The 219,904-nt window shown below is 42.6% G+C and overlaps 4 protein-coding genes across 21 annotated transcripts; 2 read left to right on the top strand and 2 right to left on the bottom strand.

The window, feature by feature from the left end:
* Nucleotides 1-40,016: 40,016 nt before the first annotated feature.
* R3HDM1 (R3H domain containing 1) lies at nt 40,017-157,781 on the top strand. Of its 18 annotated transcripts, none has more exons than XR_011314614.1 (28): nt 40,017-40,147; nt 76,914-77,035; nt 91,808-92,016; nt 95,234-95,444; nt 102,041-102,082; nt 102,337-102,426; nt 106,168-106,303; nt 107,833-107,911; nt 118,045-118,104; nt 118,972-119,112; nt 121,738-121,846; nt 121,931-122,026; nt 124,099-124,136; nt 124,225-124,275; nt 124,397-124,623; nt 127,996-128,250; nt 131,889-132,037; nt 137,064-137,165; nt 141,545-141,814; nt 142,249-142,372; nt 146,371-146,528; nt 146,633-146,784; nt 146,861-146,964; nt 147,136-147,308; nt 150,655-150,799; nt 153,520-153,711; nt 153,916-154,000; nt 156,831-157,443. XR_011314614.1 is itself a non-coding variant. In XM_069732851.1 (28 exons), exons 4-28 carry the CDS (start codon nt 95,274-95,276, stop codon nt 157,196-157,198), a joined length of 3,411 nt encoding a protein of 1,136 aa, XP_069588952.1. In that variant the 5' UTR covers nt 40,017-40,147; nt 76,914-77,035; nt 91,808-92,016; nt 95,234-95,273; the 3' UTR covers nt 157,199-157,781. The 18 variants fall into 18 exon arrangements, 13 of the variants coding, with proteins under 13 accessions (XP_069588952.1, XP_069588961.1, XP_069588956.1 ...); XM_069732851.1 differs by having other exon boundaries at nt 153,520-153,605; nt 156,831-157,781; XR_011314617.1 differs by lacking the exon at nt 137,064-137,165 and having other exon boundaries at nt 156,831-157,781.
* Nucleotides 54,323-55,381, bottom strand: LOC138646072 (uncharacterized). The gene has a single exon (XM_069735540.1). It carries the CDS (start codon nt 55,379-55,381, stop codon nt 54,323-54,325), a length of 1,059 nt encoding a protein of 352 aa, XP_069591641.1.
* A 13,532-nt stretch (nt 157,782-171,313) lies between the features above and the next one.
* On the top strand, nt 171,314-183,815 carry UBXN4 (UBX domain protein 4). Its single transcript, XM_069732869.1, has 13 exons — nt 171,314-171,487; nt 173,615-173,717; nt 175,090-175,118; nt 176,187-176,305; nt 177,250-177,406; nt 177,486-177,576; nt 177,912-177,966; nt 178,253-178,417; nt 179,015-179,142; nt 179,221-179,323; nt 179,696-179,827; nt 179,935-180,146; nt 181,629-183,815. The coding sequence occupies exons 1-13, from the start codon at nt 171,406-171,408 to the stop codon at nt 181,762-181,764; spliced, it is 1,512 nt and encodes a 503-aa protein (XP_069588970.1). The 5' UTR covers nt 171,314-171,405; the 3' UTR covers nt 181,765-183,815.
* Nucleotides 183,816-186,483: 2,668 nt separating this feature from the next.
* LOC138644461 (lactase/phlorizin hydrolase-like) lies at nt 186,484-212,662 on the bottom strand. Its single transcript, XM_069732867.1, has 17 exons — nt 212,004-212,662; nt 207,133-207,203; nt 206,462-206,542; nt 205,032-205,137; nt 203,184-203,262; nt 202,143-202,809; nt 201,174-201,819; nt 199,504-201,057; nt 199,139-199,407; nt 198,252-198,542; nt 196,326-196,524; nt 194,800-195,002; nt 193,877-193,986; nt 193,525-193,659; nt 190,521-190,741; nt 189,536-189,772; nt 186,484-188,601 (listed from the first exon to the last, which is right to left on the bottom strand). Exons 1-17 carry the CDS (start codon nt 212,587-212,589, stop codon nt 188,399-188,401), a joined length of 5,658 nt encoding a protein of 1,885 aa, XP_069588968.1. The 5' UTR covers nt 212,590-212,662; the 3' UTR covers nt 186,484-188,398.
* Nucleotides 212,663-219,904: the final 7,242 nt, after the last annotated feature.

The raw sequence follows: 219,904 nt of genomic DNA on the forward strand, positions 1-219,904 counted from the left end.
GCATGGCTCCTGTACATCAGGAGGATATCCGCTTTCTGGTGTTGCATAATCTGCATGATGTGGTCGTTTTGGGGTTGCCATGGCTACAGGTTCATAATCCAGTATTGGACTGGAAATCTATGTCTGTGTCCAGCTGGGGTTGCCAGGGGGTACATGGTGATGTTCCATTTTTGTCTATTTCGTCTTCCACTCCTTCTGAAGTTCCAGAGTTGTTGTCGGATTATCGGGATGTATTTGATGAGCCCAAAGCCAGTGCCCTACCTCCTCATAGGGATTGCGATTGTGCAATTAATTTGATTCCTGGTAGTAAGTTTCCTAAGGGCCGATTGTTCAATTTATCTGTGCCAGAACACGCCGCTATGCGGAGTTATATAAAGGAATCCTTGGAGAAAGGCCATATTCGCCCGTCGTCATCACCGTTAGGAGCAGGGTTCTTTTTTGTGGCCAAGAAGGATGGTTCTTTGAGACCTTGTATTGATTACCGCCTTCTTAATAAAATTACAGTCAAATTTCAGTACCCTTTGCCATTGCTGTCTGATTTGTTTGCTCGTATTAAAGGGGCTAGTTGGTTCACCAAGATAGATCTTCGAGGGGCGTATAATCTTGTGCATATTAAACAAGGTGATGAATGGAAAACAGCATTTAATATGCCCGAGGGCCATTTTGAGTACCTGGTTATGCCATTCGGGCTTTCCAATGCTCCATCAGTATTTCAGTCCTTTATGCATGACATCTTCCGAGAGTACCTGGATAAATTCCTGATTGTGTATTTGTATGATATTTTGGTCTTTTTGGATGATTGGGAGTCTCATGTGAAGCAGGTCAGAATGGTGTTCCAGGTCCTTCGTGCGAATTCCTTGTTTGTGAAGGGGTCAAAGTGTCTCTTTGGAGTTCAGAAGGTTTAATTTTTGGGGTTAATTTTTTCCCCTTCTACTATCGAGATGGACCCTGTTAAAGTCCGGGCCATTTACGATTGGACTCAGCCGACATCTGTGAAGAGCCTGCAAAAGTTCCTGGGCTTTGCTAATTTTTATCGGCGCTTCATCGCTAATTTTTCTAGTGTTGCTAAACCGTTGACTGATTTGACCAAGAAGGGTGCTGATGTGGTCAATTGGTCTTCTGCTGCTGTAGAGGCTTTTCAGGAGTTGAAGCATCGTTTTTCTTCTGCCCCCGTGTTGTGCCAGCCAGATGTTTCGCTTCCGTTTCAGGTTGAGGTTGATGCTTCTGAGATTGGAGCAGGGGCTGTTTTGTCGCAGAGAAGTTCTGATGGCTCGGTGATGAAGCCATGTGCTTTCTTTTCTAGAAAGTTTTTGCCTGCTGAGCGTAACTATGAGGTTGGTAATCGTGAATTGTTGGCCATGAAGTGGGCATTCGAGGAATGGCGTCATTGGCTGGAAGGAGCCAAGCATCGCGTGGTGGTCTTGACAGATCACAAGAATTTGACTTATCTTGAGTCTGCCAAACGGTTGAATCCGAGACAGGCTCGATGGTCGTTATTTTTCTCCCGTTTTGATTTTGTGGTTTCGTACCTTCCGGGCTCTAAGAATATGAAGGCTGATGCCCTGTCAAGGAGTTTTGTGCCTGACTCTCCGGGTGTTCCTGAGCCGGCCGGTATTCTCAAAGAGGGGGTAATTTTGTCTGCCATCTCCCCTGATTTGCGGCGGGTGCTGCAAAAATTTCAGGCTGATAGACCTGACCGTTGCCCAGCGGAGAAACTGTTTGTCCCTGATAGATGGACTAGTAGAGTTATCTCTGAGATTCATTGTTCAGTGTTGGCTGGGCATCCTGGAATCTTTGGTACCAGAGATTTGGTGCCTAGATCCTTCTGGTGGCCGTCTTTGTCGCGGGATGTGCGTTCTTTTCTGCAGTCCTGTGGGACTTGTGCTCGGGCTAAGCCCTGCTGTTCTCGTGCCAGTGGGTTGCTATTACCCTTGCCGGTCCCGAAGAGGCCCTGGACGCATATTTCTATGGATTTTATTTTGGATCTCCCCGTCTCTCAAAAGATGTCGGTCATTTGGGTGGTTTGTGATCGTTTTTCTAAGATGGTCCATTTGGTACCTTTGTCTAAATGGCCTTCCTCCTCTGATTTGGTGCCATTATTTTTCCAGCATGTGGTTCGTTTACATGGTATCCCGGAGAACATCGTTTCTGACAGAGGTTCCCAGTTTGTTTCAAGGTTTTGGCGATCCTTTTGTGCTAGGATGGGCATTGATTTGTCTTTTTCCTCGGCTTTCCATCCTCAGACAAATGGCCAAACCGAACGAACTAATCAAACTTTGGAAACATATCTGAGATGCTTTGTTTCTGCTGATCAGGATGATTGGGTGTCCTTTTTGCCATTGGCTGAGTTCGCCCTTAATAATCGGGCCAGCTCGGCTACTTTGGTTTCGCCGTTTTTCTGCAATTCTGGTTTCCATCCTTGTTTCTCTTCAGGGCAGGTTGAGTCTTCAGACTGTCCTGGTGTAGATACTGTGGTGGATAGGTTGCAGCAGATTTGGACTCATGTGGTGGACAATTTGACATTGTCCCAGGAGAAGGCTCAACGTTTCGCTAACCGCCGGCGCTGTGTGAGTCCCCGACTTCGTGTTGGGGATTTGGTTTGGTTGTCGTCTCGTTATGTTCCTATGAAGGTTTCCTCTCCTAAGTTTAAGCCTTGTTTCATTGGTCCGTACAAGATTTCTGAGGTTATCAATCCTGTGTCATTTCGTTTGGCCCTTCCTGCTTCTTTTGCCATCTATAATGTGTTCCATAGGTCGTTATTGCGGAGATACGTGGCGCCTGTGGTTCCATCCGTTGATCCTCCTGCCCCGGTGTTAGTTGAGGGGGAGTTGGAGTATGTGGTGGAGAAGATTTTGGATTCTCGTGTTTCGAGACGGAAACTCCAGTACCTGGTCAAGTGGAAGGGTTATGGTCAGGAAGATAATTCCTGGGTTTTTGCCTCTGATGTTCATGCTGCCGATCTGGTTCGTGCCTTTCATTTGGCTCATCCTGGTCGGCCTGGGGGCTCTGGTGAGGGTTCGGTGACCCCTCCTCAAGGGGGGGTACTGTTGTGAATTCTGTTGTCGGGCCCCCTCCTGTGGTCATGAATGGTACTTCGGCTGGTTCTGTCCATGGACTTCCTCTGGTGGTTGTTTCTGAGTTTCACAGGTGACGAGGTTAGTTCGTTGGCTGCTGCTCTATGTAACTCCACTTAGATCTTTGCTCCATGCCATCTGTCAATGTTCCAGTATTGGTCTAGTTCACTCCTGGATCGTTCTTGTGACCTGTCTTCCCATCAGAAGCTAAGTTCCAGCTTGTATTTCTTGGGTTTGCTATTTTTCTGTCCAGCTTGCTATTTAATTTGTTGTCTTGCTTGCTGGAAGCTCTGGGACGCAGAGGGAGCGCCTCCGCACCGTGAGTCGGTGCGGAGGGTCTTTCTGCGCCCTCTGCGTGGTCTTTTTGTAAGTTTTTGTGCTGACCGCAAAGTAACCTTTCCTATCCTCGGTCTGTTCAGTAAGTCGGGCCTCACTTTGCTAAATCTATTTCATCTCTGTGTTTGTATTTTCATCTTTACTCACCGTCATTATATGTGGGGGGCTGCCTTTTCCTTTGGGGAATTTCTCTGAGGCAAGGTAGGCTTTATTTTTCTATCTTCAGGGCTAGCTAGTTTCTTAGGCTGTGCCGAGTTGCATAGGGAGCGTTAGGCGCAATCCACGGCTATTTCTAGTGTGTTTGATAGGTTTAGGGATTGCGGTCAGCAGAGTTCCCACGTCCCAGAGCTCGTCCTTATTATCAGTAACTATCAGGTCATTCCGTGTGCTCTTAACCACCAGGTCCATTATTGTCCTGACCACCAGGTCATAACACATTAACCCCAATACTGCCCTAGTCCACCAAGGATGTTACCATCACTGCCCTAGCCCACCAGGTATATTACCATTAATCCCTATACTGTCCTAGCCCACCAGGGATATTACCAATAATTATTTTACTTCCCTAAGACATCAGTAATTTTACTATTAACTCCTTTCCTACCCAAGGACCATCAGGGTACTTCCCATTAAACCCTTTCTGCCATAACCCAATTACTTATTCACTGTCCTGAGACCACCAGTAACAGCTGTCTTAGACCACCATAGATGTCACCATTAACCCTTTCACTGCAGGACACCACCAGGGATATACCAACCAAGAATATTTGCGCTATCTTCTTTATTGAAGTGGAGCACAATGGATGATACCATTACCTCCTTCGCTGCCCTAGGACCCTCCAGGGATTTTACCACTAACTCCCAATGTGCTCCAGGACCATGTAGGTAGTTACTATTAACCCCTTGACTCCCTGGACAATGTAGAGATGTTACCATTAACCCTTCACGACCCTAGACTACCAAGGATGTTAGCATGAACTCTTCACTGCCCTAGAAAACCAGAGATGTCACCACCAAGAACGGTTCCATTAATGTCCTAGACCACCAGGGATGTTGCTATTAACTTTTCACTTTCCGTGTCCACCTGGAAAGTTATCATTAACCCTTTCACTGACCTAGACCATCAGTGATGTTAATATTAACCCTTCACCATTCTAGACAATCAAGGATATGAAGCCCGTCACTGCCTTAGACTGCCCTCTAAAAACAAGGGACGTCCTCTCGTGCCCTCACTTGGGTTCAAGAGGTTTTGGCAAGAGAAATTTGTCACTGACCACACACACAAAAATTTAACAGTCGTGGACAGATGGTGGAGGACAAATTCCAGTAACATACAAAGAGCTGATACCCATCTGCCACAGATTCAGACTGATACCCTCCTCCTTAGATCACACCCTAAGGTTACACTTTTCTTAGTTTTCTGTAAAACAGTATATTTATTAGAATTCAAGTAAAACACAAAAAGTTGCATCAAAACGTTTTACAAAATGAACCAAAATAACTGAATAATGCATTGCCAAAATGTATGTACAAAGGGTTTATGCAAAGAAGTGGAACACTAGAGGCAACAGCAAAACCACCATGTTAAAAAAGGACTGCACAATGGCTCCTATTCTTTTAATACAGTCATGGCCAAAAGTATTGACACCCCTGCAATTCTGTCAGATAATACTCAGTTTCTTCCTGAAAATGATTGCACACAAATTCTTTGGTATTATTATCTTCATTTAATTTGTCTCAAATGAAAAAAAACACAAAAGAGAATGAAGCAAAAAGCAAAACATTGATCATTTCACACAAAACTCCAAAAATGGGCCAGACAAAAGTATTGGCACCCTCAGCCTAATACTTGGTTGTACAACCTTTAGCCAAAATAACTACGACCAACCGCTTCCGGTAACCATCAATGAGTTTCTTACAATGCTCTGCTGGAATTTTAGACCATTATTCTTTGGCAAACTGCTCCAGGTCCCTGATATTTGAAGGGTGCCTTCTCCAAACTGCCATTTTTAGATCTCTCCACAGGTGTTCTATGGGATTCAGGTCTGGACTCATTGCTGTCACCTTAGAAGTCTCCAGTGCTTTCTCTGAAACCATTTTCTAGTGCTTTTTGAAGTGTGTTTTGGGTCATTGTCCTGCTGGAAGACCCGTGACCTCTGAGGGAGACCCAGCTTTCTCACACTGGGCCCTACATTATGCTGCAAAATTTGTTGGTAGTCTTCAGACTTCATAATGCCATGCACACGGTCAACCAGTCCAGTGCCAGAGGCCGCAAAGCAACCCCAAAACATCAGGGAACCTCCGCCATGTTTGACTGTAGGGACCGTGTTCTTTTCTTTGAATGCCTCTTTTTTTCACCTGTAAACTCTATGTTGATGCCTTTGCCCAAAAAGCTTTACTTTTGTCTCATCTGACCAGAGAACATTCTTCCAAAACGTTTTAGGCTTTTTCAGGTAAGTTTTGGCAAACTCCAGCCTGGGTTTTTTATGTCTCGGGGTAAGAAGTGGGGTCTTCCTGGGTCTCCTACCATACAGTCCCTTTTCATTCAGACGCCGACGGATAGTACGGGTTGACACTCTTGTACCCTCGGACTGCAGGGCAGCTTGAACTTGTTTGGATGTTAGTCGAGGTTCTTTATCCAACATCCGCACAATCTTGGGTTGAAATCTCTTGTCAATTTTACTTTTCCATTAACATCTAGGGAGGTTAGCCACAGTGCCATGGGCTTTACACTTCTTGATGACACTGTGCACGGTAGACACAGGAACATACAGGTCTTTGGAGATGGACTTTTAGCCTTGAGATTGCTCATGCTTCCTCACAATTTGGTTTCTGAGGTCCTCAGACAGTTCTTTGGTCTTCTGTCTTTTCTCCATGCTCAATGTGGTAAACACAAGGACACAGGACAGAGGTTGAGTCAACTTTAATCCATGTCAACTGGCTGCAAGTGTGATTTAGTTATTGCCAACACCTGTTAGGTGCCACAGGTAAGTTACAGGTGCTGTTAATTACACTAATTAGAGAAGCATCATATGATTTTTCGAACAGTGCTAATACTTTTGTCCACCCTCTTTTTTATGTTTGGTGTAGAATTATATCCAATTTGGCTTTAGGACAATTCTTTTTGTGTTTTTTTTTTGTTCATTTAAGACAAATTAAATGAAGATAATATTACTAAATAATTTGTGTTTGCAATCATTTTCAGGAAGAAAATAAGTATTACATGACAGAACTGCAGGGGTGTCAATACTTTTGGCCATGACTGTAGGTGATGATCTGCAGCACCCGGCAGCGGCTGCGACACATTGAACAGAGCTTCGCTCTGCAGCTCCATTCAATGTATTTACATGTATAGGGCAGCAGAGCAAACAATAGCTCATTGCGGGGAATGCAAAGTGTCAGAACCAAATTGATCCATCTGATATTGATGATATAGGGCAGGTCATGAATATGTGCTGCCCAGACAATCCGCGTAAGAGTCTGTTCACATTTGTGTTGTGACTTCTGATTATAACAATTTAATGTAAATGAGTATCCGGGCAAAATACAAAAGAGTTAATATGAAAAAAATACAGTATATATCTATATAAGATTTGAGAAGACCAGAATGTATGGCAGGAAAGTACCAAAAAGTGACCTTGCTCTTCTGGTCCTCCCCACACTTACACAAGTGTCTTTTGCATTGTGCCCTGATGCTCCTCTACAAACAATGTTTCAATTGTTACATGGTGATACATTCCACTTTACCAGCTGATTTGTTTCTATTGTGTATGTATATTTATTCAGGCTTTCAATTGCTTTGCATATCTGTGTGGTTTTTCTCTTCGCTAGCACTTTATAATAATGCTGGACTAGAAACTTTTGTTTCATCTCATAATTTGCAAAAACCCTAAGGCTGTGTGCACGCGTTGAGGATTTTTTGCCGTTTTTTCGCGTTTTTTTCCTGATAAAAACGCTATAAAACAGCAAAAAAAGCATATAATAAGCATCCCATCATTTAGAATGAATTCCGCATGTTTTGTGCACATGATGCGTTTTTTTTTTCCGCGAAAAAAAACGCATCGCGGTAAAAACCGCAGCATGTTCATGAAGGCTATGTGCACACGTTCAGGATTTCTCGCAGAAAATTCCCGAGAAAAACAGGACATTTTCTGCAAGAAATCCGCAAAAAAATCCGCATGCGGTTTTGCCGCGGTTTTGACACAGTTTTGCCGCGTTTTTTCCGAACACTTCCCAATGCATTTTGTAGCAGGAAATCCACAAAAATACCACAAAATTAATGAACATGCTGCGGTTTTCACCGCGATGCATTTTTTTCGCGGAAAAAAACGCATCATGTGCACAAAACATGCGGAATTCATTCTAAATGATGGGATGCTTATAATATGCGGGTTTTTTGAGGTTTATAGCGTTTTTATTTGGAAAAACCGCGAAAAACCTCAACGTGTGTTTTTTTGCGGATTTCCCACTACAAAATGCATTGGGAAGTGTCCGGAAAAAACTGCGGCAAAACCATGGCAAAACCATGGCAGAACCGCGGCAAAACCGCATGCAGATTTTTTGCGGATTTCTTGCAGAAAATGTCCTGTTTTTCTCAGGAATTTTCTGCGAGAAATCCTGAACGTGTGCACATAGCCTAAACTAAGAGGCGACCCTTATTCATTGACTTACTCCTTATCTTTGGGGAGTGTGGATACAGGACGCCATTACTTATTTACGCTAATGGTGTAGTAGATCAGTTTTCAGATGTTTTTAATCCAGGTCCTTGTCTTACTATTTGAATTGTCCCCACAGACATCAAATCATTAATATGATTGTGTAGCCAGTTGATTCCATTATGACCCCCAAAGCTCAGCTCCAACAGCAAGAAATCCTACTTTAAAGTTGTGTGTGTAAGTGCACTGGGAGTCGAAGATGCACTTACAGCTTCTGAGCCTTACTCTATATTTCTTACATAGCAGCACACTCCCCTAGGCTGATTGACCGGTCAGTGGCTGTATATCAGAACAAATTACCTGCCAGTCTGACCGGGGCGAGTGCAGCTATTTTGGGAAAGCAGGGGAGACTAAGAAGGTGTAAGTGCATCTTCAATCCCCAATGCACTTCCAGACATAACTTAAAAATGCAATTTGCCTTTACTGGAGCAGCACTTGGGGGGGCGTCATAATGGATTGGCTGGTTTGTCCTTTAAAGTGCTACACAATCAAATGAATATTAGCTTTTTTGGGCAGCGGGATCTCTGACAGGTTCCCTTTCAATAAAGATGGTATATTGTGATGAGCAAATATACTCGTTACTCGAGACTTCCCGAGTACGCTCGGGTGACCACCGAGTATTTTTTAGTGCTCGAAAATTTAGTTTTCATCGCCGCAGCTGAATGATTTACATCTGTTAGCCAGCATAAGTACATGTGGGGGTTGCCTGGTTGCTAGGGAATCCCCACATGTACCTATGCAGGCTAACAGATGTAAATCATTCAGCTGCGGCAAGAAAAACTAAATCTCCGAGCACTAAAAAATACTCGGAGGACCCCCGAACGTGCTCTGGAAATCTCGAGTAACGAGTATATTCGCTCATCACTATTATACTATGTGTATAGGTGTTTTTTGGTGTCTGATGATGCAGTGCTACATGTGTCGTGCGTAGGACACCACTGACCCCTGGTGCGACCCAGCGGCTTAGAATAAGGTCCACCAGGTTCCATCAAGGTTTCCATTGCTTTCATGGGAAGAATAGCGATACATAATGTGTTTTCCGTCACTTCAGACAGAATTTCCTTTGCATCCTCTCGTTCTCTGGTCCAAATGCAGGAGGAAACCACAAAAATGGAGCTCAGAGCTCTAAATAATACCTGTATTAGTTGCAAATTGCATGCAAGTATAGCAGGAAGTCTGTGCAGGGCGGCTTCAGCCAGCAGCTGCAAGTCCTGAGTGATGTCAGGCACGTTGGGCAGGGTTATGGCAACCTCTGCTGCACAGGCCAGAAATGTGCATCATTAGTTTTTATTTGTCGTCTCAAAGAGCAATTTAAAAGCTTAGATCACACCCTAAGGTTACACTTTTCTTAGTTTTCTGTAAAACAGTATATTTATTAGAATTCAAGTAAAACACAAAAAGTTGCATCAAAACGTTTTACAAAATGAACCAAAATAACTGAATAATGCATTGCCAAAATGTATGTACAAAGGGTTTATGCAAAGAAGTGGAACACTAGAGGCAACAGCAAAACCACCATGTTAAAAAAGGACTGCACAATGGCTCCTATTCTTTTAATACAGTCATGGCCAAAAGTATTGACACCCCTGCAATTCTGTCAGATAATACTCAGTTTCTTCCTGAAAATGATTGCACACAAATTCTTTGGTATTATTATCTTCATTTAATTTGTCTCAAATGAAAAAGAAAAACACAAAAGAGAATGAAGCAAAAAGCAAAACATTGATCATTTCACACAAAACTCCAAAAATGGGCCAGACAAAAGTATTGGCACCCTCAGCCTAATACTTGGTTGTACAACCTTTAGCCAAAATAACTACGACCAACCGCTTCCGGTAACCATCAATGAGTTTCTTACAATGCTCTGCTGGAATGTTAGACCATTCTTCTTTGGCAAACTGCTCCAGGTCCCTGATATTTGAAGGCGCCTTCTCCAAACTGCCATTTTTAGATCTCTCCACAGGTGTTCTATGGGATTCAGATCTGGACTCATTGCTGTCACCTTAGAAGTCTCCAGTGCTTTCTCTGAAACCATTTTCTAGTGCTTTTTGAAGTGTGTTTTGGGTCAATGTCCTGCTGGAAGACCCATGACCTCTGAGGGAGACCCAGCTTTCTCACACTGGGCCCTACATTATGCTGCAAAATTTGTTGGTAGTCTTCAGACTTCATAATGCCATGCACACGGTCAACCAGTCCAGTGCCAGAGGCCGCAAAGCAACCCCAAAACATCAGGGAACCTCCGCCATGTTTGACTGTAGGGACCGTGTTCTTTTCTTTGAATGCCTCTTTTTTTTCACCTGTAAACTCTATGTTGATGCCTTTGCCCAAAAAGCTTTACTTTTGTCTCATCTGACCAGAGAACATTCTTCCAAAACGTTTTAGGCTTTTTCAGGTAAGTTTTGGCAAACTCCAGCCTGGCTTTTTTATGTCTCGGGGTAAGAAGTGGGGTCTTCCTGGGTCTCCTACCATACAGTCCCTTTTCATTCAGACGCCGACGGATAGTACGGGTTGACACTGTTGTACCCTCGGACTGCAGGGCAGCTTGAACTTGTTTGGATGTTAGTCGAGGTTCTTTATCCAACATCCGCACAATCTTGGGTTGAAATCTCTTGTCAATTTTACTTTCCCATTAACATCTAGGGAGGTTAGCCACAGTGCCATGGGCTTTACACTTCTTGATGACACTGCGCACGGTAGACACAGGAACACTCAGGTCTTTGGAGATGGACTTTTAGCCTTGAGATTGCTCATGCTTCCTCACAATTTGGTTTCTGAGGTCCTCAGACAGTTCTTTGGTCTTCTGTCTTTTCTCCATGTTCAATGTGGTACACAAGGACACAGGACAGAGGTTGAGTCAACTTTAATCCATGTCAACTGGCTGCAAGTGTGATTCAGTTATTGCCAACACCTGTTAGGTGCCACAGGTAAGTTACAGGTGCTGTTAATTACACTAATTAGAGAAGCATCATATGATTTTTCGAACAGTGCTAATACTTTTGTCCACCCTCTTTTTTATGTTTGGTGTGGAATTATATCCAATTTGGCTTTAGGACAATTCTTTTTGTGTTTTTTTTTTTTGTTCATTTAAGACAAATTAAATGAAGATAATATTACTAAATAATTTGTGTTTGCAATCATTTTCAGGAAGAAAATAAGTATTACATGACAGAACTGCAGGGGTGTCAATACTTTTGGCCATGACTGTAGGTGATGATCTGCAGCACCCGGCAGCGGCTGCGACACATTGAACAGAGCTTCGCTCTGCAGCTCCATTCAATGTATTTACATGTATAGGGCAGCAGAGCAAACAATAGCTCATTGCGGGGAATGCAAAGTGTCAGAACCAAATTGATCCATCTGATATTGATGATATAGGGCAGGTCATGAATATGTGCTGCCCAGACAATCCGCGTAAGAGTCTGTTCACATTTGTGTTGTGACTTCTGATTATAACAATTTAATGTAAATGAGTATCCTATCATCCTACTACTTATGGCAACCTCTGCTGCACAGGCCAGAAATGTGCATCATTAGTTTTTATTTGTCGTCTCAAAGAGCAATTTAAAAGCTTTAAATTGGGGGTGAGAGGGAAAGAATTACTGCACTTGGTATGGTTTCTCACCAAGGAGAGATTTTTATGCAAATAGTCTCCTTTTTGAAGGATGTAATTCCTACAGATGATCACTTTGATGTCTATATGTAAATTAATAAAAGAGTGCCCCCACCCCAGCATCGCTATGAGCACCATGGTGGAATAATTCACATCCTTATCTTAATTTCTATTAATATTTTATTGGAATAAATATTTGAGCAATTGCAGAGAACATCTGCTGGACTCCACATAGAATAAGTCTTCCACTTGCCGCCCTGGAATCCCTGTGTGGAGCTAGCGCCATGTGTGATGGATTGTATCGCACCGACTTCTGAAATATTTTTTTTTGTTGACCACTAATTAAAACCCAACGTTGTGTAATAATAAATGACGGCCGCATTATAAAATTATTCCAGTTGTCTTAAAAGTTTTATGGTCGGAAAAGCAACAGAAGAAAAATGTCTTCAATTATCATGAGATGCAGAATATGCTCCAAAAAGCCTGGGTGCTGGCGCTGCACATATCACATGGGGGTGTCTGTGGGGGGCTGGGAGATGTAAAGAACATTAGAATGAATTGTGGATTGAGACAATATTTTTATTGCCTGAATATAATGATCTGACGCTGCGAGTAGTTTATTATAAAGCTTTAGGCAGCAAAGGAAGAAGCACATTATTCATTCAATGTTCCTGAAAATCTTGACTTGAGATGAAGCTGCATGATGTAAAGTATAGACCTGGCTTTAGAGCAATAGTATAGTACTTATAGTCTTGTACATAGGGGCGGTATTATAGTAGTTATATTCTTGTACATAGGAGCAGTATTATAGTAGTTATATTCTTGTACATAGGGGGCAGTATTATAGTAGTTATATTCTTGTACATAGGGGCAGTATTATAGTAGTTATATTCTTGTACATAGGGGCAGTATTATAGTAGTTATATTCTTGTACATAGGGGCAGTATTATAGTAGATATATTCTTGTACATAGGGGCAGTATTATAGTAGTTATATTCTTGTACATAGGGAGCAGTATTATAGTAGTTATATTCTTGTACATAGGGGCAGTATTATAGTAGATATATTCTTGTACATAGGGGCAGTATTATAGTAGTTATATTCTTGTACATAGGGAGCAGTATTATAGTAGTTGTATTCTTGTACATGGGGCAGTATTATAGTAGTTGTATTCTTGTACATGGGGCAGTATTATAGTAAATATATTCTTGTGCATAGGAGGCAGTATTATAGTAGTTATATTCTTGTACATAGGGGCAGTATTATAGTAGTTATATTCTTGTACAGAGGAGCAGTATTATAGTAGTTATATTCTTGTACATAGGGGCAGTATTATAGTAGTTATATTCTTGTACATAGGGAGCAGTATTATAGTAGTTATATTCTTGTACATAGGGGGCAGTATTATAGTAGTTGTATTCTTGTACATGGGGCAGTATTATAGTAGTTATATTCTTGTACATAGGGGGCAGTATTATAGTAGTTATATTCTTGTACATAGGGGGCAGTATTATAGTAGTTATATTCTTGTACATAGGGGGCAGTATTATAGTAGTTGTATTCTTGTACATGGGGCAGTATTATAGTAGTTATATTCTTGTACATAGGGGGCAGTATTATAGTAGTTATATTCTTGTACATAGGGGGCAGTATTATAGTAGTTGTATTCTTGTACATAGGGGCAGTATTATAGTAGTTATATTCTTGTACATAGGGGCAGCATTATAGCAGTTATATTATATTCTCGTATATAGGAGACAGTATTATAGTAGTTATATTCTTGTACATAGGGGCAGTATTATAGTAGCTATATTCTAGTACAAAGGGGCAGTATTATAGTAGTTATATTCTTGTACATAGGAGCAGTATTATAGTAGTTATATTCTTATACATAGGAGCAGTATTATAGTAGTTATATTCTTGTATATAGGGGGCAGTATTATAGTAGTTATATTCTTGTACATAGGAGCAGTATTATAGTAGTTATATTCTTGTATATAGGGGGCAGTATTATAGTAGTTATATTCTTGTACATAGGGGGCAGTATTATAGTAGTTATATTCTTGTACATAAGAGCAGTATTATAGTAGTCATATTCTTGTACATAGGAGCAGTATTATAGTAGTTATATTCTTGTACATAGGAGCAGTATTATAGTAGTTATATTCTTGTACATAGGGGCAGTATTATAGTAGTTATAGTCTTGTACATAGGAGCAGTATTATAGTAGTTATATTCTTGTACATAGGGGCAGTATTATAGTAGTTATATTCTTGTACATAGGGGCAGTATTATAGTAGTTATATTCTTGTGCATAGGGGCAGTATTATAGTAGTTATATTCTTGTACATAGGGGGCAGTATTATTGTAGTTATATTCTTTCTTGTTCATGGGGTGCAGTATTATAGTAACATTCTTGTGCATGGGTATCGGTGTTATAGTAGTTGCACTCTGCACATCACTGTCAGGCAGGGGCAGGATGAATTGAGTTACTTGTCATGCCATTATGGGTTTGCTCCTGGAAGCCAGTGAATCCTGAATTGATGATTGCACCTTGGCTTGTCAGCTCACGTTTTCAGCTTTATTAAAGGTTTCCTTCCTCCTCGCTGACATTGATGCATTGTGCACTGTGTTTGTTGATTTCTCTGATTCTGCAGGAGTTTTTGCTGTTTGATGAATACTAGATGCTGGACGAGATGTATTTGGTGATGTGCAGAAGTGAGAAACTGTCTCTATAGATATAATAGAAATCCTTATGTGGAGGGGGGGGGGGGGGGGGGTCCGGGGCTTTTTATAGAACATTGTCGCCCCTTTGTTCTTTATATTGGTAGGGGTCCAAGCTCATGATAGCCATCAATGTGATAGTGTCAGGGTTTCCTTTCAGACTTGGGTGCATTTTCCTATCACCCCCTTCATTCCTTATCGGTGGGTTGCGCCCCGCATATGACCATTATAAAATCTGATTTTTTTTTCTAACGTCACACCCAGCTTGTCCAGCAATCTCCATGTTGTTTGTGAGATTTGCTGGGGTCTGTCAGCGAAAGTGTTAAGGACATTCTGTGAGACAACTCCAAAAATAGCAGGAACATGTGTCTCTGGGTGGGCTGCAAATCTACTGACAGCTTGCCGCAGTGCTAGAGGATTGCACTCCCCTCATAGGATGCAGCCTGGAAACCCTGCTGAGCGTGCCCTCGTCTCTATTCCGGCCTCCATCTCTTGCGAAAGTCAGTGACGCCTCCAAAAATGCTGGAGTTTATCGACGATGTATTATTATTATTATTTATAATTAATTAATGGGATTTTATGCATTCTCCTTTATTCACATAGTAATTAATGCACTTTTTATTTTACCTTGGGGCTCAGAGATTCTGCAAAAATCTGAATGAAGGCTTCCTCCAGCGCCATTTTATATTCCTATTATCTTCCTATGTGGGAGAGAAGGATTTGGGGCCCATCAGGCACAAGGGCCGATCTGGACCTGTTACCCCTGCATCTCCTATAATGAATCTCCAGATTGCACCATTAGCATTGATCAAATTCGGATGGAGTGAATAATGTCAGCCATCACATAGATCATTTGATCCAGAGTGGCAGGGAACGTTCACCGAGCAAGAGGCGCTTGTCCTATCAGATCACGGGAGCAGTGAGTGCCCCCTGGCCATCGTAGGGTAGACCACTAGCTGCTGACTTTATTGCCTATGCAGAGCACAGGGGTAGACGCGAGTATCACGAATGTCATTGCAGACTTGGTTTTGAATCTGTAACGTTCTCCACGTCTCGTGTGTAGCCCACCTCTTCCATGCTCTTCAAAATAATTGTTAGTGACTAATAGAAAAAAAAAAAAATAGAGGTGAAATACGTTGTCGTGACCTCAATGTGATTACATCTCTAATCTGCCCCCGACACATTATTTATTATAATTTTTCTTTTATACCCACCTTCTATCACCCTTACCATTAACTCTTCTTCTACCGTCATGGCCGAAAGTATTGGCACCTTTGAAATTGTTCCAGAAAATGAAGTATTTCTCCCAGAAAATGTTTACAATTACACATGTTTCGTTATACGCGTGTTTATTACCTTTGTGCGTATTGGAGCAAGACAAAAACAGAGAAAAAATGTCACAAAAAAATCCAAAATGGCCCAAACAAAATTGCTGGCACCCTCAGTATTTGGTTGCACACCCTGTGGAATAAATAACTGCAATCAATCGCTTCCTATAACCATCCACAAGCTTCTTACACCTCTCAGCTGGAATTTTGGAGCATTCTTTTTTGTAAACTGCTCCAAGTCTCTCATATTTCGCCTTCTCCCAACAGCAATTTTAAGATCTCTCCATAAATGTTCAAAGGAATTTAGATCCTGACTCATTGCTGCCACTTCAGACTCTCCACCTCTTTGTTTCCATCAATTTCTGGGGGCTTCTTGAAGTATGTTTGGTATCATTGTCCTGCTGGAAGACCCATGACCTAGGACACAAACCCAACTTTCTGACACTGGGAACTACATTGCAACCGAAAAACCTTTGGTAATCTTCAGATTTCATGATGCCAGATTTCTCACCCTGACTACAGAGTCAAGGCACCTAGTGCCTGAGGCATCAAAACAACCCCAAAACATCTGTGAGCCTCCACCATATTTGACTGTAGGTACTGTGTTCTTTTCTTTGTCTGCCATATTTCATTTTTAGTAAACAACAAAATGATGTGCTTTACCAGAAAGCTCTATGTTGATCTCATCTGTCCACAAGAAACATTTACAGAAGGACTTTGGCTTACTCACGTACATTTTGGTAAACTGCAGTCTATCTTTTTGATCTCTCTGCGTCAGCAGTGGGGTCCTCATCTTATTCATATGTCAACAGATAGTTTGAGCTGACACTGATGCACCCTAAGTCTGCAAGATAGCTTGAATTTCTTTGTAGCTTGATTGGGGCTGCTTATCCGCTATCTGGACTATCCTTTGTTGCAACCTTTCATCAATTTGTCTCTGACGTCCACGTCCAGGAAACTTATCTACAGTGCCATGCATTGTAAACTTCTTGATTATGTTTTGCACTGTGGATAAAAGAACATCACTTATCATCATTGTTGATATTTTTCAACAAGTTTGGTTCTCAAGTCCTCAAACAGTTCTATTCTCTTGTCCTCTTTCTCTTCTCGATGCTTAGTGTGGCACACACAGGCACACAATGCAAAGATTGAGTAAACTTCTCCCCTTTTTATCTGGTTCAAGGCATGATTTTTATATTGCCCACACTTGTTACTTGCCACAGGTGAGTTTGAACGAGCATAACAACCTTGAAACAAAGTTGTTTACCCATAATTTTGGAAAGGTGACAACAATTTTGTCCTACCTATTTTGGGGGTTTTGTGTTAAAATGTATTCAATCTGCCTTTTTTTCACTGTTTTTTTTAGTAATTATTTATTATTATTGTTCCAATGCACAGAAAGAAAATAAACATCTGTATAACAAACAAAACCGAAATACTTTAATTTTCTGCAACAATTTCAAGGGCGCCAACACTTTCAGCCATGACTGCCCTCTGTAAACCTTAACATTAGTATTTATCTTTTAAGACCGCCCCTGTCTTTGTTAACACTAATATTTATCTTTTATGACCACCACTGACACATTTACAATTAGTATTCTTCTTTTATGACCACTCCCTATAACCCTTACCTTTAGTATTCTTCTTTTATGACCATCCCCATTACCCTTACCATTAGTATATTTTTTCTGACTGCCCCCTGTCACTCTTATCATCAGTATTTATCTTCTAAAATTGCCATTTGTCACCCTTAACTGTAGTATTCTTCTTCTACAACTGCCCTATGTCATCCTTACCATTAGTATTCTTCTTTCTTCTATGACCACCCCCAGCTAACCTTACTGTAAGTATTTGTCTTCCACAACGGCTCCTTCTCACCCATACTATTAGTATTTATCTTCTATATCCACCCCCTGCCACTCTTAGCATTAGTATTCCTCTTTTATGACCACCCTTTGTCACCCTTACCTTTAATATCCTTCTATGATCACCCTGTCACCCTTTCCACTAGTACTCTAATTATGACAACACTGTCATTATTCCAATGGCAGGGAATCACAAAAGGACAAGCACCAACGAGCTCTAGGGTGATGGAACCTGAGCTGACCGCGACCCTAAACCTGAACACACAAATAACAATAGCCGGGGAACGTGCCTACGTTGATCCTAGACGTCTCGCACCAGCCGAAGATCTAACTTCCCCTATTAGAAGAAGCACAGACCTCTCTTGCCTCCAGAGAAATACCCCACAGAAATAGCAGCCCCCCACATATAATGACGGTGAAATGAGAGGAAGGCACATACACAGTATGAAATCAGATTCAGCAAAATGAGGCCCGCTAAAACTAGATAGCAGAGGATACAAAAGTAAACTGCGCGGTCAGCAAAAAACCCTTCAAATAACCATCCTGTAATTACTTGAACTCATGTTCCAACTCATGGAACATGAGGAGCAATTACAGCCCGCTAGAGCAACCAGCAGCAAAGAAACAATTATATGCAAGCTGGACAAGACAAAAATAAATCAAAACGTGGAACAAGAAAATCAAAAACTTAGCTTGTCCTGAAGATTACTGAAGCCAGAAGCTGAGGTAACAAAATACTCTGATAACCTTGATAGCCGGCGGGGAAATGACAAGAAAGCCCGGTTAAATAGGAAACTCCCAAATCCTAATAGAACAGGTGGACACCAGAGACAGCAGAACACAAATCACCCAGTACCATCAGTAACCACCAGAGGGAGCCCAAAAACAGAACTCACAACAGTACCTCCCTTGAGGAGGGGTCACCGAACCCTCACGAGAACCACCAGGGCGACCAGGATGAGCCCTATGAAAAGCGCGGACCAAATCATCAGCATGAACATCAGAGGCAACCACCCAAGAATTATCCTCCTGACCATAACCCTTCCACTTGACCAAATATTGGAGTTTCCGTCTGGAAACACGAGAATCCAAGATCTTCTCCACAACATACTCCAATTCTCCCTCCACCAGCACCGGAGCAGGAGGCTCAGGCGAAGGAACAACAGGTACCTCATACCTCCGCAACAACGACCGATGGAACACATTATGAATAGCAAACGATGCCGGGAGATCCAAACGAAACGACACAGGGTTAAGAATTTCCAAGATCCTATAAGGACCGATGAACCGAGGCTTGAACTTAGGAGAAGAGACCTTCATAGGAACAAAACGAGAAGACAACCACACCAAGTCCCCAACACGAAGTGGAGGACCCACGCGGCGACGGCGATTAGCAAACTGCTGAGCCTTCTCCTGGGACAACTTCAAATTGTCCACCACATGACTCCAAATCTGATGCAACCTATCCACCACCATGTCCACTCCAGGACAATCAGAAGGCTCCACCTGACCAGAGGAAAAACGAGGATGAAACCCCGAATTACAAAAGAAAGGAGAAACCAAGGTAGCAGAACTAGCCCGATTATTAAGGGCAAACTCGGCAAGCGGCAAAAAGGTAACCCACTCATCCTGATCAGCAGAAACAAAACACCTCAAATAAGTTTCCAAGGTCTGATTAGTTCGCTCCGTCTGGCCATTCATCTGAGGGTGGAATGCAGACGAAAAGGACAAATCAATGCCCATCTTAGCACAGAACGTCCGCCAAAATCTACACACAAACTGGGATCCCCTGTCAGAAACGATGTTCTCCGGAATCCCATGCAAACGAACCACATTCTGGAAAAACAGAGGGACCAACTCAGAGGAGGAAGGCAACTTAGGCAAGGGTACAAGATGAACCATTTTAGATAAGCGGTCACACACAACCCAGATGACAGACATTTTTTGAGAGACAGGGAGATCCGAAATAAAGTCCATGGAAATGTGCGTCCAAGGCCTCTTCGGGATAGGCAAAGGTGACAACAATCCACTGGCTCGAGAACAGCAAGGCTTAGCCCGAGCACAAACCTCACAAGACTGCACAAAAGAACGCACATCCCTAGACAAGGAAGGCCACCAAAAAGACCTGGCCACCAAGTCTCTAGTACCAAATATTCCAGGATGACCTGCCAACGCAGAAGAATGGACCTCAGAGATGACTCTACTGGTCCAGCTATCCGGAACAAACAGTCTCTCAGGCGGACAACGATCAGGTTTACCCGCCTGAAACTCCTGCAAAGCACGTCGCAAGTCTGGGAAGACGGCCGACAAAATCACTCCATCCCTAAGGATACCAGTGGGCTCAGAATTTCCAGGGGAGTCAGGCACAAAACTCCTAGAAAGAGCATCCGCCTTCACATTCTTTGAACCTGGCAGGTATGAAACCACAAAATTGAAACGAGAGAAAAACAGTGACCAACGAGCCTGTCTAGGATTCAGACGCCTGGCAGACTCAAGGTAAATCAGATTTTTGTGATCAGTCAAGACCACCACACGATGTCTAGCACCCTCCAGCCAATGACGCCACTCCTCAAATGCCCACTTCATGGCCAAAAGTTCCCGATTACCCACATCATAATTCCGCTCAGCGGGCGAAAATTTTCTAGAAAAGAACGCACATGGCTTCATCACCGAGCAATCGGAGCTTCTCTGTGACAAAACCGCCCCCGCTCCAATCTCGGAAGCATCAACCTCAACTTGGAAAGGAAGCGAAACATCAGGCTGACGCAACACAGGAGCAGAAGAAAACCGCCGTTTAAGTTCCTGAAAGGCCTCCACAGCCGCAGGAGACCAATCAGCAACATCAGCACCCTTCTTAGTCAAATCCGTCAAAGGCTTAACAACACTAGAAAAATTACCGTATATACTCGAGTATAAGCCGAGATTTTCAGCCCAAATTTTAGGGCTGAAAGTGCCCCCCTCGGCTTATACTCGAGTCACGGTAGTGGCAGGGTCGGCGGGTGAGGGGCTGAGGGCGCTGGGGTATACTTACCTAGTCCCAGCGATCCTCGCGCTGTCCCTGCCGTCCCACGGGCTTCGGCGCTGCAGCTTCTTCCTCTCTTCAGCGGTCACGTGGGACCGCTCATTAGAGATATGAATAAGCGGCTCCACCTCCCATAGGGGCGGAGCCGCGTATTCATTTCTCTGTCAGCGGTGCCGGTGACCGCTGACAGAGAAAGAAGCTGCAGCGCGGAAGACAGGAGGGGACAGCGCGAGGATCGCCAGGACTAGGTGAGTATGTTATATTCACCTGTCCTCGTTCCAGCCGCCGATCCATCTTCCCGGCGTCTATCTGCGCTCTGACTGTTCAGGTCAGAGGGCGCGATGACGCACTAGTGTGCGCGGCGCCCTCTGCCTGATCAGTCAGTGCAGACAGACGCCGGGACCAGACGCTGGGAGCTGCAAGTAGCGAGGTGAGTATGGCTTTTTTTTTTTTTTATTGCAGCAGCAGCGGCCATCGCACAGATTAATGTGGGGCATCTATGGGGCCACTATGAACACTGCAGAGCACTGTATTGGGGCATCTATGGGGCCACTATGAACACTGCAGAGCACTGTATTGGGGCATCTATGGGGCCACTATGAACACTGCAGAGCACTGTATTGGGGCATCTATGGGGCCACTATGAACACTGCAGAGCACTGTATTGGGGCATCTATGGGGCCAGTATGAACACTGCAGAGCACTGTATTGGGGCATCTATGGGGCCACTATGAACACTGCAGAGCACTGTATTGGGGCATCTATGGGGCCACTATGAACACTGCAGAGCACTGTATTGGGGCATCTATGGGGTCACTATGAACACTGCAGAGCACTGTATTGGGGCATCTATGGGGCCAATATAAACACTGCAGAGCACTGTATTGGGGCATCTATGGGGCCAGTATAAACACTGCAGAGCACTGTATTGGGGCATCTATGGGGCCAATATAAACAGTGCAGAGCACTGTATTGGGGCATCTATGGGGCCACTATAAACACTGCAGAGCACTGTATTGGGGCATCTATGGGGCCAGTATAAACACTGCAGAGCACTGTATTGGGGCATCTATGGGGCCAGTATAAACACTGCAGAGCACTGTATTGGGGCATCTATGGGGCCAGTATAAACACTGCAGAGCACTGTATTGGGGCATCTATGGGGCCAGTATAAACACTGCATTTCCACCCTAGGCTTATACTCGAGTCAATAAGTTTTCCCAGTTTTTTGTGGCAAAATTAGGGGGGTCGGCTTATACTCGGGTCGGCTTATACTCGAGTATATACGGTAGTTATAAAACGACGATAGAAATTAGCAAAGCCCAAGAACTTCTGCAAACTCTTAAGAGATGCAGGCTGCGTCCAGTCACAAATAGCCCGAACCTTGACGGGATCCATCTCAATAGTAGAAGGGGAAAAAATATACCCCAAGAAAGAAATCTTCTGGACTCCAAAGAGACACTTTGAGCCCTTTACAAACAAGGAATTAGCCCGCAGGACCTGAAACACCTTCCTGACCTGCTGAACATGAGACTCCCAGTCATCAGAAAAAAACAAAATATCATCCAAATACACAATCATAAATTTATCCAGATATTCACGGAAAATATCGTGCATAAAGGACTGGAAGACTGAAGGAGCATTAGAAAGTCCGAAAGGCATTACCAAATACTCAAAATGGCCCTCAGGCGTATTAAATGCGGTTTTCCACTCATCACCTTGCTTTATTCGTATAAGATTATACGCACCCCGGAGATCAATCTTAGTGAACCATTTAGCCCCCTTAATGCGAGCAAACAAATCAGTCAACAAAGGCAAAGGATACTGATATTTTACGGTAATCTTATTCAAAAGACGATAATCTATACAAGGTCTCAAGGACCCATCTTTCTTGGCCACGAAAAAAAAACCTGCTCCCAAAGGGGACGAAGATGGACGGATATGTCCCTTTTCCAAGGACTCCTTAACATAATCCCGCATAGCAGTATGCTCTGGCACTGACAGATTAAACAAACGACCTTTAGGAAATTTACTACCAGGAATTAAATCTATAGCACAATCGCAATCCCTGTGAGGGAAACATCCCGATAATCCGACAAAAATACAGGAACCTCAGAAGGAGTAGATGAAGCGATAGAAATCGGAGGTGCATCATCATGAACCCCCTGACATCCCCAGCTTAACACAGACATTGTTTTCCAGTCAAGGACTGGATTATGAGTTTGTAACCATGGCAGACCAAGTACTAGAACATCATGTAAATTATACAACACCAGGAAGCGAATCACCTCCTGATGAACGGGAGTCATACGCATGGTCACGTGTGTCCAGTACTGAGGTTTATTCATAGCTAAAGGTGTAGAGTCAATTCCCTTCAAAGGAATAGGGACTTCCAGAGGCTCAAGACTAAACCCACATCGCTTGGCAAATGACCAATCCATAAGACTCAGGTCAGCGCCTGAATCCACATAGGCATCGACGGAAATGGCTGATAATGAACAAATCAGAGTCACAGACAGAATGAACTTAGACTGTAACGTACTAATGGCAACAGACTTATCAACCTTTTTTGTGCGTTTAGAGCATGCTGATATAACATGAGCTGAATCACCACAATAAAAGCACAACCCATTTTTCCACCTATAGTTTTGCCGTTCACTTCTAGACTGAACTCTATCACATTGCATTGTCTCAAGTGCCTGTTCAGAAGACACCGCCAAATGGTGCACAGGTTTGCGCTCCCGTAAACGCCGATCAATCTGAATAGCCATAGTCATAGACTCATTCAGACCCGTAGGCGCAGGGAACCCCACCATAACATCTTTAATGGCCTCAGAAAGGCCATCTCTGAACTTTGCAGCCAGGGCGCACTCATTCCACTGAGTAAGCACTGACCATTTCCAAAATTTTTGACAATATATTTCTGCTTCATCTTGCCCCTGAGAGAGAGCTAATAAAGCTTTTTCAGCCTGAATCTCTTGGTTAGGTTCCTCATAGAGCAAACCCAATGCCAGAAAAAACGCATCCACATTAAGCAACGCAGGATCCCCTGGTGCCAATGCAAATGCCCAATTTTGAGGGTCACCCCGCAGGAAAGATATAATAATCTTAACCTGCTGAGCAGGGTCTCCAGAAGAGCGAAATTTCAAAGAAAGGAACAGCTTGCAATTGTTCCTAAAATTCAGAAAACTAGATCTATCTCCAGCAAAGAACTCTGGAATAGGAATTCTAGGTTCAGACATAGGAGCATGTACAACAAAATCTTGTATATTTTGAACCTTAGCAGCAAGATTATTCAAGCTGGAAGCTAAACTCTGGACGTCCATGATAAACAGCTAAGGTCAGAGCCATTCAAGGATTAAGAGGAGGGAAAAAAAAAAAAATCAGCCAGGCTGCAATTAGGGCTAGGCAGCAACCTCAGAGGAGAAAAAAAAAAAAACTTCCTCAGACTACTTTTCCTCCTACTTCAGCTCAAACATTTTCGGCCGGCTATACTGTCATGATTCCAATGGCAGGGAATCACAAAAGGACAAGCACCAACAAGCTCTAGGGTGATGGAACCTGAGCTGACCGCGACCCTAAACCTGAACACACAAATAACAATAGCCGGGGAACGTGCCTACGTTGATCCTAGACGTCTCGCACCAGCCGAAGATCTAACTTCCCCTATTAGAAGAAACACAGACCTCTCTTGCCTCCAGAGAAATACCCCACAGAAATAGCAGCCCCCCACATATAATGACGGTGAAATGAGAGGAAGGCACATACACAGTATGAAATCAGATTCAGCAAAATGAGGCCCGCTAAAACTAGATAGCAGAGGATACAAAAGTAAACTGCGCGGTCAGCAAAAAACCCTTCAAAAAACCATCCTGTAATTACTTGAACTCATGTTCCAACTCATGGAACATGAGGAGCAATTACAGCCCGCTAGAGCAACCAGCAGCAAAGAAACAATTATATGCAAGCTGGACAAGACAAAAATAAATCAAAACGTGGAACAAGAAAATCAAAAACTTAGCTTGTCCTGAAGATTACTGAAGCCAGAAGCTAAGGTAACAAAACACTCTGATAACCTTGATAGCCGGCGGGGAAATTACAAGAAAGCCCGGTTAAATAGGAAACTCCCAAATCCTAATAGAACAGGTGGACACCAGAGACAGCAGAACACAAATCACCCAGTACCATCAGTAACCACCAGAGGGAGCCCAAAAACAGAACTCACAACACAACACCGTCACTCTTACCATTAGTATTTATCTTCTATGACCGCCTCATGTCACCCTTACCATTAGTATTCGTCTTCTTTGACCACCCCCTGTCACTCTTACCATTAGTATTCTTCCTCTATGACCACCTCATATCACCCTTACCATTAGTCTTCGTCTTCTTTGACCACCCCATGTCACTCTTACCATTAGTATTCTTCTTCTATGACTGACCGTATCACCCTTACCTTTAGTATTCTTCTTCTGTGACCTGCCCCTGTCACCCTTACCATTAGTATTTATCTTCTATGACCGCCTCATGTCACCCTTACCATTAGTCTTCGTCTTCTTTGACCACCCCGTCACTCTTACCATTAGTATTCTTGTATGACCAGCCCCTGTCACTCTTACCATTAGTATTCTTCTTCTATGACCACCTCATATCACCCTTACCATTAGTATTTGTCTTCTTTGACCACCCCCTGTCACTCTTACCATTAGTATTCTTCTATGACCACCCCCTGTCACTCTTACCATTAGTATTCTTCTTCTATGACCACCTCATATCACCCTTACCATTAGTCTTCGTCTTCTTTGACCACCCCCTGTCACTCTTACCATTAGTATTCGTCTTCTATGACTGACCGTGTCACCCTTACCTTTAGTATTGTTCTTCTATGACCGCCTTTATTATTAAAGGTTTTTGATCACTATTTGACAACTTTATTTGTATTATTGTTGTCCTTTAATCAACCCGCCACCTTAATCATTATTGCTCTATGACCGCCCTCCGACAACCCTATTGTCATACGATTGCCCCATATAACCCTTACTATTAGTATTTTTCTATGACCTCCTTCTGACAACTTTATCATTATTGCCCTGTAACCGCCTTCTGACAACTTTATCATTATTGCCCTGTAACCGCCTTCTTACAACTTTATCCTTATTGCTCTACGACCTCATCTGTGACCCTCAATATTAATGCTATTTTATCACCAGCCAGTCAGACAGATGTCTGAACGTGCCCCTATTGAGCTCACATCTTAATTGTGACCATAAGCGAGCAGCACGTGCACCTGCATCCGCACACGCTCATATATCACAGGCGACAATTGTTCACAACACAAGTGACTTATTTGCCTCGTCCCATTAATCTTTTGTTCCTTCTGCTTCTAGAGAATAACTCCGAGTAGCCGGAACGTTCTATCGATACAGCAGAATATCCTGACAGCAGAAACCTTTCCTTTCTGTTCCATTCACATTCTGCTGCAGCAGCATAAAACTCGTACAAATGTCTTGGAGGCTTCAAATATGAAGAGAAATTGTAGATTAAACAGGTTTAGCGGGATAATATCAGATAACGGTAAAATGAAGATACACACTTGGGGGTCCCGAGAGATCGGCAGAGCGGATGATGGAGTGTTCAGTATTTCAGTCCTAACAGACCTAAATTAGCTTCTGGTTCTGGAATAATAAATTATACATAATAAAAGGCGAAAATCCGGGAGGTTATCAATCTTTTTAAATTTAAAAAAATGGGAACAAGAGTCAGAAATGTGTCATATGTGCCACCAGATTCAGAAATAAATGATTTATTACCCCAAAATGGGGCTAGTGGCCTGATCTTTCATTTTATCGCCCTTTAGTTCCAAATTGTGAAAATGTATATATTGCAAAATTTTATAAAATCACGTTATGGGGGCTTGAAATTACAGGATTCATACATGACCCCAATCAACCACCATGTGTCTTCAGCTCCACCTGGAGCCACCTTTAGAGTCTTTCCTCTCCAAACCACAGCACACAGACTGCCTCTTGAGGCCAGCTATTTAAAACCAGACCATGTGACTGATCACATGACTGTGACATCACACAGGTCCTGTCAGCACATGGCGGTGCGAGCACTGCAGGTGGAGATAAGGTGGACATCTTCCCAACCACTCTATAGATAGCCATATAAAACCAGACCATGTGACTGATCACATGACTGTGACATCACACAGGTCCTGTCAGCACATGGCGGTGCCAGCACTGCAGGTGGAGATAAGGTGACATCCTCCCACCCACACTATAGATATCCATATAAAACTAGCCCATGTGCAGTATGCAACTTTAACTTAACCCTTACAGCACCTAGCGTGCTGGAGGAAAATAATCTGGTGTCACATCACTGACGCCATTAGGCCCAGTGACACATATCTCCCCTTCATTTCTTTACCAGTGACCCTGTCACAATGTCCGTATGCCTTATTTTGGCTTTTATACGTCATAGAGGGGGGTTCCCTGTTTGGAGTCCACCATTATGATCCGGCACGAGGAGCCACCAAATGGCTGGCGGATTAGGGACATCTATGTGTCACGTTTGAATGGCAACCATTCAACTTTGCATGGAAGTCTTGGGAGCAGAAGTCAGGGCTGGCTTTATGAAATTGGGCAATTGCTTCATCTCTTAAGGGGCCTCAGAGGATAAAGGCTCCCTGTCCAAAGGGCAGGTGACACCATGTGGATTAGTGGTGGTCCAAACTGAAGAGTCTGAATGCTCTTTGCAAATGGATCGATGTCCTTTTGTGCCGGCCACTCCTCCATTCATCGTATATTGGAAAGTCAGAGATAGGGGAGCGCTGTACTCAACTTTCTCCAGCAGTGCCATGAGAATGAATGGAGTGGTAGGATCAGCAGGAATCCCATTGGTTGGACGCCCACTAATCACAAAGTTATCGCCGACTCTATGGACAGATCATGACTTTTAACGATCGGAACAACCCTCTAATTGCTTTAGACCACTAAGGGATGTAAAACTTACCATTTCTCTTACAATAGACCCCCAAGGAAGGCTGAGAATAAGCCTTAGGCCGGAGTCACACTACAGTGAGATACGGCCGAGTCTTGCAGGTTAAAAACAAGCTCTGGCGCCAGCACTCCGGCTCCATGTATTGCTGTGCGGCCGCACGCTCCTCTCTGGAGTGCCGGTGCCAGAGCTTGGTTTTAACCTGCAAGACTCGGCCGTATCCCGCTGTAGTGTGATCATGGCCTTAGGGTCATACAACCGTATTTTCTCTTTGTTCTGATTATTCTATTAACACTCTGATCATAATATGATCCAATTTTTGCAGCTTTGTTTTATGCATTTCTGCAACAAAAAAATACAAACATAAAAACATAAGTGCAAAAAGATACAAAAACACGGAGAAATCAGAGCGTAAAAGCCGCAACAAATATGTATAGTCAGAGCTTATAGTTTTATAGTTAGTACTGTTGTAAAAAGTGCATCAAGTTTAACCAGAAGAGAAGAGGAAAATGGGAATGGGATGTAGATACATCCATAATGCATGATCCAGTCTGCGCTAAAAGAGCATTTTTTTCGCTCCTGATCCCGTGACGATCGAGTGGATCAACAATCAGATGAAGAATTTGATACATTTACATAAGTCTTTATGGAACTTGCCCTAATGTGGTTTGTCAAGTAACACAATTATTTTTGCTTTCCTTTGTTACCTCTTCACTTTCCAAAAAGGAAATGCTCACAGGAAATAACAGCGCATTGCAGCATTAGACTCAAGTAATGATCTTGTCTGTCGGAATGAGTGAATCTGCCACCGAGGCATCGATATCACAAGCCTCCTGCATTTATGTGAGAGGTTGCATGGTGGCATAATCTTATGCCACCACTGCTGTCATATAGCCGTAACCACAGCAACACCAAGGTGGTGGCATCACTCTAAGAACTACAGCGGCAACCAAAATTATTCCCCCTTCCATTGCAAATTAGGTTTATTAGCAACATTGTGCAATAAAACAATCACAATGTAAATAGCTGAACACAACTAATATAGCAAGTGGTTTCTCCAAACTCAACACCTATTACAGTTTACTGCAGTCTTAGGATTCTTACCAAGGTAACAAGCTGTACACTATAGAATTAATAATTTATCCATTCCTGAGAACAGATATTTCATAAGAGGTACATTGCAAAGTTGCTTGTTTTTTTTACCAGCACTTTGCAAATTTAGTTATTTAAGAACCTGAGAATAATGAAAAGATCATTGACTTGTAAAAAAAGGAAAAGTATAGAAAAGGATACAAAGGCATTGAATGTTTCTAGAGATACAGATGAAAGCAGAGTTCACAAGTTCCGAGTTATAGGATCACTGGCGGCACAACCTGGACATGGCAGAAAGAGGAAGCTGTCAACGGCTGCCATCAGAGGCCTGAGGAGGCAGGTGGTCAAAATCCCTCGAGCGTCTGGAAAAGACCTGCAGAAGATTCAGTGACAGCAGCGATGAGGTTTCAGTTTGCACAGTAAGGAACATAAATACTGAAGGTCTACATGGCTGAACTCCAAGACGTCACCTCCACTGCCCCGGTGCACAAGAAAAATTGCTCCAATATGATCAAATCTTTATAAATAAGTGATAGAAGTTTTGGTATTCTTTTCCGAGAAGCAATTAAACAAAACTAGAACTTTTTCAGCATATTGATTAGCAGTAACTCTGGAGAAGGAAGAAATAAGCATACACTGAAAACAACACCCTGCTTACAGTGAAGTATGTTGGTGGCCCGGTGATGCTTACAGTGAAGAATGTCGGTGGCTCGGTGATGCCCTACAGTAAGGCATGGCAGTGGCTCAGTAATGTATACAGTGAAGCATGACGTTGGCTCGGTGATGCCTACAGTGAAGCACAGTGGGGGTTTAGTGACACCTACAGTGAAGCATAGTAGTGACTTGTTGATGCCATCAGTGTAGCATGGCGGGGGCTCGGTGATGTCTACAGTGAAGCATGGTGGTGGTCATTGATGTCTATGGTGAAGCATGGTGGGGACTCAGTGATGCCTATAGTGCAGCATGGCAGTGGCTTGATGATGCCTTCAATGTAGCATGATGAGGGTCTGGTGATATGTACAGTTGAACATGACGGGGGCTCGGTGATGTCTACAGTGGAGCACAGCAGGGACTCATGATGTCTGCAGTGAAGCATGGCGGTGGCTCGGTGATGTCTACAGGGAAGCATGGTTGTGACTCTGTGATGCATACGAAAAAGTATCGCGGTGGCTTGGTGATTCCTACAGTGAAGCATGGCAATGACCCGGTAATGTTTACAGTGAATCATGATAGGGGCACAGTGATTTCTACAGTGAAACTTGGCAGGGGCTCAGTGATGTTTACAGTGAAGCATGGTGGTGGCTCGGTGATGTCTATAACGAAGCATGCTGAGGACTCTGTGATGCCTACAATGAAGCATTGCGGTGTCTAGGTGAGGTCTACAGTGAACATGACAGTGGTTTAATGATGCCTACAGTAACAAATAGTGGCAGTTCGATGATGCCTACAGTAAAGCATGGCTAGGGCTCGGCGATGTCTACAATGAATCGTGGCGATGGGTCGGTGATGTCTACAGTGAAGCATGGCAGTGGCTGAGTGATGCCTACAGTGAAGCATGGTGGCTGCTCAGTGATGCCTACAGTGAAGTATGGCTGTGAAAAATGTTCATCTCACCTGTGTATTGTATCCTGCATATACATGTGTAAGTAAATGTCACAGTTTCAGGTTTTAATATCCATATATAAAAAGTGTTCTCAACATTAGATCACTGTCCTTTTGCTTTATGCCACAGACATCCAGATTCTAGGAATACCTGGTGTCACTGTGTAAAGATTAATGTACTCCGCTCGCACATGAACACAATGTTCGCCGGTTTCCTCAGAAACCTGGTCGGTCTCTGGGCCCTGGGGAGATGTTTGAGAACCAGCGCTGTGTTCAGCCATAAGATTTCCTCACTTGGAGAACAGGCTGAGCAAGCAATACCTGAGATATTAAGAAAAATGTTTAACGGCGACGGTTTAGCATGCCCAGCGGCGGTTCTGAGTGTCGGGCACCTCAGCTGTGCATGTGCCAAAGTTATCTCTACTCATTTCTGATGTTATCTGTGATGCCTCCAGGTGCGCACAACTTGTGAGTTTTATCACCAGAATTCTGTATCCTTGGGGCAACATTATTATTATTATTATTATTATTTTTTTTTTTTTTTTCATTTTGCTTTTTAACCACGAGTAAAAATTTTTTTTTTTTTTTTTTAAATAATTTTTTTAATGACTGGAGAATCTATTAATTGTGAATGCTAATTGTACCAGTCGTTACGTCTCTTCGTTCCTGAAGATAGCTCCATCCATCCTCCTCTGGTCCTGCACTCAGTTGTAACTCTCCTTTGGTTAGCATTTGCCAGGAAACTTGTGACTGCCAATGACATCAGGTCTGGCGGTCTTTTTGAATCCTTACCTTTACCCCTTCCAGGCACTTTTTGACACGATCTTGTCTAAGGTTCTAGATATCACTACTGCCTCATCCTCGAGATTTCGCATCTGGTTCTTCCGGTTCTACTCCGGACCTTCAACTTTGTTCCTGTCTATGCTCCTGTGTCATCTTCTGGCCCGTCGCATACTCACTATTCTCCCGGTAACAGTCCTTAACTCTGTTCCTTACTACTCCATTCTTAACAACATCAGTATTGGTCTCCAATCCTCCTGGGAATACCCCTGACCTGGTTGAGAGTAACCCCTTTTTGTATTTTTTATAGAAATCCCTTCCATTTTTGCATCCGAGAATAGCTGGAAAAATTGTGACTGTCCCAGGAAATGTAGGATGTTGGCAGCTATGCTACACCACTGTCTACTTAACTCACTATTCTGGTCACTATTCCGGAGATATTTCTGCAGGAAAGTATGTACCTCCTTAGGGTGAAGGCTAGGGGATTTCATACTCAGCGACACAGTTTTCCCAGGGCTGACAAGATTTAGGCTTAGCACCTCTCCGGTGCTCATGAATCTTCTCATAATGTACGTGTGATGCTAGTCACTACTCACGGGCAGGCCGTGAAGTCACCCGGGTAGGTTCCAAGCAAGAACATAGTAAAGTGAAGGAAAAGACGAAGGCGTGAGTCAGGTCATAGTCCGGAGTCAGAATACCAGAGAAATAGCAGATCTTAGCAAAGAGGCAAAACCAAACAGGTAGTCAGAACATGGTCCAAGGGTTAAGCAGCGGTAGATCAGAACTCACAGCACAAGAATCATGCAAACACACACCAGAGAGCAGAAGCTTTGACTGGCAGTGATCTGGACCAGACAGATAACCTAAATAATCATAATTGCCATCATATAAAAGGGTATGGTTCCCGCAATATATTTGTATCTTACATTTTTATACTCTTTATATAGGACCGACCCCAAATAACAAAAGCCATGAAACTGTCATACCATAGTGCATACTGATGAAATTATAGCTTTACTCAGCCAAATAGATGTATTTAAAGTGCAAATGCATGTGACTTCTATATATTAAGGTGCAAGTGCATATAAACGAAGACTAAATTTCTCCCTGTGTACAAGCTCAGTGGTTATTACTGATTAAAGTATATAGAAGGCTGATACTTGGTATTGTCATTATAAGTACATTTTTGCATTACCTATGGATGGTAAGATGGAGTAAACGTGATGCAAACTGCAGCAAGGTCTATTTGTTATTTGCCTCCCTCTGCCTCGACGCGCGTTTCATGAACACTTTCTCAGGAGTTGTCAAAGCTTTCAAAATACATGGATTTTGTCAATGGGTTTACAAACACATAGGTTCCCAATGGCTTGTGCCTCGCACTAACCCTTGCTCTATTAAAATGAACGTTTCTGAGATGTAATACCATAAACAACCTGTAGCCTTGTGTACCATAGTGCTGTTTTTTTTTTCTGGAAGAAAGTAGCCACAGTTTTCTAATCCTGTAAAATTCCTTTAAGGCTATTTTCACACGTTGCGTTTTTGCTGCTTTTTTAATGCAATGTTTAAGCTGCGTTTACGCTGCTTACAAAAAACAGGTTTTTCTTCGCTTTTGTGACGTTTTTTGCTACGTTTTTTATTGCTACATTTTTGTCTTGGTACATTTGTCTCTTGTGTATGCTGATAAAGTTTAGTGCATAAAAAAATAATCTGATTAAAATTCATCAGGTTTTGGCATCACAAACGCAGCCAAATCTGAAACGTGCATTTTTTTGCATCGTTTTTGCAGTACACATTGCTTTTAATGGGTGCAAAACGCTGCAAAAACTCTGAAAGAAGTGATATGCTGCATTTTGCAAAAACGCTGTTCTTTGACAAAACAATCAGAAAAAAAAACAAGGGGGTGTGCACGAGATTTCTGAAATCTCATTGACTTTGCTGCAACTGTGAAACGCAGCTTAAAAGTTGCATAAGAAACTGCTGCAAAAACATAACACGTGAACAAAGCCTAAGAGACATGGCTGCTAAAAAAAATAATTATGTGGCTTTATTGCATGGCCGTGCTCAAAGATGGGAAACAGATTGTATTGTATCTACAGTCATGGAAAAAAGTTCTGAGAATGACACAACTTTTGATTTTCACATAGTTTGTTTCTTCAGTTTTTATTTTGGCTAATTTGCATAAATTATAGATTGTCATGAACAGTGATCTGATGAACTGCAAAAACTTGCCATGAAAATAAAATAAATCACAAACGACCCATTCAAAGAAGGACGTTGAATTGTTGTGAATGAGACTTCAGGACATCCAAGAAAATCTGGCAAGTGCCGGGATCGTCTCTTAAAGAGGATTACAGCTGCGGGATCAGCACAACACTAGTGCAGAGGTTGCCCCGAAATGGCAGCTGCACGCACAGTAAGACAAAGGCATTTGGGGGCTGAAAGCTGTTCTGGAGTCAAGAAGGGCAGCAAAGAAGCCACTTCTCTAAATGATATTCTGCAAGAGGTACACAGTGATTGCATGGCAGAGGATGGGAGTACAATTATTGTCTCTGATGGCACCCCCTTCAGACTGTCGGGACATCTGGGAGAATGACTGTCCGGAGAAGACAAGGCGAGTCCTGTGCCTGCCAACAGTGAACAATCCTGAGACCACTGATGTGCGGGGGCTTCTCATCCACAGAAGGGGCTCACTCATGGTTTTGACATGAATATACAGTAGAATGGGATCTAAACCTCCTCAAGAGCAATTTCTCCCATCATCAGGTGCAATGGGGACACAACATTGACATTTTGGGTCCATGACCAGGAAACGCCCCAGATCTCATCCTATTGAGGACCTGCGGTTAATCCTCAAAGAGCAACAAACAAAAACACAGAAATGGTAATAACTCCAAGCTCTGATGAGACAAGAACGGGCGGCCATCAGTCAGGATCTGCCCAGAAGTCGATATCCAGCTGTCCGGGCAAAGGGCAGAAATATGGAAAAATAATACGGGGCAACGCTGGAAATATCGAGGCCTTACAGAAACTTAATGTATTTGTCAATAAAAGTGTAAACACTTATGAAATATTTACAAATTATTCTTCAGTAACCAGACAAACATTCAACTGAAACCTGAAAGCATTGAAGCAGGAAATTGTGAAAACCAAAATTAGTGTCAATCTCAAAACTTTTGTCCACGACTGTAAGTGGTGACGTTCCAACGACTGATAGGTCATGGACACTTGGGTTATGTCTACTGGTGAAGCAGACCATATTGTAGCAACTATGGAAGCAGATTTTGCATTAATATGAGCTAATCTAGGTGGAATAGACCGGGCGACACTTACCACAACGTTGCGAATCAGCAGGTTGCCATGTTATCACTAATTAGTAGAAAATGTATTTATTGCCTAGGGAGTCGGAGGCAAATTATTACATACACTGAAACCACATAGAATAAATCCTCATCCTGAAATCTGAAGATTCAGATGAGATGAGGCTGCAGGTCACCCCAATATTCCTCTACCCCTACTGTCACAATCATAGGTGCCCAGGAAACTTTGGGTCAGGGAGTATCATCCATAAGGATGGGTGAAGAAGTCCAATCAGTAGCGTTGGTGCAAATCGATTTGCAGGACCAAGTACATCGGCCACATTGGGAGCCCTGAGAACTGCCTATTACCTGACGGCATACGCAGCTCATCTTATGGTTATCCAGCCTGGTAGCGCATCTAGTCGTCCGAATATATTGGCCATTAAAACGGATTTCAAGGATTTCTAAAAAAAGTTAATAAAATCAGGGAAGCATGGCAAAATAAAAAATCCCCCTACTAACCACTGGCTCAGCGGTAACATTCTGTGCATGTAAACTAGTGATTGGCGGCAACTGCGGGATCACCAAAGCGTTGGTGCTGGCGCGGCTGAAGATTTAGAAGGTCAATAAAAGGCAATTTTTTTTTTTATTTTATGACGTTTCTAACTTTTTTTTTGTAAATCCCTTTAATACTTTAATGTCTCAGTTGGTCTAGGGTGATTGTTGACATGATAATTTTATACTTCTGGTTTTCTATTACTGGTAGCTGTGGGCGGGGAAAGGGTTAATTGTAGTGATGAGCGAGTGTACTCGTTGTTGGTCGGGTTTTCCAGAGCACGCTTCCAGAGCACGCTCAGTATTTGTTAGTGGTCAGAGATTTAGTTTTCATCCCGGCAGCTGAATGATTTACAGCTACTAGCCAGGCTGAGTACATGTGGGGGTTGCCTGGTTGCTAGGGAACCCCCACATGTAATCAAGCTGTCTAGTAGCTGTAAATCAGTCAGCTGTCGGGATGAAAACTAAATCTCCAAGCAGTCATTAATACTCAGAGGTCACCCGAGCGTTCTCTGGAAAACCCAAGCAACGAGTACACTCGCTCATCACTAGTTAATAACGCTATCTGAAGTGGTGTAGGACTGTAAATGGTTAAAGGGTTTCTGCTAATTTACTTTTCTTTAATGTACAGTAAATAGATACAAAATTATAAAAAAAAGATAAAATGTTTATCACCCAAAAAACCCCAGTGTGAATCCAGCACTACGACAGACAACCCCCCAAAAATGGTGTGGGAACTCCTTATATTTACTAACCAGCAAAGGCTAAACAGACAGCTGCAGGCTGAAATTAATAGCCTAGGAAGGGGCCATGGATAATGGCCCCCTCCCAGACTAAGAACATCAGCCCTCAGCCGGCCCAAAAATGGCACATCCATTCGATGCGCCAATTCTGGAGCTTAGCCTCCACTATTCCCACTTGCCCTAGTGCGTTGCAAAGTGAGGTAATAGTTGTAGGGTTGATATCAGCTGATTTATATTTGCTGACATCAACCCTGGGGTTTAGTAATGGAGAAGTCTCTATCAGACACCCCCATTACTAACCCCATAGTCAAATTGAATAAAGCCAGAGTAAAATCCTTTAATTGAAATAAACACTCCCCACTCTTCTTTTACCCATTTTTTCACAAAAAAATAAAAATAAAAAAAGCAAATTTATACTCACCTTTCTGCCTATAAGCCATTAAAGTCCATGTCCCAGGACAATCCTGATGGTTTGGTGAGCGGACACAACAGTGATACGACCATTAACTATGCCAGCCGGAACACACTGAGCTAAGAGTGAGAACGCGGCTGCGTGTGACCAGCAGTGACGTCATTAAGGTTACCGCCGGTCACAGGCAGCCACATTTTCACGTTCAGCTCAGTGTGTTGCAGCTGGTGTAGTTAGAGGCTGTATCGACGGAAAGGTGAGTATAATGTTTTTTTTGTGAATAAATGGGTAAAAGAGGGTCAAGTGGTCAAGTAGTGTTTATTTCAATTAAAGGACACTGTGTGCTCAATTCAATTAAAGGACTTTACTCTGTCTGTCCTTAAATATCAGCCCACAGCTGTCTGTTTAGCCTTTGCTGGTTAGTAAATATAGAGGGGACCTACATCTTTTTTGGGGGGGTCTCCCCTATAATCACCAGTAAAGGCTAAGCAAACAGCTCCGAGCTGATATTAATTGGCCCCTTCTCAGAATATTAACATCAGCCCCCAGCTGTCGGCTTTCCCTCAGCTGGTTATGAAAATGTAGGGGGACCCCACAGAGTAAAAAAAAAAAAAAAGAAGTAATTATTTATTTAATACACACTATACACAGACAGTGGGTGCTGACTCCAACTCCCATCAGCGTTGCCTGGTCGCACTGATCGAAGGGAGACCAGGCGACAAGGATGAGAGCTGCATTCAGCACCCAGGGCCTGGGAACAGCGCTAACTGTACTGCTTTTCCCAGGTGCCGGTACTTGTCACGCTGATGTGGCACACGGATGTGACAGGTATGTAGCACACGGACACAGATAGCTTTGATACTGTTTTTTTCCAGTGCTGATGATATCAGGAAGTGTGAAGGGGTCTAAGGCTAAGTTCACACATTTGATGCAGATTTTCTGTGCAGATTTACAATAGCAAACGAAACACAGCTTTTTAGAAAAAAAAAACACATCTACATATTGCTGATATTTTCTACGCGTTTACTGACGTGTGGTGCGTTTTTTTAAATTCCAGCGCATGTCAATATTTTCATCCTTGGTATTGGAAAAAGTACAGTCATATGGTTAAAAAAACATGTTAAAAAAGCCCTTCAAAATCTTAAACTTTAGTTGTGCTTTTCTGCATTTTTTTGTATGTATGGGACTATTTTTTCTGCTTCAATCTGAGCTTTTTTTTTAAAGCAGAAAAGTAGACGTGTCTGCTAACTCCACATGGAGAAAACAAAACAGCACAATGTGCACTGTAGGCAAGTTTATCACTGAAATGTATAGGAAGAATACAAAGATTTTTTTAAGCAGTTTTTCATGCAGATTTTAAAGCTGCATTTTGTTCAAACTACATATAAAAATACCCAGTGGGTACAATCTCCACCAAATCTGCAACAAAATCAGCAGCAAAATCCTTGTGTAAGGAGATGGCCACATGAATTTTTTTTTTATGAGTATGTTGGAGAATATTCTGCTCCAAATTCACTTAAAAAACTGTTTCAAATTCTCTTTGAATAGTTTTCCTATTTATGTCAATGGGACAAATGCTTTACTGCACCTGGTGCTGTGTTCTTCATGTGGAAAAAAAGATGTAACACATAATTTCTTAAAGTGTTTTTGAAAAAAAAAAAGCTCCAAATTTGACTTCTGAATCAGAAGAAACAGAACAATGCTCCGTACATATAAACCGTGTCAGAAAACACAAAAAAAAGGCACCAATTTTCCCAGCCTCACACTCATGTTAAAGGGGTTGTCCACTACTAGGACAACCCCCTAAATGTTTGGCCCCAATAAAATAATAAAGCTTATACTCACCTCCCGTTCCAGCGGTGTCGGCTCTCGCGGTCCCGGGACTCTCGTACAGTTGTTGTGACACGTGACGCCCAATCAGCGCTGGTGTCACTGTCCCCGTATTAGGAAAAAACAAACAGGAAGAGGAAGTCATAGATCAACTGATCAAGAAGAGGTTGTCCTAATAGTGGACAACCCCTTTAAGACTTTGTTCAATTGCTCCTCCTGGTTTCCTGATTTGCGGGAGACATTGTCATTTTAGACCAGCTACATGGTCCCATTCTGCAAGCAGAGGCAACAATCCCACCAGCTTCAGAGCAGCGCTTACAAGCTGTAACGCAAGGAGCTTGCAAGCGCTGCACTCTCTTCCTAGGAGACCAGCCACCACTGACGGCCTGGAGAGGTGGCCGGTAACTTAGACAATGAGCAGTAAACTATATCATGAAAAAATCTCTTGGTTCTTGAGAATGGAGAAAATTTTTAATAAGAGAGAAATTGCAAAGTTACTTGGTTTTATGAGCATTTTACAATTTTGACCATTTAAGAAATGGAAAATAATCCTAGAAGGACCTGTCTGGTGGTTTTACATTGATGACTTATCCTTTGGATAGAAGAAAATAAATGGTAATCGGCTCGCCTTCCAGGTAGGACAATGCAGCGTGAAACAACCTGTCCTCACATAGGGACCCTGGTAGACCTTGGTCGGTCACGGTGTGGTGCAGGGAGCGTAGGAACACACCAGGGTCGTATCCAGGTCAGGAATGGAAACAGGGTCCAAGAGGAGTGGGCTCCAGCACCAATGAATATGTTAAAATAAAAAAAAAAAGATTAAGGATCCATAAAATTCTACGTTTTGGGTAAGCAAAAAAAAAAAAAGATTAAGGCTGCGTAAACTTATTCATTTCAGTTTAGCAAAAAAAATGATTATGGATCCATAAATGTATGTGTTATCAAAAGAACAGATTAAGGATCAATATACTTACGAGTTTTGGGTTAACAAAAAAAGAAGAGTATGCACCCATAAATGTACACATATGGGTGAACAAATAAAAGGATCCATAAACTTATTTGGTTTCGGGTTAACAAAGGAATAGATTAAGGATCCATAAACGCACGGATTTTGGGTTAGCAACCTATTGAATAAGAGTTGCTAATCCAAAACGTGTAATCTTATGGATCCTTCATTATTTATTTTCTCTTTATGCTTTTTCATTGCACAGTAAAAGTCATGTTTTAACATTTTCCCATTGGTGCTGGAGCCCAGTCCTCATGGACCCTTCTTCCCATCTTTAGGATCGGTCGCCCCCGCCGATCTGCTGTTACCGGTGCTCGGCTGACGGCACAGCGCCATCCCCTGTACAGTGGCCGCGGCCGGGTACTGCACATCTGCCCCCTATACAAATCAAAAGTAGGTAGGCGGGGGTGCCCTCACCGATCCTAATGATAGGCCATTACAGTAAAAAAAAAACAGCTTTATGCTTTTTTTTTTATTATCAAAAACAGTGTTTCCTAAGTACCCTATGTTAATTATTTAATACACTGGCTTTTTTCTTTATTTATTTTCATTAGGATATATGCACATATTGTTTTTTTTTTTTAAATTTGGTTTTGTTTGTTTTGATGGCCAGTGTGAACATGCTCTTACATCATGCATGTTTTCAAGTCATACTCTGGCTCAGTTTTCCATTAAAGTCCTGGACAACCCCTTTAAATCTGGTTCAGCACCATTTCACCAGCAATGTCTGTAGTGTCATTCAGGAGTCTGGAAAAGCTGAGTGATGGGTGACAATGATCCCATCAGGTTGGTGCAGATGTGATGATAATATGTTGCTGCACTGATGCTGCTGCTGCCTCTCATCTCTCAGCCCCTGACATCTCACTGCAGCCCCCTGCTGGCTCATTGTCTGCACAGAGCATGCTCTGCCCTGCTGCATTGTGGGAGATGTAGTTTCGTGCTCCCCTGCTCTGCACTCTAGCCTTACGCACTGCAGACTACATCCCCCATAGTGCCCCGCGCCGGGATGCAGTGCATTGTGGGCCGTTCTGTCTGTGAGGAGCTAGGGGTGTGCCTTGCCCGCACAGTGTACACAGCTCCCGAGCAGCAGCATTTTGCAGTGCAGCCTTGGATGTGACTGGGGGAAGAGGACACAATGTAACACGATTAGTAGCAAGATAAGTAAAGCAAAGTGACCCCAGGTTCCTGCCGGAGGCTGCTGCTGCCCCAGTGTCCTCCTCCTCCCTGCTCCCTCATTCCCAGGTGTTGCTCTGACCTGTGCTCTGCATGTTCGTGTTGTCTCTGCCTTGTCGTCCATAGATCTGGAGGGTGGGGGAAGGGGGTTACATCCCCACATCGCCCCTTCTCTGTGGCCGCCATCTCCAGCCTGCGCCTGCTTTATCTGTTCCATTATGATTTTTTGTTTTATTCCATGTTTTGTCTTTGCATTGGGAAAGAGAGAAAAATCCCATTAACCCCTATAGGGCCCAGTATGCATCCTGTGTATGCAAAATCCCATTAACCCCTATAGGGCCCAGTATGCATCCTGTGTATGCAAAATCCCATTAACCCCTATAGGGCCCAGTATGAAGTCTGCATCCTGTGATGCCCCCATGCCCCATTGCACCCCCTCTGGTGACAGCTACAAATAAATATTACCTAGTGCCTAAAAAAACCATGTTACATTGTTGCATCTTTAATGGACTGTGTTAGGATTTGGGCAATTCTCTGCCCCTATATGATGCCGTATCGTCGGTGGCAGCCACACCAGAGGCAAAGGTTAGGTAAGGACGTTTAATTCTAGCAATTCTACATGTCCATGCTCTGGATCTTTCCGGCAGCCCTCCTCCTCCTCCTCCTCCCCATCCTTTCCTTTCTTTCTTTCTTTGGTGCAGGTTGCATATAAACATGTCGTATTGTTCCGGCTCCGTCCTCATTAATCATTTTAGCAGTTTTTGCTTTTCCCACTTCTCCCAGCGATTTCATAGATCACTTATACTGTATATATGGAAGGGTGGTGGGGCAGAGGGGTAAGAAAATCCAACAGCTGTGTGCTAAATCTGGAAATATAAAGCCCGCAGCTGAACGCCCATCATATAAAGCCTATTATGAGACGATGGCAACAGTTCCTTCTGAAGATGTCCACGTCGGGGTTTTTTTTTTTTGTGTCCTTTGCTTGGTCAGTTTATTATTATTATTATTATTATTATTATTATTATTATTATACATAATACAGTTTAATTCATTAGCGCCCGTTCTGTATCGGAGCCAACAAAGGAACGGCTTGAGTGGTATTCTAGTGCAATCCCAACTCTCCTCTCTGGCTGCTGAAGGGTTAATAATGTCTGAGCATTATACATGGAGGTACAATGTACGTGTCTGATGTCGGTTTTTTTTTTTTGTTTTGTTTTTGTTTTGTGTTTGTGCCGTTTCTGTTTGGATTGTTTTACTGCGTGGAGTTGGGCACACGCTGTGCCCGGCGCCGCGCAGACTCCTGTGTGCCCCCCCAATGGGCCGACCCGGCTGCCAGGATCAGCCCTGCGACCCGTCATGTTCCACCGTGTGACCTGAAGTGACTGATGGTAATTGAGACTAAGCTCCATGTGCGCGGATGTCAGGATGCGTCCCCCGGCCCCCGAAATTCCTGTGAACACACCCAGGAAATTTTTTTTAACGGGGGTTTGATACTTTAATATCTAAACGTGATACAAAATTATTTATTACACGTTATATTTCAGACCCCCGGAATTAATCTATACGGAGGGTCTTATTTTTTATTTGGCGCCCACATGCCCTTACTGGGGGGCATAAAATCGATCTGCAATTTCATGGATGCTGGGTCAGATGGGCCATGTTCACACTTGAGAAAACGCAGTTATTTTTCTGCAAGTTTCCATTCCAAAACAATCAATACTAATCTGTGATAGCTGCATTTTTGTTGCTTTTTTTTTTTTAAACGTTTTCTTTATTTTTGATGCCGTTTTGACTTAGCGGTTTTAATGCATTTGCTTTAGTTCAGAAATGCTGCAATTCTGCTCTTAAAATTGTAATAGCTTTTTTTTTATTTTGCATTTTTTTTTGCATTTTGATTTATCAGACTCCCAATAAAATCCTATAGGGATCTGTCAATCTTGGAGAGCGGGGAGGGGAGAAGTCGCTGGAGACCCTCCTGTGAGGAGTCATATGAGACACATAGTCCCCGACCAGCTTTTTAAAGCACAATTTCCCTGAAACGCTGCAGGTTGCAATATCACAGACCGTCTCTGGTTCATGTAGTTCCACCTGTAGTTCGGGCAGCAATAATCTGCAAACAGGCTTTATTATGCTATGCTTATATGGCGCCATCATCATCGCTGTCCCCGATGGGGCTCGCAATCTACATTCCCTATCAGTCTTTGGAATGTGGGAGGAAACCGGAGAACCCGGAGGAAACCCACGCAAACACGGGGAGAACATGCAAACTCCTTGTAGATGTTGTCCTGGGTGGGATTTTAACCCAGGACCCCAGCGCTGCAAAGCCACCGTGCTAACCACTGAGCCACCGTGCTTCGTTCTGCCCTTTTAGGAAATAAAAAAAAAATGCAGACCAAAACGAAGCTCTGGAGATAACTGAGCTCATTCTTGAACGTATGTCTTGTTTGGGCGGGGATTTTCAGAGCCTGTTTTCGGGATTGGTGAGGGTCCAAGTTGTCGGACCCCCAGAATTCTGGAAGTTCTCTTTTATCCCATTGATGGTAGATAACTTTGCATATTGGTTCAAATCCTTTAATCATTGCAAGAAACCTGTTGGTGGAAACAGATTAAATAGGGTAGGATGGGCGTAATTTATGATCAGCGGGGTCTTCTCTGTGGAACCCCCACAGTACTGAGAATAAGGGGTCTGTGGTATTGATTTAAGGATAACCCTTGACTGCCAAGATTGCGACTTTGCCCGAAAAATCGATGAAGGAGCCTACTTAGTTGTCAGCCTTTTTTTGTGATTTCTCCCACCGATCATAACCATTATACTATGCCTTTGCTTTAGGGCTTGTTCAGACCAGCGTATAATATGGACATTTGCTGTCCAAGTAAAAATCAGACATCACACAGACCAATGTCATTCAGTAGGGTTGATCAGATGACGGTCTTTTTACACGCTCCGAGCATCCGTGTGCAAGAAAAGTCGGCGTGCACAGGTCTCGTTTATTTTTCGGGAGACTTGACCAATTCAGTCTATGGATGCGCAGAAAGGATGGGATCCCAGATGGATCACCTTATAGCTTCTGATTTTTACTTAAGCATTACTATTATTAACAGAAGAAACTGTATTTGGTCTTGTCATCTTTAAAATGTTGCTGCATAAATTTGGGTAGTAAATACGGATCCGTGGTTGGAATATGGATGAAAATCGTCTGATCTTGTGCACCCCCTTTATGATCAGGTGAGCTAGAATGCAACCAGTAATACATTGGATCATCCATTGGGGACATAATTGAAAATAGAGAGTGTAATCCAACGGAGGGGTCTGCGCAAAGGTGGCAAGCGAGATGGGCTAATTGGGCCATACATGTATACTTTTCACCATCAACGGCCCAAAAAAATTCAGCCTCACGGATCATTGTTTGGCTAGACAGTTGTCCACCATTGCAAACAATTGTTGGAGTATAAAGTTGGGTGAAAAAAAAAAAAACGCACAAATGTTCACACAATGTTAAGAGCATATTCACACAGGGAGATCTGCTGCAGGAGCGTAAAAGCTGCAACAAAATCTGCAACAGATACTACCGCTGCAGAAATAATTGTTTATATGGTGCAGTGCGGCCACACATTTCACCCAGGCTTCACACATGATCTGCTGTATAAACGGTCCATCTGTGGTGGTCTATGGCAGTGGAGGATTTAGGGAATACTCACTTGTGGTATATACACTGAATATTTCATGTCCACGTTTTCCAACTTGAAAAATAAACCTACTGCTAATTCCTGTGGCGTCTGTGGGGAGTATATTATACTATATTGAAGACCATGGGGAGTGTATTATACTGTATGGAGGACTATAGGGGGTGTATTATACTATGGGGAGTGTGTTATACTATATGGAGGACTATGGGGAGTGTATTATACTATATGGAGGACTATGGGGAGTGTTGTGAATTCTGTTGTCGAACTCCCTCCTGTGGTCGTGAATGCTACTTCGGCGAGTTCTGTCTATGGGCTCCCTCTGGTGGCTGTGAGTGAAGCTGCTGAGGTTCCTTACACAGGTGACGTGGTTTATCCTTTGGTTGGCTGTTCTATTTAACTCCTCTCAGATCGTTACTCCATGCCAGCTGTCAATGTTTTTGCATTGGTTCAGTTCGCTCCTGGATCTCTCTGGTGACCTGCCCTCTCCTGCAGAAGCTAAGTTCCTGATAGTCATTATTTGTTCTCTGTTTTCTTGTCCAGCTGGTTTTCATGATTTTGTCTTGCTAGCTGGAAGCTCTGGGATGCAGAGTGGCCCCTCCGCACCGTGAGTCGGTGCGGAGGTCTTTTTTGCACACTCTGCGTGGTCTTTTGTAGGTTTTTGTGCTGATCGCAAAGTTACCTTTCCTATCCTCTGTCTATTTAGTAAGTCTGGCCTCCCTTTGTTGAAACCTGTTTCATTTCTGCGTTTGTGACTTTCATCTTTACTCACAGTCAATATATGTGGGGGGCTTCCTTTATCTTTGGGGAATTTCTCTGAGGCAAGGTAGGCTTTATTTTCTTTCTCTAGGGCTAGATAGTTCTTAGGCTGTGACGAGGCACCTAGGTCTGGTCAGGAGCGCTCCACGGCTATTTCTAGTGTGTGTGATAGGATTAGGGCTTGCGGTCAGCAGAGCTCCCACATCCCAGAGCTCGTCCTGTATGAGGTTTAACTATCAGGTCATTCCGGGTGCTCCTAACCACCAGGTCATAACAGGGGAGTGTGTTATACTATATGGAGGACTATGGGGAGTGTGTTATACTATGCGGAGGACTATGGGGAGTGTGTTATACTATACGGAGGACTATGGGGAGTGTTATACTATACGGAGGACTGTGGGGAGTGTGTTATACTATACGGAGGACTGTGGGGAGTGTGTTATACTATACGGAGGACTATGGGGAGTGTGTTATACTATATGGAGGACTATGGGGAGTGTGTTATACTATATGGAGGACTATGGGGAGTGTGTTATACTATATGGAGGGCTATGGGGAGTGTGTTATACTATATGGAGGACTATGGGGAGTGTGTTATACTATATGGAGGACTATGGGGAGTGTGTTATTCTAAACAAGCAAAATGCTGCCTATTCATTGAGTGATTGGATTGTTTATGCTGGAACAAAAATCATTGTTCTTAGCAGCACGTCGCCCGGTGAAAACTGCATATATGTTGCTGATAACATGATACTGTATGGGGACAGATAGATCTACTAGTGATCGTTTTGTGCCCATCATTCTTCCTCAGCCAGTGTAAAGAGGCCGGGAAACAAGCGTCGAACAACTTCAATATTGTTGACAACGCGCATTTAACGGCCTTGTGCTCAGCACATGGGAATATAACCGAAATGTTTCTGTGTGATGGAGCTATATTTGAGCATTTGGGACCCCATTTTAAACTTTTGCCCAGGGCTTTGTCTAAAGCCGGCCATGGAGATATATATATATATGGACTTCGATTCGGGATCGTGATAGGCCGCCCTAAACGGATGTGTTTTTAGGGAGCGCCTAAAACTATGTAAGATGTGGTTAGTCCTAGTTTCTTGGGGTAGAGCATTTCAGAGAACAGGTGCAACTCTGGAGAAGTATTGGATTCGGGAGTGGGAGGTACGGATTAGGCTAGGTTCACATTGCGTTAGTGGCAGTCCGCTAACGCAATGTAACGGGTCCGTTAGCGCACCCATTGACCGCAATGTAACAACGCATCGCTAACGTATGCCATTTTTGGCATGCGTTAGCGATGTCCCGTTATTTTCTGACGGACCTCGAACGCTGCTTGCAGCGTTTTTGGGTCCGTTCTCGCTAGCGCAGATCGGGCATCTGTGCTAGTGGGATCGCTAAACGCAATCCCTCTTTGTACATTGCGTTAGCGCATTCCGTTAGTGCAATCTGTTTAGCGCATACGCTAACGCAATGTGAACTTAGCCTTAGTGTGGATGTTAGTCGAAAGTCGCTTGCAGAGCGTAATGAGCAGGAAGGCTGATAAACAGAAATGAGGAAGGAGATGTAGGGAATGCCGCACTGTCGAGAGCTTTGTGGGTGAGGACAAGTACTTTGAATTGGATTCTACAACCCCTGGCAAAAATTATGGAATCACCGGCCTTGGAGGATGTTCATTCAGTTGTTTAATTTTGTAGAAAAAAAGCCGATCACAGACATGGCACAAAACTAAAGTCATTTCAAATGGCAACTTTCTGGCTTTAATAAACACTAAAAGAAATCAAGAACAAAAATGTAGTAGTCAGTAATGGTTACTTTTTTTTAACCAAGCATAGGAGAAAAATGATGGAATCCCTCAATTCTGAGGAAAAGATTATGGAATCATGAAAAAAAACAAAAACCCTCCAACACATCACTAGTATTTTGTTGCACCCCCTCTGGCTTTTCTAAGGGTACCGTCACACTAAAACGACGCTGCAGCGATACGACAATGATGTCGATCGCTGCAGCGTCGCTGGAGAGCTGTCACACAGACAGCTCTCCAGCGACCAACGATCCCGAAGTCCCCGGTAACCAGGGTAAACATCGGGTTACTAAGCGCAGGGCCGCGCTTAGTAACCCGATGTTTACCCTGGTTACCAACGTAAACGTAAAAAAAACAAACACTACATACTTACATTCCTGTCGCGTCCCTCGGCGCTGTGCTTCTCTGCATTGACAGTGAGCGCCGGACAGCCGGAAAGCAGAGCGGTGACGTCACCGCTGTACTTTACGGCTGGCCGGCGCTCACCAGTCAGTGCGGGAAGCTGAAGGCGAGGGACATGACCAGACACCGGGAATGTAAGTATGTAGTGTTTTTTTTTTTTTTACATTTACACTGGTAACCAGGGTAAATATCGGGTTACTAAGCGTGGCCCTGCGCTTAGTAACCCGATGTTTACCCTGGTTACCAGTGAAGACATCGCTGAATCGGAGTCACACACGCCGATTCAGCGATGTCAGCGGGAGATCCAGCGACGAAATAAAGTTTCAAACGATCTGCTACGACGTACGATTCTCAGCGGGGTCCCTGATCGCAGTAGCGTGTCAGACACAGCGAGATCGTAAGGATATCGCTGGAACGTCACGGATCGTGCCGTCCTAGCGACCAAAGTGCCACTGTGTGACGATACCCTAACAGCTTGCAGTCTCTGAGGCCTGGACTTAGTGAGGGCCACACAGGACTCTTCATCACTCTGGCTCCAACTTCCCCTGATTGCTGTCCCCAGATCAGCTTTGCAGGTTGGATTCTTGTCATGGACCATTTCCTTCAACTTCACCAAAGATATTCTATTGGATTGAGATCCGGACTATTTGCAGACCATGACATTGACTTTGTCTTTTTTCAAAGAATGTTTGCACAGTTTTTGCTCTATGGCAGGATGCATTATCATCTTGAAAAATGATTTCATCATCCCCAAACATCCTTTCAATTGATAGGATAAGAAGTGTGTCCAAAATATCAACATAAACTTGTGCATTTATTGAAGATGTAATGACAGCCATCTCCCCAGTGCCTTTACCTGACATGCAGCCCCATATCATCAATGACTGTGGAAATTTGCATGTTCTCTTCAGGCAGTCATCTTTATAAATCTCATTGGAACGGCACCAAACAAAAGTTCCAGCATCATCACCTTGCCCAATGCAGATTTGCGATTCATCACTGAATATGACTTTCATCCAGTCATCCACAGTCCACGATTGCTTTTCCAAAGCCCACTGTAACCTTGTTTTTTTCTGTTTAGGTGTTAATGATGGTTTTCGTTTAGCTTTTCTGTATGTAAATCCCATTTCCTTTAGGCGGTTTCTTACAGTTCGGTCACAGACATTGACTCCAGTTTCCACCCATTTATTCCTCATTTGTTTTGTTTGTGCATTTCCTGTTTTGGAGACATATTGCTTAAAGTATCCGGTTTTGACGCTTTGATGTCTTCCTTGGTCTACCAGTATGTTTGCCTTTAACAACCTTCCCGTGTTGTTTGTATTTGGTCCAGATTTTAGACACAGCTGACTGGGAAAAACCAACATCTTTTGCAACATTGCGTGATGATTTACCCTCTTTTAAGAGTTTGATAATCCTCTCCTTTGTTTCAATTGACATCTCTCGTGTTGGAGCCATGATCCATGTCAGTCCACTTGGCGCAACAGCCCTCCAAGGTGTGATCACTCCTTTACAGATGCAGACTAACGAGCAGATCTAATTTGATGCAGGTGTTATTTTTGGGTATGAAAATTTACAGGGTGATTCCATAATTTTTTTTCCCTCAGAATTGAGTGATTCCATAATTTTTCCCCTATGCTTGGTTAAAAAAAGTAACCATTACTGACTAATAGTGATGAGCAAATATACTCGTTACTTGAGATTTCCCGAGCACACTCGGGTGTCCTCCGAGTATTTTTTAGTGTTCGGAGATTTAGTTTTCTTCGCCGCAGCTGGATGATTTACAGCTACTAGCCAGCTTGATTACATGTGGGGATTCTCTAGCAACCAGGCAACCCCCACATGTACTTAGCCTGGCTAGTAGCTGTAAATCATTCAGCTGGGGCAATGAAAACTAAATCTCCGAGCACTAAAAAATACTCGGAGGACACCCGAGCATGCTTGGGAAATTTCGAGTAACGACTATATTCTCTCATCACTACTGACTACCACATTTTTTGTTCTTGATTTCTTTTAGTGTTTCTTAAAGCCAGAAAGTTGCCATTTTGAAATGACTTTGTGCCATGTCTGTGATCTGTTTTTTTTTTTTTCTACAAAATTAAACATCTGGATGAACATCCTCCAAGGCCGGGGATTCCATAATTTTTGCCAGGGGTTGTATAATGAATGGGCAGCCAGTGCAATGACTGGCAAAGAGCGGACGCTTCCAATTACCGATTGGCCAGATACATGACCCTGGCTGCTGCATTAAGGATGGACTGGAGAGGGGAAAGTCGAGTGAGGGGGAGGTCAATTAATAGAGCGTTGCAGTAGTCCAGGCGGGAGTGGATCAGGGTGATAGTAAGGGTTTTTGTTGTTTCCATGGTGAGAAAAGGGAGGATTCTAGAGATGTACTTTAGGTGTAAGGCTTCTTTCACACTTGCGTCGGTACGGGTCCGTCGCTAAGCGTCGGCGCGACGTACCGAAGCACGTTGTGAAAATTTGGAAAGACGTGGGCAGCGGATGCAGTTTTTCAACGTATCCGCTGCCCATTCTAAAGTCGAAGGAGGAGGGGGCTGAGTTCCGGCCGCGCATGCTCGGTAGGAAATGGCGGACGCGACGTACGAAAAAACGTTACATTGAACGTTTTTTCGTGTTGACGGTCCGCCAAAACACGACGCATCCAGTGCACGACGGACGCAACGTATGGCCATATGTCGCGATCCATCGGCAATACAAGTCTATGGGCAAAAAACGCATCCTACGGGCACATTTGCAGGATCCGTTTTTTTTCCCCAAAACGACGCATTGCGACGGACGTCACACGATGCAAGCGGCACGAGCGGGCAAGAGATTGTATGTGGGAGGTGAAGGAGAGATTGGTGTCAAACATAACACCCAGACAGCGCGCCTGCTGCCGGGGTGTTATTATGGTGCCACCCACGGAGAGGGAAATGTCAGATTTAGGGAGGTTAGTAGATGGCGGGAGCAGAAGAAGTTCAGTTTTGGAGAGGTTGAGTTTCAGATAGAGAGCAGACATGATGTTGGAGATTGCGGACAGACAGTCAGTGGTGTTCTGTAGTACAGAGGGGGTAAGGTCAGGGGATGCCGTGTATAGTTGTGTGTCAGTGTTGTCGGTTCTAGTGGTCTAGAGTGCTGCAACAGTTGAGTCCCTGGTAGTCTGGGGTAGAAGCAGGGTGGTCAAAGGAAGTGTTCATAGTCCTCTGGTAGCAGGACTCCTTACTCCTTTCATGGTGGTCTAGACTAGAAGAGCTGGGATTCCTCCAGTAAAGGCTCCTGCTGTTTCCTGTCGGGAGGCTGCGCACTATGCACATGGACATGACCATAGAGGGCACCTGTGGACAATCAGTGATGGGGCAGACCATTATGTGTTATGCCCAATTATTGTGAAACCAGCACTTTTTTTTTTTCATTTTCTGGAAATAAGTGGCACTAACTGAGAAAAGTAATCTGCTTATTTAGGGAAACCTCATCGTTTTATTAATCTGCTTCCAACACAGTGGGTCCTTCCTAATTAGGGTCCTACCAGTCCATCCCGTGTATCCTGCCAGACCTCTAGAACCGATCTTCATGGTGTGATGGGCATGTACGGACCAAGCTCCGCTCCGGCTGTGAGCTCGCTAACCCTTTGATTGCACGAATGAGCCTGGTCCTCTGAATGTAAGACGATCTGTCCCAGGAGGGTCCTGAGCAGCGAACCCCCCCTTTTTTTAACCTTAAATTCCATATAATGTGAATGCAAATCGGCTTTATTTCCCAGAAGACTCCTTGAGTTCAGATGAGCCCGTTGAATTTTGACTGTCGGCCGACGTGCGCCCGCAGTTCGTTAGCAAATGAAACCGTGCTTTCCTGAAAACCACATCAATATGAATGTTGGCGCGTATTTCAGGTGCATTGTATCTACAATGTGTGAACACTGCCTTAGCCGTGCAGAACAACGGTATAGGATATGGGTCCTACGGACTTGGATGAATCACTAGTGACTCTCAAACCAATACCGCTGCAATTATCGCTGTGCTACAAAGTGAAGAAATATCCTTTGTGTGAGCTTCAAAGAGGAATAAAATAACTGCGAAATTTGTGACTTTGAAAGTTAATTGTCACTTCTCAAGATCCTGCAGCAAATTTCATGGCAGATATTGTAGTTATATTCTAACACGTAGGGGCAGTATTATAGTAGTTACGGTATATTCTTGTACATAGGGGCAGTATTATAGTAGCGATATTCTTATACATAGGAGCAGTATTATAGTAGTTATATTCTTGTACATAGGAGCAGTATTATAGTAGCTATATTCTTGTACATAGAGGCAGTATTATAATATTTATATTCTTGTACATAGAGGCAGTATTATAGTAGTTATTTTATTGTACATAGGGGGCAGTATTATAGTAGCTATATTCTTGTACATAGGGGCAGTATTATAGTAGTTATATTCTTGTACATAGAGGCAGTATTATAGTAGTTATATTCTTGTATATAGGGGCAGTATTATAGTAGTTATATTCTTGTACATAGGGGCAGTATTATAGTAGTTATATTCTTGTATATAGGGGCAGTATTATAGTAGTTATATTCTTGTACATAGGAGCAGTATTATAGTAGTTATATTCTTGTACATAGGGGCAGTATTATAGTAGTTATATTCTTGTATATAGGGGCAGTATTATAGTAGCGATATTCTTATACATAGGAGCAGTATTATAGTAGTTATATTCTTGTACATAGGAGCAGTATTATAGTAGTTATATTCTTGTACATAGGGGCAGTATTATAGTAGTTATATTCTTGTACATAGGGGCAGTATTATAGTAGTTATATTCTTGTACATAGGGGCAGTATTATAGTAGCGATATTCTTATACATAGGAGCAGTATTATAGTAGTTATATTCTTGTACATAGGAGCAGTATTATAGTAGCTATATTCTTGTACATAGAGGCAGTATTATAATATTTATATTCTTGTACATAGAGGCAGTATTATAGTAGTTATTTTATTGTACATAGGGGGCAGTATTATAGTAGCTATATTCTTGTACATAGGGGCAGTATTATAGTAGTTATATTCTTGTACATAGAGGCAGTATTATAGTAGTTATATTCTTGTATATAGGGGCAGTATTATAGTAGTTATATTCTTGTACATAGGGGCAGTATTATAGTAGTTATATTCTTGTATATAGGGGCAGTATTATAGTAGTTATATTCTTGTACATAGGAGCAGTATTATAGTAGTTATATTCTTGTACATAGGGGCAGTATTATAGTAGTTATATTCTTGTACATAGGAGCAGTATTATAGTAGTTATATTCTTGTACATAGGAGTAGTATTATAGTAGTTATATTCTTGTACATAGAGGCAGTTTTATAGTAGTTATATTCTTGTACATAGGGGCAGTATTATAGTAGTTATATTCTTGTACATAGAGGCAGTATTATAGTAGTTATATTCTTGTACATAGGGGCAGTATTATAGATATATTCTTGTACATAGCGGCAGTATTATAGTAGTTATATTCTTGTACATAAGGGCAGTATTATAGTAGTTACAGTGTATTCTTGTATGTTCTTGTTCTATGTACAAGAATATAACTACTATAATACTGCCCCTATGTACAAGAATATAACTACTATAATACTGCTTCTATGTACAAGAATATAACTACTATAATACTGCCTCTATGTACAAGAATATAACTACTATAATACTGCCTCTATGTACAAGAATATAACTACTATATCACTGCCCCAATGTACAAGGATATAATTACTATAATACTGTCCCTATGTACAAGAATATAGCTACTATAATACTGCCCCTATGCACAAGAATATAACTACAATAATACTGCCCTTATGTACAAGAATATAACTACTATAATACTGCCCCTATGTACAAGAATAGAACTACTATAATACTATGTTACCCCTCTAATTGATGTGATATTTTCCACCTTTGCTTCTTGATCTGAGATGTAACATGTGAATTTCTTGGTATTTCATTGTCTTCACCCTGTAGGTTGTGTTTTCTTGGTGCAGTTTCCTGCTTATATTATGGGTATGAGCCGTATATTAGTTGGTGACAGTATGTGGCGTTGCTACGTCCTTGTGATACCGTCAGCGTCATTGGGCATATCGCCTGGTAGATGGGTCCTGTCCCTGTTTTGTGCCTGTTATTTATCCTCTTTTTTTTCAGTCCTTCAGATACGCCCAGAATATTACATACTCGGCCCAGCTCTTCTATAACTGCCCTATTGATACGAAGCGCTGGTGTTCTTGGTGGGGTGCCCAGTTTGGTTACCGGGGATTTGGACCCTTTCTGGACATTTGAGGGTCAGTGTAGGGTCAGGTGTAGGGTGGAGCATGGTCACCTCGCGGACTCGTTCTTTTGCTGTTTCAGCACATGTTGAGGGTGCAGGTTTGCGTTTCAGCGATGGTTGCGGATTAGTCTTTGGGTGTTTATACTGTCGCCCCCATTTGGGTGGTGCGGCCCCCCGGCCTCCTCTGTGCTGCCAGTATGTTCGCTGCTGAATTAATGCAGTAAGTCACATAATGTGAGCAGTTTCTATAGTAACAGGCTGGGAGCTCGGCCAAATTGAATTTGCCACATTATAGCAATATTACGGGTTTAATTTGCCAAAAAAGAAAGTCTGCTAACGACTGCACCCTTATTATAGCCGAGCGCCTTCATGGGGACGTCCTGTCTGTCCTGGATCGTCTCCCACTCTGGGATTTTTGTTAGATTTTTTTTGTGTCTGTCTTATAAGTGCTCTCTCCGCTCTCTCTGACATTTTTTTTTTTGCTTCTTCTGCACTCACGATCTTCTATGTTGTCTTTCAATCTTGCCCTCCTGATGTTGCGAGCACTCTCTTGCTTTCTCAAGCTCTCTTTTAGTCTCTCGCTGTTACTCACTTTTGCTCTCAACTGTCTCGCTCTCTGCGCATGCGTTGTCTCTCTCTTTCTGTGGCACAAATGCTTACACTCTCACTCTGACGCACGCGCTGTTTCTCTCTGGCGTGCGCGTGCTGTCTCTCTGGCGTGCGCTTTCTTCTCTGGCGTTTGCGTTCTTCTCTGACATGCGCTTTCTTTCTCTCTGTCCCTCACTGTATGGTGTGGATTTTCTTTCTCTCTGGCATTCGCTTTGTTGCTCTCTGATGTGCGCTTTCTTTCTCTCTTTGGTGTGTGCTATCTTTCTCTTTGGCGCGCATTTTGTTTTTCTTGGCACGCGCTTTTCTCTTTGGAGCGCACTTTCTTTCTCTCTCTCTCTGGCGCACGCTTTATTCCTTTCCCTCTCTGGCATACACTTTCCTTCTCTCTATTTTTCTTTCTCTCTGGCTTTCTCTCTTTCTGGCGCCCTCTTTTTTTCTCTCTGGCGAGTGTTTTTTTTTCCTTCTCTTTCTGGCTTGTGCTTTTCTTTCTCTTTCTGGCGCTTTCTTTCTTTCTATCTGGCGCGCTTTTCTTTCTCTGGCATGCTCTTTTTCTTTCTCTCTCTGGCGTTCGCTTTTTCTTTTCTATTTTGCGTGCACTTTTTCTTTGTTTCTGGTTCTCGCTTTTTCTTTCTCTTTCTGGCCCGCGCTTTTCTTTCTCTTTCTGGCCCGCGCTTTTCTTTTTCTTTCTGGCCCGCGCTTTTCTTTCTCTTTCTGCTGCGCGCTTTTCTCTCTCTTTCTGGCTTGCGCTTTTTTTTTCTCTCTCTCTGGCTTGCGCTTTTTTTTCTCTCTCTCTGGCTTGCGCTTTTTTTTCTCTCTGGTGCGCGCTTTTCTTTCTCTCTCTGGCGTGCGCTTTTTCTTTCTCTCTGGTGCGCGCTTTTCTTTCTCTTTCTGGCGCTCGCTTTTCTTTCTCTTTCTGGCGCCCGCTTTTCTTTCTCTTTCTGGCGCCCGCCGCCCGCTTTTCTTTCTCTTTCTGGCGCCCGCTTTTCTTGCTCTTTTTGGCACCCACTTTTCTTTTTCTCTCTCTCTCTCTCTGGTGCACTCTTTTTTTCTTTCTCTTTCTGGTGCGCGCTTTTCTCTCTCTCTCTGGCTTGCGCTTTTTTTTTCTCTCTCTTTGGCATGCGCTTTTTCTTTCTCTCTCTGGCACGCACTTTTCTTTCTCTTTCTGCTGCGCGCTTTTCTTTCTCTTTCTGGCCCGCGCTTTTCTTTCTCTTTCTGCTTTTCTCTCTCTCTGGCTTGCGCTTTTTTTTTCTCTCTCTCTGGCGTGCGCTTTTCTTTCTCTTTCTGGCGCTCGCTTTTCTTTCTCTTTCTGGCGCCCGCCGCCCGCTTTTTTTTCTCTTTCTGACGCCCGCTTTTCTTGCTCTTTTTGGCACCCACTTTTCTTTTTCTCTCTCTCTCTCTCTGGTGCACTTTTTTTTCTTTCTCTTTCTGGTGCGCGCTTTTCTCTCTCTCTCTGGCTTGCGCTTTTTCTTTCTCTCTCTGGCGTGCGCTTTTTCTTTCTCTCTGGTGCACGCTTTTCTTTCTCTCTGGTGCACGCTTTTCTTTCTCTTTCTGGCACCCGCCGCCCGCTTTTCTTTTTCTCTCTCTCTCTCTCTGGTGCACTCTTTTATTTCTCTCTGGTGCGCGCTTTTCTTTCTCTGGCATGTGCTTTTCTTCCTCTCCCTCTCTGGCGCGCGCTTTTCTTCCTCTCCCTGTCTGGCATGCACTTTCCTTCTCTCTATTTTTCTTTCTCTCTGGCTTTCTCTCTTTCTAGTGCCTTCTTTTCTTTCTCTTTCTGGCACCCGCCGCCCGCTTTTCTTTTTCTCTCTCTCTCTCTCTCTCTCTCTCTGGTGCACTCTTTTATTTCTCTCTGGTGCGCACTTTTCTTTCTCTCTCTTTGGCATGTGCTTTTCTTTCTCTCTCTCTCTCTCTGGCGCACACTTTTCTTTCTCTGGCACGCACTTTTCTCTCTCTCTCTGGCACGCCCTTTTTTTTCTCTCTCTGGCGCACGCTTTTCTTTCTCTCTTTTGTGCTTTTCTTTCTCTCCCTCTCTGGCATGCACTTTCCCTCTCTCTATTTTCCTCGTCTCTGGCTTTCTCTCTTTCTGGCGTGCGCTTTTCTTTCTCTCTGGCGCACGTTTTTTTTTTCCTCTGGCTCTTTTTCTGGTGCTCTCTCTTGCACTTTGGCGCTCCTTTTGTGTGTGTTTCTCTGAATCTGTCTTGCACGCCTTGTCTCATTTGTCATTTTATGAGGTCACATATGTTGCAATCTCTCTTCTGCTGTTACTCGTGCTCTCTCTTGGTTTCTCGTTATTACTCAGGTTTGCTCTTGCTGTCACTTGTGCTCTCGTAGTGTCTTTCTGTCTCACTCAAGGTCCATTTACACTTCAAGATTATCATGAGTGGGCAATCCTGGGAATGCTCGCTCACAATAATCTTGCAGTCTACACTCGTTCATCATGGTGAAATAATCTTTTGCGCTGCACAAGAGATCGTACTTTGCAGCACATTGTCCTGTGTGTTCAGAACTCGCGCTACGAGCAATGGCCTCCTGTGCTCACGGTACAGATCGTTCAGTGCTCATCTGAAGAGCGTGAACAGTCTATTTAGAGAGCGCAAACAAGTAGCTGATCGGGAGTCGTTTAGTGCCGTCAGTTGGTTTGTGTGAACGGACCCTTACTATTTCCTCTTGGTGTATACGGGTGCTCTCTTGCTGATGCTTATGCAGGTCTTTTAGATCTTTTGCAAGTTCTTCCTGTTTTTGCATTTTTTTGCTCGCTCACTTTTGCAATGTCTTTGGGTGTCTTTCAACTTTAAAGGGAACCTGTCACATTGGAAAACGCTGTTTACCTGCAGATATAAGGTGACTTTGCAGGTAAATAATGTTAAAATTCTGCTTGGGCGCCTTTCTGAAAGTGCTGCAAACGGGAGACATTCTTTTATTTATTTATTTATTTTACTTACTTGCATAGCGCCATTAATTCCACAGCGCTTTATAGACATTATCATCGCTGTCTCCATTGGGGATCACAGTCTAAATTCCTTATTAGTATTTCTTATTAGTATGTCTTTGGAGTGTGGGAGGAAACCCACACAAACCCGGGGAAACCGTGTAAACTCAAAAATGAACTAATTTCCACCCAGGAACCAAAATCTTTCACTTTGATTGACAGCTTTCTGTGCACAGACGCGCTGCAGAGCGCGCTGTCAAAGGTCCGGCTACTTGGAGGAAATAATTGAATTTTCTCCCGGGAGCTGCACTTTCCTGCAGAGAAACCCTATATCTGCAGGTAAATCTGTGACAGGTTCCCTTTAACTTTCGCCAGTGATTCTTTGTGAATTAGTCTTTCTTCCTCCAGTAATAACTGGATTAGGCTAGGTCTCTTGCATGTTGTCATATTTGTTTTTTAGGAAACCCACATAACATTTTGATTATTAAAAAAAAATTTAGAAGAAAAAAAGTTGATTTAATAGTTTTAAGTTATAGATTTATTTTTTAATTTGATGATTACATACATGATTATATGGCGGCTGTCTTGCTTGATCTGCTAACATCCTCTACAGCAATTGTGTGAATCATAGGAAACAATTGACTGTCGATTTATTCATTAAGTTCTATGGGAGAGTGCTGTGAGCATGCTCTGTGACCTGTGTAGAGGAGAGCGGAGGTGAGCTGTGACGTCCTCTATTATTAATGGTGGATCCTGTGTTCTCCTGTATATAGAGGTGTTATCAGTCATAGTACAGGCGGAGGAGGTGAGCTGTGACATCACCTATTGTGAATGGTGGATCCTGTGTTATCTACTGTACATAGAGGTGTTATCAGTCATTGTACAGGAGGAGGTGAGCTGTGATATCATCTATTGTGAATGGTGGATCCTGTGTTATCTACTGTATATAACTGTATATAGAGGTGCTATCAGTCATTGTACAAGAGGAGGAGGTGAGCTGTGACATCACCTATTGTGAATGGTGGATCCTGTTTTATCAACTGTACATAGAGGTGTTATCAGTCATTGTACAGGAGGAGGTGAGCTGTGACATCACCTATTATGAATCGTGGATCCTGTGTTATCTACTGTATATAGAGGTGTTATCAGTCATTGTACAGGAGGAGGTGAGCTGTGACATCACCTATTATGAATCGTGGATCCTGTGTTATCTACTGTATATAGAGGTGTTATCAGTCATTGTGCAGGAGGAGGAGGTGAGCTGTGACATCACCTGTTGTGGATGATGTTATCTACTGTGTATAGTATTATCAGTCATTGTAATCCTCCTTGTGAGGATAATGAGACTACTTAAGGCTATGTGCACACGTTGCAGATTAGGCTTAGGAATTTCTGGTGCGGATTCTGCCTCTCCTGGCAGAAAATGCACCTGCGGATTTGTCACGTTTTTTGTGTTTCCGCAGCGTTTTTTGTGCGTTTTTGCTGCGGTTTTCTTGTTGATTTGCTGCGGTTTTTACCCCTGCGGTTTTCTATAATGGAATGGGTACAAAAACGCTGCAGATTCACAAAAAAAGAAGTGACATGCTAGTTCTTTTAGGCTGTGTTCACACGTTGCGGTTTTTTCGCGGTTTTTCCCGATAAAAAAGCTATAAAACCGCAAAAAAACGCATACAATAAGCATCCCATCATTGAGAATGAATTCCGCATGTTTTGTGCACATGATGCGTTTTTTTCCGCAAAAAAAAGCATACCGCACAAAATCCGGACATGCTCTATCTTTTTGCGTTTTTTTTGCGGATTTCCCACTCCAAAATGCATTGGGAAGTGTCCGGAAAAAACCGCGGCAAAAACGCGTCAAAACCGCGGCAAAATCGCGTCAAAAACGCATGCGGTTTTCTTGCGGATTTCATGCAGAAAATGTCCGGAATTCTCAGGAATTTTCTGCATGAATTCCTGAACGTGTGCACATAGCCTTAAACCGCAGCGTTTCCGCAGCGGATTTTCCGCAAAGTGTGCACAGCATTTTTTTTCTCATTGATTTACATTGTACTGTAAATCAATTTCGGATCTGCAGCGTTTCTGCACTGCAAAAAACGCTGCGGATCCGCAGAGAATCCGCAACGTGTGCACATACCCTAAAAGTGATGAGTCAAAGTAAAAACTGCAAACTTGTTTTTTTTTTTTTAATAATATAGAAGGTATTTTAATATCTTCAGAGCTGTCATCAATCCAAAAGGATTATAGACGGCTGAGAACCGTCCTCCCTGAGTCTCATATCAGATGTGTTGTTGCTGAGAAATCTTCTTTCATGCTTTTATATAAGTGACCTCTTAGGCTGGGTTCACATTAGCGTTTGTGTACGCAGTATAGGGCTGCGTACTTCTTACCTTCTGAACTGCATATATCCGCATCCGTCCTGTGTACCTATCTTTAACACTGTGTACGCAGGAACATGCGTGGTCATGCGTTCTATGCGGATGTGTCCCCGTGTGGCGTTTTGACGTGCCCGCCGGTTGCGTTCTCTGATAACATCAGAGACAGTTTTGGTCATCAACCCCCAGAGCCCTTCCTCCTACCTGCCCAGCCCTCCTTCTCCAAACTAACTTCTCCACCATTGCAGAAGATCTACTCTCCACTCTACTCTCAAGATCACATCTCGCCACCTGTGCACTTGACCGGATCCCATTCCACTTCATCCCAAACCTCACCACAGTCTTCATTCCAACACTAACCCATCTCTTCAACCTATCTCTAACAACTGGTGTTTTCCCCTCAAGCTTTAAACATGCCTCAATCACACCTATCCTGAAAAAGCCCTCTCTTGACCCATCCTCTGTATCTAGCTATCGCCCTATATCACTTCTCCCCTATGCCTCCAAGCTACTGGAACAACATGTCCATCTTGAACTGTCTTCCTTTCTCTTTTCTTGCTCCCTCTTCGACCGCTTAGAATCTGGCTTCCGGTCACACCACTCCACTGAAACTGCCCTAACTAAGGTCACCAATGACCTATTAACTGCCAAAGCCAAACGACACTACTCTGTCCTCCTCCTCCTGGACCTGTTCTCTGCCTTTGACACAGTGGACCATTCCCTATTATTACAGACCCTCTCATCCCTTGGCATCGCAGACTTGGCCCTATCCTGGATCTCGTCATACCTAATAGACCGGACATCCAGCGTCTCCCACTCACACACCACCTCCTCACCTCGCCCCTTATCTGTCGGAGTCCCACAAGGTTCAGTCCTAGGGCCCCTGCTCTTCTCCATTTACACCTTTGGCCTGGGACAGCTCATAGAATCTCATGGTTTTCAGTATCATCTCTATCCCTAGTTAGACCGCACATGGAGTACTGTGTCCAGTTTTGGGCACCGGTGCTCAGGAAGGATATAATGAAACTAGAGAGAGTACAAAGGAGGGCAACAAAATTAATAAAGGGGATGGGAGAACTACAATACCCAGATAGATTAGCGAAATTAGGATTATTTAGTCTAGAAAAAAGACGACTGAGGGGCGATCTAATAACCATGTATAAGTATATAAGGGGACAATACAAATATCTCGCTGAGGATCTGTTTATACCAAGGAAGGTGACGGGCACAAGGGGGCATTCTTTGCGTCTGGAGGAGAGAAGGTTTTTCCACCAACATAGAAGAAGATTCTTTACTGTTAGGGCAGTGAGAATCTGGAATTGCTTGCCTGAGGAGGTGGTGATGGTGAACTCAGTCGAGGGGTTCGAGAGGCCTGGATGTCTTCCTGGAGCAGAACAATATTGTATCATACAATTAGGTTCTGTAGAAGGACGTAGATCTGGGGATTTATTATGATGGAATATAGGCTGAACTGGATGGACAAATGTCTTTTTTCGGCCTTACTAACTATGTTACTATGTTACTATGCTGATGACGCACAGCTCTACATCTCTGGACCAGATATCACCTCCCTACTAACCAGAATCCCACAATGTCTGTCTGCTATTTCATCCTTCTTCTCCGCTAGATTTCTAAAACATAATATAGATAAAACAGAATTCATCATCTTTCCCCCATCTCACGTGATTCCCCCAACGAACCTATCCATTACAGTAAATGGCTGCCCACTCTCCCCAGTCCCACAAGCTCGCTGCCTCGGGGTAATCCTTGACACCGATCTCTCCTTCAAACCACATATCCAAGCCATTTCCACTTCCGGCCAACTCCAACTCAAAAACATTTCCCGGATCCATACATTCTTTAACCAAGAATCTGCAAAAACCCTAGTCCATGCCCTCATCGTCTCCCACCTTGACTACTGCAACCTCCTGCTCTGTGGCCTCCCCTCGAAGACTCTCGCACCCCTCCAATCTATTCTAAACTCTGCTGCCCGACTAATCCACCTGTCCCCCCGCTATTCCCCGGCCTCTCCCCTCTGTCAGTCCCAGCACTGGCTCCCCATTACCCAACGACTCCAGTTCAAAACCCTAACCATGACATACAAAGCCATCCACAACCTGTGTCCTCCATACATCTGTGATCTCGTCTACCGGTACTTACCTGCACTCAACCTCCGATCCTCACAAGATCTCCTTCTCTGCTCTCCTTTTTTCTCCTCTTCCCACAATCGCATACAAGATTTCTCCCGCCCATCCCCCCTACTCCGGAACTCTCTACCACAACACATCAGACTCGCCTACCATTGAAACCTTCAAAAAGAACCTGAAGACCCACCTCTTCCGACAAGCCTACAACCTGCAGTAACCACCTATGGACCAAACCGCTGCACGACCAGCTCTACCCTCACCTACTGTATCCTCACCCATCCTTTGTAGATTGTGAGCCCTCGCGGGCAGGGTCCTCTCTCCTCCTGTACCAGTTGTGACTTGTATTGATTAAGATTATTGTACTTGTTTTTATTATGTATACCCCTCTTCACTTGTAAAGCGCCATGGAATAAATGGAGCGATAATAATAATAAATAATAATATAAAAAATGAGCTCTGGAGGCAGAGCCTGGAAGAGGTCATTTATATAAAGTGATAAAAGATTTCTCAGCAACAACACATCTGATATGAGACACAGGGAGGACGGTTCTCAGCCGTCTATAACCTGTATGCCCATAGTAATAGTTTGCATAGGTCAAATGTGGTGATAGATTCCTTTTAATAAACCTGAAACTTGAATGTGGATGGTTTGGGAGTTGATTTTGAGTCCATCTTCAACTCGAAAATGTCCAACTTGCTCCTCTTCAATAATCCCACCCATAGCATTGCCCACTTCCACCTCACTGGTGTTTGAGTGGAAGTGGAGGTCTGTGCCCGATCCTGGTCTAGCCACGGCCCATCCATCTGTTCCATCCAGAGTCGTCTCATTTCTTCAGTCCCTAAAACCTGTGAACAATCTGTCTCAGTATGTCTTGTCCAAGTCCTGACCTTTCCCTGCTGTGTCTTGCTCAGTGGTGGGCCGGGCTCAGCCTCCTCACCTCGTCTGTGTCTCTGATTTTAAGGGACTCAGAAAAAGGGTAGGAAAGGTCCAGTGGCCGGATGTTCTGAAGGAGAGAAATGTCCAAGAAAGATGGGAGATTTTGCTAAATAAAATTATCAATTCACAATTTGTAGCAATCCTGAAGAGAAGGAAGAATTGGAAGCATTTAAAGAGACTAGGATGGATGAACACAGAACTTAACACTTGTTAAAAAGGAAAAAAAGAAATGTATATCGAATGGAAAGAGGGGGGCATCTAAAGAAGAATATAATGTTGTTTGCAGGGAATGTAAGGCAAGAGTTAGGGTACCGTCACACTATACCATTTCGATCGCTACGACGGTACGATTCGTGACGTTCCAGCGATATCATTACGATATCGCTGTGTCTGACACGCAGCAGCGATCAGGGATCCTGCTGAGAATCGTACGTCGTAGCAGATCGTTTAGAACTTTCTTTCATCGCTGGATCTCCCGCTGTCCTCACTAGATCGGTGTGTGTGACACCGATCTAGCGATGCGATCCAGCGATGCGTTCGCTTGTAACCAGGGTAAACATCGGGTAACTAAGCGCAGGACCGTGCTTAGTAACCCGATGTTTACCCTGGTTACAAGCGTAAAACTAAAAAAAAACAAACAGCACATACTTACATTCTGGTGTCCGTCAGGTCCCTTGCCGTCTGCTTTCCGCACTGTGACTGCCGGCCGTAAAGTGAAAGCAGAGCACAGCGGCTGTGCTTTCACTTTCACTTTACGGCCGGCAGTCAGTGAGTGCGGGAAGCAGACGGCAAGGGACCTGACGGACACCAGAATGTAAGTATGTGCTGTTTGTTTTTTTTTAGTTTTACGCTTGTAACCAGGGTAAACATCGGGTTACTAAGCGCAGTCCTGCGCTTAGTTACCTGATGTTTACCCTGGTTACCCAGGGACCTCGGCATCGTTGGTCGCTGGAGAGCTGTCTGTGTGACAGCTCCCCAGCGACCACACTACGATTTACCTACGATCACGGCCAGGTCATATCGCTGGTCGTGATCGTAGGTAAATCGTATAGTGTGACGGTACCCTTAGAAGAGGTAAAGCCAGTAATGAAGTGAGGCTTGCAAGAGAGAACAAAAGCAGTGGAACAGGATTTTGGGGGTATGTCAAAAGCAAAAGAAAAGTAAAAGACGCAATAGGATTTTTATAGAATGAAAAGGGTGAAGTGGTCAAAAAGATATTTGAACAAATCAGCATGTAAGTAAGTACTTGGATAGGAATGCAGTAATTAACCAGAACCAGCATGGGTTTGTCATAAACAAGTCATGCCAGACTAATCTAATTTCCTTCTATGTTGGAATCACTGACTGGGTGGATCAGGGAAATGCGGTAAATATAGTACCATATATACTCGAGTATAAGCCGACCCCCCCAGTTTTGCCACAAAAAAACTGGGAAAACTTATTGACTCGAGTATAAGCCTAGGGTGGAAAATGCAGCAGCTACCGGTAAATGTCAAAAATAAAAAAAGATACCAATAAAAGTAAAATTAATTGAGACATCATTAGGTTAAGTGTTTTTGAATATCTATATTGAATCAGGAGCCCCATATAATGCTCCATACAGATGTTCCATACAAAATATGCCCCATATAATGTTGCATATTAAAATATGCCCCAGATAATGCTGCACAAAGGTTAATAATGGCCCCATAAGATGTTCCATAGAAATATTTGCCCCATACAATGCTGCATAAAGGCTGATGGCCCCATAAGATGCTCCGCACATTATGCCCCATGAGATACTCCACACATTATGGCCCCAAAAGATGCTCCATACATTATGGCCCCATGAGATGCTCCATACATTGTGGCCCCATGAGATGCTCTATACATTGTGGCCCCCTAAGATGCTCCACAAATTATGCTCCATAAGATGCTCCACACATTATGGCCCCATGAGATGCTCCACACATTGTGGCCCCATGAGATGCTCCATATTTTGTGGCCCCATATGAAGCTCCATACATTGTGGCCCCATAAGATGCTCCACACATTTGCCCCATTTGCTGTTGCTGCGATTAAAATAAAAAAATCACATACTCACCTCTCTTCGCTCAGGCCCCCGGCACTTGCGATAGTCACATTCCTCGTTCCACCGCTGCGCGCTGCTCTCTCTTCCATCCTCCGCACTGACTGTTCAGGCAGAGGGCGGCGCACACTAATCGTGTCATCGCGCCCTCTGACCTGAACAGTGCAGAGGATGGAAGACAGAGCGGCGCGCAGCGGTGGAACGAGGAAGGTGACTATCACGCAATGCTCACCTGCCTCGATATACTCACCTGCTCCCGGCACGGTCCCTGGCAGCATCTCACTGTCAGATGGTCTCCGGGAGCCGGCGGCATCTTCCTGTGTTCAGCGGTCACGTACCGCTCATTACAGTAATGAATATGCGTCCATATTCATTACTTTAATGAGTGGTACCACGTGACCGCTGAACACAGGAAGAGCTGCCCGGAGACCATCGGACATACAGGGACAGCTCCAGGAGCAGGTGAGTATGTCACCGCGCCGCTCCCCCGCCGGCCCCCTCCCCCACACTGACTTTTAATGACTCGAGTATAAGCCGAGAGGGTCACTTTCAGCCCAAAAAAGTGGGCTGAAAATCTCGGCTTATACTCGAGTATATACGGTATATCCTAACTTCAGCATAGCATTTGATAAAGTATATCATACTATTCTTATTGAAAAATGTATGGGATTGACAAGTCTACGGTTAGGTGGATCCCTAACTGGCTCAGTAATTGTACTTCAATAGTGGTGATAAATGGTTGCACATCCAATTGGAAAAGTGTTTCGAGTAGGGTACCACAAGGCTCTGTCCTGGCCCCAGTGTTGTTTAACAATTTTGCAAATGATCTAGATCAGGGAACTGAAGGCAAACTAATGAAATTTGCAGGCAATGCAATGCTAGGAGCGATAGGTAACACTAGTGAAGAAAGAGAAAGGATTCAGAAGGATCTAGATAAGTTTGAGCAACGGGCAGCGATTAATAGAATGGTATTTAACAGGGAGAAATCCAAGATTCTACATCTAGGCAAGAAAAACGAAAATTACATCTACAGAAAGGGAGGAATAGAACTAAGCAACAGAATGTGTGAAATAGACTAGGATGTATTAAGAGAAGCATAGAGTCTAGATCACGTGAAGTAATTATCCCCCTCTACTCCTCCTTGGTCAGGCCTCATCTGGAATACTGTGTCCAGTTCTGGAAATCACATTTTAAAAGACATTGAAAAACTGGAGAAAATTCCGTGAAGAGCTACCAGGTTGGTGAGCCTCCTCACCTCGGCCATGTGTCTGAGCACTGAACACCTTGTGTTTTTCTTTTTTCCTTTCTAAACTTATTTTGCAGGACAATCTTGCGTAGAGCAGGACAGGGGCTTTATAAATATTGTATTCATGCTCTTAATATCAATTCGGGAAATGGTTACCAAATTCACTTACACGTAGGGCAAGTAAGTCTTAAAGGGGTGATCTGGACCATGCTCCCTCTGTACCTCATCAGGAGGTGAATTGGCCAGGTGATGTCACGATTGCTGATATCTTCCACTTCCGTTGGTGAGTCGGTAAAAATCTGCCCTCCCGATGCAGAGGTGATTGGAGTCAGATGACCCTCCCCTTGAGAGCGTGGGAGGGGGCTAAGGATATTTGAATGAAGTTGGCAGAGAAGGAGTTAACCATATTTGTAACTTTCTGCAACATAGGTTTATGCAGGTTTTGCCCTTTAAATATGCAGACGAGAGGAATTTTGTAGGCAAGAAGAGCTTGCAATCTAATTACCGGATCTGTCATTGTGCTGCAGTGCACATGGCCTAAAATATGATGACAGTGCAAATAATTCCAAATAATAATTTCCAGTTACAAGCCAGCGCCCCGCTCCTTGTGCAGTATCTGGATTTCCTCTATTATTTTATACGTTTTGAAAGAGTAACCTTTCTGATGTATCGCTGCTAATTAGCATGTTTTAATGAAAATTAATTGCTGCTACTCGGACAAGCATGGAACAGATCAGAAAGCGGTCGGTGATTATTAAGGACATATTTATTAATTTTGAAACAAAGGACTACATTCCGATGACTCTCAACACCCCCTTGTGGCCGCTGTGGGTACTGTCTCAACCCCTTTAAATGGCAGAGATGTGACAATAGATAATTGCTGCTGGAGTAGTTATGAGCAAGGTTGTACAGTGACTCCTCAAGTGCCATTCCAATTATTTAGCTCTCTCCGCATGGAGCTCAAACTTCTTCTATTTTTGTTTTGGATTTTAACAGATTTTGTTTTTTCCCTTTTTCTTTATTACGGCCGCTTCATTTCCTTTGCAGGTTATGTGAAATAATGAGCCGTAAGTGATATGTAATGGGACTGTTGTTGTGATGCATGCAAATCAATATCTCCTAATGGTTCTAGTAGAGGATAATGCCATCATTAATTCAATTAAAACGTTACAGCGACATTCCGCATTAATACCGGCTGGTTTGGGACATTACCGTGAAATGAAGGGAAAACCGAATCCAAGACTGGAAAAGGTTAACATGATTATTTTTTCTTTTCCTGCATTCTCTTGGGTGATAAAATCATTGCGGCACTGAGCGGAGGGCCTAAAACTGATCTCGCAGAGACTGTCATAGACCCCCGTTGTGGTGTGTGAGGCACGACCTGGGATAATATAATCATGTGCAGGGGAGAAAAGTCATCTGCAAAATGTAATGGGATTGTCTTACTTATCGCTGTGCACCAGGTGCAAGTCTTTTCCTTCTCTGTCTTGGCTGCATAGGACCCAATTCACATTGTGAGATTGGACAAGTATTTAGGATCTGGAGTTAATCAGGGACACCAAATCCAAAACTGGTATTTCCCTAGTTGCTTGTGATCTTTTTTTTATCAGCCATTTAAGACTGAATTTAGTTTACTTATTTAGGTGTGAATGATATTGGCTTCTCTCTTTATTGAAAACATTTTCCTCTGCCGTAGGTGTAGTTCTCGTTCATTTGCTTCCTAAATGCAAAGTTAAGCAACTTTCGAAATAGTCTTCATTAAAAATGTTCTACCAATTTGTTTCTGCTGAATGTGTAAGATCTGCAAAATGTTACAAATCCGTCAGATTCCGCTCCTGGTTCTGGTGACTCTCCCTGCTCGCCTCTCCCTTATCACAGTGTTAGGACGCAGTCAGACAGCCGTATAAATAGTACAAAGATGGGAACGCAGTGCACGGACTGGCCGGCGGCTCTTCTGACCAAAGCAGGACAGCTGCATACAAATATATGAAGCTGACACGCTTGGGTTGGGAGAGCTGCCGGCTAGTCCATGCACTGCGTTGCAACCTCTGTCTGATTTATTCTGCCTTCTGACTGTGTCCTTAGAGAGCAGCAGAGAGGGGGTTGTACAAAGATCTCCACGGTGTGGACAGGAAGACCGTATAGACTTGGAGAGGGAAGAGAAAACTAGCTGTAGGAAAGCTTATGAAGAAGATAAAGTTGCAGGATTGAATTTGTGCTAATACACTGCTGAAAGCAAAGGGAACACTAAAATACAGCATCCTAGATATAGCAGAATGAAATATTCCAGTTACAAATCTTTATTCATTACGTAGTGGAATTCGTTGAGAACAATAAAAGATTAAAATTATCAATGTAAATCAAAATTAATATCCCATGAAGGTCTGGATTTGGAGTGTTGCTAAAAAATCAAAGTGAAAAATCAAATTACAGGCTGATCCAACTTCATTGGAAATGCCTCAAGACAAGGAAATGATGCTCAGTAGTGTGTGTGACCTCCACGTGCCTGTATAACCTCCCTACAACACCTGGGCATGCTTCTGATGAGGCGGCGGATGTTCTGAGGGATCTTTTCCCAGACCTGGATTAAAGCATCAGACAGCTCATGGACAGTCTGTGGTGCAACGTGGCATTGGTGATGGAACAAGACATGATATCCCAGATGTGCTCGATTGGATTCAGGTTTGGGGAACGGCCGGGCCAGTCCATAGTATCAATGCGTACATCATGCAGGAACTGCTGACACACTCCAGCCACATGAGGCCCAGCATTGTCTTGTATCAGAAGGAATCCAGGGCCAACCGCACCAGCATATGGTCTCACAATGGGTCTGAGGATCTCATCCCGGTACCTAATGGCCAGCACATGGAGGGCTGTGCAACCCTCCAAATAAATGCCTCCCCACACCATTAGTTACTGACCCACTGCCAAACGATCTTGCAGGTAGCAGAATGTTGTTCATGTCATCTCCAGACTGTCACATCTGTCACATGTGCTCTGTGTGAACCTGCTCTCATCCGTGAAAAGGGAGAGACACAGACCTCACATCCAGCCTATATTACTGGGAGAGATGCAGACCTCACATACAGTCTATATTACTGGGATAGACACAGACCTCACATACAGTCTATATTACTGGGAGAGACACAAACCTCACATCCAGCCTATATTACTTGGAGGGACACACAGACCTCACATCCAGCGTATATTACTGGGAGAGACACACAGTGCTCACATCCAGCCTATATTACTGGGAGAGACACACAGACCTCACATCCAGCCTATATTACTGGGAGAGATGCAGACCTCATGTCCAGCCTATATTACTGGGAGAGACACAGACCTCACATACAGTCTATATTACTGGGATAGACACAGACCTCACATCCAGCCTATATTACTGGGAGAGACACAGACCTCACATCCAGCCTATATTACTTGGAGGGACACACAGACCTCACATCCAGCGTATATTACTGGGAGAGACACACAGTGCTCACATCCAGCGTATATTACTGGGAGAGACACACAGACCTCACATCCAGCCTATATTACTGGGAGAGACACAGACCTCACATCCAGCGTATATTACTGGGAGAGACACACAGACCTCACATCCAGCCTATATTACTGAGAGAAACACTTCAAAAGTTTGAAATTTATTGCAATTTTTTTAACTAAAGGTAACTACTAAAATATCTTTTAAAAATCATTTCAAGTCAAAGGTGTCCAAAACCTTTGAAGTCTGAGCGTATCACAATGGCACAGAGAAATTACTGTAAGTGTTCAGTCTTCTAGTTATGTGTTTTGTATAAATTTATGTTGACTTTTTAAATAGAGAGTAGATGGAAGCAGAGCTGGAGCAAAGATGGAGGCAGAGAGAGGAAGGTGGAGGGTAGAAGGAGTCAGAGAGGGAACTAGAGGGTAGGTTGAAGCAGAGTGAAAGCTGAGCCAAAGGGTAGATGGAGACTGAGTGAGCAAGATGGAGCCAGAGGGCAGATGGAGATGAGAAAGTGAAAAGGAGCTGGAGGGTAGATGGAGGCAGAGAGCGGGAACCGGAGGATAGATGGAGACGAGAGAGGGAGCTGGATGGTGGATGGAGACGAGAGAGGGAGCTGGAGGATGGATGGAGACGAGAGAGAGGGGGACCTGGAGGGTAGATGGAGTCAGAGAGAGGGAGCCGGAGGGTAGGTGGAGACGAGAGAGGGAGCTGGAGACGAGAGAGGGACCCGGAGGGTAGATGAAGACGAGAGAGAGAGGGACCTGGAGGATAGATGGAGACGAGAGAGGGAGCTGGAGGGTGGATGGAGACGAGAGAGGGAGCTGGAGGATAGATGGAGACGAGAGAGGGAGCTGGAGGGTAGATGGAGACAAGAGAGGGAGCTGGAGGGTAGATCGAGACGAGAGAGGGAGCTTGAGGGTAGATGGAGGCAGAGGGAACCAGAGGGTTGATGGAGATGAGAAAGGGAGCCGGAGGGTAGATGGAGACGAGAGAGGGAGCCGGAGGGTAGATGGAGACGAGAGAGGGAGCTGGAGGGTAGATGGAGCCAGAGGGTTTATGGAGATGAGAGCGGGAGCCGGAGGGTAGATGGAGACAAGAGAGGCAGCCAGAGGGTAGATGGAGATGAGAGAGGGAGCCAGAGGGTAGATGGAGGCAGAGAGAGGGAGTCAGAGGGTAGATGGAGACAAGAGAGGGGACCGGAGGGTAAATGGAGACGAGAGAGGGACCTGGAGGATAGATGGAGATGAGAGAGGGAGCCGGAGGGTAGATGGAGACGAGAAGGAGCTGGAGGGTAGATGGAGACGAGAGAGAGGGACCTGGAGGATAGATGGAGATGAGAGAGGGAGCTGGAGGGTAGATGGAGACGAGAGAGAGGGACCTGGAGGGTAGATGGAGAAGAGAGGGGGAGCTGGAGGGTAGATGGAGACAAAAGAGGGACCTGGAGGATAGATGGAGATGAGAGAGGGAGCCGGAGGGTAGATGGAGACGAGAGAGAGGGACCTGGAGGGTAGATGAAGGCAGAGAGGGCGCGGCTGAAAATGCAGCATGCTGGAGAGGTGGATGAAGAGAGAAATCAAGAGCAGGAGGAGGGAGAGATGTCAGTTTTATCACATGTGAACCTTTACGCCACTCCTCCATTATGTCTCCTCCCAGGAATGGGGTGATAATTATGCAATATTTTGTATGAATTTTATTCCAGAACTTTTATATATATATTCTGTAAGCTGGCACCCTGGACATGTTTGATTTTCTTTTATTTCTCTGTACAAACCCTTTAAGTCTGTTGTGACTGAGGGGGTTAATCATTCTTTTACACTTGCTTTAACACCTTTTTCTCAGGCTGGGGGAACAAGTGTGATCGCACCCCATAGAGCAGACCACACCTGGTGCTGCCACCTCCGATGATTGATTTCCGATCTGCCAAGGTCAATTGTACACGTGTAATCTGCTGCGCTTCTGACCAGACAGATAACATGTTCTATGGTAAATACAAAAAAAAACAGTTTTCGTCTGTATAGTTTAGTTGACACTTTAGTATCAGGGTCCAATCCTGCTTCATATAGCAATCAAACCATGGTAAATATATAAAGCAGACATCAGTTATATTCCCCCAGTCCACAACTGAGATCAGACCTATCTCAAGACATATGATCTCATTTCTCGTCTCAGACAGCCTCATTAATCAGGTTTTTTATCCAGATTTGTTTAAAGATGACCAAACTTGAGAAGTAGGGTTGCTGAGTAAATTAGTGACATGAAGTCCTGCAGTCAAACTAATTATTTTCAAGAATTCTGCAAAGATTTAATTGGTTAATAGGAAACTTTGAGCAAGCGACTGCTGTTTTGCCTAGTTTAGGATCTTAAGGGGTGGAGTAAAACAATGGGATTCTCTAATTGGTTCTCTTGGAATCCATGTCTCTTGTCCCGCCCCTGCAGAGCCTACACTTTGCATAATCATGTGTGTTAATGCAGAGTGTTCCCTTCAAAATGGAATTGATTTCTTTTATATGTTACTAGATTGTGGCCCGATTCTAACGCATCGGGTATTCTAGAATATGCATGTCCCCGTAGTATATGGACAATGATGATTCCAGAATTCGCGGCACACTGTGCCCGTCGCTGATTGGTCGAGGCAACCTTTATGACATCATCGTCGCCATGGCAACCATTATGACATCTACGTTGATACTTTGCCCGTTGCTGAATCAGAAACGTGAGATGTCTACGTCCTTTATGACATCATCGTCGCTGTGCCCGTTGCTGATTGGTCGAGGCCTGGCGGCAGACGGACAGACGGAAAAACCCTTAGACAATTATATATATAGAAGATGTGTTTCTTACTACATTGTGAAGGCTTTATATTACTTGCATTTATGGACTGTTTCTAAGTTGTAGAAACTGGTGACAGTTTCCTATGTTAGGAAATGTTTCTCATCCCTTTCCCTTTTTTTTTTTTTTTTTTAACGCTTACTTTGATTAATCACTTTACAGTTGACTGACAAATGATCAAATAATATCCACCTAAAGTAGCAAAGGTGAAAATTGACGGAAGGAAACCATGATTGAAAAGTAATAAAAGTGAAATTAAAATATTTTAAAGGTGTTGTCCAAGATTCTAAATGAAAGTACCATTTTTTTTTTTTTTAAATGAGTGCCACCTGTGATCTGGGGTTGTCTGGTATCGCAACTTAGTCCCATTGAACTCAATGGAGCTGAGCTGCTTTTCATGTACAACCCATGATCAAGATGAAAGAAAGCAACCATACTTTTCCTAATCCTGGACAACCTCTTTAAGGGGGTTGTCCAGTCTCAATGCATTGTTGACCTGTCCATGGGGATGGTGGGGGTCTGATGGCTGCAGGGACTAGGGCACAGGGTTTTATTAGCGCCACTACTATCCTTCCTCTTGGTTTACCTCTTTTCTGTGTATATTACTGCAGTCATTAGCCGCTGCAATCATCCTGGATGCCTGGAGCAAAGCTCCAGGTAATCCACTCTTAAGTGAATGAGACAACTCCAGTCCCACCTGGGACCTGTTGTGTATCTGGCCTGTGACAGACTCCCGAGCTTTGAAGATGGAAGACCATTGTTTTTTTTTTATTTTATTTTGGCCGCCTCTTTGCTGTCAGGTCCACTGTTCTGCTTAATTTGAAATACAGTTTGTTAGATACCTAGGGACGCAAGCGAGCTGTAACCCCTGGAATTGCTGTTGGCTGCAAAAGTGTGGTGTTTTTTTTTTATAGTAGATTTTAATCTTCTGAATATAACAATTTTAATTATTTATATAAAAATAACTACGTTTTGTTGACTTGACCTTAATTTACCAAAATTTTAAGAAGGTCCAGAGAAAGCATTCTTAATCTGATTGATAGTTCGGAATACAAAAGGTGGGAATGCTATTGGGGAACTTCATTTTGTTGCTTCAGTAATTCCTATTGACCTATGATGACCTGTTACCCGTCCATTCTCCACCTGGATGCTATAGCCTCCTCATAAAAAAACAACAAATATATATCTATTTATTTATAGACAGTTAGGTCCATATATATTTGGACAGAGACAACATTTTTCTAATTTTGGTTATAGACATCACCACAATGAATTTTAAACAAAACAATTCAGATGCAGTTGAAGTTCAGACTTTCAGCTTTCATTTGAGGGTATCCACATTAAAATTGGATGAAGGGTTTAGGAGTTTCAGCTCCTTAACATGGGCCACACTGTCTTTAAAGGGACCAAAAGTAATTGGACAGATTGAATAATTTTAAATAAAATGTTAATTTCTAGTACTTGGTTAATAACCCTTTGTTGGCAATGACTGCCTGAAGTCTTGAACTCATGGACATCACCAGACGCTGTGTTTCCTCCTTTTTGATGCTCTGCCAGGCCTTCACTGCGGTGGTTTTCAGTTGCTGTTTGTTTGTGGCCTTTCTGTCTGAAGTTTAGTCTTTAACAAGTGAAATGCTGCTCAATTGGGCTGAGATCAGGTGACTGACTTGGCCATTCAAGAATATTCCACTTCTTTGCTTTAATAAACTCCTGGGTTGCTTTGGCTTTATGTTTTGGGTCATTGTCCATCTGTAGTAAGAAACGACGACCAATCAGTTTGGCTGCATTTGGCTGGATCTGAGCACACAGTATGGCGGCTCTGAATACCTCAGAATTCATTCTTCTGTCACATCATCAATAAACACTAGTGACCCAGTGCCCCTGGCAGCCATGCATGCCCGCGCCATCACACTGCCTCCGCCGTGTGTTACACATGATGTGGTATGCTTTGGATCATGAGCTGTACCACGCCTTCACCATACTTTTCTCCTTCCATCATTCTGGTAGAGGTTGATCTTGGTTTCATCTGTCCAAAAAATGTTATTCCAGAACTGTGCGGCTTTTTTAGATGTTTTTTAGCCTTTTTCTTCTTGATGCTTATGAGTGGCTGCACCGTGCAGTGAACCCTCTGTAGTTACTTTCATGCAGTCTTCTCTTTATGGTAGATTTGGATATTGATCCGCCGACCTCCTGGAGAGTGTTAGTCACTTGGTTGGCTGTTGTGAAGGGGTTTCTCTTCACCATGGAGATTATTCTGCGATCATCCACCACTGTTGTCTTCCGTGGGCGCCCAGGTCTTTTTGCATTGATGAGTTCACCAGTGCTTTCTTTCTTTCTCAGGATGTACCAATCTGTAGATTTTGCCACTCCTAATATTGTAGCAATTTCTCGGATGGTTTTTTCTGTTTTCACAGGTTAAGGATGGCTTGTTTCACCTGCATGGAGAGCTCCTTTGACCGAATGTTTACTTCACAGCAAAACCTTCCAAATGCAGCACCACACCTCAAATCAACTCCAGGCCTTTTATATGCTTAATTGAGAATGATATGACGAAGGGATTGCCCACACCTGTCCATGAAATAGCCTTGGAGTCAATTGTCCAATTACTTTTGGTCCCTTTAAAAACAGGATGGCACGTGCTAAGGAGCTGAAACTCCTAAACCCTTCATCCAATTTTAATGTGGATACCCTCAAATGAAAGCTGAACTTCAACTGCATCTGGTTTTGTTTAAAATTCATTCAATGAAAACCCAAAAGTCATTATCTCAGTAAATTAGAATAAAAAAAAAACACTGCAAAGTCTTCCTAATTGTTTAAAAAGGTCCCTTAGTCTGTTTCAATAAGCTCCACAATCATGGGGAAGACTGCTGACCTGACAGATGTCCAGAAGGTGTCACTGACACACTCCACAAGGAGGGAAAGCCACAAAAGGTCATTGGTAAAGAAGCCGGCTGTTCACAGAGTGCGGTATCCAAGCATATTAACGGAAATTAGAGTGGAAGGAAAAAGTGTGGTAGAAAAAGGTGCACAAGCAACCGGGATAACTACAGCCCAGCAAGGATTGTTAAGAAAAGATCATTAAAAAATGTAGGGGAGATTCACTAGGAGTGGACTGCTGCTGGAGTCATTGCTTCAAGAGACATCTGTCATCTCTTTCGCGCGGAATGGGTTTTTCCATGGCAGTGTCTGTGTATCAGACAAAAGTTGGCTGAACCCACATATTTCCAGCTTCTAATGTGTATGTGGTCCATCCGACTCCCCCGTGATAGATGATGTCGGGCTAAATGAGGATCCAGGAGGGTTTTGTTTTATATTCTCCAATCGTTTTGTTCTGCAGGTAGAGGTGTAAGGCAGCGGCTTATTGTGCTCCCTCCGTAGGGAACACATGCCCACTTGGTCAAGCATTAATATCTATGGGGGAGTCCGGGGAGAGGGCTGTTATTTAAGATAAGGGGCACCAGTCCCACGTGGGATGCTTGGTATTACTTTAGTCCTCACCATCTATTTGCTTCTTTTTTTATCCATTGTTGGATTTTTCAAGTAGGAAAAACATCAATGTGTCCAACCTTGAGATTAAATCTAGGACCCATCGCACGTCACTTAAGATTCGTTTTGGAAATTCATCTCCTTGGAATACATAAGGAAGAAAATGTTAATCAAAAAGTTGAGTGAACGAGCTGCGGCTCCGGGGTGGGGGGGCACACAGGGAATCAGAGCAGTACGGATGGCACTGCCATTAGAGCTTTTTTTTTGCTCTGCTAAACGCACATTTACTTGGCAATAAACCTGTAGACTGAGGAGAGAGGCTGTCAATGTGCCGGATTTTACGTGATCTCGCTGCTTTTATTTTTTGAGTTGTACGACTTCTTTTCTTTCTAGGTAGGATTTTTCTTTATTTTGTACTCTTTTTCTCCGTAGGGTAACATTAAAGTTGCATTGACTTGGTATGGGTGCGACTTGTGTGCCGTGACTACTGTAGCTGTAGAAGAATTAAGAGACAAAAATCTGTGTGTGGCCAAAACTAGGAAAAGTGGAAACTTCTACTGTTACTTCTATGATCCTTTGTATAATGTAGGGGCGTCGTACCAAGATGGACAGGAACAATCGGTGCTGCTCCCACTCTGCATGAATCGGTGGCCAGCAGAGGCCAAGAAGGCGTCTGAATAGCCAGAGTCTTTAGGTGCTTACACAACTTGGATATCTACCTGCCAAACATTTGGCCAGCGGCTAGTCTATGTTGGCTTTCAGAGGTTCTAGAGGCAACCGGCAGTTCTTCGGTCAACTCTTCTTATGTGTGCTCCACAAGCCTCCAGTGACTCATAAGAAGAGTTGACTAAGGCACTGCTGGTTTCCTCCAGAACTTCTGAAATTCAACATGCTCGGTTCTTGAAGATGATGGAGGAGAGTTGGGATTCGGGACGCTCTCCATCCAAGTTAGATGGTTGGCAGCTTCCACCAAAATCAGGCCATTTCAACCACTTCACGCTAAATGTGAACAGTGGCCTTACAGATTTAGTAGATGCCTGCTTTTTATTTTTTATTTTTTTTAACATCTTGATAGAATTTAAAAACTTAAATTTTTCAAATAAAATTTATAAATAATCTTTAAATATTTTACCCAATGTCACAGATTTTTTTTCTAAGAATATTTTTTTAAACTATATTTTACAAATTCACTGTAAATACCTTGTATATGTTTCCTTATTTTTGAGCTGCCCAGGCCATGTGATGACACTATCAGTAGGTAATTGTTCTGACCTTGTGGGGTCAGGCTAATATGTCCTCTAATATGATGTTGGTGGGGACAGGGCCGTCGATAACTGTGCATGATGTGATGGAGCCAAGTGAAAGGGTCCTAAAGTAAAACGTGCAACTTCCCCAGCTGCGCAGGGTTTTTTTTTTGAGAGTGCTGATTTTATGGGATTCGGTGACCTATGACTGTCCGTTAATGTGGTTGTGCCGTCAGAAGGAAAGGAATGGAGTCGACCTAGAAGTTGAAGATTTAGGTCTTAGTGGTGACGTTTGCCTCTTGGTTATATAACTTTTAATGTGTATTTTTGTATAATGGGGAAAAGTTCAAAAACTCATCTGCCGCTCAATGTTTATCAGAACCTGTAGTTAACTGGTCGTGTCCTCCATCACATAGGTGAATGACACCGTCTTGGAAGCTGAAGAACAGGTTACGTCGGCCTTGAGATCGGTTCTTCCCCTTAGTGCAATTGGTGACCAAAGAAGGAAAAAGGCCCCGAGTAATCGCTGGCCTTAAATGTAAGTGCAGATTCTTTACATATTGTGCTCAATTCATAATTTACTTTTTCTTAGAAGTCCCTGTTTTTTAAGCACAAATTCTTCAAAATGGTGCATGCAATTAATATGGTTTCTGCAAAATAAAAAATGCTCTTTAATTACATCTTTAACTATTTTTTTGTTGTTGTTTTGCACCTTTTTTTTTTTCAAAGCAGAGAGTCACGTGTTAAAAAGTCACACGCACAATTAACACTATGCGCCAAGAGAAAAAACACTCCAGGGGAAAAGGGAATGGACTTAATTTGTGCAAATATTTAGCGACTTGTTAAAAAGTCGCAATTGATGAATCGTTCTTAGATATCTGGAAAAAAAGTGGCGAGCTTAAACAAAATGGTAAAAACTTAAAAAATAAACTGGTACGGCGCATGTCGTGTCTCCCTCTTTGATGTGGGCTCCGGTGTTGAGCCCACATCAAAGTCGCGACATGTCAGCTGTTTGGTACAGCTGACATGTGCGCGCAATAGCAGCGGGAGAAATCGCGATTCACCCGCTGCTATTAACCTGTTAAATGCCACTGTCAAACGCCGCTGTCAAACGCTGATAGCGGCATTTAACTACCGCTTCCGGCCGGAAATGAAAGCATTGCCGACCCCCGTCACATGATCGGGGGTCGGCGATGCGTCAGGAGGGTAACCATAGAGGTTACCATAAAACAATAAAAAAAAAAAATCAAACCTACACATATTTGGTATCGCCGCGTTCAGAATTGCTCGATCTATCAATAAAAAAAGGATTAACCTCATCGCTAAACAGCGTAGCGAGAAAAAAAATCGAAACGCCAGAATAACATTTTTTTTGTCGCCGCGACATTGCATTAAAATGCAATAATGGGCGATCAAAAGAACGTATCTGCACAAAAGTGGTATCATTAAAAACATCAGCTCGGCACGCAAAAAATAAGCCCTCGCCCGACCCCAGATCACGAAAAATGGAGACACTATGGGTATCGGAAAATGGCGCATTTTTTTTTTTAGCAACGTTTTAAATTTTTTATTCACCACTTAGATAAAAAATAACCTAGACATGTTTGGTGTCTATGAACTCATAATGACCTGGACAATCATAATATCAGGTCAGTTTTAGCATTTAGTGCACCTAGCGAAAAAGCCAAACAAAAAACAAGTGTGGGACTGCACTTTTTTTTGCAATTTCACCACACTTAGAATTTTTTTCCCGTTATCTAGTACAAGACATGGTAAAACCAATGGTGTCGTCCAAATCTACAACTCGTCCCGCAAAAAATAAGCCCTCACATGACCATATTGACGGAAAAATAAAAAAGTTATGGCTCTGGGAAAGAGGGGAGCGAAAAACAAAAACGCAAAAACGAAAAAGGGCCGCGGAGTGAAGGGGTTAAAAAAAAAGTACATATTAAAAGAATTTGGTGGAAATAAAAATCTATACGAAAAAAAGGTGCAAAAGCAATAACGGATCCATTGTCTGCAGCTTATGTACTTTGTATTTGCTTAATTCTAAAACTCTGGGCAAAACCGTCAATGAAAAAGACCTGGGTGTATGGGTGGATGACAAACTTAAATTCAGTGGCCAGTGTCAGGCAGCTGCTACAAAGGCAAATAAAACAATGGGATGCATTAAAAGAGGCATAGATGCTCATGAGGAGAATATAATTTTACCTCTATACAAGTCACTAGTTCGACCACACTTAGAATACTGTGCACAGTTCTGGTCTCCGGCGTATAAGAAAGACATAGCTGAACTGGAGCGGGTGCAGAGAAGAGCGACCAAGGTTATTAGAGGACTGGGGGGTCTGCAATACCAAGATAGATTATTACACTTGGGGCTATTTAGTTTGGAAAAACGAAGACTAAGGGGTGATCTTATTTTAATGTATAAATATATGAGGGGACAGTACAAAGACCTTTCTGATGATCTTTTTAATCATAGACCTGAAACAGGGACAAGGGGGCATCCTCTGCGGTTGGAGGAAAAAAGGTTTAAGCATAATAACAGACGCGGATTCTTTACTGTAAGAGCAGTGAGACTATGGAACTCTCTGCCGTATGATGTTGTAATGAGTGATTCATTACTTAAATTTAAGAGGGGACTGGATACCTTTCTGGAAAAGTATAATGTTACAGGGTATATACACTAGATTCCTTGATAGGGCGTTGATCCAGGGAACTAGTCTGATTGCCGTCTGTGGAGTCGGGAAGGAATTTTTTTCCCCAATGTGGAGCTTACTCTTTGCACATGGGGTTTTTTTGCCTTCCTCTGGATCAACATGTTAGGTTAGGCTATGGGTTGAACTAGATGGACTTATAGTCTTCCTTCAACCTTAACCCCTTACCGGCATCGGACGTACTATACCGTCCGATGCCGGCTCCCCTGCTTTGATGCAGGGCTCCGCGGTGAGCCCGCACCAAAGCCGGGACATGTCAGCTGTTTTGAACAGCTGACATGTGCCCGTAATAGGCGCGGGCAGAATCGCGATCTGCCCGCACCTATTAACTAGTTAAATGCCGCTGTCAAACGCAGACAGCGGCATTTAGCTACCGCTTCCGGCCGGGCGGCCGGAAATGACGTCATCGCCGACCCCCGTCACATGATCGGGGGTCGGCGATGCTTGTGAATGGTAACCATAGAGGTCCTTGAGACCTCTATGGTTACTGATTGCCCGTCGCTGTGAGCGCCACCCTGTGGTCGGCGCTCACAGCACACGTGCAATTCTGCTACACAGCAGCGATCAGCAGATCGCTGCTATGTAGCAGAGCCGATCGGGTTGTGCCTGCTTCTAGCCTCTCATGGAGGCTATTGAAGCATGGCAAAAGTTAAAAAAAAAAAGTTTAAAAAAATGTGAAAAAAATAAAAAAAACATAAAAGTTTAAATCACCCCCCTTTCGCCCCAATCAAAATAAATCAATAAAAAAAATATCAAATCTACGCATATTTGGTATCGCCGCGCTCAGAATCGCCCGATCTATCAAGTAAAAAAAAGTATTAACCTGATCGCTAAACAGCGTAGCGGGAAAAAAACTCGAAACGCCAGAATTACGTTTTTTTGGTCGCCGCGACATTGCATTAAAATGCAATAACGGGCGATCAAAAGAACGTATCTGCACCGAAATGCTATCATTAAAAACATCATCTCGGCACGCAAAAAATAAGCCCTCAACCGACCCCAGATGATGAAAAATGGAGACGCTACGAGTATCGGAAAATGGCGCAATTTTTTTTTTTTTTTTTTTAGCAAAGTTTGGAATTTTTTTTCACCACTTAGATAAAAAATAACCTAGTCATGTTTGGTGTCTATGAACTCGGAGAATCATAATGGCAGGTCATTTTTAGCATTTAGTGAACCTAGCAAAAAAGCGAAACAAAAAACCAATGTGGGATTGCACTTTTTTTGCAATTTCACCGCACTTGGAATTTTTTTCCCGTTTTCTAGTACACGACATGGTAAAACCAATTATGTCGTTCAAAAGTACAACTCGTCCCGCAAAAAATAAGCCCTCACATGGCCAAATTGACGGAAAAATAAAAAAGTTATGGCTCTGGGAAGGAGGGGAGCGAAAAACGAATACGGAAAAACGAAAAATCCCCCGGTCATGAAGGGGTTAATAACTATGTAACTATGTATTAGTTTTGTACATGTTTTACTGCTGTTTGTCTTGTATTGGGGTCTAGTTATTAATTGTTTAAAGGATTTTTCACAGTCCTCAATTTTGTCCGATAAGAATTTACTGGAGCGGAAAATATTAGAGTGTAACCGCAATATGGTAAAACCATGGCGGGGAAGCTGCGCCCCCCCACTAACCTAATTGCCCTTCAGCTCATCAGCACTTGTGACTGTCTTGTGAATTTACCCAGGTATCTCAATAGATATTACTCTATGTTGTGTGTTGGCGGTATTCTTTTAGCCTTATGGCGGTAGTTTTTGAGCAGTGTATGGCGGTATTGTATTTCGGCAGTGGTCATTATTTCAGCCTAGAATTCTAAAAATATGCACTAACGCTTCACCATGCGGATGCTGAGAATCACAACCAACCTTTTTATTAATTGGATGTTGGTGCCCCAGTATCTTCTACATAGTAACATAGTTAGTAAGGCCGAAAAAAGACATTTGTCCATCCAGTTCAGCCTATATTCCATCATAGTAAATCCCCAGATCTACGTCCTTCTACAGAACCTAATAATTGTATGATACAATATTGTTCTGCTCCAAGGAAGACATCCAGGCCTCTCTTGGACCATAATAATCTTTATATAGTGCCAACATATTCCGCAGCGCTTCACAGTTTTGCACACATAATCATCACTGTCCCCATTGAGGCTCACAATCTAAATTCCCTATCAGTATGTCTTTGGAATGTGGGAGGAAACCAGAGTGCCCGGAGGAAACCCACGCAAACACGGAGAGAACATACAAACTCTTTGCAGATGTTGTCCTTGGTGGGGTTTGAACCCAGGACTCCAGCGCTGCAAGGCTGCTGTGCTAACCACTAAGCCACCATACAGTGCTAACCACTAAGCCAACGTGCTGCCCACACGTCCATACGTCCATATTGTGCAGAAATGGCCACATACTAAGGATAGCAGGGAACTGGCGTTTCTGATGTGATGTCAGTGAGAAGTCAGGTCCTGGCGGAGCATAGCTGGGATATTTGTAACTGCAATATCTGCAGAAAATGACAGATCACTGTTCATAAAATTTAGGACAAAAAGGAGAAAAAAACCCTGTGTGTATATATAGATTTATTTATTTTAATGGTACATGGGGTGCATTATACTTTATAGGATGACTATGGGGTGCATTATACTTTATAGGATGAGTATGGGGGTACATTATACTTTATGGGATGATTATGGGGTGCATTATACTTTATGGATGACTATGGGAGTGCATTATACTTTATAGGATTATTATGGGGTGCATTATACTTTATAGGATTATTATGGGGTGCATTATACTTTATAGGATGGCTATGGGATGCATTATACTTTATAGGATAACTATGGGGTGCATTATACTTTATAGGATGACTATGGGGGTGCATTATACTTCATGGATGACTATGGGGTGCATTATACTTTATAGCCTAATTATGGGGTGCATTATACTTTATAGGATGGCTATGGGATGCATTATACTTTATAGGATAACTATGGGGTACATTATACTTTATAGGATGACTATGGGGGTGCATTATACTTTATAGGATGGCTATGGGATGCATTATACTTTATAGGATAACTATGGGGTGCATTATACTTTATAGGATGACTATGGGGGTGGGGGTGCATTATACTTTAAAGGATTACTATGGGGGTGCATTATGCTTTATAGGATTACTATGGGGGTGCATTAAACTTTATAGGATGAGTATGGGGTACATTATACTTTATGGATGACTGGCTGTGCATTATACCTTATAGGATGAGTATGGGGTACATTATACTTTATAGGATGAGTATGGGGTACATTATACTTTATAGGATGAGTATGGGGTACATTATACTTTATGGATGACTATATTGATTCATTATACTATATGGAGGACTATGGGGAGTGCATTATACTAGTGAGTATAATGGTTTATTTTCTGCTATACATTAAAGAACATTGGCAGAACGAGGGACATATTTATCAGGATGGGGCCCAAGATAAGGGACATATAGCAGAATGGGCGATGTATTTACCAGCATGGGGCCAGGATGAGAGAAATGTGTACCAGAATGGAATGATGTAATGAATAAATATATACATTTATATATTTTATTCAGGATTGAGGTTGGGATGGCCGGTACAAATCTTGCTTCTGATAACCTGGCGATCAGGTGATAACAGTGGGCGAACAGCGACCTGCCATGTAAATGCTCACTAGTGGCCACTGCAGGGGAAATATTGAATTACACAGAAATAAATGGTTGCCTAAGTCCTACATGGACGGGTCGACTTTTCGAGAATTAGAGCATAGTGGCTACCGAGCAAAAGACTATGAAATCCCATATGTCCTGGTAGAGCTTTTGGGTTGACGAAAGCTACAATGTCCGAAAACTTTAAGGTGTCAGTCGAGCGTAGATAAGAAGTTGTCCAGCCCTCTACTAGTATTTACAAGCAACTTGTAATCCCATAAAATTCCCAAAGAAGGAAAACTCTACTAATACGCTACTGCCCTGATACAGACACTTCCCTTACCCCCTACCAGTCCTTGTATACTGGACTCCAGTGATGATGTGGCATGTTGACCACTACACCCAGTGATTGGCTGCAGCGGTGACCTATCAACAACATTGATGCCATTGCTGCAGCTAGTGATTGGCTGCAGCAGTCAAAAGCGATGCAGAGACTCTAGCGGTCTTCCAGGTGCGATCAGATTTTTTTTTTTCGTAGACTTATTGAATTGCATGGCTGATTTTGATCTGACCCTCTGATCAAAATTGGACATCTCGGTCTGCGAAAAATCATGGACGTGTGAATGGCCCCTCTGCATCAGAGCAGATTGCAATTGCATGCTTTGGTGCAGTAAAGCCCCAGCGTATTTGCATGTGGGAACATGGCTTCAACTTCACCAAAAGCATTTCAAGTTTTCCTTCAGCTTTGGATCATACTTTTTTTTTTGTATTAGGGGTGCCCTAACATTAAACCAATCACGGGGTATTCTTCTGGTGGGTTATATAATATAATATAATATAATATGTGGAGGATCCTGGTAGCAATTGTTCAATTTTTCTGCAGCGCCACCACAGGAGAAATAAAGCATTACAACAGTTTTCATTGGAATGAATTGACTTTCCACATCATGGGTGGAAATGCTGAATCCTCCAGAGCAGGAGGATTTTGATGGATGGTCTCCACTCTGGCCAATAATTGAGGGTCCTAAATAAGTTTCAGGTCTAAACCTGTTATAACCAGACTCCAAACAAAGAAATAATTGGACTTCCTTTCAACTGTGCATTCTGAGAAGCGAGGGATTGTAAGACCAACCTAATGAACATTATGAATTCCCGATCTAGAGGGCATGGTTGTCGCCTGCAAAGCAAAATGCATCGTGAACATAGCCAAAGGGCCAGGGCATAACTAGAGTCCAATGTGCCCTGGTGCATGTTGGTCAGATGTATGGGCCCTTTTACCATTCTAAATCCTATAAGGACATACAAATTGCACCCCCCCCCCCCCATTATGTAGTAATGTCTGCCATCTTAGCCTCTTTCCTGGCACATATGTTCCCCATCCTGGTATATATGTTTCCTATCCTGGGCCCCATCTTGGTATATATCCCTTATCCTGGGTCCCATCCTGGTATATATATCCCTTATCCTGGGCCCCATCCTGGTATATATGTCCCTTATCCTGGGCCCCATCCTGGTATATATGTCCCTTATCCTGGGCCCCATCTTGGTATATAGCCCTTATCCTGGGTCCCATCCTGGTATATATGTCCCTTATCCTCGGCCCCATCCTGGTATATATGTCCCTTACCCTGGACCCCATCTTGGTATATATGTCCCTTACCCTGGACCCCATCTTGGTATATATGTCCCTTACCCTGGATCCCATCATGGTATGTATGTCCCTTATCCTGGGCCCCATCTTGGTATAAATGTCCCTTATCCTGGGCCCCATCTTGGTATAAATGTCCCTTGCCCTGGGCCCCATCTATATATATAATTGTCTAAGGGTGTTTCCGTCTGTCTGTCTGTCTGTCTGTCCTGGAAATCCCGCCTCTCTGATTGGTCGAGGCCTGGGCCCCATCCTGGTATATATGTCCCCCATCCTGGTATATATGTCCATTATCCTGGGCCCCATCTTGGCATATATGTCCCTTATCCTGGGCCCCATCCTGGTATATATGTCCCCCATCCTGGTATATATGTCCCTTATCCTGGGCCCCATCCTGGTATATATGTCCCCCATCCTGGTATATATGTCACTTACTTATCCTGAGCCCCATCCTGGTATATATGTCCCTTATCCTGGGCCCCATCTTGGTATACAGTTACGCCCATATATATTTGGACAGAGACATTTTTCTAATTTTGGTTACAGACATTACCACAATGAATTTTAAACAAAACAATTCAGATGCAGTTGAAGTTCAGACTTTCAGCTTTCATTTGAGGGTATCCACATTAAAATTGGATGAAGGGTTTAGGAGTTTCAGCTCCTTAACATGTGCCACACTGTTTTTAAAGGGACCAAAAGTAATTGGACAGATTCAATTATTGTAAATATAATGTTCATTTTTAGTACTTGTGTTGATTGAAAACCCTTTGTTGGCAATGACTGCCTGAAGTCTTGAACTCATGGACATCACCAGACGCTGTTTCCTCCTTTTTGATGCTCGGCCTTCACTGCGGTGGTTTTCAGTTGCTGTTTGTGGCCTTTCTGTCTGAAGTTTAGTCTTTAACAAGTGAAATGCTGCTCAATTGGGTTGAGATCAGGTGACTGACTTGGCCATTCAAGAATATTCCACTTCTTTGCTTTAATAAACTCCTGGGATGCTTTGGCTTTATGTTTTGGGTCCATCTGTAGTATGAAACGACGACCAGTGAGTTTGGCTGCATTTGGCTGGATCTGAGCACACAGTATGGCGGCTCTGAAGACCTCAGAATTCATTCCTGTGTCCCATCATCCATAAACACTAGTGACCCAGTGCCACTGGCAGCCATGCATGCCCGCGCCATCACACTGCCTCCGCCGGGTTTATGCATGCCCGCGCCATCACACTGCCTCCACTGGGTGTTACAGATGATGTGGTATGCTTTGGATCATGAGCTGTACCGCGCCTTCACCATACTTTTCTCTTTCCATCATTCTGGTAGAGGTTGATCTTGGTTTCATCTGTCCAAAGAATGTTCTTCCAGAACTGTGCGGCTTGTTTAGATGTTTTTAGCCTTTTTCTTCTTGATGCTTATGAGTGGCTGCACCGTGCAGTGAACCCTCTGTAGTTACTTTCATGCAGTCTTCTCTTTATGGTAGATTTGGATATTGATACGCCGACCTCCTGGAGAGTGTTGGTCACTTGGTTGGCTGTTGTGAAGGGGTTTCTCTTCATCATGCATTGATGAGTTCACCAGTGCTTTCTTTCTTTCTCAGGATGTACCAAACTGTAGATTTTGCCACTCCTAATATTGTAGCAATTTCTCTGATGGGGTTTTTCTGTTTTCGCAGCTTAAGGATGGCTTGTTTCACCTGCATGGAAAGCTCCAATGACCGCATGTTTACTTCACAGCAAAACCTTCCAAATGCAGCACCACACACACACGTCCCTTATCCTGGGCCCCATCTTGGTATATATGTCCCCCATCCTGGTATATATGTCCCCCATCTTGGTATATATGTCCCCCATCCTGGTATATATGTCCCCCATCCTGGTATATATGTCCATTATCCTGGGCCCATCTTGGCATATATGTCACTTATCCTGGACCCCATCCTGGTATCTATGGGGAAAGTAAGTATTTGGCACACTGCCGATATTGCAAGTTTCCCCACCTACAAAGAATGGAGAGCGCTGTACTTTTTATCGTAGGTACATTTCACCTGTGAGAGACAGAATCTTGCTTGAAATAAGGATTTGATCATCTACCAAACAGCAAGAATTCTGTCTCTACCAGACCTGTTAGTATCTCTTTAGGAAGCCTGCTACTCTGCACTCATATACTCTGTATATCCCCATCCTGGTATATGTCCCCCATTTTGCCGCTGTTCTTTAATTCATAGAAAAAAAGATAAACTGTTATACTCCCCTTCCCTCCGCTCACTCACCGCCCTGCGTCCTTCTCTGAAGGCGGAAGTTGACTTCAACGTGCAAGCGATGGGCGCGTATGAAGTCACTGCCATGCAGCCCCAGTCACATGCACGCCGATGTCCGCCTCTGGCCTCTGATTGGTTGGTAGCCTGTATTGCAGCGCACAGACATGGCGGGTCTCTGTGCCGCAATACACTTCAGCTGAATGTGTGTCCGAGGAAAAAACATCCAGTTGAAGTTTGTGCTGTGGTTGGTGGACCCTTCATTCACACAGGCCCCATCGCGACCTCTGCAACTGTGATGATTGCTACACCGATGCTTAGGGCTCATGCACACAACCATAAGAATCGGAGGAATGCTATCCATAGATTTGAAGGATAGTACACATCCCCATGTTATTCTATGGGGCCATGCACAAGCCCAATTTTTTTTTCCTCGGACCGAAAAAATCGCAGCATGCGGAAGTTGCATATGATAATCGTTTCACACTCTGAACAAGCTGATCAGAGCGTGATTAGTATAATCAAACCGATATTCTCGGATGAGAGAAGAATCGTGGTGTGACACAAGATTTAGGGTATGTGCACACGTTGCGGATTCGCAGCTGTTTTCCCTGAGTTTACAGTACCATGTAAACCTATGGAAAACAAAATCCACAGTGCTCATGCTGCGGAAAAAAACGCACTGAAACGCTGCGTTGTTTATTCCGCAACATGTCAATTCTTTGTGCGGATTCTGCAGCGGTTTACACCTGCTCCATAATAGGAATCCGCAGGTGTAAAACCGCAGGTGGAATCCGCACAAAAAATGCGGAAAAACCACGGTAATTTCGCAGTGCGGATTTACCAAAATCACTGCGGAAAAATCCGCTCACCTTTCAGCAACGTGTGCACATAGGCCATGATCACAGATTAATAATTTGATCAGGGTTTGATCAATTAGTAGTTGTTATTAACATTCAGACTGGATCGTTTTTCCCTTTTCAGTTTTGGGCATTTATCAATGTGAATAATAAAAAATTGCTTGTATCACTGTTGGCTTTGTGTAGACTGCATTAACCCTTATCGCTCCCAGATTCTGCAGAGGAATTGGCACCTAAGAGGTTAATGGATTATCTTAGGGAGTCATTTTGATGCGCTATTTTGTTAAGTACTGATGGCTCTTTTTTTCTCATTGAAGATGGAATCCTTTATTGTAATGGGTACATGTCATTTAGTAGCTTTAAGAGTATTTTTAGTCAAAAACTCCCAGACGTCTAATTCATTACTGGGGTGCACAATTTAATAGACTGTGAATCTAAGGTTAAATATTTTGTCCCCCCCCCCCCCCCCCCCATCTTAAGGAATAACATAGGGTTTCCGATTAGCTCAAACCCTTGCAATGGACTCCTTTGAGAAATGATACATTGATGCGAATAAGTGTGTCGTTGTTTAGTAAACACTCATCTTGTTACATTGTATCACTTCCTTTATGCACATGGAGAATGCAGCAGGTCGGCGCTTGCAGTCTGTGAGCGCTGTGCAGACAGGCACACCCCTGACAGTTTATCTGAGATGCAGAATTTTTTATTTATTTTTTTTTCCAGCTCCCACAATGCCCTATAAATTAGTAGAGTACATTGTGGGAGACGTAGTTCATTTCTATATCAAACTAATGTACATTGCCCGGTGTAAGAACTACATCTCCCACAATGCTCCATAACAGAGCATGCTCTGTACAGACCCTGAACCAGCTAGGGGTTTGCAGTGAGATGTGAAATCTAGCAACCTGATGGCTAACAAGAAACCCACAGAATTGTGAGTGCAGCTCTGGGTGGAGAAGAAACCAATGCAAGTCAAGATCATTGCAAGATAAGTAAAGCCAAGGTAGCCCTGGGTATTAATAGGCTGAGTGTGGAGACATTGCTGTAAGATGCAGGTGGAGGATGATGGGCTCTGGCTGTTCTGTAAAGACACATTGATGCTTAAAGTGACAGGCACGCCGCCAGTGAGCCCCAATGGCAGCCAATTACCAGTCAGCTGTGGGTGATGTCAGCGTGCAGCAGATTCTACCAGAGAGGAAAATAGCTCCAGATTTTTTCCAATTCGCACCACTCCGATCACACATGTTGCCTTGGTTGCAATCTACTGCAGTTAGTAATTCTCTGCATTCGTCTACAAGGAAAAAAAAAACAAACTAAAATACAAACAATATAGATGGCATTTAATACTCTGTTACATTTTTCTACCTTTTATATATAGAAAATATTTGTATTTTTTGTGCAGCGATATATACCAGTAATCCTCCTCCTGTTCCTTATGCAGGTTTTCTTTATTGCTAATTACTCCAGTATGTAAATGTAAATGTACCCTGTTAGGTGTTTAATTATTTGCATAACAGAAAAAAATATTATGTACTGTATAAAAATATTCTTATTGTTCTAAAACTCAATAGGGGTCCGGACTACTTGCTCATAAAATGATTATTAAAGTGCTAACTTTCTGTAAAAAAAAAAAAAATAAAAAAAAAAAATAAAATATATATATATATATATATATATATATATATATATATATATATATATATAGCCATTATTCTTAGGTGAGCACAATCTGCAATTTTTTTTAAGATTTTCGTGCCTGCATTTATCTTTTACTATATATATATATATATATATATATATATATATATATATATATATATATTTATTTCTATGATAAATATACATGCATTTTTTATATTGATATATTTACAATTAAAAATATAAATATTTCTATATATATGTGTATATATCCATGATAGATATACATGCATTTTTTTATATTTATAATTTAAAAAAAATATAATCTATGATAAATATACATGTATTTTTTATATATTTAAAAAAAAAAAATTATATATATATATATTTTTTTTTTACATCATCTGCTACTGAATTGCTAATGAGGATCTGAATTTAGCTTGAGACGTGTTTGCGTTGCTCTGCTCTGTTACTGGCTGGGCAGGCACTGACATCACTCCATGGGCAGCTGTTGGCTGTGTGCTTTACTCCGAGCCTCCTGTATTTGCCGTAACAGACTGTTTTGCCAGGTGCATGAAACATCGTCTAAGGGCAGGGTGGCCATAATCGCTCTCTCAAAGAGCAATTCACAGTAATTGTGTAGATGCTATGGAAAGCGTATCTTCTGTAATTTGTTGCAATGAAGCTAGAAGCTGGGATGGTTCAGGTATGTGTTGACATCTTTTGCAGAGAAAGTCCAAGATTTGCTCTCTGTTGCGCCTTATTTTATTTTTTATCCTTTTTCATCCTTATTTTTTCCTCTATACAGTATTGTGCTACCAATGCAGTGTTTCATTATCACATGTATTTACTAACAACAAATATACATTTTTGCACATTTTTTTTTAAAATATATTATAGAAACTTGCTTTTATGTATTGCATTTTTGTGGACTTTTCTTTTTCTTCTTCTCAAAGATCTGATTGTGAAGTTGTATGTTATTTCTCTGGAACTTCATAGATATTGATGTGCATTGTTTTAAGATAAAAAAAATGCTAGAAAATCTACCTTGCAAAAGTCAAGCGTTGCTATATGTTTATATTATATAGTGTGCGCGTGTGTGTGTATATGTGTGTATGTATATGTACATATATATTGCTACTTTTTGTTGAGTAAAAAAACTAATTTAACCCTTTTTAATGCTTTACAAATGTGCATGTGTGTGTGTATATATATATATATATATATATATATATATGTGTGTGTGTGATATGATATTAAGAATCCTGCACGTTGACCTTGTACCGGAGTATTTAGTATTTTGCAATGTATCCGGAGAATGAATTTCTCGATAGTTTTTCCACTATCTGAGAGCCTGTCCCCAGCTCCAAAGCCTCCCATGTGTTTCTAGCAAGCTGAACTAGATCTCCAGCCACGCTCCATCTGTTTTCCTTGAACTGTTTTTTTTTTTTATATTTATTTATTTATTATTACTATAAACATTTTATTTTTCTAAATAAAATCTAAAATGCATGAAATAACCACATGCAGATGCCTCAAAATCATCATTTAGCCACATGTTCCTATTTGCACGGCACAAAATTGGTCTTAATTGTTGGCTGTTTGTATTTTTTTTTTTATAAGGATTGAAGGAAACAAAATGTCTTTTGGAGTTTAGGAAACACTTAATTATCATGTAACATTCTGATCTGTTGTGTTGCCGGAGCTGTGAACGGGCTGCATGCTCGGTGTGGTGACCTTAGAGCCCCCCTGTTGGACCATATAGCACATTATTGCACTTTTTTTTTTTTCTTTTCCAGCGCTGCAGATTTTTTTTTCCTTTCCTCTAGAGATCACCTTGGCTCGTAACCAGGTGACTGCGATTGATTCCGTTTTAATAGGATAAAATGACACGGCCGGCCCCTGTCGATGTGCTGTGAATCGCTCATCGTCTTCCCCCTCGTGTTTTTTTTTTTTTTTTGAAGTTTAACATTCTGCATAATATTTAAGGAGGCGCTTCATTCCGTGTCCTTCTAAGCACAACGTTCCCACCAGTGATAATGAGCAGATGATGATGCAGGCTGCAATACAAGTAGAGGTATATCAGATCTGGGAAGCCAGAATCGTAGTAATAGATGTTGTTACATTTGATGTTTATTTGGAAGCAGATTTATCCCTTCTTAAATGCTTTATACTTTTTTTTAATGTATTTATTTTTTATTTTTTTTTTTTTTAATATCTCATTCTTCCAGTTTAATAGTCCCGGTGTTTAGAATGATTAAATCTGTGCAAATTGCCAAATCCCAGGCTTGTTTTCCCATTATGTTTCTTGGCGGATTTTCTTGGCAGTAAATTATTTTATTACATAAATACATGACATGATCAGTGGTTGCAGATGGGACGGACGCAGAGTAAGGTTGTGGTCCCGATTCTTCGTGCATAGATTTTTTTTTATTTTTTGGGGGGTCAAATTCTTGCAAAATTGTCTATGTATGTGTGTATATAATATATATATTTATTTTTCGTTTGTGTTGTCCTCAGGTTGGTGCGAGAGATGCTGCACTTGACCTCCAGCCACATCACCCAGCCCAGGACCTTCCACTGGTGACAGGGACATGGGACGGCTTCTATCACCTTCCAGATGGTTCACTACAACTGACATCCTGTTCAGTCTCGGTGGGAAGAAGCCTGAAAATATTTCTCATTGTTACTCTGGGGCATCACACCCTCATAGCAGTAGGACTCATCAGGTAACATTTCCAAACCCATTTAAGAAGAAAAAAAAATATTTTTTTTTTTAAAGTTTATATTTTTTAATTAATTCAATAAAAAAAAATGTTAAAACCAAACAAACAAAAAAAAGATGTATATAGCACAATCGGCCTTCGGTTCTGCACTTATTCACATAGAAGTCATTTTTTGACACATTTTAATATTAGAGATAGTATAGGACTGTCCCTATTTGGGTGCACCTTGTCGCGACAGGATAGTTCTTACGCTTTTTTTTTTAATCATTACCTTTGTTTACGTTGTTTATTTCACACTGTTACTTTTTGCTTATTTTGTTTCTATATTGGGGAATAATCTTGTGTCTCAAAATCTCAAGATCATGTTATGTAACTTGTATAGAGTGTAGGAGAGCACGGGTTGGTGGAGTTGAACTAAAAGTCTCAGCACACCCAGGTAGCCAAAGACTGATAGGGGCATGCACTGGATTGTGGAACTATCTATCGGAACTTGGCCGTAATTGCCAGGCTCGGATTGATAAACTGAAGAACAATGGTGCATGCCCTGCTGGCGTCTTGACCTTTCCTTTTTGCCGATGGATCATTTATTTATTTTATTTATTTTAATACTGCATGAAGAGCGGAGAAGTGTCGAGTAATTGCCCACCTCTCAATGAGGTCACCTCAGAAGGGCTTACTAATTGGAGAGCAGATTTGAGAAGGGCACGGGCGAGACAATGGGGTCCTATCAGTAATGAATAGCGGCGGAAGCTTCCAATTTTTTTTTTTTCCTGAAGGATCTAATTGGGTCGTGTCTCAGACTCAGTGTGGCCCATTAGTTAACCAGTTTTTATGGTAAAATATTATTTTTTAAAATTTTATTTATTATTTTGCATTAAAAAAATAAAAAAAAATAAATGAAAAATAATAAAAAATAATTCTGTATACTAGATCTCCAGTGTAGATAATGAGCCCCCATGCTGAGTCCATCATTCCTTGCTAAAATGGATGCAGTTGCGTGCGTTACGCCATTCCCTGCCCTGAGTCTTATTATTTATTTATTTATTTTTTTTTTGCATAGCGGTAACTTATTACATGCAATGCCTCATTGTGATACTAATAAGAGTATGAATTCATCTGCCGGGGGTTGGAGTGATGTATGAAAATCAAAAAAAAAAAAAAAAAAAAGGCTTGTTGCAGCATCCGGACGACGTTTCGGTCTGAGCCGCCTTCGGATTATTTAGCATAAGGCGAATGCAGATGGTGATAGAGCTGCCGGCGCCTTTGTCCGGCGTTTGCACGGACACATTGCTGTGATCATGTATTTATATGCTGGGAATCTGCTCTTTTGTTCTTGCTACCTGTACGGCATTTTTTTTTTTTTTTTCTTTCCTGAAGCTGCAGCAAATGCTTCTCCTCTCTTGTTCCCATGGTAACAGGAACCGGTCTATTGTTAAAGTCTATGTTTAGAATCCTGGCTGACACTTCATGAAAACAATTAAAGCCATCCCCCTATTTTACTGAATTATAGCCCCTGAAAAATGGGGGGTTGGAAAATGGAGGAAGGTGAAGGGTGGTGGGGGGCTTATTTGCATTTAATTTGGAGTCATTGCACAAGTATTGGCACCCTGGGGCTGGTTTTCAGCCTGCAAACAAGCAATGACTGCCGTAAATGCAATGTGATCTACTATGGTTGTCATAAATAAGCAAAAAAAAAAAAAAATAATAATAATGAGCGGCGCCGGCTATACAATCTGCGACATGCATGGGGAATGAGGTTTTGGGCAAAAATTAAATAAAACAAAAAGGAAATTAAAAATAAATATACCGTACATTTTTTTTTTTTTTACTTCATTCTTGCTTAAAATTATATAACTCATTCCCATTCATGTCACAGATTAAAGGAAATAGGGGGGGAATATATATATGTGTGTATAATATATATATATATATATATATATATATATATATATATATATATATATATATATAATATTTATGTGTATAATATATATTATACACACATAAATATATTTATATATTTATTTGTGTGTAATAAATATATATATATATATATATATATATATATATATATATATATATATATATATATATAATTTTTTTTTTTTATTTTGTCCCACTCCTGCCCAAAATTATATACCTTATTCCCCATCCATGTCGCCGATTTTGTGTGTGTAAAATATATATATTCATAAAAATAAAATTTATTTAAAAGAACCATAGAAATATATAAATAAAAATAGGTTTTTCCTTTTTATTATGTAAGGTAGGTCATACAATTACACTTTTTTTGTTTTGTTTTGCTCTTAGAATTGCGAAACTATTTTTTGTATTGCCTATCAACTCTATTTCCTCCTATTAAAAAAAAAAAAAAAAAAATCCAAAAAAGATACTAAATACTGGAATCTAAAAGTCCAGTTTTTATAATATATTTTTTTTAATGGTAATATAAAAAAAAAAGTCTACCTTCCAGTTTTTGGCGCAAAAAGAAAAAAAAAAGTAATTTTATGACCTACCCTTAAGGCATCTGTCAGGGTCGCAGGCAACTGTGCCGACGTGTGAGACGTCAAGAGTTAAACGGCAGTGCCACACACTCTGTAGACCGCTGGGAATGCATCGAATTGACTATATCGGGAATTAGATTAGGAGGCTGAAGATTCGGTTCATGGTGCTTAGATATTTCCTGAGGGGGAGGAAGGGGGGGAGGGGAGACTAATAATTATCACAAGTACATTGTGATGGAATGTGGCGGCTCGAGGGTTAAATCGGGATGAGAAAAGACCACGGGGAGGGGGGGGGGGGGGAGGGGGGGGGTTCGGCCACACTGGTAAAGTTGCCTTTGCAGAATATCCTAGGTGTCAGATTGAGAATCTGAGGGTAATTGGTACCTAGGTTTTTTTTTTTTTTTTTTAAAGTGTCGTATTTTAACCCCTTCTGTACTATCGGCGAAGGCTTTTAACGGTGCAGATAACTCTGCTATATATGTATGGAGAACTATTACTGCGATGACGCAAGTTCGTCCAGTGGTAAAACCATATGTCGTCCGTGGATTGATTTACTTTTTTTTGGCTAATGAGACACTAACAAGTCAGCCCCCAGTGTAAGAGTTCAGCTCTGCTACATGTGCGCATAAAATGCACCAGCTCGACCCAGGTTTGAAAATATAATACGTCATAACTTTTTTGTTTGTTTGTTTGTTTTATTTCTCCATCCCGGTCAGGTTTTGTATATCCTTTAAAGTTTTAAAGTGACCTTTTCCAATGAGGATGTCCGGTCTTGTTGCTGTAAAAGACGACCCCGATACAATGAAGGGATCTGAGGTCGACCTGAGCCGCTCCGGTTCCATAGAAAACCTTCTCCAGACCACAGGACACGAGAAAGGCCCGTCCGAAAAGGATGATAGTTGCTGTGAAAGCGCGCAGGATCCTACGGTGAGGCCACTGAATTCTCATTGATCGTCCTGGACGCCGTTACTTTTACTTTTTTTTTTTTTTGCATAAACTGTTACATTTTCAGCAGAAAAATACATTCTGAATGTGTCAACTGCAAAATTAGCAAAGCGCTTCTTATGTGATGATTGGATAAAACTTTCCTAAAAGTTTTTAAGTTGTAAATATCGGCAGAAATTACTTTTCCTTCTGCAATTGCTGCTAATTATGAAAAATTGTTATTAAAACTAAAAAAAAAAAAAGGACAAAAAAAAAAAAAAAAAAATACAAGACTACAATGTCTAAAATGGTAGTACTGGCATGGGAGGGGACGTGTTTTATTACACAGTTCTACCTGAATTTTTGTCAGTTTTTGTATAGGCTATAATTTTTATCACATTTTTTTTGTTTTTAATGTATAAATATCTTTTTTCCCCAGGTATGTATCCACTCACTGTTCTTAGAATAAAACCAGTTCATATTCAAATTTTAGTTTTCAATTGATTTAGAATGTATATTAACCCTGTAATGGATGAATTGGCATCTCAATAAGCGTCGCTGGAATTCTGTTTCCATGATTAATGTAGCATGTGAAAAAAAAAAAAAAAAAAAAAGTTTTTACTAATCTTCAATAGTTTTCATTTAAAGGTCTCATTGAGATTTGGTCCTCGATTTACTTAGATATTGCAATGCTTAAATGTCTTCCTTGAGGTGTCATGTTAAAAAGTGAACTTTTACGTGAACTGCATAAAAATATAAATATTTATAGAGAGAGAGAACTTTATCTCTTCTATCACCATAAATATTTCATGGGGATAGATATAATCATCTTTGTCTATCTCTCTATATATAACTTATTTTTTTTTAATTTTTTTTTTTTACATTCTTTATAGATGTACTTTGTTGTCAACTAATCTCCTAAATTATATGGACCTGGCGTACAAGCACTGGCTACTGCCTTGGTACTGTAGGTTAGATCTCGTTGCACGCCCCGCTGACCCTATAAAACCTCCTATAACACCTGATTGGTAACTTCTGGGATTAGATCCATTGCATGGCATAAGGCTGTGCATCGCTCCGGTACCTGGACGATCTGGGCTGCAGGGGGCAGGCTCGCTTGTTAATGCCTGTTCTTGATAAAACATGTACAATGTTGCACTCGCTGTCCTGTGGATGCAGACCAGGCGTAACCAATCAATCCTGATCGCAGAAACAAATCCCGCTATTTTTGCCTTTGTTTTTTTTTTTTTTTAAGATAATCCGCTTTTTTTAAGACAAGATTGTAAAAGTAAATATATCCTTAAATAAACTATCAGTTGGAACTCCATTCATGTAATTCTAGACAATCCCTTTAAATACTTTTTTATTCAGTGGTTGGACTTTCAATCGATTGTGGATACAGAGAGAAGGAAGAATTTCAGCGCTTTCTTTTTCTTTCCCCCCCCCCCCCTCTGTTTGGCTAGAGATGTTCCCCAGCTATATGGCATGAATAGTGACAGTGACACACGCAAAGCTTCACTCCGTCGTTGGAATTTTCCGCGTAATTACGAAGGCGTTCAGCTGCAGTGCAGAGCTGCGTCTGATTGACACAGAACCGTTTCCGCCTCATTACTCCATGAGAACCCGTATCCCCAAAGTAGATTTCCCAGTTTCCACCGACGAGTGTATTAGAGGTGTTATCTACTGTTATCTACTATTTTATTAAAAGATTGTTAACATCAAGTTCTTGCTGGTTCTAGTAGTCTCTCTTAAAGGAGCTACTATTACAAATTCTGGCTTATGGGTTGTATTTAGCAAAGTCAATTGATTTCAATAGAAACTGCGTAATACTTCACTTCTCCTGCGGGGGCGCTGCAGGGAAATGTTATATTTGCTGCCAGATTCTTCCATAGATTGCAACTAAGCAACAGGATACGCTTCCTCTTCAATCAAGCCATTGATAGATGCCATGTCTACTGCTTGGGATCGCTTTTAGGCTTCTTGAGCCTTTAAAGGGAATCTGCCACCTCAAATTGGCGGGCTATGTAAATGCCCTGTGTCTGGTCAGATGGGCGGTGTTTCGTCTTTTTTCCTCCACCCCATCCTTCCCTGCTGTCCGCAATATTTTCGGGATTTTGGGTAGGTGTCCTCCATAGTTTGCGCGTGAGCAATGCAATCTTGCCTCGCGCACGCGCAGAATGCTTTGCCCAACGCCGAAAAGCATTACTGTGCATGCGCCGGCGCACTATGTCCCAGAAGTATTTTGCTGTGTTCTGGGACATAGTGCGCATGCGCAGTATGCTTTGCCCAACTGCGCCGAAAGCCGAAAAGCATTACTGCGCATGCGCCCATGCACTATGTCCCGGAAGTATTTCGCTGTGTTCTGGGACATAGTGCGCCGGCGCATGCGCAGTAATGCTTTTTGGCTTTGCCCGCAGTTGGGCAAAGCATACGCGCGAGGCAAGATTGCATTGCGCACACGCGAACTATGGAGGACACCTACTCAAAATCCCGAAAATATTGCGGACAGTGGGGAAGGATGGGGTGGAGGATAAAAAAGATGAAACACCACCCATCTGACCGGACACAAGGCATTTACATAGCCCGCCAATTTGAGGTGACCGATTACTTTTAAGTATCTCTAATTTATTAACCCCAAATTAAGGCGGTTGTATCTGAAGGGGGTAAACTAGAGGATTTCTAGCTCCAAAAATTCCTAAAGAAATGTAACTAAACTATTCAGTTATTTTTCTTTCTATTTTTTTTTTCAATGTCTGTGTCTGAGTTCTAACTCTGTAATCTGTCAGTGACAGCAGGACACGACGTCCTTTACAGCTCCTTACAGAGGTTGGCACCTATTTATTTTCTAGGCTTTCTGAAAGGGCTAATCTTTCTCGCTAGACGCCGATATTCTCCTTGCCATTTTATCACGACAATGCAAGGTACATTTACATTTAGTAACCTGGCAAAAGAAGTGACAACCTTTTTGTGAGAGCTGTCATGGCTGCATTTCCTGTCGTAATTTTTTTGTAATATATAAAAGAAAGAGGGAAAAAAAAGAAGAAACGTATGGTTGAGCAGAATTTTCACAATTTACAGAAAAGGGAACAACTCAAAGGGTGTTTTGTTTGTTTTTAGTGTTTTTTTTTTTTTCACTTTGAGTGGAAATCCATTTTTAGGTGGCCATGTACCATTGAAAGAAATACTAATTATTAACAAAATCTAGAGGACCAAAACAATTCTTTCTCGCTTATGAGGTATTGTTCCATAGGTTTCCTTCAATCCTTTTGTTTACTTTCTTGACGTTAAATCTGCTGTCATAAAATCTGTTTGTGTCCGACGGGACCCAAAACAATAAAAAAAATGGTGTTTCATTAAAATAAGTTGTCCCTATAGTTACATTTATTGATCTCCGGTCTAAACGAGGTCCTTAAATCTGTAGAAAGTTGTCAAAAAGTTGTGGCCACGGGAGTGTGACTTATATGATGGAGAACAGAGGACAATACATTTAACTCACTAAATTTCAAATCGGTGTAGAGACTGACCTAAAATGTTGCTTCCCTTAAAAACTCGCCCCACCTCCTTTTGGGTTGGTGTTGGGTGGACAGTGCTCTTCTGCACTTTATGCGCCTACAGCAGGCTAGTCGACTAGGAAATAAGTGTTCGAAATTTATTGCAAAAATCTACAAGTAGTTTTAAGGATCCAATTTGTACTACAAACCCAACCTGTAGTGTGCACCCTCCACCGTGAGCCTCGTTTCTCCAATATGGATCTTCTAAGTCAACGGTTAGTGATACGGTTTGGTGTAGATCCTGGTGTCAAGTTTCCATAAAACTTTTTTTTTTTCAAATTACTTTATATATTTTATCCAAAAGGAATGAATCCTGGGAGGTTTTTTTAAAGATAAAGTTAAATATGGCCACATGTAAATCTATCCTCATACAGTGATACAACTGGTGCCAAGTGTCTACAACCTCTAGCCATTATGGAACCACATATAGTAGAACCCCCATGCCAAAAATTTGTGTTCATGGTCCATATGTTACTCGTGAACATTAGTTATCTTTCATTTTTCATTCCCAGCTATTTTATCGGAACCAATGTTTTTCCAATATCTGTGGGAGATGTCAACCCCCCACTCAACACCTGAAGTCCAGGGTGGGGTGGGTTTTATAGATTTTGATCCCAGTGTTTCCTTTTGACGGCCTAGCTATTTGGTACCATCTTCTGTCCTCCCCAACTCCATCCATGTTTATGTTCATCCCAAGGATCTTACGTGACCCTTACAATCTGTGCCGAACTGGGGTGCCGATGGTCCACCAGTAACCAACTCCAGGGCCCCACTTATCACCTAAATGCAAATGTGACAATATCCTCAATCACAAATTTATATAACAATGAACTGGGGCGATGAATAAATGAATAAGATGCCGCCTTTATCTGTACATAGTGATTCATGTGTATTGTGCCAAGTACTGCCCCTGTAAGAGGGTGGTGGCCCTGTTTTGCACAGGGGCCCACCGGAGGATTCTCCTGTTGGCCAGTCCGAGCCTTCTAAGGCTACGTTCACATTTGCGGTGTTGGGCGCAGCGTCGGCGACGCATGCGTCATGCGCCCCTATCTTTAACATGGGGGGCGCATGGACATGCGCCGGTATGCGTTGTATTGCATTTTGCGACGCATGCGTCATATTGACGCACAGAGAGGGCGCAGAAAACGCTACTTGCAGCGTTTTTCCTGCGCCGAAATTCCTGCTCTGTACGATCCTATGACAACGCATGCGTCGCAAAACGCTGCGTTGTGTATGTGCGTTGTTGGTTGCGTTGCGTCGCCGACGCTGCTCCCAACACCGCAAATTTGAACATAGCCTGTGGTCCTGCTTTGAAATCTCACCTTGGATTCATGTAATGCTTACACCTCCAGAGGGTTACAGACTTTTAGTCTCTTCTCGGCCTTAAAGGGATACATTCAATCAAAAGAGGATTTAAAGCCAAATCCCGGAATCCCATTATTGTCTTCTGTCTTATCTGTTCTCCATGTGAGATTGTACATTTGTAGAACACGAGATCTGGAGCGTATCTTTGGGTCACTTGATTTTTTTAAATATAATTAGTTCACTTTCTACTGACCGAGTGGTGTTTATTTTTATTTCATCCGCTATTTTTTTTTTTTTTTTTAACTTTTTTTATCTCATTTTATTTGATCAAATTGGCTAAAACAAAATTTCTTTTAAAGATTATATTTTTGTTGCAAATTGGTGTAAAAAAAAAAAACCAAACAAACAAAACCAAATTGTACTTATTGAGTCTGAAAACATCATCATTTTTTTTCTAATTCTCATTTTTCAGCATGATATAGGAAGGACATTGAGTATTTTTCTTCGGCTTCGGAATTGACACATCAAGCTTCTGGAATTAGTTTAGGTTGGAGAAGCGAGCATTGTGGTGATCCGGGAGATTTATCACATTAACCTCCCATCTTGATGCCTCGCACTTCTAAAGAGACGAACTGAAGAAATGCAATAATCTGTTCTAAAAACAAAAAAATAAAAAAGTATATTGGATGAGCCAACGTAATTTATTTTGTTTTGTACTTACATGTAGCATGATCAGTGTAATGTAGGGAAATGAAATATAAGCTAATTATATATCTGCAGGTCAGACCTCATGGGATCCGAGTCAATATCCGAGATCAGCGTTCCTCCTGATGCAATTTTTTTATTAAAATGTCATTTAAAACCTGTAGGGTTTTATTTTCATATTAACTTGATCAATCAAATGGAAAGTAAGGCGTAAATAGACATTTTTTTTTTGTTGTTTATTACATTATTATTATTTTTTAAATTTTTTATTTTCTTTTAATTGAAAAAGAAAATTGCAATCGTAATTTCTGTTTAGCAAAAATCAGTGTATGGCAAATTATATAGAAACGTTAAAAGATGTTATTAGCCTCTTGTCTTATTAATGGGCCAGTGGAAAATACTATTAAATGGAGCAGACTCTCTTCTTTTACACCTTATTAAAAAGGGGTGGGGGTGAGAACATTAGCTCATGTATGGTGGGTGTACTTGGCCAAAGCCTGAAGACGGAAGGTCACATGGTAATACGAGGTCCTGTATGATAATCCAAGTGAATAACATTGAGACCGGATACATAAAATGTGTATATATACATAATTAGTGTGTATATGGATATATTTTATTTTTATATTTTATAATTGATTTTACAGTTTGTTGCCTTTCGCCTTGAAAAAAATATATAAAAAAACATCAATTTAGCCAGTCGTCATAATTAAGATTAATGGATCTTGGCTCTTGTCCTAAATCCTCCCAGTGGTGTTTTCCTTGTTGGGTAGAGGAAGAATTTTTCCTGTCCATTTATATTTATTCTTAATTATTATAAAAAATTAATAATCCTAATGTAAAATAATATGTATATATACATTATTTACATATATATTTTTTCAACATTTGGCCCCATTAAATTCTTCAATCTACCGGACTTATAGTTTCTTCCAAGCGATGCCTACTTCACTCACTTTACTTATTAGCTGTTGCAGTTCTGTCTCTTTGGTAATTGGATTTTTTTTTTTTTTTTTCTTGTACCTTAATATTTTTTAGCGCTCAGTTCAGCCATTGGGGCAAGCAGGAAAAAGGTCTAAGGTATAGTAACGAGCTTGTTTGTGGCATGCTAAATCGACGTTTTGGCATAAATCAACATTTTTAATTTTTTGGGGGCCGCTTTTGTATTTTGTGTATTTATTTTGTTTTATTTTTTTATAGCAATTTTTTTTTTAACAGCTCATTGGCAAATTTATTTAACGCTATATAATAATTTTATTTTATTTCCTTTTTTTTTCTTGAAGCATAGCTATTTCTTTTCATATGTAGTCATTTTGCCAATCACTTTTCTTTAGTCAAGTTCAAAGTTAAAACTGGTGCGGAGTCTGGCTGTGTGTGAAGAATCGCCTCCTCCTTCCACAGCTGATACCCCCTTGGATTTCCCGGTAATGTATAAATTTTCTTTTATTCTATTCTGATTTATGTTTTTTTTTTTCCTTTTGTTGAGAGTGTTATTATTTTTTAATAATCTATAGATTTATACTTTTTTCTTGTTCTTTTGAATTCTGCAAACCCAAGTTGCATACGGTATATTCCCATCCCACTGTAATAACGTTTTCCGCAGCCTACCGCAGGGCTCAGGCTTGTAAATCTATTACGTGTTGTCAAGCTATTGGGATTCCTAATGTATTTTGCAATATTGCAGCATGACTTAAAGTTAATATAAGGGTGACCTTGCAGGTTGACCTACTGAAATGACTGTGGTGGTTATGAGCAATACATGGAGGCAGTGGGAGAGAGGGGGAGACGGAATATGACATGAAATGAGAAGCGTTTAAGTAGTCGTACAGCCGATGTAATGGCTCGTTGCCTCCGGACTATTCGGAGATGTCACATATTTATTTTTCAATGACTGATTATATTGTAATGTTTTACAGAACTGTTAAAATGGTAAACAAAAAAAAAATAAAGAAATGCTCTAAATGATGTAACCCCATTTTAATATAAATTACGTCATCCCTTTCGGGTCACTTGATGGCTTTTTCCGGTGTTGGGTGGGTTCTTACTCGTCTTTTTTGGACTCTGGAGCTGCTTTTCCACACAAGATTTCTGACCACAATCAGAGCAATTTTACCAATTGCGAATTAAAGGGGTTGTCTCCTAGACAAGGAGCTGTTTGTTGTTGTACAGCTTGTAAGCGCTGCTCAGAAGTTGGCTTGCTCCGTCTGGCTTCAGTCTCCTTGTGCTTCTCCGATGTTGCAGAAGTTGAGCATTGTTGGAGATTGCGAAGGTTCGGGTCAACAGCTCAGCCATGCCGCTGGGTAGCTCCTGAAGAATAAATATGAGTTCATTGTTTTTTACATACGTGAAGATTTTGCGAGAATAAAACCAGTTCTCATCTTACTTTCAGGATATCCTTACTGATGAATAACACCTTTCTTTTTCCTATGAAGTTATATTTTCAGATATCTTTTGGTGCTGTTGGCACACCATTATTGTGAGCACCAAGCACATTTTTACACATGTCAGATCGGTTTTCAATCAGATCGGTTGGCAAGTACAAATGCCAAATTAGCCTGGCCATACAAAGTAGATGGCGGTCGACCGATCAATTGGCTGACCGCCATCTCACCTAACACTCCAATACGCAGGCAGTAGCGCTCGTTCAGCGGACAGCCATGTGAGCCAACGTTTCTATACGCAGTAGCACTTGTTTGGCCAAAAGCCATCTCGGCTCGTTCTTCCAAGTGCCCTTGTATTCCCTATGAGAATGCCACGGCTGCTTATCTCAACGAGGACAATAAGATCAGGAGTCCTAAATTGGACATTTTACGATAAACTTCTCTCTGGACCATCGGTTGACCGGTGATACACATTAGACCATTGACCGAACCCATTGATATTAGTGAATTCAGCCAACATTAGTTTAATGTGTATGGGGGCCTTAGTGTGATATTGGTCTGATTGGCTGGATATTGTCCAGATATCTTCAGGTGTTAAAGGAAATCTGAAGGCCTCATACATATTAAATTAATGGCAGCTGAATTTCAGTAAGATGAGCCCTAATGTGAATGGAGGGCCTCCCAATTCTTCTCTAAAAAATGGTGTTGGGCAAAAGAAGGATCAAGCATATCGAATAACTGTGCCCGATTCTTTTGTTTTCCCAAAAGTTGAGCCCCCACAAGAGGTGTTTGGCAGCGAATTACTCTGCTATCCCTATGTTTTTGGGGCCAGACAAGTGTTCAGCGTACTGCTGTCTAAGGTGTAAGGGCAACTTTAGTAATTCAAAAACCTGAGAAGTTTAGCTGAAAAATACTGTGGTCGTCATAAGGGCCTACCATATTGCTAAAACCAATTGCGGTTGAATAGAAGTTTTGAGATCTTGATTGAAGAAGATATCCCTAATAATTATTATTTTTTAAAAAGACACAAGATTTTTAGACTGGAACTTAATTGTCCAGATTTCGTGGTCTAGCTCAGTTCTGAATAACTTTTTTGTTGGGAGTATTAGTGAAGTCCGTTTGTAATGACTTTGGCACCATATAGGTGAACTTTTTTTTTTTTTTTTAAACTATTTTACAGTAAGATTTTTTTTTAATGCGTTGGAACATGTTTTGGTTGTATTACTTTGCGGCTTTTTGCGTTCATGAAAATTTCCATCATTTTACTGTGTAAAGATTTAAACTTCTGCACCCACCACTATCCCCTTGTGTAATGCCCAGGCTTTTAGGTAAGATCGGCTTTTAATATGTCATCGAGGTTTACGGGATGGTTATTGGATGTCTACTTTGGATGAAGAGCGAGGCTGAACTGCAATTCCGTTTTCTGAGTGTTACCTTGACTCTTTTATTGTCGAACCCCATGGCGTGATCTTCTTGACTAAAGTTGGTTTGATGCAGACAAGATTTGTATTGCTTACAGAATATTAGAGCTTCGCTGATCCATTAAAAATGTAAACTTTCCTAGTGGGATGATTATATGGTTCAATAATTCATGTAGGTCACCTAGTGGCTATACACTTGGCATATTAGTTGGTGGCTCCCAATCTTCTTGCCTGGGTTTTCTTTAAAATTGAAGGATGAGGATAGCTCAACTTTCTCCATCCTTCCAACCAGTCCTCTGTATTCCAGTGATACGAGATAAATCTGCAAATTTACTAGCCTTTTATCTCATCCCCTATATTCTTACTTAAGTTGAGTTCACATTGCTTTTGGCTGCAGTTTCATGACTCCATTGGGGGCTTCTGTCTGAGTCCCTAAAAAGTAAGATTCAGATTTGCCCCTGACAAAACCATTGCCTTTATTGAGTAAAGGGAGTCCAAAACTATGAAAGTTTGGACTTTGCTTGGCCTCCTTTTTAGCGGTGTTAGTATTTTTTTTTGTAGCAGGGTATGCTACGCTGTCATTTTGCTTCATTAAAGTCTATGGTTTTATTGGAGTCACAAAACTGGGAAAATGGGATTTAGACTGAAGCCTCGGAGTGACTCATAGTGAGCAGTCAAACTTGTCGGGAACTTAAGTCTTGACTTTAGATACCCCAAGTGACCACCAGACTCCTGCCATAGGATGGGGAAACAATACAGAGGGCAAACATTGAGAAATTGCCTCTCAGCTGGGTTAGCCGAGAAACTGGCTCTCAATTTTCCATATCTCATATGTTTTGACCTCCTTATGGCAGGAGCCTGATGGTCACTTGGGGCATCTAAATTTCCAAGACTGCCTTCAGACTTCAAATAAATCATTTTTCATATTACCAAAAGTCCCTGTGCAGCCACCACTCCCACCAAATTATGACTTTTAGGGTGCCCTATTTGCAGCAGACCTTGTATGACCCATTGATTCCTATGGTACAATGACATGTAATGCGGCTCTTCATGCTGAAGAAGTAGCCATGTAGACACAGGCTTGGGGCCCCATCTTTCAAACTATGGGAAATATAATAATGACATAGGAATAGCATTCCCATACCAGATTACATTTGAGATTTTGTTGCACTATTTTTTGCATTTTAATTGAATGCGTTAGTAGATTTTTATAAATCTCACTGTGTAACCAGATGGTAGGGCCCCCCCCGCCCCTCACCATCCAAATGTAATTTACTGTTAATGTTTTGGATTAATAACCTGGAACATTTTGTACCCCGTATTTTAATGTTTAGCTAGATCTAGAATTCTTGTTCTCTTTAAGGAGCCCATTCCAGACTTTCAGGAGCCAATATCAATCCAGCTTGCACTGTCCCCCGGAAAAGAGGATAACCCTTCCAAAGATGAAGCTGAGAAAGAAAAAGGGAATGAAAAGTCTGCTCGCAAAATGCTTTCTCGAGGTTTGTGGTTGAGGGCAAGTTTTTCTGAATTGCGTTCTAATCTAGGAGGAGATTTACTTCTACCTCTTGTCATGTCGTAATTTCATCCTGTAAAAGCCATGGTGAGCTAATGAAAGACTTGATAAGTGACCGACTGGATGCCGTTGATTCTGAGCTGTCTCTAGATTGTCAAGTTTGATCGTCTTCTCTGCTCTCTGCCAAGGTCTTTTGGCAGACCCCTATCTCTCTTCACTCCCCTACATTGGCTCTCTATTTACGTATTTTCAGTGGGTGGAGAGGAGAAAGCCACCACTGGACTCTCTTCTCTTCGAAAGTGTCAACTACATGATTCAGTGTCTGAGAGTTGGAAAGTCTAAACAAGCATTGGATGGTTGGCCGGAATCGGCAAATTTGGATGAGTTTCATCTAATTGTGTGTAAATTGTCCTAAATGACCATTGTGCTGAAAAGAATTTTCTGGCCATACAGTTTCCCTTTGTTGAGACTGCCAATTTCCCTGAAATCAGATGACCATCTAATGTGTATGGGGGCCTCTTGACTCTCTGCCTGTCAGATGATGTCTGGGGAAAGAATAATGGAAATTTAAACAACGGTCCTTTTTTCCTTTTCTACGGCTATAAGCTGCGTTTGGCGGCATTCTTCTTACCTCTTCCTTTTGAGAACACATGTATGCTTGACCAAACTGAGCATGCATGCAAAGTGGTGGTGGGGGGTTGTTGAACTTCATTTGTGGGGCTGACGTGTATACGGGCACCACTAGTCACCATGAAGTCTATACAATGGTGCAGTCAGAAAGGGAAGTCTCACGATGATGAAAAGCTCATGTCAATTGTACGTTATCTTTGGTTATAATGTTGACACAAGTATTGACCACATTTCCACCAACACCACGGGTTCTCTAGGCCTCCATACACATTAGTCTAATGTTGGCTGAATCTGCTAATGTTGAAGGGTTCAGCAAACGGTCTAATGTGCAAAGGGGCGTTGGCCAACTGATTGTCAGGAACAATGTCGATTCGGCATCTCCAATTTCGGACTTCCAACCATAATATTCTTCCAGAGATAAGCAGTCGGCCAACGTGTTAATTGGCGGCTTTCTCGTAGAGAACCCACGAGCGCTTGGCCAAGCGAGCACTTCTGTGTATGGGAGTGTCGGATGGGATGGCTGTTGGCCAAAGTCTTGTTGGTCCTATAGTCATCCAATGTGTATGGCCAGCCTTAAAATATCTAGATGATGAGCACTCGAGGTTGGCTTGTAGACTGAGAGTTTGTATAGAGAGATACCGATAGATCGTTTGGCATAAATATAATCTATAGTTTTTGTCCTGGAAGCCCATTGACTTTCAGCCACAAGGCTAGTGCCGTTAAGAACAGCACAGTTGCCTACAGAAATTGGAGAATACCCACCATATCCCTAAAACTCCTTGAAAAGTAACATTTGGAACCTGACTTATTGCATTGCCCCCCGATCTGTTGTTAAATTGCCCCGTATCTCTCATATTCCATCCTTCATCTCTCCTCATCTTTCAGATTCCAGTCAAGAATACACGGATTCCACCGGCATAGACCTGCATGAGTTTTTGGTGAACACTCTGAAGAGTAACCCCAGGTAGGCGATGTTGATCCCATTTTATTGCTGGTGATATCTGACAGTCTTTTGACGCCGGCGACTTCTGCTCTTTTATAAATTGAATAAATATTGAACCAAATCTCTTTAGGGAAATAAATTGTTTCTACAAGTGACACGCGGAATAACCTTCAATGTCTCCCGGACTGCTTTTTATTACTTCTGCCATCTAAACTCATTTAGAAATCTCGATTCTGTGACACCAATATTACCGCTAGTCATCATGAACCGGCAGGAAACATCTGCTTTTGGGGGGGGAGTGGAAGGAATAGGCGTCTCCTGTGACAGCTTTGTGTTCTTCTACAGAAAACTTTGTATATTGCTGCTTTCTGCCTATTGGGGGTTTGCATTTTTTTTTCTTGCTGTAGTCGTTGTAGTGTTACGATGTACTTGCAAGGTGACTCTGGCCCGCCTTGTCATTGAGATGTTCCACAAAACCCACGGGAGCTGGCAGTAAGGACAGTTAAAGATCATGTAGATAAAAAAAAATGGTTCTTCAGAATTAACCTTGAAGCTGGTTTGTAATGGATGTTCGCATGGGCTTATCTCCAGGTGCCCGCTGGTATGAGGTCAGGGGTTCCCAGTAGGGTTCTGTCTGGATCAGAAGAATTTATTAGGTATTCCTGGTTAATAGAAGGTGGATTGGATACGGTCAGGGATCTCATCTATTATGCAAAGCAAAAAGCTTCTCCTCCTGTTTGTTTTTATTGAGATCTATGTAATTCTTCATTTCCCCTACGGGGGAACTGTTGAGAAATTGAGCACTTGATGTCGGGTCCTCCTACAGATTCCAGCTGGAGCAAATCTGCTGAAGAATGAACAAGTATTCTAGAAAGTGGGGGCTAATGATCACCAATAAGAACCACCAAGTCTCAAGGGTATTTCAAGGTCATCCAGGTTACTGTAAATATCATAGCAGAATTAAGACTACTGCCGAAATCGAGTGTTCTGCTATTAATAGTATTTCACAGAATAAAGATGAAGGAGTTATCCAAGATCAGAAAAAAACATGACTTGCTGTTTGTGCAAAAAGAGCACCACACTTGTCCACAGGTCGTCTGTGGTATTGCAGCTCCGCTTCATTCACTTCAATTAATCTGAGCTGCAATACCACAGACAACCTGTGGATCTGTGTGGCGCTATTAATGGACGAAAGAAAGAGAAGAAAATATATATATATATATATATATATATATATATATATATATATATATATATATATATATATATATATATATATATATATATAATATACACACACATATACAGTACAGACCAAAAGTTTTGACACACCTAATTTAAAGATTTTTCTGCATTGTCATGACTATGAAAATTTTACATTCACACTGAAGGCATCAAAATTATGAATTAACACATGTGGAATTATATACTTAACAAGAAAGTGTGAAACAGCTGAAAATGTCTTATATTCTAGATTCTTCAAAGTAGCCACCTTTTGGTTTGATGACTGCTTTGCACACTCTTGGCATTCTCTTGATGAGCTTCAAGAGGTAGTCACCGGGAATGGTTTTCACTTCACAGGTGTGCCCTGTCAGGTTTAATAAGTGGGATTTCTTGCCTTATAAATAGTGTTGGGACTATCAGTTGTGTTGAGCAGAAGTCTGGTGGATACACAGCTGATAGTCCTACTGAATAGACTGTTAGAATTTGTATAATGGCAAGAAAAAAGCAGCTAAGTAAAAAAAAAACAAGTGGCCATCATTACTTTAAGAAATGAAGGTCACTCAGTCTGAAAAATTGGGCAAACTTTGAAAGTGTCCCCAAGTGCAGTGGCAAAAACCATCAAGCGCTACAAAGAAACTGGCTCACATGAGCACCGCCCCAGGAAAGGAAGACCAAGAGTCACCTCTGCTTCTGAGGATAAGTTTATCCGAGTTACCAGCCTCAGAAATCGCAGGTTAACAGCAGCTCAGATTAGACACCAGGTCAATGCCACACAGAGTTCTAGCAGCAGACACATCTCTACAACAACTGTTAAGAGGAGACTTTGTGCAGCAGGCCTTCATGGTAAAATAGCTGCTAGGAAACCTCTGCTAAGGACAGGAAGGAAGCAGAAGAGACTTGTTTGGGCCAAAGAACACAAGGAATGGACATTAGACCAGTGGAAATCTGTGCTTTGGTCTGATGAGTCCAAATTTGAGATCTTTGGTTCCAACCACCGTGTCTTTGTGCGACGCAGAAAAGGTGAACGGATGGACTCTACATACCTGGTTCCCACCGTGGAGCATGGAGGAGGAGGTGTGATGGTGTGGGGGGGCTTTGCTGGTGACACTGTTGGGGATTTATTCAAAATTGAAGGCATATTGAACCAGCATGGCTACCACAGCATCTTGCAGCGGCATGCTATTCCATCCGGTTTGCGTTTAGTTGGGCCATCATTTATTTTTCAACAGGATAATGACCCCAAACACACCTCCAGGCTGTGTAAGGGCTATTTGACCAAGAAGGAGAGTGATGGGGTGCTACGCCAGATGACCTGGCCTCCACAGTCACCAGACCTGAACCCAATCGAGATGGTTTGGGGTGAGCTGGACCGCAGAGTGAAGGCAAAAGGGCCAACAAGTGCTAAGCACCTCTGGGAACTCCTTCAAGATTTTTGGAAGACCATTCCCGGTGAGTACCTCTTGAAGCTCATCAAGAGAATGCCAAGAGTGTGCAAAGCAGTCATCAAAGCAAAAGGTGGCTACTTTGAAGAACCTAGAATATAAGACATATTTTCAGTTGTTTCACACTTTTTTATTAAGTATATAATTCCACATGTATTAATTCATAGTTTTGATGCCTTCAGTGTGAATGTACAATTTTCATAGTCCTGAAAATACAGAAAAATCTTTAAATTAGAGATATATAAAAAGCTGAATGTGTGTGTGTGTGTATGTACGTGTGTGTATGTCCGGGATTGGCATCTGCACAGTCGCAGCTACAGCCACAAAATTTTGCACAGTCACACGTCTGGACCCCGAGAGCGTCATAGGCTATGTAGTGAGGCAAAATTTTAACCCCGCGGGTTCCAATTCACCAAACAATTTTGCCCCTATCTACATAATGGGGAGAAAGTGAAAGGAAAAGTGTTGGAGGCAAATTGACAGCCAGGAGGAGGTGGCATACAGGTATATACTATATACAGGGGAGATGATATACAGCTATATATTATATACAGGAGGAGATGACATACAGGTATATACTATATACAGGGGAGATGACTTACAGGTATATCTAATATATAAAGCTGAATGTGTGTATGTATGTCCGGGATTGGCATCTGCACCGTTGCAGCTACAGCCACGAAATTTTGCACAGTCGCACGTCTGGACCCCGAAAGCGTCATAGGCTATGTTGTGAGGCGAAATTTGTTGGAGGCAAATTGACAGCTGCCAGACGTGAACAAGGGGGACTTAAAGAGTGAGAGCGATGGCGCCAAAGAGTATATACCGTACAGTTGCTAAGGTGGGGCCCCGACATGGGATACTCACCACACACGGGGATATGAACACACACACAAAATGCGCCACACACTACCACGTGCTTGAACACATATACCACCCTCAGCACACATTTCACCACACATACACCAACCTCGCCACATAAAAGTCGAAACACAAAAGTCGCCGCTCAAAACTCGCCACGCGCAATACACGCCACGTGCAAAACTAGGCTCACGCAAAACTCACCACACGTGCAAAACTCACCTTATGGAAAACTCGCCACACGTGGAAAAATTGCCACATGCACAAAAGTTGCAACACATGCAAAAGTTTCCTCACACAAAACTTGCACATACTCAAAACGCACCACACATAAAACACGCCACGCGCAAAACTCGCCATGCGCAAAACTTGCTGCACACAACTTGCTACATTAACCTGTCACATGCAACTCAACACACAAAAAGTTGCTACACGCATGTCGCCACACAAAACTCAACACACACAACTTGACACATGAAACTCGCCTTAAAACACACACAAGTTTGGTGTTATCCTTCAAAAATAAAAATCTGATTAATAAGCCAACTACAAGAGCAACAACTGTACCATATAGGAAATCCGGCAGCTGTCAGTCACATGACCTGTCTATTATGTGTATGTGTGAGCTAATATATACTGCCAGGGGGAGGGCTTCCTGTTGGCTGGGGATTTATCAGGCTGCCAATTTAGCTTACAAATACTGAGGTAAAAATACTGAGCAAATAACGTGTGAACGAGGTCTAATACAGGAGGAGATGACACACAGGTATATACTATATACAGGGGAGATGACACACAGATATATACTATATACAGGAGAGATGACACACAGGTATATACTATATACAGGAGGAGATGACATACAGGTATATACTATATACAGGAGGAGATGACGCACACATATATACTATATACAGGAGCAGATAACACACAGGTATATACTATATACAGGGGAGATGACACACAGGTATATACTATATACAGGAGGAGATGACACACAGGTATATACTATATACAGGAGCAGATGACACACATGCATATACTATATACAGGAGGAGATGACTTACAGGTATATACTATATACAGGAGGAGATGACACACAGGTATATACTATATACAGGAGGAGATGACATACAGGTATATACTATTTGAGTCTCTCTCTTTCTTTCTCTCTCTCTCTCTATATATCTATCTATCTATATATATATCTATATATATATATATCTATATATATATATATATATATATATATATATATATATATATATATATATATATAGATATATATATATATAGATATATATATAGATATATATATATAGATATATATATATATATCTAGATATTATTATTATTATTTATTTACATAGCACCATTGATTCCATGGTGCTGTACATGAGAAGGGGTTACGTACAAGTTACAAATATCACATACAGTAAGCAAACTAACAATGACGGACTGATACAGAGGGGCGAGGACCCTGCCCTTGTGGGCTTACACTCTGCAGGATTATGGGGAAGGAGACAGTAGGTTGAGGGTTGCAGGAGCTCCGGTGTTGGTGAGGCGGTAGCTCTGGTGTTGGTGAGGCGGTAGCTTCGATATCTATCTATCTATCTATCTATCTATCTATCTATCTATCTATCTATCTATCTATCTATCCATATCCCAATCAACTTGCTTTTGAATTTCTGCCATATTTTTCCCTTAGCGAAACATCTAAAATTAAATTCTGTTTATTTTTATTTTTTTCGCAAGGCAATATATATATATTTTTACTTCTGACTCTTCCTTATTTCTATCAGATATTTATCTCTCAATTATTGTTGCCTGGCAACCAACCTCTTGGTATTTGGAGGAGCGTCAATAAAGCCTGTGCTTTCTCTCCTCGCCCATCTGCTCGCGGTGGAGTCTTCCGCTTATATTATCAGAGATTAGCTGTCGAACGCTCCGGAACGCGGCTGAGTTTCAGGGACATTATTAACCGTTCTTGATTTATGAATGCAAAGATAAGAGCTTTCCAGGAGCGCCAATGCTATTTTCTATATTTTGGGGGACAAAAATCTGATTTTTATTTATTTATATTTTAGACCACCCCTCCTGTTAGAAAAAAAATCCCTAAGATATTTAAGTTGGTAGCTTCTCGCTGTTTGTCAGGCTGTGTTCACACCATGTGTCCGCAGATCCCTATAGACCCAGCGCATTAGGTTTGGCGCATGTGCCGGGAGGTTTTCCCGTGTGAACAGGGCTGTAGGTGTCTACGACTCCTGGGATTGCACTTGGTATGCCCAGAGGTTGCCATCCCATGATCCCCGGTGCACATATATCCACAACATGCACCATGAAGTTGCATATGTCACCCGCTGACTCACGTTGTCTTATAACCCCTGTTGTCGCTGTAATTGCAGCCATATTGGCTGTCGGCGACTATTCCGCAAACCTAGAATGCGTCTCTTCTGCCAAATCCGTATCTGCTTGTAGGCATGTTGGGTGACCAGATGATACGATTATGATTACAGCTTCCGCAGGGGTTGTCAGGACATTTTTTCCTTAAAGGGAGTCTATCAGCACGAAATGACTGTTCAAACAAAGCACAGCCTTGGCGTGCACCCTTGATTTTGATTGACATCTCTGGCTTGAGCAAAAAGGAGGGTGGGGATAGATGCAATACAAGTGGGTGGGAAGGTGCATTAAGATGCTCGGGTACACCCAGGCTGCATCAGGCACCTGTGCTTGGTTTGAACAGTTTTTTTGTGCTGACAGATTCCATTTAAAGAGGTTGTCAATGTGAAAAAGGTAATGAGTGAGCTGCAATACCCGCAGGAGAGGAGTGGCGCCCTGGGCTGTGAAGTTCGGGAAAGTTGGGTGACTACCTCTATGGGAGCTGTGATTGCAGTGCTCCTAATTTTGGAAGTAGATGGGACCATTTGTGGAAACTAGTAGTAAACCCTAAAGTGGTGCATGCCAGACATCAGTGCCATGTGTTCTGTTTCCAGCAGCTTCAGGTCTTAATCCTTTGTTACAAGTACAATCCGGCACCTGCTGTGATCGCTCAGGGGGCCGCAGCCGCCATTGTCTCCACGCCGCACCACCCAGATACATAGAATTCTGTGTGAGAGCCGTCTTGCATCTCTTCTACTGAGACTATAGCAGACAAGTTCTTTAATCTTCTGCTGTGAAGCGGAGTTGGGGGTTATCAGAGCTTTAATATTGGGGGGGGGGGGGAGAGAAATCCCGGAAATCGTGTCTGCCCAGTTCTGCAATCCGAACTTTCAGCTCGTCTTATCCACTTACTACAAAAGTCAGTTCCAGACAGAAATGTTGATTTAATAATTACTTGGTTCTGGAAAGCAGATGGTGACTGGAATGGGGAGTGGGGGGTGCGTAACTGTGACATGGTCTTTATACTTGGATGCAAACACAGCAATGACAATTGAGAATATGCAATGTTTCTTCCTTTCTCACTTTTGATGGGAAGGAGGTGAAGTGTGGTGCAAAGAGCACATTTTCTGCCCTTAGTCGCTTAATTGGATACATGGGTAAATATGATGGAATAATAAGTGTAGAGTGTAAATGAGCTTACTACTGAGGTGTGGTGCCCAAAATAAGCTTACTGCATAGATACAGGACCAGAACCAAGTTTGCTGCATAGATACAGTAGCAAAATCCAGATTTTTACATGGATCCACTAACAGAACCAAGCTTACTATATTTGGTACTAGAACCAAGCGTTCTGCATGGATATAGTACCAGAACTTAGCTTTCTACATAGATCAATTAACAGAACCACACCTACTACATACAGTATCAGAACCATGCTTACCACATAGATACAGATCATGTTTACTACAGTGGGGCAAAAAAGTATGTAGTCAGTCAGCAATAGTGCAAGTTCCACCACTTAAAAAGATGAGAGGCGTCTGTAATTTACATCATAGGTAGACCTCAACTATGGGAGACAAACTGAGAAAAAAAAATCCAGAAAATCACATTGTCTGTTTTTTTAACATTTTATTTGCATATTATGGTGGAAAATAAGTATTTGGTCAGAAACAAACAATCAAGATTTCTGGCTCTCACAGACCTGTAACTTCTTCTTTAAGAGTCTCCTCTTTCCTCCACTCATTACCTGTAGTAATGGCACCTGTTTAAACTTGTTATCAGTATAAAAAGACACCTGTGCACACCCTCAAACAGTCTGACTCCAAACTCCACTATGGTGAAGACCAAAGAGCTGTCAAAGGACACCAGAAACAAAATTGTAGCCCTGCACCAGGCTGGGAAGACTGAATCTGCAATAGCCAACCAGCTTGGAGTGAAGAAATCAACAGTGAGAGCAATAATTAGAAAATGGAAGACATACAAGACCACGGATAATCTCCCTCGATCTGGGGCTCCACGCAAAATCCCACCCCGTGGGGTCAGAATGATCACAAGAACGGTGAGCAAAAATCCCAGAACCACGCGGGGGGACCTAGTGAATGAACTGCAGAGAGCTGGGACCAATGTAACAAGGCCTACCATAAGTAACACACTACGCCACCATGGACTCAGATCCTGCAGTGCCAGACGTGTCCCACTGCTTAAGCCAGTACATGTCCGGGCCATTCTGAAGTTTGCTAGAGAGCATTTGGATGATCCAGAGGAGTTTTGGGAGAATGTCCTATGGTCTGATGAAACCAAACTGGAACTGTTTGGTAGAAACACAACTTGTCGTGTTTGGAGGAAAAAGAATACTAAGTTGCATCCATCAAACACCATACCTACTGTAAAGCATGGTGGTGGAAACATCATGCTTTGGGGCTGTTTCTCTGCAAAGGGGCCAGGACGACTGATCCGGGTACATGAAAGAATGAATGGGGCCATGTATCGTGAGATTTTGAGTGCAAACCTCCTTCCATCAGCAAGGGCATTGAAGATGAAACGTGGCTGGGTCTTTCAACATGACAATGATCCAAAGCACACCGCCAGGGCAACGAAGGAGTGGCTTCGTAAGAAGCATTTCAAGGTCCTGGAGTGTTCTAGCCAGTCTCCAGATCTCAACCCTATAGAAAACCTTTGGAGGGAGTTGAAAGTCCATGTTGCCAAGCAAAAAGCCAAAAACATCACTGCTCTAGAGGAGATCTGCATGGAGGAATGGGCCAACATACCAACAACAGTGTGTGGCAACCTTGTGAAGACTTACAGAAAACGTTTGACCTCTGTCATTGCCAACAAAGGATATATTACAAAGTATTGAGATGAAATTTTGTTTCTGACCAAATACTTATTTTCCACCATAATATGCAAATAAAATGTTAAAAAAACCGACAATGTGATTTTCTGGATTTTTTTTTCTCAGTTTGTCTCCCACAGTTGAGGTCTACCTATGATGTAAATTACAGACGCCTCTCATCTTTTTAAGTGGTGGAACTTGCACTATTGCTAACTGACTAAATACTTTTTTGCCCCACTGTACATAGATCTTGGAACAGAGCTAAACTTACATTAATTTGGTACCAAAACCAAGCTTAACGTATTTATACAGAAGAAGAACCAAGATTACTATATCAACACAATGCCAGAATCAAATTTACTTCATGAGTAAGTTACTAGAACCAAGCTTACTGCATATGTACAGTAAGCAAACCAAGTTTACTATGTTTATTAGTTAGTAATCAAACCTAACTTACTACATAGAAACAAGTTTAATATAAGAACATGCTACCAGAGCTAAGAGTACTATGGAAACATGGCGCCAGAACCAAGCTTAGTGTAGGAACACTGCATCAGAACCAAGCTTATTACATAAGAACCAAGCTTATTACATAAACACTGCATCAGAACCAAGCTTATTACATAAACACTGTATCAGAACCAAGCTTACTATAGAAACACGCTGCTAGACTCAAGCTTACTATATAAATAGAATACCAGAACCAAGCTTACTATAATGCTAAAATAACAGAATCAAACTTTAGTTTTTGCAGACCGCAACAGAACCGAGCTGACGGCATAGATCTGGTAAAAGAACCAAGTTGACTGTAGAGATGTTGTATTGAGAACACAACTTAATTCATACAAACAGAACCATGCCTTAGCCTTTTATATAGATGGTGACAAAGCTTAGTAAATAAGTACAGTAATTGGGAACAATATTGGTACATACAATGCATAATGTATCAAAGCTAATCTCTATAATCTCTGTACAAAGATAAGGTACCAGAACCAGCTCAGTACATAAATTGTCTCTTACTATCTATTACCATATGGATGTATAATATGGGCTCAGATTTTGTGCCCCCGCATCATCCTGTCAGGAACGTTCCCTCCTGCTGGTGATCTGCAGGAGGCACAGAAGCAGGGGGCAGGGATTTGGATGTCTGATCTGTACAGGCAGCGGCCTTTCGAATGGTTTTCATAATTGATGTTCTTGCTCTGCCATTAACCAAACTAATTAATATTAATTTAAATGGTGATTAGGATTGAATTAGAGATCGAGAAAGCAAGCAGCGGATTAGATGGCTTCGCGGTGGCTGCGCCGTCCGTGCATAAGAGGAGCTCTTAAAGCTATTAGTAAAAAGCAATAAATAATAGATCTTTTCTTTATTATCTGTTGGTCAAAAGTCTGATCTTTTGTTTGTCTTTTAGGGACAGAATGATGCTGCTCAAACTGGAACAGGATATATTAGATTTTATTTCTACCAATGAGTGAGTAGAGGCAGCGCAAGACTCTGATGTACGCGTGTGTGCATGGAGTGCTACACCAAATTCATGTACAATTAGCTTCCCCTAGTGGCGGCTGTATTTAGTCTCGTTATAATTTATAACGACACCTGGTGCTGTCTAAAAACACAGCCCTAGTCCCTTACACATATTTTGTATACAACTAGCAGCCTGTTAATCAGCCGTCCTTCTGCAGTAATTAAATCCCTACATTTCTAAAGTTTTAACTTTTTTTTTTTGCTCACTTGTTAAAATTTATTTTTCCTTCAACATCACTATATGAGGATGTGTTTATTGGGGGGCGTTATTTGAATTTTTTAATGCGCCTTACATTTTTTTCTTTTTTTAAATACGTTGATTTTATGGAAGGGAAATAGGGAGGTTTGAAGACCATGTCATATGATATAAATGATAATGCTTCAGGCTGCATGTTAATATAGTTATGGCCAAAACACATATTGTTTGATTTAAAGGGGTTGTTTTTCTTTTAGATGTGCATTTGGGCCTAAAAATCATTTCTGCAATCTGGGGGTAGATTATTTGATTAGGCCCCTTGCTGCCGTAACATCCCCTAATCATTACTGTGATCACTTTTTTGGAATGGATGATGGGGTGACAGGGAGCCCTACCCCTTCCTAACCACCTGTATGTCGAGGCTACTATTGACCCCCATATCTAAGGACCTGGATCAGAGTCCTCTCCGATCCCAGCATTTGCAGCAGAGCGGAACATAAAAGCTGACCACCCCTGCGAATGGGGCGCACACAGCGACATGTCTGTCAGTCCATGCTGGCTGTCCCCTGTTTTGTGCCTGCACGTTTGTAATAATCTGTCTCATCCACTTATTCGTAGAATTCAACGTAAGAAATTCCCTCCGATGACCTCGTACCACAGGATGCTCCTGCACAGAGTGGCCGCGTACTTTGGCCTTGATCACAACGTGGACCAGAGCGGCAAATCTGTAATTGTGAACAAAACGAGCAATACAAGAATGTGAGTCCTGTACCGTACAGGAGTGCGTGCGATGAGCCAAATGGCGCCCCCTCTTGTTTGTGGCAGCGTCTGGTATTGCAGCCGGCCCCATTCAATGTTGTCCACATATATCTTCAAGGTTTGACTTCAGAAACTATCACATGCAAAGAACGGGACAAAACGTCAGCCATAAACAGCTATCCATACTGGCAGGGCCGGCTGCAGCTTTGTGGAGTCCCAGCGGGGCCCCTCTCCTCTTTAGATTTGACCTCTTCTCTTTCCGAAATCTTTAACTTTTTCTATTTTCAGTAGCTAGAGTTGTATCAGAGATTTTTTTTTTTTTGCAGTATGATTTGTAGTAGTTTATATTATTTCCTTTTTAAGTTCAATACGACTTTCTGACTCTTTTACTTCATTTTTTGGGAGTCGAAATTACCCTCCAAAAATCCAACAATACTACTTTTTTTTTTTTTTTTTCCTCTCTCAGCCATCACCATCTGTGATATATATTTTATTAATTCAGACACTTACCAAAAATGTTTTTAATTCCTGGAAAGGCTGAGTTGTTAATTTTTGAAAACATATTTTTTTAAATATATATATATATATATATATATATATTTTTAATTATTTTTGTTATTGATTTGAACCTGCAATTGCTTGTACAGATAATGCAATACTGTAATATTGCAGTGCCGTGTAATAATTGTCAGTGGCATCTAAGGCTTTAAACTGCGGCGACCGAGTGCTGGCTGTATAACTCTGCTCCTGTGCCCACTCCTTACAATGGAAATCTAGGCCCGGGCCCCTGACACTATCATAGAGCTTAGCAGAATTAAACATGGCGCCCGTCATGTGACCCTCACACTGGTCACATGACAGCTGGCTTTCATACCGTTCAGGTATCTCCAAGGCGAGGGTCAGAACCGATCGAGGATGATCACCTCAGCCTCATATGTCAGTATCTGCACCAGAACAGCGTTCTCTACAAATCGCCTAAATACAGGCAGCCATGTTGTTACCTCAGGTGGTTCGGTCACCTGGTTGCCAGGGATACGGTGCAGAGGGTCCTGAACCTGGAAGGGTTATCACAGGGCAGAACCCCACCGCACCTTCACGGTCAGTCATTTCTCCGTCCATTTTCCCTTCGCCAGATTTGGATTCAACCATCAGCAGGTTACGAGCATATGCTAATTATTGTAGTGATAACATGGCCGCCTTAGCAACCAGGGACATGGAGACGCTCTGTAAAAGGCCGTTATCACTGATCCCGAGGCCTGCTGTACTCGCCACTGATCCCCCTGTCAATCTGCAGGGATCCGCATCCCCTGAGGGCGTCACACTGTCTCTTCCACCGGGCCGAAATATGCCGGTGGTTGCCGCTCGGCGACCACTGATGATCCCAGCGGGGACACGTTACTTAGCGCGGAGGAGCAAAATCAGCCCCAAAATTTAATATCTTTTATTTGATGTTTCCTCCACTTCCTTGAGCCCATTCATTGATCAAGGCTCATAGAAAGTATTCGACAGCCCCCTCTAACGATATATCCGCTCATGACAGCTTTGTTGCAAAAATTTGAGCATCCGTCCGATGCCAAAATCTACGGACATGATGCAGAAACAAAACCATTTTGATGCATGGATAAATGCTGCAAGTGTATATACCCTTAAAGGGGTATTCCCATCTCTAAGTTCCTATCCCAATATGTAGTAAGTGTAATAAAAATATTAGAGAATACCTCCAATTAGAAATGTAGTACAGTTCTTCTGATTACCTATGTCACTTACCAGAACATTGCAGTAGCTTAGGTATCCATGGTTACTACCACTGATAGAGTGACAGTTAGTGATCGTAACCACGGATGCCGAAGTTACTGAAATGCCCTGCACATGGGGTAGACCAGGGGTGTCAAACTGCATTCCTCAAGGGCTGCAAACAGGTCATGTTTTCAGGATTTCCTTGCATTCCACAGGTGATAATTTAATCACCTGCAGATAATGATTCCAGCACCTTATGCAATGCTAAGGAAATCCTGAAAACATGACCTGTTTGCAGCCCTCGAGGAATGCAGTTTGACACCCCTGGAGTAGACAACATAGAGAATCAAAAGAACTATACTACATTTCTAATAGGAGGTATTTCTTAATAATATTCATACACCTACTACATATTGGGATAGGACCTTGGGGATAGGGGTATTAATGTCACGTTTGATACGGAGTCTGATTGGCAAGTAGCATGGCTGTCTAGGAGTCCAGTGGGCGGTTCTATTGAGTGAATGGTCTCGTTGTGCAGTGTTCTACAGGGAAGGCTGTCAATAGACCCGCCCACTGGACTCTTAAGCATTGAAAGAGCTGGCATTTAAATGTACAAGTGCCTGCCCTCATGATTATAGTGTGCGTTTTCTTGTCTGCTCCCTAGAAAAGGCTTCAGAACTGTCCAATTATTTGTGTAATGGAAGCTGACATGTGTTTATTGCCTACCATGTTCGCAGCCTGTCCGGAGGAATTAAATTGTTAATAGAAGAGGTGAAATGTTCATATGTCTGACACATCGCTGTGGTTCTTGCTCTCCGTTTTTAAAGCGCCCGCTGCTTTAATTCCGCGCCAAACAATGAATATTAATAAGCCTATATTACCTTTCAGCCCGGATCAGAAATTTGAAGAACATATCAAGGATGAGAAGAGCATGGACTTCCAGAAGCGATACATTCTTAAAAGGGATAACTCCAGCCTAGACAAGGACGATAATCAGGTGGGCGCCGCTGTAGGATTCTCTTTTTTGACAGATACCCCGGCTTATGCGCCAATCCTGCAGCTAATCCCTTTCTCTACACAGATGAGGATGAGGTTGAAGGATGACAGGAGAAGCAAATCCATCGAAGAGCGGGAAGAGGAGTACCAGAGGGCGAGAGAGCGGATATTTGCGCAAGAAGTAGGTGGAATGTTTTATGTCTTGTTTTGCCTTTTCCTTATCACTTTGTGTTCTTTTTATATTTTTATTCTTGTGTGTATTTTTAAGGTGATTTTTTTTTTTTTTTTTGGGGGGGGGGGGGAGGGAGGGGGGTAATAATTTTTTTTTTTCTTTCAATTTTTGATAAAAATAAAACCTGAAATGTTGCAGTTGTCACTCTGAGTCTCATAGTAGACTGACACTTACTGTTCTCTTTGCCAATAATATAGTACAGAATATGGAATAAAAATAACAACCAGGGAGTAAAAATAGATATGAAAAAAAGATTGTGTTTTAATGAGTAATAATATATCTGTAATACCTTCCCTTTAAGACATCACTAGTGGAGGGCTAGGGTTGTTGATGGGTCAGTATTAGATTCCCGGGTGGTCTAGGGTAGTGTGTCGGAAAGTAATAATGTAAATCCCTGGTGGTCTAGAGTAGGTGTGTCGCTGGTTTGATTTCTTGGTAGTCTACGCTAGTGGGATGGTGCTATTTGATACCCTGGTGGTATAGGAGAGTGGATAGGTTAATATTTGGTTACCTGGTGGTCTAGGGTTTTGGTTGGTGGTAATAATTGATTCTAAAGTAATCTGATGTAGATGTGTGGTTAGTTTATAATTCCATGATCTAGGGTAGTGGATAGATTCATATTTTATTTCCTGGTGGTCCAGAGTAGGTGTGTGTTAGTTTATGGTCTAGGGTAGTGAATGTTTAAATATTTGGTTCCCTGGTGGTCTAGAGTAGCGATTCCATAGAAGTTTATTATTTGATTCCATGGTGATCCAGGCTAATTGCTGAGAGTAATATTACATTCCATGATTGTCTAGTGTAAATGTTCGTTTATTTTAGACCACCAGGGAATAATAAACACTTCTTTCTTAGACTAAATACTTAATGTTTGACTCTTTGATGGTCTAGGGTAGTGGTGTTGAGGGGGTGATATTTGATTTCTTAGTGGTCTCTGGTTCTAGGTTTTCTATTATTTGATTCCAAGGTGGTCTAGGGGATATGTCTGGTTAGTTTATAATTCCCTGGTGCTGTGGGGGTAATAGTAGATTTTATGATGGCTCAGTGTAGATATGTGGGTAAATTTTTGTTTAGGTTAGTGGTATTGAAGTAATATTTGATTTTATGTTGTTCTGAGGTATATATGTGGTTAGCGTATGACATTATCTCCTACCCTAGACTGTGATCTGTGGTCTATGCTACTGGATTCCCTGGTGGTTTAGGGTAGCTATGTGTTTAGTTTATGGTCTAGGGTAGTGTATAGTTTAATATTTCATGTCCTGGTGGTTTAAGGTAGTGGATAGGTTAATATTTGATTCATTGATGGTCTAGGGTAGATGTGCGGTCATTGTATGATTTCCTGGTGGTCTAGGGTGGATGTGTGGTTAGTTTATGGTCTAAGGAAGTGGGTAGAGTAATATTTAATTCCCTGATGGTCTAGGGTAGTGGATAGTTTAATATTTTATGCCCTGGTGGTCTATGGTAGTGGATAGTTTAATATTTTATGCCTTGGTGGTCTATGGTAGTGGATAGTGGATTAATATTTGATTCCATGATATTCTAGGTTAGCTGTCTGGTTAGTATTTGGTCTATGGTAGTGGATAGGTTAATGTTTGATTTTCTGATGGTCTATCTAGGGTATATGTGTGGTTAGTGTATGATTCCCTGGTGGTCTAGTGTATAAGAGAATCCTTTGCGTCATCGAGCGATTTAATTACCTCCCTGGCCCCAGTGATATGTCTTCTCTCTGACCTGAAGCTGAACACCAGAATCTTCCCTTCCTGCCCTGCACCGATCGCACAGATCAGTGGTGGGCAGTGCGTGATCACTGGCACAGCTCTCTCTGTGGACACTGCACTTTCTGAGCACATTTTGGAAGCCGTCCAGCGATCAGACTTGATTCAATCTGATCTGACCCTTCGGGCACCGGCGGCTTCGGCTGAGAACAGCCGTGCTTTTATCAATTTGTAGTGTGAACTGATAATGTGCGTAGATGCTGAACAATCGGCTACAAGTCACTCTGGGTTTTCTCCTCTTTCCATCAGTCGCTGTGTTCTCCGGAGAATTTTCTCACTGATAAGAGGTAAGCGCCGGCTTCTTTCTCCATGCACGATCGTCTCCATGTCCCAATATGAAGAACGTCGTTAACGGCCTCGTTAAAATATCCGCAGAATTCAAGAGGACGAGTGTAATCTCACCCAGCAAAGGCGCCAGATATTTAGGTATTTAGCCCCGTCCCCTTTCTGTTTGCATGTGAGTGTTCCGCTTTTCTTCTTCTTTTTTTTTTTCCCTTCCATTTCTTTTTTCCGTATATCTTTACAGTCCAGTTGTATAAATTTTCAGGATCAATAAAGACGCTTCAGGTAGATCAGGAAACAGCCTCTTCAGCAGTACTGAGAATGATGTCAAGTATAATGAGCCTCGGCCGTGGAGCAGCACGGACTCCGACAGCTCCATCCGAAACCTGAAGCCCGCTGTCACCAAAGCTAGCAGCTTCAGTGGGATTTCGGTTTTGACACGAGGGGATAGCACTGGAAGCAACAAAAGCACAGGCAGGCTTTCCAAAACAGGTATCACCGGTGTGCACCAGAGAGCCGGCTGCCGAGGCGTTTCTCATTTGTTTTGTTTCATTAAATATATATATATATATATATATATATATATATATATATATATATATATATATATATATATATATATATATATATATATATATATATATATATATATATATATATATATAATTTTTTTTTTTAATTTTTTTTTTTTAAATGCTTGAGTTTTTCATGTGCCTGTGTTCAACGTGCCAACGTTTGTAGCTTTGTTGCCGGTTCTATGGTTAAAATGGATGAACCAAAAAATACGGCGGTCAGACCTTGTGACTAGAGTTGGGCGAATTATTCAAATTCCGGCTCCGATTACGATCGGCGGCGAATATTGTTTTTCCAATATTCGCCCAACGTCATTGGAGTCAATGGGAGTAGAAATTCTAAATCGATCATCAAACGTAAATTTGGCACGAATATGGTAACAAAATGGCAAATTCAGATTCGGCGACCGATTCCGAACATATACGCTCAGCTCTGTGACAGTAGTGACCCCGGGGGCGGTGGGGAATCGGAATATTTTAGGAGAAGCTACAAGGATACAACGGCTTTCTGAGGTTGTGTTTCTTGTGGCTCCTAAGAAACCGTATTTGGCAACAGAGCTTGCGCTTCTTGCACATTCCTCGATTCAGGCATTGAAGGGTTGTGGCGCGCCATTACAGATGCCTTTGTAAACTCATTTTTCTGTTTTTCAGTCTTAGTTCTGGACATAATTTAACCTTTCTTTTTTTTTTTTTAGCTGGAGAATGAGTTAACTCGGAATCAGTCAGTGAACTCGTTCTTATCGGGAGTTTGTAACTCTCTTGTCTGTTTTGTCGTAAATGTAAGAGGATCACAGAAAAATCCAGAGAAGACCTGTGAAACGTTCCCATCAGAAGGAGCTCACTGATGGATTCTCATTCTGTAGCCAGCAATATTCAAGCACATCACGGAGGCAATAGAAGGCAAATTGTTTCATGAAATGGAATTATAGAATAGATCTTTAGCCTAAAATACATGCATTTAAGTAAAAATATTATGCCCCAAAAGGTGTGATGTCGTTTAACCCTTTCACTTAAATGGCGCTAGGCTGCAGTACCCAAGGGGTTTCTTATTGGCGCCATTCAAAAACCAAGCAGCAGGGAGCACAAGCCCCACACGCTAAACTTCACCCCTTTGTTCCTCACTGGTGTTTCCTAATTTCCATCTGAGTGGTCTTAATATGTCATAAGGGGCCCTGGAAGCTTATTCTTGATTTATATTTTGGGGATTGAAGTCTTTAAACTACTGGTTACTCTACTTACTTAAAGGGGTATTCCCAACTTGAACTTTGTAGCATACAGACTACTTCTAGGAAAAATTAATTAAGAAAAATGTCTGTATTCTGCACCTGCAACTTGATAATCAGATTATCTCCGCGACGGCTTCACTTTGTAGACGCACTTGCCTAACACGATCGTTCCAGGGAAGTCATGGCCAGCCGGGCCTTTCCCCTGCAGTGACCCCTGCAGGAGAAATGTAGTATTACATGGTTAACGTTATTCTAACACCTCGTTAATTACCCTTTTAACACTATTATGGCACAGATGCGAGGGGGTCCCATATTTTTCTATTTTTCCTTTATACTACTCATCTATGCATCTTTGGTATTCCTCCTTTAGATCAGTGTGCAAAACACTAATGTTCTGGTATCTGTAAACTGCGCATGGCTGCAGGAATCCACACTTGTCACATGCAGGCCTTTGTGCACAGAGATGATCTAGATTTGCAGATCCCATGGTCGCCTCTTCTTTCCATGCTGGGTTGTAACTAGATTCAGGACACTAAAAGGCAAAAGCGACTTACCTGGCCGGGCTCAGTCATGGCGCTGCACCCGGGGGGCTTGCAGTGCTGCATCTGTGCAGAATGACTAATCTTTGCATGGTGTACCTGCTTGCTTTGTCACTGCATCAATGGTTAAAGGAGACCTCCTAACTTCATAGAATCTTGGGCCCATCCTCTTTTAGGGCTGATTTGCGCCCCTGTGTTAAGACACATTCAATATTGGCTTTAAGGGAATGTCTATCCTTGGACTTTTTTTTTTCTAATTAAAGGGATTGGATAAAGAAGGCCATCATGAATGTACGAATGCTCGATCTCTCCCTCTGATAGGGAGAAAGGGAGTCCCTTGTTCTCTGATGTAGGGCTGATGTAGATCCCAGAGAACTGTACTCTGCATCCGTCCCATAGACAGTGAAGATTCCGGACCACTACTCCATTCAGACAGGAGAGCCCCTTTATTGTAATCAATGGGAGGGATCCTAACAATCATACATTTCTTACCGATCCTGCATATAGATGATGAATGCTATTTATGATCCAACCTTTTTTTAATTAATGAACATTTTTATAGCATTCAGAGCTGAGCTCTGTTTTCCTATTAGGCTAGGGTCACATTGCGTTAGGGCAGTCCGTTTAGCGCATAGCGCTACGGACTGCGCTAACGCAATGTCCCAAAAGGGATCGCGTTTGCCGATCCAATTAGCACAGATCCCCGATCTGCGCTAGCGAGGAACAGACTGAACGCTGCAAGCAGCGTTCACGGTCCATCACTCAAATCACGGCACATCGCTAGCGCACGCCCAATGTGGGCGTGCTCTAGTGATGCATTCATCATTACAGACAATGGCGGCGTTAACGGACTACGTTACACCGCGTTATGCCGTGGTGAAACGTCCGTTAAACGGAGTCACATAATGCAATATGACCCTAGCCTTACAGAGCTAAAAATCCACTCCATAGACCCAGAAATAAAGAGTTAAAAAAAAAAAATTCGTCCAAACTCCAGGAAATGACATCCACCACTAGGAGGAGCTTATACGTTCAGCTTCACAATAAAATAGTATGCGCTTAATTCCTGAGCTCCCCCTAGTGGTGGCTGCAGACAGGCAGATTTTGGTCTTATGGGGAATTTAGGAATTCTGTACATTCTGTGTCAAAGATTTATATATAAAGAAATGATTCAGCCCAATTAATCTCCGCCATCCCAAAAATATATACATATTATCCTACTTCTAGTTTCCAGTCGGCTTCAGATTATAAAACATTCCACCGTGCATGTAAGTAATGGTGGTGGTGGGGGGGAAGGAAGGTGAGGTCCTCCTTTAACCCTTTGCTACCTGCATGCTTTGCTTGATGATAGTTTCTTGTCTCCCTTGGTTGTCACAAGCATGAGCCGCATATTGGTGCTTTTGTGGTCTTGTCAGCTGAGGGGTTAATGTTTCTTGCATCTGTCATTGTGCATGTTGTATTATGGTCTTTAGGTAAAAATACAGATCTCTATATTTTTTTTCTTCTTCCATTGCTCCTTTCCCATAGGTTCAGAGTCTTCTAGTAGTGTAGGGTCGTCCAGAGGGTCCCTGTCCCTCTCCCAGCAGCCACTTCCAGTAACCGCAGTAAGCCAGCCTTCCCATGACTCAGCTGCCGTCTATCCACCTGTCAGCACTAGTAATGCGCTTTCCTTTGATGGCGGCTTAAGTGGCCAAGTGGCTCCATCTAGTACTAGCTTCTTTTTGCTTCCCTTGGAAGCCACTGGCATTCCACCCGGCAGCATTCTGATCAACCCACAAACAGGTTTGTACTTGGTGAAAACCGCTCTGTTTATCTCAAGGGCATCGATGTGGCGAAAGCTGCCGTCCTAATGTTTAATACTGTGTTCTGCTCCTATTTATTTGCTTCTCGATTTTCTAACATTTTGTAGTCTTGATGTTGTGCCTGTTGGAATCCACACGTGACGAAGCAACGGAGTTATTTATCACGCAGAACATGATGATAATATTAACCATTGTTCTATTCTGATGATGTCTAAGAAGGACACGGGGGGGGGGGGGGGGAAGGGTCAAATACTTTTAGCAGAAATCTCTTAAATCCATTACACAGACAGCTGGAGCTATTATACATGCTCCGCAGGTGCCAGACATTAAGATTTAAACACCAATAACATTTATTAAAAATATATCAGCTCCGCAGGGGAGGGGCAAGTCAGATATTGTTTTGTATTGTATAATCAAAAATAAAAAATATATAAAATATTATTCGTATATATGTGTGTATGTATGTGTGTGCATATATATATATTCATACACACAGTACAGACTAAAAGTTTGGAGACACCTTCTCATTTAAAGATTTTTCTGTATTTTCATGACTATGAAAATTGTACATTCACACTGAAGGCATCAAAACTATGAATTAACACATGTGGAATTATATACTTAACAAAAAAGTGTGAAACAACTGAAAATGTCTTATATTCTAGGTTCTTCAAAGTAGCCACCTTTTGCTTTGATGACTGCTTTGCACACTCTTGGCATTCTCTTGAGGAGCTTCTAGAGGTAGTCACCGGTAATGGTTTTCACTTCACAGGTGTGCCCTGTCAGGTTTAATAAGTGGGATTTCTTGCCTTATAAATGGTTTTGGGACCATCAGTTGTGTTGTGCAGAAGTCTGGTGGATACACAGCTGATAATCCTACTGAATAGACTGTTAGAATCTGTTTTATGGCAAGAAAAAAGCAGCTAAGTAAAGAAAAACGAGTGGCCATCATTACTTTAAGAAATGAAGGTCAGTCAGTACGAAAAATTAGGAAAACTTTGAAAGTGTCCCCAAGTGCAGTGGCAAAAACCATCAAGCGCTACAAAGAAACTGGCTCACATGAGGACCGCCCCAGGAAAGGAAGACCAAGAGTCACCTCTGCTTCTGAGGATAAGTTTATCCGAGTCTCCAGCCTCAGAAATCGCAGGTTAACAGCAGCTCAGATTAGAGACCAGGTCAATGCCACACAGAGTTCTAGCAGCAGACACATCTCTACAACAACTGTTAAGAGGAGACTTTGTGCAGCAGGCTTTCATGGTAAAATAGCTGCTAGGAAACCACTGCTAAGGACAGGCAACAAGCAGAAGAGACTTGTTTGGGCTAAAGAACACAAGGAATAGAAATTAGACCAGTGGAAATCTGTGCTTTGGTCTGATGGGTCCAAATTTGAGATCTTTGGTTCCAACCACCGTGTCTTTGTGCGACGCAGAAAAGGTGAACGGATGGACTCTACATACCTGGTTCCCACCGTGAAGCATGGAGGAGGAGGTGTGATGGTGTGGGGGGGGCTTTGCTGGTGACACTGTTGGGGATTTATTCAAAATTGAAGGCATACTGAACCAGCATGGCTACCACAGCATCTTGCAGCGGCATGCTATTCCATCCGGTTTGCATTTAGTTGGACCATCATTTATTTTTCAACAGGACAATGACCCCAAACACACCTCCAGGCTGTGTAAGGGCTATTTGACCAAGAAGGAGAGTGATGGGGTGCTACGCCAGATGACCTGGCCTCCACAGTCACCAGACCTGAACCCAATCGAGATGGTTTGAGGTGAGCTGGACCGCAGAGTGAAGGCAAAAGGGCCAACAAGTGCTAAGCATCTCTGGGAACTCCTTCAAGATTGTTGGAAGACCATTCCCGGTGACTACCTCTTGAAGCTCGTCAAGAGAATGCCAAGAGTGTGCAAAGCAGTCATAAAAGCAAAAGGTGGCTACTTTGAAGAACCTAGAATATAAGACATAATTTCAGTTGTTTCACACTTTTTTGCTAAGTAAATAATTCCACATGTGTTAATTCATAGTTTTGATGCCTTCAGTGTGAATGTACAATATTCGTAGTCATGAAAATACAGAAAAATCTTTAAATGAGAAGGTGTGTCCAAACTTTTGGTCTGTACTGTACATGGTAGGAGATTTCACAGGACTCCTCTTTCCACCCTCTATAACTTTAAGGCTAAGGTCCCACAATGAGTATTTGGTCTGTTTTTTTTTTTTCTTTTTATGCATATTTTCTTGCTTAAGAAACAAAGCTTTTTACAGTTCCAGGAAAGTAGATGAGGTGTGTGTAAATCTCGCGCCCATTGTTCTGTTTAACGTCGTGGAAATTGACCTGTAGTGTGTTTTTAAAACCCATAGCATGCGAGTTTCTTGGTAAATATGCAGGTTTTTTTGTGACATTTCCCCTTAGACTTGAACGAATTGTGTAAAATCTCCAGATTTAAAAACTCCATGTGCATTTTTAGAGCGATTCCTTTGTAGAAAAGTAGTAAAAATGCTTGTCGTCTGCACTTGACTTGATCAAAGCTCCGCAAATACAAACAAAGTAGTTTTACTTGTAAACATGACATGCCAAAAAGAAACAAAAGAACAGAGATAAAAATGCATGAAAGAAAACAAATAAACAAAAAAATCACTAAAATGCAAGTATCCTAAGTTAAATATATTGGTGCAGAAATGCTGTGGAAAATCGCTCCTAACTTTTTAATCTATAGTTTTAATATAAATCATAAATTTATATATTGCATTTAGTCTAAAAGCCAAAAAAAAAAAAAGATTTTTCGATTTTGGTCTAGGAGAGAAATATACGCCTTTAATAAATTGTGATATAGGGCTTAAAATCGCCATAACGAGTTCTTATCAATGATACATCGTTAGCGCTCGTCAGACTACATGTGCAGTCAATTTTGAATTCTCAATCTTTATTTGGCAATTAATTGTTTGTTAGCATTTTTGTGGGCTGCTTTATCCTCCGTTTACATGTGGAGAAATGTTAAAAGATGCGATTTATCTGATCGCCCGGTATAATATACGAGGCCAGTGATCTGCTGGTTTCCGGACATATTTACTCAGGGCAGTGATTGAAAAACAAGCATTACTGGGAACATTTGTCCTGCCAATCATGTTCAAACTCCGCCCACTTGTGCAGCTTGTACTGAGCAGTGTGAGATCTCTGTAGCAGCAGGGAGGAGGGACACTGAGGAGCGGTCAATTTATGAAGGTGGGCCAAGTTTGAATTACACTTTATTAAAGGATATTTCAGCCATTCTGACATGGATTTTCAAAGTAACTACAGCAACATCATCAGGTCTAACAGATCTATTTAGTATTGGCTGCAGTTTGTGTTGTGAAATCCACTTTTTAAGTTCTTAGCGGATCAACATGAGACCATTTTGTATCGATCCTAAGTTCTTCTGCAGGGTCAAAATTTATGTCAACCTGGTTATTTTATGATCAGAACCTAACCTCAAGTGTGAGAGAGGTATATTTATTGTCTTAGAGCCGCTTAGTACATGTCTGCAGGTTTTACAGTAGGGGATTTGGTTGCTTGCACCGTATCACTGACGTCGTGCTCATGATGAAGGGGAAATGACAGCACTGACTCTTCTGTTCCCGCAGGCCAGCCATTTATAAACCCAGACGGCACTCCAGTGGTGTATAATCCTCCTGTGACTCAGCAGCCAGTTAGGACCCAAGTGCCTGCGCCCCCTCCTCCACCCCCACCCCCGCCCCCTCCGCAGCAGGCTCCCAACCACCTAATACCACAGGTACGTACAGCATCGGGGTGCAACCAGATATTCCGTCCCGCCACAGGAACTTTTTTTTTTTTGTCTCCCCTTGAACACAACCTAGTTTTGGGGTGCTAGGGTTGTGCAAACGTAATACAATGCCATGTGCAGTGTGATGTTACCGTATGACATCACGCAGCCTTATGATGTCACAGCAGCAGTCAGGCGCTTATGAGCTTTGTTAGCGCCCAGATTGCGGACTGTTCAATGCAAGGTTGATATCAATTTGAGAATTTTTGGATCAATGCCCCATTCAGTGTGACATGGTTACCCTTATAATGAAGGACGTATTGAAGCTTCTACAACAGTCAAAAAAAAAGGAAAATAACAATTTGGTAGGACATTACCATCAAAACACAAATTTGTTTGCTTCAAAATGTAATGTCGCAAAATAGTATTCTGCAACACACAAATGTAGATATGACTAGGTAAATAGGGCTGAGCTGCAGTACCCCACACAACCTGTGCATGGGGGTGGCGCTTTTTTTTAAAAATTTTTTTATTTTTTTTAAATCAGCTAGCATTCTCCAAACCTGGACAATCCCTCTAAGTAAACTTTTTCAGCTCCGGTCATCAACCCTGATTTGTCACATTTTTTGCTATTCTATTTTTCTCCTGTGTTTTGCACTGTGACTCCCACAACACCACGTATCCCCCTCGAAGCGGGCCAGAATTTATCTCTGTGTCAGCGCTGCGGAATATGTTAGCGCTATATAAAAATAAAGATTATTATTATTATTATTATTATTATTTTTGTAGTAAAGGGTTATGAGTAAGCGAAAATGAATGAGTGTAGGGCTGGTGAGACATCAAGTATCAGATGACCAGCCTCAGCAGTAAAAGCTTAATTCCGGGCGCGGGCCATGGGCTGTAATCTGGATAGCTGGCTGAGGAATCTGACACAGCTGTCAAAGCCGCTTTGTGTTTCACATTTAGTTTTTAAAGTTGGTTGTCTCCAACAAAGAACTTTTTTTTTTCTATTTTTGCTACTTCATTGCCACCCAGATGAATGAATATATATATATATATATATATATATATATATATATATATATATATATATATATATATATATATATATATAATTTTTTTTTAAACCTAATTAGATTTTCTGTGCTACACTTTATTCGCCTCTGTTATTTCCTTCTACCCGTGTCATCTCTTCCGAATGCTACTTTCTTATTAATGTGTATATTGAAATGTAACATCTGCCAATTTAGAAATCTTTTCGTGTTACAATTTGGTAACTTGCAGTACCACTTCTCTCCACCGTCGGCAGCAGATTCTTGCTTGTAGCCTTATGCTATTCTGTAGTGCAGCACTGTGCTATCTTCATCAGTCTCATAGACCATAAGTGGAGCAGAGCCATGCATTCTTAGGGCTCTTCGGAGTCCTGTTCCCTGGATCTCCGCGGTCCCAGCTATAAGACCCCCAACAATCAGTAAATTACACAGGTCAACAAAAAAAAATTTTTTTTCTGGTGTCCAAAATATTTTAATGAATTTGGGGTATTTTTGGGGTGCTGATTCTGAGTATGCTATCAGTTTTGCCAGATTGGCTCAAGTTTTTGAGATTTTTGGTATCTTATTTATAGCACTTGTTGGTAAATGCGACGCATCATCTCATTAATTTCTTTGGATTAGTACTTGAACTGAGCAGTTCTCAATATAGTTTTGTGTTAATTAGTGTTCTAAAAGTTTGTTCATAGCTTGATTTTTGCACTAACTTTATGTTGTTGTCTGTTTTCCAGTGAAAAGCATGAACTCATCAAGAAGAAGTTGTCTTAACGATCCAGACTCATTCTGTTACATTTGTGGTGAATACACACTTCATCATCATCAGGTGGGGGAAGGTCAGGTAACATGGTAACCACAGGTACAGGCACATCTTCACAATGAGGGACAGGCCTTCTTGCAGATTCCATGTTAGGTTACTCCCATTTTCGTTTCTTATGCTTATTGAATCCTTGCACTTGCACTGCACAGAAATAACAGTCATCATGATGATTTTTTTGCTCTCTCCACACCATTGGAACACCACATTTGAAGCTTTTTCTTTGTCCTTTGCTCCATTTTCGTAATAATTCGATACATGCTTTGCACACTATGTGTGGTGCCCAAAACTTGTCTTGGTCCCCAAGCATAACCCCAAAATAGGCAAAATACACTTTTTTTACGAAGTCTGTTATGTTTCTTCTATGTTTTGGCAGTGTGTATTCACCACAAATGTAACAGAATGAGTCTGGATCGTTAAGACAACTTCTTCTTGATGAGTTCATGCTTTTCCCTGGAAAACAGACAACAACATAAAGTTAGTGCAAAAATCAAGCTATGAACAAACTTTTAGAACACTAATTAACACAAAACTATATTGAGAACTGCTCAGTTCAAGTACTAATCCAAAGAAATTAATGAGATGATGCGTCGCATTTGCCAACAAGTGCTATAAATAAGATACCAAAAATCTCAAAAACTTGAGCCAATCTGGCAAAACTGATGACATATTCAGAATCAGCACCCCAAAGTTACCCTAAATTCGATGAAATATCTTTGGCACCAAAAATGCTGTTGACCAGTGTTATTCCCTGTCCTATCCCTAAAAAAAACCTCTTTAAGTACTCCCATCAAAGTTTATATCCTCTTAATATATTGCAGTCATCATGTTACGGTATGTATCACTGTGTACTTGCAATTGCTCATTTTGCCTTTTTACCCAGTTAATTCTTCTTGTTTCCATTAGGTCTATGACCTCACGTGATTAAGAACTCACTATCTGAATCCTTCTAAGCGTTCTGTAGAAATAGGAGGTCAATTTCCCCTGCTTGACTCACCAGACACTGGAAAAGTCCATCGCCAGCGCAGCTGGGTTAATAGATGAGGAGGGGAATGATAAATACAGGGACTAGAGACTTCCTGTTTCTACATAGAAAATGATTAACTGGGTAGAAAGGCAAAATGAGCAATTGTAAGATCACAGTGCTATATAATATGATGATTGCACTATATTAAGAGGATAAAATGATGGCAGGAGGAGGAGTGCTTCTTTAATATCGGAAGCTTGGGTCAGTGGTGCTCCGTTAATGGCTGAAATGAAGCGCACAGCTAAGCACCTCTGCTCCTTCCACTGTGATCGGCTCTGCTGGAGAGTGAGAAGAAGTCAGATATATGGGCTGATAGTAAGGGTAACCCAGCCTTTGTATAGATCCGAGCTGAATGAGCACTTTTACCCTTTCTTTTCAGCAATCGCGCTACAGCGCCTTTTTGCAAATTAATTTCGCTTTGTAGCCTCAGCACTTTCTTTCAGTGTTGGCTCAGAGAGTCGGACCCCCACAGAAATGATATTGATGATCTCTTTGAAATTGGTTCAGTATTAAAGGGTCATTCCCCCTCCAAAAAAAAAAAAAATGTTATTTCCTGTTTGTGGGATATGAGATAATTTTAATGATTTGGTGGGATCTGATTGCCTAAAAGCCTAGCAATCCCGAAAACGAGACCCTGGAACCCAGAGGACCCGCCTTAAATGGAGCGGAGGGGCGCATGCCCGACCTCTGCATTAGTATCTGATTGGACATGTGCCTTATGTGCGCAATGTAACAGGGTGTCCTGTAACGAACAGACAACGAGCAGCGCCCTTTATGTATATATGTGAGACCCCGTAAATCTGCTTTGGTGGGAAAACCAGCGTCCGTGTAATGTTATGTGGATGGCTCAGGCAGGCGTGGAGCGCAGTCTTCTCGGATCACTTCTGAGTGACAGGATATGGAAAACGAACCAAGCGTCGGTAAAGATTCCGACATATTGTAGCATCGAAGGGAGGAATTCTCTGGACTCAGCAGCTTCAGATCTGAATACTTTATTAATTCCACGTGTCACCCAATACACGGGGGGAATGCTGAAGAGCACACTGCCCTTGTGCAAGGGGGAGATGGAGGATGACATGATTTTTCTTTTTCTTCGCTACAGAAGGGCTTTTTCATACAAGGGTGGTTCTGGATAGGGTTTTTAATTGAGACATTAAAAAAAACTACAATAAACAAAACACACACATAATAAAAAATATTCTCAGTACACCAAAAATAAATTTGCTAATGTTATTTTTACATTTTTTTTTTTTTTAGCTGTTGTTAACATTTCCGCTTCTTTACTTTTGTTTAAATAAATAACTTTGTATATTGACACATTGATACATTATTGTAACACCACAAAGTAGTCAGTTTTATTTTATACTTGAAGCTCCGGCCCTTCATGTGTGAATTTTCAAAATTCAATTTTTTTTTTATTTTTTTTTTCACTAGCCATAAATATATAATATTTCTTCTGAATTTGGCTTTGTTTTACTCTTTGTTCCTTAGCTTCTCTGTTCCCGAGATATGGCTCCTTCTTCCTTGTATGTAAAGCTAATCCTTTTTCTAGCCAAAAAATAGCCATCAGCTCTTCTGTGTTGTCTTGATGACCGCACCCACTTGGCTATAATGATTAGATTTACATACAGGGACGAGAGGGAACTACTGTATATCTCGGGACCGGAGAGGCACAAGAACAAAAAAAAAAAAAATACCGTAAATAACGCCGCAATCAGAAGGACCGTGCCATTCACACCAATACATATGTTTGGAAAGTGACGGCTCCTCTTCAAAAGTTGTGATTGTCACTTTCCCAGCGACATGACGCTCCCGTGCTCAGGCTTCACTAGTCCTCCGCCAGTCTCTGTTTGCCGGGCTCCAGTAAAGACGACGTTTTCCAACATGTAATTGATGCAGTCAGAGGATTTAGCGGAGACGTATGGGCACCGCTGAGGTCACCGCTGCGGCCGATGATCCCCTACATATATCACATGTTGGGTCAACGTCCTGGCGGGAGCCATATGAACATAGAGCCGGCGGAGGACCAGGGAGGGCAGCGGCGCGGGCTCTCACGTTCCTATTGTTTAGTGTCGTTTTAAGTGTTTCCATCTCTGTTTTTCTTGTCTTTTATTAACCAAGTTTGTTTAACCGTTACTCCTTCAGCCTCTCCGGTCTCTGCCATCCTCTTCGCAACCTGTTCAGTACCCAGCCGTCTCTTATCCACCCCCGCTCCTGCAAGTCTCACCCACTCAGCAGTACACTGTGGTACTATCTTCTGCTCTATTTTCTCTGTGCTGCTTAATCTCTGTGTTTTTAATGTATGTGTGTGTCTAAATTGCAACAGTTAAATCAAACTTTTTTTTTTAATTTTTTTTTTATTTCTGCTATATTTGCCATCTTATAATAACAAATCTTTGGGCTGAAACCTCCGAGAAAGCAGAATATTTGTGCCAGATGGTGGGAATTTTCATTCAGCGTCCTTTGCACTTTGCACCTCTTGGAAAGACTTCAGTAAAAGTTACATCGTTGTAAATGAAAAGTTGTAAAAATCTTGGCTGCCTTCAGCCACCACTAGGGGGCACTAACCATACCCAACTGCATACACCACCTAAGGACCTGTGCAGAGGATCTATACAATCAAGTATAGAACTAATTCCCCTAAAATTATTGATTCGTGCAAAATTGGAGGCATCCAGAAGGAATACAAGATAAACTGGAGATATGGCTTAGCTATGCATAATACATAGAAGATGAATTGATGATTGATTCGTCACCCCGGGCATCCGGCGGGTGGAGGAGAACGCATTCACCTTTAATGGATAAACCTTCCTTTCAGGGTTTTTAATCAAGTGAAATTGTTTAGTTGCTCTGGGACTTTCTTTCATTTTATGTACAAAGGTTTCCTGGGATTTTTCTTGTTTAGATTTCTGCATCTTCATTTTTGTAAATACAGTGGAAATGATCCTGAAGGAAAACAGGAAGGGGGGGAGAGTGTTTGGAGAATTCGACCTCCATCAAAATACAGGTCACCTCAAGTGCAAATACTTAATGGGGGAAAAAAAAGATTTCTCAAAGTTTGTCAAGTTTTTATTTTAAACAAACTTTCCGTTAATCGAAATAATTGTAAAGAGGTTTTCCAGGTGGAACGTAAAGTTCCGAGTCACTTTTATGTGAGTACGGATTGCTAAATCCTGACAGTGCGCAGCAGGTGCGGACAAAGACGGAAGCATCTTGCTACTTTGGAAGTGGAATTTGGGACCCTTTACCTCTCGGGCCCATGTGCGGCTGCACAGGTTGCACCAATGTTATATCCGCCTCTGTTACACAGTATGCACACTGTCAGGATTCCGCTCTGTTACCAGTTCTGCAATTTTGCAAAACAACTGGTCACATTCCGACCTAGCTTCTCTTAATAATATGATTGCGAAAAGCAGGAAAAGTTTAGATACGACACATGATATGTAAGGCTACTTTCACACTAGCGTTTTCTGCAATCCGTCACAATGCGTCGTTTTGCAGAAAAAACGCATCCTGCAAAAGTGCTTGCAGGATGCGTTTTTTTCCCCATAGACTTGCATTGACGACGCATTTGCGACGGATTGCCACACGTCGCATCCGTCGAGCGACGGATGCGTCGTGCTTTTGCGGACCGTCGGGAGAAAAAAACGCTACATGTAACGTTTTTTTCTCCTGACGGACCGCTTTTTCCGACCGCGCATGCGCGGCCGGGACTCCGCCCCCACCTCCCCGCACCTTACAATGGGGCAGCGGATGCGCCGGAAAAATGCATCCGCTGCACCCATTGTGCAATGCAGCAAACGCTAGCGTCGGAATCTCTCCCCGACGCATTGCGACGGGGAGATTCCGACGCTAGTGTGAAAGGAGCCTAAGTCGCATACTAGAGCTGGAAGTAAAGAGCAATCCTGACAGTGTGCATATTCGGCAGTTTTAGGTGGCATAGAAATTTATATTTAGCCCTAAAAAAAATCTCTTTCAAATAATATTCCCTAAACTGAAAAACCGTGAAGGAATTCAGAAAATGTTACTTTTCCATAGGAAGAATTTTATTTTTATTTTTATTTTTTTTTTTTTTTACATTTTCATACAATATTTTTTTAGTTAGTCGTGTATACAAGACGTATCAGATACTTAATGTTTTTAGTTTTAAAATACTAAAATAATCTTCTAATCTTGTTGTTTTTTTGGCCATCTTTTATAAGAGAAACTCGTATCTTTCCCGTTAGGATCCATTTCCCAGATTGATTCCTAGTATCTGGTGACTTGCTAATTACATCCACATCACTGTATCTTCTGGAGACTAATAATTGCAGACAAAGTGAAATCGGGAAGTGAACACCATATACTGTAATTCTTTATGTAACCACTTCACTTTTTTTTTTTTTTCCTTCATAGTTTTTTTTTTATTATTATTATTTTACCGTATGTTAATGCTAATTATCTTAAATCCCCATAATTACTCTCAGGACTCCCCTAATCATCCTTCTTCTTTTTTTTTTTGATTGTCATTTTTATAGATTGTCCGAGATTTTGCTAACGCAGTCCAAAGCCTTTCTGGCGGCATTATCTGTTTTCTTAATTATTTTTGAGCTCGGGGGATGTGTTCTGTATTGTTCCTGGATACAGTATGAACAATGCTACTCTAAGCTGTTTTTTTTTTTGCGATCCTCGGGGATGGCAGATAAAAAAGTGATGATGAATCAACGTTACTTTAATTGTCAAGGTGTTAATTAAGTCGAGAGGCGGAATGAAGGCCATTTTTTGTTGTCTCGGAGTAGAAGAGAATTTTTCTGTTTTTTTTTTTCCTTTTTTAATTGTGATTTTAATGTTTTTGTTGGGTAATTTGTGATGTTTTGGTTGTGTTTGTCTCCTTTATATTTTTTTTATACATGTGCACACATTAGTTTAACATTTTATTAAAAAAATTACAAAAATAATTCTCTAAACTGTCTTGAACTGCAACTATTTAAAATCTGCAATATATTTCTCCATTGATTTCAATGTTGCAAAAAAAATAGTGATCATCAATCTAATTATATAATTAAATTATTAGAATATCTACTTTTTTTTAAAAAATATATATTTTTTTATTTGTAAATTGATCAAGTAGATAGTTGATTGTTGGGGATCTTGCTTCTCAATCCCCCAATAATCCTGAGTATGGGAGTCCCAAAGTCCCTCCCGGGGAATGGAGTGGTACTGAGCATGTGCAACCACAACTCCTAGAGAGGTTGAATAGAGCAGTGGTCGTACATGCTCACTTGCGCTATGTTCACACACAAAATTGGCATGTGATATGTGCACAAGGAGTATTTTGAGGAGTTTTTTGAGCCAAAACTCAGAGAATACTCTTCAAATCCTCTACAGAAATGAAAAACTCCTCAACAACTTGGACATTCCGCTCCGTTTCTGTTCTGAAAACTCTGCAAAAGCAGAGTGCACATAAACACCTGTTTTCATGATGTTGGTTCAGGACCAAAATTATCATCTTGTTGAAAGTATTTGTTTATAGTAAGGCCTTGGGCGTCTTTTTGGATTTCAGAGCTTAAATTGTTATTCTTATCTTCATAAATGGATATTGTCCGATAGTGCTGGTAAAAATAATCAATTTTGCTTTTTACAGTTTATTAAAATTATCAACCATTCTTGAGATATTAACACTTTTTTGTTAACCGCTCTGTTGCCTTGGAGCCCGACCACCGCTGTTAGTAGAACATGCCCAGTGCTTACAAGCTCTTTTCTATTAAAGGGAACCTGTCACCTGAATTTGGCGGGACCGGTTTTCGGTCATATGGGCAGAGTTTTCGGGTGTTTGATTCACCCTTTTTCTTACCCGCTGGCTGCATGCTGGCCGAAATATTGGATTGAAGTTCATTCTCTGTCCTCCATAGTACTCGCCTGCGCAAGGCAACTGCGGGCAAAGCCGAAAAGCTTTAGTGCGCATGCGCCGGCGCACTATGTCCCGGAAGTATTTCGCTGTGTTCCGGGACATAGTGCGCCGGCGCATGCGCACTAATGCTTTTCGGCTTTGCCCGCAGTTGGGCAAAGCATACTGCGCGTGCGCAAGGCAAGATTGCCTTGCGCTGGCATGTACTACAGAGGACAGAGAATGAACTTCAATCCAATATTGCAGCCAGCATGCAGCCAGCGGGTAAGGAAAGGGTGAATCAAACACCCGAAAACTCCGCCCATATGACCGAAAACGGGTCCCACAAAAAATAAAGGTGACCGGTTCCCTTTAAGCATGTAAGCCCAGTTTTGAAGCTTACCAGGATCACCGGACAGTGCTTTTACCTCCCAAGCAGCGCTTACCAGCTAGACAGCAGAGGTGGTCGGTCTCCCAGGCAACGAGCTGTAAACAAAATAAAAATCGTTATATATCAAAAACGGGTGCAAATTTTAATAAGCAGTAAATTGCAAAAGTGATTGTTTTTACAAGCTCTATCTGACAACATCCACCGATGAAGGGGAGAATAACCCTTCAAGAGATTTTCTGAATTAAATTTGTGTTCTATGACTTATAAATACATTTTTAGACTTTGAAAGCTATACTTGTAATGTGGATAGTTTATTATTTTATTTTCGGCATTATTGTTATTAGTGTTATTATTTTACATTTATTCCAGCCAGACAACCTGGGCTCTCAGTTTAGCCATATGAGTCTTGCCAGACAGCCTTCGGCAGAGTCTTCAGATACTCATTCGACCATGTTCCAGTCCACCGTTGTGCTTCAACCCTCCGCACAGTCCGGCTACATCATGGCGCTCCCTCCTCCCCCTCCTCCACCGCCCCTTGGACAGTCTTTGCCACCCCCCAACTTTTCTGCCTCCAGCCAGCCTGTCAATCCTACAGTGCTCCAGCCGCAGGGATACATCCAGCCCCCCTCACTCCAGCAGGTACGGGGGTCTCCTCTGGGACTAGCTCCGGTGCTAATGAGGAAGATGTCAGTAAAGGACACCAGGAGCTTCTAGCGGCTGTTAATGGTGAAGTCGTGTTCATTAGTGGAATCCAGTTTCGGGCTTGAAGGTTGATTATTTGACAACAGACTCATTTGCGGATGTCTGTATTTTATTGGCAAAATGTGCCGTGCGGAGAAATGAGCCATTAAAATAATTTTTAGCTCAATTTTGCATAAGTTAACATTTTCCAATCATGAAATCGCAGCTGCACTGAAATGGTAATGTGTTTTATATTGGCATTATGTTGGCTCATGATCAAGCTCACAATTGAGTTGGACGGGGGTGGGAAGTGATTGAATGAATATGGAACTTTAGTCTTAAAATTGTTAACCCAATTTGCAATTTTTGTATAACTTATTTTTTTTTTCCAGATTCCAACCTGTTACTGTGCTCCGAACCAGTATCCTCACACGAACCAACAATATCGTCCCGTATCGTCAGTCCAGTTCAGTTCACAACCAAACCAAGCACTGCCACAAGCCGCCCACCAAACAGGTTTGTATCCTTGTTCCCCTGCAGCCTCTTTCCCCCTCCTCGTATCTGCTGTGCCTTAGACGTGGAGCGGCGGGATGCGGGCCCGGGGCGCTGTATGAGAGGGTTTAAGTTTCTCACAGTGAACCGGTCTCTTTTCCAGCCGCTTTCTCTTCTTCAGTTCCATTTTTAATTTTGTAGCTTCGTCTTCCAACAAGGTTCTAGTGGCAACATTTTTGAATTTCCTAAATTTTGATCTTGATTGTGCAATGGGCTCATTGTAGGGAATACTATAGGGCAGGGGTGTCAAACTGCATTCCTCGAGGGCCGCAAACAGGTCATGTTTTCAGGATTTCCTTGTACTGCACAGGTGATAATTTAATCACCTACACAGATAATGAGTTGGTGATTAAATTATCACCTGTGCAATACAAGGAAATCCTGAAAACATGACCTGTTTGCAGCCCTCGAGGAATGCAGTTTGACACCCCTGCTTTAGGGTATTTCTGTGTTTATCAGTCATTGGGGACCTCTGGCGCCTTCCAACGCTGCTCACTTCCACGTGACGAGTGAGCGATGCTGATGACGTTATGACCCCCACACACCCAAAAAAGTAGATATCATGCACGTGCCCTGTTCTGATGGACATGATGTGCACTAAACCTGATGATGGGGTCCTAACGCCATCGGCACCACTCACTCCCAATTTGCAGCTCAGCAGCGCCCGACAACCCCATTACATTTATTTTAACTGGTTACTGAGATTAGGAAGTTGTGCAAAATTTGCTTTTCAGTCGTTTCGCCAATTTTTCTTTACGCCACCTTATTTATTTTGTGCATGACAATGGAGGCTGAAATGTTGGACTATGAAATAGAGCTTCATGTTGGGAAACCAGGCAAATTTTCAGGGTCTTTCAGGTGCCTGATGAAGTCCCTAATCCAGGATTGAAAAAATGTATATTTATAAGTAATAAAAGTTTGTGCAGTGCAGCCAGTTTTGACTCCCCTGGATTTTGGGTAACTCCCACCCCAGCCCATTCCTCTATGTATACGAGTGCAGATTGACAATACAGGCTCATGAAGAAGTGCGATATTGAGTGACTCTGACCTGGGGTAACATGTATGCTCGCGTGGGCTTTTTTCTGGGTACTCCGGTTTTCCTCCATCATGGCTAGGTTATATTGGCTTCCTATGGCATTTTACGTAATGTGGGAGAAGGAAATGGGGGTCCCACTGATTTGCAAGCTGAGGCTGGATATACACATCCGAGTGTTGGAGTCTGAGTACGGACTGTGATGTGCGGATCAGCCACCGCAGGGGTGGACATGTCATTGGTGCAGTAAGAGATAAGGGTCCACTGCCACCCAGTACAGGTGGAACTGTGCATTATCATGAGCTATTGGACTGGAAAGGGCCCAGATACTGTTCCTGCACAGAGGCCTCTTCTTTCTGTGTCCGCTAGTGAGCCGCGGGTTTTCTGACCCAAACTCACAGCCTCATAGGCATAAGGGGGCAGTCAAGTTTGGGTCAAGAATCCCGCAGCTGGTGAGTGTATCACGGTCTGTATTTGGACTGCGAAACATGGGATGTATGAATCCAGCCTAGTATGGGATTATACAGGTTTGTGGGTTCCACTCCAGACTCCACACTTCTCCTAATATCTAAGTCTTTAGGGGCAAACTGGTCATGTTGGGGGCCTTTTTCTATCTGTGCCCACCGCTGACATAATACATTAAAAGGGTCTGATTAAAACAAGTCATTACCCATCCATTTGATACATGATAACTTATTGATTGGTGTCAGTACGACTTCTGGATGCCGCACCGTTTGGCAGAACAGGCGCTTTAATTTAACCCCTTTTCCTACATTCGCTGTACAATGTCTGACAGCAGCATTTAACACGCGCCAGCATGCGTGCGAGTCTGTCTCTCAGCCCATCGGCACGCCCGTGATGTGTCAATCACCCCCATTAAAAATAAAGATATACCGGTATGTAAAAATATAAATGTAAAAATACACATTTATGTGGTTTCGATGACTTCGGGAAAGTCCGATCAATCAAAATATAAAAACAACTAACCTGATCGGTAAACACTGTAAATGCAAAACAAAAATCGAAAAACGCCAAAATTACATTTTTTTGGTTATCACAATTCTATAAAAAAATGCTGTAACAAGTGATCAAAAAGTCAGATCTATCCCAAAATGGTATTAATAAAAATAATCCATCAAATGGCTCCATCAGCACAAAATAAGCCCTCAAATGTCTATGTGCAAAAGAAAAATAAGAGTTACAGCTCTGGGAAGAAGGGGAGGAAAAAATGGGAAATGGCCCTGTCATGAAGGGGTTAGTTCCTGTAGAATGGAGCAGCAGAGCAAACGCTCGATCACCAGTCCCTGCGCAGGAGGCGACGTACGTAGTGGTCACAACGGTTGTTCTGACCCTCGCTTTTGTCGCATTTTCAATGTCTACGCTGCTTTGCCCTTCAGATGTAAATGAGGGAAATGTAACTTACCCTTGTTATGTCGATGACTTCTATGTTATTTCTGCCTTTTCGGACGCCTTTTACTATCTTCTCACAATTATTGTTCGGCATTTGGCGGAGAAGTCGTTGAATGCGGCAGTAAATGTTCCCGTTCGGCCCTTTGTTCTGGCGGCGGTGGCGGCCCTTTTATTGCTGAACTCTTTTGTGCTTTTATTGATATGTAAATGAAATTCTCTTGTAGCGCGGAGCTGAAAGCTCGGCTCTCATGTCATGCGCCGCTGTACAGGGAGCGTTACTTGAAGCGAGCGCCTCTGCTGATGCGCGGCGGGGAGCATTTGTTCTTGGAAAGGGCTCAGACTGAGAATTAAACCTAACGAGAGGCTTTCACTGATCTGTGATTTTTCCACTCATACACAATTGGATCTGGGAAGGTTGGACTTCGGTCTTCTGGTGGTGAAAAGACTCAAAGTCCGCAGCACGATGTCTTTCTATAGCTGCAGGCGTTTTAAATTATATCCTAAATATTTCCATTGCAACATGGTGGGTGCAGCTATGATCCCCAGAGTAATTACTGTAGTGGTAGCGCAGACTATGGTACATCTGTGCTTGATATTACTGCCATAGCGCAAATTGACATGTGTGTCCTCTCTATAGCGCGCGTCGGGGTAGTGTCACACCTGATACTTCCTCACTAACTTCTTAAATAAAACTTCATTTTTAACATTAATATTACCAATTTATAGTGTCTACTGAAGGCTCTAGAACAATGTGAACAGGACCTAAAATATGTATAAAATCTGGCATCAAATCAGTGGCGTAGTGTGGGGTACCGACGGCTCGGGCAAGCGAGCATTGTGCCCCCTAACCCAGTGCTAGGGCACACTGGGTGCCCATAATTGACAGAGTGCTCCCTTTAAAAAGTATTGATGCCCCCTACATTAAACATTAATAATGCGTCCTTTGTATCACCCTCTGCAAAAAAAAGGTTCATGCTCGCGTAATCCAAGCAACCAAGTGGTTTTCTGCTGCAATTAGATCTCGTCGGCAGAGACTGCACAAGGCAGTGACACGTTAATGCGTGCGTCAGGACCATCGGGATGTAGAGCGGTGGGGCCTATGGCTTCGCTGCTCCACCACAGGATCCATCTGTATCTGTATAGTTTTGATGTCGCTCGCTCAAGATTCTGGGGAAACTGTCCAGGAATCCGGAGCTTGTGCCCTGCCGTGGGTTTTTAGCATTAACGATGCCACTTTTGAGCCTCACGCACCCGCCCTTATTGCCCACTTTTGCCGCACCACTGCATTTGTCCTAAAATAATGACTGCAAACATGACTTCCTGCTGAGGAAAAGGCCTAAATTACCTCAGTCAATGAGGTGCAATACCAAACACAAACCCTGTTTTTGCCAGAACGCAGCCATGTTTCTTTCCTTCTGCGCAATCCCTTTAAGGACGGCTTGAACAGTGTCAATCATGTGCTCCTTGACTTCTTGCACTGAATCCATGATCTGATTATTTTTTTTTCTTTCCGTTTTAGCTTATCCTGCGGTAATGCCCAGCCAGCAGCCGACCTACCAAGGCATGGTCAATGTGCCGCAGCCCCAGAATCAGACGCTGGTCAGTGGGCAACACGGCAGCATCGCCAGTCCCATCCAAGGTGTCATGGTGCAGTACTCCTCAGTGCCCTCGTACCAGGTAGTGCCAGTCATGCCGTGATAAAGCCTGTGCACGTACCGTACCATCCTACACCAGATGGCGGCTGTATGACATGTCATAACCTGGCGGCTTTGTTTTATTAGGTTCCTGTTCGGCAAGGCTCCCAGTCTGTGCCACCACAGCCATATCACCAACAGGTGCTCATTCCTAACCAGTCCCACCAGGGGCCGATAGCGACCACGGGGATGCCGGTCTACTACAGCGTCATCTCGCCAGGACAGCCGAACAACCTGAGGTACGGACGGTCTATAAACCCGCACTCGGATTCTATACCACATGGACCTTACATAACTGCGTGTCCAACTTCACAGCTCCTCCGTGGGGTACATGCAGCATCCAGGATCTGACCAGGTGCAGTTTCCAAGGGCGACATCTCCTTGTAGCTCTCAGCCGCTGCCAGGTCCTCAATGTGCAGGTATACAGTTATAGCCTTTTTTTTTTTTCCCTCTTCCTCCTTTGCTATTGCAGTTCAGCTTCATGTACCAGAATGGGATGAGCTGCAATATCAGGCACTGCCTCTTCTTCAGGAGGGGCGCTGTTTAGTTTTGTTTTGTTTTTTAATTGTTTTTTGATGTTTTTTTTTCAGCAATACCAGCACCGCCCCCTCCTGGTGGAATGGTAATGATGCAGCTCAATGTTCCTAACAACCCGCCACCTCAAACACATTCACCTCCTCAGTGGAAGCCAAATAAATATTATTGTGACCACCAGAGGGCTCATAAAGCGGCCGAGTATGGGAGCCTGGATCATCCTATACATGTAAATAGTGGGGGATGTATGTGTTTGTCGTGGATGGGTGGGTGTAATTTGTGTGCTTGTCGGGGGGGGCGAAGGGGGACTGTATGTGCTTGTCTGGGGGGGATGTATGTGCTTGTCTGGGGGGGATGTATGTGCTTGTCCTGGGGGGATGTATGTACTTGTCCTGGGGGGGATGTATGTGCTTGTCTGGGGGGGATGTATGTGCTTGTCCTGGGGGGATATATGTGCTTGTCCTGGGGGGATATATGTGCTTGTCCTGGGGGGGATGTATGTACTTGTCCTGGGGGGGATGTATGTGCTTGTCTGGGGGGGATGTATGTGCTTGTCCTGGGGGGGATGCATGTGCTTGTCCTGGGGGATGCATGTGCTTGTCTGGGGGGGATGTATGTGCTTGTCTGGGGGGGATGTATGTGCTTGTCTGGGGGGAATGTATGTGCTTGTTTGGGGGGGATGTATGTGCTTGTCTGGGGGGATGTATGTGCTTGTCTGGGGGGGATGTATGTGCTTGTCTGGGGGGGATATATGTGCTTGTCCTGGGGGGATGTATGTACTTGTCCTGGGGGGGATGTATGTGCTTGTCTGGGGGGGATGTATGTGCTTGTCCTGGGGGGGATGTATGTGCTTGTCCTGGGGGGGGATGTATGTGCTTGTCTGGGGGGATGCATGTGCTTGTCCGGGGGGGATGCATGTGCTTGTCCTGGGGGGATGTATGTACTTGTCTGGGGGGGATGTATGTGCTTGTCTGGGGGGATGTATGTGCTTGTCTGGGGGGAATGTATGTGCTTGTCTGGGGGGGATGTATGTGCTTGTCTGGGGGGGATGTATGTGCTTGTCTGGGGGGGATGTATGTGCTTGTCTGGGGGGAATGTATGTGCTTGTCTGGGGGGGATGTATGTGCTTGTCTGGGGGGGATGTATGTGCTTGTCTGGGGGGGATGTATGTGCTTGTCTGGGGGGATGTATGTGCTTGTCCGGGGGGGATGTATGTGCTTGTCCTGGGGGGATGTATGTGCTTGTCCTGGGGGGGATGTATGTGCTTGTCTGGGGGGGATGTATGTGCTTGTCCTGGGGGGGATGTATGTGCTTGTCCTGGGGGGGGATGTATGTGCTTGTCCTGGGGGGGGATGTATGTGCTTGTCTGGGGGGGATGTATGTGCTTGTCCTGGGGGGATGTATGTACTTGTCTGGGGGGGATGTATGTGCTTGTCTGGGGGGGATGTATGTGCTTGTCTGGGGGGGATGTATGTGCTTGTCCTGGGGGGGGATGTATGTGCTTGTCCTGGGGGGGGGATGTATGTGCTTGTCTGGGGGGATGCATGTGCTTGTCTGGGGGGATGCATGTGCTTGTCTGGGAGGATGCATGTGCTTGTCCTGGGGGGATGTATGTGCTTGTCTGGGGGGGGGATGTATGTGCTTGTCTGGGGGGGGATGTATGTGCTTGTTTGGGGGGGATGTATGTGCTTGTTTGGGGGGGATGTATGTGCTTGTCTGGGGGGATGTATGTGCTTGTCTGGGGGGAATGTATTTGCTTGTCTGGGGGGATGTATGTGCTTGTCTGGGGGGGATATATGTGCTTGTCCTGGGGGGATGTATGTACTTGTCTGGGGGGGATGTATGTGCTTGTCTGGGGGGGGATGTATGTGCTTGTCTGGGGGGGGATGTATGTGCTTGTTTGGGGGGGATGTATGTGCTTGTTTGGGGGGGATGTATGTGCTTGTCTGGGGGGGGATGTATGCGCTTGTCTGGGGAAGATGTATGTGCTTCTCTGGGTGGTGGTGGGGGGTGTATGTGCTTGTCTTTGGTGTTTTACCATGTATTGTGACACATCAGTACATTTTGGAAATATTTCCTGTTCAGCACCGGCTTACCTTTTTATTTCTCCCATCCATTCAGAGTTGCTTTTTAGCGCAGCCAGGTGTCTTGTAGTTGATTGCATTTTGTAGTCGAAGCCGACCAAATAAAAGTGCCTTGCCTCTATATAAGCATGATGTTGTCTGGTGTTCAAATTAAATGACCCACTTTGACCACATAACACTTCAATATAAATGCCAAAATAAATTATTTACAGTGCTGCTGCCAATTTACACTGCAAAAATATATATACATAATAAATCATAGAACAAACGCGCAGCACTCACTGGTCCTGTAGTCAGCAATTCCTTTATTCAAATATGTAGAAAAAACATCTTCACGGCTCGGGGGAACAGGGCAGTGAGAGCAGTGTGCAGAAGGAGACGACGGCTGTTTCGCGCTTGAAACAGCGCTTCTACGGGTCCCCCTTTGCCCATGTCCCACAAACCAAAGGGATTATTGACACAACCATATGGCGGCTTTATTTTATGTTTCGTGTTAGGCTACTTTCACACTAGCGTCGGATTCGGGCCGTCGCATTGCGTCGGGCTGAGATTCTGACGCTAGCGTTTGTTGTGCCGCACAACGGAGGCAGCGGATGCATTTCTCCGGCGCATCCGCTGCCCCATTGGGAGGTGGGAAAAAGCGGTCCATCGGCTGCAAAAAAACGTTACATTTAACGTTTTTTTTGCTCCCGGCGGTCCGCCACAACACGGCGCAACCGTCGCAAGACGGTTGCGACGTGTCGCAATGCGTCGGTAATGTAACTCTATGGGGCAAAAACGCATCCTGCAAACAACTTTGCAGAATGCGTTTTTTCCCCTAAATGACGCATTGCGACGTATTAAAAAAAACGCCAGTGTGAAAGTAGCCTAAGACACGCAGTTGGTCCGCCGGTCTCCTGACCTGATCTAACCTCATGGGCATATGTCTTAGGAGCAGGACCGGCGGTCAGGCCCGGGATCATGGATGGCATTGCCAATGTTCTATTTGTTTTCAGAGTTCACAATAATTGAAAGGGCTTATTCTATACAGCGGGTAGGAGATCAACTTTTAGCTGCAGGTTGGCGCCATTTATGTTCTCGCGTGGTGCATAAAGATGCGGGTATATCCACAGGATGCACCATAGATGCGGTCCCACCCACACTTGTCTGGACCCCCTCGTTCTGCGGGTTCTCCCACCCTGTACACAGATCATTCATTGGACTTTCATAGGAGTTCCAAAAACAACCCAGGAAACTTGATTGATTGTACTGGAAATCTTCATCGGCGGCAGCTGTAGCACTAGGTAGGATGGGGCTCACGCATTTTAGAAGTGGGTGCATGCTCCACCACTGAGACTCAGGCATTTAAGGCATAGGCTGTGGATACATCCTAAATCTGTAAGAAGATCCCTTTAAGGGCTAGTACATGAAGATACAGACTCACTGTGAAGATGCGCTGCAGCCTACCCCGACGACTGTATATAAGTTTGTCTTTCTGGTCCTCTCTTGCAGCATAGCTCACATCTAAGCAGTCCCATCACTTCGCCCAATCAGTCACCGGTTCCCGTCCAAATAGCCAACATGAAAAATATCCGCCCTGGTTTAACTCCTCTCCCTCTAGTTCCACATTTTTCTAGACCGTTTGCTCCAGGACAAGGTAAATTTATCATATAAGTGTCTCCTAGGTGATTGAGTAGTTATAAACCTTTAAGGTGTGTGCTGCTGTTGTTTTTTGTTTTTGTTGTGTTTTGTCTTTTTTTTAAGTTTTTCAACTTTGTAATATACTTTTAGTTTTTGCAATATCTTAGCTTGCTGTCAGGGAATGGAAATTTGTGGTTTGCATCCAGAGATCTTCTCTCAATGATTCTATCCAGTCTTAGGCAAAGCTCAAATCTTTCTCCTGTTACAATGTATCAGTGCAGGTAAACAAAAAAAAATGTAAAAGTCCGGTACAGTACTCTGCTCAGCTGATTTTAGTAAAAACGACACTTGAGGAATTTTGGTAACCTTAAATGGTATGGAAAAGAAAATCCACATAAACAGTGGAGTAGTTTGGTAAATACATTACTTCAATTTTACTTAACTATGTTTACTGTCTAAACCAGATCTGACTTACAGATTGTTATTGGAAACTGTTATCAATCGGTGACTCCACCAGCAGAATAGTGAGTGCAGCTCTGGAGTATAATACAGGATGTAACTCAGGATCAGTAATGTATGTACACAGTGACTGCACCAGCAGAATAGTGAGTGCAGCTCTGGGGTATAATACAGGATGTAACTCAGAATCAGTAATGTATGTACACAGTGACTGCACCAGCAGAATAGTGAGCGCAGCTCTGGAGGATAATACAGGATGTAACTCAGGATCAGTAATGTAATGTATGTACACAGTGACTGCACCAGCAGAATAGTGAGCGCTGCTCTGGGGTATAATACAGGATGTAACTCAAGATCAGTAATGTAATGTATGTACACAGTGACTGCACCAGCAGAATAGTGAGCGCAGCTCTGGGGTATAATACAGGATGTAACTCAGGATCACTAATGTAATGTATGTACACAGTGACTGCACCAGCAGAATAGTGAGTGCAGCTCTGGGGTATAATACAGGATGTAACTCAGGATCAGTAAAGTAATGTATGTACACAGTGACTGCACCAGCAGAATAGTGAGTGCAGCTCTGGGGTATAATACAGGAGGTAACTCAGGATCAGTAATGTATGTACACAGTGACTGCACCAGCAGAATAGTGAGTGCAGCTCTGGGGTATAATACAGGAGGTAACTCAGGATCAGTAATGTAATGTATGTACACAGTGACTGCACCAGCAGAATAGTGAGTGCAGCTCTGGGGTATAATACAGGAGGTAACTCGGGATCAGTAATGTAATGTATGTACATAGTGACTGCACCAGCCGAATAGTGAGTGCAGCTCTGGAGTATAATACAGGATGTAACTCAGGATCAGTAATGTAATGTATGTACACAGTGACTGCACCAGCAGAATAGTGAGTGCAGCTCTGGAGTATAATACAGGATGTAACTCAGGATCAGTAATGTAATGTATGTACACAGTGACTGCACCAGCAGAATAGTGAGTGCAGCTCTGGAGTATAATACAGGAGGTAACTCAGGATCAGTAATGTATGTACACAGTGACTGCACCAGCAGAATAGTGAGTGCAGCTCTGGGGTATAATACAGGATGTAACTCAGAATCAGTAATGTATGTACACAGTGACTGCACCAGCAGAATAGTGAGCGCAGCTCTGGAGGATAATACAGGATGTAACTCAGGATCAGTAATGTAATGTATGTACACAGTGACTGCACCAGCAGAATAGTGAGCGCTGCTCTGGGGTATAATACAGGATGTAACTCAAGATCAGTAATGTAATGTATGTACACAGTGACTGCACCAGCAGAATAGTGAGCGCAGCTCTGGGGTATAATACAGGATGTAACTCAGGATCACTAATGTAATGTATGTACACAGTGACTGCACCAGCAGAATAGTGAGTGCAGCTCTGGGGTATAATACAGGATGTAACTCAAGATCAGTAATGTAATGTATGTACACAGTGACTGCACCAGCAGAATAGTGAGTGCAGCTCTGGGGTATAATACAGGATGTAACTCAGGATCAGTAATGTATGTATACAGTGACTGCACCAGCAGAATAGTGAGCGCTGCTCTGGGGTATAATACAGGATGTAACTCAGGATCAGTAATGTAATGTATGTACACAGTGACTGCACCAGCAGAATAGTGAGCGCTGCTCTGGGGTATAATACAGGATGTAACTCAGGATCAGTGATGTAATGTATGTACACAGTGACTGCACCAGCAGAATAGTGAGTGCAGCTCTGGGGTATAATACATGATGTAACTCAGGATCAGTAATGTAATGTATGTACACAGTGACTTCACCAGCAGAATAGTGAGTGCAGCTCTGGAGTATAACTTTGCCTCAATAAAGTATAAATAATGTAATGTATTTACAAAGTTACTCAACTTTCTTAAATGATATAAGATAACTTGTAAGATTGTAGGGTGATATCCAAAGATAAAGAACGCTCCTCCCAAAGCTGAATTTCCATTTCTCGAGGTGGGGGTTTCTTTATATTATTATAATTATTATGTGAGCCTTATAAAATGTAGAATTTCCCTGGTAATCAGAAATGTAATCTTACTGCCGTAGTTTGGAAAATGTTGCCATCACAATTGTACTTACTACATTGTTCAGATTTTAAAAGAAGCGATGGAGACCTAGTAACAATCTCTCTGTTTTTCTGCGTGCGTGAATTCTGCTTTTCTAGTTCTCTGATCACCGTCGTCTTATTTATTCCTCTCTCTTGTTCCCTTTTTCCTGGCAGGTGATACAAGATATCCGTTACTTGGTCAGCCATTACAATACAATGCTCCTCAATTAGTACACGGACATATAACAACAAGTCAACAGGTTTATAATCGTGTTCTTGATCCTACATTTCACATCTAGGATATAATGAAGACATCTCTTTAATATAGATACATAGGCTTTTCTCCAGGGATCCAAGTGACTGGGGGTAAAAGAATGAATGTTTTCATATTTCTTATATGCCAGATAATATGCAATCACATGGGCACATAGCTGTAGATACAGATCTAGATAATATTTGACTGTAAATGTAGACATCGTAGACTCAATAATATCTGCCAGTTTAAAAAAGAGAAAAGAAAGAGAAAGAGGGGAGAAAAAAAAAAAAGAATCTCATTTGTGCATGTTCCAGGGTCAGTCTGGACACAGACATGGAAATCGAGGCAAAAAAATGGCCAAGAAAGCTGCTTCCACAGACCTCTCTGCAGGTGAACCTGGTACGTTGTTGTTTTTTTAAGTACATATTTTATTTTCTCTTTTGATCTTCTGCAAATTTTAATAAAAAAAATGTTTAAAAAATCCAACAGCTTCATGCATGCAGACCTATGAGTTTCTATGGTAACAGACTACAAACAAAACACCGTAGTCAGATCCTGCAGGAGTGGGCTACTCTACTCCTCCTGCCCTTTTATATGACAATCTACAGGTATCAAAAGAGAGGAACAATAGATAACGGCACACAAACTCTGGATCAGACTACTTAGGGGGGTTTCAAAAGTGTAAATGTCCTTTAAAATTGTACACTGCTGGTTCTTAATATTAAAAATTAAAAATCTATAACTTGCCACTATGCAGGTCTCTTATTTTTTCCCCCATATAACTTGATCTATAATCTTAACCCTTATAAATATTTCAGGGTCTCATCCATTCCCTTAAAGGGGTGGAAAAAGCATAATTTATCCATGGGATAGGTAGTAAGTAATGACATTGGGCTTACGACTACTGGGACCCCCAGCAAATACGAGGGGCACAGAGTCCCTTTTTTGAGCGGAGCCTTGTTCATACATTCCCTCAATGGATCAGCTCTCATGTCCGGCCTGCGCTTTAAAGGTGCTTTGTCAGCACAGAATGACTGTTCAAACCAAGTACAGGTGCTCGGTGCTTCACGGTGGGGTCAACATTGAAATACATATTCCCACCTGCTTGTTTTTCATCTATCTGCGCCATCCCTCCTTTGATTGACAGCTCAGGCTTCATAGAGCCAGAGAAGGGAGGAGATAGAGGGAAAACATGCGGGTCGGAAGGAGTATGTTAATGATTGGCCACTCCAAGGGGGCACCGAACACATCTTTTTAACCAAAAAGGCTTTAGGGAGCCCTGTTCTTGTGATTGTCTGATTCCTCATATGGTTAGAAGCTTACATCCTATCCGGTGGATAGGTCAAAAATAATTAAAGGGACTGTACCAAAATCAACTCCCCTGTGGTGCTCCTGTCGAGAGGACCCCCCCACCCACAGTAACACCCCCATTTTGCATGACCTGACCCTTTATATGTCTATTCCAGGAATTACATTTTGCAAAGAGCGGGAACTTTCTCCAAACACCCGTTAAAAATTAAAGCGGAGTTGGAGCAGGATATCGGGGTAATTGACCATGACCAATGGGATGATACCATCTCTTTGATCCCCTAGTTGTCCACCATTGAGGCCCAGAGACTGTCGTCACAATTGTACTTACTATATCGGGTGTATAAAACTCACAAATTCCTGTATTAAATAGGGGCGACTTGTGCCCAAGATGCGGGGTTGGTCTAGCTGATATTATACACATGTTCTGGGAATGTGGATCAATTGGCAATTTATGGAATCAAACCGTAATTTACATAGTTTAGGTATTTAAGCTTGAAGGGGTTGTCCACTACTTGGACAACCCCTTCTTGATCCAAATGTTTGGCCCTCATTAAATAATAAAGCCTAAACTTGCCTCGCGTGTCGGCGCCATTCCTCGGTGTCGGCACTTGCTCTCCCCGGGGCTCCCGTGACACATGGCATCGGCACCTAATCAGCACTGGCATCACTGTCTCCGCCTTCGGACAAAAATGAAGAGGAAGTTCCACTGCATCTGACTTCCTCTTCCTGGTCAATTTGATAGGAGGCGGGGACAGTGACGCTAGCGCTGATTGGGTGTCGGTGTCATGTGTCACAGCAACAGAACGGGAGCCCCAGGGAGAGCAAGTGCTGACACCGCGGGAACAACGCCTGCACGGGAAGTGAGTATAAGGTTTATTATTTTATGGGGGCCAAGCGAGGGGTATGAGAAGAAGTTGTCCAAGCAGTGGACAACTTCTTTAAGATCCCTATACAGCCTGTAGTATGCATCCTGGGTTTTGGTTATGAAGTAACGGAAGACAGAATTGTAAGAGTGGAGCGTAAAATGACTTTATGGCAAATTGGCGAAATCATAGCAGCGCACTGGCTGGACGGGCACCACCAAGACTTGGAGGATTTATAGAGAAAATGGAGAGCTTTGCATAAATATTGTAAAATATGGAAGGTTTGGAGAATGCATCACAGTACGTCCATTTTATCCATGTTGGGCTGATCCTACTTAGTCATCCAAGTGTTTGGTCCATGACTAGTCTTCTAACCACATCAATGTGAAATGTTTAAGATTGTCTTATAAGATCGGCTCCTTATATGAGAAGAAACAAAAGGACTCTTAAATCTGTTTTCTCTGTGGATGTTTATTTCCATATAGCAACACTATCTGTATTAGTAAATGTCAGTGATGGGCCGCTATGTATATGTTGGGATTTATATTATTGTACCAAAAACTATTTAACACCGGAGTATAAATCAAGGTTTAAACCAGAATCAAAAATAATACCCCTAAATTATAACTTTTAATACTCTAAGGTAAAATTACCCTTTTATTAGTTTCTAATAAAAGGGTAATTTTGAATAAGAGTATTAAGAGTTATATTTTAGGGGTATTATTTTTAAACCTGGGATTTCTATTATCCTTGGGCGGTGGGGGGTTATCAGGGTTTTGCCGCTTATGGTTAATGTATTGTTAAATAAAAACCTTCAATAAAAACTTATCTGATTAAAAAAGAAAGAGCGAGAGGAAGAACTTTCTATGTTGGCAGCCATCAAACCGAAGCCTCCTTGATGTATATATGTAGATAATGTACATGTATATAACAGCCTTTATTTTTGGGGCTATATATAACAGTTCATGTAATTTATATATGTAGATTACTCACATGAAATATCTGTCCCGGACCATGACCGATCTATCTAATCCTTTCTGTCTCCTCACTTACAGTTGTTGGGAAGGTTTTAGAAATCACAGAACTGCCTGACGGAATTAGTCGCAAAGATGCAGAAATGCTTTTTGGCGAACTCTTTAAAGTAGGTGCTAAAATTCGGTGGCTCCGAGACCCTCGATCACAACAGACCCCGCATCCACATTATCAACACTACTGCGGGGGCGGAGAGAGCCAGACGAGTACTGAACATGGCAGCCCCTCTTCAGACTTGGCCTCCACCTACACCATCGTGGCCACCTTCCCCACCGTATCGGCCGCTAAGAGTGCACTGAAAGATCACAATAACTTAATGAACAAGTTTAGACTGAAGACGAGCAGAAAACCCTACGACCTTCACATCCTCGAAAGGGCGAGCTCTCAGTAAAAGAAAGCGGGGGCGTCAATGCAACGTCCGCCTCCGTCACGCTAAGATTGGCCTTCGGAAGTATTCGCGGAAACACGGACTACAAGATCATCCTGCAGAGAGGCCCCCGTCAGTAGGACAGACCTACCCACGTCCCACCCTTCCCCTTTTATAGCCTGTTTGTTTTATATTTATATTTCTGTATCGGACCCAAAGTTCTCTTGTACAGAAAAAAAAAAAGTTGTTCATAATGAATGCCCATGTCGAAAAGAGAAAAAAAAGACAAAGAGAAAAAAAAAAAGTCTGTTTTCTACTTTCCTTTTTTTTTTTTTCCAAAGCCAGCACTTTGTCATCCACTTTACTAGAAAAGGGTGGGAAATTTATTGCTGCACTTGAAGAAAAATCTATATACATAGATATATATTATTATAATAATAGACCTATTACTGTTTTGAAGAGAAGTCTGGTCCTCCCCTACCCGCCCCCCGTCTTCCAAGGGGATGCTGTTAAAATAACGGACCCTCTTCACTGTGCCCTTCATAAGTTATATACATTAAGGCTTTGTGAAAGTTCATTGTAAATAAATGGTTTCTCACGAAAGTCATTTTTTTCTTTAGGTGTGGTTTAATTTTTTTTTTTTTTTTTTTACTTCTAGTTTGCATATGAGCTGCAGCCAAACATAAAATATAAAATTCTGGCTGCCTAGAGCAACCACTAGGGGGAGCTCACTGCATAATGTTTTACTTTTCAGTTTAAAGGGGTTGCCAGGTTTGGGATGAAAAGTCTGCACTCACTATATGACTGTAAACTTTTGAAACCTCATGGTATGTGCAACGCACGCTGTCCGAATTCTCTGTTGCCGATGGTGAGAGGGAGCGGTCACGTGAGACATGAGAATCCTGACCGAGTGACTGCAGACTTTTATTCCAAACCTGGAAAACCCCTTTAAAGGAGTAGTCTCAATATCCTGCAGTTGTCTCATAGATGCTGGTCTAAAATTAGAGGACCTGTTTCTAGGTCAAAAGTGGCCGGTTTTTGCTCTTATTTTATTCCTTTTATTAATTTATTCAGCGCTAATTTGTATGGCCTTTAGAAGGGGCGTGGCTTACAGGCTCCTCTGGGGCGTGTCGTTAGGCTAATCTGCATAGCTACTTTGGATGCAACAAAGGGCAGGCCATAAAAATTCGCACTGATTAAAAAGGCCCATATCTTTGGGAGCACATGGCGGATTTTGAACCCTTCTTCCTTAAAAAGCAGCAGGAATAAAGTAGAGGATAGCTTCACAATCACTGGGAAGGGGCATTTAAATGTTTCACCACGCCAGGGACGTCCCGATGCTTGATGTGAGCAGTGATTCTGTGCCGACAGAGGACTCCCCTTAAATAGGAGCTGAGCTGCAGTACCCAGCAGCAGCTGCTAATCATTGGGGGGCGCTGTGCTGTAAACTGTTTACACCTAGCCGTCACTGAAGCTTAATAATGGCCGATTTGTGGAAGTGTTGGGGGTTGGACTACCACTGATTTGATAATGAGGTCCTATCCTAAGGGTAGGTTACCACTATTATATGCATTCGTTTTAAGTTGCAAAATTGAGCGTAACTCACAACTCTACACAGTACACACATAGCATGCATAATTTGCTGCCATCACCTTCTCCGTTAATAGATATCCACATGCTGCAAAGGTTGTAACCTTACATTAAACAAAAAAAGGTACAAAAAGACAAAAAAGATATGTAAATAAAAAAAAAAAAGAAAATAAAACCAGCTACCTGAACAGCAAGATGTAACAGCGAATATCCATAGACTAGGTCCTCATGGGGCTGATGTGCACTGGATTTGCTCGCAGAAAGTCAGTTGTTTATGATAATATCAGCAAAGTGGTTGGGATTTTCAGAAATCTCTTTAACATGGTGCAGAGAAATCTGGGGAAAATCTATAGTGGCTCCGTCCTATACAATAACTGATATCACTTCTATATACAGTAGATAACAGAGGATCCACCATTCACAATAGGTGGTCACAGCTCACCACCTCCTCCTCCTGTACAATGACTGATAGCACCTCTATATTCAGTAGAAAACACAGGATCCACCATTCACAATAGGTGGTCACAGCTCACCTCCTCCTCCTGTACAATGACTGATAACACCTCTATATACAGTAGATAACACAGGATCCACCATTCACAAAAGGTGATGTCACAGCTCACCACCTCCTCCTCCTGTACAATGACTGATAGCACCTCTATATTCAGTAGAAAACACAGGATCCACCATTCACAATAGGTGGTCACAGCTCACCTCCTCCTCCTGTACAATGACTGATAACACCTCTATATACATTAGAAAACACAGGATCCACCATTCACAATAGGTGATGTCACAGCTCACCTCCTCCTCCTATACAATGACTAATAATACATCTATATACAATAGAAAACACGGGATCCACCATTCACAATAGGTGATGTCACAGCTCACCTCCTCCTCCTGTACAATGACTAATAACACATCTATATACAATAGAAAACACGGGATCCACCATTCACAATAGGTGATGTCACAGCTCACCTCTTCCTCCTTCTGTACAATGACTGATAACACCTCTATATACAGCAGATAACACAGGATCCACCATTCACAATAGGTGGTCACAGCTCACCTCCTCCTCCTGTACAATGACTGATAACACCTCTATAAACAGTAGATAACACAGGATCCAGCATTCACTATAGGTGATGTCACAGCTCACCTCCTCCTGTACAATGACTGATAACACCTCTATATACAGTAGATAACACAGGATCCACCATTCACAATAAATGATGTCACAGCTCACCTCTTCCCTGTCCAGTGACCTCTGCTACCAGCAGAGCATGAACAATAAATACCTGTATACCATAAAGTGCAGCAGTTCACTATGTGCGCCAAGATGTATAAAAAAAAATGAATGAAAAATAAACTCCATTACTGCCCTACAGACTATACGGTGCTTGATCAATAAATTGGCCTCTTGGTGGTTTCCCTCCAGCCTCACAAACTGCACCTTGTCTTAAATTTAAGAGGGGACTGGATGCCTTTCTTGTAAAGTATAATGTTACAGGGTATATACACTAGATTCCTTGATAGGGCGTTGATCCAGGGAACTAGTCTGATTGCCCTATGTGGAGTCTGGAAGGAATTTTTCGCCAATGTGGAGCTTACCCTTTGCCACGTTTTTTTTTGCCTTCCTCTGGATCAACATGTTAGGGCATGTTAGGTTAGGCTATGGGTTGAACTAGATGAACTTAAAGTCTTCCTTCAACCTTAAGGTACCTTCACACATAACGATTTCGTTAACGATATCGTTGCAACGTCACGCTTTTTGTGACGTAGCAACGATCCCGCTAACGATCTCGTTATGTGTGACAGCGACCAACGATCAGGCCCCTGCTAGGAGATCGTTGGTCGCTGGGGAATGATCAGGACCTTTTTTTTTGGTCACTGATCACCCGCTGTCATTGCTGGATCGGCGTGTGTGACGCCGATCCAGCGATGTGTTCACTTGTATCCAGGGTAAATATCGGGTTACTAAGTGCAGGGCCGTGCTTAGTAACCCGATATTTACCCTGGTTACCATTGTAAAGTTAAAAAACAAAAAAAGACAAAACACTACATACTCAACATTCCGGTGTCTGTCACGTCCCTTGCCGTCAGCTTCCCTGCACTGACTGTGTCAGCGCCGGCCGTAAAGCAGAGCACAGCGGTGACGTCACTGCTGTGCTCTGCTTTACGGCCGGCGCTGACACAGTCAGTGCGGGAAGCCGACGGCGGGGGACGTGACAGAATCGGAATGTGAGTATGTAGTGTTTTTTTTTTTTTTTTTTACTTTTACAATGGTAACCAGGGTAAATATCGGGTTACTAAGCGCGGCCCTGCGCTTAGTAACCCGATGTTTACCCTGGTTACCCGGGGACTTCGGAATTGTTGAAGACAGTTTCAACTATGCCGAAGTCTTTCCCCTGATCGTTGGTCGCTGGAGAGAGCCGTCTGTGTGACAGCTCCCCAGCGACCACACAACGACTTACCAACGATCACGGCCAGGTTGTATCGCTGGTCGTGATCGTTGGTAAGTCGTTTAGTGTAACGGTACCTTAAATAACTGTTACTATGGCTGGTGGGCACAAATTAACTGTCCAGTTTCTACACGGAGCACTTTAGTTCTGTGGGTAGAGTCTGTATGGCAGTAATGCAGTTTATTTTTCAAATATTCGTTGTTTGTATTCACCCTGACGCACGCATTGTGCTGCTGCACTTTATGTAATGCAGTCATAGCAGCTTGCATCTGTGCAGAGCGAGCTGTCAATCAAGATGTCGGGACGAGCGTACGGCTGCCGGTCACAATGCTGGGAGCGGTGACTGTACCCGCCTGTGCACGCCTCTAGGACTCCTCCGTTTTTGTGGTTCAGCACCGGCTTTCCAGTTTGAGGAGTGGATGAAAAACTGAAGACATTAATTTTTAGCAGCACTATTGTTAAGTTACCATCTAAAAGAAAACCATTTATGCAGTTTACCTCCTTCAGTATTTAAAAACAGGTAAGAAAAAAAAACAAGTACCAAAGTGGCAGGAAAACCCTGCATGTTTTGTAGGCAAAAAGCTGTTGTGTGAAGTACCCTAATGTTACCACTTGTATTCAGGGACTCCATCTGTCTGCTCCTTTTTAGGAACAGAAAAACGAAATTGATGTCCAAAAAAGATCCGCAGCGTTACTGAAAAATGACCCTCGTGGTTCATGATTTTTTCCGCAAAGTAATAAAAAATGCTTTTATTTTTGTTCATAATCAGTTTTGCACCATTTTATGGCAAAAAAGATGTTCTGCTGTAATGTCACTCCTGGATAGACTGCAGAGCATTTGCTCAAAAATTATGTGACTTGTTAAAAACTTCAATTCATGATTGAGTCAAAAAACTTCCATAGAATTTGGTACAAAAAAAAAAAAAGGAGATGAAGAAAAAAAAAGACAAGAAATGTAAATAATAATAAAAAAAAAACACAAGATGCATAAATGATGAATTTGGACTTTTGTATTTTAAATTGTCTAATGATCATGTCAGACGACACCTGCCAACAATTTTGTTGGGGAAATGGACATGTTTAGGCCCTCGGGCCCGCCCGAAGATATCCACTACTCTTGGAATTTTCATAAACAGCCTCTATTTCAGTGCATAATGCTATAAACTTGCCAGGAGATCGTGTCTGAAAATTTGGCAAATTCCAAGCAGCTTGCCAGTATGTAGAGATGAGTGAAAGGATTTGTTATACTCTGGTCCAGCAACCACATTGGTATTCCACCCTAGCAGCCGGCCCAGGGCAGTGCAAAATTCCCCTATCGCCAGCAATCAATTGCCGAGCATCCGTCCCAGGGCAGTGCAAAATTCCTCTACCAGCAATCTATTGCCGAGTAGCCGCCCCCGGGCAGTGCGAAATTCCTCTACCAGCAATCTATTGCCAAGTAGCCGGCCCAGGGCAGTGCGAAATTCCTCTACCAGCAATCAATTGCCTAGCATCCGGCCTAGGGCAGTGCGAAATTCCTCTACCAGCAATCTATGGCCGAGCATCCGGCCCAGGGCAGTGCAAAATTCCTCTACCAGCAATCAATTGCCTAGCATCCGGCCCAGGGCAGTGCAAAATTCCTCTACCAGCAATCAATTGCCGAGTATCCGGCCCAGGGCAGTGCGACATTCCTCTACCAGCAATCTATTGCCGAGTAGCTGGCCCAGGGCAGTGCGAAATTCCTCTACCAGCAATCTATTGCCGAGTATCCGGCCCAGGGCAGTGCGACATTCCTCTACCAGCAATCTATTGCCGAGTAGCCGGCCCAGGGCAGTGCGAAATTCCTCTACCAGCAATCTATTGCGGAGTAGCTGGCCTAGGGCAGTGCAAAATTCCTCTACCAGCAATCTATTGCCAGCATCCTCTGCACTTTTTGCGATTTTTCAGCCCCCGAGACGTTGCGGCACAAGACACATCATAATGTCATATGAAACCTAGTGACTCAGCCTCATGTCATAGGGGCCTAGTAACCCCAAAAAGTGCCCAGGATGCCACCATTTGTGTGGAGTACGGACCTGGGTAGTGCGGATCTTTTTCCTCATCTCTCCAGATACGTGGTGAATTTTCCTTTTTCGCCTATCAGTCAGTAGCGCGTGGACTGATGGTGGTCTATTGTGTGTACACAAGAATGGGGTGTTTGGTTTTGTTTTGTTTTTTTTTTGGGGGGGGGGGTTGTGCCCTTTTTCACTTTTTTTTAATCATCCATGTTCATTGAATATATCTGTTCTGAAACTAAAAAGGAAAAAAAAGAGTGAAGAAAAAAAACATTGAAAACACTACGGCGGCCCTGATCTGTCACCGGCAGGGCCAGACTGGGACTAAAATTCAGCCCTGGCATTTGCCAGAAGTGCCCGATGGCCAGTCCGGCCCTGATCTGTCACTGGCATTTTTTTATTTTTTTTTACATTATTTTACCTTTAGTTCTGTTCTGTCCCCACATGAGGCGAATGGAGGTGTGGTTGATTAATAAGTGTTGTGAGAGAGAAACGTACCTCCGTATTTCTTCGATGTGAGGCAGACAGGACCAATGCTGCTCAGCGTCCAGAGAGATGATGCACTCCAGGGATTGTGTAATCCAGACTTGTTCATTTTGTAGATCTGGACATACAGCGTATAACTGGTAATACAGTAACTTCTCCAGAAATGCAGGGTAGACAGGGTACAGTAAGATGTAGCACCAAGTATGACTGCAAGTGTGAGCAGCATGAGAGAGTGGTCGAAAGACTGATGCCTTCCTAAGCCCAGTTCAAAAGCACGTCCTCTCACAACAGAAAGTAAACTGGAAATGGCTGCCAGAGGAAGAGAAGATTTGACCCCTGAACCGGATGTAAGACATGCCCACAAGAAATACATGAAAAACAAGCTGCCATACAGAAAAAGGCCATTGGGTGGCAGCAGAGTAAAATATAACAACATACATGGAAACTGAGGAATATACATGGAACAGCACACTCCCCGTCTGAAATTCCGAAAGGGATTTCACTATATCAATGTCCTTAAAAAGTCCAACAACCTAGAAAATGAAACCAAACATGCATGTAATGCAATAATAACTTTAAACAAGACATTAAGTCAGTTCCTGAGATAATCCAATGGAAAACCCATCTTCGGATCAGAGAAGCCGCACTAGGCCAAACTATCTCTGACCCACTGTAATCCAATGGACAAATAGTAGTGCAGTGTTCTGTTCATAGTTTATCCTACCGGAATGTCCTCGATAGTGAGTATTTTTTGGCAGACGTGCCAACCATGACAGTCTTTGTCTCCATGTGGCTTGTGATAAGATCTCGCAATGTGGACTAACCTTGCAATAGTCTTAATGAGTTTCATCCAATTGGAGAAGCGTTCAAAGCGCTGACAACCGAGGGTGGAGGTTGGTTTTGCATTCGTGGCCAGAGCACTGACCTCGGAGCGGACTTCTGGATCATCGTCCGGATCCTGGATGCTGAAGACTTCCTGAACACATTCACTTCCCTTCTGTTCCAGCAGAAACTTTGGACCTGAAAGCCAAGAAGAGTTAGCAAAGGAATTTATAGACATAGGTCTAGTGGCATGGTCGGCTGGATTAAGTTCAGATGGGATATAGTGCCACTGTTCAGGTTTGGAAGACCTTCTTATTCTCTCAATGCGGTTACTGACGTACACGTAGAAGCGCCTTGTTTGGTTGTAGATGTAACCTAAGACAACTTTACTGTCACTGTAGTATTGTACGTCATCTATGTGAGTGTCCAGCTCATGCTGAATAAAGTCTGCGAGTTCTACTGCAAGCACAGCCCCACAGAGTTCCAGCCTGGGAATAGTGTGGTCAGGCTTGGGAGCCAACTTAGCTTTGCCGAAAACGAACCCAACATGATCTTGATTGTCAGATCCCGTTACCTTCAGGTAGACAACAGCTGCAATGGCCTCCATGGATGCATCCGAGAACACATGGAGTTCCGTCCTGGTGCTAGCAGCAAGTGAGATTCCAGCGTAGCATCTCGGTATATGGATTTTATCCAAGGCACACAAAGACTGCTTCCAGGTTTCCCATTTTGGTTCCTTATCAGGAGGTAGAGGGGTATCCCAGTCCTTGACAGTTTCGGACAGCTGTCTCAGAAGGGATTTACCTTGTATGGTAATTGGTGCTACGAATCCCAGTGGGTCATACAGGCTATTTACCACTGACAGGACACCACGTTTAGTGAATGGTTTGTCTGCACAGTTGATTTGGAATCCGAAGGTGTTGGCTGACAGGTTCCACCTCAGGCCTAAGCTTCTCTGCACAGGCGGACGGTCTGGTCCCAGGTCTATGTCCTTGAATCCAGGTGCGTGGTCGCTTGACTCAAAGGCTCTCATGACAGCTGGGCTGTTTGAGGCAATTTTGTGCAGTCTAAGCTTAGCTCGGTACAGCATATGTTGGGTCCTTTTGAGTAGGTCGATTGCAGCTTCTTCTGTAGGTAGAGATTTTAATCCATCATCTACGTAGAAGTCTTTCTCTACAAAGTCTCTGGCGTCTGTTCCATACTCGGACTCTCCTTCTTGTGCGGTTCTCCGCAGGCCATATGTTGCCACAGCGGGTGAAGGGCTGTTCCCGAATACGTGCACCCGCATGCGATACTCCACCATCTCTTTGCTGGGGTCATTGTCCTTGTACCACAGGAACCTGAGGAAATTCCTGTGGTCCTCTCGGACTATGAAACAGTGGAACATCTGTTCAATGTCAGCGGTGATGGCAATGGGCTCTTTCCTGAACCTCATCAACACTCCTACTAGGTTGTTTGTCAGATTAGGACCTGTGAGGAGGACATCATTGAGAGATACGCCTTGATGTTTGGCGCTTGAATCAAAGACAACTCTAATTTGTTTAGGTTTCTTCGGGTGATATACTCCAAATGAGGGTAGGTACCAGCACTCCTCGTTTTCCTTTAAGGGAGACGCTGGCTCCGCATGGTTGTTATGGAATATTTTGCCCATAAAGGTGACAATGTGTTCTTTCATCTCCGGTTTATTGCTTAGCGTGCGCTGGAGAGAGTTAAATCTGGACAAGGCTTGTTCACGATTGTTCGGGAGCCTTACCCTGGTAGCTCGGAAGGGTAAGGGGAAAACCCAGTGATTGGTTTCGTCCTTAAGGAACTCATTGTCCATTATCCTGACAAATTCCTTGTCTTCCATAGATGGGGCTACTTTGTTGTCATCCTTAGTGGTATGAAACACCAATTTTCCCAAGTCGTCTGCATAGGGAGAAGGGATAACATCAGGCAGCTGTACAGAATCTGGAAGCTTTTCCTTCACCTCATAGTGATGAGGACATGGCTTGCAGAAGGTAGTGCGCCCGTCTCGGCGTACGTACGTCTTAAAGGAATGGACTCCTGTTTGGTCCAAGCATACATTTCCTATGACTACCCACCCCAAGTCAAGTCTCTGGGCGTAGGGGGCGTAATCAGGACCATTACACTGTTGGCGGACCTTATGTATCCTCAAATTGTCTCTGCCGAGCAGAAGTAGGATTTCAGCATGTGTCCAAAGGTGAGATAACGCTGGCTAGGTGCCTTAAGTGTGGTTGGTGGAAAGCAGCTTCCGGGGTAGGGATCTCATCCCTTTGGTCTGGTATTTCATCGCATTCAATTAGCGTAGGTAGGGGTATTTCTACGTCTTCATTGACAGGAGAAGCGATGAAACCTTGTGCTCTTCTGCCGCTAGTCTCTATGCGCCCCGAGCAAGTATTCAGAGTGTAGGGCGTTGCTGGTCCCTTGATTCTAAAGGCTTCAAAGAACTTAGGTCCAGCTAGGGATCGATTGCTCTGATCGTCAATGATGGCATACATTTTTACAGCCTTCTCTGGTTGCCCTTCTGGATAGACTGATTAGGCATATCCTGGCACAGCATTTAGCACTTTGATTCTCCCCACATACCTCTGAGCATGAGCAGGACACAGCTGTGGTGGACTTGGCGTGATTCTGTGGCTCCCCGCCATGGTTTGTAGCGGGACCAGAGGTAACTGCGACTGCTGGATCGCTGGTGACTGAGCCTGGGTGCAAGGCTGATGGGTGTCTGTCGCTATGACACTCTTCACACTTAATGGCAGATTTACAGTCCTTGGCCATGTGTTCTGATGAAGCGCAGCATTTGAAACATATTCCAAGTTCGCTGAGGATTTTCTTGCGCTCCTGCATGGTTTTGGACCTGAAGCCTCTACATTTGTTCAGTGAGTGTGGTCTTTTATGAATGGGACACTCACGATTGAAAGACTTATCCCTCGACGGAATAGTGTACTGCTTGTCGGCAGGTACTGCAGGCGATGGCAGGTTAGTCTTTCTGATGCTTACACTGTTCCTTGAGTCCTTGCGTCTATGTGCGACGCTTTCATACCTTGATGAAGGTGTTGCTGGAGCTGCAGTGTTAGACTGCAGGACGTCGAGGCTAGGGTCGTTCCTCATTTGGGCTTGTTCGTCAATGAACTTGCAGAACTGAATGAACGGAGGAAAGGTGACGTCATGTGACCTTTTATACCTGGAGACGCACACTGCCCACTTCTCTTGCAGACTGTGTGGCAGCTTTGAGATGATCGGGTTCACCCCATGGGCAGTGTCCAGGTAGCACAGTCCTGACAGACGAGGGTCTCTTTTAGCAAGTTCCAGCTCCATAAGCAGATCACTTAAGTCCAGAAGCTTGTGGGCTTCCTTAAGGTTGATCCTTGGAACGTTCTGCAGTCTCTTGAATAGGGACTTTTCTATGGCTTCAGCACTGCAGTAGGTTCTTTCAAGTCTCTGCCAGGCAGCAGCGAGACCTGCTTCAGCTTGCCCCACATAGACGGTCCTAAGACTCTTGATACGGTTTGTGGATTCAGGACCCAACCATTTTACCATGAGGTCGAGCTCCTGCTCCGCGGATAGGTTGAGATCAGCAATGGCGGCCTTGAAGGTTGCTTTCCAGGCTCTGTAGTTCTCTGCACAGTCGTCGAATTTTGAGAGGCTAGTGCTGATTAGCTCCCTGCTCACCATGAACCTGGCAAACTCGGACATGTCTGATCCTTCACTCCTTGTTACCATATTAGCTTGTGGTGCCCCTCGGGCGTATAAGCCGTGTGGCGTGGAAGGGTGAATTGTTCCCGGGTAGAATGATGTCGCTGCAGGGTTGAGCTGTGGTTTAACCTCTAGAGATTCCGATGACTGCTGCTTCAACTGTGGAGGCGGGCTGGAGTGTGCCTTGTGGTCGTCTTGCGATGATGATTGTTCCTGAGGGGGTACATCACGGCGTTGGTCTTGGTATTCTGTAGGGGCTGTGGGCGATACTGGCACCATAGGTTGGGCTGACTTGGACGTTTCCGCAATGTTGGGTTGAACGTCACTGGAGAAGGTGTGCGCTGCAGGTATCTGTTTCTGCACGTAGTCTCTGGTACGAACAGCTGGGTCGTCTTCTTCCTGTGGTGGCAGGCAAATTGGGTCGAGGTTTTGCTTCAATGCTTGCTCGAGTATTTTTACTTCGGCTAATGCAATTTCTTCCTCCATTTCTGTTTGAAGAATCTTTGCTCTAGCCTCTGCTTCTGTTTTCTTTTCGGTGTATGAACGTCTTAGTTTGGACCGCTCTGCATTTAAACGGGCCTCTAGGATTCTGTCGCTGAGGGCTGAAGTTCTTGAGCAGGATGATTTGTATGACCGAGCAGAGTGTTTAGACGAGGCTGACCTGTGCGATCTAGTTTCTTGCAGATGGGTGATACGAAGCTCCGCTTTATCTTTGGCGTCTTGCACGGCGGCGTCCCTTTCTCTGTCTGTGGAATCTGCCTTGCTTAACTCTGATAGGGCTTCGTCGATTTTAGATTCTTTTAGGAAGGCAGCATACTTTGCGGACAGTCTCTTGTATCTGCTGTGGGCCACGTCTAGCTGTCTTATAGTGTCCTGTAAACCCGCTGCATCATTTCTTATGGCGTTGGACGCTTGACATAAGGGAGGCGACTCGTTCCCATAGGTCGTCCAAGTTGTCATTGAACTCATCCCTTGTGGAACAGTAATTCTCGAGGACCTTTAATGTTGGCTTGATGGAACGTACTGGTCGTGCATCTGGGTCTGCTGTGGAAGCGGGCTCTGCTTCCTGGTCTTCATAATGGACAGTATCAGGTTGTATTTGCTGTGTTTCAGCATTGGGGAACTGTGGAAGGTCCTTTTCGGCCATTTTGATTTAAGGTGCGCTGTCCCTTTAAGAAACTGAACCTTTGAATTGGGGGCTGGAAATTGCGGTGCAGCTTAGTTGCGACCCCCTGATAAGATTCCCAAGGTGTTGTTGGAGAATTCTGGGGTTCTGCGGTCCGACGATCTGCAGCAGTGTGGTATAATACACAGAGAGTCTTTATGTACAATGCAGTCTGAGGTGATGCTGCAGGAGATTTCTTAGCAGAGCAGGGCTGCAGTATGTGAGCGGGCAGAGAGCGGGCACGTGAATAGTGATATAAGGGTGATTCTGGCCGGGCTTCAAGGCAGTCTTTCGACTGCTCTGTCCCCACATGAGGCGAATGGAGGTGTGGTTGATTAATAAGTGTTGTGAGAGATAATCGTACCTTCGTATTTCCTCGATATGAGGCAGACAGGACCAATGCTGCTCAGCGTCCTGAGAGATGATGCACTCCAGGGATTGTGTAATCCAGACTTGTTTATTTTGTAGATCTGGACATACAGCGTATAACTGGTAATACAGTAACTTCTCCAGAAATGCAGGGTAGACAGGGTACAGTAAGATGTAGCACCAAGTGTGTCTGCAAGTGTGAGCAGCATGAGAGAGTGGTCGAAAGACTGATGCCTTCCTAAGCCCAGTTCAAAAGCACGTCCTCTCACAACAGAAAGTAAACTGGAAATGGCTGCCAGAGGAAGAGAAGATTTGACCCCTGAACCGGATGTAAGACATGCACACAAGAAATACATGAAAAACAAGCTGCCATACAGAAAAAGGCCATTGGGTGGCAGCAGAGTAAAATATAACAACATACATGGAAACTGAGGAATATACATGGAACAGCACAAGTTCTTTTTATGTCTCGTCTTTCTGCCTCTAATGTATTTTTTTGTTTTTTTTGCACCAAATTCAATAAGAAGTTGAACGATCTTCAATTTTCTGTAAATTCACAGACGCTTTTTCTGGGGGCTCTTTGCCTTGTTTTGCATCTGTTTGTAGAAGTAAAAGTTGCCCGATCAACACAGTCACAATGACTATTAGAAAAGTGACAGAAAGGTTCAAAATGGAGCAAAAAAAAAAAAATAATGAATTGGATGGAAAAAAACAGTAAAAAAGAAAGTAACAAAAAAATAGAGAAAAAAACAACAAATTTATATATAAATAAATGATACAGGAAAGAAATATATCTTGGTACCGTGTTAGCCAGTAGATAGAAAAATATTTAGAATTGAGAGTCCTCAGTGGTTGCAATTTGTTACCATCTTTTCAGTTGGCCATTAAAAGGTATCAACCACTGAGGACTCTCAATTCTAAATATTTTTCTATATAAATAAATGTGAGTTTGTGTGACCTCCTCCCTGGAAATGTGTACATTTTTTGGTGTCTGTTACTTAAAGGCATGTAACATAGGACTTAAAGGGGATGTCCAGGATTTTGCAAAGTTGGGATAAAGGCTGAAAATGATATATTAAAAAAAGCAAATATTTTTGTAGCAATGACATCACTTCCACCACTCATGACCGCTGCAGGCAATCACTGGCCTGATGACCACTTACTGAGGTCAGTGATTGGCTGCTGCGGTCACGTGAATCATTACTACAGGACCAGAGGAGCCGAGGTAGGAGATAAACAGGCAATTAATGTGTTTTTTTTTTTTTACTGTTTTAGTTTTGAAAAGTGCCAGGAAACCCCTTTACGAACCCCAAGTCGGGGGCTGCACAGAGATCGGGCGGAGCGCTGTCAGGGCTGCATCTGTTGCCATGACGATCGCTAGGAAAAGAAAAAAAAAAGAGAAACACGCCTTTCTAGGCGTGGTTTTGTTTTTAGCCAATCCTGGTAAGCAGGCGTGGTTTGCGGATCAGAGCGCCGTGCGTGGTGACGTTTTTTTTTTTGCGTCAGAGCACGTTCTCCGCTTCGTCATCGTTGTATGTCCGGCTGGCGGCAGTGACAGGAGGAGGCGGACGGGGGAAGGAATAACGCCAGGCCGGGGACATGCTCTGGTTCCAGGGATCCATCCCGGAGGCCATAGCCGCGGCCAAGCAGCGGAGCTCCGTGTTTGTCGTGTTTGTGGCCGGTGAGGAGGGCGCTGTGGGGATGGAGGCTGCAGGCAGGGAGGACTCAGCCCGGCTGATAGTGACAGCGCTAGTGGCAGGTGGTGGCAGCTACAGCCAGGGAGAAGTGTGGGGCCTGGAGCCTGCTGTTGTGGAACTACAACTCCCAGCATGCTGGTGACAGGCTTTGTCCAATCCCAGTTCTTTCTGTCGCTGCCCCTCATCGCATTGTCCTTCTCGGCCCCCCAATATTCGTCCTGTCCCTTTATCTCGTTGCACCTTTTTTGTTTTTTATTCGTCGCTGCCCTTTGTGCGTTTCATTCGCCCCTTAGATCGAACCTTGTTCTGTTTTTTTTTTTTTTTAAGCAAAACATTTTCTATTGTGGCTTATCCCGGTATAGAAAATAAAATTGAAAACCTTCCCACTTCCTTCTTGCTTTGATCCGTGACTTGAATCAATAATGAACATTTAATTTACGTAGCAAACTGGTTTAAAAAAAAAACAGATTGTGCTTTACTCATTCTCCCCAGGTCCAACGCTGAATTTCCACCTTCGCTCCCGGTGTCTGTTATTGTCTGCAGTGCTGACGTCGCGTTGGAAGCGCTGCAGCCAGTTAGTGAGCTCAGTGGCCTGTGTGCTGTCTACTCGGTCTGAGCTTACTGATTGGCTGCAGCGCTGTCAACATGACATGTATAGAGATGGGGAGCAGTGGCAGAGATTTGGCGCTGCACTCTGGCTCTTATTTGTTCCCACTTGGTCGCCATTTTTTTTTTTCTTATCGGTAAAGTGTAATTTTGTTATTAGGAAACTTTTGAATCGGGGGTCATCTGGTTGGGGTCACAATGAAGGGACACCGGCTCGGCGGCAGCACAGTCACCCCACTGTCCTGAACTGGACCCTCTCCCATGCAGCAGGCAGAGGCAGCCTTGCACTGACACTGGCCGGATCCTGCACACAGCCTGTATGCACTGCGCTCTTTGCCTTGGAAACTGGCCACTGCTAATAGACTGCAGCGGTGGCTGGTAACCTTCACAACAAGCTGTAAATTGTAGAATTAACACTTGTTGAGATTGAAGCAAATTTTTTAATAAGTGGTAAATTGCAAAGTTGTCTGTTTTTACATGCACTTTGCAACTGTAGCCATTGGAAAACTTGAGAATAACGCATACGGATCTGTTTACATCATACTTGGTCTAATATAAGGGTATGTGCACACGTAGGAAAAGAGGTGCAGAATTTTCAGCACAAAATCCGCATCTCCTGGCAGAATCTGCAGCTGCGGATTTTGTGCGTTTTTTATGCAGAATTGATGCAGATTTTGTGCGGTTTTTGCCACTGCGGATTGACAGTGATGATAATGTGTGCAAAACTGTAAAGCGCTGCGGAATATGTTAGCGCTATATAAAAATAAAGATTATTATTATTATTAACATGGAGGGTTGCAGAAGCGCTGCAGATCCGCACAAAACAAAGTGACATGCACTTCTTTGAAATCCGCAGCAATTCCGCACTGATTTTTCCGCACCATCTGCACAGCTTTTTTTTATCCCATTGATTTACATTGTACTGTACATCACAGTGCGGATTTGCAGCGTTTCTGCGCGGAAAAATCCGCATCGTGTGCACATAGCCTAAGTGTTTTAATGCAATCCTCTATGGCAGAGGAAAAAAAGAACAGTTTGTTGGCCTTTGTCAGCTGAACGGAGTCCTATGGTTACGTCCTAAAGAAGCTTGTTTTGTTTTTAATAAAACCTGATTTGACGTCGCAGCGGTGGAAAGTTTGGCAGATATCAATAGTTGCATTTATTTGTTAGGGTTCACATGTTGGGGTGAAATCATGTTTTTATTTCAGGTTTTGCAAAATCGTACCAAATTCTTGACCACAATGTGTGACTAAGCTCCTCAATTATGTATCTGATCAGTCGGGGTTTGAATGGTATTACAAGGATTGTATGCTGTAAATTTATAAAAGAAATCGACGAGGGAGCACAGTACGATAATAACACCTGTCTGGATGTTAAATGGGATTATTCGACCTTCGGGGGGATGATATTCAGCTGTACATGGTTCTCCACCTAATGGTCATCTGTTTTGAAGTGCAAAATATGGTTGGTTATGTGGTCATCACTCACGTATTCTCATGTTACAGGGGATGATGAGCAGTCGACTCAGATGGCGGAGAGCTGGGGGAACGAATCGGTGGAGCGGGCGACTGCAGAAGGCTTCGTCGCTATCAGGATTGACAGTAAGAGGTCTGTGCAGTACATATATGTACGAGGGGCGTTCATTAAAGATTTCCCCTGACCCACTTCCTGTGGACTGAGAGCAATGAAACTTGGCACAGTTATTAGTCCTTCTCTACATAGGTGCCACCCGGGACACATGCTTCTCCCATCTCTTTAAGCAGCTGTAAACACCTCGCTTGTAGAAGTCGACAGGTTGCTACAAAAGCCACGTTGTGACTTCGGAAATCAGAGTCTCATCATCTGGAAAATGCTCGTCCTTCAAAAATAACTTAATTGTTGGAAAGAGGTGGAAGTCCGATGGTGCGAGGTCGGGTGAATAACGGTCATGCAGTGGAATTTCAAAGCCGCAGGAGCGTGCTTCCATTTGGGCAACATTGGAGTTGTGAACTGGTGCATTGTCTTGCAGAAGACGGACACCTGTGGTGAGCGTGCCACGTCTCTTGGTTTTGATGGCCTCCTGCAATTTTTGAAGCAGTGAAGCATAGTATGCCCCAGTGATCATGATACCCTTTGCTAGGAATTCCATCAGTACTACTCTGTGCTGGTCCCAAAATACCGTGGGCATGACCTTGCCTGTCGAGGGTTGGGCTCGTGCCTTCTTTCTAAGCGGTGAGTCATGATGCTTCTATTGCATAGACTGGACTTTAGTCTCAGGATCATAGTGATGGACCCGGCTTTCATCCTGTGTGATCCATCTGTTGAATAAGTCCTCCTGGTTTCCATGGCACATCGTCAATAGAACCTGAGAGCATTCGCCTCGTCCCTGCTTCTGGAAAGGTGTGAGCAGCCGGGGAACCCAGCGAGCGGATACCCGATGCATGTGAAGATGGTCTTGGATGATTTTTTTTCCACGGACCTCACACTAATCTTGACATTTTGGGCCAGGTGGCGAATGGTTACACAGTGATTTTCCTAAATGGCGACCTCCACTTGCTGGATGGTGGGATCATCAATAGCAGAGTGGGGTCGCCCTGGAATAGGAGCTGTTTGCACCGAAGTCCCACCACATTTGAATGGACGATGCCAGTTCTTAACTACATCATATGATGGGGAATCATCGCCATAAACCTCTTTCATCTCATCGAACGTCTCCTTTGGTGTGAGACCTCTCAAATAAAGGACCTTGATCTCTGCTCTGTATTCCACTGGGTCCATTATCAAACCTCGCACCACGTCAGCACCTGGAACATCAAGGCCGTTATCAGTTCTGAGTTGCAAATTGTCACATAACATATAGAGACTTAGAAGTGGGTCATGGGAAATCTTTAATGAGCGCCCCTCGTAATGCTAGTGTGGGCATAAACATATTGTATCGAAAATTAACTGCTCTGGATGTCTATATTGATATTCTAAATCTTTTTTTTTTCTCTCATTATAGTGAAACTTGTCTGCAGTTTTCCCAGATCTGTATCCTTTTGTGTGTGTTTTTTTTTTTTGTTGTTGTTTTTTAATGTAATTTCAGATTGTCATGATTTCAGCAAATTAAAGTGTAAATGTACTTTTAAACCCCCAGATGTATAGAATTAATACACCTAAAACAGAGTCGCTATATATGTAAATTACTGATCCTGAGTTACATCCTGTATTATACCCCATAGCTGCACTCACTATTCTGCTGGTGCAGTCACTGTGTACATACATTACATTACTGATCCTGAGTTACATCCTGTATTATACTCCAGAGGTGCACTCACTATTCTGCTGGTGCAGTCACTGTGTACATACATTACATTACTGATCCTGAGTTACATCCTGTATTATACCCCAGAGCTGCACTCACTATTCTGCTGGTGCAGTCACTGTGTATATACATTACATTACTGATCCTGAGTTACATCCTGTATTATACTCCAGAGGTGCACTCACTATTCTGCTGGTGCAGTCACTGTGTACATACATTACATTACTGATCCTGAGTTATATCCTATATTATACTCCAGAGCTGCACTCACTATTCTGCTGGTGCAGTCACTGTGTACATACATTACATTACTGATCCTGAGTTACATCCTGTATTATACTCCAGAGCTGCACTCACTATTCTGCTGGTGCAGTCACTGTGTACATACATTACTGATCCTGAGTTACATCCTGTATTATACTCCAGAGCTGCACTCACTATTCTGCTGGTGCAGTCACTGTGTACATACATTACATTACTGATCCTGAGTTACATCCTGTATTATACTCCAGAGCTGCACTCACTATTCTGCTGGTGCAGTCACTGTGTACATACATTACTGATCCTGAGTTACATCCTGTATTATACTCCAGAGCTGCACTCACTATTCTGCTGGTGCAGTCACTGTGTACATACATTACATTACTGATCCTGTACTGATCCTGAGTTACATCCTATATTATACCCCAGAGCTGCCCTCAGTATTCTGCTGGGCATTGTGCTTGTAGCTTTGTTTCTTATGATGTTTCATCTCCCAACCAGTCCCTCTTGGTCCTTGACAAGTCTCATCTCAGATCCTGTGGTTTGTATCCCGTCCAGTTTCTTCATCGGAGAGAACGGGATCCCACTGGAAGTCATTGCTGGCAGTATATCAGCAGAGGAATTAATAGCAAAGATAACTAAAGTGAAGCAGGTGCGCAGCGCCATCTCCAGCTGCCCGACATGTTTGCTATCATAGTGTTTATCATAGTGATCTTTTTGTTGTGTGTCACAATTAGTCCTCTATATTTCTCGCTGCTTCGGTTCCTTTTTTACCCGTTCGTTAAATGAACCTGTCACCCACCCCCCCACCAGGCATTTGAAACTTAAAGAGCCACCTTGTGTAGCAGTAATGCTGCATTCTGACAAGGTGGCTCTTTTAGTTATTGGTGCTGTAACTCCAGAAATAATCCGTTTTATAATTTGTCCTAAATACCTTTCTTCAGTCCTGGATGCAGGCCTTTCCCCCCTGCTGCAGACGCCTCACAGCCGTCACTCAAGTCTTCTTTACGCCGGGCGCCGCCTCCTCAGCGCCGTTTTGAAATCAGCCGGCACCTGCGCTCTTTTCTCCTGCCTTGGGCAGGCGCAGTGAGCGCTGCCCGTCTGTCCTCATATGCAGTCCAGCTGACTGCGCCTGTGCGGACGCCCTGCCTGTGAATCCCAGCCCCGCAATGTGAATAAATCAGAAGACACTGCGGGGGTGGGATTCACAGGCAGGGCATCCGCACAGGCACAGTCAGCTGGACTGCATATGAGGACAGACGGGCAGCGCTCACTGCGCCTGCCCAAGGCAGGAGAAAAGAGCGCAGGCGCCGGCTGATTTCAAAACGGCGCTGAGGAGGCGGCACCCGGCACCAAGAAGACCTGAGTGACGGCTGTATGGCGTCTGCAGAAGGGGGGAAAGGCCTGCATCCAGGACTGAAGAAAGGTATTTAGGACAAATTACAAAACGGATTATTTCTGCAGTTACAGCACCCAGAACTAAAAGAGCCACCTTGTCAGAATGCAGCATTACTGTTACACAAGGTGGCTCTTTTAGTTTCAAACGCCTGGGGGGGGATTTTATTTTGGATCATGACTTTATAATCCGCCCACTAGATGCATTTGGGGAAGATTGACGAGTTATCAGCGAGCACAGACGTATCCAGTGATTCTCCCGTCACTTCTACTACTGAATCTTGTCCTGTATCCGAGAGCCCATCTGTGGAATCGCCCCCTGTACAGACCATCTCTGCATCACCCGAGACCACCCCAGGTCAGTACATTGCCCTGACTGTACCGCCTGCGTATATTCCTCGTTTTTAGTGTAAGTAAATATATCATGTCTCCCTCAGCACAAAGCGACGAGTCACCCACAGATGAATCCAAGGAGGTTGTGGAAGATGCCAGCGAAACATCCAGTGACCTGGCCGAGAAGATGGAGAGGTCGGCTTTACTTCTAAAGGACATCAGTCGTGTATACAGAAGTGTCTTAATGTAGTTAACCCCTTAAACATACAGCCAGGTTTAGTTCATCACACATCTTATTTTTCCGTCCTAGCCGGATGCAGGCTTGCTTTTTTGTAAAAACTAGCTGTATTTTTTTTATTTATAGTAATCTAATGATGGAGCAGAGTAGTATATTCTCTACACCCCCCCCCCCCATTAGCATTTGTAGGGTCGCTCCCACCCCCCATGTCTAGCATCTGATTTGTATTTTTTCACTTTTCTCTTGGATGTACCTTATTTGAATCAACTAAACTACGGAAATATCTTTGTAGGGTCATGTCCAAGTTAGAAAAGAAAATGGAGGAGAAAAAACAGGACGAGCAAGAGGTAAGTAATTCGTCTATTGTTTAATAATCTGCGGTTTAGCCACAACACCCAGAATTGAGCGGCGCTTTCATCACCCACTGGTCGTCTCAGGTCCATGCAGCCTGACCACACAAGCTGTGATCTGTTTCTGTATGGCTCAGATGTGATATCCTGTAAGACACCATTACAGATATTCTTTGTCTTACTAGATTACAAGGTAAACACTTCCTTATAGTGAAACCCTGTGACATTGAAAGTCCTCATTGTTACTGCCTGAAATAACCTTTCTCTTTTTGTCCTTTTGTAGAAAGAGATCAAGAGAGAAATAGAGAGGAGAAAAGTGGGAAAAGACATGTTGGAGTATAAAAGAAAGCAGGAAGATGACCAGGCCAGACGGGCACTGGAGGAGAGGAACCGGGAGAAGGCCGAGGATAAAGCTGCCAGAGAGCGGATTAGACAGCAGATCGCACAGGTTAGCTGGGTGTACTCCAGAGCTGCACTCACTGTTCTGCTGGTGGAATTGCTGTGTAAAGACATTACTCATCCTGAGTTACATCCTATATTATACCCCAGAGTTGCACTCACTATTCTGCTGGTGCATTCACTGTGTACATACATTACATTACTCATCCTGAGTTACATCCTATATTATACCCCAGAGTTGCACTCACTATTCTGCTGGTGCATTCACTGTGTACATACATTACATTACCGATCCTGAGTTACATCCTGTATTATACTCCAGAGCTGCACTCACTATTCTGCTGGTGCAGTCACTGTGTACATACATTACATTACTGATCCTCAGGTACATCCTGTATTATACTCCAGAGCTGCACTCACTATTCTGCTGGTGCATTCACTGTGTACATACATTACATTACTGATCCTCAGGTACATCCTGTATTATACTCCAGAGCCGCACTCACTATTCTGCTGTGTACATACATTACGTTACTCTGCTTTAGATCATTGAGGTAGAACATAATCCGCCTCTTTCCTGCAGTGAATCTGGTGTTGACATTATTTTGAAGCTTTCAGTGTACATAAATACATTTTTGCTTTTTAGGATCGCGCTGATCGAGCTGCCAGATTTGCGAAGACTAAAGAAGAACAAGAAGCTATACGGGTGGCTGAACTGCAGGCGCGACAGGCGGAGATGGAAGCCAGGAGGGAAGCGGCCCAGAAGGAGCGGCGGTAAGTGCTGCTCGCTGGTCTCTACAGTCCGCCGTCTCCTCACGCCTGCATATGACGTTGTGCGCTCCTTCTGTCCAGGACAATAGCCAGGATACAGTTCCGACTTCCCGATGGCTCATCCTTCACTAACCAGTTCTCATCAGAAGCTCCTCTGGAGGAAGCTCGGCAGTTTGCTGCACAGGTCAGTGGGGAATCGATAGTGAAGCTTTACATTATTTCCAAGCTGCACCTTTTTGTCTCTGCTGTGCTTTTAGTAAATGCGTTGTTGGAAGTATACAGCAGATAAATAGTCTGGTGTATTTGTGAGGGCTGTGTTCTCTACCAGGCACCAGCAATGTGCAAAAGTGGTGCTGTTTCTGGGAGAGTGCAAAAACCGAAGAAGCTTTATTTGATCAGAAAACCCCTTTAATTGTTAATGAATTCCCAGTGTCCTAGTTAAGATAACTAAAAGGGGTTGTCCAGGACTTACCTATTGATCAGTCTTTCTCAACCCTTTTATCGAAGGATCACTATGGGTGAGGGCTAATAAGATGCAGTATTTCTTTTCTTGCAGACTGTTGGAAACACATACGGCAATTTCTCATTAGCAACGATGTTTCCTCGTAGAGAATTTACCAAAGAGGATTACGGGAAATCTTTACTGTCTTTGGAACTTGCACCCAGTGCCTCAATAGTCCTCTTGCCGGTAGGTCTGCAGAAAATCCATGCAGAATGTGCCGCTTGTGTGCACGCAGAGTTATCCACACAGATGGCTCCGGTTTGTATTAACTTCTGCCTTTGCTCTTTTAACAGGCTGGAAGGCCAGCTCGGGCCGTAGTGCAGTCATCAGACGGCGGGGTCTGGGGCTTTCTGGGTACATTACTATATCCTCTCCTTGCAGTCTGGCGTTTTCTGAGCAGTTTCTTATTTAGTAGCCCACCCCCATCGCAGCACACAGACAGGCCAGGTTATACCCAGCAAGAAAGTGCAAACTCCTCGGCATCCAGTAGTTCAGAGCCAAAGAGGTAAGTGTACGAGCAGGCTCATCACTATTAAAAGGCGAGGTCATTCTGCATGGATCCCCCTTAAAGGCGCACATTTGATATAGGGCAGCACAGTGGCTCAGTGGTTAGCACTTCAGCTTTACAGCGCTGGGGTCCTGGGTTAAAATCCCACCAAGGACAACATCTGCAAAGAGTTTGTATGTTCTCCCCGTGTTTGCGTGGGTTTTCTCCGGTTTCCTCCCACATTCCAAAGACCTATTGATAGGGGATTTTAGATTGTGAGCCCCAATGGGGACAGCGATGATAATGTCTAAAAGCGGTGTGGAATTAATAGCTATATAAATGAGTAAAATAAATATACCGGGTAGGCATATTAGATGGCAGTAAGCCAAAGAATGTTTCAGCCAACAACCATCTCTGCCGTCTCTCCCATACACAGGAGCGCTTGCTTACTTGGCCAAGCGCTTCAGTATTCTCTAAGAGAAAGTCGTTGGCCGACATGTCGGCCGGCGGCTTATCTCCAGGAGAACAATGCGATTGGCAGTTTGAAACTTCTACATGCACAATTGACATCTATCCCAACCGTCAGTCGTCCAGCGTCCCCATACACACAGTCAGTCGCACCCGCTGATATCGCTGGGTTCAGCCGACATTAGTCCAATGTGTATGGGGTCCTTATGTTTACACCAACTATCGGATGGCTTGTCTTGTGTCTAAAATTTGCACCAAAATTCACACAGCATTGCATTTATATGAAACCACACCACTAGTCGGGTAAGGCACAGACATCATCTAAAAGCATTCAAAAAACGTTAAAGGGGTATTTCCATCTCTAAGCTATAATCCCAATATGTAGTAAGGATAATATTAGCAAATGCCTCCAAATAGAAATGTAGTATAGTTCTCCTGATTCGCGATGTCGCTTAGTCCATGTGCAAGGCATTGCAGTAGCTTAGGAATCCATGGTTATCTACAATCTTGTAGATTGTGAGCCCTCGCGGGCAGGGTCCTCTCTCCTCCTGTACCAGTTGTGACTTGTATTTTTCAAGATTATTGTACTTGTTTTATTATGTATACCCCTCCTCACATGTAAAGCGCCATGGAATAAATGGCGCTATAATAATAAATAATAATAATAATGACCATTAGCAACTAACTCACTGTATGAGTGGCCGCATACATGGAGATTGAAGTTACAGCAATGCCCTGGGGTAAGTGACATAACGTATCAGAAGAACTATACTCCATTTGTAATTGGAGGTCTTTGCTAATATTATTACACCTACTGCACATTGAGATAGGAATACCCCTTTTTAAGCTTTGAAAATCCACAATGGGGGGAGATTTATCAGGTTAGCAGCAGACATCTAATGTCACACATTTCTCCCAGGGTTTCAATGCAAAGGAAGGATACAAGGGAAAAATCTAAACCTAATCCATAAAGTTAAAAATTCTGCCAAATCTGAACATCTCCTAATCATGCATCTCCATGTTTTCCTCCAGGGAAGCAGTTCGGAAAAGGGTACTTGAAAAACGAACAGACGAATTTAAGAAAGAAGGCAAAATCTACAGGTTAAGGACGCAAGATGATGAAGATGAAAACAATACCTGGAACGGGAACTCCACTCAGCAGATGTAGGAGCGGATTCTCCCATGTTTGGGTTTGGGTTAGGGTTTGATTTGTTTGAACCACATTGCTGCGGTTTTGGGGGGTGGGGGAGGGGAGGATTCTGTATTTTAATCACTGTCACACAGCTTAGCTCAATGCATGTAATTAGGATCTGCTAATTCATCTCTGATTATACTTTTACAGTCACTGCTCTTGATAGAATTCGCCTATTTAATAAGTATGCGTTCCGGAATCTTTATTTTTCTCTTTATTTTGGGCAAGCTCAGCAACATTTTCTTGAAGGGGCTGTCCAGATTCTGAATCCTCACAGCTCGCGCACCACACACTCTGTCAGGATTCTCCAGTGGTGGCTGTGAGAGCCAGAGGTTGCGTGCCGACTAGACTTGCTTGGTCTTGCTCAATTCACTTGTATTGAGTGAGGCAGCGGACGTCTAGTCTGATTGTAGCCTGAAGTATGCAAGTCGCATACTTGGGAGTTTCATGATCACCCGCACTGGTTGCTGACACAAGAGAATCCTTAACTGCGGGTGGTGCACACTCTTTGAGGATTAAGCACAAATTTGGATAATCCCTTCAATTCTTTTTCACTTAGCGCAGGTTTTGGCAAAAAAGTAAATGCTGCTACCTAAGAGGAATTGTCGGGTCTCCATACTGTTCTAGTAAATGCTATGGGGAAAGTTCAACTTGCTCTTTACACTACAAAACTGACTTTAAAAAGTCGCACATTTCTTCACAACATATGTTGTGCAAAAAATTTTGGAGTTGCACCAAATTCATAAAGAGTTATCTAATGTTCTGTTTTCAGGAGAACACCGTGATCCTGCTTTGGACAGTGTGCTCCTAAAGATTAACATTTTAGGTCAGTGCTGTGGTCGCACCTCTGGTACAAATTATGCGCCTTTCCATACTGCAGGCAGACGCTGTATCGGAGGAGCGCAGGAGAGCTTAAGTTTCCCTGGATAGCCAGCTTCAGAGCAGCGCCCGTAATCGCCAAAGCAAAGCGCATTGAAGAGATTCTTGCTACGCTAACAAGCCACCTCCGGCTGCAGCAGTGGCCGGTAAACTATGAAACGAGCGGTAAACATCGCTACCATGCCACCTCTGACTTCAGCAGTGGCCAGTAAACTATAAAACAAGCGGTACCCCCCCCCCCCCCCTCCTCACTTCTCATTCTCTTGGGACTATGCATTGCTGAGTTGGTCCTCCTAGAAGTTTCCACCTTCCCCCATCAATAAGGTATGTCAACACGTTCAGTGTTTGGCAGCACTTTGGACCCAGCACATGTCCACTTCGTCCAAAGCGCTGCCGGCTTTTGAACGCAGGTGATTGCGCATGTGTTCATTGAACCGTGCGGAATCGCTGCATCCAATACATTGTAGGGTGACATTTATCTTGCCAAAACTCGTGTCTCCGCAAGATAAATTGAAACGCTGCAGTCTGGAAAGACGCGTCGCATATCCTGCATACCCTCACCAACTTTAGGAATGATAATGCCCTGTATTTCCTGGAGGAGGTAGACCAGAAGAATTGGCCCATAGTCTGGGAGTATGTGGGTGAATTTACTGAGCAATCTGCCGGATATACGAAAATGCACATTTGGGAGTTAATTAAAAATTGCAGCTGTAGACACCGGTCTGCTTTCTAGGTGACATGATTCGGCCAGGGGAATGTTGCATATGGCTGCAATTCCAGAACATTGGCTATGCATAGCTACTACTTCCATCACATTGCTGTCCCTAAATCCATACTCTCGGACCACCCCTCCAACAACTAAGAAATCCCTCAAACACAACTTATTGATGGACACTACTGTATCTCTTCAGCAAGACTACTGCAATTCTTCTAAGTCTTTTGATCAGCAATTTTTGGATGTTACCGACCCTTTTTTTTTTTTTTTTCCATTTGTTTTTGCCCGTATTTTATTTTTTTGGGGAAGCAAATAGTTTATGAAGAGAGAATTTCAGGACTTTGGATCTGCGGAGCAGTACTGTGCAGAGCAAATGTTGATTTATATATATTTGTAACATGTCACTTCTATATAAACCTTAGTAATATAAGAATGTTGTGACTGGCTTTCTTCTTTGGGATTTTCCCATGCATGATTGTATTACTTTTTTTTTTATTTCCTTCAAGACAATCATTGTTTTTGATTGTCTCTTCAGAGAGGAAGAGGACTAGAGCTCTAGTGCCACCTATTGGAAGTGGCAATCCTGAAAGTCAATGTCGACCCTTTAACGAGCCTTGTCACATGAATCTCAATTTACAGACACTTGTTTCGGGATACTGCCCCTCGTCAGGGCAGAGTTTCTGGTTTGGCTTTTATCCTAAGTCATGTGACAAGGCTCGTTAAAGGGTCGACATTGACTTTTTAGGAATTCTACTTCCAGTAGGTGGCACTAGAGATCTAGTCCTCTTCCTCTCTGAAGAGACAATTAGCATATTTCCCAGAGGAGGATTGTGGCTTTGTCTCCTCAACTCTGCATGCTTAGCATGTCAGTCTCCGCAACGAGAAACAATACTTCTTGGATATTGTTTTTAATTGCAAGTCTAACTTGGTCTTTCTTTGAAGAATGATCGAAACTTGATGGACTTGACAATGTTATTCATAAGTAGAAGAACCTTGGAGCGAGATCTTTCTCATTGTTGTGGCTTATCCTTGCAGTTTCGGTGACCGTTTTGAATATGTGTCAAAGATTAAAGGGGTTGTCACGTCCAAATTGATCAGTCTGACACTTTTCGCTGTGGGGATTCACTGGTTTCTGAGCCGGGAACGGAGTGTATGCCTGAGTCATACATACTTCTGGGAAGTGGAAGCAGTCTCGCTCTCCATACCATTGTACGGAGCGCGTGCACCCTCTAGTTGGACACACCCACTGGATAGCCGCGTCACTAGAGTGTAGGGAGCGAGGCTGCGCCCACTAGTCGGACGCACCCACTAGTCGGACACACCCACTGGATAGCCGCGTCACTAGAGTGTAGGGAGTGAGGCTGCGCCCTCTAGTCGGACACACCCACTGGATAGCCGCGTCACTAGAGTGTAGGGAGTGAGGCTGCACCCACTAGTCGGACGCACCCACTAGTCGGACACACCCACTGGATAGCCGCGTCACTAGAGTGTAGGGAGTGAGGCTGCGCCCTCTAGTCGGACACACCCACTGGATAGCCGCGTCACTAGTGTAGGGAGTGAGGCTGCACCCACTAGTCGGACGCACCCACTAGTCGGACACACCCACTGGATAGCCGCGTCACTAGAGTGTAGGGAGTGAGGCTGCACCCACTAGTCGGACGCACCCACTAGTCGGACACACCCACTGGATAGCCGCGTCACTAGAGTGTAGGGAGTGAGGCTGCACCCACTAGTCGGACGCACCCACTAGTCGGACACACCCACTGGATAGCCGCGTCACTAGAGTGTAGGGAGTGAGGCTGCACCCACTAGTCGGACGCACCCACTAGTCGGACACACCCACTAGTCGGACACACCCACTGGATAGCCGCGTCACTAGAGTGTAGGGAGTGAGGCTGCGCTCTCTAGTCGGACACACCCACTGGATAGCCGCGTCACTAGTGTAGGGAGTGAGGCTGCACCCACTAGTCGGACGCACCCACTAGTCGGACACACCCACTAGTCGGACACACCCACTGGATAGCCGCGTCACTAGAGTGTAGGGAGTGAGGCTGCACCCACTAGTCGGACGCACCCACTAGTCGGACACACCCACTGGATAGCCGCGTCACTAGAGTGTAGGGAGTGAGGCTGCACCCACTAGTCGGACACACCCACTAGTCGGACACACCCACTAGTCGGACACACCCACTGGATAGCCGCGTCACTAGAGTGTAGGGAGTGAGGCTGCGCTCTCTAGTCGGACACACCCACTGGATAGCCGCGTCACTAGTGTAGGGAGTGAGGCTGCACCCACTAGTCGGACGCACCCACTAGTCGGACACACCCACTAGTCGGACACACCCACTGGATAGCCGCGTCACTAGAGTGTAGGGAGTGAGGCTGCACCCACTAGTCGGACGCACCCACTAGTCGGACACACCCACTGGATAGCCGCGTCACTAGAGTGTAGGGAGTGAGGCTGCACCCACTAGTCGGACACACCCACTGGATAGCCGCGTCACTAGAGTGTAGGGAGTGAGGCTGCGCCCTCTAGTCAGACACACCCACTGGATAGCCGCGTCACTAGAGTGTATGGAGCGAGGCTGCACCCTCTAGTTGGACACACCCACTGGATAGCCGCGTCACTAGAGTGTAGGGAGTGAGGCTGCACCCACTAGTCGGACACACCCACTGGATAGCCGCGTCACTAGAGTGTAGGGAGCGAGGCTGCACCCTCTAGTTGGACACACCCACTGGATAGCCGCGTCACTAGAGTGTAGGGAGCGAGGCTGCACCCTCTAGTTGGACACACCCACTGGATAGCCGCGTCACTAGAGTGTACGGATCGAGGCTGCGCCCACTAGTCAGACCCTGGCCGGGAGTTTATAGAACTCATACATGTCCCCCATTGTTCAGAAACCAGTGAATCCCTGCAGTACACAGGGCGTGCCCTGGGGGGGATTTATAAATCTGCAGTCACACAGAGTGACTTCAGACTTAGCGATTTGGACTGGACAACCCCCTTAAGTCCATGGGGAATTCAGAGTGTGCATCAATTTATAATTACCCCCTCAAGTTTAGCCTTATCATATTTTATATATAAAGAAAATGGGCAACACTTATACAGAAATATTAGAACTTTTATTTAATTAGCGGTATAATAGCACCAGATTGACAGAGGGCTACAGACATATGGTATATACACTCTATGTTTTAAAGCACAAGCTTTACACATTGGAAAGGTCTGCTATCGTTTTCTGGACTGTTGGATGTCTGAGTAAATAATCTTTGCAGTATCAACAAACTTTGCCTAAATCAGTAGTACCAGCAAATCTAAGCGTTTATTATAGAAATATGCTTATTTCTCTACTTTTGTGCCACTGCTAATTCCTGCACCCTTAAAAAAAAAACAAAAAAAAACCCAGAAACCAGCTCACTGAAGCATCAGATGACAGCTGCTTATTGAAACCTATGGAGAAGACTGGAAGAGGAGCAGAGACCCCCATTCCGCTGCTTTTTATTAAGTCTTTATCTCACGCACTGCTGGATTCACAGCTACACTGCTCAGTGCTTTATAAACACAGAAGCGCAGGAATATACGGTATATCATGGCGGTTGGATCTGTGTATTTGGAGGCATCCTAGCAACAGGTCTCAAACTATCCCCCCCTTCAGAGCTGGAAGGAAAAACTGGTGAAAAATGAAAAACACATGGCATATAATGGCTAGAAATAGGGTTATTCCTCATATACAGGAGACAACAGGTATACTTTAAGGCAGTTTGTGAAAAAACCTCCATATTTTGCATTACATTTAAAAAAAAAATTTCTGTACTTTTTTTTGTTGTTGTTGTTGTTGTTGCCCCAAACAGTTTACTGTAACATCTAAAACGCATTGCATAGACCGCATTTTTGTTTGAGGCTTCCCTTCCATGCTCCCCTATAAAGTTCATCATAATCTGCGGATAGCGATTTTTCTGGTTGTGTTTTTCTTCATTAACTTCTGTATAGGACTTAAAAATCACCATCATTAATATATTGAAAACTTTAAAAAAGGCCTAATATGGGTAGCTGGATTTCCTGCATCCTAAGGCTTTGTGCACACGTTGCGGATCCGCAGCTTTTTTTTTCGTGCAGAAACGCTGCAGATCCGCAAGTGATTTACAGTACAATGGAAATCAATGGAAAAAAAAAATGCTATGCTGATGGTGCGGAAAAAAATCCGCATAGAAAACGCAGCAGATTGAAAGAAGGAGCATGTCATTTCTTTTTGCGGATCTGCAGCGTTTCTGCACCCATTCCATAATAGAAATCCGCAGGTGTAAAAACGCATGAAATCCGCAAGAAAAAGCGCTGATTTTAACCTGGGTAAATATAAAAATATACTTATATATAAAATATATGTTTGTATAGATGTCGCAATTGCATCATAGGTAAAATGTTATTTGTCAGCAATTTAATTTTCTCCTGACGTGTGATGGGGCACACATCTGGGGTGGGATGTAATCGCTGGGGCAGGAAGTGCAGGGCACAGCAGGGACCCTAAAGCGTTCGCTTTAAAGGGATTGTCCAGTCCTATAATGCGCAGTCCCTTGTGCTCTTAAATAGAAATCTCATTTCTTTATCATTTCTATTGCTATGATTTATATGAGCTACTATATTTCATACTTCATTAATTTCAATATAGGGCACAGTAAGAGGAGATTTTACCTGCAGTCATTTACTTTGTCCCTGCTGCCGTAAGCTGGGGGAGCCGACAGAAATTATTTGCAATATGTCCTTCAAGCAAAACCACACTGGAAACTTGCTGGATAATAGTCAGGTGATTGCAGCAGCCTCTGCACTCATTTTATAGAGAAATTAACAAAACTGTAGCAACTCTTGGCTATTGTTTATTTCCAAAGGATAAGTCCTATATAGAGGGACTGCTATATGTTTGATATTTTTTATGTATTCTGAACTATACGTTCACATTTCCTATGGAAAATAATGACACACATCCATTTGGCAGTGCAAAACAATTATTCAGTCTAAATCTAAAACAATTGGGAGAGTTTTAACTTCTTGTGCATTTTACTGTACATGACGCTGAACAAAATGATTCCCAAAACAGCAGCGACGAGAAGAGCGAACTCCACGTATAAAGCGACCGTCGCGTCTGAGGTCGAGATCTGAAGTCCGAGGAAGGAAACATTTTCAGATTCTGGGTCGGTGGCCGGGGTTTCTGGCGCTGTGGTTCCTGTATGAATAGAGATGTAGGCATATATAATAAAGAGATGGGTAAGATTAGAAGAGAAGGCATTGCTTCGCACAGCAGGGGGTTTGTCACAGTTGTATCCAGTATGGACAATTTTCTGGAAGCAAAATGGACTCCAGGATGATACATTGTAACAAAATGATCAGGACAAGCAAGGTTAAAGTTTGTGCTGCTAAGGATAGATTTAGATACAACTGTAGCAAATCCTCAGCTGTAAAAAGTCTCCACATCTGCTATACGGCTTTAATTCATAATAGGAGATATGTTGTGTAATAAATCTGAACGCCCAGGGCAATGCTCCATGAGTAAGACTGCCTAGTGCAGTCGAAGCGCGTCGACCATGTCACTTTTTCTTTTGTATGCACCATATTTTCTTTTGAGGGGAAAAAAAGGAAAATCCAGTCCTGTTGAGCCGGACTCCAGTTTTTTTTCTATTATATTGGACAGTTATAGAACATAATGTTATATGATGATTGTTTTATTTGCAGAAAACGCGAAAGGTTCATAAAACAAGTGGTTAATGCTGTAAAGTTTATTCCTTCTTGCCTAGATTACCAGCAACATCCATCTTGAGACTATCGGAGTCTCAGGATGGTGCTTTGTAAGTCGGAAGTGAGGGGCTGTGGGGAAAAAATACAGTTCTGCCTCTTGGGAAAGTATAGAGGCACAATGATGACTGAGGGGAGCTAAATATGAAAATAAAGGTAATGGTGGTTTGGTTTGGGGACTCGGCACAGTATTTTTGTGCCCCTTCTGAAGTATAGTCATTCTTTTTACAATATCGGCATAGAATGGAGAGAACATGCCTTGTACATGCAATATAGGCAGGAGAGGGGCTGCCATGAACCCACAAAAAAAGAAAAATCCCATTTTGATTTCTAAGTGTCCCATAGTTATCTACTTGCAGTGCTCTCACCTTCAGGCTCCGGCTGGAGGCAGGGGTGAGGGCCATTTTTAGGATCTGGGAATCCGTTGCACTCAATGAGTTGCCTGTAGTACTTGGTTGACTCTTTCGGGGTCCGCGTCAGTTTGGGATCTGTATAATTGGTGTAATACAAGCCGAACCGTTCCGCGTATCCTGCCGCCCACTCAAAATTATCCATAAGGCACCACGCTGTGTAACCGCGGAGATCCACGCCGTCGTACTTGGCGGCTGTTAATAAATAACCATGATCTTAGGTTTAGTTGAAATGTACCAATTTTCAATTCAAACATCAGTTCCATCAACAACAAACAGCGTGAATACGTGGCGAATCTGCATCAAATCCGCTGCAAAATCTGTTGGTTTATTCAAATTTATGGTAATTTATTCTAGAAATTAAAGTGACCCTGCCCATAAAAAGTCCAGAGCCGGCATTGTGAATCCGGGAAAGAAAATCCCTGCAGACCACAATGCTCCTAATCTGCAGATGGCGTCAATTCACAATATCCTATCGTGTGTACAGCGGCTATGCTACTTATGTTGCTCTCCCTTTTTCTATTATCTATAAGTTATCATAAGGGTCAGACTACAAACCGTTCATTTGTAGTCTATAACAGGGGTCCCCAACTCCAGTCCTCAAGGCCCACCAACATGTCATGTTTTCAGGATTTCCTTAGTCTTGCCCAGGTAATAATTGCATCACCTGTGCAATGCAAAGGAAATCCTGAAAACATGACCTGTTGGTGGGCCTTGAGGACTGGAGTTGGGGACCTCTGGTCTATAACCTTGGAGACCCATTGGTCTGGATAGGAGCTGTGTACACAAAACGGTTGGCTGTGTTGTGTACGCTGAGAGTTGTAATTTTACAACAGCTCAAGAGTCACAGGTTGGAAACCAATAATCCAGATAGTTTCCCCCCAAACCCGTCATCATACCGACACTGATAAGGATACTTCTGGTGCGGACGCCTTTCTCTTACCCTTTAAAGCCTCGTTGACATAGTGCTTGTAGTAATGTTCCCTCCACTCGTCGTTCAGATTCGTCCCCCGCTCAGAAATCCCGTTCTCCGTCACATATATGGGAGGATTGTTAAATTCCTCTTTTATAAAGTTCAGTAACCTCCGGAAGCCAAAAGGAGTCACTTTTAGCCAAATGGATCCTGATCCGAGCCAGCTTCGGTCAGTCATTGTTGCTACACCCCTGGATTGAGTGGATGATTCTGTTAGTTTTTACATGCCTAGTTTTAAAAAGGCAATCATTTATGCCCGGTGCTAAATGGAGTTGGCCATTCTGGATGCCTACATTCAATTTATACAATAAACTCCCTAATAAAACAGTGCGCGGTGAGCTTCCCTAGTGGTGGCTTCAATAATAAAACAATTTGCAGTGAGCTCCCCTAGTAGTGGGTGCAATTATAACACTGTATGTAGTGATTTCCCTCTAGTGGTGGCTGTAATAATAAAACGGTATCCAGTGAGCTCCCACTAGTGGCTGCGATAATAAAATGGTCTGCACTGAGCTCCCCCTAGTGGTGGCTGTGATAGAACAGTATGCAGTGAGCTCCCCCTAGTGGTGGCTGCGATAGAACAGTATGCAGTGAGCTCCCCCTAGTGGTGGCTGCGATAGAACAGTATGCAGTGAGCTCCCCATAGGGGTGGCTGTGATAGAACAGTATGCAGTGAGCTCCCCTAGTGGTGGCCGTGATAGAACAGTATGCAGTGAGCTCCCCCTAGTGGTGGCTGCGATAGAACAGTATGCAGTGAGCTCCCCCTAGTGGTGGCTGTGATAGAACAGTATGCAGTGAGCTCCCCCTAGTGGTGGCTGTGATAGAACAGTATGCAGTGAGCTCCCCCTAGTGGTGGCTGTGATAGAACAGTATGCAGTGAGCTCCCCCTAGAGGTGGCTGTGATAGAACAGTATGCAGTGAGCTCCCCCTAGTGGTGGCTGTGATAGAACAGTATGCAGTGAGCTCCCCCTAGAGGTGGCTGTGATAGAACAGTATGCAGTGAGCTCCCCCTAGTGGTGGCTGTGATAGAACAGTATGCAGTGAGCTCCCCCTAGAGGTGGCTGTGATAGAACAGTATGCAGTGAGCTCCCCCTAGTGGTGGCTGTGATAGAACAGTATGCAGTGAGCTCCCACTAGTGGTGGCTGCGATAGAACAGTATGCATTGAGCTCCCCCTAGAGGTGGCTGTGATAGAACAGTATGCAGTGAGCTCCCCCTAGTGGTGGCTGCGATAGAACAGTATGCAGTGAGCTCCCACTAGGGGTGGCTGTGATAGAACAGTATGCAGTGAGCTCCCCATAGGGGTGGCTGTGATAGAACAGTATGCAGTGAGCTCCCCCTAGTGGTGGCTGTGATAGAACAGTATGCAGTGAGCTCCCCCTAGTGGTGGCTGTGATAGAACAGTATGCAGTGAGCTCCCCATAGCGGTGGCTGTGATAGAACAGTATGCAGTGAGCTCCCCATAAGGGTGGCTGTGATAAAAAAAAAATCTATGCAGTGAGCTCCCTCTAGGGGTGGCTGCGATAACAGAACAGTATGCAGTGAGCTCCCTCTAGTGGTGGCTATGATAATAAAACAGTATACAGTGAGCTCCAACTAGTGGTGGCTGTAATAATGTAATAAAACATGATAATAAAACAGCATGCAGTAAGCTGGGGGTGGCTGCAAGAAACCTGAATTTTATCATCCATCCCAATGTCTATGCAGGGGATTTGAAGCTCAGGATCATAAATAATGAGCTCTCATTTGTATAAAGACATATTTCTTTTGCTCAGGATATGAAATCGTTTACCAGCAACATGTGATAATCCTGCAGAGGGTAGCGGTTGTTTTGCCCTAAAGCTCATGCATTTGGCACTACACAGACAAGGACATATTGTGTAATAGCCGGGTAGCCCCATCCTCTGTATAAAGATGGAAAGTGCCTGCTCCTCCTGCTTTCCAGCATTGATAAAAAGTAAAACAGAAATATTGAAATCACAAATCCTATGAAGTTATCAGCAAGATCATTATTAACATTAAGCAATGCCCACTTGTGACCACCGGGTGGCAGACTACACCTGTTCTATTGCCATTACAGTGTAGTGTTAGTGATTGTTGGATTTATTTTTTTTTTTTATTTTACTCATTTATATAGCGCTATTAATTTCACAGCTCTTTACAGACATTGGATCCGGAGTTTCCACTGGTGAGGGTCAGTGAAGGTGTCCGTCCTTTACTCTTCTTGTACATACAGTCTGATCTGCGGTCAGCAAGAAGCTGAGCAGAACGATATATTGGGATGCTGGAAAAGACTCAGTGGAATTTGTATTTTATTCATTGAAATCCCTATAGTTCCTACGCAGAGGAGTCCTGTGGGCGGTCCAACTAGTGATTGACAGCTATCTGCATGCAGTCATACAGGCGAGACGGCCAATCACTAGTAACACCGCCCACTGGACTCCTCCTTACAAACAATTAACAATTAATAAATTACAAGCTTTACTGAAACTTTTCTCACAAATATATATCAATCTGATCGGCTCCTCCTGCTTTACAGCATCCTGCTTGCAAGTCAGATACCATTTTCAAAACGTCGGGTTCTCTTTAACATCTAAGAAGGGGTTGTCAAGTAGCGGCCAACCCATAACAGCAAATTATACCTTTATGAAATGTAAGATTTTTTTTTTTCAATTGTGTCAAATCTTGCAATTTCTCTTCGCACAGGCTAGAGATAAATGCCAAAATTCTGTCTACCTGCAGCCACCACTAGGGGGAGCTTACTAGAGAGAAATAGTTACTGCTCCCATTAAACTCCATACAAACCTGTCTGCACCAAGTTTCCACATACTGGCAGCATTATTAATAAATGCAAACAGAGGCCAAGGTGACTTTACTATGTACTTTCATCACTGCCATCAACTTGACTGATTTTTACCACCCGGGATCTGCTGCGCGGTTCCCCTTTAAGATCATGCATTAAACGTGTCCGTTCTTACCGGTCTGCGTCATAAGACTCTACAGACGGACGATATTGGAGGGGCGACGCCAAGACTGTGGTATAGTGATTGAAGCCAAAATAGTCGTACGTGCCTTTAATTCTTTTTTTCTCCTCTTCGGTGAATTCCGGAAGTCTGTAAAGGTTTAGATATTTTTGTAAATTCCCCAAACCATAAATCACATGGACGAGCGTAATAACGGGTCCAATGCAGCGAAGGCCGAGTCTCTATCCCCCCAGGGCCCATGGAAACCTACGGGGTCCAATTGTGCATTTACATCAATACATAAGACGAAATGTATCAACCTGCACATTCATCAGTTTAATTATTATTATTATTATTTTACCCTTACCGAGATTTTGGTAGCCCTTGTGCCAGGCTCCTCTCCAGGATTCTTGACTTCATGATCTCATTGTAATCTCCGTTGTTAAAAATTGGATGTGCAAACCATCCGGCGTAAAACTAGGTAGGAAGGCAAAAGAATGAAAATATATAAACTTTACCTATTAGCATCACAAAGGGGTAAAAAAAACTGGACTTTGTTTAATTTAAAAAAAAATCCATTTTGTGTTTACAGCTCCTATGCAGACCTATGTGTATCCAAGGTCATAGGCTACAAACCAAATTGTGTAGTTTTATTCTACAGCTGCTTCTTTTCTATCTACTCCCCTTCGACAGACTCTTTAAAAATGCTCTGGATCAAAAATCTCCCAGTTTTTATTTTAGATGCGTGCAAATAATGATTAAAGCCCGGGGCTATATACCTTTGACTCTGGCTTAGATCTAATTTAGCATCTTTGGAATATACAGCATGTTTATTTTTTTTGTTTGTAATATTTTTTAGTTTTTTTTTTATTGCAAAGTGGAAACCATCAACATGTAGGTAATGTGCTGCTGACAGATTCGTTCTTTATTGTTACCATGGACTGTTTGATGCTTTCTGACTGTTTGACACATGAAATCCTAAACTGATAAACAGCACAGAAACAACTACCTAAAACTTGTCATGGAGGCAATTAATACTTGCGTTGGGTATCATGCGTCAATAATCTGGGCTTCGTGGAGAATCAATACTCCAAACAGACTCGTAATTCAAAGCAAAACACTATTCTGCATGAATCAATTACTAAATAATACATTAATTATAACAAACTTGTAAACGGAAGCTACCCTGCTTGTTGATGGTTTCCAGAAACATTTTTTAAGATGAAGGTTAGTGTTTTCTTATATAATGTACATTGCATTGGGCAAACTAAAAGTATATATATATTATACCATCACAAATCTCCGTGCTGCATCAATATCTTCTTGCTTGTAGGGGTTTCTCGGTTCGGCCCAGTCAGAGCTAATGGTGATGGAAATGATCCCCCCTTGTTTTAACCTGTAGGTGCTGTTGTAAAGGTGCCAGGCCTCGGCGTGAGCCTTGATGAGATTATGTCCAACTTCATAGGGGCCGCGTCCGGGCCTGTCGATAATTCCTTAAAGGGATTATACAGAAAATGAAATCGTAATTAATAATAATTTCCGGCATCCACAATACATGTGCGGCACATGTCGGACGCCTCCATAGGGAGCAGGCTCAGGAGCTGTGCCTGCACCATACATGCCAGGAGCCGCCTGTTTAACCACTTGTCATTGACAGTGGTATATAAACGGCGTGATCCTTTTGGGGTATTGAGTCAGGTGCCCATCAGCCTTTTTCTCTTGCAACATGTTCATGGCATGCCTACGGATTTCAGTGGTAGCCAAGTTGGCTACTATTGTCGCCGTCTTTGTACTGCTCTGGGCTCATAGGGGATTTTTAATTTTACTATATATTGTGATGCTGAATTATTGCAGCATTTATTTCAGGCGATCAAATGATCGCAGGATTACATACAAGAGGAGAAATTAAAAAAAAAAAAAAATGAAAGAAAAATAAAAGATCAAATCACTTCGCATATCCAGTTCATATATATACCGTACATTTTTTAAAATCCTTATAGCCAATGCCATAAGGCGAAAAATAAAAATCGACAACACCACATCTACCCCCCCCAAAAAAATGGAATAAAAAATTATCAAAGTGGTGTATGTACCCCCAAAACTTTACCAATGAAAACTATAACGGTCACGCAAAAAATAAGCCCCCCGCCCACAGTTATATCTACAGAAAAAAAAGAAAAAAAAAAAAAAAAGGTGCAGTTGACAGAAAATGGTGACAAGCCAAATATATTGTACAAAGTTCAGAATATTTTTTTAACCACTAAAATGTGTATAAAATATATATACAATTGCGCTATCGCTGTAATCCTACTGACCTCTGACCTGGAGTCATGTTACCGGGCCATTTTTACCGCACACTGAACGTCATATAAACAAAATCCAAAAATTAATGGCAGAGTTGGATTTTTTTTTCACCTTGCTAACAATTTTTTCCCTCATTTTTCAGTAGTTTTTATATTAAATTAATGATTCAAATCTACAACTTGTCTCGTGAAAAACCAGCCCCCTTATGACTGATGGAAAAATAATAATAGCACAAATATTATGGCAAATAATAATAAAAAAAAAAAAAATATATATATATATATATATATATATATATTATGGCTCCTGGAAGGGGAGGAAAAAATGGGAAAGGGTTAATGCAGCAATCATAATGATCTGAAGGACTTTCTACATCTCAGCAGCAAGAAATCATTTTTCCTGCAGCGCCACCACAGGGGAAAAGAAGCATTACATGCACATTATCTCCATGTCTATTGCATAATGAATGGCAGCCAAGCGGTGGATGACCGTAGGGTTCACACTGATCTTACCTGGAGCTGCCGTTCCATAACCGTAGCCCAAATTAGCCACGATGTACGGCTCATTGAGAGTGATCCAGAACTTCACCCGATCTCCCAGTCTTTGGAAGAGAATGTTGGAGTAATCTTTAAACCTTGCCACGATTGTCTCGTTTTCCCATCCTCCCACGTCCTGTAGGGTTTGAGGAAGATCCCAGTGATAGATCGTCACCTGCAGAAAAGAAAAAAGTAGGCCTCAATTACAATATGAAATCAGTAAAACAGCCATTTGTGTTGCCCATAGCAACCAATCACAGCGCACCTTTAATTTTACCAGAGAGGTTTCACAAATGAAAGCTGCGCTGTGATTGGTTGCTATGGACAACACAATAGCGGTTTTGATAAATGAGGCCTGTTGTACATTTAAGCCTGAGGGCCTCATTTTTGTGTCACGTCAGCCTCAGTGCGCACAGCGTCCTAGCGACCCTTATTCTGCCAATTCAGATTAAAGAAAAGACTGCCGAATATACTATTGAAAGTGTAACTCTGGGGGTTGATGGGGAAGGAGAGCGATAAGCACCCAGAAAAGTTCTAAGGAAAATATAGAATTTGCCCTCCCGGATCAGCACCTTCAACACATTATAGTCCCTTTTTATATCTGTAAAAAATAAAAACGGATATCCCATGTATGTGAAACTCTGTGTTAATGGGGTGTTAGGGCAGCGTATGGTCTGTATGCCGTTTGCGTGCCAAACGGACCCCACATGAATGTAAACAATGGATATAGGGGTGAAAAATCATACAGTATTTTTGGGGATGAAAAATGGCCAATTTTACATTTACTGAACATGGCCTTAGAGAAGGTTGTGAGGCGAACTTCTCAGCGATCGGCTGCCATCACTGCTTACACCTACGGGAGAAATGTAGTATAGTTTTTCTGATTCGCTATGTCTCTTTCCCCATGTGAAGGCATTGCAAGACCTTAGGTATCCATGGTTACGACCATTAACAACTAGCTAACTGTCGCTATATCAGTGGTCATAACCATGGATGTCCTGCAATGACTGTACATGAGGAAAGAGACACAGCGAATCTGAAAAACTACACTACATTTCTAATTGGAGGTATTTGCTAATATTATTATTATACCTACTACGTATTGGGATAGGATCTTGGCGATGGAAATACTCCTTTAAGGTTTCATTAAAAATTTTGCACGGTTTGCTGCGTTGCACTGTCAATTGCAGGCTGCAGAATGAGTTAACTGAGAATCCGTCAGTCGGTCCCTTATGATGACCTGATAGGACGTTTGTAACTTTTTTTATTCCTGTTTTCCTGAGCTCCTCTCAGCTGATTTATAACCTCAGACCACATCAAAGTTTAATGTGCAGGAAACAAAAGAACCCGTGAGAGCCAAATGGTACAAACATTTTTAACGAAACCCAATTGCAAAAATGTTTTTAAGTCACAAATATATGCATTTAGGGAAACAAATGGCACACATATATGGTCCCTAAAGGTGGACAATACCTTTTAAGGCCACTGTGTTTTTCCTTACATATTGATTGCAGCATGCACGGAGTTAAATGGTGGAGATCAAAGGTTTGTCGTCTTTTTGCTGTTGCAGCGAGATTGAGACTACCGTACATTTGGCAGCTGTATTCCTTTTCCCGATTGTATGAACATGGCAATTGTGTTTAGTGTGTTAATAACATGTACCTGTGCAGTGGCATTGCTGCGCTATCTGGGGACTTACCCTCTAAGTGTATTAGTAATGCCTTAAAGGGGTATTCTCATCTTTGGAACCTCTGCTGTCGCCTCACCGATCACGTGCATGATGAATATGATGTCTAAGTGTCACGAAGTTGGACCCACATCTATCTGCCATTTTGGGCATATTCTGTGGCCGTGCCATATAACCTAAGATTGGGATACCCCTTTAAATACCGCCATTATTACCTGCGGCTCAATATTGGCTGCTAAGAGCGTGTCAATCAGTTTGCTGTAGTAGCTGATGCCGGCTTCGTTCACATTGCCCAGTGTTCCGTCAGGGAGGATCCGTGGCCAGGAGATAGAAAATCGGTAGTGAGTGACTTTTAGGTTTTTCAGAAGCTCCACATCCTCGTCCATTCGGTTGTAGCTGTCGCAGGCCACGTCACCATTTTCATCATTGTTGATTCTCCCCAGTGAATGTGTAAACTTGTCCCAGATGCTCAGGCCTTTTCCATCAGCTCTCCACGCTCCTTCAGTCTAAGGACCAAAAGAAACAACACTGCCGTTATCATTGCAAAAAAAGATTTAAAACTTTCTTAATCACTTCAAGTTTCTGTTTCTCAAATCTCTCAATGAAAAGAATATGTATAGTTAATGCACATGTCAGACAAAAAACATGATCTCTTGCTTTCGTTGCCTATTAAAAATCAAAGGGCTGTGTATAATAATCCATTTTTCTATAGGGAACTGGAACGGACATTAAGGTTGAATGTTTTTCTGCTTATGCTCGGGGACTGGTTTGTTACCCTTGGTGCTAGCATTCACTTCATCGTCAAAGGGGATTTTTCTGATGAAAAAAAATCTTTAATACTATTAAAAACTATTCTTCTCCATCTTGTATTACTGCTATAATAATATTGATTATAGCAGGAGTTCTCCTTTTTAAAGAGAAAAAAAAAATCAACAATTTTTCTACCCTCTAAAACTGGCCATACACAGATAGTTATCTGTCCCAACTGTTTTCAATGGGGAGACAAAAAAATTGGGTGTTTGTTTTTTATGGAGGGTCTCTTCTAATTAATAGGAATTATCCTAAGCAGAAAGCTCCTTTAGGTAGGTTAGGCTTGTCTAACCTGATAAGCTGAAGATGCCACGCTCCAAGCAAAGTCAGGACGGAACTCTCCGTATAGAAACTCCTCTTCTTTCTGTAACGGGATACCATTGTTGCGTATGACCTCCGAGTAATATATGGCGGATCGTTTTGCAGTCCTGGGACGGGTGGGATCCGTGAAATCCACATGGTGCAGACCGAAACGCACAGTGTGACCCAAAGTCCATTCAAAGTTGTCCATGAGACCCCAAGCTGTGTATCCTTTAAGATTTACCCCGTCTAGACTGTGAGCTGAAAAATTTAAAGATATAATGTCACTGCCCCTCTCCTGAAATGCTCCGTACTGTCATGAACAAAATACTTTTCTGCATACAGCATGACACATACCTTTCAAAGCCTCAACGATATAAGTTTTATAGTAAAGTATTCGTGCCGTATCATCAAAGTCATCTCTATCTGTTGAAACACCATTTTCTGTGATGTATACAGGGACATCACCGTACTCTTCCTTCACCCAGTTGAGCAGCCTCCTAAGTCCCCAGGCTACTGGTCTGTGCTGGTCAATGGCTGATGTTGGCCAGTTCGCAGAATATTCTTCTGCAATATCAATATCGGTTTGAAAAGATGGTGGATTGAGCATATTCGTTCTATGCCGAACTATTTTTGTCGCGTAGATGTTTATGGAAAAAGCATCGGCTGTCCCTTGGATGTAGGTCTTCTCATCATCTGTAAAAGCTGGAAGTCTGGACAATTGGAGACCTTGTAGCTCACTCTTATTGGCCACTTGCCATTTCATTATCTCTGGGTAGTCACCATTTTTTAATATAGGGTGTCCAAACCATCCCAAAGTAAATTGTAAGTAGCGATCAGCAGCTTCTATGTCCCGTGAATCAATGTGGTCTTTCGGTTCTACCCATTCTGTGTTGAGACTTATTGATATGACACCTCCTTGTTTTTTTCTGTATTTCTCATCATAGGTATGATAAACCTTAGCATGAACTTTGATCAGATTGTGTGCTACCCTGTATGGAGCTGAGCCAGGATCGTTCTTCACTCCAGGTGGCATAACACCAGTCCCATAACCGGCAGTTACTATTGAATGGGGTTGGTTAAAAGTCATCCAGAACTTGACTCTATTTCCAAAAGTTGTAAAACAAAAGTCTGCATAGCTGTGAAAAGCATCTAGCACTCTATCATCTTCCCAACCACCCAGGTCTTGGAGAGCCTGGGGGAGATCAAAGTGGTAAAGGGTCACCATGGGTGAGATGTTGCTTGCCAGTAGACCATCAATAAGTCTATTATAATACTCAACACCCTTATCATTGACTGTACCCTGTCCGTTTGGAAAAATTCGAGACCATGAGATGGAGAACCGGTAACTGGTCACCCCTAGACTTCTTAACATGTACAAGTCTGCATCCAGCTGGTGGTAACTATCACATGCAATGTCCCCATTTGTGCCGTCAGCAATATTATTTCCAGAGTGTGTAAATGTGTCCCAGGTGCTTGGTCCTTTTCCATCAGCATCCCATCCTCCTTCGATCTGATAAGCCGAAGTGGAAACTCCCCATTTAAAATCTTCTGGAAATGTTGAGTAATGGTACATGTCCCTTTCAAAGGCAGTTTGCCCTGAAAATTTTTCCCATACAACTTTTGAAGTAGAAGGCACTTCTGATGCTGGAAGTGGGGGCAACTTTCTTGAATTTGACCTTGTCAGACTTGAAGAACCGAATTTCATTAGCTTTGTTTTAGGAAAGCCATTATTTTCGATGATATTTGAGAATTGATAGGCTGATTCTTTGGGGGTCCTATGTCTGTTTCCATCGTTAAAATTCACATAATGCAAACCATATCTTTGGCGGTATCCTTGAGGTCCTTCAAATCCGTCGAGCAAGGATCGGACAATATATGAATTTACTGGCACTTTGTCAGTGTTGACAGCTGCAAAAGTATAAAGCGATCACGGTTAGGACATTACTCATTATTACAACTCAACAGGAAGAATAGTATAGATAACTAGTTAGCATGCACCATATATACAAAAACTATTTCATTACCTTTTAGGGCTTCATTGATGTAAGCCGTTAGGTACTCAACCCGAGCTGTATCATTGAATACCTCCCCAGTGTCTGGCGTTGGGATACCATTTCCAGTTATGTATATGGGTAGTCCTCCCTTTCCATATTCTTCTTTGACGAAGTTCAGAAGCCTCCTGAGACCCCATGGCACCACATAGAGCCATGAAGATTCGGTGGTCGGCCATGAAGGATCCACATGTGAGACAAATCCTCCAATATTATCATAATTAGCAACACAACTTAGACTTTCGGAAGCATTGACCAACCGGGATGTATAGTGGGAGATGCCAAGGAAGTCTGCAGTGCCTTTGATGTAGGCCTTCTCTTCCTCAGTAAATGTGGGCAGTGCTGCCACTGTGGAGAGACACTGGGTATTTATGTCAAGAACTTGAGTCTTAAGGACTTCTGGGTAGTCCCCATTGATAAGAATTGGATGGGCAAACCACCCGATCATGAACTGGAGATATCGCTCAGCAGCGCTCACGTCATCTGGATTATTGGGATTTTTTGGTTCTGCCCAGTCTGAATTCAGAGAGATTCCCACCTGACCTTTCTGCGACGCTCGGTACTTGTCATTGTACACATGCCAGGCCTTAGCGTGAGCTTTCACAATGTTATGTGACACCTATAAGATATAACGTAGGAGACTGTGTTAGAGAAATATCTATCCTCATAACCTCCATGGTGTGAGAACAGTCTGCAAGGATCTAATTATTATTGTGAATCTGCAGTTCTATTATTCTGCACGACCATAGTAACCTGGAGAGATAGCGAGACCCCGTACATCAGCTGGTAATAAGAATTTCCATCGTCTCTCTTCAACTCATAAAAAGTTAGTGCTAAACTCTAATTATGCAACCAAATGACTTTCCATATTATTTTGCAATTAATTTATAAGAATATTTAAGGAATTAAATATTTTCTATGATTTTAATTTCCTCTTTATACCTTGAAGGAGGCATTTCCTGGATCTCTGATCCCGGGTGCATGTTCTCCGGTGCCGTAACCAGCGTAACTAACGACCCAAGGTTCATGGAACGTTATCCATTGTTGAACTCTATCTCCAAAATTCTTGAAGCAAAAATCTGCATATTCCATAAATGCCTCGATGGTGGAGTCATGCTGCCAGCCCCCGGACTCCTGCAGAGCTTGGGGTAGATCCCAGTGATATAAAGTTACTATCGGTTTAATATTTTCTTTGATTAACCTGTCGATTAATTTGTTGTAATATTTCACGCCGGCGGAATTGATTTTGGATTTCAGTCCCGTTGGGAATATTCTGGACCAGGAGATGGAGAAGTGATAGACCTTAGACTGTAGACCCTTCAGAAGATATAGGTCATAGTCAATCTTATTGTAGCTATCACAGGCCACATTTGCGGTTGCATTGTTATCAGCTTGGCCATTTTGTCCAAAAACATCCCATATGGATTGTCCTTTATCCCCTGCGGTCCAGCCCCCTTCTACTTTGAAGGCTGAAGATGAAGAGCCCATGAGGAAACCTTCAGGGAATGTATCGTGTAGGAAGATGTCTCTCTCTGCTGGAGTCTGGGTGGCAAATTTATTCCATACTGTGGTGAATGCTGAACGGGATGTTCCTGTCGAATACTTGAGACTAAAATAGTGAAAAATAAGTTATTTAGAGGGTTCTCATCGGAAGTGTAAATGATAGCATACACTAGTAAATCATAGTTTGGCATTTATGGTATGTTCTATATTGTTAAAGAGAAATTAACCTTTTTGTAATCACTTCTAGCCGCCATTTTGACAAAAGTGACCACAGAGACTGCAGTCATATTGGCAGCCACCTAGGAATGTATTTCTCATTAACCGATAGACCTATCCTTCCTCCCATTGATTTACCCATTTATCGAGAAGAGTGGTATGAGTCAATGCATCATCAGGGTACATACGATCACGTTGACCAGTGCATGTTTCGGTTTCCTCAATTTCAGAATAACGTGGCTGAAAATATTTTTTTGCACTGACCTTTTTTCATTGGCATTTGACTGTGGCATAAATGGACTGACATCGTAACCTAAGAAATCTTCCCGAGAGCCGATCAATTCTGCAGAAAAACAAATAAATATGACATCATTTATTCGGTTCCCTTACATTGACGTCCCCATAGACCTACATAGTAGACAAAGTGGTCTAAGGTACGCCAATCTCTAGCACTTACCGGTAAATATTTTACCACCTTTTTTGCTTCAAATATTTTTTTTCCCTATTTTCCACCTCTAAAACCTGGTGCGTCTTATAGACCGATGCGTCTTATAGTCAGAAAAATACGGTATATTAAAACTTAAAGTGATGACTCTTCTGTGCTTTCTCTCTATATCCTCTGACCTCTTCGTCGTAGTATGTAGCTTTAATAGATGTGGGGATATCACTTAGTCACAGTCGCCCAGCTTCATACATACATACATACATACATACATGCTCTCCTCCCTAGATTTTCTTCTCTTCCTCTCTAAATGAAATTTCCTGTTTTACTATGAATTTACAGTGCCAGATTTTGGAGGTCGGGAAGGTAAATTCTAGATTAATCCTTTTTTTTTTTTACAGCAAGAAAATCATATTGTTTTTATTGTATCCTGAGCATTTTGTAGCAATGGCAGCAGAACTGCGAAGTCTGATCTGGTGGACTTCCCAACTCTTACTAAGGACGGTTTTATAAATCTGTTTGGTTTTTTTTGTTCTCTTAGGCTATGTTCATACGTTGCGTTTTTGATTATTTTTTTTTTTTCCGCAGGCAAAACCTGCTTTCTTGGCAGTAAAAAAGTAACATAAAAAAGCAGGTTTTGCTGAGTGTTTGCAGCGTTTTTTTGCTGCGTTTTTGGTGAGTTTTTTTGCACTGCGTTTCTTGTCAGGGTACGATTGTCTTTTGTGCATGCTGATAAAGTTTAGCGCTTAAAAATTAATCTGATTCAACTTCATCAGGTTTTGGCACCAAAAACGCAACAAAACTCGATTCCTGTGTTTTTTACACTAAAATGGGTGAAAAATGCTGCAAAAAAACGCTGAAAGAAGTGAAATGCTGCATTTTGCAAAAATGCAGCTCTTTGACAAAACAGTCAGAAAATAAAAAAACAATGTGTGTGCATGAGATTTCTGAAATCTTATAGACTTAGCTGGTATTGTGAAACACAGCTGAAAATTGACATAAAAAATTCATTAAAAAATCTGCAAAAATGCAATGTGGAACATAGCCTAATGTAAAAAAAAAACAGTCTGTGTTTTTTTTTATGCCTGTTGGACCCTTTTTGGTCCATGACTAAGTTTACACCCATTTTTCTCATATGAAAAAAAAAAACACTTTTGGCCTCTGCCCATTAAACAGTAAAATACGGGCAGCACTTGGATTACATTCTCATACTATCTTTTTTTATTTTTGGGGTCATTAACTTGCATTGGCGAGTCTGATCCACCACTCAGATCAAAGTGGAACATGTCTCTGTTCATTTTTTATTTTATTTTTTTTTTTGCCGACAATCAATTTTCAAAAATGATACATGAGAAGGCACAATCAATGTAATGAACCATAAGCAAAAAATTAAGAATAGTGCATGTACCAAAAAAAAACAAAAAACGAGACATTTAAAAGAGGCTTAACTTGAAATGTATGTGAGCAAAAAGCTGGGAAATATAAAAAAAAAATAGTATGACTACTGGGTCAGACTACATAGGGTTTGTTTGTAGTCTGTTACCATGGAGACAGACCTAGGAGCTGAATGTAAAAAACAAAAGACATGTTTTTATGTATTTATTTTAGATGCATTGTAGAAATAGGGGTGTAAAGTTGTACATATGTACCCTTGTATCAACACTACTTACCTTTAAGCAATGTAAAGGCAGAGAGATATTTATTTTCCTCATTTATGGAGCTGCAGTCATTTAGTGCTAAGCTGAAAACCAACACGTCCAGACTGTTCTTGATGTTCTATAATAACAATAATAATTAACAATAATGATGGCAACTATTTATTATAATACTACAAAGAAAAATATAAAATGGCCAAGGGACACATGAGGAGTGTGATTGAAAAGAAGAATTAATATAGTAGTCACCAAAACTCATGTAGGATAAATAGTGGGGAGTTATGCTGGCTATACTAAAGATACGGAATTATTACATTATTTGCTACATATAAAGTTTGGTTTATTCTTTTTAAAGGGGTTAAAAAAAAATCTGCCATTAATTAAGCTTATCACAGATTATCCCACTGCTGGATCCTCAGTGAACCTGTCAATGAATGTTCTGTTCTGCTGCAGTGCCCCCACAGGTGAAATGATGTATTGCGTGCTGCTAATTTAGAGCAATGGGCTCTCTGTGCAATACAATTATCTGCTGGGTCCTCCAGAGAGAGACGCTCTTTGTAATACTCTCTGATCAAGGTGATCAGTGATGGTGTCACATGAAGGATCCCCTCTATTAACCCATTATTCCTCGTAGTGAGAGATTTGAATGTAGGTTTTCCAAACAGACCCCCCCCCCCCCATTAAATTTTAAAAACGTACTATAACTGTAATGCTCCTTTTGAGATTACAACAAAAAAATAATTATATTGTTGTAGATCATGATCTTGGACTCCCACAAACCCAAATGTGAAGGTCTCAGTACATTGTACATTTCTACAGGCTGTAACCTTTTATTGGCTTTTGATTCTGTATTTTGGTAGCCAGTATGTTTTTGGTAATGCGAAGTGTCTTCTCTTCTGCAGATCAATGTGGTTCTCTGGTCACAGACTACAAACAAGCTCAGATCCTTCAGGAATTCTTGCTACTTCTTGTTAAGCTTGTAATTGTACAGTATGATATCAAGAAGCTCGGAGATAGAGAGAAGAGAGGATGGCTGCTGGATCAGACTACACTGGGGTTGTTTGTAGTCTGTTACCATGGAGACATATAGACCTGTCTAACATGTTACCATAGAGACACATGGACCTAACAGTCCTATGAACAAAAACTGAAGATGCTTTTAAAAGAAGTGTATTTTATCATGATCTTCTTAACAAGGGCAATTTGGGCCCCAATGCAGATCTGTTATTAGGGCCCTTAATTATCAGAAATCATTTCATTAATTTCCTTATGAGTGACGTTTTGGGATTCTTCAGGCTACAGGGATCGGGTGAGGCGTCCCTTCTGGACCCTACATTGTACATAGATACCTTAGTTCCCATTGATCTGGGGAAAAAAAGACTTATATAGACTCTTCTGAAAAGCAAAGTTTGTTGAAGAAGCAAAGTCACCTGTCATCTTATTACCTGAATTGCGATCCACTCTTGCAGCTGATCCGCGTTGCCGCAGTCAAATTTCAAGTTCAGAGCAAGAAAATCAACTGTTTCCTAAAAAATGCAGAATTGGTTAACCTGATGGCGTCATTGTTCTATATGTCTAATGTTATATTTCATGTGCAAGGCCATATATACCCCCTTTCAGCTGATATGGGACTCAAGGGCACGTTTCACTTTGGTTTTTTTCCCAATTTTTGGGGGGCGGGTGAGAATCTGTACACAGATGTCCTCATATACAGCTATGTTTTAAAAAAGGGTACCAAGAATCTCCAGGTACACAGGGTACTGCGAAGACCCCATACACTTTAGAACAAATTCACGTCAGCCAAACCTGCTAATTTAGGGGGGACAGAGCCAGTATCTAATGTAATTAGGGGGCATCCTGATTCATCATTGACAGATGAGTGGGAAGGATTGGGCATGTTGAAATTCACAGCCTAATCCTTTTGTTCTCAGGGCGGATAAGCCTCTGCCAGAGATTCATGGCAGAGACTTACTCCGCTCTCAACATTGATATCACATGCCGCTTTAGCCTAGCGCCCATGATCACGGACTTAGCTTGCCGTCCTATAACACCTACTCTGGCCTTGTGCACGGAGAATACCTGAAAGGTGTACATCCAAAAGGAAAACCATATTTACCAGGACTCGAGGGTGTATTGATAGAGATGTGCTCAGTGCTCCCGACCCCAGAGCAATGGATATCCGTCCACCTGATGATAAAAGCACAACATCGTGTATCATTGCATCACGACTTTCCCGACCTATCGATCATCATTGCATTAGCAAAGACAGCTGTCAGCGGCTGTGGATATATCGACAATCATCAGTATCAGATCGGTGGAGGTCTGTCACCCGACAATCCACTGTTCAGCTGGAATCAGGACAGCAAAGCGCCGCACACTGTGTAGTGGCCATTCCCAGGCACTGAAGATGGACTCCTATTGAAGTGAATGTGATCTGATCTGCAGTACCAGAGAACGGCCACTACACAGCGTGGGGCGCTGTGCTGCTCAGACTCTGTTCATGGTAGGTCTCTTATTGAACAAGGTGCTGAAAGGGGCAAACATTGAAATCAATTATTTTCTTTATAAGTATTTTGTCTTTGTTTCAGGGGAAACACTTTATACTGTGCTAATTAAGCTCTCTGTGGAGTTCATTATCCGTAACAATGTATCAGACGTGTTCATCAATCTTCTTATCACTTTGAAATTAATTCCTTATCTATATAAGATATTGATTTGCACAAACAAGACTTATCTGGGTGCAGAGTTCAACAATGTGATTCATTACCCCATGATAAAAAGCATGTCACCCTGCAGATCAGCGACAGCGTCCTGCATGTAATAAGTAATGAGAAAAACAGATTTATATAGGAAATGTAACACGTGTCTATAGAGAAACTGCAGAAATCAGAGATTCCCTTAATCTGTAGGGACATTATATAAAGAGGTTGTCCAGGCATCTACAGAATAGGTCATTAATAGCAGATTAGTGGGGATCTGACACCTGTATATCCCCCACCGATCACCTGTCATTTGCTCTGGCATGCAAACATAGGGGGCAGAATTATAGTAGTTATATTCCTGTACATAGGGGCAGTATTATAGTAGTTATATTCTTGTACATAGGGGCAGTATTATAGTAGTTATATTCCTGTACATAGGAGCAGTATTATAGTAGTTATATTCTTGTACATAGGAGCAGTATTATAGTAGTTATATTCTTGTACATAGGGGCAGTATTATAGTAGATATATTCAGGACATAGGAGCAGTATTATAGTAGTTATATTCTTGTACATAGGGGCAGTATTATAGTAGTTATATTCTTGTACATAGGGGCAGTATTATAGTAGTTATATTCTTGTACATAGGAGCAGTATAATAGTAGTTATATTCTTGTACATAGGAGCAGTATTATAGTAGTTATATTCTTGTACATATATGGAGTATTATAGTAGTTATATTCTTGTATATAGGGGGCAGTATTATATGTGTTATATTCTTGTACATAGGGGCAGTATTATAGTAGTTATATTCCTGTACATAGGAGCAGTATTATAGTAGTTATATTCTTGTACATAGGGGCAATATTATAGTAGTTATATTCTTGTAAATAGGGTCAGTATTATAGTAGATATATTCTTGTACATATGGGCAGTATTATAGTAGTTATATTCTTGTACATAGGGAGCAGTATTATAGTAGTTATATTCTTGTACATAGGGGCAGTATTATAGTAGTTATATTCTTGTACATAGGAGGCAGTATTATCGTAGTTATATTCTTGTACATAGGAGGAGTATTATAGTAGTTATATTCTTGTACATAGGGGCAGTATTATAGTAGTTATATTCTTGTACATAGGAGCAGTATTATAGTAGATATACTCTTGTACATAGGGGCAGTATGATAGTAGTTATATTCTTGTACAAAGGAGGAGTATTATAGTAGATATATTCTTGTACATATGGGCAGTATGATAGTAGTTATATTCTTGTACATAGGGAGCAGTATTATAGTAGTTATATTCTTGTACATAGGGGCAGTATTATAGTAGTTATATTCTTGTACATAGGAGCAGTATTATAGTAGATATACTCTTGTACATAGGGGCAGTATTATAGTAGTTATATTCTTGTACATAGGAGGCAGTATTATTGTAGTTATATTCTTGTACATAGGGGCAGTATTATAGTAGATATATTCTTGTACATATGGGCAGTATGATAGTAGTTATATTCTTGTACATAAGAGCAGTATTATAGTAGTTATATTCTTGTACATAGGGGCAGTATTATAGTAGTTATATTCTTGTACATAGGAGCAGTATTATAGTAGATATACTCTTGTACATAGGAGCAGTATTATAGTAGTTATATTCTTGTACATAGGAGGCAGTATTATTGTAGTTATATTCTTGTACATAGAGGGCAGTATTATAGTAGATATATTCTTGTACATATGGGCAGTATGATAGTAGTTATATTCTTGTACATAAGAGCAGTATTATAGTAGTTATATTCTTGTACATAGGGGCAATATTATAGTAGTTATATTCTTGTACATAGGGTCAGTATTATAGTAGATATATTCTTGTACATATGGGCAGTATTATAGTAGTTATATTCTTGTACATAGGGAGCAGTATTATAGTAGTTATATTCTTGTACATAGGGGCAGTATTATAGTAGTTATATTCTTGTACATAGGGGCAGTATTATAGTAGTTATATTCTTGTACATAGGAGGCAGTATTATCGTAGTTATATTCTTGTACATAGGAGGAGTATTATAGTAGTTATATTCTTGTACATAGGGGCAGTATTATAGTAGTTATATTCTTGTACATAGGAGCAGTATTATAGTAGTTATATTCTTGAACATAGGGGCAGTATTATAGTAGTTATATTCTTGTACATAGGAGCAGTATTATAGTAGATATACTCTTGTACATAGGGGCAGTATGATAGTAGTTATATTCTTGTACAAAGGAGGAGTATTATAGTAGATATATTCTTGTACATATGGGCAGTATGATAGTAGTTATATTCTTGTACATAGGGAGCAGTATTATAGTAGTTATATTCTTGTACATAGGGGCAGTATTATAGTAGTTATATTCTTGTACATAGGAGCAGTATTATAGTAGATATACTCTTGTACATAGGGGCAGTATTATAGTAGTTATATTCTTGTACATAGGAGGCAGTATTATTGTAGTTATATTCTTGTACATGGGGCAGTATTATAGTAGATATATTCTTGTACATATGGGCAGTATGATAGTAGTTATATTCTTGTACATAAGAGCAGTATTATAGTAGTTATATTCTTGTACATAGGGGCAGTATTATAGTAGTTATATTCTTGTACATAGGAGCAGTATTATAGTAGATATACTCTTGTACATAGGAGCAGTATTATAGTAGTTATATTCTTGTACATAGGAGGCAGTATTATTGTAGTTATATTCTTGTACATAGAGGGCAGTATTATAGTAGATATATTCTTGTACATATGGGCAGTATGATAGTAGTTATATTCTTGTACATAAGAGCAGTATTATAGTAGTTATATTCTTGTACATAGGGGCAATATTATAGTAGTTATATTCTTGTACATAGGGTCAGTATTATAGTAGATATATTCTTGTACATATGGGCAGTATTATAGTAGTTATATTCTTGTACATAGGGAGCAGTATTATAGTAGTTATATTCTTGTACATAGGGGCAGTATTATAGTAGTTATATTCTTGTACATAGGGGCAGTATTATAGTAGTTATATTCTTGTACATAGGAGGCAGTATTATCGTAGTTATATTCTTGTACATAGGAGGAGTATTATAGTAGTTATATTCTTGTACATAGGGGCAGTATTATAGTAGTTATATTCTTGTACATAGGAGCAGTATTATAGTAGTTATATTCTTGTACATAGGGACAGTATTATAGTAGTTATATTCTTGTTCATAGGAGCAGTATTATAGTAGATATACTCTTGTACATAGGGGCAGTATGATAGTAGTTATATTCTTGTACAAAGGAGGAGTATTATAGTAGATATATTCTTGTACATATGGGCAGTATGATAGTAGTTATATTCTTGTACATAGGGAGCAGTATTATAGTAGTTATATTCTTGTACATAGGGGCAGTATTATAGTAGTTATATTCTTGTACATAGGAGCAGTATTATAGTAGATATACTCTTGTACATAGGGGCAGTATTATAGTAGTTATATTCTTGTACATAGGAGGCAGTATTATTGTAGTTATATTCTTGTACATGGGGCAGTATTATAGTAGATATATTCTTGTACATATGGGCAGTATGATAGTAGTTATATTCTTGTACATAAGAGCAGTATTATAGTAGTTATATTCTTGTACATAGGGGCAGTATTATAGTAGTTATATTCTTGTACATAGGAGCAGTATTATAGTAGATATACTCTTGTACATAGGAGCAGTATTATAGTAGTTATATTCTTGTACATAGGAGGCAGTATTATTGTAGTTATATTCTTGTACATAGAGGGCAGTATTATAGTAGATATATTCTTGTACATATGGGCAGTATGATAGTAGTTATATTCTTGTACATAAGAGCAGTATTATAGTAGTTATATTCTTGTACATAGGGGCAGTATTATAGTAGTTATATTCTTGTACATAGGAGCAGTATTATAGTAGATATACTCTTGTACATAGGAGCAGTATTATAGTAGTTATATTCTTGTACATAGGAGCAGTATTATAGTAGTTATATTCTTGTACATAGGGGCAGTATTATAGTAGTTATATTCTTGTACATAGGAGGCAGTATTATTGTAGTTATATTCTTGTACATAGGGGCAGTATTATAGTAGCTATATTCTTGCTTTATATTGTTTTATCTTTACAATAATATGAATAGTCGGCTAAGCTGAAAATTTTTTAGATTTACTGATTATATTGTATTAATCATGAAATTCCAGTATTCAATCATTTTACATCTTCCAATTTACCTCCAGCAGAATATTTCTGGCGATACACCGTGCTCACTTTCTCATGGGCGTCCAGCAGAGTCTGTAGGGAGGTCACATCTGTGACATCTGCAGGAACATCAAATGTTATCCAGGTATGGACCAAATCCCCGAATGAATAGAATGCAAATTCAGCATATTCTGTATAGACATCAATGGGGCTTTTGCCAGTCTGGGTGCCACCTGCAGACAGTCTGCTGCCATGTAAGATCACAATTGGATTAATGTTTGCTCCATTCAGTTCCTGCAGAAGGGTCCTGTAACACTGCAGCTGCCCCCCATTCCTCTCCAGGGCATTGTTCTTGATAGATGCAAAGTTTCTGGGTAGCTGGACCTTGTAGTGTGTGACGCCATACTTCTGCAGAGTGGAAATTTGGTCTTTCAAGGTATTAAACACCCTAGTATTACACCTAAATTCTCCTTCTGGCTCCACTTCATTAAGTGCTCCATCCTTGTTGCTCTGCAATGGACCAGCAAGGGCTATGAAGTCTCCAAGAACTGCACTGTTGAGCCCATGATACATGGATGAGAGGAGAACCAGGAGGACCCCTCGCCAGGCTGGCCCCATTCTGGTCTCTGTATCCCCAAATGTACCTGTCAAGTCATTTATACATAGTTAAAGGCCATAAAATAGACACTTGACTTCTTATCAGCCGTGCTGATAAAGACATTGCACAGAGATGATTAGCAGCAGGAGCATGGGGCGCCATTGTCATCGCCAGGAGTTCTAGAAACAGAGTCACTAATAGAGATTTCAAGCAAATCTAAGAGTTAAGAAAAAAAAAAACTCAGCTGCGTGTCACTTCCGTTTTTTGCTGACAAACACATAGGTCAAGGTCTTGTCTTTTCTCTATTCCTCTCTTTACCCCTATGTACATGCACTTCCGCTTCTTCTGCTCATGCATGACTTCCTTCTCAATGTCAAGAATGGACAATATTATTACAGTGACCTCCGTCCCCGCCAGATACCTCTGGCACCGACTTATCTTCCCTAGAGAATAAAAGTACATTGCAGGAAACGACTTTCACATGTATGAAAGCCTTAAAGGGTTATGGCCCCCATGCACATTAGACTATTATTTGACGATCCTGCAAATATCAGTGAGCTCGGCCAACAGTCTAATGTATATAGGGGTCTACAGACTCTCCCCTGAAAGATGACATTGGGGTCATTAAGAATCTAAGATGTGCAATTTTGGACTTTCAATCCTTTGGTTCTCAGCGAGATAAGCCACTGTCATACATGGCTGGCAGCAGCTTTTTCCTGTGTACGAGAAAGCTTGACATTTTCATGCGTACTTTTGATATATATATACACACACACACACACACACACACACACACACACACACACACACACACACACACACACACTGCCGTTCAAAAAAGAAAAGCACAGTTTTTTCCAATGAAGCTAACATTAAATGATTCAGAAATACACTCTTGTAAAGCTGCAGTAGCATCGTACGCAGTAAAGAAGCAGTGACCCACAAATTCAAACACAAAAGTCTCTTTTAATGTGTTTCTTCACAGCATTAAAGTCCAATTCACATAAATGCATATAACTTCAGTGGATATTATCAGTGACCAGTTTACACGAGTTCAAAGCAATACATATCATATGGCTTTAGATTTGCGGTCCCTAAACAGGCCAGACTTCCCTTGTCCAGTTTCCCTGGGCGACCGCACGCCATCTCACAGTCTCTATACGTCTCCATACACACAGCCTCATATGTTGCAGACACTACACACGCCAGCCCTCTTCTGACTAGTTCTCGTGGGTGTCCTGCATCGCTGTATCACAGTCTCTTTACAGACTCTTTACTCACACAGTCGTACACAGTTCAGGATATCCTCCAGATAGCAGCCGGGCACCATATCCACCTGTTTGCAATCGTTGCACATGCTAGTCCTCTTTTGGGTACAGGACATCCACCTCCGGGCACAGGACTATCCACATCCGATTCCTTCGGGTACAGGACATCCACCTCCGGGCACAGGACTGTCCACATCCGAGACCAGTACCATGGACGACTTGCATCTCTGTGTACGCTTTGGCTGCCAGGCTATTCAGCTGCCCTGGGTGCTGGCTCTGCTGGCCTCCATGCACTCTGCAGACCAGCACACGCCAGCCTGACACTGACATGCACCTCGCACACCTGGCCTGACCTGGCCAGACACCTGACACACCCATACACCTTACTGCAGGGTTTTTAAACCTACACAAACCTGTGGCCTTCAGCCACCTGGAAAACCCGGACCGGAGATCCGTGACTCTCATGCACACCTATGGACTTCATCCGTCTGCATGCACATTCTGGGGAGAACAAACACCGCCCCCTAGCTGTATCAGAGGCCACAGCCTCACACTCTATACATTGTTAATGTGGTAAATGACTATTTTTGCTGCAGACGTCTGGTTTGTAATGCAATATCTTCATAGGTGTATAGAGGCCCATTTCCAACAACCATCATCACTCCAGTGTTCTTATGGTACTTTGTGTTTGCTAACTGTGTAAGAAGGCTAATGGATGGTTAGAATACCCTTGAAAACCCTTGTGCAAGTATGTTAGCACAGCTGAAAACAGTTTGGCTGATTAGAGAACCTATAAACCTGACCTTCCTTTGAGGTAGATGAGAATCTGGAGCATTACATTTGCTGGTTCCATTAAACTCTAAAAATGGCCAGAAAAAAAGACCTTTCATGTGAAACTCGACAGTCTATTCTTGTTCTTAGAAATGAAGGCTATTCCATTGGAGAAATTGGCAAGAAACTGAAGATTTCCTACAATGGCGTGTACTACTCCCTTCAGAGGAGAGCACAAACAGGCTCTAACCAGAGTAGAAAGAGAAGTGGGAGGCCCCGCTGCACAACTGAGCAACAAGACAAGTACATTAGAGTCTGTAGTTTGAGAAATCAACACCTCACAGGTCCTCAACTGGCAGCTTCATTAAATAGTACACGCAAAACGCCAGTGTCATTGTCTACAGTGAAGAGGAGACTCCGGGATGCTGGCCTTCAGGGCAGAGTGGCAAAGAAAAAGCCATATCTGAGACTGGCTAATAAAAGGAAAAGATTAATATGGGCAAAAGAACACAGACATTGGACAGAGGAAGATTGGAAAAAAGTGTTATGGACAGACGAATCCAAGTTTGAGGTGTTTGGATCACACAGAAGAACATTTGTGAGACGCAGAACAACTGAAAAGATGCTGGAAGAGTGCCTGACGCCATCTGTCAAGCATGGTAGAGGTAATGTGATGGTCTGGGGTTGCTTTGGTGCTGGTAAAGTGGAAGATTTGTACAAGGTAAAAGGGATTTTGAATAAGGAAGGCCATCACTCCATTTTGCGCCGCCATGCCATACCCTGTGGACAGCGCTTGATTGGAGTCAATTTCATAATACAACAGGACAATGACCCAAAGCTCCAAATTATGGAAGAACTATCTAGGGAAGAAGCCGGCAGCTGGTATCTATCTGTAGTGGAGCGGCCAGCGCAGTCACCAGATCTCAGCCCCATTGAGCTGTTGTGGGAGCAGCTTGGTGCAAAAAGTGCCCATTAGCCAAACCTACTTGTGTGAGGGGCTTCTGGAAGCATGGGGGGGATGTCTCCAGATTACCTCAGCATATTAACTGCTAGAATGCCAAAGGTCTGCAATGCTGGAATTGCTGCAAAGGGATCATTCTGTGACGAAAGCAAAGTTTGAACGAGAAAACTATTATTTCAAATAAAAATCTTTTTTTTGAACCTTGTCAATGTCTGGACTAGATTTTCAATTCATTTGGCAACTCATTTAATTAATAAAAGTAGGAGTTTTCATGGAAAACACAAAATTATCTGGGTGACCCTAAACTTTGGAACTGTGTATATATACAGTTAAGTCCATATATATTTGGACAGAGACAACATTTTCCAAACTTTGGTTATAGACATTACCACAATGAATTTTAAATAAAACAATTCAGATGCAGTTGAAGTTCAGACTTTCGGCTTTCATTTGAGGGTATCCACATTAAAATTGGATGAAGGGTTTAGGAGTTTCAGCTCCTTATCATGTGCCACCCTGTTTTTGAAGGGACCAAACGTAATTGGAAAGATTCATTAATTTTAAATAAAATGTTCATTTCTAGTACTTGGTTGAAAACCCTTTGATGGCAATGACTGCCATATATAATATTAAAGAGACGATTACTCTTCAACACCAGCTTGGGCTGGGACCCGAAGTAAAGAACTGAGATCTCACAACAAGGGGGAGATTGGATTTTGATTCTTGATTAAATTGACTGGAGATCTTCATTGATGACATATCTTATCAGAATCGTTCTGCTCTTTGATCCCAGATAAAATGTCCATATTTAGTATTTATTACTCTCTGATAATCATCAGATCATCTGCACCGTACGAGATACCATAAACCCAGCATGAAGTTTCCAATGACAGGTTGAATATGACCTATGACCAATGGGCTGCGGCAGGTTGATGTAAGCCACTGAGTCTACTAACCATTAAAGTGGTGCAGGATCATACATCCTGACAACTCATTTGGGACATGTGATACCATTCTTTGTGCATCATCTTGTTAAAGGGGCTGTCAAGAGTGGTGCATAAGTAAAAAAAATAAAAATAAAATATACATATATATATACCGTACATACCAGCTTGGTGTTATTTCTTCTCGGTGCTGCTGCTGGTGTTCCTCGCCAGTCTCTTGTTTTCCCCTTCTGCCAGTGGGTGTCAAGAGACCACTGGTGAAGGCTGTACCCAATGATTGGCTGCAGTGGTCACGTGAAACATTCTGCCAAAAGAGGAAGCCAAGAGAAGCAGCAACGGTCCGGTAGGTGTTTTTTTCCTGTTTCTTTTTACTTTTGCACCACTGTGGGCCCATTAATAAAGTCTTTAAAAGTAGTGGACTACCCTTTAACCACTTAATGAAAAAAAGTTCTATAACTTTATAATATTCATTGCCTTCCAATTCCTTACTATTTCAGCTTCCCTCTGCCAATAAGCTTTTTGGAGATGGAAATTTAATTCTCCAGCAGGACTTGGCCCCTGTCCACACTGCCAAAAGTACCAATACCTGGTGTACAAATAACAGTATCACTGTGCTTGATTGGAAGCAAACTTGCCTGACCTTAACCCTATAGAGAATCTATGGAATATTGTCAAGAGGAAGATGAGAGACACCAGACCCAACAATGCAGATGAGCTGAAGGCTGCTATCAAAGCAACCTGGGCTTCCATAACCCCTCAGCAATCCCTCCATGCCACGCCGCATTGATGCAGTAAGTGATGCCAAAGGAGCCCGACCAAGCATTGAGTGCATTTATTGAACATACATTTCAGTAGGCCAACATTTGTGATTTTAAAATCATTTTTTCAAGCTGGTGTTATAAAGTATTATAATTTATTGAGATAATGACTTTCGGGTTTTCTTTGGCTGTAAGCCATAATCATCAACATTAACAGAAATAAACCCTTAAAATACATCACTCTGTTTAAAATGACTGTTAATATATGAGTTTCACTTTTTGGACTGAAGAACTGAAATAAATTAACTTTTTGATGATATTCTAATTTTGTAAGATGCACCTGTATGTATATGTATAACCATTGTGTATATAGTGTATTGTCTAGTGTGTCCTTAAGGTTATTAAACATATAATTTAACCTTTGGCTGCTCCTTTATCTCAATCCACACGTCCGTGTTCTCAGCTTTAACTTTCCATGCTATCGGGGCTGGTTTCTGGCCCAATATAATCCTGTTAACAGACCGCGATTATATCTAATGAGGAACTGGTGGCAGTCCTACCGGGCTAGCAGTGCTCTGTTTCACTGGTGCTAATGGAATGGGCCTCTCAACCTGTCAGGGTTGTGAGTGTGGTGCCACATAAGCAGTTGCTTGGGCGACCCTCACTCACTCCCCGTGCCTCCCTAGGCCCATTTGGCTAGGGAGTAAAACTGTGCCAAGCTGATCTTATGTGTCCCTAAGGGGTGTTTAACATCACGTTGGTGCAAGTGAGGAAACTGTACCGTGTGATGCTTTTGACGGAAAAGTGATGTCAGGCGGGGTGGCAAGGTGCAGATTCTTCACGTGGTGGTAGCGGTGGCATTCTACGTGATGTCTCCGGTGCCATCCCTCACAGAGGGTACTCTGCTGGCAGTTTGTGGGGGTACTCTGCTGGCACTGTTTATGGGGGTACTCTGCTGGCACTGTTTGTGGGGGTACTCTGCTGGCACTGTTTGTGGGGGTACTCTGCTGGCACTGTTTATGGGGTACTCTGCTGGCACTGTTTATGGGTGTATTCTGCTGGCACTGTTTATGGGGGTACTCTGCTGGCACTATTTATGGGGTACTCTGCTGGCACTGTTTATGGGGTACTCTGCTGGCACTGTTTGTGGGGGTACTCTGCTGGCACTGTTTATGGGTACTCTGCTGGCACTGTTTATGGGGGTACTCTGCTGGCACTGTTTGTGGGGGTACTCTGCTGGCACTGTTTGTGGGGGTACTCTGCTGGCACTGTTTATGGGGTACTCTGCTGGCACTGTTTATGGGTGTACTCTGCTGGCACTGTTTATGGGTACTCTGCTGGCACTGTTTATGGGGGTACTCTGCTGGCACTGTTTGTGGGGGTACTCTGCTGGCACTGTTTATGGGGTACTCTGCTGGCACTGTTTATGGGTGTACTCTGCTGGCACTGTTTATGGGGGTACTCTGCTGGCACTATTTATGGGGTACTCTGCTGGCACTGTTTATGGGGTACTCTGCTGGCACTGTTTGTGGGGTACTCTGCTGGCACTGTTTATGGAGGTACTCTGCTGGCATTGTTTGTGGGGTACTCTGCTGGCACATTTTATGGGGGTACTCTCCTGGCACTGTTTATAGGGGTACTCTGCTGGCACTGTTTATGGGGGTACTCTGCTGGCACTGTTTGTGGGGGTACTCTGCTGGCACTGTTTATGGGTGTACTCTGCTGGCACTGTTTATGGGGGTACTCTGCTGGCACTATTTATGGGGTACTCTGCTGGCACTGTTTATGGGGTACTCTGCTGGCACTGTTTATGGGTACTCTGCTGGCACTATTTATGGGGTACTCTGCTGGCACTGTTTATGGGGTACTCTGCTGGCATTGTTTGTGGGGTACTCTGCTGGCACTGTTTATAGGGGTACTCTGCTGGCACTGTTTATGGGGGTACTCTGCTGGCACTGTTTGTGGGGGTACTCTGCTGGCACTGTTTATGGGTGTACTCTGCTGGCACTGTTTATGGGGGTACTCTGCTGGCACTATTTATGGGGTACTCTGCTGGCACTGTTTATGGGGTACTCTGCTGGCACTGTTTGTGGGGTACTCTGCTGGCACTGTTTGTGGGGGTACTCTGCTGGCACTATTTATGGGTACTCTGCTGGCACTGTTTATGGGGGTACTCTGCTGGCACTGTTTGTGGGGGTACTCTGCTGGCACTGTTTATGGGGTACTCTGCTGGCACTGTTTGTGGGGTACTCTGCTGGCACTGTTTGTGGGTGTACTCTGCTGGCACTGTTTATGGGGGTACTCTGCTGGCACTATTTATGGGGTACTCTGCTGGCACTGTTTATGGGGTACTCTGCTGGCACTGTTTGTGGGGTACTCTGCTGGCACTGTTTGTGGGGGTACTCTGCTGGCACTGTTTATGGGTACTCTGCTGGCACTGTTTATGGGGGTACTCTGCTGGCACTGTTTGTGGGGGTACTCTGCTGGCACTGTGTGGGGGTACTCTGCTGGCACTGTTTATGGGATACTCTGCTGGCACTGTTTATGGGTGTACTCTGCTGGCACTGTTTATGGGGGTACTCTGCTGGCACTGTTTATGGGGTACTCTGCTGGCACTGTTTGTGGGGTACTCT

This window comes from Ranitomeya imitator, chromosome 7, assembly GCF_032444005.1.
Source record: "Ranitomeya imitator isolate aRanImi1 chromosome 7, aRanImi1.pri, whole genome shotgun sequence".
Taxonomy (NCBI): domain Eukaryota; kingdom Metazoa; phylum Chordata; class Amphibia; order Anura; family Dendrobatidae; genus Ranitomeya; species Ranitomeya imitator.

Bases quoted from the DNA above. Each gene is read 5' to 3' on its own strand.
- R3HDM1 (XM_069732851.1), top strand. From the start codon at position 95,274: ATGAGGATGTCCGGTCTTGTTGCTGTAAAAGACGACCCCGATACAATG. The intron at 141,815-142,248 runs GTACGGGGGTCT...TTTTTTTTCCAG, and splicing joins AGCCCCCCTCACTCCAGCAG to ATTCCAACCTGTTACTGTGC. The intron at 153,606-153,915 runs GTTTATAATCGT...TGCATGTTCCAG, and splicing joins ATATAACAACAAGTCAACAG to GGTCAGTCTGGACACAGACA.
- LOC138644461 (XM_069732867.1), bottom strand. From the start codon at position 212,589: ATGGGGCCAGCCTGGCGAGGGGTCCTCCTGGTTCTCCTCTCATCCATG. The intron at 205,138-206,461 runs GTAATAAGATGA...TTGTTATTATAG, and splicing joins AAGAGTGGATCGCAATTCAG to AACATCAAGAACAGTCTGGA. The intron at 201,820-202,142 runs GTATAAAGAGGA...TATATCTTATAG, and splicing joins CAGGAAATGCCTCCTTCAAG to GTGTCACATAACATTGTGAA.
- LOC138646072 (XM_069735540.1), bottom strand. From the start codon at position 55,381: ATGCCAGAGAAAGAAAAGCGCGCACCAGAGAGAAATAAAAGAGTGCAC.
- UBXN4 (XM_069732869.1), top strand. From the start codon at position 171,406: ATGCTCTGGTTCCAGGGATCCATCCCGGAGGCCATAGCCGCGGCCAAG. The intron at 173,718-175,089 runs GTCTGTGCAGTA...CTCTCATTATAG, and splicing joins ATCAGGATTGACAGTAAGAG to TGAAACTTGTCTGCAGTTTT. The intron at 176,306-177,249 runs GTGCGCAGCGCC...TCCGCCCACTAG, and splicing joins AGATAACTAAAGTGAAGCAG to ATGCATTTGGGGAAGATTGA.